Source organism: Acanthopagrus latus, chromosome 20, assembly GCF_904848185.1.
Source record: "Acanthopagrus latus isolate v.2019 chromosome 20, fAcaLat1.1, whole genome shotgun sequence".
Classification (NCBI taxonomy): Eukaryota; Metazoa; Chordata; class Actinopteri; order Spariformes; family Sparidae; genus Acanthopagrus; species Acanthopagrus latus.
Genome location: NC_051058.1, coordinates 14,338,658 through 14,559,260, shown reverse-complemented (window position 1 = coordinate 14,559,260; position 220,603 = coordinate 14,338,658). Strand labels below are relative to the sequence as shown.

At 43.6% G+C, this 220,603-nt stretch overlaps 2 protein-coding genes and 1 long non-coding RNA gene across 43 annotated transcripts in view; 2 read left to right on the top strand and 1 right to left on the bottom strand.

The window, feature by feature from the left end:
* vti1a (vesicle transport through interaction with t-SNAREs 1A) overlaps window positions 1–67,125 on the top strand; it is a 126,977-nt gene extending 59,852 nt beyond the window's left edge. For 2 of the 4 annotated variants that reach the window (XM_037081316.1, XM_037081315.1), the window contains 3 exons: window positions 19,712–19,782; window positions 23,943–24,004; window positions 62,638–67,125. In XM_037081316.1, the coding sequence (XP_036937211.1) occupies window positions 19,712–19,782; window positions 23,943–24,004; window positions 62,638–62,731 (227 nt within the window). In that variant the 3' untranslated portion in view covers window positions 62,732–67,125. Of the gene's footprint in view, window positions 1–19,711; window positions 19,783–23,942; window positions 24,016–62,637 lie in introns of all 4 variants that reach the window. The other 2 variants (XM_037081318.1, XM_037081317.1) reach the window with 1 other exon arrangement.
* Window positions 67,126–97,886: 30,761 nt separating this feature from the next.
* On the top strand, window positions 97,887–191,192 carry tcf7l2 (transcription factor 7 like 2). 32 transcript variants are annotated; one of them, XM_037080563.1, is made up of 16 exons: window positions 97,887–98,809; window positions 99,022–99,088; window positions 99,323–99,447; window positions 131,438–131,539; window positions 139,416–139,475; window positions 173,642–173,774; window positions 176,469–176,571; window positions 177,524–177,610; window positions 181,753–181,893; window positions 181,982–182,144; window positions 182,704–182,811; window positions 183,469–183,532; window positions 184,373–184,423; window positions 185,579–185,651; window positions 186,247–186,319; window positions 188,911–189,046. In XM_037080563.1, exons 1-15 carry the CDS (start codon window positions 98,621–98,623, stop codon window positions 186,287–186,289), a joined length of 1,509 nt encoding a protein of 502 aa, XP_036936458.1. In that variant the 5' UTR covers window positions 97,887–98,620; the 3' UTR covers window positions 186,290–186,319; window positions 188,911–189,046. The 32 variants fall into 32 exon arrangements, with proteins under 32 accessions (XP_036936458.1, XP_036936463.1, XP_036936461.1 ...); XM_037080566.1 differs by lacking the exon at window positions 184,373–184,423 and having other exon boundaries at window positions 97,892–98,809; window positions 183,484–183,532; XM_037080567.1 differs by lacking the exon at window positions 139,416–139,475 and having other exon boundaries at window positions 97,894–98,809; window positions 183,484–183,532.
* A 502-nt stretch (window positions 191,193–191,694) lies between these two features.
* LOC119009371 lies at window positions 191,695–213,524 on the bottom strand. Of its 7 annotated transcripts, XR_005071705.1 has the most exons (4): window positions 213,255–213,524; window positions 212,899–213,132; window positions 207,726–207,880; window positions 191,695–194,660 (listed from the first exon to the last, which is right to left on the bottom strand). It is a non-coding gene; the product is annotated as an uncharacterized LOC119009371 (long non-coding RNA). The 7 variants fall into 7 exon arrangements; XR_005071707.1 differs by lacking the exon at window positions 212,899–213,132; XR_005071708.1 differs by lacking the exon at window positions 212,899–213,132 and having other exon boundaries at window positions 213,276–213,524.
* Between the last annotated feature and the right edge of the window lie 7,079 nt (window positions 213,525–220,603).

Sequence of the window (220,603 nt, the reverse complement as noted above, 5' to 3'; positions counted from 1 at the left end):
TAACTGTCCAAGATTTACTGTCGGACCTCGTGCTTGGCCACCCACTTTTTCTTTCTCAGCTTTATCTGTTTACATTCTTTTCTGTGTGTTTTCACTCTTGCTTGCCTCCGACTCTGATGTCTCTGAGTCTCTGACTCATTGTATATAGCTACCATCTCAGTGCTCTGAGCCTGCAGTTCAGTCTCAGCAGAGCCAGTTAACTGCACAGCTAACTGAGCTAGCTGGCTAACTGCAGCCACAATTAGCAGTAGCTGGCAGTTACTTAAGCAACATGCTAAGTTTTCTGTTAATCGGGAGCTCTATAAATCACAGAGAGTTGAGGGAGAGCTAGCTGGAGCACATCAGATGGGAAATCAGGAAACAACTTACTTTAGAAGTAAAGAAGTACCATAATGTTGCTTTAAGTTCGCTTCAAGTTTTCTACATTGTCCAGCTAAAGGTCAGCAGTCAAAATGACCTTTCCTTGGCTGTGACCATTTGACAAATCTGCAGCTGAGTGAAGGTTGTCTGTCATAACATGTCCTCCAATTTGGTCTTTCCTCATCTCAGACATCATTGCTTCGAACCTGACTCACTGCAACATAACCTAGCCTCCGTGCACAGATAACTATCAGCTGTTTATGGCTCAACATGTCATCAGAGATCTCCGTCTTTCTCTGTCACCTCCTTGCGTCCCTCCTTCCCTCTGTTCGCCCCTTGCTTCCTCTTCTTTAATGAGGAATACAGAACAAGCCAGCAGGATGGAAACCTGAGCTATTTCTGAGAAAAGCTTGTATGGAAATCTATGTTTGTCATCGTTGTGGCAATAAAAACAGACTGCAGCCCCACAAAAATGCATTCTAGACATTAAAACATTTCTAACTAAATAGGTGACTGTTAGGTCGAGATGTCTCAGGAAAGGTTTGGTTGAGCAGCGGTTTAGCTTTGAGTTAGTTTTACTCATTGATTTTGCAGTAAATTCGTCATCACAGACTTTGAAGAAACATTTATGTAAAAAGTCTTCCAGTAGGTTTTGCTTTTATCCTTGTTGTTTGTCTCCTTCAGCCCTTGTTTGGACAATTAAACAAGTGACGAGCCTAATTGCACATCATTCACTTGTCATTTCCTCTTGTCTGTCAGCTCCTCAAGTTTTCTTATTTAAATTCATCACAGTGAGCTAATGCTGTTGTCAGGTCTGTGTTTTGATGTGCTGTCCATGCGTCAAAGATTTTCGCTGCCATTCAGAGTTAAAAAAAAAAAAAAAAAAAGAGGAGTTTCAGGTCAAGATCTAAATTTGATGTTTTTTGCATCAGTCCCTGTGGGTTCATTTCTCAGTTCCCTCATTGTTTTTTTTTGAGCCACCAGAGGTATTCATGCTGACTTGAATTGGTTGCTAACCCGCTGCAGGTGCTTCTCTTTATGACACCATATGGGCATCAAATTTTCTTTTTTTTTGCTTGCAAGTCTGTCAGGTAGTTTCAGGCTAATCTGTTTTAATAAAACATTCTGGTAGTGATGTGTGTGTTATATTATGTCATGCCCCGTGAAGTTATGCTCAGCCATGTGTTTATGTTTGAATTAAGGCTATGTATAACTAAGACACGGTATGTCATGTAATCTGTTTTTTCCTGCCTGTCTCGGTTGTGTTTAGCCCTGTCTGGCTCTGCCACAGTGTGCTTGCCACTCTGACATGACAGCGACCACATCGTCATGCTCCGTTTGAGGTAGAAAATATCAGTCAAGAGATGTTTTTCTTTTCTTTTTGTCTGTGCAAGCAGGCATGCACACAATTTTCACATGTCTGATGGAGTGTATGTGAGTATTCTCTACATGAATATTTGTGCGTCGATGTGTGTATTTGTATATTTGTGTGTGTGTGATTCTAATGATGCCTTCCTCCTCTCCTCTATTGGGCTGTCAGCACAGTGCTGGTGACTGTCACACACACCGGCCCCCCTCCAAATCTTGCTGAGATAGGTCATTTTTCAGTGTCAGGACACACGATTCACGTTGGCACCAGATAGATCCGGGACACGTTGGACTCATTATTCTCTGTTTGCATGTGTCGGCTTCATACAGAAATACAAGTTGACGTGCACAGAAGGCTTGAGCTGAAAACCTATAGCACTTCTCAGTACTTTGTTTCCATTAGCCTAATCAAACTGCATTGCTGTGTATCTCGGGTACAGTACAACTGTGAAAGCTCAAATCAAGAGCTAGATCATCTTTGTTTTTCTCTGCACTGCTGTTTTATGGAGTTTAACTAACAAAGAAATCTGACAGAAATTAGAATGTACAGTATACTCTGTAAACAAACGCAACACTGTCTTAGTTATTAGCAGTGTGGGAGACACTATTAGTAGGAAGGCTGAATACATGGGGGTCCCAGAAGAGAAAGCACATGAGGGATTTGATGTCAGATTTTTAGCGTGGGACTTCAGAATTAGATTTCACATCATTCTTCAACTTGTAAATTTGATTTTTGTGCTGTTTTTCTGTATTTCTTTTGGGCTACCTTCCCCCACATTATATTTTTTTAAAAATTCAGTTTATCTATTCCCATCCAAAAGTCCCAATTACTCCGTATCCATTCGACTCTTAACATCTCTCACTCTTGCCAGCCTTCCTCGCTCCCCCACCTGCATTTCGACAGGGTGGGTGACCGCGTGGGTAGACATGTGGCAATGTGGGGGTAGCGGGAGGGGGTCAAGGCCTGTGCCCCGGGAGCGTGGTATTTTAATCTGGGCTATTTGTAATGACAGGCCTCCTATGAGCGCAGAGGAGTGGCAGGTTGAGAGGCTCTGACAGGTTCTAATCGCTGTCAGGAAAAGTAGCTGAAGAATGTGCCAGCTACACCCCCCTCCCCTTCCTGTCCTCTCACATAGCTGTTGTTGTCTGCTGTGTCTCTGTGTCTCTCTCTGTGCTCCTCTTGACTTGTGTCTCTCAAAGGTGAGTGAAGGATTGTTGTCTCCCCCTATTTTCTTTACTCATCCACTCTTTATTTTGGATGACATCCAGGAGCAACTACCTGCCAGTTTAATTCCTTCATCCTTCCTCCCCTTCCTCTCAACCCCCCCCCATAGACCCCACCACCTCTTTTCCACTGCTGTGGACAGTTGTTGACATTCCACGGGCATAAAGACTCAGCCTGTCCTGGTGTGTCCCATGGTCATTGGCAAACTGCCTAGTTTTGTGTCTTTACCAAAGCAAAGTGGCCAATATGTGATGAATAATAACATGAAAAAGGTGTATTATTGTTGAAAATGTGACTTAGATCTTTTACACAACTCCCATGACTTTCCTCTTGTAGCACACAAATGATTTTCATGACAAGACACAAAATATTCTTCTTACCAACCCCCAGAAGGAAAGCTGAAAATAAAGTACTCTTTTTCATTATAAGAAACATTCATTTCTGGATGAGATTAGTATTTTTACCACAAGGTGACTCCTATCCTAGACCAGGGTGTTCTGTCATAATGATCACCTTTACTCACAAAGTCTTAGCATTGCACATTTCATTGCATACAAAGTTATGTCAGAGGAACAGCAAACATTTTTTTCAGCAAAATAGTCTCAGGTCACATTACTGTTTAGTTATATGGTCATTTAGTGCACTGCTTTTGTGTGGTGTGTCTGTAATGACACACGGCTGTAATATGTGTTTTGTATACATATTTAATTCTAAATATGGTAGGTGCAGTTGAATTATTCGTACAGTATTATCATATTTGTGGTATCAAGACAATATCAATATTTATTTTTTTGATATCAGAGTCATCATCAAAAAACACCCCTAGTCCCAATACAGAGTCTCAAACTGATGCGCTGTACCGAGAGTTTAATATGCATAGGCAGAAAGTATTGTACAACAGATAGATGGTGCTATGAACAACTGTGAAACACAATGCAATCAGTCAGACAAAGATGTTCATTAGACTCTATTCTGATCAAATCAAATCAGTTTTATTTATATAGCCAAAAACCCTGAGTGGGCTTTTACAATCTGTACAGTGAATGACAACCTATGTGTTTAGACCTGCGATTCGAGTAAGGAGAAAAAAAATGGCAAGGTGTAGTAAAATCCACCCAATGAAAAATCCCAGTGTACATACATTCTGTCAGTTTATCATGATAGTTAGCAAAAACAATTACCTTGCCTTATTCCATACTCCTATGCATTGAAATGAGAGAACCAAAGAGCTGTTGTTGGAATTATATAAAATTGAGCAACTAAGGACATAATTTGGCTGCAGTTAATAATTAAATTCCAGCTCTTTTGTGTCAAGGCTGTGGGTTGACTCACAGCTGGAGTGTAACCTAAATTCCATGTTGTATGGCTCAAAGAAAAGAGACATGAATTCACTAAAAATCAAACTTGAAAGAGAATATTTGATAGTTGGTTAAGAAATGTAGGTACGTTTGACTTGACTCCATTAAGGAGAGTCCTCTCTACTGCTCTGTTGTTAATGGGTCCATGTTGTGTTTGACCCATTTGACTCTCCGCTCCGTTGAGCCACCTTCTTATGTGAGCGCTATAGCAGATTATTTTTATTTTAAATGTCCAAACTCTCTCTCTAAACATGTTCATCCTTTCTGGCTTGTTTATTACAAAGCTGGAAAATGAAAGGGCATGTATAGGCTGGAACACAATAGAGAACAAATGCATCCTTTCTCCACTCAAGGACAGGACTGGGCCATCAGCAAAAAAAAAAAAAAGTCAAAGTATAAATATAAAAGTGCCTCAAAGAAAAACAAGATGGCCAATAGAACTTTTCAGGTTCAACACAAACTTGCTGCTCTGCCTCTCTTCTCCTTTGGCACAGGACAAGGGTGGCCAGGCTTTGCCCAGGTGCCGTCTGTGCCATTGGCGCTAAAGCGAGGGGAAGCTGGCACACTTTGGGCATGGCTGCGGCCCCTTCTTCCTCAAAGGCTTGCCTCGTCTCCCTTCTTTCCCCTCACGGTCCCTGCTGCTCCATAGCCCAGGGAGCTCATTAGGCCAGACTTCCTCTTCATTTAATCCATTTTTCATAGCCTAAAAAACAGTCCCTGATCTTAAAAATCCTGGCTAATTTAAGCCTGGATGTTGGGGAAAAGAGTAAAAATATCATGAAAAAAAAGCGGGCCCGTGCATGCTTTTTCATATTTCTGATGTCAAAATTAAATGTTTTTATAGAGGAGCTCTATGGCCAGAATGGAAAGCTGCAGAACCAGCACTAATGTGAGCAGTTCTTGAACAGAGTTTCAGACCCCAATAGGCAGCATCCTGCTCCATCCACTTCCTTGCCTGTTGTCTGTGGGTCTTGGGGGAGGCCAATGTGTTAACTTGGCCTAATGAAAACATTGGTAATAACATGCTCCCTCTCCTTGTTCCTTTAATTATGTATCTCCGACTGGATACCAGAAGGCCCCTGTAGGCTCCCAGCTCCACTTGTTGTGGAAGTGAAGTTTCATTTGTAACTCTGATCCTGGTGGGGAGGATCTGCACAGAAAAACTAACCAATTTTCTCCTCCTTACTCTCACACTTGTTCTCTCGATGAAACTCCCCTGCTCTCTCTCCAACATCATGTTATTCCAATCTATGCCAGTTACTTATCGATCAAGACAAAGTTTATAAAGTATTTTTTTTTTTTTTAGACACACAACTAAGTATACATAAGATCATTTTCCATCCCCACTGCGGTCTTGTGCTTTCATACCGTTAAGATTATGTCCACATAAACACAGCCAAAGTTAACATCCTCAAAAGTTGTCCAAGGATGTGTCCTTTATCTCCCTTCACGAGGACAAAGCTTTTCTTTTTTTTCCCCCCTTCCCTCATCCAGGAAACCATCACAGCATTAATATACCTCCCAGGTATAAAGTGTTGATGAGTGCCTGTCTCCTCAGGCTGACACTTATATCACCAAAGGTCTCAGAGCAGGGGGAGGGAGAAACACTGAGGGAAGAGAGGAAAAAAGAGCCGCCTGCATACCCAGCCAACGGATGTGGCGGAATTGTTAAGCAGTCTCGGCTGCCCTCTCGTTAGCCTCCGAGATGCCTGGTGACAGAGGTGAGGCTGCGAAAGTTGCGCTGGGTTGTGAGGGGGAGGGTCAGCGCCCCTAAGGGTCCCATGCTATGGCCGTGCCAGGCCGGGACCCTGTGCCACTGTCTCCAGTGCCTCCTCTGTCAGCACGCCCTATGCCCTGGGCCACTGCAGAGAGGGCACAGGGGGGCTGTCACGCGTCGGCCTCAATTACAATCAGGGGATCGCGCATGCAAAGGCTGCCCACTGTCGCCGCTCACACTGCAGTTGTAATAGCTGCACTGTATCATATCATGTATCTCCCAGACTGAGGATGATTGCTGGCAATGTGCTGGCAATGGAATTTATTTTGTTATTCCATCATTGACAAACAGAAGCTTTCAAACATCTATGCATCTATAAGATATTTATATTGGATAGGTGTGATTCATTTGATTTCAGAATACTTGTCATTTTTAAATACCCACTTTTGTGTTCATGGTTAACGATATAATCTCTGGCAAGCATCAACCCTCTTAAATAAGGGATTTTACCAAATAAAAAGCACTTAAGCACCTTTGGATACATTTCAGTCAAAGGACACACATTTGATCTCCCTGAACTTTAATTTTTAAATCGCTTGCACTTGTTAAAGTTTTAAAGAACAGTTATTTTATTAGATGAGGTCTGCCTAGGTCTAAATCTAACACATTCCATGTGATTCACATAAAACCGAGTACTTACCTGAAATTAAAGCTTTCCAAATTACATGCTGATTTATAATGCATGCCATAAATATTTCCACGCAGCATTGAACAGCCAATGTACAGCCTCGTCCAGGCATGAGCTCCAGATCTAAACAAATGGTCAAGGCACTAACCGTTTAAAAGTATTGAGCTGATATGCATGATGGGTAAAATGGGATGTCAGCTTCATATACCGAGTGCATATGGGATAGGATTTATTTTCTGCCACCTAACACGTAGTTGCTTGAATTTGGACTTGGCCTGCCTTCATGCAAATTGTATGATGTGCAGCTACGTTTAGCGTGGTCACTGTACATTTTTAGCACTCATGAGCCGTGCCAGCAGGTATTATTAACCTTGGCTGTCACTTGCTCTATTCAAGAGACATAAAAATGGTTTAGGTGGTTGCTAACCTTGACAAGTGCCACCTGCTGGGCTATCCAAAAATGTTGCCACCTGATGCCACGTGCATCTTGGTTGGACTCTTGTTCTCTGAATTTTCTTAAAATCATATCTTTTGACCAGCTGTAGAGCTTTTACATTCATGTGATATGTTTTTTTTTTGCTTGCATATGTATTTATGGGGCAGTGGTGCAGATACAGTATGTATATACCTTTTCTGTGGTGATGGCTTGATCTTGTCGCATCTCTTGTGCAGAGTTTGTGTACATGGTCACAATGAATTTACTGAAAGCACTTGTGTTCTTGTTGGTTGTTTTTTTTCTTTGGTTGCCTGCATGTGAGGACCACATGCGGATTTTCACAGAGGAGCCACATACTTATGTGAGGAATCAGCATATTAGTATTGGTTTCTCACTATAGGGTGTTGTAGCCATGCCTGGCAGCTGCTGTTCCTGTCAGTCATGACAGGGTCGCATACCATCATCCTACCCCTGAAGAGAAAATGACACCTGGCTAAAGGAACCACTGTGTGGAAAAGAAATTCTGTCCCACCTCCTGTTGGCCAACCTGTCTGAGCAACGTTATGGCAAGATTAGCTTTGCCAGATGGCATACATTATTCATGAGAGGAACATAAAATGTATCTTAGGTTGTGTTATTACAGACTTGATGACTCTCTCTGTGCGTCTTTCTTTTTTTCTCTATGGTGAAGCTCGCCCCATCAGCATAACGTGAAAATCCACAGGGAGCCGCACCAATCGTAGAAATTCTCCCAGTACCCTATTGTCACCTTCATCGGCAAACTTCAAAAAACAAAAAAAAAGCAATTTTGTTCAGCAGCAACAATGATGTGTATTGCTCAGTTATAGATTAAAAGGGAAGAACTTGCTTTAAAAGAAAAGAGTCCAAGACAAAAGACAGCGACAGGCAGGGGAAGGTTAAAAAAAAAAAAAGAGGCCAGCTACTGAGTTGACAATTGAGTTATAATATCATGTCCTTTATGAATAATTAATATGATGGTGCTGAGGTCCCTCAGAAGGTAGATTAAATTAGTTCTGCCATGTCTTAAAACTTAGATATGCTTCATTAGTGTGGAAGATGATGGCAGGCATGTTGGGTATGCAGTTAAGCCCGTTTCTGTTGATGATGAGGAACAGGAGACACCTTGTCAGCCCGGTGGTGGCACACCGTGTTACATTACATTTATGTCAGTTAACAGACAAATTCAGGAATTCAACAAATGCATTGCTCCATCTGTGTCTGCTGGTCAGGAGATTCTGGTTATACTGTAGTCCCGTTCGTGTATAACTTATTAGATTTTGTACCAGCATGCAGGCCGATGTTTATTTAAAACGTCAGTTAAAGCACAAATTTGAAGACTTGAGTCACCCTTGGCCTAAAGAATAAAGAAATGCATAAATTAATTTTATTTTTGCTTTTTGAGGTTAGTTTCTTTTTGTATTTTGAATATATAGCCTTCCATCAACTTTCTAAAATGAGGTTCACAATGAATACCTAAAAGATGGAATTCTTCAGAGCTTCTTCTTGAATATGACATCTTGTTGTACAGGAACAATGTAAGTAAGCACAAATAAACAATGTATATGGTGCACAAGGGCTTTGGCGTGCCCTCGCATGTCGTGCCATGTTGTGTGTATTCACAGTGGAAGCTGACAATAATCTGCCTTCAACTCTGTGGCCCCGGTCACTGTTAAATGAGGCGCATAATGTGTATCTCTTTTGTGAGTCCCCTCTGTGCCTCGTATTCCCCCATAATAGCGGTATTATTTTCCTTTTACCAGAGTAGGGAAGTGTGATGGTATTACCCTTAAGTAAAACACAAACTTCTGTTTGTGCTGTCTGTCAGGGCAGACACAACAACGCAGTGTTCTCATAACAGGCTCCAACTGTTGCTTGGTCAAAAGAAATTGTCAGAGCACCTTAGATTTGTTAACGAGAATTTGATGTATCATCTGTGAATAAGAGGACAACTATGCCCCTGCAGTAAACTATTGAAGAATGACATGTAGGCCATCAGTGCAGACATAATATGTTGATGTACAAGAAGGGAGCATTTCTATTCAGTGAATAAAGAACGAGTGTTTTGTATTTTAATAGCTATCACCAAGAAAGTTAAACAAACAATTCTTCCTTCAAGTTAAAGGAGAATGATGTTTTTACAGTCTTTTTAAAAAAAAAAAATGTATCACATACTTTTAAATAATTTCTTGGCATTTAAATCTGTTATCTTAACTACATGAAGACAAATGCAGCCAAAATTTCCTTCATGATTGTGCCATGGTAATGGTAGATTTGGCTTACTGTTGTAACATTGCCTATTGTCAAAGACACAACAGCAGGGCAATGTTTAATTAATTTAATACAAATTGTCAATGAAATAAAGGAAATGTATTCCAAGCTAGCTCGCTAAGATGGATACATTGTTAACGGTCTCTAGTCCAGCTTCCAAGCTGCAAGTATTGAGAAGTCTGGGAAATGATTTAGTAGTGTTTGACTCTGACAAGTAATATCACCAATTTATTGGTCCCATTAGAGGTTCTGATGGGTTCTCTGGCTGGGAAAACAATCATTCTGCAAGGATAAACAAAAGACCTTTTGGAATCCCTTAACAATGGATTCTCAAAGTATTAAGCACACTGTAGATGAGCAGTTTATTAAATGTAGGAGACATATTATGCTCATTTTATGTTCATTTTTCATCAGCTCCTGTCTCTTTAAGGGCCCCCATTCTCCCAAATACCCAGTCACTTTGGACTGGTCAGTTCACACATGCCTGAGTCAGCCCCTGGAACAATAACAGAACAACTGTGCCAAATCAGTTCTCACTTGCCAAACTAGCCACTAGGCATAAATTATGCAAATATGTGGCAAGGTGACATAGCGTGATGTCACAAAGTCACTGAATGAAATGTGCAACGAGTTGTTTCAGGAGCAGTCTTTTCCGTGGGAGAGAGGAGCTTCTGTTGGTGCAGACTTTGACTTTTTTAACTTTCAAGATCACAAAAAAGAAGCTGTATAAAACACTGAAGAAAGAATCTAAATGAAAAAAACATAATAGGTATCTTTTCACTCTCAGAAAATCATCAGTCATCAGTTTGCATCGATTGATGTATTGAACCTTAAATGTAAGTGTGAGCAAACTAGGCTTATGTTTCAAAATCATGTTTCAGTGAGAAGAGATGAAGCGGAACAGATGTATCCTGGAAAGTAGTCATAGTACTAATTGGTACCGAGAACATGATCTTCATTCACAAAGGTTGAACTGGCCTCTGTGGTGCAACCTGTCACTCTCCAGCCAGCTTCAGCAACGGCTCACTCCTTTTTCACTCTGTTTTGGGAGCCCTTCCTTGGCTCATGAGTATTAATGAATTCAAAGTTTGAGGAAAATAATCTTAAAGTGGTTCCAACTGTCAGATCCTGTCAGTGCAACCACTTCTAATGGCCTGCGCCTTCCATTCAGGCTAATGTTTGATGTCTCGCTTTCATGCCCTCCTTTTTCTCCATTGCTAAATTGCTGCCGACAGTCCTGTGTCCCCACAGATTGTTTGTTTGTTTTCGAGCATGCTTGTTTTACATATCACCGACGTAACGAGGATTCATTTAGGGAGCTGTTAATGGGGGAAGGGAGGGAGTGGTCCGTTGCTTTCTTATATTCAAATAGGATGTGATCATGAGTCAGGTAGCAATCTGTTGTAGCGCCGAATGTGCTATGGAACATGTAGGACTTTGGAGAACCTCCAAAGCGATGCCAAATCTTTTCTAAAAGTAGTACAGATTTTTCATGTCTAAACCACTTGACAGGGAACAGCTGGGCAGGAACAGTCGGGCTGCCGAAGGCGTCACATCCTCATCAGTTTGAACAGGCGCGGTGATCAAGCATTGATCAAGACAGTCTAGACGCTTCTTTGTGTGTGCTTCACTCGCTGTTTGCATCAGTTCTAACTTTAACTCATAAACAGTCGAGGCTGGGTGGGGGCGAATCCGACAAGCACATTTTAACAAGTTATTTCATTCATTTAGCAACAGAAAACGATTATCAGTAGGTGTTGAGAAGTGCTAAATACTCCAAGCACTCTGAAGAAAAATAGAGGAAGGCTCCCAACAGGCCTTGTCAAAACATGCAAATGAGCTTGACGCCAAGTCCGATTTTGACAAACATAATTAAGGTGTTCCAATTCGGGACATGTTAATAAAGAAGACTGCAGGCCTCCCCCAGGTCTTCACTAATCATAAAGCCTTAAAGCTTTGTGTGTGGTTGTGTGTAATTGTGTGTGTATTTCCTCTCCCCCATCTCCCGTTTTATTGGATAATGAACTGTTGTGGAGTGTTAGATCTCCTTTCGCAGTCATTCGCTGAGTTTGAGGAGATAGGCAGGGAAGAGCTGCCCGAGGTGTGGTGTTGTACAGATAATTAAAAGGCAAGAAATTTGTGTTTCGCTCTTTGATCTGCCTGTCAACGTTCTGATTAGAGACGTAAAAGCCTTTAATCAACAGTAATGTGATGATTAACGCTCCTAAACTGTTGAAAACGAACCAGAGGAACGTCAAGTTTTCTCTTTCTTCTTCCCTCCTCCTCCATAAATCTCTCATCGAGTCCATTTCCGACAAACTCGCAAACTTTTCTCCTCACTCAGTTCCGGCAGAGGCTGTTAAATCAGATGTTGTGTTTGATTAGGACCAACTGACATGCTGTTTTTGCCTACATTTAAGTCTCTCTAGTCTTGGAATCATTGGTAGAGCTCAAATCTGCCCCATGTGTTTGTCGTCATAATGCAACGGAATGCACTTCTGTTAGATGTCTTTTGTATAACTCTGACCTTTAGCTTAGATATGGTCATTATTTTATCACAATGGCCGTATGCTGTGGCACCATCACTTATGCAGCTACTCAAATTGATAATACGATCAAATTATTTAAGTTGCAGACTATAGCACTTAAACTTTGTTTTTATTATTAAGGCTTTCTGTGGTTGAATAAAGTTTGATGTACTGTTTTTTTTTAAAATTTCATTCATGCGCTATTTATTTTTTTATATTTTCGTTGCAATGTGGCCAGGAAAATTGTGTGACACAAATGTCAGCACCATGAATAATGCATACACAAATTAGCTCATTCTGATATGAGTTTGTAATTCTTCACTTCATACATTTTTTACGATTTTGACCAAGTTTAATCAGCACATGAAAAAATCATTTTCCCAGCACTGGAAATGGAATTAATAAGTCTGCTCTGATTGAGCTTCAAAATTGACCAATCGGGACACACACAGAATAGGTGTATGGGGCTGACCAGTCGTCTGTAGAATTTCCCTGTTTTTTAATTGAGGACCTCAAAAAGCAATGCTCCTGCCCACACATTGTTGCATGTGGGGCAATCACAGCAAGCACCCAAGTCCATTAGTTTTCATTTGGATGGTTCAGTAAGACTGGTTGATTAAGTCCAGGCAATTTGCTTGTAGGAACCCTCATTCTCCACTCACCCCTCCTGCTTCTCAGCCCTCTGCCACCAACGGGGGTTGTCGTTCAGGTTAATTTAATCTTGTTTGTTAGAAATTTTTAACACAATAGCTTTGTGGCTGTCTGGATGCCTTGGCACAGTGCAAGGAGTTTGCTGTAGTTTATTATGGCATAACTTTGAATATGAATGCTCGCAGACATCTGAGTGCATTGGTAATTAGACTTACAGTAAATATTCTGTTTACATTGTTACTAACCCCCGGAAAGCATTGTAATATACGAGTGGCCATGTCAGAAGATCTACAGCTACGTCCACAGGGACATGTGTGTATGTATGGGTAATTTCATAAATGTAAAACAAACTATTCCTTTCCAAGCCTCATCAATTCTCATTGAATGAGGGTGAAGGGGACTTTGCTGTTTAAAAGAAATGTAAATCTGGTGATCTGAGAATTTGACTTTGAGGCTGAGGTGAAGGGAAAAGAGGAGGGGGAGCTCAAATAGAAGGAAAATGCAGCTTTCAATTCTCTCCACCCCGGTTCAGCTTTAAACAAATGGTTCTATTACCAGCTGCTCTCCAACAGGCCCGGTCATTTATACCCATTAAACCTGCGTCTTATCACCCATAAGACGCCCTTACGTCTCTCCATCCACCAATTGTCTATAATCAGCCATTTAAAACAGCAGCGGAAATTTCTTTTGCGCCTTGCTTCGGTCTGACGGACAGGCAAACGAGCCAGGAGGAGGAGGGACGGGGGAGCAGAGAGGGATATTTTCTATGGAATGATGAATAGGCCAAGTTGAGTGGCTGACTAACAGAGATCTGTCTTAATCAGAAGTGATTTGTCAGAACAGGAGCTCTGCGGGGTCAGGGCGCAGGCGATGAATAAAACAGAGCCTGGCGGAGTGAAGAAAGGCCCCAGAAATCCACCCTGACTGCCCACCACCACTCATACACATGGAAAGGGAAGTGCCGATGCATGGGCTAAGTCAAGATGGACTGTTATGGCCCAGCGTCTCCCTGCCCAGAATATTACTTGTTTTGGTCCTTTTAAATACTTAAGCTCTTGCAAGAATGGGCCACTGACCTACTCCAATTTGATAATCCCAAAACCACCTTTACAATGTGCTGTTAAAGAGAAATCAACGTTAAACAAACTATTTGTAATATCTATGTAAGAATTTGAGTCTAAAACATATAAAATAGAATATAAGCCAAATGTGAAGAAATAACAGTTTTAATGTCAAAGATGTGTGTTGGGTGAGAGATAGTAAGTCAGTATGATAAGCTTATAGCCTCAGTCTGTCTTGGCTCATAATACCACTTTGTTCTTCAAGAGAAGATTGTCTGACAGTACAGACCTCAGTAGTTTCAACTAGAATATCTTTCACAGCTCACTACATTTCACAAGCTCTCTTAATATTTTTTTGTCTAAATAAACAAAATTAACTCATTAAATGTCAAGAAAGAAAATATTCTTACATCTGTTTTCCGAATTGAACTGAAATGCCCCGTTAACTCACTGTAAAACACACTGAATTGAAGATAGACAGAAATAAAATAAAACTCCCAGAAGTCATTTATCCATTTAAAACGATCGCCAACTAATGTTTGGTCAAAATAAATATCCTCAATTCACTGCTCTAGCAGCTGCTTCTCAGTGCTGGTGATGACAAATCTGCCTCATCGTCCCGAATACAGCTGCTGAAAATCACCTCGGCAAGGTAGTCCCTGCTGACAAACTGGCCTCGGAGGTTGTGTTTTTTCCAGTGCCAACCTTCACTGTGAGGCTGCTGGGCCTGGTTCCGCTTCCGGAGGTGTGGCACCACATTCCCCCTTTGCTCCGAGCTGATCTGCAAACTCCAGTCAGCTAAGGGTCACTAGCTACACAGCTAACTGCACTAACTCGCCAACAGCAGCTAGTATCTACTTAGTCAGAGATGGACACAGCAAAGAGTATAGTGAGCAGCATTTAGCAGTAACTCTAGTGCTATGCTGCCCCCTAATTGTTTGGATTGACCTTTAAAGGTGGCCAATTATTAGACATTACACCTTTTTAAAACACAAACGATGGAAACGATGGACACTAGAAATCATTTTGAATCTTCAATCCTCGTCTGTCCTGTGAAATAGCACTTCCTGACAAACGTGATAGAGTTTGCTATTATTATAAGTATCATAACTGTCATAACATCACCGAGCCCCCGGATGCTACATGCCCCCCCTGTGACCTAGCACTTGGCACCTCTTTATTTTGAGCTACAGCTCAGCGCGAAGGCGCTAGCCTCATGGCCTGTGGGCTCAGCATTACAAATACATCCCAGTGTGGGTACAACTTTGATGGAGGTGATGAAAGTGTGTCACCAGGCAGTTGTAGACTTGAGAAGTCCTTAAAAAAAGCTTCTCTGGAAGTGTACAAAGACAGGTAACTTTATTCACCTGGGAGTCACAGGCATATAAGTTAACTGCAGCACCGTGTGTGTGTGTGTGTGTGTGTGTGTGTGTGTGTGTGTGTATGTATGTATGTATGTATGTATGTGTGTGTGTGTGTGTGTGTGTGTGTGTGTGTGTGTGTGTGTGTGTAAGTGAGAGAGCTTGAGAGTGAGAAAATGTATGGTCTAACATTTACCAGGCTCCTCCTTACTTCCCCCGAACCCTCCCACGGGTTTCCATACCCCGTTTGTTGGAGTGTGTGGCTTGTGTCCGGATACAAGTGTGTGTGGTAACCTTCAAAAAGTGGTCTCAACTGCTTAATGAAAAGGAGCTGTGCTGAGCCTCAGAGCACACCACTGTCAGGTCTTGTACCCTTTCAGCTCTGGGGACGGAGAGAGCAAGGCAAAAAAAAAAAAAAAAAAAAAAGGCAACAGAGAGAGAGACAGAGCCCTCAGACAATGTGTAACTGCTCTGAAACAGCTCCTGTAAAATAGATGATGCCTCCAATTAAATATGTCCATGGACCGGAGAAAGTTGAAGGCTGTGGAGGATTGGTCGGATCCAGAACTGTTTTTTTTCTGAGCCGTATTGTCCGGAGCCAGGCTTGATGGAAATGGGCGGTTGATGATATTTCCAATTTACCAAGAATTCTAAATGATTTGTTTAGAGCTGCTATGATTAATCTATTAGCTGTCAACGTTCAAAATAATAACTATTTTGATATTTGTTTGAGCTATTTAAAAAAAAATAAGGTAAACAGTGTCTTTTGATTTCTTTATCCCTCTTACTGAATATCGTTGGGCCAGGGACGAAACAAGACATTTAGGGACATCAACATTGATATTGGGAAACACTGATACATATTTTTCACTATATTATGACATTTTATAAACCAAACTTATCAATTAATCAAGTAAATAGTTAACAAATTAATTGACAATGACAACAAATAATTATTTGCAGCAGATAAGGTTATTATTTTCCAGAATAAATTTTAGTATAGTATTAAAAGTGCCAAAAATAATTTGAAAGCCTAAAATTATGTCAATAAATTACTTATGTTGTTCGACCTACCTTTCACATTCAATATATATATTTTCATATAGGAATATATAAATAAGAAAAGCAGTAAGTAAGTAACCTTGAGCTAGGAAAAGTTTGACATTTCTGCTTCAGAAATAGCTTCAGCCATTAATCAGTTTTTGCCTGTTGATCGACTAATTGTTGCAGCTCTATTTATGAGTCTGAGCAGACAGAAATTGTTTCACTCTCACTCTGCTTGGCTCGTTTTATGGCACCAAGCTGGACAAGTAAAGTTAATTGTCCAGTAAATATATTTCCCGTCCATCTTATCATTATTAGCAAAATGGTAAACTGTTAAGCTGAGATAAAATCGAGCTGGACTGCGCAATGTCAATAGTGTGTTTAATTTCCCCCTCAATCTAATTTATGCCTTCAACTTTCCTATACTAATTCTTTTCTACAGTTACATTAGAGGAATGAGTTAAATTAAGGCTCTCTGGAGCTGGTGTGAGTGTAATGTAATGGAATAATGGGCTTGTTAAATGGACCTTGGGGGATGGGGATCTTTAACAAGTGAGTCAGTGCAAGGCCTCTGGGCCAGGGTTATTTAAATTGTTAATAGCTGTTTAAACAGGAGGGGAATATTTTATACACTAACGAGCAACAAGTCAGGGGCATTAACAGTAAATTATTTCTCCTCTCCTGATTTGTTTTGACCAGCTGTACATTTTTCATTTTAGAAATTTCTTTAATAGCCCCCAATGTGTATTTATATGTGTTTTGATGTTGTGTTGTTAAAGATAATGTGTAAATTTGAATGTGTAATAAAATGCAAATTCTTACGCACCATCACTAGCATGAGCTGAGATAATTTTACTGGAGGGACCAGTTCATTGTCTTATGGTTTTTTTAGTTTTTTTTTTTTTTTTTAACAGGCGTTGACAGTTTTGGGTTGAAATCCTCGTCTACATTATGATGATAATTAAGTGTTATTTTCACATTTTGGGAATAGTCTGACATTTTTTAAATATTTTTTTTGTTGTTTTTAACTTAATAATCTGCACAATTTGTTGCCCAACCAATCCTTTCCCCCCTATAACTAATGAAGTTTTACACAGACCACTGGACAGAAGGACTTAAATAAGATGAATGGAAATGTAGATGCATGCCAGAGAATGAGTAATGCAAGGAAAGATTCATGATAAAGACAATAAACACCATACATTCCCTCGGGACGTGTCGTGAATGCCTCGAATGGCTGAGTAAAGTGGGGGAAACCCAGAGAGGAATGAGGAGGAATTTTGGACACCTTAATGGCCACACAGCCAAGGAAAATGTTTATCCTAACAAGCTATGATAAAACATTTCTAGTCAGCTCATCTTCAGTATCATAAAATGTGTTTTTCTGCCATGAACATATAACAGTTTTGTTGGGCTGGAACTTGTTTACGATCTTGTGCAATGACACTGCGCTGTTGTTTCTGCTCTGGGGAATATGTCCTTTTCTCTCTGAAGAGGGTAGAAAAGTCTGTCTTGGTCAATAAGATGCGTTGCAGCTCTCTTCTGGCAGTGGACAAAAAACGTGATGCAGCTTTAAAGAAATGTGCATTTAAAAGTTGTATTTTTTTGCTTGAAAAATGACTGAGACGATTAACTAATATCATAATAGTTGTCAATTGAATTCCTTTTGATTGACTCATAGATTAAGCGACTCAATGTTGACAGCTCTAGTGCACAGTCCCCTAGTCTAGATAACAGCACTACTGCTGACCTTGGTGTTATATCCTTCTTTAGTTGGCACTCTACAACATCCTTCGATTGAGAGAAACCTGAATTCACTGTGGTTCAATTCTTGCACGCTGCAGGGTCACTCATTGCCCAGGTTAATGACAACATTCCTCTTCCTTTTGTTTGTTCAGTTTTGTCACTTGACTGTCACAAAAAGCTGCGACTGTCTTGCAAAACAAACCTTAACAGAATGCGTCTAATGATTGCTCAGTACTTCAGCTCAGCTCTCATTGCAGGCCTCTTTTTCTTCCACTACCTCATCCATCTCTTTACCAACCCCACCAATAATGCACTTGCCATCAGAAAAACACCCTGCTGCTGCAGTCCTTGTCACAGTCATTTATTTGAAAAAAAGCCACAGCCCTGACAGAGATGGATAGATGTGCTTATTTGTCTGTTTAACAGAAGATTTCCACTACAACTCCCTTCCTGTTTATCCCTTGTTCTTCTCCAATGGGGACGGGGGAGGGCTTGTATTTTTATGGTTATTAATACCTGCACTCAGTCTTTTAATCTGCCCTATTTGTCACATGTGACTGTCTGACTGCACTGTTTAATCTGGGTATCCTTCAATCTGTCTTGTCCCAGATTAGAAATTAATGAAGGCAGGAAGAGACGCATTTGAATCAGTTACAGTGTAGGGGGGTAAAAAGCGATGGGATGAATGGGAGACGAATGTCGTTCATTTGACAGTGCTTTCTTTTTTTCCCCCTACGTTTCCCTGATCCCCTTTCTCTGTCTCTGTCTCTCTATCTTTCTCTCTATTTTCTCGCTCTCTCTTCTCTTGTTTAGCTGCCAGATGTAGCCCATTTTTTGCACTGCTCCCCCCAAACAGGCGCTCAGCACGTGGGCCCTTTGGTGTGCGGCACCTGTGTAGTGTAATACAGTCAGCAACTGCGTTGTTTATTCCGGATTTGTTTGGTGCGCTTGAAAGCCTGTCTTTGATCCATGCAAAGATTCTTCACTTCTTTTCCTTTTTTTCCCCTGATTCATCGTCTACCTCCCTCATTTTTAAACGCTAATGCTGAAGCAATATGGCTACATTGATGGCACCAGTGGGTTTTTTTTTTTTTTGGTTGGGGGGGGGCGGTGCTTATTTGGTTATCTTTTTATTGCTTTCTTTTCTCGTCCCCAACCCAAGGGACAGGATAATGACAGTGACCACTGACAAGCTTGTCAGGTGCCTTGTCGGGGATGTTTTATAACACTGCGTTAATGTGTTTACATCTACAAGTGACGAGAGGCATTTAAAAAAGAATGGCTTAATGAATATTGCATCGGCTGAGTGGACCCCACTGGCAGGCAGGATGCTGGGTTATTGTTGCCTAGAACTTCATGTCTATTTACCTCAGCATTTTAAGAAGGTTTGAAAAACACTTCCCATCGCGACAATATTCTTCTACTACCTGCCTGACACTCCCTCTAGACAGTGTTATCTCTGTACACTGTATTGTTTGTGTACAAATATGTGCGCACAGGATGCATTTTCCACTAAAAAGCCTCACTGAGTGAGTCCAGGTAAAACACCTCATATACATTTCACATTTTTTACCACTGAGATGGAGTTAAAGGAGGTAGAAAGACAGAGAATAAAGTGCTTCCTACACTTGAGCCATCACTTGTCCAAAAGTGAAAACTGATACTCACGCGCAATTCCTAATATTTTTTGGGGTGTCCAAGCGAAGCCATTTTCCACTCTTTTTCAAATGTTTTTATTCATTAGTTTTATTATTAGTTAATTTAATTTTTGAAATATCAGACAGTACTAGACACTGAATTGCAATTATATCAGACAGAATAATCGTGCTTTATACATCATCCCATGCCTCCTTCTAACACTGCATCTGTTCTCTTACAGAACAAGTGGGTCAGGAGATTCTTTCCAACCTGAACAGCGACCGTGAGAAGATCCAGAGAGCCAGAGAAAGGGTGAGTACGCACGCACACACACACACACACACACACACACACACACACACACACACACACACACACACACACACACACACACACACACACACACACACACACACACACACACACACACACACCACCTGCACACACTAATCTGTCTATTCTCACAAGTGTTCGTGAGATGGTAAGGTTGTTCCAACTGGTTAGCAACACTGACTGCACGTGTACGCACACAAACACTGAAACACACTCGGGTATGCTTACACTTGTGCACATATTATGTCAGCAGAGTTGTTTTAACAAGATACTTAATGTGCTCAGTTATTTATAGCACTTGCATCACAATTTGAATTTGAATGTTTTACTTCAGTTTAATTAGAGGTAAAATGTTGAGCATATTAATCCACATCACGTCATGAAATCAGCCTCTTTTGCTGTAATTTTCCTGCTTTTTTCCCCTCTCCCCTGAAAGGGGTTAACTTTGCCAGCTGCCATCCTTCCTCACCTCCCCTCCTCTACTACTCAGCACTCCTTTCCAGTTTCCCTCACTCCTTCCCACTTTCCCCTTAGAGAGTGCAAAACCCAATCCTTAGCGCTGCCCCTCCTTACACCCAGTCAGCCAAACAGACAGGTAGGCAGACACAGAAAAAGACCAAACACAGGAAGGGGGCCCAGCCCTGACGGCACCCTGAACGCAGAATGCTTAAAGACCACAACATGGCAGTCGGCCTCGCACAGGCGATTTCAAAGGAAATCAAACATCTCCTTTCAAATCGGTCCATGGTGTCTACTGAGAGTACCTGCTCTCTCTTTCTTTTGCTTTCTCTCTCTCTTTCCGTTCTTCCCATGAGTCTTCTTTGCTGAACTCCCCCCCATCACACATGTACACACATCCACACACACTCAGAGGGCTTTAGAGGCAGTTTGTGGGGCAAAAGTAAAGTAGAAAGAAAATAAGATGTAAAGACACAGGACTGAACAGCTCTTCTGCATTAGAGAGACGAAGGGTGAAGGAAGCATCACTTTAGCATAAATGCCAACGCCTGAACATACAAACACATACACAAAAACACACACTAATGTGCACTTGCAAGTACACAGACACAAGCCTTTATGCTCAGCGGGGGGTGTGGCCTTTTGTTTTGCTTTTATGGTACAAATAGAAGTCAGTGGAAGGTTTGAGCACTAGGTCAAAGCAGTATGCTCCCAACTCTGAAGAACTGAGTGGATTGAATGTTGTGCTTTAACCGTTCTCCAGGCTAGTGCACACGGAGCCTGACAGGTAGCACGAACAAACGTTTTAATGTTTTTTCCCTATAGTTAGTATTTTAAAATCCTTGAATCAACAATTTTGCCGGATTAAATTATTAATTTGAGGGCAGGAATTGCTGATATCACGGAACAAAATGAGCAATTTGCGCACATAAATTATTAATTTGCTCCCACAAAATAAATAGTTATTGCCCTTAAATAAGTAAAGCATGCTTTCAGGTAGCTTGTCCTTGACCCATGACCTTTGCATTGTTTGTACATCTATCTATTGCCACAAATTTAGCACTATAAATTGAATACTTTAAGGGCACCTTGACAATAAAACCTTTTCCCGAACCATCCAGACTGACCACAGCAAGCTATAACTTCAGTATCAGTGCAGTAACATTAGTTAAGCTATTCATTTAAAGGAATGAAATATGTTTTTTTAAGGCGGCATTCAGTTATTTGAGAGCCTCGATTATAAATGTAAGAGGATTAACTGAGTAATTTATTTTCCCTTATCAACGCGCAGAAAGCTTGACAACTTTAAAACGCATCATCTTCATTTTGCGTTTCTCACCATCAAGGTTGAACTCCATCCCTCTTTGTTGCTAAATGTCCTTTTTTGGCACTATAGATTGAAAACATACAGATCAGATATGCAACTTTATTTTATGATAATGGTAACATAACGGAAAGCCTGGGAAAGCCTGGAAAAGCCTAAACCTTGAAAATGATCTGTACAGAATGTTCTGTTTTGGAGCTGTATGTTCAAATAAAAGATGGGGAAAACACCTTCCTCCCGTTCTTCCCACATACAGTATACAAACACTGTCAATTTTTAGACACTCAACTGCACTAAAATTTCACCCAGTTTCCATTTCAGTTTAAGGAAGAGAGTATGAGATTTGGGCGCGAGTCTGTGGAGAGGGAAAGAGGAATGGAAAGAAGGAATGATTCAGAGATGTATTTTGGGAGAAAGTGTGAAGTATCTAGGGGACAGATCTGTGGGTAGAGGCAGACATCAGGCAACTGCAGGACTTGTTGTCTTTGCCAGAGGGCCCAAACCCCAGGTCCCCCACCTCCTACCCTGTACCACATGTATCCTTGGCTCTGGCAACCTGCATCGCACCAACCCGGGCTGCCAGAGGGAAGGAGGGAAGGATGGAGGAAGAGGAAAAAGAGTAGCAGTAAAGGAGGGGTGAGAAGAGAGGTTGAAATGCAGGCGAGGGAGAGAGATGACTACAACATGAGCCAGAACAAACAGGAAAAGGAGTGATGCTGGAACCATTGTAGAGAGGAGGAAGCTTGGATGAAGATGTGTGAAAGTGAGGAATTAAAAATAGAATTGAAAACAGGATAATACACTGATGAAAACTGAGTGAGAGTGGCTTTATTGGGAAAGGAATTATTATCTCAGAGAGAGATGAAGATGAATGACTCCCTGCTGACTCTAGAGAGAAACCTCTGCAAAGATTCCTCCCCACACTTCCTCATCATCCTCCAGAAATGTGACTACAGGTGCGTTAGTGGCAGCTCACTCGCTGCGGTGTCAGCATTTTTTATCAGTCACACTCAAACCTCGTTGGCAAAATCTCTGCCTCCTCCTTTTCCCAGTGAAAGTCCCTGTACCTCACTAGAGGACTGGAGTAAAAACATCTCTATGACCCCTGAAGAAAGAAAGCTAGAAAAAGGAAAAAGACGGAGCAAGAAAAAGGAAAATATCTGAGGCAATTAGCCCCAAATAGCTTGGTAATTGTTTTAAACGTGCCATCAGGAGTCCCTGTGCTTGCTATGTGCAAACCTGTAGTTAAAAATGAAAAAGCAAACACACATTTTATGCACTGGGAAGCTATTTATTTTTTGATAAATATAGCGGCTTTTAAAAGGGATCTAAAAATGTGTTTTAAAAGGGGGTCTAGTCAGGGGTTGTCTCTACACAGGTGAATCAGTAACCTAAAAGTGAACATATAATCAAAGGAGCTCTATCTCTAGCTTGCAACCAACAACTTTGTGTGGAAGGATTAAGTGTCAAGCCTTAGAGGGCCTTCTCAACTTGCCCTTTAGCAAGGTACTTTGCCTGAAGGCCAGTGGTACAAGGCTGTTCAACAGTGTAGCCTCGCACAAGCTTATGGATCAACTGTGATAACTGTAATGACTTTAATGTTGTAACCCTTTTGCTTAAAAATACATATGTGTGCATATATGTTCAGTTGGTTCCCATGCCATTGTTTTTTATTAGTTGTCTTCACTTATTTTATATATTTTATATACAACATTGTTTTATTTTTATCATTGTTAAAGTGGCAATTTGTAAGAATTGTAGTTGAGTTTAGAGGGGATATATGTAAGATTTGTGGTTGAAAACATGATTTTTTAAAAATTTAATTTACTAAAAATGTAAACAGAATGTGAATAACTTGCAGTTTTAACACACTCCGTGGGTTACTGAGCCAACTAGCTAACAGCAGCTACAGTTCGTGGTCACTATATGCTGGCCCCTATTTGTTTTAGCATGAATTGGCAATTTCTACACATTGCACCTTTAAAGTCTTACAGAATTTTATTTGTTGTCTTTTTTTATTGTTCCTTTTTGTCTGTGTTGTTTTTATTTTGCTGTCTGAGGCACTTCAGGCTTCATGTCTGTATGGATTGTGCTTTTTAGATGAAGTAGTCTTCAGCTGAATTAGCGGTGGCAGATATAAGACGCAGTGTGGTAATTTCAGTGTACCTCAGTTATGTAAGAGTTAACCAGGAGAGTACATTTCTTCCTCTGTCTTTTAATTGTTTAATGAGGATGGTCATTTGTTGTGGCAGTGCAATTTTTCTTTTTCCTCAGAAGACATTTTTATACTCTTTAATTCTGTTGAGTTGTTAGATCAGAATGGAAACTAAAACCTGTCTTTCTGTCTCCCCCCCAGCTGAGAGAAACAGACGCCAACCTGGGCAAGAGTTCTCGCATCCTTACCGGCATGCTGAGAAGGTAAGAGGCAGGTAGGGACCTTGTTTCTGCCCCTTCTCTGTATGTATCGTGCTCTCACTGTGCTGCCATCTAATAAAGTTTATAATTAGATCAAAATCTATCTTTCTCTTTCCAACTATGATTAGTCCAAAACCTTGTGTTGCTGTTGGCCACATTGCTTTTCATTATACTGCTTTTTGCCTGGTAGGGGGGGAAACAAATGAATGAACACATAATTAATCGAAAGAATGGATACATTAATATAACATATTTACATTTAAAGGAAGTATTACAATTGTGACCGGTTGATTATTTTTTTTTTTTTTACACTTCAGAATTTATATGAATAATATTTGTCAAACAACTACTCAACAAGTACAGCTGCAGTTAGATAAATGATTTAGGTGTTTTTTCTGCAGTCTACTCATATGATTTAATAATAGTAATATAAATAATATTAATATAAAAATAAAGGGTTTTAATGCCGGCTCTTTTACATGCACTGTACTAGTGTTAAGTGCCGGAGTAGACTAAGAAAAGAGTCGCCCAGCATAGCATCTTGCAGCAAAAGGCTAGAGGAGACAAGTGCGCACTGTACATGTCTCCATTCTTTTCTTCTCTTTGCCTTTGTTTTTCACAAAACGCACTAACAACCCATATCCAACTTGCAGTCTTTGTCTCTCTCTGCTCGCTAGTTCATGCGCGAGGCAGCCCTCAACAATCACACAAACACAGGCATTCACACGCAGATATTTCAATAGCTCTTGCATTATCTTATGCACCCGCCACCTAACACACACACGCGTGCACACAGTCACAAACACACACACCGTAATGTCTTGTCACATCTCCATTTCATAAAGTGCTTGTGTGCCTACCCCTGAACCGTGACGCCACGGTTTTGTTTCTCGCTCCCTCTTTCTTGTTTTTTTTTTCTCCCTGTCGCCCACTGTGGATTTTGATTAAGAGTAATATGTAAATGACACCGACTAAATGTAAAATCCTGGGGCCAGGAAGGAAGTGCCAATTGAAATAGATGCTTCAGTGCCCGTAGACAATTTGGAGGGCGGCTCACAGGGCGGCCGGCAGTTACTAGAGAGGGAAGGCCTGAGAAGGGCTGTGACGCCGACTGTAACCAATATTTCTGCATATGTCTCCATTTTGTCAAGTCTGATTATGGGGAGAGGAGGAGGATCGCGTGTGGGGGGGGGGTCAGCTCGCCTGGCATGTCACCCAAAGCTGTCCAGAAATCATTCATCATTCCCCCCTCCTCCCCTCTCTTCTTCCCTCCACCCCACTCCGGTGCTGAAGTAAATAACACACTTATTTCAATATTATCATATTAATGTTAAAGTTCAGCTGTCACCTAATGGGAAGACTTAATCAGACGTAGCATTTTAAGAGGCAAGCTGCCACCCACCACCCCCTCCTCTCTACGGCACCCCCCTCTCTCTTGACGTGCCTCTCCTCCTCTGGTTAGCGCCCCGCTCAAATCAGGATTTATGAGGGCCCTCCAAAGTGGGGCCCGGCTGCGAGCCCCTTCGACTACCGCCCGCCTTTCTGCTTGATGGGAGCAGCACAACATGCACCCCCTCCGCCTTTCTTTAACAAAAAGTCTTTCTTTTTTCTTGTTTCTTCGCTGTTTGAATAAAAGAAAGTGGGTATTTGTTGTAAGGTTGTGGGCTGGAAACGTCAAATCTGAAGTCATTTATAACCAGAGATAGAGAACTGAGAGAGAAAAAGTAAGTTCAGGATGGTTCAATGATATCTCAGCCCCACACCCCCTTTTAGGCAATTCTTCCTCATTTCGACATTCATTTCATTATTTGCTCCCCGGTTTTCTGCCTTTTGATTAATTGTGTATTTGTGTGTGATATCAAAGCAATTGTGGTTTCGTTGCACTGTTGTTGGAGTTGGGCGGGCCAGTTCGTTTGTCATTCTCCACTTGTTTGTCTCGGCTGTAGAAGTAGTGCATTGCTTTAGGACTGCCATGAATATGGAAAGGTGGGTGAAGTAAACCTTTCCTGTTATGTATTTATAACCTCTGCACTTATTAATATTCACATTAATATTCATTACTTTATTTCTTTAGCACTGTTAAAAACAGAGTTCAAGAAGTGCTTTGACGGACAAAGAAGGAAGAAACTCGGAAGGCAATATCGCCAGTAGGCATGCAGATCAAACAGAAGCAAGGCTAGATTAAGTTAAATTAAAGTTTAAGTAAATAAGTCATTCTATATGAATATATACAAAGATAAAGTAATGAAGAGATATATGTTGTATCAACCCGAGGTGGACGAATACTCATGCATGCACAGAATGCTAAAATCTTTTGTTTGAGATAATTTTTGTTGATCAACAAGCCAAATTTGAAAGCCAATATCAGATTTGTGTTCGGGCCAAGACGTCTGGACAACTGTTATTCATCAGTGCCACAGAAATATATAGATTGTCTTTTCTGTTAAACTTTGATATTGAGCAGAAATACTGCAGTGATTTTGAGTTGATTATGAATAGTCAACACTTTGGCCTTGATCCACGGTCAGACAAATGGACTTCAGTGAGAGATTCATCATGATCTGCTGGATAAATGGTGTCTTCTTTCATTGTTGATGGAGTTTTCTTTTAAACTCACACCTCGTCGTGGAGTGTCTTAACAGTCTGGCGGATATCACCCCAGCTGAGAAACAATTAGACACTCATTAAGCTAGCTGTCAGGGTTCAAACAAGCCAATTAACTTAAAGACTCTGTGAATATTGCTTATAGTAAGAAACATTCACACACACACACACATCTCAAATAGCTGTTGCTTTGTTTGAAAATTAATCTTGACAAATTTGACTGTCAAACTCATCACTGCCAATGAGAATAATTAGTATAAAACACTGTTTATAGGTGCTGTTGATTGGCTGCGTCGTGGTTGATAACTGGAGTCACAATCATAGCGTCTGTCAGCTCTTTTCATCTACTTAGGGGATGTCAGTGGTCTAGTGGTGGGCATCCAGGGCATCCACTCTTAGTTAATTTTTAATTCAATTTTCTGAAATCCTTTTTTTTAATTATAATGTGACAGACACTGTGATCCCAATGAGGCATAAAGTCAATCTTGATGTTATATTAATATCTATGCCCATCAAATGATCTAGTATCATTTCATATAGTGCGCATTTAGTACCACCACGTCATCTTTGATTGGTTGCATTCCATATCAAAGGAAGTTGACTTTCAGTGTAGGTGTCTTGATATTATAGGCTGCATGGATGATTTGTGTTTTAGGGAAATGCCATGTAAAATCTGTGAAGTGGCTTGGGATTACAGACTTAATCTGACTTTTATGTCATAACTAAACTCTCCGGTATGCCGAATGATTTATACAAGTACACTTTGGTTAGTTTATTTTCCTTTCAACAAATGGGTCTTCATTTCTTGCCATTGTGATAAAATCTGATAAACAATGCCACTTTGGTAAAATCTGCGTTGGGAAGGGTTACAGCTCACAGTGTGGATCACTGTCCCTGATTAGACAAGTCAAAGACCTTTTAATAAGGCTTCTGTTTCCATGGCACACTGACACCATGGCTTCTCGTAAATACAAAATGGCCCTGTGACTGTAGCCTGAGCCTTCCTGCTGCTATGCTGAACATCTCAAGCAACTCACCCACCACGGTCGGAACAGTTGGGAATGGGATGCAGCTCCAGACCCAGTTAGGACCACTGGGGGCTCCTGGCAGCTTCATGGAAGGAGGGGGCACAGTGAAGGGCAATGAAGCAGGGAGGACGAAGGGGGGAGGATGTATATTTTGAAGCAGAGGGTTTGTCTGCTCTGGCTGGCAGCTGATCCCACATGCAGGTGGTCGACTCAGTCGCCAGGCAGATCAAAAAGTCAAGGCCCCGGGTGGACCTCCCTTTGAAATGGGAATGGGGCCTAGATATCAGACAGAAAACATAAGCAAGCTCCCAGCCACAGAACAGCTCCATATTCATGGCTGGGACTGGCAGTAGCGACGGGCAAGCAGGATGGACAGAGCCTCAGCCTTCAGAAGAGGACTCATGCACACTCTGGACACTGATTAAGAGATCAGCACATAAGCTGGGGCGAGGATGATGCAGTAGCTCACAAGACGCACTGTTACCAACTTCCTTTCTTGAGACGTGTCTTGACAAGCTGTCTTAATGTGTGGCCAAGTTTATTTGTCTAATTTAAAACTTGTCACGTGGCAAATTCACATCTAGCAAAAGTGGTCATCTCTAGGCACCTCACAATTCTATTCTGATTCAGAAGACTGCAATGCGATTTTAAAACTATTATCAACACATCTTGGTGTATATTGATTTTTGTCTCTCGCTGTATGACTACTTTCTGTTTTTAAAACATTGCGTATTTGTACTGATCCATAATTAAAAACAAACTGATGACAGGTATTTATCATCATATTTGCTCAAGCTCAGCTGTCCTCATCAAAACTCAATACGTGTAGCTTAGCTTACCACGTTAACACAGCGCGCGTTTTTACCTCCGTTGCGCACCACTATCCAAACTGTTTCAGCAGTAAGGCCTGTGCAGCCTGGTCATAAATCTTTTCAGGTGATCGTAATGTCACAAAAGAATTGCAGTGCATGTAGGAAGAGATTTTCCTCCTACTCTAAAATCTGGTACGGTTAACTAAAAACAAGCCACTGAGTCCTGTTATACACTTCATCTTTCACTGAAGCGGAAAATCAGCCTATCCGTATGATTAATTGGCATAAGAAGAATATGTATAACTCATCCCGCCTGTCGGAAAATCAAATGTGTCCTGTTTGCGTTATTCACAGGAAACAGTTTCTTCCTTGTTTGCTTGGCCCAATAAACCCAAATACGATCAATGTCATGAGCCAGGAGACTAAAGTGCATGGCCCCAGAAAAGCATCTGGAGAACTTTTGATTCCCTTATGAAGTTTTGCCTCTCTCCTGTATTATTGGCAAATATCTACTCTCTCTCGCTATCCGTCTGTCTGGAATATTAACTACTGGGATATGTAGGTCACATAATTAATGGAATTCAACTCTACCAGTGAGCTGTGTTGGGATCGGAGTCTTGGGGCCCTCTTGAAGTCTTGTTATGTAGTTGAACAAAAAGATTAGATATTTTTAATTGAAGCTGCAAGATGGGGCAGATTGTAGTTCAGATGTTTTTCCCTTCCTCTCCTTTTCTTGTTTTTTTTTTTCTTTTAATTTATTTATTTGTGTTGCCCTCTTTTAGGGTGAGAAGAGCAGAAGAAACACTTCGAAATAGTGTGGTGGGGTCAGGAGAGTCAGCACAGTGGAATATTGGCTGGCTTTCTGACACGATGTTCTGCTATTGCACCTACCATCATGTGCAGCATGCATCTACAACCCTACACACTCGCATATTTCCTTTTATTCTGTGTTTCATCAGAATGCCGGAGTATACTCTATGTGTATGACATTGTGTAAGACATGCTTGCCCTATTTTACATTTTATTTTACTTTTGTCTACGGCTGAACTCACAGTAGCCATAGCCCGAGCTTCATGTTTTCTGTCCCGAGAGTGGCAGATCCCTCCCAGTGGATCCCCCTCTCTCTGATCTCCTCTCCATGTTGCTGCCACGATAATTCCATGTACTACATTTAAACACATTCCCTTTGCTTTGCAATTTGTTCAGCCTGGCATCATTACCACACGACTCAACCCCCTCACTCCCCAACCCCATATTGCTGCGTCCCTCTGGGTCTTTCCTATCCCTGGCCTTTTCTGCCCCCTCCAGGGTAGCATTCTGTGCTTTTTATGTCCGGTCTGATTTTATTCTGGCAAGAGAGCAAAGTGCCAAAGCATGAATCGCCCACTGCAACCTCTAGCTAAACTTTAAACATATCAAGATGATCGCAGCTGTTGTGTGTATGTGCATGCTTGCACATGATGGGTTTGTTCAGCGGATTGTGAATAGCATGTTATCTTACTGTAGGAGGATATTTGGTGTTTGTAGTGGCGGTTCCTACAGCTGGCAGACGAGCAAGTAGTTCTGCACATCCTGGCTAATGTTTGAGGCCAACTTACTTTGAATGAAAGCAAATATAAGTTTTGAAAGGTAAATGTATGCTTTCAACATCTGCATAGGTAAGATTCCCTGAAATAAAATATGTTTTGCAGTAGAGCATGCACCCATGTACAGAGGCTGTGTCATTGGCTTGTATGTCAACCCCGCTGCTCCCTCTATTGCCTGTCAAACATTTAAACCTTGTACAGTAAAGACACTCGAAATAACATAATGTAAAGAAATTAATAGCTCCATGTGTCCACATGGACATGTGATCAATCCCTCACATTAGCAGATATTAGCATGTTAGCTATGCATGCTGTGTCCGTATCTGTGGACAAGGACATGATGGGGTATACCAAGACTCCTACCTTCAGTCTCCACTCATGTAGAGGGAATACCATGTGATCATCCTCCAGATCATTCAGAGATAATGAATGTCATTTTAGATTTGACACCATATTCAGTATTTGAGATGTCCTGATATCAAACTACTGTATTATATTTCACTTTTTTGCTTTTGAATGTCAGATAAGTGTCTTGTTTGCACTTGGGATAGATACTTTTTAATGTTCCTGTGTGTGTGTGTGTGTGTGTGTGTGTGTGTGTGTGCGTGTGTGCGTGTGTGCGTGTGTGTGTGTGTGTGTGTGTGTGTGGCTACAGGCTGCTGCTGGGACAATGACAGGGTGTGCCTGAGCCTCATTACTCACTGCTCCTGAGCCAAACAAGCACCACTGCCACCTCTCTCTCTCTCTCTCGCTCTCCCTCCTGCTTTATCTCTGTCTTCTTCTCTTTTCCTCCACCTCGCCCATTAGAGAGTGCTGATGGGACGTTTTCTGCAGAAAGGAACAGACACACACACACACACACACACAAGCCTGGGCTGTAGAGGAAGGGGTTGTTGACAAGGGCAAAGACGTGTTGTTGTTTTATATAAGGGATGCATTTGTCTGTTGAGGATTGACTCGCTTAACTGGCTGCCAAAGCCCCCTTTTTCTCCCTACATATCTCCCTCTCTCTATTATCCAGCCCACAGCGGCCTTCTGTTTCTTCATAGGTCAACGAAATAGTTGAATTCTAATTATTTCAAATGTGATAGTGACGAAATTCTTAAGATTTTTTTAAAAACCCAAATCTTGTAAAATGATGTCAGAGTTGGAGACAGCTGGCTTTGGAAATGGTAATTCCTTTCGAGGTAGATGGCATTCGCAATCAAAGCAAGAGCAAAAACTATTTTCACTCCCGTTTTTAGTGAAACTGCGATGTAAGCACATCTAGCTGTCACCTAGTCCCTGAACTGGGCATCAAGACTTGAGCATTTCAACAAAAAGAAAAACACTCTTTGCACCAGGACTTCCCCAAATGCTCCGGGGTCAGCCAGCCACGACATTGAGGTGATTCTTCGTTCGACCTCGCTCATACCATCCCAGTTGATGGAGCTTCTTTTTTTTCCCCCTCCTTTAACCCTGACAGACTGTCGTTCTGACGAGATGACTGGAGATCAGTGGCGCTCTCATCCCTTGAAGTGGCTCCAGGTGTCACTCCAAGGGTACCCGCCCTGTTTGATCTGCCGTCGAGCGCCTGTCGGGCCGCAGCACCCTCTGATTTCCCGGTCAGAGGGGAAACAGGCTCTCCTGTCCAAAAGTTCCACTGCTACTTTTGAGTGACAGCACGGGAGAAGGATTGGTGTCCATGGAGCAAACCCGTGGCCTTAACTGTTTGGGAATGGACTGTTTCCTGTTGTCATTATTCCCTAGCTCACGTTTAGCAGCTATCGGAAACCCTCTTACACACCCCCCTCAGGGGAGCATTGTATAGAGGTGATCTTGATTTGATATGCCAGGCCCCAGCAGTCCAAACAACAGAGAAGGAAACAAAATAAACATCAGATGAAACCAAACCATTTTCACTGATCATGCTGTGGGCCTTGTTTTAAGAAGAAGGAAAAAAAACATCCTCTCAAACATCTTCAGATGCTGTCCAAAGGAGGTCCCTGTCTTCACTGAGGAGCTGCACAAACAAAAGGGACAGATGAAACAAAATGGAGGAATGGAGGTATATATCTTTTCAGCAAGCATAGATGCCTGTATCCTTCCTCCCTTTCATTTTATTATATCCGTTACGTCCCCCGTCCCCCCACCTACTGTGAGCTTCTGTAGAAATTACAGGTGAGATCTCAGTCTGTGGCAGGGCCTGCCTTTCGTCTAGAGGGAGCAGGGGAAAGGGTGGGGGTGGGGGGGGAGTTGAGGGAGGGAGGAAAGACTGAGAAGGAGAGGAAAAAGAGATTCATGCTTTGCAGTACTGCTGTGTTGTTTGTGGCACTCTTCCCTTTGTGTGTCTGGCGATAACTTATTCAGCACAGGGCCATTCATCCAGGGGTTGAGCGCGGGCGTCCGTCAAGACGGAAAATAATGAGGCGACAGCAGCGCAGAGGATAGCTTTCTCCCTCTGCCTAGGTCGCCCCCCCCCCTTCCCTCTTCTTCCTACTCCTACTCCTCCTCCCCCTGCTCCATCTCCTCCTCCTCCTAGCCTCCCATTATCAGCCGATTTAAATAGATAATAGGGGGTCTTCTTCAGGATATTTTGAAGCAATTAGAACCTATCACATTGTCTCTTATCTGACTGTTGTTCCCTCCCAGCAAGCCATTGTGCATACTTCTGGGCTTACTATGCAACAGCTGCCTGGAATACTGTGGAATGCCACAGCATTACTGGATGCCAGTTTTTGTGTCAAGGAGAGAAAAAGGGTTATTTTGTTCCCAATATCTTTACAATAGACTCTGTACCCATATGCGCATGTCAGGCTTGATTCCATCACTAGCCATGCCAGGACATGGGATCCCTTTGCCATGATAAGGTGCTCTTGGGCTGCATCACTTGGCAGGATAAAGTGGCTCCTGCCCAAACATTTGCACTGCACATACCTTCTACACACTTTCAGTCAGCTCTCATTTAATTCTTTTCCTTGCCAGTACAGTAGAGTCCACTGGCTAAAACATACAGCAATAAACAACCATGAAAAGGAAAGATCCTTGCCTCGTAAACTTTTGTACTGCATTAAGCCAAATTATGAGAAATCATAACCTAATGGGAAAGCATGTAAGGTTCTAGATTGCTACTGTGTCTAGTTTTAGATGTTGAAGTAGTTGTTCAAAACAGCGATAGTCTGAACAAAATAAGTCAGCTGTTGAAATTGTGTTTGCGTCAGGATGGATGGTTAAGTATAGTTTTTGCTGTTATTGTTGTTGCCCCTCAGATCTCTCTTTGGCAGGGTGCAAGAGCTTGAAATATTTACAAATGCTGAATTTTGACTCGCTTTTTTTGTTTCTTTTTAATATTTTCTTCTAACCCATCAATCATTTACTGCGCCTCTGTATATCTCATCCTGGCAGACCCCCAGGATGGTGCAATGAAACAAAGACAGTACATTGTTGCCGGGTTGGTGATGGCATAAAAGATCTCCTTCATCACAGTGGGCAAAACAATAAAAAGAGGGCCACTTTTTTTTTTTCTTCAAGTAAGTGCAAAGGTTGTCAGGAAAGACATATGTAGGCACCAGTATTGAAAATGAGTCAAAATACATGCATTGGTCTCTTTTATAGGCAAACGCTTCTGACCTTGAGTACTTTTATACAAAATGCAAAAATAGAATTTTAATTTTTATATGACAAAGGTTGAATGGCAAACGGACAGACACCATTCCATTATGTCAGCAGTTTCGACAAAGTGTAGAGATTTGAAAATATCATATAATATCCAAATCCAAATGCTTCTATGACAGGAAAATAAACACAATTGAATTAACCACGAAAAACATGACTATTTGCGTTGCGATTATTTGCTTAGGGAATACAAGTGTCACAGACAAAAACTAGAATGGCATACATACATACAACATAACTTGATAGCCTTGTATCAATCCAAGTTTTAACCCACCTATAACTGCTTAACCATAACTAAAGCTCAGTATCTACATCAAATTGTACTCACTCATCCAATGCCATGCATCATTCCCTGAGATATTAATGAAAACACTGAAAAAAAGCTTGCAATGGTAAAGTAAGAGAAACAATTCCTAGATCCACCCTTTTTGGATCTGCACCAAAATTAAATGGGATCTAGTCTGGGTTGAGATTCATCCTCCATCAAAGTTTGGTTGAAATCTGTTCAGTAGTTTTTGTGTAATCCTGCTGGACACAGATGAAAACATAACCTTCTAGGAGGAATAAATATAACAAAAAAGACATTACAAAGTTATTTATTTTATTTTTTTTTTTTACACAGTCAGATCAAAAGTAAATAATAGAATTCCGTCTCACTTTTTCCTGATGTTAATACATTAAGAGGCAACTGTGGCAACCTATAGGCTAAAAGTCAGCCTTGCAACACTAGCCTTCCAATTCCGTACTTTGAATAGTAGTAAAAGTGTTATGATAGTTACATAGTGATAGCCTATATTAGTCCTATGATAGTAGCTCAGATCATGGGGAAATAGATGTATACACCTACAGTGTGCACTTAAGCACCCTCTGACTAGATTCAGTCAAACTAATCATTGCTGGGTGAAACTGTATGTAAAATAAAGTTAAGTGTTTCTTGTCTCATGTTAGATATCAAATGCAAGATCAAAAACGTATATTTGATCTTATAAGACCATTTTGCTTTCATTTAATTTATTCATGTTTGGGACTCTGGAGGTCTTTGGTCAAATGTTTTTTTTTTTTGTCCTTCTTGTCTTTGTTGGGATGTTAGTATCTGTGCATGTTGCTAATAAACAACACAGACAGAGAGAGAGAGAGAGCCATAGTTTTTTGAATTAGTAGGCTCTGACAATGACTCGGGCATGACCACTGAGATGTGTTCTATCCTTTTGTGTGGATGTAGACGATTGAATTATGGCTCCTAACAAACTAAAACACTATTTCTCTGTATGTGTGGATTGACAGTTTGTGACACAGGTTGTTTTGTCTGTGACTCCAAGTCACTCCGTAGATGCCTTTGTCCCAGTGGTGCATTCCAGCAAACGCGTGGTTGGACATTGAATCATAACGGTTTTCCCTCTGACTGATTCATATTTAGTGATGTTGAAAAGGCCTTTTTTTCATGATGGATGCCTCAAATGATCGTATGTTGTAGCCAAAATTGTAAGGACAAAGCAGAGTTATGCCACAAAAGCTTTTAGAACCTTGATCAGTGGAGAAAACCCCAGTGAAGTCCAATGCCCATAGAGTCCATTTTTAGCCAAGGGACCATAGGAAGTTTTCTAGATGTTGTATAATTAGACGGTATGCAGTTAATCCTAAGAGACTGTTTGGCAGGCACCGTCTTTCCACTCTCAAGTTTTGCACTTGTATGTAACCGTCTTGGACTTGTCTGCAATGGTTTGAAAATCTTTCAGATCTTCTGGTGGCCTCAAGAAGTTGACATTCTCTTCCATATTTTTTTGTAAATGGTAAAATAGACACATATATACCTCCATATGGTGATGATCTAATAATTCTGTAAAGGGATTCTCTTATGACATACCCTGGCTGAGAAATTTGAGTCAAGTGCAGTACACGTTCAAGTCCTTGGCCTGGCTCGGGTTGTGGGGAGTGAACCAGCCATGCACGGCTGGTAATGACAGGTTCCATGTTGCCCGTGGCTTGTGGCCCACTGCACTGTTTGTTTGGAGAGTGGTGCTCGGCCGTGAAGTGCTGGCCCAGCTGGCAGCAGTTCCATTGCCCCTTTGGCCTGATGGCTGGGGCTTGTTTGGCCCACACCAGCCAGGCAGACTGGCATCCAGGAGGCTGTGGAGGAAGAGGTGGAGGAGGCGGGGGTCTGACAGAGGAGAGGAGCTGTTGGCTGAGCACCCTGGTGCTAGGCCAGGCCTGCTGCCAACTGGAGAGAAGACTTCCCTGCTCACACCACGATCTTCACGTCTCTGTGGCGACAGGGATCTTAGTTTGCACCTCAAGGGTCAACATCATCCCATCGTGATCTGTCTCAACAACCATGCTCACAGAACACCTCTGAAAACTATTTTCATTTTTTTTTCATTCATTGCCATTCCTTTCAGCTTTCGGCAGCCAACACTTTTGTCTGCACAGTAACACAAGCCAGGATTTAAGACAGCTGACCACTTTTGTTTTTATTTTGCTTTTTTTTGTTGTATTTCAGAGTTCTCCCCATAGTGCAATATAATAGAAACTATTTATTTACACACACCCATACACTTTGCCTGCACGGCCCAAAAATTCAATTGCCCATCTTGCATCTGCCAAAGTTCTTGCAGGGTTTCAAGAATGAAAAAATGTGACCTATGAAGCCATTCTTATAGCTCTTTTGAATGTTATATTCTGGATTATTTCCTATGATCCAACAGCAAGAAAAGAAATGCTAATCAGAATTTAGAAATAATAAACACTGAGTAGATCTAAATAATATTTGCAGAAAGTCATGACACTTCATATGGTAATCATTTTCTTTGATTATACAGTATATGCAGTTCAACAAGAAGCAATGAACTCTCAACCCCAGCCCTCTGTGCACCTGTATAGACAGCACTTTGGACACAATGTACAAAGTCTAACTGAAGCCTCACCACTACTGTACAAAGCATGTGTCATAGCCTGCCACAGAGATACATTCCTACATAAATATCCAATCCTTTCTGAACCATCACTTAAAACCCTGGAAGCTATTGCCTCTCACTTTGTTTATTTTCTGAGTGTTTGCCTGGGTCACATGGGTGCATCCTGTCAGCCATCATGTAAACTTTAAACCCCACCCCATATTCTGATGGCGCCAGGGCTAACATCGCTTCAGTGTTAAAGGGAAGTTGTGAGGACATTGATGTCTTGGCCTAGCATCCTAGTGTCACTTTCCCAGCCTGTTTGTGGAGCCCGCCAGTCCCCTCATTCTCCTCAGCTGACCTGAATGCATCACTGAGTATCACACACATGTGAGGAGCCTGATATCCCAGCCAGCAACAAATGTTTTCCTACCGTTACCATTGCATTACTGGTGCACACAGCCTTCGTCCTTTGACCTGGCTCAGTCTCCGTTGGTTAGATGTTTTTGCCTGAATCTTCAGGCCAAGACTCTTATTTTATTTAACAAGACGTCGATGCACACCCATCTCATCTAAAAGTTTCCCTGTGGTATGGCATTTCAGAGCAGACTTGACATAAACCATTTCTAAACACTGGTTTCATTTCACCAATCTTTAATTACATCGTTTGGTAGAGACTGAGGTACAGAGTTGAAGCAAAGCACCATGTTAGCAGAGCGTATAATAGTGAGGGATACCACAGCCAGAGGACAGTGGGTCGAGAAGAGGGAAAAATATCGCACACAAACAAACACTGAAAGAAAGTTTAAAGTGTTAAAGGTTTACAAACTTATAAATATTATTTTTTGTACATTTCTTATGGCCCAGAAAATGTCTGGGTTGACTTGAAGTCATCTGTGATGGAGTGCCTGGTGTGTGATGATATAAGTCCAAGTTGAGCCGTTTCAGAGTATCCTTAAGGTCAATTGTATAGGATTTAGGGGCAGAAATCGAATATTTAATTGGCAGAAATATTATATTATATTAATGATTTCATTTTATAGTTTAGTATGTATGTATAACCACCTAAAAGAATTGTTGTGTTTATGTTACCTTAGAACCAGAGGGGGCGGGTCCTCTTCTATGCAGCCCAAAAAGGATGAACCAGACACTGGCTCAAGAGATGGCCTTTGCTTTTTGGGTGTATTTACCGCCGACTGGGGTGAAGGGTGTTACAAGGGGATATTTAGTTGGTGTCCTTTTGCAAACACATGCCATTTAATTCCACACCTCCTACACCTTTAAAGGGTAATTCCAACAATTTAAAACATCATATGGTATTTACACGTCTTTAGGAGTACTACTACAAATGTGAAAAGCAGTCCGCTGGTCTATCACTGCACTCGTATAACACCATTGCACTCAGCCACAAAAGGCTTCATAGTACTTTTTCACATATGCGGTAGACCTGTACACATGTTTTAATGTGAAAAAATGACATTCATTCAGTTTATTGTGCAAAAAGAACTCAGTGTTACTACAAAAAATAGAGGAAGTTAGCACAGTTCCTCTGCCTTGACCCTTGAATGAACCTTAACACATCAGGACAGCAGTCCACATTTCCCATCCACATATTAATTGTCATTCACTGTATATTGCAGGATTCATGACTGATGCCTGCACGATCACAGCATTGTCACTTATTAAATTGGTGCAGTTGTTTTGTGCTTTTCTTTCATTTCTTTTTCCATGCTACCTTATCGTTTTACATATTTCAACTTAGCCTTGAGAAACCACGGTCAGTCAATTAATCATAGGTTAACAAACCGATGGGTTGCATTCCAGTTACACAGTGTTTCAGTGTATTATGGTGCCCTGAAGAGTATCATTGTAACCCTGAGCGATGGTAAAGCCTTCCTCCAGCTCTGTGACAAAGGCGGCTGTTAGTTCGTGCCCGAAGCCAGGACTATCAGAGCTATCAGTACAGCAGAGAAAGAGCATAACAACAAGCCCTGTCAAATAATGGTGTCAACAGTGGGATTGTTTAGCTTCATTTGTGCAAGGAATGTCCCTGGTTTAATGGTGACGTGCCGCTGTCTATTGACCCTCAATGGGTCAGATTTTACCATGTTGTTGTTGATTCTGTTTCTATCTCTGAGCATGTTTTGCTATAGAATGTTGTATTGTAGTGCATTCTATATGTTGATTTAATATATTTCCCTTTTCCTCAAACTTTAAGATGTCAGAAAGGTCAGTTGTTGCCCTAAAGACATAGATGTGGGAGGTGACATGATAGCTCATGCTTTACCGAAGCTACTCTTGCCTCCCACTGAGACTGTGTAAGCCTAATAAGAAATTCCCAAAGTTTTTTTCCCTCCTTCTTATTGAGTTTGGTCATCATTCAGGCAATGATATATAGAATAATCCTGAAAGTCTGGCAGTAAGAGTTAGCTGATGGGCACCAATGTAGAATATATTGTCCCCCAGTTGATCTTACAAGTCACTTCTCAGTGATCTCATGTGATCTTACGATTTCATGGCCGTAAGAGAAGCACAAGACCTCTGTTACAAGCAAAGATAGAAGATAGAGTTTTCAGTGAAGCCATGCTGTTGTGAAATAGTCGGTCCGGATGCTAGTTTTCTTCTGAACTGTCAGCATGTCTGTTACTATTGAGCCCATTCTGCCATGCCTTACCCTCTGAGTTTCAGTACTTCCTCACCTGACTGGCTGGATAAAATGATTTCTTTTCTCCCCACTTCTGCTCTAGTCAGAATATTGCTTCCCCCTACCGCCACGCCACATCCCCCTACCTCTCTCCTAACGGTAAACGTTAAGATCCAGGAGTGGATCAATGGCTGTTATCCTTTGATGTGCTTGGACACATTACGAGCGGTGAGTTCTAATTGGAGCAGAGAGCCAAGGATCAATGTTGGCTGTAATTGCCTGACACAGGGATGGGTGTGAGACTTTATTATCATTAATATTTAGACATGATGTGGGAGGACCCAGCCGAGGCTAAATGTACAACGGCGATGTGAGCCTTTGATCTCAGGAGGTAAGCAGATCGATTGGGGGTTGGTGGGGGGTGGCTGAAGGAAAAGAGGTCGCGGAAGTGTGGCGAGCTGGACGAACGAATTAGTGAGGCCCGCATCCTGGATTTTATCGGATTTCTCTCGGAAGTTTCCCTTCAGCTCGGGAAAGGTTGTGCTTGGCCTCAGTCGTCCCTATAGCTAAAATAACAGCTATACAACTGGTCAGTGTCAAGGAAGGAAGGAGGGCAAGTGGGCTTAATTTCAAGTTTGGTCACAAATGGACAACATTATTTATTCATAAATTCTGGAGTTACTCAAAGAGCAAAACAAAGTTCCAAAATATCTATGGCCGATGCCCTTGTTTAGGCGTTTTTGCAAGTTCACATGGTTTAGTTTTGTCCATGAATCTAACTTGTTTTGGGATGGATTTAGATTTAGCTGTAAAAGGGAGGAGGGATGAAGAGATATTTAGTGTTTGTCCACTGTTTGAGAGCCGTAACAGAATATGACCAGGCAGGAGGCCCTACGGGGCTCGGGTCTGCTTCCTTAGTGTCAGCAAACACAAGATGATGTTACCCAATCTCACGGGTTATAAGGAGGGGGTTAGACTGTCTGATGGAACACTCCCTGTCTAGCAGCGTGACCAGAGGGGGCAGGGACTATCCCCCATGTCCATGGAGGCTAAGGGCATGCTGAAACTGTGAGGCTGTGACGCTCAATTCTGTCTCCTCTTTTTTTGTCACTTGCTTCCCCAGGGACTGATACCTTAATCATTGTACTTGGCGAGACAAAGATAGGTAGCGGTTCGCACAATAACAGGTGTGTTAGCTTTCGTGGCTGTGACCTGCCGCTTGATATTGGACAAAGTGAGAGACCTGGCAGGAACCAGGTCAGCGGGGATAACGATCCTGAAAAGAGATCAAGTGAGGGGTTGTGTGAGGGAGTAATGGGTTTGAACTGCTTCTGTGTGACATGGTGTTATTCAAATAAAAAGTCCACCAATCAGTTGTTCAAATCTTTCTTTTTATGTTGCACCTTTTTGTGCAAAAAAGAATGTAGCTCAAAGTGCTTTACAGTTGCAAACACCGGCAATTGCATGTGAACACATAAAAGAGAGCAACAAAAGCTCCTCTATGTTTATTCATTGCATAATCAGAAATATCATACCAACATGTCTAATTGTATTAAGAACAGCTGTGTTGGAAAGGATGTGTTTTAATCACATTTTTGGTTTAATATTTTTGTTGTTTATTTGGACCCATTACTTGTTGCCTTGTCAACAAAAGCTCTTGGCTTTAACTATTCTTCCTGGGGTCTATATTATAGGTATACTGTAATTTCAGCGTGATGTTTTTACACACCTACATGCAGTAAATAGCACAGTAGTCAAGGAAAGGCTAAGAAAATTAGTCCCATGTGAAATACACACAAACATCGTAAAGAAGAGTAGATGATAGTCTTCTCTTCTACGCATCCTCTGATATTGTTCTCATTTTTAAGATACAAGTCTGCAGTTGTTGACTCACTTTTATTCATCACGGATCCGCTTTTTCTTTACAGTTATAATTTTTTCATTCTTCTTTACATGTATACACAAGCATGTACCATCGTGGAAAACCTCAAGATTGCACAACAAATTACCCATTGTGTAACATTTCGATCGTTACACCAGCTTCTGCAATCTTAACAGCTAATGTCATGTTCAGGGCCAGTAGTGATACACATTATTAGTAGTCAATGGGAACCAGAACCAGTGTAAATTTGCAATAAGTGCTTTTATTTGATAACTTAATTTACTGGTTACTCATCAAGCTTATTCATAAAATGATAATAATAATAATAATAATAATAATAATAATAATAATAATATACAAAATAAAGATGTACTATAATGTTCAATCGTGGTGTGCTATGACAGATACCCAGCAGTATATACATGTAATTAGTAATAATTAGCAATTAAAATGGACTCCACCTACCAGCTGCTACATCAAAGTGATGAACACATTAATGCATCAATAGTTATAGTTGAGCATTTTTAGAAAATTAAAATAAAAAAAGAAAAAACACTGAATCTGAATGGGAAAAGGATAGTCAGTCAACTCCTGTTGTTAACACACAGATATTTTTATATAAATATCTGTATGTACAGTACAATAAAGGTGTACAAAGTATGCTCTGCCTTTAAACCCACAGTTGCCAAAGAATAGGATGCTTTGTCAATTATAACTTCAAAACTGATACTCATAGATGATACAGTTGAAAGAAAAACAAAGACATCTGGGCAGAAAACAGCCGACATTTTCTAACATGTAGAACCTTGTTTTTTTAACATCTCGATTGAAAGCCAGTGTCCTTTTCTCTGTGAATATCTGCACTAGGTCAGCTGTTGTGTTTTCACCATCACAGCTCAGTGTTTTCAATGTGCCCACATATTCTAAGCTCTTGTTTAGCCTCTTGTCAGAGGCTCCTGTTTCGACAGTTAATGTTAAAAGTTAGCTCAGTATGCTCAGTACTTGGTCCGCTCTTTTCTGTGCCCGAACGTGTGCGTGCATATCTCTGAAGTATATTTGTGTGTGCGTGCCTGGGTTTGTGTATTTGTCTCTATTTTCTGCTTTGTGCATGTGTATGCACATGCCCGAGTGAATGTGAATGAGGGAGTGAGATAAGAAGGAGATGAAGAGTCGCTCAGAGAAGCTTTCTCACTCAGAGGCGTCCCCATCTGTTCGCCTGGGCCTAATTGTTCCTGGGTGTGAAGACACGGGGAAAAAAAGGGAGGAAAAGCAACTACACTCGTCCCCTGTCCCAGAGTTATTTGTGTAACATTAAAAGAGCACCACCAGCACGCTTCCAGATTATTGCCATGTAAATAATGGCACTTGGCTCGATTCCCCACTAATGAATGTCATTTACTTTTCCAAACGAGGATTAATTATCGACCGAGGACCCCTCTCTCCTCCCACAGGGAGCACGTCGCAATTAGCTGCCAAAAGATGGCTGCTAATATTTGTGGTTTTTTAAATACATCTATATGTACGTACATGTGCATATGTTCATGTGACACCGTGAATAACCTCCCAATTATAACTGTCTGCTGAAGTCTGTGGTATATCTGAGAGAGACCTGGGAGAAGAGACGAGCAAAAGAGACCTGTGTCAGTTTAACGTCCTTGCCTCAATTGGAAATAAAGGTTCTGGTTGGATGTTGGTGTTGGACATTGTTGTTGTGAAACTAGGGTAAAAGAGAGAGTTGTGCTGCCTTGGAGCCAGCCTCCTGGTTGCAAAATAAGGCCGGGAAAACAAACACGGGCCTCAAATTAGATTTCCCAAAACATTGCATTCCCTCTCATTTTACACACCACTGTGGCCTGCAGACGAGAATAGAATAACCCGTGAAATCCGCTTCAGATTCAGAATGGTGCAGTCAGTGGAACACTTGAACAACGAGTGCCCTCTGGATTTATCTGATCACCCTATTTTCTTCGGTTAAAAAGATCTAACAGTCTTACCGGATTTACTTACTTGTGGTATGTTGTGAGACTGCCCAGCTTATGTGGATTTGCTGTCGCTGATAGGATAGTCCAGCTATTTAAAACTTTTCCCCTTATTCTCACACTTTAACTCTCATGTCAATTCCCACTCCTCCTTTTCTCGCCTCCATCATATTCCCTCTCCTTGCGTGGGCTGCCTGAGCTGATGCACTTAACCCAAATGAAGGGGAAGCTCGGGATAAGAGTTATTTTTTCGACAGTGGCATCGTTTGAGGTGTGGACCCCCTCCTGAGAACTTCAGACTTTGATAATGCTGCAGAACTGAAAGGGTTAAAATCCAAAAGGCCTCGACTTCTGAAGGAGAAATATGAAGCGATCTGGGCTGGCAGGTTTAAACCAACAAGCCATTTTCACTGAATGTTAGCATTTTCAGTTTTTGTGCTGCTTTGTTGAGCTCTTTGGTTTTTACACTTTGAAGATGTCAAGTGACCTTTGACAAGCTGACCAAGCAAAGTTGAGCAGTAACTTTAAAGTGACAACAATGATGGCCATTAAAGATCAAGATAATTAGGGGTGTAAAGATTCTGAAACTGAGACAGAAGCATCCATGCACGCATCCAAGCATACATGGTCTCAAGTCGCAGTCCCATCCTCCAGAACTGCGACCCCTCCCAACCAACCCAGGGTCTCGACCATATCTTACCGTTTTCTCCCACTTTCGACCTGACTCGCGTTGGCGCATCAGAAAACTCCCTTCACATCTACAAATCAAATTTTTTGTCCGACTGTTGGTTCTACAGCTGCCTGCTTTTGTCAGCTGACTGCACACTCTATGGTGCCTTCAGGGGCTGCTGGTAAATTAGAAAAGTTGTCACTTTCCTTTCACATATGAAAACCTTTTGTCACTTAATTGATACGTAGGCCAATCCTTTGCAAGCAACAACTGAACAGATTTCCCTGAGACTTGGATGGAGGATGGATCTCACTCAAGAATAGAGCCAATTAACTTTTGGCGTGGATCCAATAAAGGTAGTGTTCTAGAAATGTTTCTAACTTCCCTCAACATTTCAAGACATTTTCGTTATTTCCCAGTGAATAGTGCATAGATATTGACAAAGAAAAAATGGTGTATTTTTGGGGTGGCTGGCATGTCTGAGCGAGCATAATTGGATGCGGATCCAAATAAAAATCAAAAACCAGTGGATCGGAATATCTTTTATTAGATATTAAATTAAACTTGATTGACATAAAGGGGATTGTTGGGCTTTGGTGGAGGTATCTGCCATTCTATTTTTTTTTCATTTTTTTTTCCGTATTCAGCCCTCTCCCTCACAAAACAAAACAAGCAGAGTATGAACTAAACTGTGGCTCAAAAACCGACGTCTGCAACAGTACGTGGATTTGGAGAATCCTTAGATCCCTCATCTTCACGTATTAGCCGGGAGAATAATTCACATGGAAACAATCCTGTAAGTGAAGAGCTGCCACTCGTTTCTGCTGAGAAAACAACAAGGGAGGGAGTCTAGAGGAGGTGGCATTCGGGCGCGGACTATACCATGGGCTATAGCCACCCCTCCTCCCCCACTTTTCCACTCCGTCCATGTTTTATGGCTGGATTCTGTTACTGCTCCCTGGCTCACCTCACAGTGTGAAATGAGCAAGTCTCGACGATCCTCCTCACCCCACCCGACGAGCTCGCAGACACACGTGAGCGCTGCCAAGAACAGTGTGTCTGTTTGGGTCTAAACATGTGGAAGTTTATGATCTGCTGAGTGTGTCATCCGAAATGCGGCCGTGCAGTATGTGATAGTGCTTGAATAAATGTTTGTGTGTGTAGATTCAAGTGTGTGTTTAGGACTTTTCTTGAGAGAGATCGACTGCTGACGTTACATTTACGTTAGCAGGTAAACAATAGAGAGGCCTCATGTTTGCTCAGTGGAAATTTACAATCTCAAATAATGAATAGTCTAGCATCACCTTCCAACCCCTTTTCTACTGTCTTTTAAATAGTTTCCGTGGCCCTTTCCTTACTTTATGTCTCTCTTTCTCCCAGGGGGAGGGTGAGCGGCATGCTCCAGGCTGCAGCAGGTTTAGCAGCTTCTGAGGAGTGTGAGAATAATTTTGGATGCGCTCTGTTTCATCATCTCCCGCTGTCAGAAGTTTGTTTCTGAAGCAGGAGCCTAAACACTTGCTTCCTCGGATGATGTGTCACAAGTGGCACTTTGTTGAGCAGTTGTATTCGTCTCTGGCAGGTTTTACATAGCGGAAATGAACAGGGATTGTGCAGTGAGCGAGTTGTGATCTCTGTGTTTAGTGTAAACCGGGGCCTTGTAGAACTTGTATTCTCGTTGTTGTAGTGTTTGTGTTTGTTTGAGTGTTTGATTTTTTTTTTCCTCAGGTTTTGGAGTTCAAATAGTCTCCCAGACACAATGAACTTGACAGAAAAATGTAGATTCCCTTTTATTTAGTTTCAGGGTAGTCTCAACTACTATATCACAAATGTCTTGTTTAATCCGCACCCTTAAAAGAGACCGATTGTGCTTTTTTGCATATTTCTTTTGCTTCAGTGTTTCATATGGGTTCTTGTGCATGTAAAAAAAAATATCTTGAAAGTAAAATAAAACAAAAAAAAACAAAGTGAGCACCAACAGAAGCTCAAAAGTCACATCTTAACTCACAGTCCAAAACCTGAATATTCCTAATTTATCTATCTCCTATTTCTATCATGAATGCCAAATAAAAGCAGCAAATCTTGATATTTAGGAAGCTGGAACCAGATAATATTTGACCATTTTGCTTGGAAAAACAGCTGAAATGATTAATCAATTATCAATATATCTGGCAATTAATTGTTTTTCGACCAGCTAATTGATTAACCAACTAGTCGTTGAAGCTCTAAGTGATCCAAAGAACATTTTTGAAACTGCAAAAAACAAGCACATCTTAGATTTAATGATTTTGCAGTATCATTCACAGTGTTGCCAAAATACAGGCATACAGGAAGAAAATACAATCAGATACAGTAAGAGTTGGAAGATTAATATGGTATGGATGAAATAAATGTTAACCTGTCTTTACTGCAGTAGAAGACACAGTTAGCGATAACATACTGTAGTTTTGTCAGTAAATGTTTTCATGCAGGTATGCTTTGGAACAGGATCCCTTTCGTCAGATAACTCATTTTTGTTCGCTCTACCTGTGCAGTTCAAAGGAGAATGTTGTCAGAACCTGTGGAAGTGGGTGTTAAGGAGTTGAAATGTTTCTGAGAGTGCCCGTGTGCATGAGGTTTAAGTGAATAAATAGATAAATAACCAACGGCCCTTGTAGAACGAGTCCCTCATGGCCAGGTGCCAAACAGGTAATTCCTCCGGCATAGTTTTGGAAGGGCCACAGCAAGCCAAGCCTACCTCAGCAGTCAGACTGTCTGCACATTTCTGCTGCTGATGGCATACCAGGGGCGCCATTTTCCTCTCTGAGACAGACAAGCCGGAGGATCTGATTGGCCTTCCGCCAAAGCGCACTCACAAAGGCTCCTTTGACAGCAGGTCAGTCGGTTAACCAAGCAGTAGGCAGAGGGAGAGAGGGATAAGCCAGAAAAAAACTCCTCTTCACCTCTTCACCCTTAAGCTTCATTAAAGGGCTTATCAAACTAAAAAACATGCACACCCCTCTGAAAAAATATATTAAAAAGTCATATTTTCAGTTATTTGTTTTTTTTGGGAACCCATTTGTGGCTCTGTAGGCCTTCAGCTCTCTGTTGGATGACTGTATTCCTGCCACACTTGGACAGACATGGGTCACAGTGTGAGTAAAGGATTAATGGGTAAATATGACCTATGCTTGTGAGTTTATTTTGTGTGTTGGCCTACCTCATTGGGGCCTTGTGTGACTTCCAGTGCTGACAAAAGCATGCCTTAAGTTTGTAAAATAATGATCTGTTAAGACAGTCTTGCCTGTATTAATGAATGGGTCATTAAAGGGTATAATGGTTCCTTTTTGAAAACTGTAACTTTAACTTCTATGGCAGTATTTTTCACCCTGTTTCTGCCAGAATTGATGGATATTGCATAAGTTGTGATCGTAAGGCTGCAACTGCTGATAACTTTTAGAGTTGATTAGGCGGTTGATTCTTTTAATTATTGATTAGTTGTTTAGTGTATAAAATGTCAGAAAATGGTAAAACATATTGCCACATAGCCACCTTTCCTAAAGCTTAAATTGATGTCCTCAAATGTCTAGTTTTGTTCACAACACAAAGATATTCATTATACTACGTTATAGAACCAGAGAATTATTACTTTTCTTTAAAAAAAAAACTTAATCTGATGAACTGATTGCCAAAATAGTTTTAGAGCAATTTAATAGTTGACAACTAATCCATCAACTGATTAATCTTGTGTCTCTGGTGACTTGCAGAGCGCACAGGAGTATTTGAGTGCAGCCTACAATGTCATACGTGGTGTTGGCATTCGGACCAAGATAGATCTGCGCTCAGCGATAAGCTTGTCCTTGTTGTGTTGCTGATGGAGCCTCGCATCTTATATTTTCATCATAAAGCTGTGTAGGAGCTGACACGCTAGCGTTAAATAGCCGCCGATGTTCTCCTGTGTACTCCTGCGCTCATTATCTCTCCAGTCCAGGCCTTGCTTCTCTGCCTTCTCCTGCCGCCCATCTCCTCCCCTGTGTACCAGCCGCTTTGCATACGACTGATGTTTAAATGCTGCATTGTTAACTGACGTGGGGTAGCCCTTTGCTGACCCGGGAGGTATTTGCTCGTTTGATCATGGGGCAGCAGTTTTAATGTATCGAAGCAGCGCCGCTCCGTAAAGCCCCTGGTATAAGTGGAGATGGAGGGCGAAAGGCAGGACGAGGGATGCATTGGTTGCAGGCCTGACAGTACAGAAGGAAGGTGATTATTAGAATATCTGTTGGTCAGCAAGGCCAGAGGAGACGCTGCTGACCCTGCACTTCCACTTATGCTGTGATGGTGGGTGTTGGTATTCCACGGGGGCGTTGGGAGAGAGTTGTGGCAAAGACAGAGAACAGGGCTCCATTGATGAGCAGTTTCAATATTTCCATCACAGAGTGCTTTTTAATAGGGAGTAGAGCTTTGTTTGAGTCCCTCTTCTGTGGTTTCCCTCTTTTCTTTTTCTGTATTGTTTTTTGTCCAGCTATCTGATTTGCATCCTCTCAAATGGACTTATCACGGCAGCCATGAGCCGCGAGGGCTTTCTCTTTATTCTCAGCGAAAGTTTTGTTCATTTTCTTTCTCGTAAAGTTTTGCACAGAAATGTAGATGTTGCCTTTCAGATCCAGCATAAATTCAATACACACTTGAGTTCTTGGCTTTAGTCTGTCACAAAGACTGGAAGAAGATAACTGTAAAGGCCCAGTGTCAGAGAAAAACACCCTCAGCTTTACATCTGTGTCACCAGGCACAAGAATCCCACTTCGACAGGTGACAACACAACAGAAAGAAGTATTGAGAAAAAGCGAAAAACAATGACACAAACAGTGTACAAGTTTGTGTTTACACCTTGGGACCTGTGTATCAAGACCCTGTTTGCGCTGGAGCTAACCAGGCTCTGGCCCCTCCAAAGAAAATATTGAACACCTACACACCATTGTAGCCTTTTCTTTACCCTTCTTTGCCCTTTTTCTCTTTCTATCCTCTCCTTTTCCCTTTGGTTCGTTTCTTGTGGAAAGTCTCTTAGAGCGGCAGTGACCACAGATACCAGGGGGAAAAAAACAGAATGAAAACCCACATCGCTCGGCTTGATCGTTAATATTTGATGGACAGTTCCCCCATGAATTTCCCATAGCATTCTGTGGTGGGCTTGTGATGTGCAGAACGTAAGGGTACAGATGGAGGCCATTCGAGGGACTTCATGTGCAGTGCGGGGACCGCTGTGACCAGGTGCATCAACTCGACCACGAACAAAAAGAACACAGTCATTTGTCTCGATGCAAATGTCCCAAAGTCAGAGGGAGTATCGTGCCTTTTGATGTTCACAACACTGAGCATGTGCATAATCATGTTAACATGCTTCAGATTAACTCCCTCTATATCAGTGTTAAGCAGTGCGGATCCTCTTGAGAGCTCACAACTGGAATCTGCAAATATGGATTGGCTCTTGCATTTCCGAAAGTCCCAGAGCAGCCCGGATGCCCCTTGACTTTTGAACTGTGGTTCACAGGAAAGCAGAGGTGAAGCAGCAATCTGCATCTCTCGTGGTGCCTGACGCCCACACTGCTGCCGAGGAAGAGAAGGAGAGACTGCCACATCAGTTTACCTCTCGCAGTGGAAGAGAGAGAAAATGAGTTAAAGGAGAATTCTTGGTCGATTAGCTCAGTCATTATCAGCCCTCAGAGTTCTTTCTGTCTTTCTGTTACCCCTTTATTTTCCCCGTTTATTGGCGTCTTCACTGTAGTCTTCCTCTTCTTTCTCCTCATTTCTTTTTCGGACTTTTTTTTTTTTTTTGCAGAAGGCTTGACCCTGCATGGCTGCAGGCCCTGATTAGCGGGGCTTCAGAGCCCAGAGTCTATTGATTGGGCCTCCAGAGCACTAAGCAAATGTAGCCTGAGCAACAAGTCAATAACGCTGTTACTGCAACAATCCCCGTCACACTGGTGGCTTCCCCCACACAGTGCGAGTGGTTGTTTTTCACGGGTTAGGGAAGGGGGAGAGATTTGGCGATGAGGCAGGCAATCATGAGCAAATCAAGGTCACTCAAAGGGCTGGGTGTGCACACTTGCGCCATCTCCCTATCTGTCTTATTCTCTTTTATAAACCACATCTTATCTTCATTCTGGACATCTAATTCTCTGGTTTAACTGGCTATTTCTTCCATGTAAAAGGTCGCTGCGTGAGTTTATTCTGAGCCATTATCTAACTTCCCTTTCTCGTCTCTCTCAGCTCGACCCCTCCCCTCTTACCTCTCTCTCAGGCTCTCTCGGCTTAGACACATGGACTAGGGAAGCTAGTCTGCAAATTTAATGGAACAGCATGGATTATTTAGACTGACTAAAGCCTCCCTTGTAGTGTCAAATGGGGGGTTGTGGGATGACATTATACCCCTACATTCTCTCTCTCCCAGTCTCCCCCTCTCTCGCTCTCCCCCGCTCTTTCTGCTCTGCTTACCTGCTGGATAAAGTGATCTGTACCTGCGTGTCCAAACAAGATTTACCCGACGGTTCACATAATCCTTAATTGTTCTGTGTTATTTCGCACCAGATTGTCAGACGCGCTCCTGTAGTTTTCACACGTTTTACCGAACACTCGCTCACTGCGGACACACACACGTGCAAAGTTGCCCTTACACAATCTTTTACACACATGCAAGTATGGTCTGACACTGTGACCTTTGGCTGGCTTAGTCCTTTCATACCCGCAGGACAGAGCAGGGGCCAAGAGTGGCCTGACGGTCATGAGGTCAAGTTCAAGAAATGGTTCCTTCTCTTGCTCACCTGTGGCCCTGACATGAAATCCAAGCTCAGTTGTCTGCAGTCTGTCCAACAATGTGTTTTTTAATCTCTGGATACCAACAGAGGAAGCTGGTTTTAGTCACATTCTGTACTGGTAGACTTTAGGCTGTCCTAGATGTCTGATCTCTGGAAGACTGAAACTGCATTGACAACATCAAATGAGGAGGAGTTAGCCTTCCAATTCATTCCCCATTTCACTAGTTGTGGAAGTCTCTATAGCTCCAGCTCTGTTTCTCAAAGAGAGCACAAGAAGACAGTATGGTGCCCCTACCATCTGAACAGCTGAAGTGTTTTCAGTGACCTTATTTTGACCCAAAAGAACATTTAGTTCTCCAAAAAGTATCTTACACAGCTCATCATTGAACATTTTGTTATAAATTTGCTACTACTTTGACTGTTCAGGTTGATGTTGGTTAGATTCTTGGATCAGCATGGTGATAATTCGAACTGATAACACTGTGAAATTGTTTGCATAATATTGTGGAAAACAGGGTCAATCAGAAGGTTTTTCTTTGGAGTAACTTGCACAATTCTTCATGGGCTACAGAGCTTCACGCTGTTGATTTTTTTTCTCAAGCCGAATTACAATATATGTTTCACAATAATCTATCTAGAACATGAACAGTTAGGGGAAAGTTACTGCATCTTCTGTCTCTTCTTTCTTTAGTGTGCTATATATGTTCCTGTGCATATAAAAGTTAAATAAGTCTCAGTCCACACCAACAGGAGCACCTCTCTCCCACAGAATGCACTGCTCCTGAAACGCCTCGTCAATAGTTTTGTCTTTAACTCTGGGACCTGGTGACATCACACTATGTGTCACACATTTGCATAATCTAAGTCTAGCTGCTAGTTTGGCACGGAAGAACTGATTCAGCGCAGCTGCTCTGTTTTTATCAGTGGCACTGGTTCAGGCATGTGTGAGCTGACCACTCAGAGCAGACTGGGTATTCTGGAAGGAGGTGGCTTGATTTACGGAAGTAAAACAGTGTGTTTCAGGTTGAGGGGGAAAATATTGATGTAGCTATTCCAGTAGTAACCCGAAATAAAGCATCAGACAACATTTCTGTTTTCAAACTTTTTGTAATATGCATCAGCATCATTTGAAATCCAGAGAATCACCATGAAAGATAAAAAAAAAAAAAAAAAAAAAAAAAAACAGGACTTGTTGTGTTGCTGCTTCATTGAATGGATTAACATCCATGAAAAAGAACATCTGACAGTGCAAACTGTTACAAACCTTCAGTCCTTTAAAGTAAATATTCTGCTTATAGGTAATGGATCTTTAAACCAGTATTTTTTTTTCCATTTATACTTAGCAAAGATGCAAACTTTGTCATAGAAAGTAGATAAATTACAGAGGGATAATGTTTTGTTTTTTTTAACTCGCATGTATAGGAATGTTTGCAGGCAAAATGTGGCCAGGATCGGCCAGTGCAGGCTCTTTGCACATTCGTATAAGAAGTGGGTCAGCTTGTGTGGGTGGGTGTGTGTGTGTGTGTGTGTGTGTGTGTGTGTGTGTTTGTGTGTGTGTATGTGTGTGAGTGTGTGTGTGTGTGCGTGTACACGTGTGTACGCGTATGTTCAGTGCGTATATGTGTTTGTTTGCATGCTGGTGGGCAATCTTGCAACATCATGTGTATCTGGAGACACACAGGATGCAGAGTTAAAACCACACGGGACTTGAAGCAAATATTTGGAGAGTTGATTTAAAATGGCAAACAAACACCACGCGGAGGAGCTTCCTTACCAGTTAATAAAAGAGACTCAGACATAAACACTAATATCCTCATCGCTTCTTTGTCGTGGAATCCTAAACAGACGTCGTTTCGGGGCCCAAAGAGTTTCAAGCGTTTATCTGATGAATGGTTTTGTTTTGAGCAGACCTCACAAAATGAAACTGTCGGGACGAGTTCTTGTGAAGATTTCATGCTTTGATTCCAGCGTGTGTAAAACATTTTCACTAATAACTATTGGACAGCAGACACGATAAGGAAATAGATGTGCTGTGTTTCCCCAATTATCACATCTTTAAATTATATGTTTGAACAGTCAAAGAAACTATATGAAATGATTTTGTGTTATAACTATTTTTACACTGAATCCAAACATTTCATCAGTTAGCTTGAAGCAGTCAGGTCAAATATCACAACAGTAGAGTTGAGGTTAGGTGTCGGACTGCGGATGTGCTTCCCTGACACAAATACTGACGGAAAAAAAAACATTTCAGTTTCTTCTCCTTAAAAGTAATAACAATAAAAACACACTTTGAAAAAGTTCTGTTAAGAAAAAGCCTTGCAGTAATTAGATTAATAGACGCTGTGTGTCTTTCCTCCCGATCTGTGTCACTGTGTTGTTGTATCAGTGACAAAGCATGCAGATGCCTTTAACCATTGCCTCAGGTGTCCTACGCTCCCCAACCACCCCAGCGCCACTTCTCCTTCCTTCTTTCCTCCTCCGTTTCCTTTTCTCCTTTAGCAAAAAGTAAGCACAAATGATTTATGCGCTTTAATGAGATTTCAATCCTGAACAAACAATAAAAATTTATGGACATCACAGCTTTGGAGGCCTTCGGCTCTAATGGCTAATGTTACGCCCTTTTTCACTGGGGCCAGTAATCGGATCTGCAGCTGGCCCCTGGCCCTCGCAGAATGTATACAAGGGGGATTTTGTGTTCGCAGACAGGAGAAATGATGAGGAATGTCATGTTATCAGGGTGTGGGAATATCACATCTGCGTATTCTGTAATTCCCAAGTCAGAGAGGGTGTCAGTTATATCTATATTTCTATATTTCTCGAGGCAAACAAAGATCAGTGCTGATTAATGGCTTATAGAACTGTCTGCTTGTATATCTTAAAAATATACCAAATACATAAAGGGAAAACAATAGCTATGTAAACAAATATGGACTCCTTTGTATTAATTACATTTAACATACAAATGAACATACCGAATGGAAATGACTTTGGTGGAATAAAGTTGGATATTGGTTATTTGTAACTCTTTTGTTTTTTTTTGTTTTGTTTTTTAACAACTTTTTTTCATAATGCTTTTATTTAAGTAAAATGTATATCTAGGTACTTTACACTGACATGGCTATGCATTACAATAAGATGTTAATATGTTAAGAAAAGGTTAAAAGTGCATTTAAAGGACAATAAAATCAAAAAGCAAAAAAAGTTACTGAAGAAAAGTTATGTCAAACTTATTGGAAAGCCACAGTAAATTGTGTTAACAGGTTTAATGCCCTGATTTGAATAAGCTAACAGTTTGAGCAGACCTGACGTGGTCTTGAAGCTTGTTCCACTGGTTAGCAGGTTGCTTCACCTTACTTGATTTTGTTTTTTAATTCTGTTTTATCTGTATTTATTAGGTGCTGTTGTTCATGTTTATATATTGATTTAACTATGTCATGTCAAAGTTTGACAAAGCACAATGTTACAGACATGCCTCATAAAACAAATTAGCAACATTAGCAAAACACACAAAACATAAAAAGTGTAAAAAAGAATATTATGGCACATTATGTATTTGTTTCTTGAAAAACTAGTAAAGATGATCAGATGATTATAAGGCTACAAGTCAAATATTCAGACTATATTCCCTTAACTGTCTTTTGTTGACATTGCATAGGAACGTATCGAAACAATGCAGGAACTGATGTGATTACAGAAGCCTTGAATGAGGTCATGTTCAAATATAGACCGTGACAATCACATTGGACAAACAGAAATAGTAAACATCCCCACGCCCCTTCCAACAATGCTGAAATAAGTACCATCAGGTGAAAAAGTAGAATAACTATAACTCAGCCGAATGAAGCGACTGAATGTGTAAGGAGACAAAAAAAGAGGACACACAGGAGTTGGTACACCGGGAGGACGGAGGGGGGCGGGGGCTCGGCAGGTAAGCAGGCAGCCTCGCAAAGCCACCTGAAGCTGCCACAGCTAAACAAAATCACTGCCGGCAAACAAAAAGTTCACCAAAAAAAATTCCGGACACAGTTGCAATGTATTCTCTCTTTCTCTTTCTCCTTCACCCACTCCATCTATTTTCCATTTCCCTCTCCATCTCCCTTTTCTCGCGCCGACATAAACTTGCATATACACACTCTCCTCCCACGCTTGAATTTCCTCCTACTTTTTTACCTCCATCGCTATGTCTCCTTCTGCTCCCCCCCCCCACCCCTCCTCTCTTCTTCATTGCAACACTTTTTCTTTTTTTTTTTTTTTCTGGGAGAGAACTGGGTCCCAGTCTAGGCTGCTGCTGGCCAGGGTTGTTAGCCGCCAAATAAAAAATGGATGAACTTGTAGAGCCCCGATGCTGTTTCTCCTGCATCGAGTTGGTAGAAAGAGAGGGAGTAAAGTGGGAGAAAGAGAGAGAGATAGAGAGAGAGAGAATCAGGTTGACATGAAATACGCTGCTCAGACCACGTCCTCCAAATAAAAACCTGTCCATCTTTTATGTGAGTTTTCTCAGTTGTGTGTTTTTTGTTTTTTTTTTAATCAATACGGGTCAAAAAAAGGTCTTTTTCTTTACAGATCAATAATTTCAACACTAATATGATACCAAGCTTGTTGGATTACTTGATACATGGGAAGCATCTTTAAGTTTGAAAATGTGTTCTTTATTTTGAGAAAACAATCAAATCCGTCCATTATTGTTCATTTGCTACTTGTCAAAATAGTACAGTACGTTTCATTGGCTTCAAAGTGGAACAGATTTAAAGCCACAGTCACCAAATAAATTTAAGGGTAACTAACAGGTATACCTGGAGGTGTTCGTGTAAAAGAGCTGCAACAATTAGAAATCGATTGGTCAATATACTAGGTTCATTTCAATAATCGATTAATCATTTAAGTAATATTCCCAGGAAACGTTGCTTGTTCCAGCTATTCAGATGTGGCAGTTTGCTGCTCTTTCTCCTCTTTTTTAAAATAATTTTAAGCTGTGTCTTATTCTTATTCTCCTGTCTTAAGCTTATTGTCCATTAATACAGGCAATGGGAATATAATACAGTATATACAGTACAAAACAAAATCTGTGTTCCATATTTCCATTTTTCTGCTACTTTGCACATCCACTCCGCTACATTTTGGAGGCAAACATTGTAATTTTTACCCCCACTTCATTTAATCGATTACTTGAATTGCTGGTTACTTTGCAGATTACATGCTACATCTGAGCCAAAGTAGCAGATTTTTTAATTATTCTGTCAGCAGTCAAATAAAAAAAAAAAAAAAAAACAAAAAAAAAACTAATGACCTTGATAATCAGGAAAATGTTGAATGAGTTGACCTATGGTATACAGTATATACATACATGTAAATCTAAGTATAATTTACTTGTAGTTTTGTTTTTGATACTAAAGTAAAGCCAATATCAGATACTTATAATATTTGTATTCAGGAATTATTTTTATGGGTGACCTTCACTTTAAACAAAGTCATATTTCAACACAATATCTTAACTTTTACTTGAGTATGACTTTTGATACTTTGTTGGTCAAAAGAAGACATTGTTGTAAATGGTGATTGACATTTCTTAATGTTTTTTGTAGAAATAACTCTTGATTTATAAATAAACTGTAAAATGGATTTATAAATCAAAAATACAAATAATTGTAAGTTGGAACTCAAACATAAGCTCAAACTGTAGGTAAACCAGTAATAAAGATTTAGAGTTGTTTCAGTGATCGAAAGTTCCAGTTTTGTCTTTGTTTTACGTCTTTTTCTGTATATTTAGATCACAGAATTTATGCAAACTAGGCAACATGCAAGGAAAACATGAATCCAATTTTATGTACGAAGACATTTATGTATACAGTCTGACATTATTGTACACGGTTACTAACAGATCTTATGTTTACTGTACAGTGAGCGTGTGAGTGTTAAGATGTGGGCGCCTTCCTAAACATTGTTTTTCTTCGGGGAATTACATGATGTTGGGGGACTTCTTTGAATAATTACAGTAAACATGTTTCAATTAAAGACCTTCTCCAGCTGTGTGTGTGTGTGTGTGTGTGTGTGTGTGTGTGGGTGTGTGTGTGTGTGTGTGGGTGTGTGTGTGTGTGTGGGTGGGTGTGTTTATGTGTGTTTCCAAAATCATCATTTATCTTTAACACCCCCTTGGGGACAATAGACAGAACATGCGTGGTGGGATCACATCTCTGCGACAAACAGGTCAAGTCATTATCTCTGCAGAGCAACGTGAACCCGATCTGATTGTTCTGGATCGTTCTGCCTTGGTCTGCCTCGTTTCAGTCGCCTGATTGAAGCGTCGCACGTTTCTCACCTTTCTTCACTCAAAACTGGATTTATAGCAGGCCTGTCTCCACCTTTTGTTGTGTCATGGGTATGCATGTGAGCCCCAGACCAATACCACTTTGTGTGTGTGCACGCGCGTGCGTGTGTGCACACGCGCACATGTGCTTCTGCAGTGAAACATGTATTTGTATTAGTTTGTGATAACAAGTCGATGCATTAGTTAGGACTTACCCCCACCAGCGTTCCACCTCCATGTCCATCACTCAAACCATTTGTGAACACATTGATCCTTCCCTCCCCCTCCTCCTCCCTTCCCCCCCCTCTCCCCTCTCCCATGCTGTATATTCCCAGGGTTTGGAGGGAGGAGAGCCAGAATGGCTCAGACAGCCATTGATTTTTATTTTATTGGTCTACTAGTGGAAAAAGGAGGGATAGGGGAGGGCCTGAGAGATGCAACTCTGCAGCTAAGTTTGTTCTTACTGGAGACAGTGTGTTTTTATGTGTGTGTGTGTGTGTGTGTGTGTGTGTGTGTGTGTGTGTGTCTGTGTGTCTGTGTTTCAAGGTGGGTTGGGCCACTCTGCTTATGTCTGTCTGACTGAGACTGTTTTTGTTTTGGGGTGGGGGTGTTATCTGTCTGTCTGAAAAGTGTGTGTGTGTGTGTGTGTGTGTGTGTGTGTGTGTGTGTGTGTGTGTGTGTGTGTGTTTGCATGTCCAGCCACCTCTGAGAGCCATCAAAAGGGGTGCACGTGTGTGTGTGTACATGTGTGTCAGCGTGTATCCGTGTGCCCACCCTTGTGTGTTTTGTGTGGGTGCACACAGTGTGTGTGTGTGTGTGTGTGTGTGTGTGTGTGTGTGTGTGTGTGTGTGTGTGTGTGTGTGTGTGTGTGTGTGTGTGTGTGTGTGTCGTTGAAGGGACTGGGGAATCTGGGGCGCTGATGGAGCTGGCACTGGGGACCTGGACCCCAACACACACACACACACACACACACACACACACAGCTGAGGTGTATCCCGGTGCTCATTAGAGCTGGTAATAAGGCTGTGCTGCTGGAAGAGGAGGGAAAAAAACAGGGAGAGGAAAAGAGGGAGGGAGGAAGAGGGTGGAAAGGGAGAAAAAGGGAAAAAAAAAGGGAGATTTTAAATTTTAATAACACTGGTACGATTTTGTAAATCTTTCCTGACAGAAAAGTCCTCATTATTTTCATCTGTCTCCGAGGAGCCTTTCCTCTAGCTCTGCCTCCCCGGGTAAACGGACTTCTCTCTCTCCCTTCTCTCTCTCCCTTCTCTCTCTCTCTCTCTCTCTCTCTCTCTCTCTCTCTCTTTCTTCACTCTTCCTGTTTCGTTTCACCTCTCTATTCCTGACTCGCCACAGTCCTCCTCTTCTTCTTTTTCACTCTCAGCTGCTTTATTGTCCATTTCCGTCCTTCCTGCGTGCTTTATTTTTTGCTCCTCTTTCCACTCATCACATTGATTCTTTCTCCCTCACCCTCTGTCTCTCTCCAACATTAGCACTGTATATCTGTGTATTACCATCTAGTAAGGCATTCGCTGAGTGGCTCCCTGCAATGAAGGAATATCAGGAGCCAATAGAATGACCAGTATTATGCGCTGTTACTGGCTCAGTTACTATTACTCACAGGTGGAAGAAGTACTCAAATGTTTTATTGAGGTAGCAGTATACTCAGTCCTGCATTCAAAACACAACTTGAGTGTAATCTGATATCAGCATCAAGATATACTTAAAGGGTAACTCCACTAATTTTACACATTAAATTGTGTTGACAAGTCTTGGGGAGTACTACTACGTATGTGAAAAAGTAGCATAATGCGTTTTGTGGCTCCAGGGGAAGCTGCATGTACCTACATTACCCAGAATGCAACATAGCCACTGAGTGACATAACTGGAGGCAATTTATCTGATTACATGCAGCTTCCTCGGGACCCACAAAAGCTTTATACTACTTTTCCTGCATGTACAGTCGTGCCTACCAAGACCTGTAAGCACACTTTGATTGTAGAAAATTGGTGTAGTTACCCTTTAAAATACTAAAAGTAAAAGTACTCAAATGCCCAGTAACTAATGTTGTCATTTAAATATAGAGGAGTAGAAGTAGACATTAGCATTAAATGTTGAATTAAAGTACAGTTACCTCAAAATTACACTTATACAGAACTTGAGTAAATGTACTCAGTTACATTCTACCATTGCAATGACTGTTTGGTCCCTTGTTGATTATATGTCCTTTTGTTTTGGTGGTGGGGAGGGAGGATGAAAATGCTTTAGGATCATAGTATCATAGTAGTAGGCATGGTAAAGGTGTGTGTGTGTGTGTGTGTGTGGCGTAAGGGTGTGTATTTGTGGGTCAGCATGTAGGTCTGCACACTTGTACGTGTGCTGTGTGCATCACTCACACATTCCCAAACCTTCCCCTCCACACACACACACACACACACACACCCCTCCACCTCTATGTCAAGTGTCAAAGCTGGAGGATGGATCCGGTTTGATAAGTTCTGTTCTGTCTGGCCACGTGTCAGGATGGGATCAACCATACGGCAGAGGAAAACCATGTTCTTCACTCCTCTACCTCCCAATTTTGGGGATTTTTTTTTTTTTTTCTTTCTTTTTTTTTGGAGGGTGGGGGGTGCGGTGGGATCATGTGTACTATATTTGTGGGGTAACTTTTATTTTAGCTGCTTCTGTTGCCGGAGGAATTGAAACGTTAACTGCTGGCACTGATTTGACTAGTGAGCTCAGAGTAAAAGTGGATAAAGAATATAAATCTGTAGATTACATCTACAATCTGACAGCATGCAGATGAGAAGGGATTATGAAAACGATCTGTCGCCTTGTCCTTTTCACACCAGTGGAAAAAAGATTGAGTGGATGATGAGCAAAATATCTTCCTTTTTTATTTTGGTTTCTTGATTTGTACCGCGTAGTTTGTAGCAGAAAAAGCACACAATTCCCCCTGCCCGGGCTGTAACGTAACATAAGTAGAGATTTTTCCATGCTTCTCACCTCTGTGGTGGTTAAAGAAGAGTGATGACATTAATATCCTCACTCCTCAAGCTGTCAGAGGGAAAAGACTGTTGCTCTTTACAGTGTCACGGGCACTATTTCTTTTAGATTTTTAACATTGCTCAAGTGTATTATGACTGGACAGCCAAACTGCACAACATGTAACTCCTCCCAGTCTGTCTGGCTGGATCTTTACATGAGTGCGTGTGTGTGTGTGGGTGTGTGTGTGTGTGTGTGTTTGCGAGCTTACAGGGCTTCTGGTCAAAGGTAACCCTCGGTTCACAACCCTCACACGATCACGTAGTTTCGCTTGAGTTATGGCGAGCGTTAGGAAAGAGATGCGTTTGTGACTCACAGTGGATTTGAGCACACAGCGAGAGAAAGTGACAAGGCACACTGGAGAGTTTTGAGTTGTAGCGAGATTGAATTTAGCCCTTAATATTATTTCTGCCGCGAGCAGCTCAAAGTTTTCTGACTGGGCAGTGCTAAATTTGTATCAAGCTTCTGTTTAAGCGTTCCAGTTGCCACAAATAAGATCAGCTACTTTACGTTAGACTTCAAGACATGTTTTGTTAGATTGGTGTACAGAGAAATCAGTTTAGGTCAAAGCAAGTATTTTCTAAAATATCTGTCCCCTGAGAAGAAGTTGTTAAAACGCAGCACTGTCATATTACTCTCCTGCTTTGAACATTTAGGTGTTTGAAGTTATTCAGCCTTGTTTGCTACCAAATCAGACTCCTTATAATGAATGCAATTTTTTTTTATACAGAATCGAACACCTCCCCCCTTTTTCTCCCTCTCTCGTAGCACCCAGGGCTCGTCATCCGCGAGGCTAAAACTAACTTCCTATTCGGTTTTACACCCCCAGGCTACGAGTCACCCTCCTCCTTCTTTTCCCCAGCTGAAAGAGTAACAAACAACACAAAAGCGAGCCGGATTCTCCCAACACACCCGCACGCACAGACACACACACACTATCACACACACACACACACACCCATGCGCCTCCTCTGGGTATTTGGATGGGATAAATAATCATCATAAATAATGAATGTCAATTAATAGGGGGAGACGTGGCCTTGCTAAGCATGCTCTGATTAGTGTTTCAGTGGGATCTCCTCCCCAGCTGGCTCCAGCCAATCATAGCATCCCTGAAACATAGACATGTGGGTGTATGACATAAGCAGCATGATGATTTTTTTTCTTCTTTTACTATTTTGCTGTTTTTTTTTTTTATGTTCCTCAGCAGAATCTGTCGCAGCAGTTCATGAAAAATATATCATAAGTGTGGTTTACTACATACAGTTTGACACTGTCATGGTAATGTATGCGTTTATTCAAGGGTAAACTGTCTACTTATAAAGCAGAGCTGCTTACAAACAGTAGTTGTAATGAGCTCTCTGGTGTTGTCCGGTGAGAGCAGAAGACAAAGCGTCTTGTTCCTGAAAAGACATTCACGGTGCGTCACAAGTGATCAGTTTATGGGCTCAGAAAGTATCATACGCAACTGATGTTGGTTTGAATATGTGTTCCAGAGCGGCCGGAGAGTCCTTGGTGTTGCAAACTAGACAAAAAAAGGCTCTCCTCCTGCAAAAAGAATACACAAAGGAAATACAAAGACGTAAGCATAAAAGCACCGCTGTGATACATGACAACACTGCGGTGTTACATTTCTGACGCCCTTTCTTCCATAGCCGTGGGTTTCAAACCGAGTGGCCGGTCGAGGTCCGAGCCGGAGGAAGAGCGCCGTGAGCTCGACTGGTGTGTCTCGGTCTTTAGAGGGTAGCAGGGTGACTGAGCAACCGGCTGGTACCCCCCTCCCTTCCCCTCCCTCCCCAGTGATAAATGGCCACAGCATGGGCTATTCATCTCCTGCTTAGAGAAGTGGACAGTGCCCCCCGCCACCCCCTCCTCGGCCTCTCCTGCACCCCCCTCCACATGTCAGCAAATGTGATAATTCTCTCATTTGTCAGGAGCAGCGGAGGGTTCGGAGTTCATGTGTGTGTGTTTGTCTGCGTCTGTGCAGTGAAACAAACTCTGGAGGATTTTTTGAGATAACACACACACACTCACACACACACACACACACGAGACAAGTTGCTCGTAACCCCGCTGCACACCGGCACCCACTCCCTCTCCGCTGCAGCTTTGTGATTTTTTTTTTTTTTTTTTTGGTTCAAAGCCCCCCTCTTGTCAAGTTTACTTAGGTCACAGTGGGAACATTTAAATGTGCAAAAGAGTGAGTCGTTTTATGGCAAATTCCATCAGTAATTCACTGATTTTATTACCTCCAGGAAACTACTGAGCCACTTTTTCCACTTTATTGTGCAAATAAAGTTTTAGAGCCCGTGTGCGTGTGTGTCTGTTTATGTGTCGTGCTTGTTTATAAAAGTGTTTTGTATGTTCGGATTGTGTACGCATGTCAGTATGAACATTTTTTTTACTGAGCCTGTGTGGGTGTGTGCACGCGCGCGTGTGTGTGCGCAAGTCAGAAATAATTTGTCTGAAATTTTAGGCCCGAGTGTCGCCCGTTTGGGGAAATATTGCGTGTGTGTGTTTAACGCTCCCCTGCCAGTGGTTGTATACCAGTAAATACCATTTACGCAGACCTCATGGTAGCTATTAAACATGATAAGCCTCCAGTTGATGGCTGGTCATTTAGTTTGCACATAAACATGTGACTGTTTGACGTGTTTAACTTTTCTCTGTAGACACAATATGACTTCTGTGAACCCTCCCTGATCTCTCTCTCGCTCTCTCTTTCCCTCTCTCTGTTTCTCTGCAGGATCATCCAGAATCGCGTCCTGGTCTTCATCCTCGGAGCCATCATCCTTCTCACCATCATCCTGGCCATCTATTTCAATCTGCGGGGCCACTGATCTCCCCCCTCTGCACACATAAACGCACACGCGCACCCTCACTAGCCCCCCTGACACAAATACAAACACACATAGCCGTGATTAATAGCGACAAAAGCGTTGTTCTGCTGTAATTAGGACAAATGGTCCCCATGAATCACTGTTTCCAAAGCCTGACAGGGAGCTTTTTTTTTTTTTTTGCCCCCATCTCCTTTCTCCTTTCCTGTTTGCTGTTTCTTTCTCTCTTCCGATCCCTCTCTACCTTCTCTTTCCTTCTTCTTCTCCCACTTCTTCTTCTCTCGTCTAAGTTTTGTCCTCTCACTGTCAGGCTCTCTCTCACATCTCCAGAAACAAAATGTTTTTATGATGTTTTGTTTTTTCATGGTGTCGTCTTCGGTGCGGTTCTGCAGCCCATCCTGTCCCCCAAGTGAACAAGGCCTGGGGATTTTTTTTTTTTTGCAGATTCAGATACATAGATCTTTTTTTTTTTTTTTTTTTTAAATGTTGCATTGGAGGTGGGTCAGGTGAGTGATGTGGAGGCCCGCACTGTGTTCTTTTATTATTAACACCAACAGTAGACGCACACACTATATGAGTTTTCCTGTAAGTAGACGATTCAGCCCGTTCGTCATGTAGCCCTTACACACAGCACAGAGGACAGTGCCTTCGGATGAGATATGCTGTTCATACTCCTTCAAAAAAAAAGAGAGAAAAAAAACCCTCAGCAGAGCCCAAAATAGACGAGTAATGCTGCCTTGAAAAGAGAGGATGCACATAAAAAGGTTGAGGTCGGTTCAACTTCGGTTCAGTTCAACAAGATGTTGTTTTGTTTTATCGGGACAAAATTGTTTATTTTCAATTATCTGAAAGGATATGTGAACATTTGGGAGTTTGGACTGAATAAATAAAATCTTGTAATACAAAACAGGACCTGACTTCGACCTCGGCACACACAATACAGAGAAAAGGTTTCTTCTTCATTACAACATGCTTAAATATCCACATTTGGTACAATCCCCCTCGCACCTCCTTCTCACCTGTCATTCCCGAGGACTTTTTAAAACATTGCTATCATTGTGGAGAAATTATAGACATGGAACTGTATGTACTAACATTTAAATCTACGTCATGTATAGTTTTTGTTTGTTTGTTTGTTTGGTTTTTTTTTTTGCTCTCATTGCAAGTGATTCTGTTACTATTTATTTATAAATGCATAAATGAGTTTGCAATTAAAGTTTCTGTGCTAGAACTGTATGTTTTATTAAGTTTTAAAGGTATTCAGAATCAGCAACTGTTCTTTTCTTGATTATTTTTTTTCTGTTCTTATAAATGGATCTAACTCGTTTTAGAACTTGCACTTTTTTTTTCTTCTATTATTATCTTGTCAAGTTCTGAAGGTTGTGATGCAGTCCTTGTGTCTGTGTTTATCTGTACGCCGACTGACGATGTGATACATTTGCAGGTGTTTTGAAAAGACGTGTGCGTGAGTTTGCTGCTGTTTTAATTCTTCTGGGGAAAGCCATTCTTCGGGGGGGTCTTGGAAAATCTAAATTTAAAGAGCACATTTTGAGAATTTTCAGAAGTTGAGACACATGGAGGTGTCACACACACACACACACACACACACACACACACACACAGGGATGGGGAGTAGTCATGTGCATGTGTCTCCTGCGGTCGGCGTGGTGGTTCCTGGTGAGGACATTTGCTATTCTGTTTCAGGGCCACGCTCTTCGTTTTTCGAAGATGCAGGGGTGTCGAGGTGGTGAGGCCCCCCCCCCAGACCACCATTTCACAGGCCCTCACCAGCCGCAGCGCCGCCGTCTGCTTCAAAGCCTCAAATTAATGGCCAACAAAATAGTGTGCCTCCGACCGTCCCACACGGGGCCCGACCCACCAAGACTTATCATTAAAGTGAGGGAATAATGAAAAAAGGAAGGAAGAAAAAGGGGAAGGGAGAAGGAAGGAAGTGAACAAGGAAGCAAGGGGGGGTGAGGAAGGGGGAGTGAAATCCCTGGCAGTTTGACAAACCTCATCTGGTAATGACCCTCAGTGATTGTTTTTTCACCCAGCGCGCAGCATGTGTGTGTGCGCAGCCTACCTACGTGCCGATGAGCTCTCTTCTCTTCCTCTCCCCTTTCTATCTCTCCCGTCTTTCTCTCCCTCCCCATCCCTCCTGCTCCCCCCCCCCTTTCTCTCTACCTCTCCTGCCACCTTTCCTCCTCCTCCCCTCCCTCCCTCCCTCCCAGCCTGTCAGATGAGCGGAGCAGTAGCTAGCGAGCGAGCGGTGGAAGGCAGCGTGGCGGCGGCTTCTATTTGAAGTTGTAATGGTGTCAAAAAGTCAGGGCTGACTGACAGACGTCAGTCCCACAGGGCCTCATTAAAAACAGACCCACTTGACAAGGAAATAATTGAGCGCCGGCGACAACTCGGGGGCCCCTCCGCGTTTTTAGATGTTTTTATTTTCTTTTCATTATTAGCGCCGAGCTATTATGTTCATTAAGAAATGGCATTAAAACAAGTTTTTAAAAGCGGGGGAAAGGGAGGGAGGGGCAGAGGGAAGGCAGGATGCATGGAGGTGGGAAGATAACGATTTGTTTAGAGCCCCTGTCCTGTTTTATTATTTAAACAGGAGCACTGTCATGTGATACCTTGGCAGACGTCGCCTATCATCTGCCACTCCTCCCTTTTTTCCCTCCTTTTTTCCCCCCTTTTTCTCTCCTCATCGCTCATCCCTCGCTTCAACCCCCCCCTGGCTTTTATCTTCCCCTCCTCCGTCCATCTCCCTCTTCCTCCACCTGCCCATCTCTTCATCCCTTTCTTTCCCTCTCTCTGAGCGGCGGGTGTCGTTGGAATATGAACTAGATTATTCATCAATGCACCCCACACACACACCCCACGTTACCCCCCTCGCTGATTTGGTTTTCGACAAGCGTCTCGCCGCAGAAGGCTGAGGATGAAAACTTGTCAAAAATAGGTTATATCTTATTCCAAGGGGCAACAATAGCAGCAGGTACAGACACCTTTTAATATTTAATTTAGACGGGTGTTAACCCTCCTTAAGTGACTGGAGCTGTGTCTTCCATACAGACACGGGGAGCGAAACGGGGGGGGGCAGCAGGGGAGGGGAGAGCAATTAATTATTTGATGTCTGAAAAGTGATTTTGAGGCTGTCCCTGCCTTCTCCTGTTTGCCAGAGAGAGGATCGAGTCTTTGGGTGTCCCCCGTTCATTTGCCACGCCGACCACGTCCCGAGTCTGAGTGCTGAAGCATTTCCACCTGAACAACATTTGGATCTTCTCTTGATCTGGTAATGATAATACGAGTGATCATATAGCAGTAATGGTTTTGGTCTCTCTTTTTTTTTTCTCATCAGAGGAAATTATTTAGCATCAGTCTGTCTCAGTAGCGTCCCTTGAACCCTGCTCTCTCTCATTCCTGCCAAGGGGTTTACATAAAAGTAAAAGAAAAAAAGAAGGTTCCTCACCAAGGAACCTCTGTGACGCGCCACCGTTACAAAAAGCCTGATGTTTGTCAGCCATTTAAGACGACGAGGGATTGTGACAAGCATCGTTTGAGCTGTCTGTCCCCCCGGCGAAGGGCGGGCCTTATACCGGATAAACAGCCCCAGTAGTGGGATCACGACGGGAGGGTGGGCGCTTCATCTCCAGGAGTGTCCATGATGCTGCCACACACACACACAACACACAACACACAACACACAACACACATAAATTAAAAGGAGGCCCTGCGACAACAGCTATACCCAAGAAAAACCCACAATGGCACTGTTAGAGAACTACAATGACTCTTCCACAGTTTGATTCAGCGCACACACAAAGCCTGCTCGCGCCGTCACACGTATGGTGGACGCCCCCCCGATAAAAAGGCACACACACGCTCTAGTGTACGGCTGTTAGAAGAGGAGCCATGTTCTCCGTTTGTACACGCCACCAGCCCGAGCAGAATGGCTTTCTTTCTCTCCCTGGCCCTTTATCTGTTTTTTTCTTTCACCCCCATCAGCGCTGTCGACCATTTTTTTTTTTTTTAATGCCGTTTGTGCTCACAAAGAAATGACAATGCCCCCCATTTATCGGAGGAAGTCACAGGGCTGCAGTCATACATACATACATACATGGATGCTTGTGTGCATGTGTGAGCAGGAGGTGTCCCGCTGTGGTTGAGATGGAGCTGGAGTGCTTTGTGTAAACGGCTACGTTGAATCATCTGTGTCCACAAATATCCGTTTGTGTCTGTCCGTAATGTCCGTGTGACTCATTTTTTCCCACCAGGCGGGATCTACAGTTCATCTTGTTCCAATCAGAATCTGAGCTGCCCCTGAAAGACTTTGTGGTCTCTGTCAGTGTCGTTAAACATCTGTCATTAAAGCAGTTTCTGAATCCAAGTGACTGAGATGCCGTGTCATAGCTTGTGTTTCCCTCCTTTAGTCACCGAACACACACAAAAAGCACTTAGAAGAGGGAAAGGTGAAGCCAGCAGCTGACATGTTTAAACTTATAGCAGTGCCGCCTGCCTGTTGTTTTTTTCAGAAGACGCTCCGATACGGTTCGTGTCATGGAGACAAACGAAACACACAAAGAGCCAGGTCAGAGCTAGGCTGAGCCAGGCTCAACCATCCGGCACCCCTCCTCCTCCTCCTCTTCTGCTGCCCTCCATCTTCATCTCCATCTCACCTTCCATCTCTCTCCCTGTAGAATACTGCCACAGCCTTTGAACTGAAATTAACACTTCACCACTACAAAGACATACAGTTGTAACCAGGGATGTCATTTGCATGATAATGAGGAGCTGGAGAAAACTGGAGCTGAAGCTTTTTGCCTCTGTTTATTTATTTGTCGGTGTTCATGTGCCCTTTGCCCTTTCAGTTAAATTCCTCGCTGCACGTCAATCAGTGCAGTGCTTTCATAGCTGTTGGAGATTAAATTAATTTACCAAAATGTTTGTGTTGAATGGATTACCCTGGCAGAAAAACGGTGAAAAGTCAAAGATGGATGGTGGATAGTAAGAAACAAATGAGAGGAAAAGTGAGCGCGAAGGAGGCCAGGTTGCCTCGGAGGCACTGAGTGTCCTGGACGTTCAGAGTGAGGAGGGTTTAGTTGGGTTCGCCCCTGTACAGTAATTTACTTTGCATATGGTGTCTTAGCAGACACGATTCTAAATTTCCAACTGGGAGGCATCAGTGGAGGAATCACTGTCTTCAAAAGACGGCCTGCCAGTCACGCTCCTTCCGTAGCCGGAGATCTGAGCGCACACTGATAACCCGCGACATCTTTCTGGAAAAACGAGGAGTCGATCAGCTTTGATGGAGCACATCCGCCATGACAGGCTACTGAAGAGCTCGCTAATCAACTGGGGAGGGGAGAAGAAGAGGAGTGGGGTGGTGGTGGTAGTGGGGGGGGGGCGGCATCGCTTAGCATGACAGCACAGAGGAGAAGGGTGGTGGTGTGGTAGTTGAGTGGGGGATGGATGGGTGGATGGACAGATGGATGGATGGCGAAGGTGTGTTCGCCATGAAGCAACCTCGCCTCGCAGACACGCAGGTGGATGAGGGGGGAGGCAGCCAGGATTGTGTTTTTGCATTGTCTTTTAAAAAGGGCACCCCCCTCCAGCCTGTTACCTACTCCCCCCCTCTACGAAACCTCCGCCTCAGATGGTTGGTGGCAATTAAACATTCATGAGAGGGCATCCAATCCCAGAGCTCGGTGGACGTTTTCTCCACATAGGCCAGGAAGTGGAATTGGATTCTTACGAGGGGGAGGGGGGTGGGGTCTGTTTCAGGCTGGTGCGCAGGGTCAATTGAATCAGGAGCCCAAAGGTCACAGAACCTGTATGATGTCCCCTCGTGTCCCTCCGCCCCTCTCTGAAAATAAAAATAGTGACGCACTCGGCGCTCATGGCACCAGCACATGAAACACTCCGGGTTTCTGATGTTTCTCATTAAAAGTTAAAGTCGTTTGGAAAAGTTGGAGCAAGCTGACGTGAATTGCGTTTAGTTCACGTAATTCACTCAAGGTCCGAATCATGAGGCAAACTTTCCCTAGAATGCCGCGCGCTCATCCTGTCCACCGCCTTGCAAACAGAAAACTGCAACCCCTAAAATCAGACAGGCTTACTGTACACACACACACACACACACACACACACACACACACACAGACAAAACACACGCTCGGTTCTCTATTGAGACGTATGGATGTGGCAACAAAATGCACAACTTTTTGTTCATCTCAAGGACTTGTGAGGGCCCCAGTGAACTGAGAGGCCATATTGATTTTCCCTCTTTTCATGCTGTGACTCTGGGATTACCCATTTTCTCATTCATTTTTAAAGACAACTCGTGAGATTCCTCCTTCCCCTTTTCTCTCTGTTTTTTCCTTTTTCCATCACCCCCCCACCCCTCTCCTTGCCTCCCCTCCAACACACACACATTTATACACACACCAGCACAGCAGTCGTATATACCCACCCCGTTTCCACAGCCAGGTCCCTCCTTGACCCTGAAAATTGTAATTCAGCCATAGATCACAGCTGCTGAATATTAGGGCTTACAAAAGCAGTTAAATAAAATATGTTGAAATCGTCCAATCCCAGAGGCCACGGCAGAAATTCTAATCAGGTGAGAGAAAAGGGGAAAGGAGTCAGCAGAGGGATTATGGGTAAAGAGAATCGTCTGGATTTTCCCGGGCAGGAGTGAAGAGCCGACATAGAGGTTGGATTGAACCAAATCATAGCAGTCAGAAGTCTGTGTCATGTGGGTGGAAGAAACGCAGGAGCTGGTATCATGATTGTAAATTCACTTGAACGCTTAACTTAATTTAAAGGGCCATTATGTAGTTTTCGGGAAGACATTTTAATCAGAAGAGAAATATCTTAATTGACTGAATAAACTAAATTAACAACTCTCCTAGTTTTGACTTTAAAGATTACACAACACACAACTTCGTATTGTTCTACTTTGTTTACATGTGGTGGACCCTGCCACCTTTCCACCTTCAAACTGTATTCTGCGGACCTTATTTTCCTCTGAGAACAAAAATGAATATGAGCTTGTGTTGTCACTTCATTCACGTTGTGAATATAACAATGATGAATCAGAATTCCCTCTCCAAGACGAAAAGAGAAAATTCAATACAATTACCCAAAATGCAGTTCTTTGAATCCCTTTATGATTCATGAAACATCCACACAGGCGATATAAATTCTGTGTTTTATATCATCACAAAGATGTTCTTTTAAAAAGAAAAAACATCATTTCAAGTAAACCCATGATGTTCTGTTTTCTATAATTAGAGCCAATACCGCCATTACCTCCAGCTAAAGGTCTTCAAAGTCGGCAGCCTGTCGTAACCTGCAGTGTCAACCAAACTATTTGCAAAATAATTGAGTCTCCGGGTATTAATGCACTCATTTTATGCTAAACAGGCCAACAACACTTTTGCCCCATAGGCCTTCGTTTGACCGGCGTAGGAGGGGGTCAAAACATACTAATTATTCTGTTGGCATGCTTGTTACAGTGAACCACAAAGGTTGACCCAACTGAGGATTGTTCGTGGGACAGCGCTGCTTCAGATTATCAGATTTTATGGTATTTTTTTTCCCATAGAGATAAGATATATTTATAGCCGGTGCAAACCCAACACAAGCAGCTCCGACGACACACGAACACAAGCACACAAGTGCCGAAATGAATATTCCTTCAAGTGTAAGATTGATGTGATCAGAAAATCATCAACCTGCCTCGTACGCGAGCGTGTCACGAGTGTGTTCTGAAAACTTTCCACGCCTTCTCTCTTCATCGTTCCCGCCACTGAGCAGCTCGGACTCAGCCACATGTAAAAAAAAAAAAAAAAAAGAAAAACCGAATGTGCCGGACGGTCCGGAGAGGGGTGATTGATCGCGCTTCAATCCCTCAGCGGTTCTCCGGGCGAGGAGACGCTCGATTACACTCAGGGATCAAAATGCTGAATTCACACACTCACACACCCTCCAGAGAGAGGGAAAAAAATGTCCAGAGACCTTCAGCAGGCAAATTCTGCACACCACCCAGCAGTCTGGTTCTCAGGACAATGTGCTTTGTCTTTGGCAGCCAAATAATGCATTCACCAGTTGGTCCTGTTCACTGCAGCTAAAACAAATGTAAATGAGCATCTACCTTCCTCAAACCACCATTGTGTTTACAGCGATAACAGTATGTGAACACTTCCTCGTCTGCTTCCTAGTAAACCCCAGTCTGTTTTTTTTTTTAAATGTTTATAGTAAATGCAAGCAAACTGATCAAACCACTTCTTTTTGTGGACACGAGATTGACAGCAATCAGCTTTTTTCAGCTACACCTTCACTGCAAAATGCAAATGCAGGCACTGTGCACAAAACAAGACAAATGCATCTCTAAAAAAGTGTTGTGACTATTAAAAGCTGGGGTTTGTAGGACTGGAGAGACCAGGAAGAAACCAAAAAACTCCCACCCCATCCCTTCAGGCCTTCCTGCAGAGCTACTCCCCCCAAACACATGTAATGTGCACTGCCTGACTACACTTTCACTTAGCTCTCGCTGGCTGCCTGAGAGGTATGTGTTAGCAGGTTGCTAAATCCATTGAGATCTGTTTGGGTTTTTCTTTTTGGTGGAAAAAAAAAATACATAATGGCTAAATGCCACCATCTCGTGAACAGAAGTAAACTAGCATCATGAATGTTCATAGTCTGAAAAGGCCTCCTAGCATGACAAGGCAGTGGCTGTGTGCTTTGTGCTAACGTTACTGGGTTAGCTCTTGAACGCGTGTGTCACTGCTGCAGTGGATCTGTTCTTTGGCTCAAGGGCTGTGTGCTTTGTGCTACAAAGTTAGCTCCTAAATGACGGTCTATCACTGTCACTCGCTTATTTCTTTCTTTCTGTGTGCTTCATGCTACTGAGTTAGCTAGCTGCTTAACAAGGGGCACAGAGACTCTGTACTGTGAAGCACTGCAGATCGTCTCATTGTTAACCATATCCAACTACCTTATATCTTACTCAAATGTAAGAAAATAATTAACGTTATTGGTAAGAATAGGTGAAACACAGATCTTGTTCAGAAGCGAACCGAATTATTAGCACAAAGCACACAGCCACGGCAGGTTGTGGTTACTGCTGCACTTGGAAACCTTTTTGGTCTGACATAGTTGGCGATGTACTGAGCACAAACACTTCTTCTACTGCTAGCTTGCTGACAACATGAGCAAAAATCCGCAGTGAAAGACTGTTCATTAGCAGATTGCGTGCAAGCAGGCAACTGCTGAATAAAACCAGCAAAAGCCACGCATACTGGATTTTTGTATTGTATTTGTCAGGGCATTTGATTTATTGATATATTTTGGGATGCTAGTAGATTTTTTACTTAAAAAAAAAAGTGCTTCAAGAGTAACTTACCAACCCTAGCTTCAAAGCAGCTACAGCAGCAACACCTCCTTTTTGATCTCGCTAGCCCATCGGATGTTAAGATTTCTGAAAAAAATGGCTCTAAAATAACTTACCAACCCTAGCTCCGATAGTCAGGAGTGTTCTAGTTATGATTAGTTTTTTTATAGCAGAGTGCAGACTTGGTTGAAAGCTTCCTGACATGAGTTGTGGTTTTAATTCATGACAGTTATTCCAAAAAAATATTCACCAATTTAACACTTTAAACTTGTGTCAATCCGCTGACTGTTGTTTACTGTGGCTACATGATATCCTTCAAAGTTTGTGCATTTGATTGGCATTTCCCCGCTTCAAATGCATCACTTCGCATATAGCCACTGCTTTCATCTTTCCCTTTTATAGAAATATGAAAATATTAGGTCAGCGCGAGAGGAAAGAGTAGCGCGTCTGAAGTTCAGATTGATGCCCTGCCTCAAGAATAAACAGAAATGTCTGTTTCCAAAAAAAAAAAAAAAAACCAAAGTCAAACACTCAGATGAAACGCATGAGGTGATCCTTTCTCTGTTTTTTCCTGTGGAGTGTAGTCGTTTTCCCGACATTGTTTTTGGGAAAATACATGTGAGTCTCAAAAGTTGCACATATAAAATAACATCCTATCAGTGGTGGAGGTTCTGTTTGTCATTCCTGCCTTTAAGGTCTATCAAATATTTGACCAGACTCTGAAACCGCATGCATTTATTTGGGATTTACCCTTTGTTTCTCTGTTTGTGTAACGACATTGTGCAATCAGAGTGAACCGTTGCAGGAACAAAACCGATTCAAATGTCAAACACCCCTCTGGCAGACAAAAGACTTTGTGGCTAAATAGCTGACTGTTGATTCCTAATGGGTTTGGGCTGCAGGAACAATTTTCTGTTTCCCATCTGGAGCTAGCAAAGCATTCAAGTACATAAGTGTACATGCACTATAGCTTAAAAATCTTCCAACCTTGGATCTTTCTGGAGGTTTTTGTCGCTGTAGGGGAGACAAAGGGTGGCAGGAGTATTTACCCCTGGGTGGACACAATAGCACGGAGGGCGGCCGTGGTCATTGCAAAAGCACTTGAGTATTTTCAGCCCATAGAAATGATGCCAATGGACACAAAACTCTTTCATGAGTTTAGTAATTCAACTCAGACACAGTTTGCCGTCATTGAAATCAAATGTAATCTTGTATCCTGAGCCGATGGCAGTGGTTGAAGGACGGACCATTTAGAGAGGAAATGATCTGACAGTCGCACATATCCAGTGCCTTTCAATGGACACTTGTAGCACTCATTAAAGTGTAAAATGCATCTCATTTGGTGGTCATTCTCCAAAACGGAACAATGAGATGGAAAAAGTAAGTAAAAGCAGAAGATGGCTTAACTAAGAACTTTTTTTTTTTTTTATTGTGCGTACCTGCCGTTTCATGAAGAATGCAGGGAGGTCAGTGAGTGGAGCACTCGTCTCCACCGCTGTGTGATTGTGCTGTGGCCTTGGGTTTCCTACTGATGTGGAGTGGACGTCTGCACAATCACGTTCATTATGCGCGACCCACTTGCAGCCAAAGTCCCTCACTCCACGTTTCTTTATATTGCAGTGTCATAGAGTTGATGCCTTACCTTAGCGGCGGAGGAAACAACAGTCGGGAGGGCAGGCAGGGATATTGTCGCTGCCCAGATGAGTTGATTGCCCTGAAGGTGTATGTTTGTAAGTTGTCTGAGAGGAGACAATGACTGTGTTCATAGCTTTCCCACTATTATTCAGAAAATGACTAATTACAGATTTGACACGGGTCATGCCAACATCATATTTCGCTTGGATACACCAATATAATTTGGGTTTAAGGAGCCTTCTTTGTACATGTGAACAGCACAGTCAGAATCTGCCTCTCAACTAAGACTTCTCCTGCAGTTTTTACATACAGAAATCACAGAAACTAATATTTCTCATCCACAACTGCTCGCAGAATGTATGATGGCCATCCTTTCTCGGTGGTGGTCCGTTGTGTCCAAGTTGCGGGCGACAGCACGTTTTCTTCCAGTGCGGCCACTGGGATGAGATCATGTGCGATGACTGAAGTCATGCCTGTCCAAAAAAGGTGAGCAAACATCTTTACCATATATTTATGCACCCAGAACTGTTTTGCGATGATTGTTGAATTAGCATATAATAATAGCCACAGAGACAAATCACGATGGACTGTGACATCATGTGTTAGGCTGGCAATGGGGGGTATTTGAGGTGGTTTGTCCCCCTCAGATGGGGCGTAAGGCAGGAGCTGTTGGCAAAAATCCATCCTTGACTGTATCTAGCATCATCCAGCTGTCTCACCACACCAAGAAAAGTTGTCAGCCGAGATAGCTAAGCTAAGCCAAGAAAACAATAGCGCAGTTTACAACAGCTTGACTGAGAGAAACACGGCTGTCAGTGGCGCACAAAGGAAGAAACGATGCCGCCATGAATGTAATCGAGCATCATGGGTTTGCATCACTTGGCAGGTTTTATAAGAATAATAAACGGGACATGGAGACGTGGACTCTCAACCAGCAGCAAAAGCTTCTTTTTATTTCCTCTGGTTGCCTCTGACATCGAACGCAACATTGTGAAAAACCTGCGGGACACTGCGGAAGTTTTTTTTTCTCCATTCTCCCTCACTGAGCTCTTTGAGGGCCACACCCCCCCACCATTCCTTACTGCACACTCTCATCAAGAAATCTCACTCATGGGCGCTCGCTGATCACCATAACTGAGTGGGCCGAGTGCCGCACAAGTTGTGGATGAGTCTCTTCTCGCGACTGGTCGTCCAAGGAATAGATTTGAAGAGCACAGTTTTGCAAAACTCGCAGAGAGGGTGACGCTGAGGGCTCACCAGAGAGGAGGGAAATCTCTCCGTAGCGCGCTGGTCATTATCGGAGCGTGCACGACAGCATGCGAATAGGAGCATTAGTGGAATATTCATTTTTATTAGTCGTGTAAACAGTGTGGTAGGACTATTGTCTGTTTTGGAATGAGGGGCAAAAACCTGCATATTTTATGCATGTAAATGTAGTCAGTGACTGAGGTGTACAGAGAGGAGCAGGGCTTCTGTTATGTTGGCAATGCGACAGCGAAGAAGAATTTTGATTTAAATACCTGTTTTGGTTTTGTTTATCTCGAGTGTGAATACGCTCCCAACCTCTCAAGACATGACATTGCCCTTTCAGATATGCAGGGCCGTTTGTCGTCACTTGAGATTAATGGTAAAATAAACCCAACATTACTCAGTTGTGTGTGGTAAGACCTTGTCACGAGGGCCCGGTTGCTTTTATTTGCTTATTTGCTGTCACAGAAGTTGACATTAAGCTGGACTGGTGCAGTAGATCCAAACTGCAGGGTTTTTGTTAATTATACTTGTAAATGTGTCACAATGTGGAAATTCTAAGACCATGACCCTGCTTTTGCAACCTAAAAAGTTGATTATATGTGGCCCCATAAAAATGAAAATATTTCTCTCTAAAAAGGAAAAATATCTAGGTTAGAACAACTTTGCTCAGCTTGAAACTAGTTATGATAGCATTGCACTCACCAAATCCGGGAACATCACTAAAGCGAAGTCCGACATGCCACAGACACGAGCGGCCGCGTGATACAAGAGGTTGTAAACAGGCAACAGTTCAGCCAGATTATCCAAACCACATTATTTGCAGGTAAAAGCGAAAGCATGTGCTACACAAAATGTCAGTGATAATCCCTCATGGCGCAGTAAAACTGTGTGCACTGTACAAAAGGTCAGCACTGACACAGAAGGCCGGCCTGTAAACTGGAGTTATGATGTTACAGTTTTGCCTTTGTTTTCTCTTCCATCCCAAGTTTTCGTGTTTGTGCTGGATTGTCTCGTTGTTTTATACGACACAGTGAACGCTCCATCTCATCTCAGCAGTCGGTTCAGTCAAACATGCTTCTGCCGGCTGCACACGGCTGAATATGCACAGAGTCGTTTGAAGACGTGGTTGTTCCTTTTTACTCGTGTAATTGTTTTCCCTTGTTTGTTTCACCCTTACAAAAATATCACATGAGATTTGCCTCGTCTCATGTGAAATTGAATCTTTTCAGATTTGATGTTGTGGCTGTTTTTACATGTGAACTGAAATTTGAACATCAACAAATAATGCCACATGTGAACATTTTCTCAAATTCACTAGTTTATTTTTCAATTGCAAGTGAATTACAGACATTCATATGTGATGTAACTAAAAATAACACAGCTTTTCACAGCTGTTCAGGTATGATTGGCTATTTTCACAAGTGAACTAAAATTAATATTAAATTGTGAATATATACCAATACATTACAAACTGTCATTCGTATTTTTCACTTATTAAAAATCACCATTTTAGCATTTAGATAACTTTTGTTTATTTTATTTCCAATTGTGGAAACCCGCCTTTTTTAATCATTCACTGCTGTGTCCGTTTTCCAGCAACTTAATGTCTTAGTTTCTTTGGCTCTCTAAAATCTAATCAGCTTTCCTCACTCCCTGCTGCAGCCGTGATATTAAAAGATACCAGAACAAAGCTCCTTAAGAATACCAAAGGAAATGGACTCAGGCATCAAAGAAAACTTTGACTTTTACGGTTGTGTTTACCAAAACTTCACTGACCTCAGCATGATTTTTTATATTCTAACAGCACCTGAAGGCAGCAGCACTGAGGAAACACACAGCATCATAGGTCCTTCCTCTGTCTGTCAAGTTCGAGGGGCCACTGGAATTCAGAAAAGGGAAAGCTTAGAAGGCATCAGAATGGAGGCAGCCTCTGATAATAATGCAGCGCTCTGGCAGGAATGTGAGTTCAAGTTTCTGTGATCTAACGATAAGTAGTTCCCTATATATGCGCCTTACCTCTTGCGCAGACAGAGCTAGTGACAAAATAATCTGTTTAAAAAAAAAAAAACAATTTCAGGTTCACATTCAAATTTGTTCTCATATAAGAAATGTCATTGCAGCCACGAATATCTGCAGAGGTATACTTTATTTTGTTGCTGAATAATGAGTGATGCATGTCAGTCGACACAGCTCTGTGAGTCAGCAGAGACAAAAGGACACGAGGGCCCAGATTTATTTCAGCTGTCAGGAAGTCTCAGTAGGTGTCTGTCAGAGGTTCAACTCCACAGGTTAAGACATACAGACTGATGGATGATGGCTATCCACCAGAGAAGACACCATCCAAGGAACGCCAGACATGTGGTCGAAGACAAGCTGGACATGGACCTGGAGGCCATGGACTGAGAGATTTGCTTCAAGGAGCAAGAAATCAACATAGAAGGAAAGAAGGAAGGAAGGGTCTGAACTTGCAGGAGGAAGACAGTCAACTTATGTGTGAGGTGGACATGTTTTTCATTTAAATGCTTGTACTTTATAGAAGTCCTTGAATTGTGTATCCATGAATATCAATAATGAGGATAGGTCATCTGTGAAGGCCATCCAATTACTTGTTGACACTGAGAAGGCTTTCATAGTTGTACTTTTGAACTCACTTAAAGCAGCTGCAAGGAGCGTTTTTTATTATTATTCTAGCGGCCCCTGTGGACAGAAGCAGTATGACCTTCACCACTTGCTTCCTGGCAATCTTGCATTGGTTTTGGAAGTGAGTTACAGAAAGACGTAACATATTTGTAATACTTTTTCATTTCATTTCAAACACAAATTGCACGATACAATTGACATGCGATGTTGACAAGTCAACTACTAGTTTACAATTTTTAGAATTCCTCAGCTGACAGATTTGGTTTCTTGATAAAGGTATTTTTTTTTTAAAGCCAGGTTTTTGCTGCTGTCCAGCAATACAAAAGTATCTACTGCCATACCACCAGACTACAGGTCAGCTGACTGGCAGGCATTATCAATGGTGTTATTGACAATAGCCACTGATAACTGGGTTGTAGTTCGCCCCCCACATGCTTCTGTCCACTTGTCATCGTGTCTTTGTGCAAGATACTGAACCCAGCAACCAAAAGGAGAATAAGATGAAGTCATCAGCATAATAATTTCAATTCTGTCATTATCTCTGTCACTCCTATGCCAACATCCGTTGCATTCTGGGATATCCACCCTCATTTGACAGCAGCCAGATTGTTTCAGCACCATGGACAGATTCAACAACAGTCAGAGAGAAGTTGCACCAATGTTTAGTCCGACCTTTGACACTCAACTGAGTTTCATCAGCAAATTAAATTTTTTTCTTGAGTCCAAAATTTCCCTCCTGCTCTGATTCTGCCTGCCGACTGGATCTTTGGACTTTAAGAATAAGCATTATTCTCAGGCCGAGTCTTTCCCATCTAGCTTTGAGTGTGAAAAGGTTAATGATCTTGTATGATTATTGGACTTGGCCTCAGCCATAACACCACCATAGACTTGAGAAGAGAACACATGGGTATCAAATCAGCCGTGGAAAAGTACACCTACTTCAAGAGCTCCCATTATCATTGGAAAACAAAAAGTAAAGCAATACCTCCTGGCCAGAGATGAAATAGTTGTTTTACATGTGACGCACACTGATACTCAGCCAGACAGGGTGGTGATGAAGCAGAGGCCCTCCTGGTTACACTACGTCTCCTTAAAAAACAAAAAAATCCCCCGGCGCGGCTCCAGCTCCGAGCTGATGCGCTATAGGGAGCCGAGGTCACCGGTTCATCCGTCAGAGAGGCTCCTCGCTGATGGATGGCACTCAGAGCAACGCGCGCCCAATCCGCTGTAGCCCTAACCGCCGAGAAAGGGCCTTCGCAGGCAGGGAAATAAATAAATAAACAGCAACATCAAAGGGATGTTCAAAAGAAAAACAAAGCCTGCACACGTTCGTTTGCAAACACACACACGCACACACACACACATACACAAGCGCACATCGGCTCTCTTGCACACATCCGGCGAGAGAGAAAAAAGGGAGGCGGGGGGAAAAAAATACAAAGGACTGAAAGCATACACATAGTTTACTCTCCAATGACACCCGGCTTGAAGAAAATCTAGACAAAACAAGGCAGAGTGGCAAAAATTGGAGCGTTTGATGGTTTCGATATTCTCGCTGAATAGACTGGAAAACAAAGATCAGGCCAAAAACTGTGTACAGGTTTTTCATTAAAATCATAGAAAAACACGCGCACACGCGGTGATCTTCAACCTCGGTCAACCGCCGGAGTCTCGTCGAGGCTGTCCCCCTTATTCCAGCAACCATCACATTTTTCAGTCGCTCCACAAATAAAAATAAATTGCAGGTTTTCCTTTACCTGAACCGTGATGACATCAGTGGTCACGTCATATTCTACAGGTTGGAAAGAGAGGGTGGTCCTCCTCTACAGTGAGCGAGATGGAACCAAATATGTGGAACAACCTCACAAAAGCTTGCAGGTAATTCATGACATCTGGGTCTACAGTTTTATGCATCATCTTCCATTGATGACGCATCGTTGATGATAGTGTTTCTGCTCACAACCGGTTGGAAATGCAGGCTGGTTTGCTAGATGGCCAGGGGTTCCGCAAATCCTGTACAGACCCGTTTCAAGAATCAAGGCTGATTTGGTGGAAAGACGTGGAAGACAATGTGGCTCACTGGACATCTATGAAATGCATCTGCGTCATCTCTATTACCCCAAACACTTAATGTTTCTCTAAAATTAGTTTTAAAGGAGACATTATGCTCATTTTTAGGTTCATAATTTTATTTTCGAGTACTATAAGAATAGCTTCACATGCTTTAATTCTCAGAATACACATTTGTTTTCTCATATTGTCCAGAGCTGCAGCATTGTATTCCCTCTCTGTCTGAAACACTCTGTTTTAGTTCCTGTCTCTTAAAGTCCCCCTCCTCTTCTGAACTGGCTCCTCTGATTGGTCAGCTCACACATGCGTGAACCAGCACCACTGACATCAACAGAGCAGCTGTTCTAAATCAATTCCTACGTGCCAAACTAGACAGTAGGCATAAATTATGTGAATGTATGTGACATGGTGACATAGTGTGATGTCACAAGGTCACGGAATTAAAGGCGGGACGACAGACAAGGCATTTCAGGAGCATCGATTTCTGTGGGAGAGCAGAGCCTCTGTTGTAGCTGATTTTGATATTTTAACTTTCAAGATCTTTTACATCCACAAGAACCTGTGTAAATCACTGAAGGAAAGAACACAACGAAAAAGCATGAGAGGTTTCATTTAAAAAAACAAGACGTGAAAAGACCCACTTGGACTGAGTGACATGTTCATCATGATGAGCATGGGCACTTTCGAGTATACCATCCTTCTTACAGGAAATCATTTAGCATTAAAGAAAAAAGAAAAATATTATATTATATTCTTATATGTTATTGACCTGTTAAAGATTTTAAGTCATCAGTATGAACCAATGTTACTGGAAAAGGCCTTAAAGTATTTGATGTGGACTATCATGCTGTTGGTTTTGGTCTTTTTTAAGAAAATTGTTGACCACTGTAAAAAAATAAATAAATACAGACCATCCCCTGCCTTTTCTTTTGACAGTAACATATGCCATTTGTTGAGCGCCAGTTGGGATTAAACTACAAATCTCGTCCATGTTAGCACCTATCCTCTACCCGAGCACTCCCACAGAATCAAACAAAATGTAAGAACAGCTTTTGTTTGAGTGTGTTCAATAATTTATTGGAGTGTGTGACCAGTTATAGGGTTTTTTTTTTTTTTATTTCACACATTTCTGGACAGAAAAACGTAGTCTGCTGGGATTGTAAAAGGGAGGACCAGCAGGGCCAAGCTGGAGACGAAAAGAATGGTGAGGTATGAGGTAACTTCATGCAACCATCCAAAAAAAAGACAAAAACAAGTTTGAGCTGAAAAACTTTTACCTGTTTGTGACCCACAGCGTGCTATCAAAGATGAGCTGATGTGTAATTGTGTTTGGATTCAGCCTTCCAAATTTTTTTTAGAGGCCCAAAAAATGCATTGCAGTGCCGGTTCATGCCGTTTTCAAGCAAACAGGAATACGAACGTATCTACATTTCACGGCAGCCATCTTGGATTCACTGTGTTCCTTCTTTGTCTCATTTATCTGATTCATGGGAACTGCAGCTAAATGTTATTGTTTCCATGATATTGGCAACCAGCAACCTCAGCAGACCGCGAGCGCTTTGGTTGGTTAGAGGAGCCTTGCTTGCATGGCCTTGAGTTAGTCAGCATGGGCTCATCCCATGAAATATTGAGGAAGCTGGAAGGGGCTAGGCTGGGGCCTCACGTAGGTGTGTGTGTGTGTGTGTGTGTGTGTGTGTGTGTGTGTGTGTGTGTGTGTGTGTGTGTATGTGTGTGTGTGTGATGATTGCCTGATGGTGGAAGCGGTGGATGTTGTGTCAGCTCCCCCAAACCAAAACAAACTCCTTAGCCCCCCGGTGTACTCCTAAAATCAGAAAAGTGGATTGCAATATACCTTCCATTGAAAATATACCATTCTCTCTTTTGTTTTTCTCGCCCTCCCTGTTTTACACACTCGCATGCACACACACACACACACACACACACACACCAGCGGGGCTCTCCTAGATTTAATCTCATCCTTATTCCCATACCCTTAATCTTTTCGTTTTTTTACATCTCCATTTCCCCATGCAAATCAGCTCCTCTCATCTCTCTGCCTATTCTCCTTCACTTTCTGCTCTTTCTCTTCCTCCCTGTGTTCCAATCAGCCGACAGAGCTGCTGTATGTATGTGTGTGTGCATGTGTGTGTCTAGTCAGTCGGCGAGCTGAGCTACAGTACAGACAGTTTAGTACAGTTGAAAGAGCACATCAGACTTCTGCCCTGCTCTCTCTAAGGGCTGATAATATGGGCCCCTCTTACCTGTTAGGAGCTAGTGAGCCGCCGCTCCTCCCTTTAAATGAACTTCAGAGGGGCGAGTCAGATTGACAGGAACACAGCGAGGGCTGCCCCGTTTGACTGGCGGTCCTGTCAAGGTGAACCCAAGGTGCTCTCTCAGGCCCCGCGCCGCTTTCCACTAGGCTGCCCCTGCTGAGCTGATTGGCTCTTAATGGTACAGTAATGAGCAAAACAGCACACATGCACAAACACACACACACACACACACAGCCCGGCTATTGTCTTAGGCAAGGGTGCGTTATCTCAAAAGATTTTTTTAAGAAACTTAAAGGTCTAAGCCGGCTAATTTAGCAAGTTAACATCAGTTGAGCCTCGCTATTAATCTTTGTTTCAAAGTGTGCGAGGGGACTGGGGCTGAGTGTGGTCGCTGTTTGAGAAACCATTAAGAGTGCGTGGTCTCGTTTTCCATCCCCTGACAGATTCTGCATAGTAATAAAGGCGCTGGGGGGGGGGCCTCTCTTTAAGCCTCAGCACCTTAATAGCCTGTATGATGACACTTTATCTATAGTTTGTGCATATAATCACCAAACTAAAGGGGGTGACCCCGGGGCGTGGGTTCACCCGCTGACATTTGACATCTTTATAATTAACTGGGAAGGTCTAATCTCTGCCTTCAAATGACGTGTGGCCACATTCCATTTAATATGCTTATAAGCACTATGTATTATTCAAATATGCAGATGAGGCTCCGTTAGAAAACAGACTTTTTGACACAGGTTTTCCTCCGCCGTCGTGGCGGGCTACCGGGGCCAATCATGGACCCGCAGGGATCGGAGAGCAACAGCCCCTCTGCAATTTTCATTCCCTGTGAAAGATGCAAAAGTTTCCTTTTCCGTCTTCTTTGTCTGGGAAAAAAAAAAAGACCTGAGACGAGGACTTCCCACCGCTTTTGTTTTCATCATGTTAAAACCTTACATCCTGCCATATAAGCAGGAGTGCAGATTCATCTAGCCCTTATTACTCTCTTTCTCTCTATATATATATATCTAAATCATTCTTGGGGGACAGGGAGCGCTTGTGTGGATTTTTCTCAAGAGTTTTAATAGTTTTGGTCGGAGATGTTTGGAAGGAGTTTGCCATCTTTAGACTGAGTGAACCAGCAGAGCTTTTTATGGATGCGAGCTCTAACAGGGCTGGAAGAAAGAGCCTCTTATGTTCACTTTTGGCTTGAGTTACTTTTGAGAGGCTGGTGGTCGCTGGGTCAGAGGCTTCAGTGAGCCGGTAACCACTACACGAAGCCCTCAGTCCTCACCGGGGCTCTTCAGCTGCAGCAGCGCCTCGCCACATTCACAACCTTATATTCCCTCACTTTTTCGGGAAAGGAAATGTAGTCAGACTTGTGAGTAGTGGTGTGCGGTTCTGTCAAAAAAAAAAAAAAAAAATAATGCTATTCAATATTTTTGTTTTGTCTTTTCTTTTAAATCCATATTCATGAATCGCTCATAAATTAGAAAATCAATATTGTGCTACAATTACACTCGGGTGAGGTGAAGAGGTCGTACTATTTGGAAATCATGCATGCAACTATCCACATGTACACGAAATGAATAAATGAACCATCGCAAAATTATTGTAATGAGTGCATTATGATACAAAATCATTACAAACTGGAATATTCATTGTGTCCTCTGTCAGTCTCTTTTAAAGAAAAAAAAACAAACACTTTTTACTTGTAATGTTGGGGAGCTCCTAATGTAAGCGTTGTGAACTCAAAGCTACTTTATAGAATAATAGATGTGCGTTTTTTTAAAAATGTTTATAAGTGTATCACATGCAGAGTCATGATATAATTAGAGAACTAAAGAAAACCTGTCCTACGTAAATGTGAATGAATGATCTGTTTCTTTATCTGGCTTCCTTTTACAGTATCCAATTCAGATGCCAAACTACAAAACCTTTATACATGTATTCTGCGTACAGTTACATCATCTTCTCCATCGGGTCTTCCATGTCTTTAAAACTCCTCGGGAGGTCGTGTCATTCAGGGCTGCCCGTAAAAGGGGGAGAAAATGGACCCAGCAAGTTGGGGGGCCAGAAATAAGAAATTATACCCCACGTTTAAAACCAAAACAATACTCACCATTGGTTATTAAAACAATAAAAAATAAACGACCATTAATTGTTGTTGCTTCAGTAAAACGTTGCCTGTTTCGTGAAAACCAGTCCTCCGCAACGTAGACAACATGGCTAAACTAACTAAAACTAACTACAAGCTAATAATGGAGTGAATTTCCTGGGTATCACAGGACCTGCACATAAATTAGAGCGCCAGGAAATAAGGAAAAAGAAGACGAGGGAGCTGGTAAGGGCTTTGGACCTAAAACAAATAAAGTTAGCACCAACTTTTTTCAGTCAGCTATGAAAGCTGCTTCCAGGAGGCTAAGGCTAACATTCCAGCTAATGCTAGTAACCAAGTGCAATGGTCATTTCACTAGAAGTTGGAGCCGTTGTTGATCACAAGATCGGCAGATATAAGAGATTGTGAAGAGATGTAACACCTTGCTTTGGGTTCAGTTATCTGCCCGAAATTACATCAACTTATTAAGATGAAGCAAGAATAAGCAGCTTTACAACAGTATACAGTTTTCATGGCCGTTGATGCACAGAGCAGCCATCTTGGATTTTAAGATCAGGGCCAGTGAGGTGTGACCGATTTTTGGTCTCACAGATCCAGCTTCAGGAGGGCTCGAGCTGAAATTGTCAACTCGGGGCTGAGAAATGTGCACCTCCCATTAGAAATGGAATGCACCATTAGCTGATATCACTGAGGGAGCCACCACCACCTGTGAGAAAGATGACAATGCTGATAACTGCGAAGATGCTCACTAGATTTTTCCATGGTTTCCAGCCATTTCTGTTGGCGGGCCTGTGCCAGTTGTAGCTTGACCAACATCAGCTCACGTAACGTTTTGAAGCTGTATTAACATTGCAGTGTTTTAAAAGAAGCACACGAGTGTAAATCAGACCTTTCACACCTTCACTGTACTGCGTTGATTGTTCTCGTTCTCTCCAGCGTTCGACAAAAGGATGAGAAAAGAGTGAGTCTGAAGACTCCTATTAAAAACTAAACGAATGTCTGCTGTGTTTGCCCTCTGTTTCAGGTTTATCCCCAGTTCGCTATTTGGCCCGTTACAGGGCTGATATCGAACGGCATCAAATCACCTTTTTTTTTTTTTTTGTTCCTTAAAGGTTGTAAACATTTGTAAATGAGTGCTTGCATGTGTTGAAGGCATATTAGGTTTTCTCCCTGGTGTCCGTGGGGGTTTATTGAGTGTGCTGTTGTTGATCCTGGGCCATGAATCCTTCCCTGCCCTCTCCTCTGCCTGGAGCCTGCCCCTAGCCTCTCCACAACCTCCCACTGAGCTCCCCTCTGTCTCTGGCTTCATCTCCAGCTCTGTCTATCCAGCTCACCATCGCAGCACCCGCCTCCTGTCTCATGTCCCTTTTAACTTAACTGTGGGCCTTTTTTTTTTTTTTTTTTAATTTTTATCTTAATATCACTCTTCTCTTGTTATTCATCCCTCTGTTGCTTCTCATTTTCATGTAGCTTATTTGCTTTTTCTTCAACCTACTTTGACTTTGGTTTATTGTGTCTTCTTTTCTTCTTTTTTCTTTTCATTTTAAACATATACTTACTACATATACTACATATACTGTTCTGCTGTCAGCTTCACCTACTGACCGCACATCAAGAACTCGCCACCTTTGCGACTCCCACAAGTGTTTTCCACCTTCACTCTGCCCACGTGTACACTTAACCTGCCTGGGTCTCCTTCAAAAGATGGGAATCTGAGGCAGAACAAACGACAAAATGCTCAGAGCTTGCTTTTGCTCTTGGTACACAGCTATAGAACAGCTTTTATGTTAAGTGCATTGACATGCAGTATTGCAAATTCAGTGTTTCCTGTTTTTGAGAAACATCACCCCAAAGTTGCACAAATACAAATTCAAAATGTAATTCGGACACTGTGGAGCAGCTGATCAAAAAATGTGTAGTGCTGATTAATGTGGCTGAAAGTGTAATCAAGCGTAAAAGTAGTTGATGTCAGAGGTAGATGAAAAGATCAATACCACTCTCAATTTTATGAGCTAGCAGCTGGTTGGCTTAACTTAGCATAAAGACTTGAAGCAAGGGAAAACAGGTAGCCCGAATTTGTCTGAAGGTAAAAAAAGGCCATACTAACGGCTTCTAAAGCTCACTAATTCAAATTATATACCTTGTTTGTTTAAAGCACCTACAAGGAACTTCCTTTCTTTTTTCTTTGTTTTGACTCTGCTGCCCCCTGTGGACAAATGGAGCACCACAGCGTCCGCCCATAAAGATCATGATCTGGCTAGTGGGTGTATTTGTTCTGAAAGTGAATGAAACATTTTGTTTGTAAAATCTTGGATCTGTGAGGTGACTTTAATCTATAGCTTTCATGTAAATGTAATGGAATAAAAACGTATATTATTTCCATATAAAAACAATGGTAAAAGTATTATGTTGCATGCATTAAATGGGGATACTTAAGTAATTATACATATCTCAAATTTGTGTGCCTGTAAGTGCAATTTTGAATTAATTTATCAAATTCTTCCTAGGTTACATACAGTCCTGCAGCTGACAGATTGCACAGTAAACATAAGTTTAAAGCTTTGATTTGATGTTTGTGGTGGGCGAACAGGCTCATTCAGTTTGCTTTTGGGGCCTCTTGAATCAACTGTCAGTAGGTATGGTTCTTCAAAGAACCTCTTCTTTGTGGAACTGAAAATTGTTCTTCTATGGCATTGCACTGAAGAACCATTATTGGTTTGTTGTAGTGTAATTTCTTCACAATTATAGTTCAACAACAAAATATAGTTCAGCAGCAAAGCCATCTTAAAGTGTTATGTTAGCGGGCAAGATTTTAAAGCAACTCCAGGAACCAATGTCCTGTTGATTCTGGCGCCCCCTGTGGACAAATGATTACATGTTGCGTCGTGCCACCAGACAACAGAGCAGCTTCTTTCCTCAGACTGTGAGATTCCTCAGTTTATCGTCAGCACTCCACCAGAAAGAATAGTTTTAATTTTATGAATTATCTGGCGGGTAGGTTGATTTTGTTACCTAGCTATAAAAGCTCAAGGCTGCCGCTACATATTTACTGTACAGACATGAGAGAGGTATCGAGCTTCGCATGTAACTCTTGGCAATGTCAAACCTTTATAATACTGTGAACACAACCACTCAGACCAACAAATTCATCCAGCATTGTCAAATTTAAAGGGTGGCATCTTTCTTTTCTTTATCCGCATTCATACATCCCATAGTGCACGAATGCCAGATCAGTGTTCTCATGCCAAGGGTCTGCATGCTTAGACACGAGCAACATCACTGAGAATTTGATTACAAAATAGCAAACGCAGAAGTGTTGTAGGATATGCGTGGGACGCACACAGAATCTTGTGCATCCTCTTTGCAGACACAGAAAGAGAAAGGGAAAAAAAGGGGCCTGTTGGCAGCCATATTGGCCAGATGTTTATTACTTTGCTCACATCCACCTGTTGTTTTTTTCATGGGTCCTAATTAGAAGCCCACGGTGTGTGTCATAATGTAACGTCACTCACAGGAACACAGGGGAGGTTGCGTTCAAATCTGATTTGCCACAAAATAAACGAGGTAAGAAAAATTTCCCATCATCATGGGCTTGAGCTAATTTAGCATCTTGAGACCGCATCGCACAATATTTTGGCGTATTTTTTTTGGATGTTAACACATCATCTCCCTCTCTCTTTAACACGCTAAATTTAACAAGCGACACGTTTTCCCTTCTTTTTTTTCCGCCCTTTTCTCCCGACTGTCCTCCCACGTCCTCCCACTCACCGACCCCTCTTTATCGATTCAACACATCTCTCTTCCTCTCCCTCTCTCCTTCCCTCCATTTCCAGGGCCCTGCAGATTGTCACTGTTATTTACCAAATATAGTCTGACAAAGAAGAAGTGGGATTTTTTACTGATTGAAGATCAAAGTGGCAAAGTCTCCTCCTCGAAGCCCGCCCCTTCTATTAGCCGCCCTTAAGAACAGAGGAAAACATCAATTTCTCGCACATCAATGGCGGCTTCATAATCAATTGAAAAAGACACTTGTATGGGGATGCAAATCTTATCTTTGTCTTATTAGAGCTTTTAGAAGATGCATGTCGGGATTTAATGTTATGAAATAAAAGGGGGTCGCTTTTTTTAATCTAAAGATGCAGAGGCGTTAGTAATGGTCGAAATCAAAGCCCGGAGACTGTGGTAATTACTGGAGGAGTTTGCCTATCCTTATTAATATTGATCAAATATTACTGTGATCTGATCTCTGGGCTTATGATGAATTTGGAAGGTGGTTAACGAGCACAAAGAGGAACATGGCACTCGTTTTCCTCCCAGTGCAACGAGCACAAGCAAATGTCCGTTCGCCTCTCATGGAGATTTTGACCGTAAAAACTGGAGCAGAATGGGGAAAAAACCAGTTAGAATTGTTAAAATACTTAAAGATTTTAGCCTTGCTTGTTCCTCTTATGGCCGTTTTTCTCCGTTTTGCCTCTTTGCCTTGAGCCGCAACAAGGTGATGCACACTCGCGCTCGTTTGAGTGCAGGAAAAAGACAGTTGCGTCAAAGGGAATTCAAGGTTGCTTTTTCATTGACCTGATGATGATGTGCAGTGCTTTAAAATGGCCCTAAATAAGCCGATGTCCTCTAGGCAAGAGGGATGCACAAAACGCGCCGATTCATCCGCCAACAATGCCGTGGATGATCACAGAATGTTAAAAGATCCTCATTTTGAAGTGTAAATAAGGCCGGCTCGAAAGTGTTGGCGGAAAGGGCACAATTTCTGCACAATGCATCCCAATTCTTAGAAATCTTGTGGCGCGTTTAAGCGATGCTTAAGTGGTGACCAAAGACATCGTTTCATGCCCCGGAATATACATTGTGCATCAGAGGGTATCGCAAAAAAAAGGTGGAAAATTAGTCTTTATTTCATTGAAATTCACATATCAAAATCCTCCAGCTATGAACGCATAAACAAAAGAGTGAGGGGGCTGCGGAGCCACCCATGTGGAAAGAATTGATTGCTGCTCGCTTGAAGCCTTAAGGAGTCTATTGGACATAAAACTTGAGGCCAATTGATTTTTCTGCATTAATTTCTCAATTAGGATCCTCGTAGAAGACCACGAGGGCTGCAGCCAAAAAAACTCCAGTGGAAGCATGAAGCTTTGGGGCCTTAACAGTGTGTGTGTGTGTGTGTGTGTGTGTGTGTGTGTGTGTGTGTGTGTGTGTGTGTGTGTTTTTGATTATGCGTGTGTGTACAGCAAGCAAACAATCTGCTCTACCTAACACAGAAGTATCTGTATGATTATGAACGATTTTGGGATCAATTTTTGGGAAAAAGGGATACCTGAGAGGTAATCAATACTTGCACCAACTATGCCCTTAAACTTCATACGCTCACATCCCTCCTTTAGAGTCAGACATTAAAAACAAAAAAGGCCGACAGACCTTTAAGAGCAGCTGTGAGCGTACAGTTGCGCGTCATATCGACAACAAAAAAAACCCACCTCAACAAAGGGAGAAATCACAACGCTTAAATGTGTAGTTTGGTGTGTTTTCTAGTCTTTGTTGCTCTTCAACCTCTGCTTCGTGACTATTTTGCCTGAAAACAACAACTGCCAAATGTTTTATTGCGTCTTCGGCAATGCCAGTTAACTTGATGGTAGAGGTTGGGGATTTTTTTAAAAAGGCTAACAATTTGAGGGGTTGACTGATTTTTGAACGCAAGTGCTTGATTTTGCTTCATTTTAGATGAGAAATTGAAGTCCTCTAACTTTCTCACTGCTTTAACCCCCACGATTACAGCTGCATGCAGAGAACGATTACAGACGGTTTAAACAGCAGTGGAAAGGAATTTGATTAATCAATTTAAATATTGCATTTGCAGACATACACATTTGAGACATGCATAGTTAACTTGAGTATACTCGTATCATACAACATTACACATACTATGGAAATAATAGACTTTTCATTCCTTAACATTTACATGAAAGCTACAGATTATAATTACCTCGCAGATCAAGATTTTACAAATTATGTGATTAGATGATGAAATATGATGCGTTGTTACAGACTTATCAACAGTATATAAAGTAGTCAAACTCAGTCTATCAATTACTATAATCCAGCATATCACTATGACAATATAACACATTGAAAGACTACTTTTGATATTAGAGGCACAATGTGGTTTCACCAGATATTGCAGGCCTTTATTAAATAAACACGTATTAACAGTTTATTCTGTCGTAAAAAAAAACAAAAAACAAAACAGTAATCGTTTATATCATAGTGTCTGGATACTCACTCCCAGAGGGCCTGGCTTGGATCAGGCACTGCTACCACAGGTTTGAAATCCCTTTATGCTAAGACTGACCAGGATGTCCCTGACAGCATACGAGTTTGAGTTGAACACCATGTACTCACTATCCGAAAAGAAGGTTTATACTTGTACCTTTAGGGGTACACCAGCTTGTCAGTGGGACACTACCCTCTGAAGCACAGCTGCCGTAACCTTGACATTGGATTGTCACTTGTACCCTTGCGGTTTGTGAGATTACATTTAGAAGAATTGGTACAGTATATGTATGTGCCTGTTTGGCCCCTAAAAGGGTAATATTTAGCCCTAGGTGGTAGGTAAGTGTAGACTGTATCTTGGGGGGGAGAAATGGACTGCTACTGTACCCCTATTTTTGTACTAGTGTACAAAAGTGTGAGGTATAAAAGAATAAATAATGCTTATGTCGAGAGTTCTTTTTTTAATCAAGGATATCACACACTGTACATATTGTAAAGGCAAGTTTGTGATTGCTCATATTGGGCTATATGAATAGAAGTGGCCTGACTCAAAATGCTAATTGAAGTTTCCATTGTGTTGATGGCAAAACGGAGCACAAAGAGTCAACAACTAGTCAAAATAATCGTGTTGGAATAATTTAGCTAATTTCTGCTCGCCAACCTCTAAATGATTCTCATAAGTAACATCGTTGTTTTTAACAACAACAACAACAAAAAAAACACTTTATAAACCTGTTGCTTTGCTTCATATTGATGAATAGATTCGAGCTCAGATCTACATGCTGTTTTCCATCATCCTTTGTGACAGTGGCAGAAATCTGCGTGCAAAAGAGGCACGTGCCTTTGCATCAACCATAACTTGCTCACAACTTAACCTTGGATGATGTTTACCATTCTTTTTGACTCGTATTATACAAAGAGCACAGACTGATGTCTCGTTAATGGGCTCGTCTTCCGTTCTGTTAATGAAAACAGAGCCAAACGAACGGTGCTCTGAGAGGCAACTCATTTGACTCAAGGTCACGTCTCCATTGTGTCGCTCGTTAATAAGTGTGCATGTAGAGCGGTAAAGATGCAATTGTTTCTCTGCACTAAAGCTTTTCCAGTAATTTATAGCGCTGAAAGAAACTCAAATGAGCAGCAGTGTCAAGTTCAAATGGGAAAAAAAAGTAGGGCTTTCTTTATGTATGCTATAATTTCTTGAAATCTTCTCCGTAGTTTGAGTTGATTTTTTATTTCTATAAAGATGATAAGATCTCGTGTGCAGAACCTTTGCAACCTAAGCTTGTCCTTCAGTGAAACTAAAGTGCCTTGAATGTCTTGGAAACCAGCCCTGAACCCCAGTGAATGTGCACTGGAATTCAAGGAGCACTCTTGTGATTGACAGCAGCACAATATGTCGCCTTTTTTGTATCAGAATGATATGATTTCATTGACTATACAAAGTTGGGTGAATTGAAATTAATATAATAAGTCCTCGGAGGAGCTGGGAATTGAATGCACCGTGCCGGTTCGGACACAAATCTGTAAAAAAAAAAAAACATTGCTCAGAACTCACATGCAGTCGGACAAAGACAACCTGCCTCGATCGTACACATAATGACCCTTCATTCAGGCCCCCCGAAAGGTCAACTCGCCCTCACTGTGATTATAATTATGGCCCCATTGTCAGGAACATGAAGAAGACACTGTTCCCTCTTTTTCTTCCCCAACAATGAGGCCTCCTTCTTCCTGTTTGGGGAAGTGCCCTCTATGAGATGCTCCCAGTCTCTTAACCAACCCTCAGAGAGGGTTTCTACCCCATTAAAAGCCCAGAAACGTGGAGGGTCCCGCATACAAGGCCATCCTGCGTGCAAGAGAAAGAGAAAGTTCCTATGTGCTCTTTGGGCACAAAGCCGGGGTCAACAGGAGGCTCTGAGTTTGTCCATCTGCTTTTGGGAGCCGAGGGTTTGAAAAACACAAAGGTCAGAGATTACATTTGCCGTCAAACTAGACATCCCAAACTCATCAGGATCTCACGAACATGACTGGGGACGCCGAGATAAGAGCTTATATCCCTCTCCTGCAGGGTTCATCCATCTACGATTCCTTTTCTGCTTTAATTATACAGTCCGTTAGCGATAAAATCAACACTACGCGCCGTCATGGGAGTGTAACGAGACTTCAGTCCGGAGAAGGTCCGCTGGCAAACACGCACCATCTTCTCTCCCAATCAAGACATAAATCAGTGAATAAAAATCCCTTTTGCCACCTGACGGCTGATGCATTCACTGAAAAAAGCCGGTGTGAAAGTATGACTCAAACCATTAACCCGCTGGCGTGTATACCATTGACCTTTAAGTAACATTTACCAGCCAGCGGCCGGGCTTGGCTCGCCTCTCTCTGCAAGATGCTGCCGTGACGGACAGGTGAACGCCATTTGTGACGGCTGCCAAAATCCGTGGCCGCCGAGCACATACTGTAGGTTACCTCGTCTCTCAGGTGGATTCCATGTTTAGAGAGTTCAGGACCTGCCTCAGACCTTGATTAATGACTATCGCGTCCATTTCTGAAAAACGCTTGGCTGTTTGCTTTGGAGGCGACGGGAGACAGCTCACGTAGACGGACTAATACGGTTCCCACGATGCCGTGCGGATGAGTCTTTCTGGAGACACCGGGCCTCCTGCTCGAGTCCTAAGGTGATATGAAAAGCAGCGGGCCTACATTAATCATGAGTGTCCAGGTTCCTGGGATAAAAAATGAGGCTCTGCATCCTGAAATCTGATCTAGTTTCATTATCGATCATAAACTTTTAACCTAATGAAATGCCTGTTGAGCTGTTTGTTATATTAGTTGAGACATCTCTTGGGGGGTGATATTGATTTTAGATGAGTGCAGCGCAGTCACAGGCCAATGTGACTCACTCTTCATTACACTATTATTCCCATCCTCTGCTGTCTTTACTGTGATTTGTGTTGTAAATAGACGTTAAGGTGCTGTCTGTAATGTCAGTAAGGTGTTTTTTTTAATGATTAATGGGCACTTGCAAAACCGCTCCCTCAGATATATTTCTATACATGCAGATCAATTCACATATCCCGACAGTTTCTATATGTGAAAAAGATATTCCCCCTCAGCCTATAAGCTTTGGTCAACATAACACTCAGAGTGTTTTGCTTTTCAATTTCAAGGCCTTAAGGATTCCCAGATACAAAGCTTTTATTTGTGTTTATCAAATGTTTTGTCCTATTGTGTCAAATGATTAGAGCAGCGGGGAGCAAGAGAGCTGAGAAGCTCCTTTTCTGCAAGTACAATGAGAGAAAACCTCCTTATATCTATATGGAAAAACATATATAATTCATTTTCTTCAAGAAACAGCAACTCAGCAGACATTGAGTGAACATTTCCCTTTTTTTCTTAGTAATTAAAACAAGTTCACACAGAAATATTCTGATTTTAACAAGCACACCATTCAAGAGAAGACAATTAACCATTTACGCACATATATATTTGTTGCGTGATTTGCTTAATTCTAATGAATAATATACAGCATGAAACAATCTTTTCCTAATCAGATGAATCAGACTTCTATTCCTCCGTTCTGTCCATTCCAAAAAAAAAAAAAAAAAAAAAAAAAATGACAAGCACCATTAGTATACATGTAATTATGGCCAACCACAGTATTTATCCCGGTGATAGCATTTTATATGAGCTGTGCCGACAGTAAATGCCAAAATACTTAACGGCATCCTTCCCAACAATAGAGGGAATTTGCACTTGAATAAATGCAACTAAAGTTTAATGTTGAGTCTCACTTATTATCAAGTGAACAAACGTCATTACTGGAATAAATCAAACCACAGTTGCCATAAAACAAGCATTTTTTTTTTTTTATATATCTGTGTGTGTGTGTGCGGACACACAAAAAGAGAAAATGTCCAGCGGTAATATGTTAATCAGCAATGAGAGACCTTTTAGCTGTGTATGGTTGGCAACATGGATGCATGATGGGTAATTAACTGTTTGCGAACACACGGGGATGTGCACTGTGTGCCACCGCCGCTGCCTTCCCCTGCTCGAGATGAAACAATGAGGGGTGTTCACAGAAAAAAGTAGGTGATTTCTCAAAGTAGTTTGGTGCTCTGCGTGAAGATTTTGTTAAAAAAAAGTGCTTCTTCGAGCGCTCGTTGAAGAATTCATTTCATTGGGTTTTTCTGGTGTTGTTGCAAAAAAAGATGGAGTAAAAAAAAAAGTGTTCAATTACAAAACAGCCGGTGAAGGTTTCAGAGGACAATTCTTAAGACAAATAAACACTGATCTGTAAAATATCAAATGTCAGCGTTCTCATGCAGACTGTGTATGAACCAGGTTTTACACACTATGTATATATTAAAGGTGCAATATGCAGTTTCGGGGGAAGATATTTTAATCAGAAGAGGAGGATCTTCATTAACTGATTGTTCACGCCGAGATAAACGACACATTTGTTTTCATGAGTGAACAAACTGAAATAAAAAAACTGACCTCAAAGGACAGCACAGTTTCACTGTTTTGTTAATATGTGGCGGACCCTGCCACCTTTCTAGCTTCAAACAATGTTCTGGGGACCTTATTGTCCTCTGAGAACGGTGTAGTTTATTCAGTTATGGAAAAAATAAATATATTTGAGTTTGTTTTATTACATCATTAATATTGTAAATATAAAAAATGTTGAGTTTTATTTTCTTTGCCATGCTGACCCAGTGTCCCTTTAACTTTATTGTACAGCTGCTGTTTCTTTTATTTTCATTACTTGTACACTGCTAGGTCTACAAACATAAACATATGTTCAGTGGTATTAAGAGGATTTAGGAGATTCTTGATATCAAATGCTCACCCGTCTTTGTTGAGGCTCTGTTCTCTCTCAGTTCTCTCTGACTATGGATCTACTGTTTAATTATTTAACATTAAAGGATTATTATGATGTCCCCAGAGTCACGTGACACCAACCCCCAAAAAAAAGAAAAAGAAGGAAAATGATTAAAACCAAAATGTGTATTATGTTAAAAGCTGCCTGACAACCTGTACGAGCACAGTCTAAAAATGAAAGAAAAAAAGTGTTGAAAATGAATCGGTACAGATTGTATGTGTGTCGTCCTCATGATGTGTATGATGATTGCAGGTGTCCTACATACATGTAGCATGAAAGCAAACATGCACATGGACATAAGAGGCAAACAGAGCTTGTAATAAGTGTAAGCAATGAGATGTAAAAAATATGAATGTTTTATTTAATATATTTGTGTTTTGCATATATCTTCAATTAGAGACCAAATAATAATTAAATCCTGCCACAGGTTTTTATTATCACTGACTTCAATTCTAATGGTGCCTAACAGTGTCTTTATCATCAGAGGTTGATGAAGTCGGTATAGATCTGTTGCGATCAGACGCCGTCTCCCTCCACCCTCCAGAGACGTTGGACGTGCACGCCGGAGACGATCCCTGGTTGTACTGAAACCCCCGTCTGCGCGTGGAGCAGAGGTGAGCATGCAAAGCCCATAACAATATAAATAACACCAGCAGAAAGCCGCGCGTGCTCCTGCTCCATCATTCAGAGCAGCGGCTGCAATGCAGCCTATCATCATCTTATTAAAGGGTCCTGTAGATTAGAATCACCAGGGCGGCATCAGAGGCAGGTGTCCCCACGGCAGGCATGATAACACGCTGCCAGCCCCCGGTAAACTCTCAGGTACCTGCTGAGGCGATCCGGGGAGAGGCCAGCTTGGAGCTCCTCTGCTTTGGTTTGGTCTGTGTGGGCTCAGTTTTGGAGGGCCCCGAGCGGCGGGGTGCCTCTTCTTCCACCGGCTGCCTAAACACAGGCACACTGGATGAGAACCAGAGCCGGCGATCCCTTTACCCTTCCTCCCTGCTCCCTGCAACTGCAGGCTGGGCTGCAGCCAGCGAGCACAAACGCTGCTTCTCACCTCATCCAGATAAAGCACATCAGTGATCACTGAGCGGAATAGTCTGCTTTCATGGTGCTGCCTGGTCTAGGTGCGTTGGTAGGCAGATTTCACAACACTTTGGTGCTACACTGTGCACATAATTCCTCATCACTGCTGTTTGACAACACTGCTGAGAGCCGATACAGAGGAATTACTGTCATAATATTGTTGTTTTTTTTTCTACGCGTCGAACAGCACGATGACATGAAACAATATTTTTTTAATCAGCAATTCTATGTCGTCTTTTGATCTTATAGTGATTTATTTTGCCTGAGAGGAGCCAAAGCGTGTTGCAACAGAGTGTAAGTGTCACCTGGATGTATGTTTTGAGCTCCGATTCGCTCGCAGCTGCATTTGAAATTCATTGTTGATTCTGTGATTGCTCCATCAAATATCGGCTATAATGGAAGCTGCGTTTCCTGAGCTGATGAGATAAGGTTAGCGAATCACCGGTGCTGAGCTCATCACAGACACACACACACACACACACACAATCACACACGTGCACGAGCCTTGTTCAGCTGGGAAAAACTGCTATTGCTTTTCTTATACATTTCAGGTGTTCATTTTTATTTTGTTATTTTGTCTTTATGCCTAATTAATCTGTTTCTTACTCAGAGGAAATTGTTGCATATTTTACATTTTAGATTCTTTTCTCTTCATTTCTAATCTCAGTTGTTCATTAATAGGAACATAGGGAATTAAAGAAAAGAAGCCTATTTGGCTTCACAGAACAACTGGTGCGCATGCAAAATGGACAAAAGATGAAAAAAAAAAAAGATTTAGTAAGGCTATCTTATAATTTCATGCGGTCAGATTCTCCCACACATATGCCTCTTTTTCTTTTTCTTCAGGCTAGGCTGTTTTTATACAAGAACACGACACAGAACTGGAGCACTCGAAAAATCTGCATCGGTTATTTGTGTCCAGTCTGTCTGCTGAGGGGGGAGAAAAGAGAAAAATAAATAAAAAAAAAGAAAAAAAAAAAAAAAAAAAGAAAGAGTCTGTGCTCCGGTGAGGAATTCAGGTTAGTCCCAGAGGACATCACACCTGTCAAAAAAAAAAAAAAAAAAAGACAGGATGCAATAACCAACCGTCCCAAAAAATAGATCTGAGGGAGCATTATCTAATATAATGAAAAATAGATCTGAAAAAAGGAACTGACAAAGCAGATAAAATTGGAGGAGGAAAAAAAAAACAAGCTCAGAGTAATGGCTTTTATTCTGCTTTGTTTTTGATGGGCCTCTTGTATTTTAGTACACACTAAAAAGAAAGAAAGAAAGAAAGAAAGAAAGAAAGAAAGAAAGAAAGAAAGAAAGAAAGGACAGACGGGTAGAAAGAAAAGTAGGTTACAGAGAATGTGAATGTGAAAGATTTGGAAGTTTAATTTTAAGCTGTGAGTTTAATTTGGCCCCAGTGTGACAGACTGGTGGAGTCAAACTGGTTGCAAACAGCCTCAGGAAGTACCTTCTCTCTCTCTCTCTCTCTCTCTCTCTCTGTGTCTCTCTCCCTTTCCACCGGGAGACCGCCCATATGTGCGTTTAATCCACATTTGCTAGCAACCCCTTCCTATCTTCCACCTCTATTTTACCATCACTGTCCTGCTTCCCAAACTGCCTTTTTCCCTCCTCACACGCTTTTACTCTTCTGCAGTCGGCTTCCTCTCTCTCTCTTCCTCTCTCTCTCTCCCTCTCTCTCCCCTCGCTCTCTCTCTCCCTTTTTTTTCCTTCCTCCTATTTATGAAAACGTCACTTCAAGTCCCTCCCTGTTTGAATCTCATTAAGTTTCTTGTGTGTTTCTCCCTGTCAATAATCCCGAATCCAGACTCTCTCTATTTCCATCCCTCTCTATCTGTCAATCAGCGCCGCCTTTGAACTGAAAACCACTCCGACCAACTTCAACTCACTCAATCCGAGCGGCTCGGCTCCTTCTCCGGCTTCCCTTTTTCTGCCAAGATTCCCCCCTCTTCTTTCTCCTTTTTTTTTTTTAAAAAGAGTTTTTCTAAACCAAAATCCTTAGCCAGGGCTTTTTCGGAAAACGCCAAACACTGAGCAAACCCTCCAAAAGAAAAAAAAACTTAAACACTCGGACTTTCCTTCCTCCAGATCCACCGCGATCAAGGGTTTTTTTTAAAAACAAAACAAGAGAAAAAGAAACTTCGCGTTTTTTTTTTTTTGGGTCGCCCCCCTCTTCTCTCACTCTCTCTCTCTCCCTCTCCACGATTAAAAAAGAAAAAGAAAGAAGAAGAAGAAGAAGAAGACGAAATTCTTGCGCTCGGGAAAAATGCCGCAGCTCAACGGCGGTGGAGGGGACGATCTGGGTGCAAACGATGAAATGATTTCCTTCAAAGACGAAGGAGAGCAGGAAGAGAAAATTTCGGAGAACTCCTCGGCAGAAAGGGATTTAGCCGATGTCAAATCTTCGCTTGTAAACGAGTCGGAAACGAATCAAAACAGCTCGTCGGATTCAGAGGTAAGTTGCCGATTCCTCCCCCCCCTCTTTTTTTTGGTCGTGGGGAGGATTGAAAAAAAAAAAATCGGGGATCGATCGTCCCCGGCGCTGTTAAAGTAAAGTTAGCGGCCTAGGTTTCTGTTTTATTATATTTTATTTCAGTGACATGTTGAGTTTGACCCACCAGCCTTCACCGTGTTAACTTTAACGCCTGTGTTTCATTGCATTTCAAGGCGGAAAGACGGCCTGCGCCTAGATCTGAAACTTTCAGAGACAAAACAAGAGAAAGTTTAGAGGAGGGTGAGTTCACGGTTTATTGTTTCCACTCGTTTTTTTCCCCTTTGCACCATGACATTATTACATGTGCCTTACAGAGAGGAAAGGGGAGGGAGGTCTCTGCCTCCCCCTTCCCTCCCCCCCCTTTAGCTTTAATTCCTCAAATGCAATATATATATATACATATATATGTATATATAAAATATTCCTTCAAGGCCACTTTATTAAAATTATTCTTTTTCCCCCCCGCCATGTTAGCTGCGAAAAGGCAAGATGGAGGGCTGTTCAAGAGCCCACCGTACCCGGGCTATCCGTTTATAATGATCCCCGATCTCACAAGCCCCTACCTTCCCAATGGATCACTTTCTCCAACAGCACGCACAGTAAGTTCATTTATTTTTACAACTTTTATGCGCACATACACTCCACACGCACACACACACACACGCTGGTCTTCCCTCCACACACACACACACACACACACACACACACCCACATACTCGGACTGTCCCAGTGTTGTCACCCAGAAAGTGCAGCCGGTTAAAAAAAAAAGAAGAAGAAGAAAAAAAGCAGAGCCAAGTTTTACAACTCGCCCTGAAGTGTACAGTACAGCGGCATGCATGCCCACCCCTCCACCACCCCCCGCCCCTCTGTTTGTCATGGACAGCAGCTAGCATGCTAACTCTGCTAAGTGCTAATGATTATGCTTATATGGCAGCCTCATGTGCACATGACATGTTTTTTTTTTAATTTGCTTTATTCCCTTGCAACTTTTTTTTTTAAAATTAAATGCACGAGAAATAAATACATATAAAGAAAGACATTAATATTATTGGTATAATTGCTTTCTAATTATGATTACTATTATGTGTTATTGTTGTTATTATTATTAGTGTGCCACAAGTGCATGTGTTTTCAGCCCCCACTGAATAATGCACTTGGCTCGCATGTGCAGCCTCATCAAACATGCCCTTTTTTCTAACGGCGAGCTTGCATGAGCATTCAGACCTCTGCACTGAGCCTCTGCACGCCGGTGTGAAGCAATGCAACCCTGAAAAATGATAAATTGAAAGTACAACAACAACAATAAAGAAACACACACACACAAATAAAATCAATATGCAAATGAGCTTCCCAGTGATTTGCATGTGTCAAAACGTGTAAAGACATCACAGAGACGAAAGGTGCACGCATCGAAATGTGACAGCTTTTTCTAAAAAACGTTCGTTTTTCTTTTCTTTTTTTTTTTTTTTAAAAATGTCTTTTTGAAAGTGTGATTTATCTAAATGGCTGTGTGAGACTGGGCTGCTTGGTGCCCTGCATGTGCGCCACCTTCGCTTCTAATGAGGAATTAAAAAAAAAAAAAAGAAAAGGGAAAAAAAAAGGAGCATGTGCCGCGTAAAAACCCGTATTTATAAATAAATTCATGTTATTTAGACACAATCAGCAACACTGTAATTATGCACACTTACTCATTTGCTCAGCACCTCGCTTGGTCCCACTGGGCAATGGGCGATCCTTAAGCGGAATAATTTTCTCAACCATGGGTGTTTTTTTTGCCCCCCTATTTTAAACGGTTGCAATTACAAGTCTGCACTTTAGGACCTGTCATCTCATTTTACAAGGTTAAGGCAAAGACCAGGCATTTGGAAATATGACCCCTCCACCCCCTCCACCTCCTCCACCACCACCTCCACCACCACAACCACCACCGCGGCCTCAGCTCTGGCTAACGAAACTGATATTTCTTACCTCCATTTTTTTTCTTTTTGTTGTTGTTGTGCACACCTTGAAAATAAACACACATCTGACATATAACGCCTTTTCTTTTGTGTCTGACACCATTTCTGCTTGGAGGGAAATAATTTTGTGCTGCTTACACACACACACACACACACACACACACACACACACACACACCTCCTCTGTCTCTGTTTTTACAGTTGAAAAGATTTCTATCATTCCCGGCATATGCACATATGAGAGAGCATTTTGCCATTCTTTCCCCACTTAGTCAGCCTGGGCCTTGTTAACGCTACCGGCTGGTATGTGGAATTAGTCACTCATTATTCTCATCAGCGCTGACACAGACAGACACACACACATTCGCAGCACAACACACATGATTTGAACTAAGGCACTTCCTTGTTTCAGTGGCAGAGGTTTGTCTTTGTGTCCTGTACGAGTCCATGGAGTGCTCGTTTCATTGTGCTTAGGCAGCAGTTAGAAAACACAGTAAATCGTGCAGCGTGGCTGGAGGATGCTGCGGCGAGACGGCGTTGACTTTTTGCTCCCCTAATTCCACCCCTGAAAATACTATTCTCGGGCAAAACCCAGAAAAACGGAAAGGATGCTTTTTTTTGTTGTTTTGGGATTTCTTTTTAAATACACGTTCCCTGATTTGTTACCTGTTGTTTAGTTCCCTCTCTGTCATAACAGAACATCGAAATGCCACTGATTATAGAGAGCAGATGCTTTTGTTTTTTCTGAAACGAGGAGACCTCATTTATCACAGCTCAATTCGCAGGTCCACCTGAACGCTGACTGCAGACGAACATGAGTTTTCTGGGCTCGCGGTGATCTTCCTACTGTACAGCCTCGGCCCCCACTGTCTGCAGCGCCCTGTGTGTCCAGCCATTAGAGCTTTGAAGTCAGCGGTCGCTGTAATATAAATGTATTAGACTTAAAGCTGGCATAAATAATTCACCTGGACATTGATTAGCTGTCTTGCTCCCTAACGTGTGTCATGTGAGGCACTGAATATGACTGCTAGTATTATTGGAATGAGACTTTCCTCTGTCTCGTCACGAAAAAAAAAAAGGGTTTTGATTCTCGCTGCTTTTCCCCTTTTCCTCTCCTCTCTGGTTTTGGGCGATGCTGTGGTGTTATTTTTAGGATGTGGCTTTTTTTTTTTTTTTTTTTTTTAATATCCAGGCCTTCAAATCTGTATTTTTGGATTTTAACATGGATGATTTAAATTTGATATTTTGGGGCCAAAAAATGCCAGGTATTTTTCCCGAGAGCAAAAAATCAAACCAATTTTCATTTTTGGCTCCATCAGCTGCAGGAATTTTAACCTAATTTCTGTGATTTTTTTTTTTCTTTTGCATGACTCAGGGAGGGGGAGAAAAAATATCCCGCATGTGGCGGTTACCATAATTTGTTTGACCTCTGGGAGCTATAATCAGCGAGAATTTGTTTTTCCTACCACCTAAGTCCAAGGAGGCTCACGATTTAGTATCATTTAGCAATTTGACATGACGTTGTGCCCGGGCTTTTAAAAAGCCTTCCTGTCCTCCTCTCCTCCCCTCGCCGTCTCCCTCCTCCCTTAAACCTCACACAAAGGCCTGCTGGATCACTTGGCGCAGGTCGAATTGGAGTAGTGGCCTGCCCTGCTTCACCCCCGGTTTTCTATCTCCTTCTCGCTGTTGCCTTTGCTCTCCCTATCTGCCTTCCTCCCTCCATCTACCTTTTGTTTCCTGCCGATGCTAACGCAGGTCTTGTGGAAAAAAGGCGGCGGGTTAACTCCGGTGCTGTGGGCTAACATCACACCTCAACAGGTCTGGAGACGCAGAGGCTCAGGGAGGGGAAAGCAGGATCTGGGCGGCCAGCTCTCCTGCATCGGGGCTGCAGGGCCGTAAATCCACTGGCTTTATTTACTGCCTCTCGGACTTATGAATGTTAAGATATTTGACGCCACCCCTGGCCCCATAATTCTCCAAGCCTGGAGACTTTTGGCGGAGGTTTTGAGTTTCGACGTATAATTACGACTAGTTTAAAAAAGAACAAGAAAGTGGAAGGGGAGGGTGGGGGCAACACCGAGCATCCTACCGCTGTGTTTAGAGTGAAAAAAGACGCTCCCAGAACCCGTGGCGATTCTACGGTGGAAGAGGCTTTGTGTAGTTGAAACAATAGCTTTTCTCCCCTTTTCTCTCTTTGTTTCGGTTGTGTTGTCGTGCCAGGATCGTTGCCGCAGATTCACCTCTTCTGAAAGGGGGAAAAAAAAAAGAAATCCCCTTTCACACAAGGCCCCGACTACTTCCTTTATCATTTTTATTTTATTTTAGGGAGAAATAATGGAGGATTTTCTGGTCAGATTATTGTAATGAACACGCAGGAGTGAATGCAACACCGCCCGCCTTTTGTGCTCACGTGCGCACATTGCTGCGGCCTTATCTGTTCTAATTGACACAGACAGACAGTATCTTTCCTAAACATGGCAGCAGCATAAGCATGACAATGGTATATCATATGGATTATGTGTGTTCGGCTGCTGTAAATAGAGTTTTTTGGGGGGCTTTGACAAGGGGGAAAGATAGTTTTAATGCGGATTTAAAGGGATAGGGCCCACACCTTATCAAATTGGCTTTACATGTTAATGGGGCCTAATTGGTGTCCGCGGGGGGTTCCGTGACGCGACGCGGCCACATTCGGTGCCTCCAGCCGCAAAATGCACTCTGAATTTAGTTGGAAGGTTGCGCTCCTTTTGTCTTGCAAATCACTTTTGTTTACAAAGTATGGCGGAAGCGGCTCCCGCTCTCTCTCTCTCTCTCTCCCACTACTCTTTTCTGTGTTCCCTCTCTTCCTCTCTCTCTTCTTTCTCTCTCTGTGCTGTGTCTCTCATCCTGTGCGAGGAGAGGGGAAAGAAAAGGTCCTTATTTTTCTTCGACTCAATAAACAGTCATAAAAAGCACAATCTGCTTTGGATTTGAGGAGTTAAGTTAGAGAAAGGGGAGGGGAGTGGAGGGTGTGGGGTGGTGGTGGTGGTGGTGGTGGTGGGGGGGGGGTCGGGAAGCAAAGTTTGGCACCATTAAACTAAAATTGGGGCCTGCTAGACATTAGCGGTGCACAGCACATTCTCGGAGCTTAATTAGTCCAAACTGTAATTGTTCATGGTCTGCCAATAGGAGTAATGCTCAGGAAAAGTGGAGTTGCACTAAATCGGCCCAGGGTTTTTAAAACAATAAATCACTCGCATATTTGTGCCGTGATTCAGATGGAGGCTCGACCTCTCCCATCTCGACATGTGGTAAATTGTAAAGTCAATGAATCGCAGATGTAGGGGTGGTGGGGGGTGGCGGCGGTGGTGGCGGTGGTGGTGGGGACTCAGAAAAGAGAGGGAGAGTACAGTAAGGTTTTGTTAGTTGCCTGGCGAATGAATGGAAAAGATTTGTGCAGTAAATATTTACCGAGGACATATATATATATATATATATATTTTTCTCTCTTCTCAGCTAGCGGGGCTTAATTGTCTAATGCTGATGATGTTGGCAGGCTGAGCCGTGTGAGAGCTTAACACGCTCGTCGATCTGTCACTCCGCTTGAGCGCAGAGGTGAAAAAAAGAGTGAGAGAGAGAGAGAGAGAGAGAGAGAGAGAGAGAGAGAGAGGGGAAAAAAAAAATCAGTCAGTTTGTGAGTGTGTTTCTAATCAGATTTTTTACTAGTGCAAAGGGAGTAGTGATTCCCCGGTGGCAGAGCGAGCTGGGCCTGGGTGTAGCTAGCGTTCAGCTGCAGTCAAGTCTGGTTTGGGGCTGAACCTTTTTTTTTTTTTTTTTTTTTTTTAATTAAATCATTGACTTCATTGTTTTTAATGTAATAACAGCTAATCTGATGCCTAATTTTGACTTCAATGTAACAGATTATGCCTGTTACTCATTAAGTCACAGCACAGCCTGGATGTTGTTTTGTTTTGGTTTTTTTGTTGGGGTGTGTGTGTTTTTTTTTTCTTTTTTTTTTTTTCTTTTTAGTTAAAACAAATTATTCTCAAAATGGATTAATCCATTTTTTTCACCTCCTGTATCCTTCCCTGTTTCTGTCAGTGAGCCACCACACTCTGCTCTCCTGTGCCTGAGCAAAGAAAAAAAAAAAAAAAGGCATTAGTTTAGCAGCTGTGCACTGGTGCCCCCCCCCCCACCACCACCACCACAGCCCCCCCAGTGTAACCCCCCCCCCCCCATCTCCCAGCAGCACCACCCCACCAACCCCACACTCACCCACCCACCCTTCCTCGCTCCCTCTTTTCTCCCATGCATTTCTATAGAGCTCAACACAAAGATAGTACTGTACATCTGGAATGCAACTTTTGTCATCTGTTAAATATAGGCTAGCTCTGCTCCTGGGCCCACAGGGCTTGGGGCTCCCTGAAACATGGAAATTAAATTATTCTGTGCGTGCGTGTGTGTAGCCGGCAGTTAAATGCAAAGCACGTTGCCTTATTTTTATTTACTGGTTTCCCTTCGATGGACGGCACATTTTGCGCTGCCTAGGATTGTTGGCAAGTTCACCTTTAATTTAAAAAAAGAAAAAAAAAGCACAGAGCCTGATTTTATCGCGAAGGAGGAGTCTGTGTTTTGAAACATTTCGACATTAACTTTCCTGAGAGTACTTGTCTTTTTTTCTGAATTTCTTTTCTCTTTCTGAATTCAAAAACTCTTAAAGGACAGTGCATGGCCGGTCCATTCATCCCTCTTAGAGGCCCCCCCCAGCACAAACACACGTGTTGACAGTGCTGGTCGGGCTCCTCTCACTCTCCGGCCAACTTGCATGGAGCCCGTCTCAGATAAAGACTTATTGAGAGCGGCGATAAGATCGTTCCGAGTTTGGAGATTTTTATTGGTGTTGTTGCTGCGCTGCATCCAGCTGAAGAGATAAGGTTAAAATGAGTATCGATCGCGTCTTTTTGATATGAGGGGCTGTGGTTGGGATAAGCGCGTTTCAAGAAGTGATTACCTAGAATTGGTGTTTTTTCACACAGTGTCACAATTACAAAAACAACCGCAGAAGTATTTCTCCAGCCCCAGACAGTTTTGAGCGTTCAAATATTTTTCTGCACAGATGTGTAAATGTGCATTTCACACTTTGGATTGAGTGGAAGACATGCACAGATTGTTTTGTGCAGAGCTCAGATAATGCTCCAGAAACACTTCTGGTATGTGCATTTCTTTTCTTCCCCCCCCCCCCTTTCCACCCCTGAATGTGCATATTTCTGTAAGTTCATTCATAATGGGTCCAGGGTGCTCCAGTAGCCAAATGAGTTCACCAGTAGCGGTGTGGGAGGGGGCGGGAGGAGGAGTGGGGGGTGGTGGCAGAGAAAAGCGGGAAATGTGTGTTTGGGACTGTGTGTGAGTGGAGAGGGGGGACGGCGGGGGGGTGGAGGAGGCTGGGGGTCGGGACGCACAAAAGCCGTCTGAATGGAGCGCATAATTGCTGTTAATGCCAGGGCAATGAGAGCAACGACAGTTCCTGGTTAGATGTCCAAACAATAGTGCCCCAAGGCTTCACATTTATCTTCCCCATTAAAAAAAAAAAAAAACCAACAAAAAAGAAAAAACCCAGCAAGGGACCGAACGGAGAGGAACACAGATTGGAGCAGGCAAATTTCAGTTTCTGTTTTTTTTTCGGGCATGTGTTCATGTGTGTGGTTTTGCGCCTCTGAAGCGCCCCACACCCTCTCCTCCTCCTCCTCCTCCTCCACCACGTTTTTGCTCTCCGGGCTTCCCACCCCTTGTCGTCATCAAAAAATTAGCCCTAAAAAAGCTCCGGGGGCGAGAGGGCCGCTGTGACGCCAGAGGAATTCTGGCGGAGCTGGCCTTCTGTTTGGATTGTGGAGTGTGTATGGGAAGGGTCAAAGTGCACCGGCGCTGACATGCTTTTTCGTTGAGAAAGGAGCTTCCCCTCTCACCCCTTTTTTACAACGACTGATAGGGAGTGCTCGACTGGAGACTTTTTTTTTTTCTTTTTTACAGCTTGTGTGTGTCAGTGTGTGTGTGTGTGTGTGCATGCAGGGAGGAGGTGCCACACTGCCATCACAGCTCTTAATGATCATGTCGGGCTAGATAATGACTAGCCGTGCCAGTGTGCACTGAACACCTGTGGTACACCAGCCTTTTATGGCTGTGGTAGAATGCTCTGGAACGCACCACAGAAGAAGAATCTCACTCAGGCTAATATCTTTGTGAAAATACTTTACTGTTTGTTTTGGGTTTTTTTTTAACCTCTCTGCTCTGCTGTCTGAACAATCACGACAGTAGTGGTAGGAAATACCGGCATCGCCCTCATCAGCTAATTTAATTTTTCCATGTAAAATAGAAACCAGATCCTGTGTTGCCTCGGTTTATCTGTCTATTTTAAGTCATATTACGTGACGTTAAGCATAAATAATGCCACACTCTATTGTGCAGTATCAGAGTTTGCAGATGCAGATGGCTCTTTTCAGCAGCCTTGTTTTTGTACCTAGTTTGTATCTCCAGTCTCGACGCAGTCAAGGGAATTTCTGCATGCAGATAATCTGTTCAAAATGGCTCTGATTGGAAGCAGGCACTTTGTGTGCGCTAAACACATAATGGAGGAGTTTAAGGTGATAAAACTCCAGTCAATGTATTTTTAATCTACTAATTAAACTTTTAATTGTAGCTGGATAAGCTCCAAGGAACGCGTGCGATTACGTGCACATTTCGGGAGGCGGTCCGCTAATGAGGCGATCGTCTGCTTGTTTGTCGCTTAAAAAAAAGGTGGTGGATTCATAACCGCCTGCGAAAGGTGAGGGAGGTTTTAGAGCGCGGGCAGAAATAAATTCATCTACTAATCTGCGGATTATGGTGGGATTTCGGGGGGAAAAAAATGTTGGCGAGATTACTTAAAAATGCACAAGGCTAATAAAATGTAACCCCTTTGCGCTGGCGTGCCGTGCGGAGCAACGTTTAGATTCCTGCTTCTTTTTTTTTTTTCCTTTTTTTCCTACTTGATGAACCAATTCCAGTGGAAAACAGATTAAGAGTAAATTCCTGTGTTAGCTCTTAAACCAGCTGTTAGAAACCTATTTACACACAATAATAATACGCCTCTTGTAAAGAGACAGCTGTCAACTTGTGTACGGCACTAGATAACATTTCATGTGAACAGCTTGTCACATCCACACATGGCCTACGCCTAGCATGTGAGCACTGAATTGCCAAACCATTGTGCAGGTGTGTGGAGCGTATTAAGTTATTGTTTTGCTGGAAAAATGCAATCCGATTGGCTGTGCAAATTTAAATAGATTGAAAAATAGTTCTGTAAACAGACTTTATATTTGAAATAAATTACATTTCTAACAAATAGAAAAAATCTATTTGTATTCTACATGAATATCACTGAAACTGAAAACACATGTATGGACATTGTTCTGGCAGGTTTTCAGCTTAAATAAAACTCCTTCCACCACACCCCCTTCCCCCGCCGTCCTCAGCATCACGTATTCCTTCCTCTCCAGTGAGAGGCCGGTGTGTCAGCAGTGTTCAGGGTCAATTCCAAAAGTGAACAAATTGACTCATGGCGCTGAGTGAATTGTCGATGGCCTCCCTCCCTCTGGGGGTCAGAGTGAATGGAGTGTCTTGTTTGGACAACTGTCCCGAGGTGAGATGAGTGGCCTTCGCCGTCCAGCCCCGGAGGGACGAGCTGACGGTCAGACAGAAGCACCAAATGAACTGGAAGACAAACAGAAAACAATACAATCCAGGCACCTCTTGTCATTACTGTTAGATTGAAACAATGAACCGCAGTGCGCCGTCGTTGACGGTGCAAGAAGTTTTGATTTTAGGCTTCCGAATAAAACCTGCCAATGTTTTTTAATGCAGATTTGTGCTGCACATGCTCCCGTTTACGTACTCGTCTACATCCTGGTTTCTTTAATGATGGGTATCGACCCTAAATTGGACACACAAGTATTATTCTGTCAGGTTCCCTTGTGGCCAGTCCATTTTCAAAAAAAGTCGAAGGGCGAGATTGAATTTCTTATTTGGTTTGGAAGTTACTTAAGTGGAGCGACTGCTGTCAAAGTCCAAAATTAACACCACAAAATTCCAAAGTTTGTCTTTCGTGGATAAACAAGTAAGGCAATACAGGACTGTTAACTTTGCGGATGTCTGGATTATATATACAGCATACGGTCAGACTTGGCGTGTGCTGAGCACCTTAACATAATATTATCTTTGAGTGGGAGTGAAATTGTTGAGGTGATGCCATGTATCTGTGTAACAAACATGACTGACCTGTGAATTGTTGAGCGTTACGAACATATTCTCAGATTGAGCTGAAGGAGTCAGTTATGCATCGATCAGTCAGTCGAAAGGAATTTAGTGGGCGATTATTTTTCATTCGTTTTTTAATCAATGATGCCAAACATTTTCTGGTTACAGCTTCTTAATTGTGAATATTTGCAGCATTTATCACAATTTTTTAACACCTTATGAAACACATATAATTTGATTAATGGTGAAAACAATGTGGCAGATTACTGAAAATAATAAAAGTAATCGTTTACTACCTCCTGGCATGACAAATCGAAGGTCAATTTCAGATATCAATACATGAATCCGAAACCTGTTTAGTCATAATGAAAGTTAAGAAGCAAACGGTGGCATCACGGAGCGGGGGTGGCCTTTGTGTCATGTGATGCACGTCACAGTGCCCTTTAGAACCAGGACGCCCTTTATCTCCTCTTTACTGCCTCCTCTATCTTTATTGGCCACCACACTTTGCATATTTGAAATATCAATAAAGATAAGTTTCCAGCTTCGTCATTACAGGTGGCGTCGAGTGGCAAAGATTTCAGGATGGGCCCCTTTTAGCGACGTGATGATTTTAGCTCTCAGCTAATCTCTCCGCCGTGGGAGGTCAGCGTGGACTCTGGCAATCAGCATTGAAGCGGCGAGCGCAGAGCTCAAGAGCATTTCTACTAGATGAGTCCAGTTTTGCATGTCTATAAAAGCCCTTTTGTCCGTTGTGGATGACCCTTGCTGTTGCAAGGCCTGTATCTGTCTCTGCTCAGGCAGGCAGGCAGGCAGGCCTGCAGTGAGGATGCAGCAGCTGGCCGGGGCCCAGGCACAGGAATGCTGTGTGTGCTGTTTAAACAGTGGCTTGTCTCAGTGCAGGCCTGGAGGAGCTGAGGGAAGGAAGTTGCTGCATGTTTACATAGCTGAATTGTCCTTTGGGCCCCCCCAGTGTCTAATGCACTTCTGTTCAAACATTCACAAGTGTGCAGATGACCCCCACTGATGCCCGCGTTCACAGCCATGCCTTCACCCGGCCTCTGCTCTCCATCTGAATGTGTGTTTGTGAACAATGAAACAGTGAAAGACTGATAGCCGTTACTTTCTTCCCCTACTGTGGGCGTTTGCTGCTTTAACCTGGAGGCTCGGATGAGAGATAAAATGTATTGCAAGGCTCAATTCATCACACTGAGACGTTAGGGAAGGGCAACAAGAAGAGATGTACGGACAGATGAAGAGATAGAAGGTCCTGTCCAACAAGGAGCCAGACATTGACATACGGCGTAGTCGTCGAGCTAATTGTTGTTTGAATTACCTGTTATGATCCGATGACAAATCTCTCACGCGCTTGCCACCAGAGCAGAAAATGTATCCGGGGATTGGCATGATCTTCGCGAGTGTGTAAACCTGGCTTCAACAAGATGGATAAATGCAATTATTGGGCAGACCTGGAGAGGAGAAAATCCATTTAAAGCCCGTAAAGCTAAGCAGGGGCCGTGGTTAATTCATTTGGCCAATTTACGGGTGATGTACGAGTGTCAGGGCACATTAGTCAGGCAGGGGAGAGGTGAGTGTGTGTTGGCTCAGTGGGTTTGGTGCACGTGTATTTTTTAAAAATTTTTTTGGAGGGGGGTCCTCATGTGAAGATGCTCTTTGGTTGCAGAGCAGCCTCCTAGAGACCTGGTTCCTTCCCTCCACTCCTCCTCCCCCTTGTGCTGTCTCAGCGGACAAAACAAATGGAGCCTGGACATGGAAATGACAAAAAGATGCACTGAGTGCACTGAGTGGGAGGGAAGCGGGATTGCTTTGCAAATGAGGTGGGGAAACGTGGCTGTGGTCCACTGGGCGGCGGAGTGAGTACCAACATGCTTTGCCATGCCGAGAGCTCAATCAGGTCCTGTCGTCTTCCCCACTCCCCGCAAGTTAAATGACTGCTTTTCTCTATATGCAGCAGTTGTGGCTCCACTGTGACCGTTCATGGCAATTAAATGCCCTGAAAGAACAGACCTGTAACTCGATTTCTGGTTCTCGAGTCAATCTATTAAGTAGTGTCTGTAGAAACATTTTGATTTTCATGTAATGAGGAGTGAGTGCAGAGCGATGATTCATAGAAGACAGGTGTATACAGCTCTTTCACAGCCTTAAAGTTGTATTTATGAGGTATAAATTGCCACAAACATATTGTCTAATTTCAGTCATCCATCTTTTTAAATATTTTTGTCCAAGCTCTTCTACGTCAAAGTCTACATTTTGCTGTTACAAATCTTTCAACTTTCCAAATACTGTCTTTATACTGTATACTTGCACCTACCTGGTGGCAAATTGTAGATCAACCTAACTCACTCTAATAACCATATTCCTACACAAGACCTACCTCTGCATGGGACCTCATATTACCACTTACCTCTGTACAGTAATTATCTGCACAATTTTCCATAAAGTCAGTATTGCATGTGGTTAAAGTTACCTTCAAATGGTCTTAAAAAGCACTGAATTGAAGTGTCTGACGACTGTAGACCCCGCTGAAGTGCAAGCTTAATGTTGCCGCAGGGTTTCTGTTAATGTTGATGGTGTTAGAATTCACTCTGACCCACATTGACTTTGATACTGTCTCTGAACTCAGGCGAGTTTCAAATTGAGTTATAATTACAGTGTGGATGACGATGTTTACTGCGTGCACTCTAAGCCCTCAGCATGATGTCCGACTCACCTGAGCCGGAGCGGTGTTTGGCTCTCCCACAGGCAGTTACACCTCTGCTCCTTTCAGTTTGTGAGCATGAGAGCTCCTCAGCTGCTAAATGCTTCCAGTTATTTTCGTCTGTTTTTCTTGTGCAGCGTGGACAGATTTATGTTAATCAACTCTTTGCAACTCATTGACATTAGATGGCTTCGCTCTGCTTAGTCTGTTACACAGCCATTGTCTCGCTGGAGCAAAACCACTCAACAGTTACACAAGCTGAGCGGTATGCAAAAACTCTGGTTAGAGCATAGCCGGGCGGGTGAGAGGCGTTGAGGTAAGCTTTGGTTTACAGCTCCAAGCCACAGCCTGAATCAGGGCAGGGTCTGCTATCAGACAGAGAAACATGAGAGGCCGGGACCTCTCTCACTATGATGCCGATGCTTTTTAAGTGGTTGGGGCCGTACTTAAGTGCCTCTTGCTTCTGTAGATTTCGGATTGTCCGTGTGCATGCATATTGCAGTCTGTGTCTAAGGCAGTGTTTGTTAGCATTTGTCACCTGACTGTCAGGCAGCCGGCCTCAGGAAACCAGAGTCAGTGTGAATGCTGAGGCTTGTCAAAGACAGGTGCCAGCGCTGCCACCCATGCCTGCCGTACGGCAGCTGGGGGAAAGACTGCAGGACCCACAGTCGAGCGTGGGCCACTGGGATACAGCATCAGCTAGAATTCCCTGCCACTGAGGGATCAAATGTGCAGGCTTCACTGCAGTCATGCGGCTTAATGCTGTGTGTGTGTGTGCTGTGTGTGTGCCGTATGCGCCTGTGCATGCACCTTTCTGCAGCGTCTCAGTATGCAATACATACTTTCTGCCCTCTTGTATTTATAATATTACAGTCAGAGCTGTTATTGTGATCTGAATTAAACCCCTCCTAACCCACTGTTAACAATGTTTTATGTGCTATCTAAACAAACTTATACTCACAAAGTCCAGTTTATCTGTTGTCTCATTATTTCATCGACACACTGGAGAATCCAACACCAAATGGTGTGTAATGGGCGGCTAACGCACCGCATCTGCAATGTTTCGAAGTTTGACAGATAGGATCTGCACTCATGCTATGATTACATCACTGCAGACGTGAGAACTGTCATGTGCTTGTGAGCACCAGCAACCACAAGAGGCATGTAATGGCTTTCAGTGTCAAAAATAGTCCACTATGTAGTATCTGGTGCTTAATGAAGACTATAAAGCGCAAAATGAGCCTCATAAAGATTTGTTTCTATTCTGGTTTGATAGCATTTTTTGATGTGTGACCATTAAATTCAGTCTTATTTTCATTTTAATTTTGATAACCCAGATAACATATTAGTGATGGCTCCCTAACAGGTTACAAAGTCATCATTTAAAAATGCCCCTTCAACTTGTCTCTAGTACTTCCTACAGTAACAGCAGTGCAGCTTCTCTCCCAGGCAGAGAGCAATGTCACAACTCAAAAGTTGAACAGGAAACCTCCCCCGTCCTCTCAGGATAACGGGGTTGTAGAAGTGCCTGGGAGCCATTACTGTAAGCCCTCTGAGCCTTCTAGGGGAAGTTCCACGGACCCTTTTCTTCTCATTTTCTCAGCTCGCCTTTTGGGATCGCTTTTTGACTGCAATCTGAAAACCCTGTAAATATGCAGATCTAGTCATCCTCTTCTCCTGCTCCGCCTGTCTGTTCGCTTCTTCCCAGATGCTTGCCCACCCTCGTGGGAGAACAACTGCCGTCTGTGGGCCAGTGCAATTCCTCAGGAAAACGCATGGAAGTTTTCGATATGCTCCCACAGATCATTTTACATACGTGCCTCTCAACACAACTGTTCCCCGTTAGTGGCGAGCTGCCAGACTTGTTACGATCACCAGTAGGACAAATGTTTTTTTTTTACTACCTTCATACTGCTTCATACTGTGTGGTTTGGTTGAAAAGTTATTCAAGCTGGTGAACCAACATGTTAATCTCCTTTCTCTTATGCCATAGTAAATTTAGAAGTGAACACTGGCCTCAGCTGTATACCATGTAGTTTTGTTTAACATGGCATATATTTGGCTACTGCTGGTATGAGACATAAAGTTTTGGCACACATACGGACCTGAATCGAGAGCTGGTTCCTAATTGTGGGATCCATTGTGTGCCTTACAGCTTCTTGCTTCCTTTTATTGATGCCCGTTGTGTTTTCCTGATAGTTGTGCATTGCAAAACATTGATAGTCAAAGTGAGGCATAAGTGTAGTTGGAAACCTTCGACAAGAAGAGGTCAGAAGGTGGAGGGGAGAAAAAAAACGATTCACGAGGAAAGACGACAACAGTGCTAGTTGTCATGTCTGTAGATGGTTTCAAGTCCGGGTGGAAACACTGGCTGCATTCTGAAACATATTTATATACCACATCGGCTTCAAGGCAGGGAAGGCGGAAAACCTAGTTGATTGTTACAATACAGACACTTTGGATTAGAATTTTGGGCCAAAAAAGAACCCAAAGCGTTGATATTTTTAACAACTTGGGAATAAGACTCAACAATCAGCTATCTGTCTTTCTTCCCTACCTTTAAATGCCAGGGATTACTTATATTTGACACTCAGATTAACATCAGAGTCATGCAGGCAGACTCTTTGGCCGAGAAAACCTGAATGAATGCAACAACTGTACAAATAATCTCTCATTTGACCCATTTTTAGATGTTGATACACATCCTGTTGCCATAGCCACCTTGACTAAAATGGATCAGAATTCAATAAGGGAATCTGTAAAGAATCTAACCACATCTTATCGACTCCCATCCCTGGACACCCATATCTACTCCAACAGGCAGCTAGATTTATAGTCATAACATGCGTCCAAAGCCTCATCTCTTTTGGTATGCCCGAGAACCAAGCTTTGGTAATTGGGTTAACATTAGTGGTAGGCCTCGCACATTCAGAAAAGATCTCGCTGGAAGCACTTTATGCCTGACATTAATGAGGCCAGTCAGCACCGTTAATTTGCTGTTATTTAGCTCTGTGGTAGTGTTAAATCATAAACAGTCTGAGAGAGGCCTCGCTAGCAGTCAGTGTTTGAATAAATAGCAAAATTCAGGCCTGGACTTAAGGAGAATCTTGTTTCTTGGCTGGCTAGCTTGACTGTTGGAGCTCCCTGGCCAGAGATTGAGATGCTGTGGTCTGAGACGCTGGGAAAGTCAACCTCTAATTGTTCACAGAAGCCATTGGCAGAAGGAGCTGAGAAACGATGAGTGAGGCATCAGCAGGGGTGGACTGTGAGACGAGACCGATCACACTTGCCGTTTTTTTGGGAGGGGGTGTTGGGGGGGGCTTAGGAAAGAAGTCGAGCCCACTGGGATGCTCCCCAATGACAAACTGGTTGTCTTGAAGAGAAAAGAAAAAAAACTCTAAACTCTCTTTCCTTGGGTCTCTTTTAAGAGACAGACACTTTCTTCACGTTTTAAATTGGCCTTGTCATGCGGTTTCCTCAACTGGGCTGCCGGGAGCCGACTGTTTCCACATAGGCCAATGTTCTGTACCAGTTTGGGTTTCGAGAAAAATAAGGGTCTGTTTTTTCTGGCACTGATCACTGTGGTATTAAACTTCCAATTTTTTTCCCAAAAGCTAACACAGTCATGCGCTTGTGTTGTTCACGCCTTTTTGATCTCTGTCACAGTTGCTTGGCGAGAGACACATCTGCCTCCCCGTCCTAACACTGCCACGACCCCGTAACCCTCCCCCCCTCCCTCCCACTTGTCGCAGAAATCCAGTTTTTGTGGTATTTTTCTCTGTGCCATAATTTAGCAAATAACATCAGTAATGATTCAATTGGGCATAAAGTAATTGAGAGGCGGCCTGCTTGCCATCTGTCTGGTGAGATTACTACTTTCTGTGTAATTAAACGTGTGACCTTGTGGCTGTGGAGGGAGGTGCCAGTGGGCAGCCGCTGCCAAAGAGCCAGGCCGTCTTATTTGAAGTCGGGGGGAGGCTGGCTGTGGGGGCGGGGGGGGGGGAGTTGTTTTGCGGTTTTAACAGTTTAGCCCAGCTGCTAAAGATAGCGCAGGCTGATGTGAGTCTAGCTTAAGTGGCAGTCTCCTTTACATGGATGTGTCCTGTGTGTGTGTGTATTCCCACACACCAACGAGCCCGTGTCAAAACCCGAGTCACCAAGCCTCAGTCAATTTGGCAATATGAGAGTAGCCTGGCTGAAGTCGGAGTGATCCCTGTGTGCATGCAGTGTAACCAGGAGCTGGTGGAGACGCACGGGCCGAATAGTGTGTATGTTTTTTTTATGTGTGTGTGTGTGTGTGTGCGCTGGTGGGGTCACGACGGGCTGAATAGAGGCTGCTGTTTTAACTCTGATTTTATGTGTGGTTTTGTTTTGACTCCCGAGGTTTGGTTTCCCTTGGATAGAGTCCAGAGACTACAAGGCCTGCTTCTCCTCAGCTCTCCTGCGCGGCCGACGTGAAGGGCCCTGCAAAGCTCTGTGATTGGATTTCAGTCCTGATCTGGTTGTTTAGTGTTGTAAACAGGACATTAAAGACAGGGGAGATGGTGAGCTAATGAGTCTTTGTGCCAGTGTGCTCACAAGGGGGGTTGTTGGTGTGGTTTTCAGGGCTTTATCTCCTGCATCCTCCATTGCGGTATCACACACCCAGCTGAGAAGAGGAACTAAAACCCCCATAGTACCCTGATGACATACAGTACACAGAAACACAGAATGAGCAACTGAAAAAGACATCAGTGTGGTTTACTCAGTGTGGGCTGGATGGTGTCTTGCAATACTTCCGCCCAGAGCTTGGAAAAAAAAATCCCTCTTGTTCCCCCCAAACAAAAATAACCATTTTAATTACTATGGTTGTGCTATGGAGCAGCCACAGCGCGGCTGGCAGGACCCGGCTGAGGTGGCACCGGCCACTGGGGATGGGGACGAGGTCTGGGCCGGCCTCCAGGGAAATTACAGGGTGGTGTGGAGGATGGCGGGGGGAGAGCTGAAGCCTGCCTCCACTCCCTGCTGTCAGCCTGGAGAGCTACTGTTTGCAGCTAGCTAGCTCCTCTCTGTTTCATCTCAGCCCTCTGGAGATAATTGGAGATGTACTCTGTGTAAACATGTTTTTTTTTTTTTTCTCTCGAAGTTAAGTTTCATTGTTTCAGTCTTGAGGACTTGTGTTTTTTGGCCAGCAAGCTGAAAAAAATTGAATTTTCAGTTTTCTTTTTTAAATAACATTCATAAAGTGGATTGTTTTTTTTCTTACATTCTTCAGCCTCTGTTCCCTCGCTTTAATCTCTTCAACCATCTCTCGTCTCCCTTTCTCTTTTTACCACCACTCTCTCTCCACCCAGCAATCCCTCCCCTCTCTCCCTCTCCTCTCTCAGTATGTGCTCTGATTACCTCTCCAAACTGGCAATAAGTTGATTGCTTTACAGAGATGATGTAAGCCTCTGCCCTAGGGTACATCAGGTTGGATTTCTCCCGCTTTATCTTGTAAAGCCTAAATTAACAGCTGGTTTGGTTGGAGTTCTCCTGGATCTGACTAAAGGATTAGGCTTGGTTCTCATGCGAGTCAATCCGGTTTGATTTATTGCAGGTCTATCAAAAAAGATCAATGGGAGTCCTTTTGAAAGTAAATCCTTAATCGCTCTTTGCACTTACGTGTCATCATTGTGAATTTTTTTCCCCTCCCTTCTATCTCTTGCTCTCCTCTTTCTCCACTTCTCACTCCCTAATTCTTATTCTTTCCTGACACCACTGCCTTGTCTGCTTTTATTTTATTTTTTTCTTTCTCTCTGCCTCTACACCCAACCCAGCCCCAGTCCACGGTAGTGATCTGCCTCTGTCGATGGCATCATGGTGAATTTGCCGGATAGATTTTCCTCTGTTCTCATTAGCTTTCCGTCAGGGCGAGGCAGCCCTAAGCACATTTTTAGCATCCTCTGGTTGCGATCACAACCCAAGATGAGACCCCGCTGCCTACGCTCTTGTTTTGTCTTCACCCAAACTTCACCTAAATCATGCCCAGTCTTTTTTCCACATTAGGCCTGTCACTCACCTCTGGCTCCAGGTAACAAGGAGGTTGAAGAATTCATATGTTTTGCTGTCATAGCCTTGGACTATCCAGTCAATATTAATGAGTCCAACCTCCCACCATTGAGCATGAAATGGTCATGCTGGTGAAGGTGAATTTGAGAGAACCTGTTGTGGTGCTTCATGAAGTCGATTTACATGTTTCGCTTCCTTAAAAAACACCCACTCAACAGAGCCTTCACAGATCTCACCTTCTGATGAATTTTTAAATCCCAGTTCTTTGCTCTTTGGTTTTGGGAGTGAGTGGTTTTAAGGCATGTTGAACTCTCAAATATTATTGGTATCACGCTCAAAAATCCAGCATCGTTCGGATTCCTGTTTATCTTCTAGTGTTGACCGCTTCTTTCATTCGTCTTCGATCCCCCCAGGGCCAGATGCATGCTGACATGCAAGAGTTGCTGAACAGAACCCAATAAAGTCTTCCAAAATGGCTGATATTCTGCCTAAAATGATTTATCAGGTACTGGCAAGAACATGAGTGATGCAGTGATTCAGTACTACGTAATTTATTGGTCCTGAAACGTGACTCTTTAGCTTAAAGCACATGTTAGCCATTACATTTGTTGAGATTTGGGTTCATTTTCACACATGACCTCCCTTCACTGTATGCAATTGTCTCCACCAAGGAGGTTAGGGTTTTTAACCATCTCTGTTGGTTGGTTTCAAAAACTGCTCAACAGATTCCCATGAACTCGGATGGAGGATGGGTCTCAACCCAGAATAGACCCAATAAACCTTTGGTGCGGATCCAGATGGAGAGATGGATCCAGCATTTTTTTCTTACTTGCAAGATATGTGCTTTAAGTTTGCAGGGAATAAGTGGCTGGTATCTGTGACAGTGCAGTTTGATGTGGATCCCAATAAAAGTCTGGATCAGGTGGATTATTCATTTAGTTTTGCTTGGGGATGGCGGAGGTATGCACTCTACTGAATGCCATTCTAGTCGTTTATTTTCCATGTTTTAACCTGAGTCAATCCATACAGCAGTAGCTATCGTCCATCCATCAGAGGTTTGTTGTACATGGCTGTTTAACAATAATGTTAATAGATATTCTGGACAAGTTTTTTAGGGTACCACTCAGTATTCAGAATCAGTATCGCAAAGGTACAATTTGTATAGGAACATCTCCAACAACTTTCAGTCATCTCACATATTCAAATACTGGATATTTTCTTGCACATTCACATCCACATGCTTCCCTGTCGACAAAATCATGTAACACTCAAACAGCACCCTGCTGCATATTTTCTCCCAGACGTTCGTAAAGTGACCCGGCAGCTGTTGTGAAGTGGAGGGGGTGGGGTGGGGGGTTGAGATCCCGCTAAGGTTTATATTCTTCCTCCTACTCCAGCGTTCTCTTTCACTGCTCTTTCCGTCTCACGTTCTCTTATTCCTCCAACAACAGGGCTCATTATATGTTATCTTCACACTGCCCCCCTCCACTTCTCATTTTCTCCTACTCCTTCCTCCATCTCTCAAGGCCACGAGTTTCAAGGAAACTTGAGGAATACAAGCAGTAGCTCAGGCCGGGGGGAAAGATGGATGGACAAGAGCATGGATGGTGCTGATGATGTGTAGCTGTGGCTCGGCGGCTCTTCTTGAGCTTCTCCACCCAACATCTATATTTCTCTTGGGGAATTCTTGTTTGCCTGAACACTCTAGAGTCTGTTTTTCTCCCTATTGTGTGAGTGCGAACGGGGCAGAGGGAGGTGAAACTCGGGGGCCGATCGATGTCAAATTCAGGTGTGTCCTCCTGGCATGCTGGATGGGCTGGCAGACCCGGGGGTGGAGGTGTGGGAGGGGCTGCGGAGGTTGGGTGTGTGTGAAGAGTGTGGTGGTGATGGTGGTGGGGGTGGGTGGGGGTTGAGATCGACGGGATACGTGGGAAGGAAGGGCTTGCTGTCAGCCAGCTGGACCTCTTAATCCTACAGCCTTGGGGAAAGGGTGTGTGCGAGCGTGTGTGTCTGTGTGTGTGCGCGGATTGTGTTTGTCTCGTAGAGATTTGTCAAGTTTAGCACACCTCTGCTCCCCTCTTTGGCCCAGCTGAGCCCACAGCACGAGTGTATGTGTTGTGTGTTTGTGCTCCGGCGAGAGACAACCAGGATTTCGTGTGCCGTGTGTTTACTGTAGTCCCCCGCTTTAACGGCACACTGTATATTTATGTCGAGACGACACAGCCTCTCGCCCCCTTGATGTCGAGGAGAGAGACGCTGGGTTTTGGGGGGGGGGGCTGTCCTGCGTTGCTGGTTGAGGGTTGGGGGAGGGTGGTGGGGGAAGTTGTGCCAGCTTCTCCCCATCCCATCTCCATCTCCATTCCCTCTCTGTTCCGCGCTCACCTCGCTCCAGCTCTACGTCACGCCGCCACTTCCTGCCCAATTGCGTCACCCCCTGTCATTCATTAGACACAAAACATACTATTTAGCCACATTCCATGCAAGCTTTCTCTCTCTTTTTTCTACCCAGCCCCCCCCCCCTCTCTCTATTTCCGTCTCTCTCTCTCTCTCTCTCTCTCTCTCCCCTTCTGCCCCGCTCGCTCCCTCTCTTTTGGCGTAGACTTTTGCATATATCACAGGCTGGCAGGCTAAGAGCTTGGGACTTCCCCACGCCACACTCCAAGCCTTTGATCCTTTGCTTTGGAGGTAACATCAAAAGGAGAGGCATAGAAAGGCAGCTACTACTGTGAAGTTCAATGTTCAACTTGATGGCTTGGCTGAGGGCTTTTTTTTTTTCCCTCTCTCCCCCCCCACCCTTCCCCTCACCTCCCTCCATCCCTCCCCTCCTCCCGCTGCTCCCTCGATCCCTCCGCTGCATCCCTCAGCTGACAAAAACACACAGTTTGTAGCCAAAGGTTTTTTTTTTGTATTTTTTTTTTTTCGTGCCTCTGACCTCACCGCCGTAGAGCTATCTATCTATCTATCTGGCATCGAAAACAAGACCTCCTCCCCGTAAAAAAAAACCACAGACGTGCAGATGGTGTACACAAAGATTCAGCCGTTTTCTTTTTGATGGCGTGGTAAAAGGTGCAGTTCCAGCGGCCCGGCCCTCCCCTTCCCTTCCCTCTCTCTCCCCCTACATTTCTGTGTGGATGACATGCAGCATCCTATATTGCAGCTGGTTGCATCAATGCCAAGCCGGGGCCCTATCGCCGCCGCCACGCTGGTGGTGGAGAGGTTGGCGGGAGGAAAAAGGGCATCGCACCATATTGTTCTCTGTATGGATCCATCCCTCCTCGCCACGGCGCCTCTTCAGAATGTGAGAAAAGGGGAGTCGGAAACAACTCGGAGGAAAAGAAAGGCCGTCTCTCCCCTTTTTTTTTTTCTCGTTATTTTCATCTGCTTTGGTTGCCGTGTTGACACGGAGCACATGAGGCTCACAATCATACGTTCGCAGGGGAAAAACAAACGATTTTCATAATGAATGCCTCGACTGAGTTTCTTATGCAAACTCTCTAAATTAAGGAAGTATCAGATGAAGCCGTGCATTCCAGGTCAAAGCCGGGCTTCTCTGTGGTGTAGTCAACGGTATTTAAATGACACAGACTTGATAAGGCGATCCAGAAAGCTGAGGTGCTCCACTAAATGCTTTTTCGTCTTTTATGAGCTTCCCTGTCTGACTGAGCCAATTAGCAAAGGCGTGTGGCCTGCTTTTCTTCTCCTCTTTTTTCTCTTTTTTCTCCCCCTGCTCCAACTCTCTTTCTAGATAGACGCTCTCTACCATGCTCCCGCACACACACACACACACACACACACACACACACACACACACACACACACCGCCGTACACACACCAAGCACACGTTTGGTGTATCATTAGCTTAGTGTGCGGGGAGGCGTGCGAGCCCGGGCTCTCCCCTGCCTTATCTCCATGTCAATCACAGCGTGTGTGTGAACATCAGTTGTAATGATCTCCATCCAGCCTGTCGGTGCGTGTTAGCGCCTGGCTTCCCTCGCCCCCGGAGCAAGCCGTTCCCTAGCTAATAGATGCAAAATTAAGCTGATCAATAGATGGCCTCAGCTCATTATTGACATGTTATCGCGGCGTGGGATTTTTGTGCGGGGGTTTTTAGACAGAGCTAGCTGGAGATGCAAGGCAGGAGGAGCGGAAAAAAAAAAAAAATGAAGTTAGCTGTCTTCTCCAAATGGCTCAGGCCACTTTATTTCAACCCTGCAATGATATCACATTAAGCTAATTAATTACATCTCAAGCTTATGCATGTTGCATTTTAGATGCTAAAGCTGTTTTTTTTTTTCATATTACTTGTCCTATTGGAAGACTAATCACCTGCTCAGTGGTAGGAAATGAGATGGAGACTTTGTAAAACGGCATATTAAAGATTCATCAATAATTGGCATGTGCGCTGCTGTTTGTGTTGCGGGGGAGGAGGGTGGGGGTGGCTCTTCTGGACGGATCACCATGTGATTGAGCTAAGTGGTAATTAACCATGAGAGAGGTGTGTGTGTGTTTGAGCCTGCGCTTGCAGGTGTGTGTGTGTGTGTGTGTGTGTTCGTACGTGCATGAAGATGCGTGTGCTACTGTGTCAGGAAAGGTGGGGATGCTGAGGGTAAGGTTTGTGGGGGGGGGGGGGACTCTGTCGTGCATCGTCGACAGAGTTGATTTGGAGGTGAGCGCTGGGGGCACGTGGTCAGGTTGTGGAGGAATGAGGGGAGGCGGCCGTGTAGCTCGGGCCATGGACGCCTCCCCTGACCCTCCTCAGGTCTTATTGTCACGGTAGCATCTCCCATTTTAATGAGCTCCAATAACCAAGCCCTTATTACTTATTTATTCATTAAGCTACCGTGGCAAAGCAGCAGTACCCCACTGTGCGAGCGTGCATGTAATTGCTTGTGTGGGAATGTTTTTTTTCACGCACGATATCATAGTAAATACCATGTTTCATAACAACAATAATAGGTGAGGTTAAAGCTAATTGAACCCAAAATAGATAGCTTGAAGTCGATGCATTAGCCTCGCGGGTTGGGTTACAGATCCATAACCTAAAATCATATTTGAGTTTTGAGTTGAAACCCCTTGAAAATCCCCGGCTTTAGGTATGCTGAGGGAGTAGGCCTCATGAATATGGAGGCTGAACTGCTTCAAGGTGTATGTGCAAGTGTGAAAGAGACACAGAACAGGCTGAATGTTTGTTGGTTTCGTATGATGCTTTTTTTGTGAAGATTAATTGCCTGTTGGTGTGTGCGTGTGATGCCTTCAACATAATGCCTTCTGATTGATGAATATGCGTAGGTGGGATTGTGTGATAGTGTGTAGTGTTTTCAGAATATCGGAAGTCTCTGTGAAGCCTCAGAGTGTACACATTCTCTCCCTCTGAGGCATGTTTCGTAGCATCCTTATATCCAGTCTAGCGTTTAACTAATTCATAGTGAACTCTCGCAGAACAAAACCAGACACTCAACATCAAGGGCAGCGTTCAGCTCTCCTCCAGCACAATACCAAATACAGCGTTCTCCAGCACAATGTGGGCGCTTGCAATCAGCTTACTTTTCCTCCCTCAGCAGAGCTCAGCTGCTGTTCACCTTTTTTTTTTTTTTTTTTAACTCTCCCCTTTACGCCTCAGACCCGGCTTCCTGCAAACAAAAGGTAAGCATGTAGTGAGCGCATAAGACGCCCAACCCTCTTCTCCTCCCTTCCCGTGGCCCTTGCCTTGCGTAAGGAGTTCAGGCACACCTAGGCCCGCAGATACGCCTGCTCACCGCTGCGTAGAAGTAGGTCAGTGTGTGCGAGACTCCAGCCAGGAAGGTCCAGGACCTGATCTTTGGCCTGTCGATCCATCAGCTTACCTCTGGATGTGGAGCCTCTACAATTAATATGTGGCAAGCTAACACAAAAGGGAAAAAAAGGATTATTTAGAAACAAATCTCAAAGGGAAAGTAGCAGTAGTTGTGCCACTAATCCAAGATGCATATGAGTTCTCGGAATTGATAAGTGACAAGATGTCCTCAAGACAAAACCAGTAAATCCGCTTGCCCTTGACTGAGTGCATTTAGTTATCCTGTTACATGGATGACTGAAAGATCTTAATAGGAAGGAAAGTGGAGGAGCTTGTTTATCGTGCCTGTGATTTCATCAAGCACCTCAGTGATAATATTTCTCTCTTTATATTTTTGTCAGTTTTAGCAGTTGCATAAAAGATGTTTTGGGGTCACGCCAAAAAAAATCTTCATCTATGATATTTTTATTTTTAACATAACTCTGCATCTAGATATCTTTTTAGCCCATGTGGCATGAACACAAAAACAGACCATAGAAAAAAAACAACTGGACCAGAGTATTGACGAGTAATCCCACTCTGTTCATTAATTAAGTTAACTCCGTTTACATCCCTAATAGGAGTAAGTAAGACATTTTGATTAAGCTGTAGCGCTTCCAGCGCTGTAACACGCAACCGACTACATTTGTCACCCTAGGGATTATAGAGGCAAGTGAAAACCCTAAACCCTAAAGCCAAGTTATATTTGTGTCCAAGTAAAAAAAAAACAAAACAAAGAAAGGAAGTGAAAGAAAGAAAAGATAGAATATCAGCTCTGTGAAGCGGGAGAAACACCTGAAAGCGGAGGCATTGTGCAGCAGAGCCTGATGCTAAAGGTGCCAGAGCGCCTGTTCATTAGCGGGGCTGATGGAAGACCAGCCAGCTCCTGCTGGCCTTCACCCTCCCTGCCACCATATTTATAGAGCAGCCAAGAGATACTCTTAATGACACAGGGAGAGGGACAGTGGGAAAGGAGGAAGGGGGGTGCAAAAGTCAGAAATGGAACACTGTTTACTTTCTGAGGCTTGTTGAGAAGTTGGTGGTGTTTCGGACTGCAATCATGTCACCCTCACACTTCCTTTGAGAACACTGCACGCGCTTCCAAGAGGGTGCAATCTTTGCGACAGTCTATCATCATCCAATCAATTTAATTAAAGGCAGTCAACTCTATTTTCGCGAAACGTTCGACTGGTTGACAATTTTGTGTCTTTGTGATTGTTAGAAAATGTGTCGACTACGTGTTGTGCAATCCTTTGAAACTTTCCGGTCAATCAGCTGGTGTTTGAACAGCACATTTGTCCACACTTGCTAAGTAAACAGTGTCACAGCAAAGCCATACTTATCTCATGAACCAATGTTTAAGAGAGCGAAACTAACTTCCAGGACAGGCCAGATAAAAGTCAAGTGTTCACAGAAATAAGTCCAATATGTCAGTTAAAAACCAGGCAATTCCCCCCTTTGTTGTCAAAGATTGCAATGCTTTCTGAGATATTATTAACAATAGTTGTTTCACAAGCCTGTTTCTAAAGCCTTTTTTCAAGGGGTGAGTACAGTCTGAGTTGAGAAAGGAGAAGTCACGTGCATGTTCCCCATGTGGGAAAAGAAAAGGCTCATATGAAAGTGTCAGGTTGAGTTGTTCTGCAAGAAAGAGAGAGAAGGGGAGTTTGAGGTGGAGACTGTTGGCAAAGGGGGAAGGGGTAGGAGGTGAGGAGGGGAGGTTTTGGATCAGGTCGGCGGCCCCAGTGCTGTCAGGGCCAGTGGAACCCCCAAGCGGTTCTGGCTTTGGAGTAAATATGGGCCCAGCGGACCCCTTCCTGCCCCAGGGCACACAAACCCCAGGCCTTCCCACATTCCACTTTTATTTTCCTGGTTGCAAAACGCCTCTGGCTATCAGAGCAGGTGGGGTGTTTTTTTTTTTTTTCTTTAATATTTACTCATAAAATGTGCATTAGCAGAACCAAAGCAGCCATGATGGGCCCTCTTGTGTCAGCTAACTTTCTTCCAGTTTTGTCAAGGAATTCTTCTTCCATTCGCGTTAAAGTCATCTCATTCCTCCGAAGACATGCGCACAGAAACAAGCACAACTATGTATCATGTTGCTGAGTTGGATGCTGATTTCTTTTTACTAACCAGGGGGAATTTCAAAGGGCCTGTGTTGCATTAAGCTTCTCCCTCCCTCAATTATAGAAAATGACTGCCCCCTCCTCGACAAATTACGTGTTTGTATAAGCACATGTTTGCTTCCTCTCGTGCACTTGTGAGTGAGGACAAAGACTGCTGGCAATCTCCGCAACAGATCAAGACAATATGCTCAGCTCTCGTTTTTAAAGGGATAACATTGTAGTCAAACTGGATGAACTAATCTTTTAAGCTCTGTGCAGTTTACTTGCAGAGCTTTGAATGGGCTCCTCTTACTAGCCTTGATCATTTCAGACTTAAATAAAGCTCTTTATAGTAGCAGTCTGATTGGTGTAATCTGCAAGCTGTCAATCCCATCTCTGAGCTTGCGTTCTCCCAGAGGAGCTGCCAGGCCTGTCGACCAGAGGCTGCACAAATGTGGGTGAGCATTGTTGTTCAGGTGTGAATGAGTGAGTAAGCATGTAAAGTATGTCACAGGGGTCACCGCGAATGTACATGTGTTATCTGCGTGGCGCCCGTGTAGAGCGAGGCCATATCTGTGATACGAGGCGGCCACAGATGGGTTGAAGATCTGCTGGACTCTCTAGAGCAACACCCAGCATCCATATGCTGACTTTAAACCCAAGCTGCTATCTGTCTGTCTGTGTGTGTACATCTCCCCTCCTTTCTCACATTGCTCACATGGCTGGAATGCTTGTTGGAGCCCCCAGCGGTCCTCGTCATCTGTCCCATGGTTCCCTGCTGGAAAGTGGACCAGTGTTTGGGAGCCACATTGGCACATAAGGAGCTCTGTTTGTTTGATTGGTCTGAAGCCCTCTGCTCTTAATCCAAAACAAAACGAACAAGCCGTGCGGTGGCTGCTGCCCCAGCCGCCAGGCCGAATGTGATAAACACATCAGATGTGTTCTTGATGGAAAAGGAGCTGGTTGCCGACCAGAAATGGGCAGAACAATCCTGCACTTTCGGCGTGTGTCATTCACAATAAAAGATTCATGAGTAAGACTTCTCCCCACTTCTTTGTCAATAGCACATATTGACGTTTGGTTAATGTTTGATAGGATGTGGAAAATTTATTTTTGGAAAGATCAGAGTTTATCACTGGTAGCAGGAAGGAGTGTTTTAAGCCAAATTGCTTCTCTGCCAGCATGTTGAATTAGTAACAACAGTGGTGGAAGCTGCGGTGCAGACGTGAGGATGATGTGTGAGAGCTCTGGATGCCCCTCTGTTTGTCTCCAGCCTCCTTCCTCTCTGCCATGAGCTGTGACACCAGGACCAGGGCCCCAGCTTGTTGTCACTGTGATGACAGTCAGTGTGGATCTGGGTTAACACTCTGTGGCCCATAACATGTCAAAATTTGGTGCAGCAGCAGTCACTCACAAATAGGTGGGTAGGTCTAGTAAGTAGAAAGCACCTACTTGAGCACAGAATAAAAAAAAAACAGGGATTGACTGATATGTCTTTTTAGGGCTGATACCACTACTGATCACGTGTTATCAACAAGCCTGATAAATGGTATTTGAATACATTTGCATTTGAGATTTTATTTCCAATGGCTCGTGCTGCACCACAGTGTCTTTTCACTCTTGGGACAAATATTGCACTTTCATAGCTGAAGTTACCAGTGCTGATTATTGGCTGATAATTGGATGATCCTCAGTAAAAAAAATATAGTGTCAATCATCAATGTTCATCCAAAATGTGTTAGTTCTGGTGCTTATTTCTCTTGGATGTGTTTTGGGACAAAAGGTCAGACAAGCAGACAACCTTGGGCTCTGGGAACTTCTGATAACTAAACATGGCTAATTTTATGGACTGGTTAATTGAAAAATAAACTGCACACAAGATAATCAATAATGCAAATAATCATTAGCCCTTGTAAACAACACCCGCCCCTCACCACCAACCCCCTTCTTGTGCTTGGGAAAGCAGTGGAGGACAGCAAATTCGGGACAGTGAGAGTGAGTTCATCCCTCTGTAAGGATTTAGAGGACTCCGTTGTCTTTCACTTCATCAGAGACAATTGAGTCATTCAGCTCCCATTGTGGTGCTGGCTGGGTGAGGAGGGGCGCAGGGCAGGGGAAGGGGAAGGGGAAGGGAACTGGGGGAGGTGGGGCAGGGAGGCTGAAAGGGAGAGGGGAAAAGGAGAAGCCGTCTGCTACACAACCCGGAGCTGGAGCACAACCACTGGGTGGCTCTTACAGGGGTGGGGGTCTGTCAAAGGGGGGCTGCTCAGTGTTTGTGTGTGTGCAAGAGGTGGGGTCGGGGCAGGAAGAGAGACAGAGGAGAGGAGAGAGTTATCCTGGAACTCCCGGAGCAATTTGTCACATTGGAATGGCTCTTGAGTTACCCGGGGGGCCCCCTCATAGCAGGAGAGTTTTCAGGTCGTGGAGTGGGGAACAGGGAGGGGCCTGGAGCAGCAGAGAGGGGTCAGAGGTCATGGCCTACTCAAGCCCAGGCGGTGCGTCCGTTAGCAGGGCAGGCGGGCGGGTGGAGAGAGAGGAAGGAGGCCAAGAAGGGGGTGGTCGGAAAGCCCGGCGCTTGCCAGGGCTCCGTTTTCCTTGGCATGCTTGTAAAACCTGCAGGAGAGATTAGTGTGTGAGAACATTTGCAATAGCAGGGCTGAAGTGGAGCCACTTGTCAGGGCATGCGCTGCGACACCCTCCCTCTCTCTGTAGTCTTTCAGTGTCTCTCTACCCCGTTGCCACACTCAGGGGTGTCACCTTCACCCTCCTTACCCACCTACTCAGAACGTCCTCTTGTTCGACCCCGTTCCCCGGCTGCAGCTGTGTTTGAATATTTGCATGTGTGAGCATGTGTGCACACGCGATGGCAGGACTTTCCCATGACTGGATTCACAATCCCCCCCCCCGCTTTCTCTCCAGCGCTGCCATGTCTCCTAGCCCCTCTGGCACCAATGGACACTGTCTTGAATTACCTCATAGATGACAGCAGCCCCGTCACTCTCTTCCTCCTCTTTTACTGTTACAACACCACCCCCTCCCCGTCCCCCTCCTCCTCTCTCCCCTTCATGGCAATTAATACCCAGTGTGGGGGGTCCATAAAAAACCCGCAAGACCTCAACTCTGGAGTTTTTACAACCTTTCCTTTTTCCACTCTCAGGACATACAAACAAGCGTAAACAAACCCTGTTTTTTAGCAGTAAAAACTGTCTCGGGGTCATAAATGAGTGGTAGTGGTGGAGAAAGACCAGGCAGCAAACTGTTTTTTTTTCCCTTGCAGGGGCTGTAACTGAGGACATGGAGTCAATAACTCCCTCCAGCATCTACCACTGGCAGGCACCCCACAGTGAACTCTTCGCTAATTACCACTGATTTAGACACAGTCTCAGGAAGGGTCGCGACACACTCACTCTCTGACCGGCTCTGACACACATACGACACACACACGCGCGCGCCCTCAGACATGAATACAAACTATCAGTCACCCTTGCTGGATGGCAGCACAAAGAAACTATTTTTAATGTACCTGCATCACCACAGTACTACCAGAGAACCAACGCTTACTTCCCTCTGTGGGTTGTGCAAGACAACTGAATCGTTGCACTGATGTCGTTTATCAAGCGGCAATGTCTAAACTTTTTGTCACCAAGTGCCAAAAAAGATCCTGGGCTGCGGGCCAATAATGATCATGAGATAATTATGAAATGTAGCAGGACTGCATGAGCTGCCTAGGTCTTATGTCATTCTTGCAAAGAAGCACTTTGTCACTCCTGAAAAATGATTTTATGTGAATCGCATAGCTCCAAGTCAAGCAACAGATTCCGGACTCTTGAGAGGAAAGGCAGAATTTCTTGATCATGTTGAAGGTTTGCATCCAAATGGCATTGGAGAGACACAGATCAAGTCCAAGTTCAACTGTCGGACTGTTGTCCCAAATACAATTTTTTGGGCTCTGGGGCTTATTTAGTAATCAATAGCAAATATCCAAAGCTTTGGTTGGGGGAGGAGGGAGAGCTGAGCATGTCTCGCAAAGGAATTTATGCTCGATAATGTTTTTCGGTTTAATTTTGAATAAAAACACATGTATGCATGTTTGTAATCCCAAGCCTACATTAAGCAAGAAAGCAAAAATGCGAATATCCGAATAGTTGAATATTTGGGTCCGGCTCTAATATCACCAAATATAGTGTGTAACAGTGCTTAATCTTTTGTGCTAAGTATTTGCAGCGCCACAGCCTTAAAATTAACTCTTATCCTCCAAAGATCATTTGTGTTTTTGAGACAAACCTCTTTTATTGCCAAAGTTAGAAGTTTTTATTTATTGTCTACCATAGGAGAAATGCATCTTGGATAATGGGCACTGCTGCATCAGACCACGCATTACAGTCAAAACCCATGAGTAAAGAAATGTGCCTGAGATAAACACAACCGAGTAAACCAGTAACAAAATGTTATCAAATGCTGTAGTTTACGTTGTAGTTTAGTAGTTTTTTCCGGGTAAGACTTTTTATTGGTGTATGTTTTTTAGGATGCAAATTGAAGTGCCATTGCAAATTTCAGTGCTAAACCTAACCCTGACTCTTCAAACCCATGGAACCACCGGTTTTTAGGCCATTCATCTCTTAGTCAGAGCCCATCGGAAGGCCTCAGAGCTGAAACAGCTGCTGTTACCTCTTTCCCTCAAATTAGGTGGCCTTGACATTGATAAGCAGAGTCTGGACCACATACTGTTGCAAGGTCACCACCAGGCAGTGTTAGAATCCACAGAGGAACCTAATGTATGGCCATTTCCACATGAATCTTTGCATTTTTTTGTGATTTGAAAACTTACTGCCTGTCATTACATTAGATGTAGAAATATGTGGACAGACCTGCTCATTTCAGGAAGAGAGACGAGGTAGACCATTCTTTGATAGAACAGTCAGCAAGGCGCATGATGTGAAATTAAAAGGGCTCCACCCAAGTTTATAACACAAAGACAGATGTTTCTCATGACCCTTGTTTCTGCTTATCTGTTATTGTGTACTTGTGTGTGTGTTGGTGAGAGAGAGAAAGAGAGAGAGAGAGAGAGAGAGAGAGAGAGAGAGAGAGAGAGAGAGAGAAAGAGAGGGAGACTTCTGATAGAGGCCAAGTCAATCATTTATGGGAGCAGTCAGGAGGTTTAGCCTCAGAGGAGTGTGGTTAGCTGCCACGCTTTAACCTCTTTATGGATTCCAATAAAAGCCTGACAACAGCCACTTTTATGACATTAGGTCATCTTAAAGCCCTGAGCTGTGTACAGTACCCTAACCTCTGCCCTGCCAGGCTCCAAATTAGTGACTTCATGGAATCCAAAGTCACCTTTTCAGCTGCTTTATTAAAAGTTTTTGTTTTGGAAATACCTGAAGGAGCCTAGCTCACTAACAGTTTTGTGCTGTATGTGTCTGAATGTAAGCATAAATTGGTTTACACAACTACTGTGTGCACTGCTGCCGGACTCCCCAATGCATGCTCGAGGCCATCCTCACCACCATCCACCATCCGCCTTAAGATCTTTGTTTGCTCTTCCATGTTTTTGAGTTTCCACACCCGCACACCTGTCAAGAAATGTTGTCTCCCCCCTTTTTTGTCCTATTTTTTAATTTGTTCTTTTGGTTGTTTTCTTTCTGCATTGTTAACATGTTTTGTTTCTTTCTTTCCATTCTGTTTCCTTTTCTGCCATTCAGTACCTACAGATGAAATGGCCCCTGCTAGATGTTCAACCAGGAAGTCTTCAAAGTAGACAAGCACTTAAAGATGCCAGGTCCCCGTCACCGGCACACATCGTTGTAAGTAGCACTCCGCCCGGTACTTTCTCCTCTTTCACCAGCTCTTCCTCCCTTATTTATGACAGAAAGACAAACTCTTCTTCTCTCATCCGTCCTGTGTACAGCTTCAGTGTTAAAGCCCTTCCATTTTGCACATTTGTTTGCATTTACCGTTTAATCTCAGTCACTAACAGTCGGTTTTAACGGAGGCAGCGATGAATCCCAGAAAGTTTGTGTGTTAGTGAGCGATCAGGTGGCGATCGTGACTCGGGGGTCGCCACTGTGGCAGGTGCAGCCGTTGTTCTTAGGACAGCCTCGTCGCCTTTAATCCCAGAGGAAACGGTAACTCCCAGCCTGGCCTTGCACTGAGCTGGATGATTATGGAAAACTGGTCTGATGTTGTCAACTTTTTCACGAGAGTGAGCTAATGCTGGGCTGCTAACATGCTGTCTTTGAGGGAAGTGTGGGCGTTCCTTCAACATTGATTACCCTATCCGCGGAGTCGGAGGAGTAGTCTGGCAGGAGAGTTGGCTGGACAGAGATAGGGGCATATGCAGCAGATGCACATAACAGAGCATCCACCCCAGGCATGTCGATATCTAAGAGGAAAGCAGCTCTAGAATGAACAGTTGGAACGTGAACTTAGTAGTTAGCCAAAGGCATGAAGTTTTCAGGAGGTCAGGGAAAGGTTGAACATAGAGAGGTGTACGTATGTGGTCACAGGGTTAGCGAGCCAGGAAAATCAATGAGAGTGGGGATTGGGCAGAATTAGTGAGGTGATCACGGATGCCCTCGGCCATTTATCGGCACAGTTGTTACTTCTGTTTTGGAGTCACGCATCTTCTACATATCGTTATGAAAATGAAAAATTGAAAAGCGCATCAACGATTTCAGATGGAGAAGCTCTCCAAGTTGGTGTGCTCATGAATACAACATCTCCTGTGGTAACAGCTCAGCGCCGGAGCTAATAATACACCGTTGACCCTTTTTGTTTATGCAACAATACAGTTAGTAGTTGTCATGGCTCTGGAGCTCACACGGAAGGCAGTGACGTTTTTTTTTTAATCGCACAAATTACGCCGTCGAGACACATTGTCCCTCTCAGTCACATTTGACATTTGATCATATAAGTTACTTTTATGGTCTATAATAAATACCATCCTGAACAGTTACTCAAAAGTTGGCAGGCTAGGGCCTTCTTGGTGTTTTGCCCGTTCAAGTTAAGCACGTCTTAAAATAGCAGGAGGCGACAAGGCTGTTTATTTGAAACAGGAACCTTGTCAAAAGTTGTGTTTAAGACAAAAAAGCGAGCGATGACAGTGTTATTCTGAACAAAACAAGCCCAGCTTAGGCCCTCCTTATCTCTCCCTGCGATGCTGGTGTTATTTTTATACCAAAGAGTTCAGGGGCCTCTTCGTACTCTGTTATTTTAGGAGACGCTGAGAAAAGAGTTACCAACTCCTATGAAGTCATTAAACTGGTCGTAGGCAGCAAAAAGCTGCAGGTAAATACTTGAGGTTTTATCCTGCTATGAGTCATATGGCTGTAAATACTTCCCACCTCACATCCACCTAAACTCCTGCTGTACAACTCACTTTTAAAGGAAGTTTGAGAGCAACCAAAAAGTGTAACGCCGCTCAAACTTCTTAAAATGGATTAGTGACGTCGAAACGCATGTTATGTTCCCCCTTGGATCATGTTTTTTCGTTTTAAATCCGATTGTTCATTGACAAGTTGCGTGCTGAACTCATCCACAATTACAACAAAACAGTTTTTGGTTTTATTTTCGGGAAAATACACGTAGGCATCTATTTTTCACAACATACACAGACAGTTGTAATACAAACAGTCAAGCGTGCAACACTAACAGGCTTAGAACAAACAGGCAATGCCAGCAACTCATCACAAAACAGACACTGGCTTTGGGGCAAAAACAAACTTGAAACAACAAAGATGGACAACCAGCCAGATGGAAAAAATAAGCCTTGCTGAAGTACAGACGTTCACAACAACACAATGCAGTGACTGTGATACAAAAGACTGAGCTTTTCTGAACAACACGTGTTAATCACTTAAAAATATGCCCCGTGCTATGAAAATGCGGAAAAGTCACAGAGCGTACAGAAAGCATGTGATTTCAGGCCAGATGAAGATGTGGCACGGTTTAAAGTAACACTAAGTTGTGACAGAATTTTCATTTGCAATCTGCATTTTACACCTGTGGTGCGGTTAAAACACTATGTTCTGCCATCCATCCAGGGATTTGTGTTAGATTTTCAAACATACATTTTAAAGAAACATTTGATTTCAGGTCATTTTCAGCCACAACATGTCAAAATAATTCAAGATGTGTCTTAAAAAAAACCAGCAGAACTTGATGACGAACAACCTGATATCTGACATTTTTGAGTTTTTCCTTGTGCTTTTATTCCAAGTGCAAAACAGAAGCGACAACAGAACGGAGCAGTTGGAGCCCCCATTAAACAATATCATGATCAGTACTGACACTGATCAATATCAGGGAATATATTGTAATATTAGTGCTCATATTGCCCAGCCTTGGTGTGATCTGTTTGATAGAATACACAGGCTGGTAAGATCAGAGGCATTGCAGCATCGCGGCATAGGCACACAACTTGCTGTTAGCACAAGTGATAAATTGAATGTGAAATGCAGCTTGTATTGTTGCCGCTCTTACCATCCTGCGCCGGCATCCACCTCTGACTGAGAAGGAAGTGTGATTGAATGTTTCCCTGGTTTGCATCATACTGCCTGTTGTACATATAGAAAAGACAGACAACTGCGGACAGCATCGTGAATGCCAATGATAGCCCCACACGGACTCCCACTGGTGTCACTCCATCAGTTGAGGTTTTTTTTTTCGTAGAAGATGTAGGCATGCATGTACCAGTACGTGATCCTCTTATCAATAAATTGGGCTGTAAACAGTAGTTTCTTTTTGTTTACAAATGCAAGGAAACACTCAGACACCTTGACCTCTCCCTGCCTGGAGCGCTAGCCGGCTGCATTGGCAGTGATAAGCAGCCGCCGATTGGCCTGCTAGATAACAGCGATCTGAAGATTAAGTGACCCTGAGACAGTTGAAACAACGATAGAATAGACAGTGATAGACTGGAGGAGAGATAGAGATGGCTGCAGATAAAGTCTGTTGTGGCTGAGGGAGGGGAGGAGGATGGAGGAGACGTGGACATGGCAGACAAGGCGGTCTCATTTGCGGCTGGGAGGCTCAGTCGAGGCGGAGCGCTGGAGGATGAGCCGAGAAAAGGGGAAGTGACCTCGCGCAGGCCGGTCAGTCCGAGGGCACACGGTATGCCCCTGTTTACCATGCCCTCAAAGGGGGCCACGCAGGGCCTTTTTGAAGTGCCTGACCACCCCGCAGGCAGCCTCGAAACCCGCCGCCACTGAACTTTTATGCCATTGGCCGAAAGTTATTCAATATTTATCCACCTATTGATGTGTGTTTTTTGAGGGAGAGACTCCAAGAAACATTTTTTTATGCCTCGCGCAGCTCCTGAGGGAAAGATCACAAACAGTCCTTGCTTTGTCAACTTGCCTTTTATTGTGATGTTTTAATTTGACATTGTGGACTTGAAGAGCCTTCTGTGGATACTGGTGGAGGAATTTAGGAAGTCTGTGTATGTTTTTCACACTTATTTAGGCGGTAATTATTGTATTAACCCCGTAACACAGCATAACATACCACACTAGATTGATTCATGTTTGTATCATCAACAGTGATGCAGTAAAGGACTCAGCTGGAGTCGGGCTCATGTTTGTGATGTCGTGACATCATTTGGCTCATCTCGTGGTCATGTGATCAGACTTCTTGTTCAGTTTTTAGATAAAGCGTGGCACCCCCGGAACGAGATATAAAGGCATCTTAAACAGTTTCTTATTGATTCACGTTTCTTAATTTGCCATCATGGGAATTGGGGCAGAAACATGCAAATGTTAAGAGCATATGCACACCAACTTCTTCCCTTGACATTCACGTGCGTACACACACGGACGCACACGCGCGCGCACACACAGCCTCAGAGTCTAGAGCCTAGCCCTGCTCGAACAATGTCTCCATTGTTTTGTGGGCTTTCACTGGCAGCAGGGGACGGCTGGAGTGTTAACCATTTCCCAACTGTGCCTCTGTGCATATAAATGTGTGTGTGTGTGTGTGTGTGTATGTGTGTCAGAGGTAGTGAAGCATGGGCCTAGGGACGAGGAAAGGGGAGGGCACTTGCGCCAAGTGTATGGTAATTAGTGTGGAGGAAGTGATGGAATCCGGCCATTTTTATGGCCAGCAAGACCTCCCACCTGAGTCTTTACAACTACTGAACATGCTTATTTAATTCTCATTCAGTCTCGCTCGTCTCTCCAAAGAATGTGGACTCGAAGGAGGCTGCGTGAAAAGGGGTGACGTGTTTTTGATATCATTAAAAAAAAAAATTAAAAAAAAGACAAAATAAAAGGGCAGAACTGCGTCTTAGTCAAGCGTTAAGTAAACACACGCCACAATAACTCCGCTGACGAGAGTGTGACTGTTGCTCTCCGTCCAGGATCATATTCACCCCCCCTTGACCGCTTCTCTGTCCATTTTGAAGGCCCGGGGATAAAGGGGGCTTCCTGTGCTCTGAATGGGCCGTGCACCTGGGCTAGCCACACAATTGCCCGAGACTCTGGGATGCCTGGCCTCCTCAGCTGTTAATGAGCGACCCCATGGTCAGCAGGCACCACCCACGCACTGTCCACAGGCTTTACCTCGAAGGCTTTTCTCCGTCCTGCCTTATGCCGACCTTAAACTGCTCTTTCACTCCACATTTTAAGCCTTCTCCAAATAACCTCTCTCAGCCCCCTTTTGTCTTCTTTCTGTGCATGCATTCCTCCATTCACCCTTAACCTTTGCTGCAAAGAAAGCTCAAATCTCGGGCATTTGTTGTCGTGGTCATTTTTGGATCCAGAGTTGCAAATAGTTTATTTGGCATGCAGGGTTGGGCCGGATTACAGACATTCCCATCTTCTTCTTTTACCTATAAATGATAGCGTTTGGGACCGATTGGATATATCTGGATATTGGACTGACACCGCTGACCTGAATTATGGCATTATGTTTTTGAGTCTGTCCATTTATACGTACATCCCATTCTTTCAAGAATGCCTTGAGGGAATTTCCTCAAATTTGGCACAAATGTCCACTTGGACCCAAGGATCCAAACCGATTTGAACTATGTGGTCTAAGGTCAAAGGTCAAGGACCTCACTAAACATAGTTTTGGCCATTACTCAACAACCCATATGATAAATCAGACAGCATTTTACATAAATGTCTAATAGGTTGAAATTATGAAGTTAATGTTCTAGCTATTATTCAATACATAAGCTCAGGAACAACAACGTGACTGGTGCAGTAATTCTCGTTTTGAATTAAGAGTAGTTATAATGCAACTTCAATGCCATAGCCAAAACTTTGCAGCTCAAATGAATGAATGAATTCGTAATGATGCAGTTCTACAACAATATCCAGACTCAACATGTCCTTGGTTTGGCGACATTTCAGTCTCTAAAAACTGAAAACCAAGACTGCATCCTCTACTCTTATTGGTCTTTTATCGGAATGGAAGAGAAGTGGATCGTTAATCTCCCAAAAATAATTCTTCAATTGAATTTACAGAACATGCTTAGATACACCGCCACTGAAGATTTTATCCATATTGCCCAGTTTAAAAAAAAAAAAAACACTCAATCCAGAACCTCAGATAGAGACTATTGTGTCTGTCCGCTGTCTCTCGCTGTCTCCTTCAAACAAGACATTTGTTCAAAGGGTCACGCTTACATCATCGGGCTCGGGCCAAAATCTGAGGCCGTGTCGAGACGTGCCGTCAGGCCCCGGGAACCGTGACAATGAAAATGAGAGCACCTCGGTCATTGCATCGGTCCAGCAGTCTGGACGGCCGCTTGTTCCCACAGACAATCCGCTCACTGTTGGCTTAGTCAGCAACAATACCACAACAATGACTCATCACTCTCCCCTTAACAGAATCACTTAAACATTTTAAAAGTACCTGACAAATTGCCGACCAGAATCTGAAATGTTTGCGTATTTTCTGTTGTGTATTATTGAATGTGTGTGTCGTTAAGGAGCCTCTCCATTACAGCACATGCTTGCGGGAATTGTGGACAGCAGTTAGTTGTATTGTCTTTGTGTGTTTCTCTGTGTGTCAATTGCTCGAGGGCCATTGTCGTCCTATTCCTTTGCTGTGGTATTTGACCGTTGAACAACCCCTGTGAACTGAGGCTACCCCAGGGAACGTGTGACTCTATGTTGGACATGCACATTTAAAAAGGATAATGCACATTTGTATCTCTTAAGTGTGTGTGCTTCACCAATAACCGCAGTTCTCACTGTCTAGCTGTTCTGAAAAGTTACCTGGCTGGCCTCGGGGTCATGTGCAAGTACAAACAGGACTCAGTGATGTCAGTGCAGAGAACGCCACCGACACAGTAGCTTTTTTAGGTGCAGGAGCCCTTCAGTAAACTGTTGCTTTTCTCTGCATGTTCTGAGCCTTCTACTAGCACTTTCCTTTGGAAAATCAATAACTCCTATTCCCTATTTTCCTCCTCTTTCCTGCCTCTCCTGTCCTTTATCGCCTCATGATGTCTGTCAGAGAGTTGTGAGATCTGAATGTCAGCAGGTACAAATGTTCAAGTTTAACCTCGGAGTGCCTCCTCCTCCAAGAATATGCAGCTTCACAATTTCAGTGCACAAAGCAAAGTGATAAAAATATCAGAAAATGTGTCACGATCTCCCTCCCCCCCAAAAAAAATCCATGATTCGATTTGTCCTTCGATAGTGAACTCAGGGTTCGATTCGATTTTCTTTTACATTTACTTCAGCACCAACGCCATTGTTGGAGTGTCATGTTTTGATTTGAAAGGATCAACACATCACTGGTTTTATGCCAACTGTAGCAATCTTATGGGAAAAAAAGATGGGCAACAGGGTATCAAGTCTAATATAATCTCCATTTTTTGTGTCTTTTTGAATTATTTTTCTACGGATACACACAACTGCAAGCTGGAAGTACGTAAAAGGGCGAGAGGGAGAACCACCAATCCTGTTTTTGATCCAGTAATTTAAATTGAACGCTCACTCCCATAGGTTTTTTAAATTTAGAAGTGAAATCACAACCGTCCTCCTCTGGAATGACTACTATGGGGACTCCTTTTTTTTCTCATATATTTACTTTATAATTGCACGTTTAACATCGAGAAAAACCTTACTCTGGCACAAATTATATACCCCTCTGTGTGAGGTCACGGTACCTGTTTGCACCCCTAGATATGTAGACCTCGAACAATCGTGCCGAGACACGTGGAGGTGACAGCGGAGCCCCAGACCAGCTGACTGCCCCTGAACGTCTTGCGAAAAGGTGTCGACACTCAGGAGATAAAATGTTATACCAAAGCGAAGTAGTGTTTTAACAACCAGCCAGCCGGTACTGACAGCTGTGTAACCAGCGCAGAGCCAGTGTTCTCCTATTCTCTCTGTGTAAAATTAGTAATAATGGGGCCGAACACGTACCCAGGAGAAAGCTGAGCCAGCAGAGACAAGGTAGTAGTTTAAATAACTAAAAAGCCAGGGGATGCATAATTTCCAGGGAGAACATGTTGCTTTTGCATAAAAACCTGGTTGGCTGAGATTGTGTGCACATTCGTATACGTGTGTGTGTGTGTGTGTGTGTGTGTGTGTGTGTGTGTGTGTGTGTGTGTGTGTGTATGTGTGTGAGAGAGAGAGGGAGAGAGAGAGAGAGAGAGAGAAAGAACGAACAAGAGATGGAGAGCTCATATAATTGTGTGACTTGGGAACGTCCATCTTTGCCTTTCAGGGGCCCTTCTGCTGGGAATTCCCCGGACAGTCAGATCTGAGCCTTCACCAATTTCATTTGGTGAGAGAACTTTGAATTCCAAAAATATCTTGTTTGGATTTTTTGATTGATTCCACACACTCAAATTAACAACTGATAATTGATGATTCTTTCCTAAAACAAAAAATACAACTAAAATAATGAATGACAGACATAAAAATCCTGGTGATGATGCTGATAATCATGCTGTGTTGTGCTTTGTGCTGTAATCCAGTGCTGCTGCTTTGTTGCTGGTGTGCTTTGTGATGACTTGAAAATGCCAGTCCAGGTGATGGGATGTTTTGGAAGTCCAGGTTTTGCAGGGTAGTGAAGGCATTTCCTCGTCCAGCTTTTGTTTAGAATTGTTTCCGTGTTTTTTTGGATTCTGTTTGCCTTCTCTATTTGTCATTTTCTGGCTCGCTATGGTTTAATGCCACTCTCTGGGAGAAGCAGGAGAAGTAAGACCTCTGTTTGGTATGTATGTCTTATAGAAGAAGAAAAGACGAAGAGGTAGATCGAGCAAAATAACACAGTGTTTATGTCCATTTAGGGGTGCATTTAATCAGCAACATTGCACAACACAACATTGCCTTAAAGACTGCACTTTCTCAGCACAAGCTCCTCATCGGCAACATATGTTGCATTGTCTACAATTTGTCAACCAAGGAAGAGCCACGTGAAGAGATTCTCCATCACTGTATTGGTTTAGATGTGCCAGTCAGTGAGCTTAAGAAGTTTGGAATCGAAATAAAATTACGTTAAATAGCGCAATCCCTTTGATTCACCTGAAAAGTAGATTGTGATTGAAATCTAAATTCGTCAGATTAAAGATGACAGTGTCACAGTCCAGATTCCTCCTGTCATTGTCTTGCACCTCTTTATAAATAAAAAAAATAAAAATCCCTTGAATGTGTAATTTAAAGGAAGTTGAAATGGAAAGGTGAAGCTAGTTTTGATTTTTGCCGCAGAGCAGACATCAGTCGGCCTTGCTTTGGTTCCCTTCAGTTTGACTCTGTGAAGCTGGAAAGACGCTGGCCCAGAGGATCACCCATTAATCTCCTCTGAGGCGACCATCGCTCTGCGGATTGCCTACTTGAATTGTTTGACTAATCAATTGCTTGTTGATTTTGCACACTCTGCTGGGCCTTTGTTGCCCATAAACAGCACGGGTCCTTCAAAACAAGAGGGAGAAAGAAAGGAAGGAAGACGGAAGGTAAATCACTCTTTATTGCGAAAACAGCCATTAATATGACGGTGTAGTCATCGGCTCGCCTGCCTGCTTCCCCCTCCCTCTCTTATACAAGCGTCTTTGCTGAAACTTGTTTGACAAGGTCTGGCAGGATCACTGTTGGGTGTGCCTGTCTTTCTGCATGTGTCTCACAAACACACCTTTGTCTAGACCAGCGTATCTGTAGTATCCTGGTGTCTAAGGTGTGACTTGAGTTTTGGATGACAAGCAGTCAGAGCTCGGTTGGGCCGGGGCTCTAAACCTCCATGTGTTTGCATACAATAACATGAACTGATTTGACCCAGAAATCTGACCTCCAGGCCCGTGTGGAGTGGATTTAAAAAAAAAAAAAAAAAAAAAAAAAAAAGCCTGTGTGGTAATCGCGATTCTGTCAGTTTGTTTTCACGGAGGATCAAGGTTCAGAAGTGATATTGATAAATGATCTAATTTATGACTGGCAGTCAGTCCAGTGCACTCATCTCTGACAGATTTCCCCCCCCCGTGGTAGCACCGTCCCCCTCCGTTCCTGCAGCCGGCCCTCGTGAGCAACAAGAGACTCAGCAGCTCCCCTACGCTACTGTATTAACACTGGAGGCCGTTTTCACAGGGAAACTTGTTTTGACAGAACTCCAGGTGTCTCATTGTTGGGGTTGGCATGGTTCAACAGATTTACCAATTAGCACTGGGCTGAGGGCACAGGAAGGGTGGGAGTGGAGTAGAAGAGGGGAGGGGAAGAAGTGAAACGGGGTGGGGAGGAGGGAGGGAGAATGGATGAGGCGGATTTGGCCACAGTGATGGAATGAGACTTTGAGTGAGAGGTGCTGGTAGAGGAAGGTGTGGAGGGGGAGGGTTGTGACCATACGGAGACCGGCTGGAGTAAGGCGATCCGTGACCTCATTTCTTTTTTCCCTAGCAGCAGTATGGAAGGGGTCTGAGCTGAGCCCACAAGGAGGAGGAGAACTTACGTAGGAGAACGTAGGAGGGGGCAACACGGTGTCAACACAGGGCAACTTTTTAACTCCACGCACACCTCATCTCAACCGGACTCTGTCGCGTTTTCTTTTCCGCGTATCCATAATCCCAATCCTCGTCAGGTTTGAGCTGACTGACAAAGAGAAAGGGAACTGCGTAGAAAAAGAAAGAGGGAAAAGGATGGTAGCAGGGAGAAAGGGGAAACACAGTGTCAACACATGGTGACTTTTTCACTCAGCGTGCACCGTACCTCAGCCAAACGTATCCCCTCGCCCTAACCTACTGAACCCAGGTAATTTTTGTTACAAACCCTTGACACTTGACTCTGTCGTCGTGCGTTGCCAACACACATCCATCTGCGGGCGCGTTGATTTGTTTTCACTGCAAGTCCCTCTTGGCTCGCTCCTCTTGCTCCGGTATGGGGCAGAATTGTGTGGGATTAAATACAAAGTTATTACTCCCGCTAACCCCGCTTTGTTATTCCTCAGAAATGTCTGCTCCTTTTTCCAGGAAGTTGGGAAGTGAACTTTCGAGAGTGGGTTGAAGTGATTAAGCGAATATCCCCAGGGGGGTGGCCTTGCAGAATTTAGAGTAGTTTTTGGCCCAGGAGTGTTATGACACTGACGCACGGCACGCACAGGCATCGTGGCACGGATGTGCAGTAGGTACACGAGTGCCGTGAAATCGCCTCCTTCTCCTTGAGGGGTGGAGGCGAAGACACATAACTGTGGCGAGAGTGCCTCGTTCACACTGACGGGCTTTCTGAAGTTGAGAAAAGTTTCACTTTTAAGAAGAGTACGCTTTTTTGTGTGCATATGTCTGTGTGCGTGTGTGTGTATTTGAGCCGACCAATCACAACAAAGACAAGTCAGGCTTTTTTTATATGCAGGAAGCTGTCAGTTTACTACAACAACCAGAATAAAACTGCGGAAAATAGTGGAGGAGAAGCTGAGGGGTGGCTTTCTTGTCTGATGTTTTACTCTGCAGGCAGTCCATGGGATGTCTTGTTTGAGTCGCTGTTCAAGAGCAGGGACGTGGACATGAGTAACGTTCACGGCAGCCATTCTTAAGGGAAACTGGTGACCTGGGTTCACAGTGTAGTAGATGCACGAAAGCAGGAGTAGTAAAGGTTGGATTTGAGTGGGACTGCCGCCTCGGTAAAAACGTTTGACTCTCAGATTCTTTGACACTTGATGCCTAAATATTTATACCCTTAACTTGCGGGCTAACGTGGCAGCGCTAAGCTAAATTAAGACAGGTTTTGAAGAATCCCAACTGTTACAAGAAGCCACAAAAGCAATCAATCATCGGAAAAGCAATCAATAAAACGGAACTTGAAGAGTTCCGAGTTTCGAGGATGCACCAAACAAGTTATCGGTGCGTCCTTAATTATAAGCTCCGGATCACTGTGTGGCCTTGTGAATCTCTCTGGTTTTGTAATGACTTGGTGTTGAGCGATCCCACAATTGCTCCGGCGACTGCCTGTCGTATACATATGTACAAGCGGCTTGTGATTGAGAGTGATGGAGACAGCTTTGTGGAAAAGGGAGAGAAAAAGAGGACTGGAGTGGGGGTGGGGTGGGGAGACAGCGGGAGAGAGTACGAAGCCCCGCCAAATTCCCCAAAGAACAATTTACAGTTATGGATGAATACACTGTCACAGTCAAATTTTAACTCTGTGGATATGTGTGTGCGTGTGTGTGTTGGAGACAGTGGAATGCTGAGTGATTCCAGAGAGCACTTAAGCTGCCTCGAATTTTCTGTTCCCACCCGCGTTATAACGGGAGAGGGGGCTTTGCTTTGGAGTTTTTTTCGGGGGTAAACACCGGGTATGTGCTTTCTGAGTCATTTAGCATCGTCCTCTGCCACCTTCCTCACATATTCTAAACAGTGTTTTCAGGTTTGTCGGGCCAGCCCGAACGAGACTAACCCCCCAATTTATTTGATTTTGTTCCTCTTGGCAGTTCCACTGAAGACCTATCTGAACTTTTCTTGGATTTGTTTGGCTCGGGTTTTGATGTGCGCGTTGTTATTTTTTATTTTTTTCCTCTCCTCCGTCTTCCAAGCCTGTGTAGTCGACTGTGCCTGAGTGCCAGGCCCTGCTTTTGTCTCGGCCCAGGGAAGGAATTTGATGTGAGACTTATTTTCCTACCCAGTCAGTTTCTTTGAGCATTTTTCCCCCCCGCTCCTGTTTTTTTTTTTTTTGTTTGTTTGTTTGCTTTGTTTTGTTTTTGTTTTGTTTTTTCTAATAGTCCTGGAAGTTTGGGACACTTCTTTGAGGCAGGTGATGCTGCGACTCGACTGCATTCCTGCGCAGGTGCGCACACGCTTTTCGTATTTACTCATCGAGCCTTTCCAAAAAAAAATCTACTCTAATTGAGTGGCCTGTTAAAACGTCACTGAAATCAGTCATGTAATAGCAGGAGGGAAGTGTGATGGGCTGCAACCGAGACCTGGATTCCACAAGATTAAGGAGGATCACCGTACGAGAGGTTTTGGATGAAGGGAGAGACGGCTCAATCCTGACGGCGGTATCCAGGCAGAGAAATCTAAACTAATGTGTCAGGCCACTTTCCCCATCAGCAAGACGCGGAATAGACGCCGAGCGCCGGCCAGACATCGCCTGCGATAGATGCAGAGAAATGCATGCTGGGTAGGAGAATAAACAAGCCTGTCACCGAAGTTGGGAAGAATCCTTAGTGCAGCGCTACTGTCAAAAAGCAGCTCCCATTTCATACATTATTAACATTACCTAAACGCATTATTTGTGTATTTATTCATTCATTTGTCTTGTTAACATCCTCCCGGAGTAAGATAAACAGCGCGGCCAGACTGGCTGTGTGACAGTTGTGTGCGAGATTTGAATAAAAAGCCCGGCAATGTGATTGGAGCGAGACAGGAGCGCATTCTATGGACACCGCACTTCCTCTCCAGGCTCATTAAGGGACAGTAAGGCGATGATGTCGAATCGGCGCGCACTTTACCGGCCTGCCTTTCTCTTTGAACAGCGTCGCCCTCTTATCTGCAACATGCTCTGTTCCTCCATAACAAGACGGTCCCACTCGCATTGCACGCACACACACACACACACACACACACACACACACACACACACTCTCTGTCTGTCTCTCTCCTCCCCGCACACACACACACACACACACACACACAGACACATTCTGCCTACACACACACACTCCTCACACTTATTTAGTTTGTGTAGACAGAAAAACTCTTAAGTATGTGGCTTGTCCACAGAATTTTGGCAGCTTTTGTTGTATTTTCTCCTACGCTATCGAAAAAGCCTGGTACTTGTTTTCTTTTTTTTTTTCATGTGTTCCTTTTTTCTGCACAGACATCACAAATGGATATTTTAATTGGAACTTTTGGCACTGTCTCCATCTTGTGTTGGAATGGCAGACAAGTGAGTGGCTGGCGAGGCCGGGGCCGGGCTGATTGGTGTGTAGCGAGGCGTGCCTAAATCAACTGGCAGCATGAATAGCTCGCTTGATTCTCACTGGCATTCACTGGAATCCATGGCAGTTTTTTTTTTTTTTTTTCAAACAAGATTCTTTCTTTGGAAGAAGTCTGGAATAACCAACAAGGGGACAGAGAATACCTCTTGCTACCCTGAAGCATGACTTCTTCTTTGTTTTGGTGGTGCAATTTACTTGCCTTTATTCCAACTCGCTTTTTGGTGCTTTTGTAATGTCAGAATGAAATGGCCAACCTCTGTTGCTGCTGTATCCCAGCCATGGATTCATTCACTCACTGTGCAACTTCATATGGAGGTTTTGAAATGTTAATGTGCTCGTGATAATTGCAAGTAATCATGTTACCATAATGAATTATCATTGTGCTCTTGATGTTTTTATTTCACAGTCAGCTAACTCAAAGCAAGTGGTATACCCGCTGGGATTAGTGAAGAAAAACAGAAAACTGATGGAATCAGCCCTGAAGATAATTTAAAATATCTGCTTTTGAAGTGACATCCAGGCTTCAGACTGAGTGGCGGAGTTAGTCATGACTCTGTTATGCACCATTGTGTTTGGATGTCTTGAGCTGTTGCAAGAGCTTTTAAAGAAATAGTGTAGTCATAGCAGGGTCTGTGTGCGCCGCCAAGCTTGAGCGTGAGAAAGGGCTGATAAAATGTGATTAAATGTGATGTGACATTGGTAGAAAACCTGGGTAAATACTCAACATGGTCAGTTAAATTCCCTTTTTTCTTTTGGTTGATGAGGAATGCCCTTAAATATGCAATCACAAGTTAAGAACCCTTTTAAATACACATATACTTTCTGTGCTGGAAAGCAGCACTGTCAGAGATTAAATCTGCATATTGTGCCACTGAGAAACATCTTCATTCGTGTGCCCTTTGTGGGATTTTTTAGGAATAGATCACCAACCTGGCGTTGGGTTTTGACTCCAGCCAAAGCTCACTGTGGCTACCCTGCAGCAGCTAATGCAGACCACATGCTTGAGCTTCGCATCTGCATAAGTACACACCTGTTTAAACTGAGGACAGTCTTTTACCTCAAACAGTAAATTCAGGCACACTCACGCCAGAGGCAGAGCAGCTGCGCAGCCGGGTCACGTCGGAGTCATTGTAATCCTCCTTGACATAATGTAGTCCTTGTGTTTGGCTGGGCCTGTGTGTGTGTGACGCAAGAGAGAACGGGGAGAAAGATATTGTGTGTGTGTGTGTGTGTCTGTGTGTGCAGGTGGGGTTGTGTGATCTGGATACTCGGCGCTTTCAAAATAAGTGTTTTTGTGTATGCGTGTGGTAGTGGGCCTTTCTCTCCTGGCTGGTAGTCAGTGCTGCGTAATTACCTGGCTGTCTGCCACCGAGCCCCACTGGAGCAGAGACAGAAGTGGAGCTGTGTCTTACACAACGTAACACAGCAGCCCGTCTGAACCGCTGGCCCAGAGTTTGTTCAGCTTTGGGGTCTGGACACAGCATGGGATCTCTGCGAACGCTGGCGAGGTCAGGCGAGATTTATAAAAGGCTGATGAATCAAAATCTATATATTTAGACCTGATGTTTGGAGCTAGTTTCATGAAGAATATAAAATAATATGGACTTATAGTCACCTGAGATCTTAACAGCTGTTGTTGCCGGGATCATGATAAATAGTAGTGCAAAATATTCAGCTGATTGATTATCGATTCATTACAAAAAAGTCAAACATTTGCGGGTTCCAGCTTCTTAGTCGTAAGGATTCGCTGCTTTTCCTCATCATTTATGATAGCAAACGTCTTTTGGTTTTGGACCGTCGGTTGGAAGAAATAAGCAATTTGAAGACGTCACTGGGGCTGACCCACCCACATTGCTTGTTCAGGCCGATTATTAGAAATCAAGAGGCTGAAAATCAAAGATATTTTGGACTGAGATTCATTTGCAATATAATATTTAAATCTGCGTGTCAAGGTTTCCATCACCCATTGAAGGAATGAACCTAAGGAATGTTCTTAAGTACAATATTCAGGTACTTGACGACTTCTACTACTTTATTTAATACATTTAGTTAATGTTACTTTGCAGATTCAGATTATTTAGTTGTTGTTACCAATCAGACATTGTTGTGGGTGGGACTCTGTGTGAGAGTATGCTGAAGAAGCACATTTTTAATACGCTTATTATTATTAATATTGGCCATCTGACAGAGAAAGATCACAAATATTGATAACTGAAAAATGCTGAATATCGGCCCCAGTGATTTGCCAGGTTGATAATCGGTCTAATTATCACAATTTTATGACTGAACGAATAATTGATTAACAGTGAAAATAACTGTCAAATTGATCATTAATGACAATAATTGCTAGTCGGAGCCCAGGTCCCAAGATGACGTGTTCAAATTGCTTATTGCTTGTTTGTCCGACCACAAGTCCAAGAGCCAAAAAGCATTACTTAATTACTAAAATAATAATTATTGTCCTCGATTTGATTTACATTGCTGAATTGGCTTACAGATTAATCATTTTTAAGTCTAGTTGTAAATCCAGGGCCACACGCCAGAGAATATTGTGAAATTCTGCATCACAGCCACAGGGCAGAGAGCTCTTTACTGACAGACGTAGACAGAAACAGGCCCAGCCAGTCTGAAGTAAGAAGAAGCCACAAGACAGATTTGTATCTTCGGCGTAAAGATCATCTCTCTCAACTTCATTTGACTCCTCATTGCTTCAACAGTCACCGTGGAATCTGATATCTGCTCTCACACTGAGGTGCCCCCCCCACCCCCACCTGTAAAGGCCAGGCTCCGGGTGCGCGGGGGGCGAGCACGTGGCACACCGCAGTGTCAGCCTGCCTCTCCCACCATTTTAATTGTTATATCTCCTCAGCCTTGATATGAGCAAAAAGGGAGGCCTCGGCAGAACCTGGCACATCAAAGGCTACCTCCCCTAGTCTTACAAGTTGCCTGTCTCTTTGGAGGAGCGCGGGCTTCGGAGAGCCAGAAAAGGGGATTGGAGAGGCAGTGTGGATTCCCGGCTGGAATGAGTTTGATGGGCTAATTGTAGCCCCCAGTGGACACAGGCACTCATCACAGAGGGCTGGCAGAGAGGGGAGCTGAAGCTGAGCATGAGGAGCTGTGGTGGCTGGAATACACACTCCTGCAAGCTTCACCCCTTCATCTCCTGATATCTGCACGCGGCTCTCCGGTGCCTTTGATTGCCCGTCCTGAGCGCATATGGATGTCAGAAATATTCCCAATGTATATCCCTCTTTTCCTCACCCGTTCGCTTCATTTATTGTGCTGCACATTTCAGTCTTCCTCGCCTCTGTAAAAAAAAACCTGGCAACTCCCCCGAGTAGCTCATCTTTGTTTTTTCTCACAAGGCTGCATTTTTTTTTTTTTTTTTTTGCCGTCATGTTTCTTTTTCTGAGATGCAGCTGTAGGCCTAATCTGCTCACTTTGACATTCACCATCGGAAGAAACACTTTCTCCAGGCGATCGCGCACATTAATGATGCAAGCGCATCAGTGAGCCTCGGCGCAGAGTGCACGCCGGTCACTACATTTAATAAGCCCTTCTGACCACGCGGAACCGCAACAACAGATAACAAAGGGAGTGTAATGCACGGACAAACATGTGCAATCCTTGTGCCGTACTACCAACCAACATTACCAACTGGCTCGACTGTAGTGGTGATCAAAAAAAAAAAAAAAATGCTCTCCGCGGCTTTGAACAGTTCTCTTTTTTCCCCCATCTGCATCAAAAAGAAATCAATAGCCAAAACTTTTGAGCTCGTGTATCAGTTTTTTTTTTTCCCCCCACCTCCTTCCCCTGCCGCCAGTTTGGCAGTTGTACATTACGCCACAAGAGTAAAACACAGTTAAAAGGAGAAAGGCACAAGGAGATGACACCGGCGAGGAAGCGGCTCGTGTTGGGTAGGGCCCTGGCTGGGAGAAAAATCAATGGGAGGGAACACTTCCATACACGGAAATGGCACAATGGGAGGGAGAGGAGGAGGGAGTGAAGATGTGTGTTGTTTTTTTTTTTTGTTTTTTTGTTTTTTTTATATATATATAAACTGAAAAATGATGCATTTGTTTTACCCAGGGAGAGAAAAAGCAAAGACGAGGAGAGAGAGAGAAAGAGAGAGAGAGAGAGGAAAAAAAAAACAGTCTTCTGAACATCTTTTGAAAAAAGCAAGTTCTTTGGTGAGGTTGAGTTGTGTGGTTAAGGTTTGTTTTATCCAACTGTGCGGAAGCGTGTGTAGCTGTCTTTCAGGTCTCTTTTTAGTTGAAGCGCAGAAAGACTACTCATGGCATGTTCAAGGGCACTCGGTGGACACGGATGCCCTGCAGGAGGCGGAATTATGAATACAACATGAGTAAACAGACACCTACATATACTATTAAAATAGTAAGCCTAGTACTTGGCAAGAGACAATCCTAGGAGTAGTAATTTGAGCTGGTCCGTAGCAGCTCAACCTCACTCTTTCGCAGGGTCATTGAAAAAGACTTGTGAAAAATCAGCTCTAATTTGCCTGATAGTAGAATGATTTGCACATTGGCAGTAATGTATTCCTGTGTGCATTCCTCCAATACAACCCTTTTAGTATTCAGTTTAGTGATAAAGGATTTTTTTACACAGCAGCTGTGAACAAAGAATACAATAGCACACAAACTCGAAACACAATTCCAAGCCTGAGCCTTGAATGCCATTCAGACTTCACTGTGACTGAGCGAACCCATTCAGTGGGAGTACGCGGCAGTTGGAGAGATGGTATCAAGTTGCCTGCAGATGGAGGTCAGTGTGACTGGCACAGTTGGCACCTTGGCACGGCGGCACAAGCTGCAGCACTCAGCGCCGCAAAGGATGCGTCGACTGAAGGGGGGACTAGGGAGCGCGAGCGTTCCTCTCACTTCTCCTTTTTTTATTGTCTGCGCTTCCTGTTTTGAAAGCCATTAAGGAGCAAATTTCCTCACAGCGAGAGGGGAGATGAAAAGGCCCCGTCTTTTGAAACATGTCCAAGCACAAATGTGAAAAAGAGGGGGAATGATAGCTATCTGTAAACATCTCTGTCGAGGGGTCGACGGAAAAGGAATTGTGAGGGAATGATACATTCATTTGCGTTCTCTCCCTCTCTCTCTTTTTTTTTTTTTTGATTCGCTGATGAAAGAGATGCTGCGGTTTTTTGTTCCGAGCCAGCTGTATTGCTCTATTCACAACCACACTAATATACCAGGGCAGGCTCACATAACTACACAGCCACCACCCCTCTCCCCCCCCCCTTCCGAAAATGCTTTGTGACATCTGCATCCACACATGTCTGCATTCACTGTAGCCGGTGAGTATTTATAGACGAGTTGGTCTTGTCATCCATTGATCCCTCCAGGTTCTCTGATCACAAAACTGCACTTTTAAACAGCTTTTATGTCGCATCATAAAGGTAATCTCTGCGCATTTGAACTGAGGCCACCTGAGGTTACCTGCAGAACCTGACCTGGTTATGAAGACTCAATCAGGGCCCCCTTGGCAGCTTTTTTTTTTTTTTTTTTTTTTTTTGTTTCTAAGTCCAACATGGGTAGCGTCAGTTAGCTATTTAAGTGTCACAGCTGTCATTTCTGTTTAGCTGGCATTCAGCATATTTACACCAGTTTCCTCTCAGTGGTGCTTGCCTGGTTTCTCAAGAGTAGCGGTAGCTTGGTGCTGCAGACTCTCCTCCTCCCTCTCCTCTCCTCTCCTCTTCTCCTCCCTCCTCTACCCCTCACTGCCCCCGAGCCTGGCCAGTCTGTGCCTCTTAATAAAACTGACAGGCTCTAATTGGGCTTAATTGCACCCTTCGGGCGTCGTCAAAAGGAGTGTTACTAAACAAACTGCAGGGTCTGCAAGCAGGCCAGCCAGTCTACGGCAGCGCATTGGCCGCTCGGCTCATGCCTGCATGTACGTGTGCAGATCGCCGAGGCCGATCGCGCGAATGTGCAACGCATGCGAGTGCACAATAGCGCGCCAGGAATGTGCATGGGTAAGCATCAAATTTAATTTCGCGTGGGCGTGTGTGCATGTGAGGTTTTTGAGGGATGTAAGCAAGCCATTCATTCCTCGCAATGAGCCAAGTGAACAAGAGCTCACAAGTCTGAGAATCTTATGCATTCAAGCAGGCGGCATCACCTGACTGTGAATCTCTCAGCGCTCTCCGCTGCTAAATCGACACCGACAGTAAAACAAGAGTGCGTCTGTGTCTTTGAGGAAGTGTCTACAACTCCAGGTGTCAGAAAAGCCTTTTTAAATCCCCGCTATTATGAAAAAACCCCTACCAAACAAATCCCGCCTTGCTTTTCAGTGGTAAAAGCCCCCCCCCCCCAAAAAAAAACGATGAAGATGGAGTAGCGCTCCACATCCCAGTAGCACCACCTCCTGGTTAACGGACAGGGGCGATCATGATCACGGCTCTAATTCACAGAGGCGGGGCCCGGCACCCGCCACATGGGCCTTTGCTGGGTCACTGAGCACAATCGATGGAGGGCTCCAGATGCGATTGAGTCATTGAAATGGCAAAGCCCAACTTGTGTGTGTGTGCATGAGATGGAGAGTGTGAGACTGCGGTGACCCCTAAAGCTGCGACCCGCGAGGAAAAAGGAGAGATAATTACATTGAGCGCAGCGCTGTGCTAAAATTCTTCTGGCCATTTGTGTGTCGCCCCCCCCCGCCATTTGAGCTATTTACTCATTACAGCATTTTCACAGCCTGTTAGTCTTCCCGAAAAAGTTTGGGAGTTCCAGTTTTGTTTTTGAAGACGTGCAGCTTGATGCGAGAAATGCCACAAACAGAACGGTTTCCATTGTGTTGCGGAACGTTACGCCAGAAAAGACACGGGGAAGGAGGCATCCACTGTGTTTTTGTTCGGAGCTTAAAAGTCATGTAATGATGCAGTGACTGAGCTGGAGGCCCCATAAAGACTGGAAGGGCCTCATTTCAGTGGCCTGCTGCTGCTCCAGTGCCTGACTAGCTGACTCCGTCACCCCTTCTTTTAGGAAAAGAGGCAGAGCACATAATTAAGATATACAGCCCAGGGTGGACTGAATATATAGACTGAAAGTATAGAGGAGCAGACCAGTCGGTCTCAATCGCAGCCTGTGGTTTAGTGTTTGGCTGCAGACGGTGCCCAGACCTGCGCAAGTGTGTGTGTGAGTGTGTGTGTGTGTGTGTGTGTGTGTGTGTGTGTGTGTCTGTCAGCAGTCTGAGCAGCATGCTATAAAAGGCTGGTGAGTCGAGCCATAGCCTCTCTGTGTGTCGGGGTCACAGCGAGCCAAACTGTTTGTGCGTGTGTGCGAACACGTACCGATCCCTATGTGGGTATACTATGTATTTATTTGTGTGTGTGCGTGAGTGTGTGAAGGACGCTCCCTGACCCACAGTTCCTTCCCCATTCCGTTTCCCAGTACTCATCCCTGTCGTAATATATAATCCTGCTGTCTTGGGCAATAGTGTGAATCTGAGAGGACACATCCTCCTGCTCCTTGACTTTAGGCCTCACACACACACACACTTTTTTTTTGCCGCTCACGCCTCAGTTGTCTCAGCGCTTTGTCACTCTCTAATGATAACTATCCATCAATGGTAGGGGCGTTGCTCGTGGAAATGAAGATGGATTGAATTAGCGCTGAGTGCTCCGGCCGCTGTAACCCGTAATTACACTGTCAGGACCATTGAACCCCCCTCGACGAGACGTTGAACTTAACACATTTGCACCAGTGTTGATTACAAGGTCTCTTAGTCCGGGCAGATTCACATCATGTAGTTCCTAATGGCAAGTGAAAGGGCCCAGTCATTTGCGGAGGATTAGTGCGTCGTGGTGCGTTCGCAGTGGTCCCCTCGCGGTGATCGAGCGGCTGCAGCAAATTTACCCTCATTGTTCGGAAAGTGGAAACAATAGCAGAAGCTTCACGCGGTCCCATTGTCCCGCCATGAACAAACGCACGTTTGGCTGCTAATTAGCTTTCATGTATCAGCGGAAAACACGGCTGCATTTGCAGTTAAAAGGACGTCCATGAGAATTCTTGAATGGGAGCTGACATTACACCATTGGTCTTTGAAGAAACACAAACACAGATAGCGCTTACAATTTGGGGCACGGTAAAAAGCACAAACAAGCCAAACTCTCACCCCCTCCCTCCCCTCTCCGCCACCCTCACTCCCGTCTGTGGGAAATGAAAATTGGGCTGAAGTGTTTGTTATTAAATACGTCCGGAGGAAACTCCAGGAAATGGACTTAATTTCATATAGAGGCACATGACTCAGAGGATCTTAGCGAACCAATTAACCTCACCTCAGCTCATTAAAAACTCTCCTTTCATGGCCAGAAGCAGCGACTCATCCGCTAACACGGGACATGAAAGCGCAAATTTGTCCATCCAAAACTCTTAAAAGTAATTGGAAAGGTAGATACGAAGGGCCAGTAATCTAGTGACACAGCCTAACTCGAGTGAAGTGAAAATAGAGGTGATTATTGAGAACAGGGTGCGATGGGTGGATTGAAAGGACCCATCGCACGCGTTACCCTGGACTTGCATTCAGCTCCTAAAAGTTGCTCCTTGGGATTAAGACAATTTCGCCAAAGGTCACCGCACGGCAACACACATCCCTCGCACAATAGATGTCGGTTCATTCAAAGCGGGGAGAGTTGTTCTGCAAATATTCCGACGTTTTCAAACGTTGCTGCATTTAAATTGAATGTTTTTTCTTCTCAAAATTGCCATAAAAGAAACCGCAGTGATGTGAGGAATTTCTTTTGGAAAACCTGCCCTGGGATCACAACAAAAACACCCTCAGATTTTTATCAACAGAAGGAGAGCAAAATATTTCTTTTTGTATTTTACCCGAGGATCAGACGTGTGCGGCGGTGTTGTCCTGCTTTTTGTTGCTTAGCTCAACACGTTCCATTGTCGCCTGGGGTTTTCTCTTTCAGTCTCATTGAAAGTCCATTTGTGTCAACCCGACGAGAGCATTAATATTAGTCATAAGTTGGGGATTACGGCGCCATAATTGCGTGTGCGCCGCGCTCTGAGTCGTTTTCAGCACATAAAACATTATTTCGGGGGCCTTTGTTGAAACTATCTAATGGGCTAATGGCGTTGAGAGGAGCCATTCAGCTCTTTTTTCCACGCCAGCGCGCGTTGTCTGCGCGCGAGCGCTCGTATGTGTGCGTGCGCATCTTGGCTCACACTGTGCACACTCATCAAGCCACATGCAAACAACCAAATCTCTGTCATCTGCATCAAAATAATTACAGAGAGATAAACACAACATTTGACCATTTTCACAGTGATCTAATCTGAAGCTGGGCTGTGAAAGCGCATGGGGGAGATGATCAAATCCCTGCTTAATGGAACTGATCACTGCTGTGTGTTCAACATTCAGCCGACAGCTGATACAGATGCATCTCCTCGTCTGTCTCTGCTTTCAGCCGCCTGTGTTTAGAGCAGAAATTAGGGGTAAAAATTAGGTCAAGTATTAATTTGGACTTTGACTGTGTGACCCGTTTTGACTTGCGTGGATCAAATGTGAGAAATGAAGCGCCAGGCCTTTTGTCTGGAGGTCAGGGTGGCGATGAACTCGGGAGTGGATTGGTTTCAGCCCTACCGCTCCACGCGCCTCCATCTCCCTTTAGCTAGAAGGCAAACGGCATCCGAAATCTGATTAGCCTCCATTATAAAGAGTGATATTTTCATCCCGCCGGTTCTCGGCACTGCGTCAGAGCATTCGGTCGCTTTAATGCCGGGAAAAGCCTGCTCTTTTGACAGATAGTAGATATTCCCGACATCACTTGTTTGGACATTTCTGTCTTTTGTGACATGGAATAAAAGACGGGCAAGAAAATAAAAAGCAACTAAATAATGTCAAAAGATCAGAAATCAATGGGCCGGAGGAACGTGATCCGCACGGCTCCGCATGTGACTCCCCCACCCCTTCCCCGCATTACGAGTGTCTTTCTACAGCCACTAAAGTTGCTTTTGTTCACCCCCTCGGAGACGTAACTCAAGCACGAGGAAGCCGCCTGACAATGTTTGGATATCGGCAAAAAATAGCCCCTTACTTAAAGGTTACCGGCCGAGGTTTATTGAGTTACACGTTCGTCAGTGATGGGAGACAGAAGAGTTGAGCCATGAGAGAGCTTCATTAATGTGTAGGTTTTGTGTTTCACATTTTTGATGTAGCCGTGATGTGGAGGGGCAGGAAATGATCAATGAGGCAGTGGATAAAATGGTATTTGTTTTTTTTGTTTTTTTTTTGGACTGATGCGTTTTTAAGAGCAACATCTGATCTTTGCAGCTAAATACATTTAAAACTATTTTAAAATCGGTTGCAAAGGGAAATCTGTTGAAAATGCACTGTAGTGTTTCCACCATAAATTTGTAAATAGAAAGAGAATACAGTGTTTATTACTAAAGGAAAAATGCTTTTAAATTTTGTTTTTAAATTGTGTAATTCCTTAAATAGAAGTGACATGTTTTGCAATAAATATATACCTTTATTTATACAGATACAATAAAATTAGCACAATTTCAATGCAAGACAAACATGATATAATAATAACTTTCGATTCGACACGCCTGTTAATTAAACAATATATGCTCTTTTTTGAAGATTGATTTTCAAGATTGATAAATGCTAAAAAAGCAACTAAACGTTTCTCTTCAAAGTGTCTTATTTCTTTTATCTGATAATAGCTCCCCTTGTTGGATGAAAATAGACACTGCATTTATTATCTCCGAGCATTTTTCTTTTTTGTTTTTTGTTAAAGTTGCGGGTCAACGGCGGGTTACTTTATCGGGCTCCCTTTAAAGAAATGTCGGGGCTGCATTTTAAAAAATGATTTTTACGGGTTACACCAGAGTTTACAGTATAAGGTTTCAACTTCTGTTGGAGTTGTGATCTGTTCTAATGAGAAAAAGAAAAATGCAGCGCCACAATGCTTTGTGTCACCCACTGAGGCTGAGAGATAGACACAGGATTAAAAAAAAAAAAAAAAAGAAAGAACGAAAGAGGGGGAAAAAAAACAATTTCTGGACATTTCTAGGAGATAAATTTAATTTCTTTGCTATTTGGAGGTCTTCTTTGAAAATGCAATTGTAATGAACACATTCAAAACTGGAGAATAGATTTACCCTCGGCTTCAAATAAGTCGGCGTTATCGGACTCTGTCATTCGCTCCTTCCCATTTTCGAGCTGCTAATTGATGTTTTTGATGTCGGCGAGAAAATTGAAGAAAATGTCATGTGTGAACCGGCGCGGAAGTTAATAAGATTGACTTCGTTGACTGAATTCACAATGAGCGAAGGAGAGGCGTGTAATGGGGACTGCTGCGAATTCGCCCGTCCATCTGCCGAGGGATGAAATCGACACCTAGCGCGAATGGGCCCGTAGAGGTCGATATGGAGGGATGGAGCATTTGGGATGCCCCCTCCACCTCCGGGGGGGGAAAGTACTTTTTTTTCTCCCCCCCGTCTTAGCAGTCGGGTTTCGGTTTTGTTTCCCACTGATTGGAGTGCATAAGCAGCTGTTTTTCCAGAGGGCTCCCGTCCCCAGCCCGGGCCCGGCTTTTCCGTGGCCTCATCTCCCAGGGCCGCCTCCTTTTTCGAACAATGCTCGTTCTTAATGCTGTTTTGATTCTGAAAAGCCGCAGAGCTTTAAAAAGGTTAGATTAAGATGTGGCTAAAAGATGCACCAATATCAGTTAGGGTCATTGCATATGCTTGGCCAATGTGTAACAGAGCCTGAACTTAAATCCCCTTAAATAAAAGGATAGAAGCACCACCGGGGTCGCTCCATCTTGAGCCATTTATCGAGTGCTGGCTGAAAGCCAGACGAAGCCGATTCACTTCTCACGTCGTGTCGCTTAAAGTGAATTTCATCGAAAAATCAAATTATTGGTCCGAATTTTTACCAATCGTTAATAATTGTATGATTTGTTTAAAAGTATTTATTTGTGGATTCACTTTAAGGTGTAATGGGTTCTGCGTTTTTAATTGGGGCACAGATTAGTTGAGTCTGGTTCAGTGCTTCTGATTATTTTTCCCGGCCTAAAGGGGACCGAGCTAAACCCCTAACACGGCCAGTACCCCTAAGCGCTCTTCTTTTTGAAGACACCAAACAAAACAAAAAAAAAGTGGCCTCTGCTAGCGTTCGGCCCTCCGAGGATCGCGGATAAGGGACATTATTCTCAGAATAGGCAATTAATTCCGCTGGCAACGATCGGTTAGAGCTTCTTCCCCCACCGCCCCTCCAAATGCCCTCCTCTCCACCCTCCACTCGCCATTTGAAATGCTAACACAATGAAATATTTTTCTATTGGTCCGTGTCCCTCGGCTAAGCCACCGCCGCGGGCAGAGAATTTCATCGACTGATGAGACCACAGGCATGCCCGATAAAAAGGTTAACTGTACGTGACACGCACTCCAAGCAGCCCGCGGTACCTTGAACTCTCAAGTTCTGTAACTTTTATTTGACTTTTTATTGTTAGCGAGGCCGGGCTTGTTTGGCCGCGGAGGCCGAAAAAAAGCGAAGCGGCTTTCTGTCGCCGTGTGACTAAGAAATGAGCTGAACGTGACCGTTTTTTGTTTGGGGGGTGTTCCTCATGAAGCAATTTCCTTGTTTTTGATTGTGCTTTTCCTGCGACGAGATTTTGCCGGCGAGCCGCCATTGTCCGCCGATTATTTGACAGCTTTTTTCTTATAAAGGAAAAATGGGCTATAATCAAATGCAATGCCTTTCAGATGATAACTCGGGATGGTTTTATCCATGTAACGATCCGTGTTCCTGGTGTGATTGAGGAATTAATTTGTCGAATGGTGGAAATATTCTCCATGAAGAAACTGAAATTGATTAAACACAATAATTGATAATATTCAGATTTGCACTGATCTATTATTGTTATGATTATTATTGTTATTATGGCGCTACCGAAACCTTCAGCTTGTATTTACAATTTCCCTCCACACGGTACACACTTTGTTTCCATTGTGTTGGATTTTTACAATAGCTTGGCTCTGCTGGGCGAGAATAAAGAACAAATCCAGGATGGCACATTTCTTCCACCTTCAGGGATCGGCAAGGTAGACTGCCAGAGAGTGGGAGGAGGATTCCAGGCTGTTTTTAAATTGTTAGTAAAAGATATATGGGCACAGAATAGGTATGGATGCTGCAGTACCCCCCAACCCCATCTTTCATGCACACAAACACACATGCACGCACGCACACACACGGAGTGCTGTGCGAGGACTGAGGCAGGTGGCTCCCCATGGCTGCAGCTTCATGACAACATGCCATTAGAAATAGCAGGCCTGTTGATCAATCCTGCCGACATGACAGCTTCGCCGCGAGGCCTGGCTCTTTGAGTGCCGACGCCGCGGCAGCTCCCTCTCCCGTTTCTCCCCACTAATTGGTGAAGGTTTCTCTTATATATGCTCGTGGCACAGGGCTTTTTTTTCCTCTCCTCCACCTCCTCCTCCTTTTCTTCTTTTTCTCCCTCTACCTCTTTTTTTTTGCTTTTTTAGCTCCAGCTCCTCTTTTCCCCATCCACCCCCCTCCACCTCTGCCACCCATCTATCTCTTTCTCTGCATATATATATATATATATATATATATATTTATATATATATATATATATATATATATATATATATATATATATATATATATATATATAAAATCAAATTTTTGTTTTTCATTTTAACATTGTCACAGTGAAGCGATAACTTCTGGTGAGATATTGCGAGCGGGTTGAGTAAAAGGATGTGTGTGCCGCGGGCGCTGTTCGTTCTGTTTTTTTTTTGCGGGACTATTGGAGCTGGGATTTGACATTGACTCTAGGCAATGTGCATCAGCACCACATACACAATGGGGATCATCCAGAAAGAAAAAAATAAATTAATCTCTGTCAGGTGAAATGAAGGAGAAACTAGGCCTTTGATACGATTGCACTTTTTTTAATTGCACGGTTTTATTTTGACAATTTCGGCAAGGCTGCTAAAAATACCATATCTGTGATTAAGTGACACTGTGTCATTTACATTGAGACTCATTTATTTATTTCTCCCCTGCCCTCACAAACAGTTGTGTTGCGGAATCCGCATTTGTGTTTATTTGATTTATCACGTAATCCCTTTCTTTCTCATCAAACAGAATTAAGTTGCAAAACGTCAAAACAATTGTCAGGAAATGGCTGCGTCGTCGCTCGCTGACTTGTCACGGCACGCGGGTGCTGCGTTTCTGATTCCACCAGCGTTTTTTTTCTTTCTTTCCCGCCCGGCGCATCACTCTTAAACGCCACCCACTCTGAATCTCTCCCAACTAAATAAATGAGGGGGGAGATAAGCACACATTAAATGTTTAACTGTCTCGCATTTGTCATCTGTTTTACCCCTCTTAATTAAACAGACGCAGCTTAGCCCCGGCACTCCAAGTGCAGACACACACACACACACACCGCCTGTGAGCGCTGGAGCCTGAGCACAAACACTGTCCTGCCGATGATTAATTTAGCCGTTAATATTTATTTTACTCAGTCGTGCTAAGTTAGCGGCTCAGTGGAGGGCGGACGTGAGATTTCCCTGTTCTCACTCTTGTTAGATTCAGGAGGAAAAGATGGATTTCTTGTCCATTTTTTTGTTGTTGTTTTCTCGTGTATTTATTTCTACATTTGTCCCGTAATGATTTCAGCTGGCAGAGAAGAGGAGAGGTGTTCTGTGGGGCCGGCTGTGATTTGTGTCTGCTTCAGTATATTACGGTGATGTGGTGCATGTTGGAAACATTAACTGCTACCTCCACCCAGTGGCACAAAATGAAAAAAAAAAGAAAAAAAAAAGGCAGGTGTGATTGGCAGCACACAGTATTTAATGTAGTGGGAAGACTTGCCTTAAGCGTAGAGGGGGATGTATTCACCGCACAATAGTGCTGCTATCTCCCACTCTGCATTGTCTCTCTCATCGCCGACCTTATTACATGCCGTATTTGGCATGAAGAATCCCCCTTCTTATCGACACTGAATTTTAATGCCAGCGCGCTTAGATGGCCGCCTCATTCTAGTAGTTTGTTTTGACATCATATTGCATTTCCCTGTGTGTTTGTGTGTGTGTTGGTTTATTATTTTCCTGGAGAATCAGAAAAGGAGATCTGTCTGCACCACTGTGCTCTCAACTTGCTGACTCTCTCTGTAAAAAAAAAAAAAAAAAAAGAAAGAAAGAAAGAAAGAAACATGCGGCCGCGATTGAACATTGTGTGGCAAACCGGTGCTCTGCCTGGGTTTTCTCGGGGCATCGGCGGCAGACGTGGAGAAAAGGGAAAAGGGGAGAGAGAGCCGGAGCCTGGGCCCGGGGTGAGTGGGAGAAAAAGAGGAGAGGAGAATTGGGGGGTTCCTCTGAAGCCCCCTCTCCAGATCCGAGGAGCAGAGCGGGGATCAAAGTGGCTTGTTTTATGTGGCTGGTGCGAGACTTTGAAGTCCCAGAGTCACCTACAGCACTCACTTCATCAAGTTCACTAGTGTCTTAATAGCAGATCAATAAGTTTCAAAGTCAGAGAGTTAATTTGATACTAGCGCTGATGTGATCACGCTGGGCCACAGAGCTGCCTGCTCCGCTCCCCTCGCTCGTCTCTTTCCCTTCCCCGTCTCTCCTCCTCACCTAGATTGGACCTGTTTTAGGCTCTCAACTCGAATTAAGCCGCCGTGGGATTCTGTGTTCGGTGCCTGTTTTTATAGGCAGCCTCGCGTGAGCGCTTAATCAGCGCCCGTGCTTGCTTCACCACAGTTGAAAGATTGTTTTTTTAATTGGAATTTCGCAGCCATTTGTGTTTTAAGACCCTTGTTTTACATCCACATTTTTAATGTTTGCCGTATAAAGGCTCTGCTCATTCATGTGAATTAAAACCCTCTCAGCTGCAATAGAACTGTTTTTATTTATTGACATTTAAAGCAACAAATCATTTAAATTTTCAGCCCCAGAATTATTTTTAAAAGACTCAAATTAATGTGATAAAATGTTTAGTTTATTTATGATTTGGCCTCTTGATTGTATCACATTTATCTTACTTAACTGCTGAAGACTAATTAAGTAGATGTCTCATTAAGAGATCTTTGTAAATATACATTTTACATTTTAATAAAATTATTTATATTTGAATGCATGTTTAGGTCACATTTTAACTAAATTAACTAAATATCACAAGTGATATCTTAAGTTTTAAATGTGAACGGAGTGCCAACGGAAAAAAAATATATCAATGCCGACGGCTTTTGGAGAATCAGGAGAAATGGAGGCGCTTTTCTTATTGCGCGCTATTCATTTCCAGAAAAAAGGCAGCACCATCTGTATTTGGTTCGGTGACACCAGCGAGGCTGGATCGGCACCTGGAGAACAAAAGGCCAATTTAGTATGTTCATCTAAGGGTTGCTAATGGTATTAGGGAGCCGGCAGGGTGGTCGGCAGGGGCCCGGCGCTCCAAGGTGAGCCCGCAGCTTGACCCCCGCACTCACAACAATTCACCGGGCTGCTGGCATTAGTGCCCCACATCTGCCATTTTTTTTCCCCTCATGTGACCCCCTGAATGCTTTTATTTTTATTGGGGCACAGAGAGAAAATACGTCTTAACTTGACCCGAATACCATCCCGCATTCGGCCGCTCCGACGACCGAAAAAATCATCGAACAGAGAAAAAGCCGATCGGATAACTCTGCAGAAAGGACGGATGCTGCGTTTAATGCTCGACTCTCTGTCGCTCAGAATTTATAATATGTGAGGAAAGAGAGAAAAAGGGTTGGATTTATTAAAATCATGCAAGAGAAACTGATGCTTTCGGTACAGAGGAATGAAGAAGATGGCTTGTCATCTGCTTAATTTTTCAAGACAGGTGCAGGTAGGAGTGCTCTCCCCGTTCAGGCAGATATTTCAGATATGAAGAGAGATTTATATTCAGTCACTGCAGAAATATTTCTGGTGTGAAAAATCAGGCTGACATAATTATTTGGAAAACGTTTAAATATTGTGCATTGTGACATATGTGATGGAAGTCTGGTAAATTGTGCAGAGAGCCGTGTTTGACAGAGCCGCGGTTTCCTTGTGTGAGGCTGTTTCTGTGGTAAGCGGGAGCAGGGAGACAGCTCCTGGGTGCAGCGGGTGGTGCTGATGGAGGCTGCCTGTGTGGTCCTCAAGCGGTCCGTGCTCCGCCGGGCTCTGCCGAGAGTGCTGGAGGTCCGTGGGCTTTAATGATTGTTTCATGTTAAATTTAGCGCCGGCGTCGTTCACAGAGCAGCGCTTGTACATCTTTATTTCTCTTAATGTTCCACCGAAAGGTGCAAGGAAAAAAGAAAGGAAGGAAAATCCTGATCATCTTGTAAAAAAAGAAAATCAAGGAGAATAAATCTGATCATCAAAAGGAAAAAAAAGAAGACGATGTTCTTTGAATTTACATTTTTTTGTGTGCCGTCATCAAAATTTTTTGTAATTTATGATTTCAATCCTTAAAAAAGAAAAAAAAAAAGGTTAGAATTAAGAGTGAAAATATTTCTATATTCCTCTCCTTTTTTCTCGAGGTTCCTGCTGTTCGTGCACCATGAAATCTTGCTTCATTAAAAGTGTATTAATCTTGTCTCGTCTCATGGGAGGTACCTTAAGATGATGCTGTGTCTTTTTCTTTAAATTGTTGGAGGAAAAAAAAAAATCTTCCAGATTTGGTCCCTGTCAGTCAGAAATAATTGTGTGCTTAATCTTGTCCCTGATGGATGACTTGGAGTTCAGCAATGGGCCAGCTCCAATGACAAATACAATATTAATATTCATTAACTGCTTTGACAATGCTAATTTTGATGCAGTAGTAAAGGGCCTTCCAAAGTTAGCGGCCAAAGCATCAGAGCTGAGCAAGGTGGCAAGATAATTTGTGCTGCTTTGCTGAGCTGAAGGCTTTTAAAGTCTTAAGCAGGGGGAAAAAAAGGCTAGGTACCACAAACAAAATAAAAGAGAAAGGGAAAAAGTTCAGACGCATTGGAAACCAGGACTGTGGAAGTAATACGATCAAGAGACGGCTACAAATATTTGACACCTCCAATGCTGCATCTTTGAGCGAGCCTTTTTTTTTTGTATTTAAACAAAAAAAAAAAAAAAAAAACCTACAACAAAAAAAAGGAGCACAACATGGTAAGTCAGCACATTTCTTGTTTTTTTGTTTGTTTAATCGTTTTGATCTTTTTCAATTATCGCTATTTGAAGATCAATAGTCATCTTTTTTTCTGCTGTGGTTAAAAGGCTCACAGCGGTGGTATGGTGGATGGTCGGATCACGGCTTTAAGAGTGGGCTTCCTCTCTTCAAGCCACCAGTTGGCCGGGGTTGAATTTTCTATTGCCAGCTCTCCCTGCAAAAAAAACGTATGGGGCTCGTATCCATTTATTGGTATTTTTTTTTTTGTGGGTTATTGTTTTAACTGCTGTTGTTGGCTTGTTTTGTCTGGCGGGGTTTTTGACTTTGGAGTTAGGGGCTCCTTTTCCCCACTTGGCTGTCTTAAGAGAGTTCGGGCAGGAGAGTTGTGGAGGTGCAAAAGCGGGCGCCACAAAGACAGGCTCTTTTGGTGATAAATTGTTTTTTGTCTTTTGTGTGTCGCTTGATTTTTTTTTTCCGGGGGGCTTCTTTACATCAAAAATTGGAGGCTAGGGAAGGGCAGGACTGAGAGGGGCAACGTGGCTGCGGCACCATTTGCCCTGGATCGGAACACTTTCTCTTGCCTTTTTTTCCTTCTTCTTCTTCCTCCGACACTTTTTTTGCCCAGCGTTTGTGTTTTTCACACTTCTCACTTTTTTTTTTTTTTTTGAATTTTGCATTTAATTTAGTGTGACTAGCGGTGAATGGAGCATGGCTAGTTTTGGGGGGATTAATGACATGACGAGAGACACCCCGCTGCTTGAGTTTAGCCAAGTTAGGGCAACTCCTATAGACGGCACTCCACTACCTTTATGTCTGCCAAGCCGCTGAATGAAAGCCGCTCTCTTTCGCTCCCTCTTTTTGTTGTTCTTTCAACTTATCAAAGAAAGGAGAGATGGACACAAAAGAGCTTATTAGGGGGGATATGAAGATGGGCGAGGGGGAAAGAGGGAGTCCCGGTCAGACACGGAGAAGAGCGGCGCAGCCTGAGTGTGCGTCTGAATGCATGTGGGGGCTGAGAGTGAATCGGGCAGCTCCGGCCACCCGCTCGCGGTCCTCTCGCCGCTCTGGGACCTGACGGGCTGTCGTCCTAAGTCGCTCCAGCGCACCCTTGGCTCTCGCCCGGTCCTCCGGCCGCTCTCTTATCGGCTTAACCCATCGGGCGTTTAGCGAAGGGGGCTGCCGTAGATGAGGTGCTGCCCCCCAGTGGATTAGTGGCTGACATGGTGGTGGGAGTCTGCTTGGAGTCTGTGCACTACCACGAGTGCCAGCATGCTTGTTTTAACCAGGAACCGAGCAGCATCCCAAATACAGCTCTTTTAAATGGTAAGACTTTTTCAACATTTTAATTACCGCTCTGCTTGATTTTCTCTTGCTGCTTGTTTGGCTTTAAATATTATGTTTTGATTGGATTTATTCATGGTTTATTTTTTTCTTGGGCTCCGTTTGGCAATTTATAACACTTATGTTGCTAAGTGACAGATTGACAATTTGGATAATGAAAGGCAGTGTTTGATTGCTTTGTCTTGACAAGCCTGACAGGGGTGTATTATTCTAAGACATCAAACTAAATATGATTATTGTTTATTAGATGTTCGGGGCAGTTTTAATAAATCTCACTGATAAATACATTGGGGCAATTTAAAATATTATGTGCTGTATTTACACGTGGATTTAGGTGGTTTTGATCGTGTGTCTCATCTCACTGCGCCTGTGCTTCTGTTAACATTTATAAATCAGGGTTAATATTTTTTGTAGTTCGTGTCTGACATGTTTAATCATTTTTAATGCAATATGATTTTTTGTAAATAACATAATTACCCTGTAATTATTATTGCGTGTGCTTGAAGGAAAAGAAGCAGGACTTTGAAGTCATTGATTCCTCCTCCCTGTTTTTATCCTGTATTGCTCTAAAATTAATCTGAGAACGTAATGAGTTCGTAAAAGGTCAGAGGCCGTTCCGTTAGCTTGATTTGAGAAAAAAAGTTTTTGTCCCCCTCCTCTTTTTTTGTCCATTATCGCACACTTTCGGGGACTCATGCGAACACCTCAGACGGTGGAGTAGGGATAGAAGGTTTTTTTTTTCCTTTTTCTTCACTCGCCCCCTCCGCTCCTCTTGTGTTTGTGGCGTTGATGCCATTGTGGCTGGGTGATTGGGAGCTGTCCATCACTCGCTGGCGAACTGGCAGTTTACTTAAGAAAGTGCATGTGGGACAAAAGGAGATGGCAGGAGCGTGGCAGGCCGGCTGAATGGAGGGAGGGCAGGCAATTAGCCACCGCCTTGTCAGGGCTCTTTTACTTGTCAAGCTGGAGCCCCCCGCGCTATTGTCCGAGCTGTGTAAAGGACATTCCCAGGGCTTTGTTTTGGCTTTAAGGGCCTCAGGACTGCCTGCTGCAGGCCAGGGGAAGAGCAGGGTCCTAACAGTGACAGAGAGGCTCCGCGACTACAGGAGGGAAAAAGGAGGAATAAAAAAAGGAACAGCGTATTAAGAGAAAGTCTTTGCGATGTATCTGTTGCCAACTACTGAAAAACATTCATCTTTTAAATATATATTTGTTCCATTTAATCCCTACATGGTTAAACACTTGAGTTGATTTTTTTTCCTTTTTAATTATCTTTCACTCCAATAACCTTCATCAGTCTGTATTAAAAATAAATGAAATGTTACTGTGCTTAGGTGGGAATAATTCTTCCCATAAATATTTAATTTGTCATGGTCATTAGTCAGGTTTAGGTTGTAAGAGGTTATAAAAGGTAATTAAAGGCTGACAAGTGGAGTTAATTATAGAATGCAGAAATGTAAAATGATCCAGGGTTATCTCAGAATGTTCTTTAAAAAGAAAAAAATAAGGTAATGAATTATAACATTCCTTTGTTGATTAAAATTGTTTTATTTTCTTCCTGTTATTGAGCATCTAGATAAAAGCGCCCTCATATTAAATGTTTAATCTATGAACAAATCTATTTTCATCTCAAGAAGAATGTTCATATATTTTAATCTTTTGAAATTTTTATTGGGACATATTTTTTTGAAAAAAAGAAACAATGCAGCACATGTTAGGACAATGTTCTGCTTTTCAAAATAAAATTTAGATTAAAAAAAAAAGTTTGCTGGAATAACTCCCCCCCCCGCAAAGCACTTTGACTGTTTACACACTGCTGGCCAACAGATCTCTTGGACTTTTCTCGTGCACTCGTTGAAAGAAAGTCACGACCATGTGAGCCTTATCATTTGACTCCGGCATTCAGAGGAATAAATGGATTTGAAAATGAAATAGTTGCGGGAGGAGGAGAAAAAAAAAAGATGGGGAGAAGAGGGCGGCGAGGAAGGGGGCTTGAGGCCTTGTTCACATGAACCTTGAATGGAGACATGGAGTCGAGGCGGGGAGTTAAGAGAAAGAATTGTTCTGAACTATGAGGTATTGTTTGGAATGAGAGGGAGGAAAGTGTGTGGTGTGGGGGGAGTGCGACGAAGGGTGCCACATCCATGTCAGAGTGAAGACTTTCTCTCCCTCCAGTCGGCTCACCCCCTCCTGGAAAAGTGGTGTGTGTGTGTGTGTGTGTGTGTGTGTGTGTGTGTGTGTGTGTGAAGAAGGAAGGGGTGGGGGGGGACTGTCAGCATCACACAGATAAAGTGACTGTTGGCCACACTTTGCTGAGCCTGCCCTCCCTTTGTGGATGTTGTTGTGTCTTGTTCCTTTTCTTTTTTTTTTTTCTTTCTCGCCTTCTTCTTCTTCTATCTCTCTCCCTCTCCTGCTACCTCCTCTTTGTCTCCAATCTCTCGCCTTGCTCGCTTTACCTTGTAGCCAAAGCCTTTTCAAGCTGCCAGTTCGTCTCTGGGCATCCTGGAGGCACAGCAGAGCCCACACACACACACACACACACACTCTCTAACACAAACACATACACAGACCCAACGTACAGCAGGGATTTGGGTAATAACTGATTTTTTTTTGTGTGTGTGTGTATATATAAATTATTTTTATATTTTTTCTGGAGTATTGCTTGTGGGAAGACTGCTGCTGTGCTGAGAAGCTGCTTGCAGTAATTTCTCCTTTTTCTCTGTCTGGCTCTCACTTTTTTTTGTACTTGTTGTCACCGGCATCAAAACTTTTCACTGAGAGAAAAAAAGAAGAGGGACTGCTGGCCACTGAGAGCTTCTGTGGTTAGAGTGGGGGATTTTGGAGGATTTTTTTTTTTTTTTTTTTAAGGATGGATGTGGGTGGGTGGGGAGGATTGTGGTGACTGGTGGAGAAAAACTAGGCCTCAGACCCAGACGCCTCAAGAGATACATACGCTCTAATGTCAAAACCTGGGGGAACAATGGTCAGCCGGCCGCGGCACCGAGTGCAAAGAGAGGGGGGGACGACAAAAATGAACACACGCCACACATGCCCGGCAACACACTGAGCGGAGGAAGGAGCCAAGCCGGAGACAGACAAAGAAGAAGGAGGAAGAGAAGTGGAGAAGAGAGGCAGCCAAGAGAAGCAAGAGGGCTTCTCCCCGACGTAGAGAGGGAAGGAGGATCTGGGGGTGGGGGGGCCAGGTGGAAGAGGAGGACGAAGGAGGAGGAGGAGGAGGAGGTGGTGGTGGAGGAGGAGGAGACGGGGGTGGGGGTGGGACAGAGGGGGTCATGTACCCGCGGGATGGAGCTTCAGCCGGGCCGGAGGAGACGGGAGCCAAGGCAGGAGTCCTGGGCCCCGGGCTCTCTCTCCTCCAGCAGGTGGGCTGCTGGCACCTCAATCTGAGCAGCTGGGTGAGTAACGGCACACTACTCCCCTGCTTCTTCTTCACCGTCTCTGCATCCTCTTTTCTCATCTCTGAGGGCTTTTAGCATTATTCTGACAGGTTGTTGTTGTTTACTGTCATCATTGTTGTGGTGGTGGTGCAGGTTCGGTGAGTGGAAAGGAAGGGAGGGGTTTGGTGTTTTGGTGGAGAGAGTCATGGTCATCTCAATTGAAGTAGCAAACTTGGGTGTTTACGTGTGTGTGTGCATGTATTCATGCTAATCACACTATACATTCATGCCGAGGCAAACTTTTCGCAACAGTCACACACTGGTAATTTCCTAAACTGAGGCCTAAATAATAAAATGTTGCGCACAGTTCATCTGGGTTAATTTAAAAAGTGCATCCACTTTCACTTTCTCTCAAGAGGAATATTATTTCCTTGACAAAATAAATGATGTGATCAAGCTCATGTCTTAACCATGAAATGTAAAATAAGATTTCAATAACCTCACAGATTAACATATCCCTTTGTCGATGTTGCCATCCAATTCAAATTCTTAATTGCCTGGCTTTCAACTGAAATTCTGAGGGGCTGATTGCATTTCAAAAGGCAGAATTCAGTCTGGCTCTTAACACCGCCATACAATATCACCTCTCAGAGAAGCCCCCTTTAACTCAGGTACGAGAGCTCAAGAGGCTGTTTACATTGAAAAGAAAAAGCTTTAACGCACACGTGCGTCTTAAGAGGTGATTTGTCTTCACAGAACACAACAGTTCCTACCAAATACCACTTCATATTTAAGCTATTTGTGCACAGTTTTATTTATCTGTGACATATCAGAACATGTCCTTTCTAGCGATTCTATTTGATGTGCCGACTATCAAAGATGGGAAGCGAAAATAAATGGTGACGAACGACTTGAGTGCTAGCGAAGAGAGCAGGAGGAAGGGGAGCAAAGGCTCTGGCCCACATAATATTTTTGTTCAGTGCTGTGATCAAGCAGTCGGCATGTCACTGCAGCAAAGTGAATAGATTAACTTTTAAATATACTGTGGTCTCGGGAGCCCCTTGCCCTCGGAGACGCATCTTCTCTGCAAGAGAAAACTGATCAACACCTCCGTATCTGCTTTTTAAATCCTCACACACACACACACACACACACATCCCCTTCCTCACAATTCCCTGGTTCTTCATATTGTGGAGAGTTTTTTTTTTCTCTATTGATTAACCGAGGAATATTATTTCTGAACTGAGCAGGTTGTTTTTTGTTTTTTTTTTCTAAAAACAGCGTGCTGTGCTGCAGGATTGCGGCTCTGATAAGCCTTTAATTTGTCTGAGCATTTCATACTCCATTGCCGTTAATCTCTGAGTATTCCCTTAGATTGTCTGCTTGAATCTGTGGATTGATTTGACTGAGCGCTACCGGGGCTAGTGTGTGTGTGCATGTGTGAACATTAGTTGATATGAGGTTTGCAGGGAGATGAAGATCTCTAGCCTGGAGGGGGCACTCTATACCTCCCATAGGAAAGAAAAAAAACAGCAATCGTGTGTAAACACATTTCAACAGGACAACATTGAATGATACCAGATGATTCGTCAGATCGGTGGCAGCACAGTTTGTACTTTTTGTTTCGCGCAAATCAAACACACACACTCTTTCCCTCTGACACTTTCCCCCAGCTTCCCCCAGTATCGCTGTTGTGTGTTTTCTGCACGGTGTCACTCCATGTGCCTTGGACGCAGGCCACTTGCACGCTCTGGGAGAGGCTCAGGGCGCTCTGGCAGCTTTTTCTGCTTGCTTTGGAATTCGGAGGCCTGAGAGGACCCCAATCCATCACGGCACTGTCATTCCCTGCGTTTCTCTCTCTCCTCTCCCGCTCGTCCCCCGGCCTCTCCTCCCCCTTGCCCTGGCCCCTCACTACAGCTCATTAGCGCCCCGCGAGCTGTTGTGACAACTCATCATATCATGACATAAAGCAGAGAGACAGAGGCGCTAGCGCCCCCCCCAAAACCCCGGCAACCCCCTGGGCCCGCAAGGTCGCCACCTTCACATTTAGGGCTCAAATTGGCCCTGCGAGGTGCCACCAGACGGAAATGCAAGGCCAACAGCTTTTTCCTGTCCGGCCTCAACCTCTCAGTCTCCCCTCCCTTTGTCCCGTTCCGTCCTGCTGTCACTTTCTCACCCGCTCTCTGCTTTCTCCTGTACTTCCCCCCTCCTCCCTCCCTCACTCTCCCCAGAGGTCTGACTTGAAGCAGCTGATTCATTTGTCCACTTGCAAAAAAAAAAAAGGGCTCTTTTCACGCAGAATGGCGTTTTCTCACCAGCGAGCATAAGAAACACTTTACACTTGAGATGGTGTTCTGGGCTTACCGGCAATGCAGCTCATAACGTGAGTTGCAGAGCTACACCACTGGAAGTGGTGGCGTTTACGAGCTGCCGGTGGCCGGCAGAGAAGCGCCCACTGATCAGTGACACGAGGAAACGAAATGCAAATGCATGTAAGCCCCTTTTTCCTTCAAGCATGCAGGAAATGAAAGAATAGATGAGGATGGAATAGAGTAAATAGAGCCAAGGCGATATCAACAACATGACCAGAGGCGGCAGCCACTGTTTCTGTTTGTCTGCTGCACTTAAGTGAGCTGCCTGCACTTCACAGTGCTGGCCCTCCTCAGCAGCAGGCGCCGTATGTGTCCTGGATGTGGTTAGAGTCAATGTGCTGCTCATTGATGTTTGTACAAGAGTGTGCTCTTAAATTTTTCTGCAGGGTCTTTTGAATGCGAGATCCCTTCTTCTTTATTTTTAAGGCTGGAGAATCATCGTCATGACTACAGAGCAGCGTCTCTGTTTGTCTTCTCGCTGTATTTTTGTTTGTTGTAATGACGGAGGTGGTGGGAAGGAGGATGCAAGTCAGCGGGGGTGTAGGGGCAGGAAATGTTCTTTCTTTTCCCCTGGCTTTTTGTGGAGCCGGGAGAGTAAAGCCTCCCACGTCGCCTGTGCTTTTGTTTCTTGCCGCTCTGTGCGGCTGAAGCGCCCAGCAGCCTGCCAGACGAGTCCCCGGCTCTCATTGTGCCACGGTGACCGCGGGGGCAGGTGCTGGGCCTTCCTTTTCTGCAGAGACCACCGGGTGCTTGCCTTGACGTCAGCGGGAGACAAAGTGGGTGTGCGGTGATCATGTGGCGTGCGGAGGGGAGCAGGTGAGCTGATTGAAGATGTCAGACCACAGGAAGTCGGCCGACTGACAGGATGATCAACAGTTTGATCTGGTCAGAGCTAAAGTTAGGCAGCGACAGTGGATTTCCTGAGTCTCGGCCCGTGTCGGCAGATAGAACTCAAAGGAAAAGACCTCTAAAAGGATGTAAAATGATAGAAAGTGAGGTACAATTTGCTTAGCAGTTTGTTTTTTATTGGAAAGCTGCAGAACTAGCTTCCCATCCAGCCACTTTCTGTAGGTGACTGCACAGGCCGCAGTCGGTCCAGCCCACCGCTATTTGCCTCACTCTGAGCTTTTCAGAGGGAAAAAAAAGAAAAAAAAGAGCACAATCTTAGACCACAAGTGACTGTGATGTAAATCGGCTGGCTTCTAGCTCTCTTCTGGTCCCATACACACCCTCTAACACCCTCTGTCTAAATGTGGACTCAGTGGATGGGCATTTTGAACTGTCTTCTCAATGGCTGCGGCCCCTGGACAAAAGAACTCATTTAAATGGCCACTAAAGCTTTTTCAGCGCCAAGAGATGAAGAATTGACAACATTCTTTCACATCATTACCCAAGGGAGGAGCGGGGAGTCGTGAAGGAGGAGGTTAGGAGGTGAGAGATAGGGGAGGAGGGTGGGGGGAGAACAACTAGAGCAAAAAGAGAGGAGAGTAAAGACAGAGGCCATCGTCTTCCAGCACTCGGCTGCGGACTCATCAGCTGTCATAACCCCCCATCCCAATTGTTTTCCCTGTGTGTTTTTCTTTCCTTCTATCCACGATGTGCAGATCAGATCAGGAGCAACGAGGAGGTTTACGTTTCTTCTTTAACGAATCCCATTCAATTTAATGCCCCCTCCACCCACTGACACAAACACACGCATACCCCCCCGTCTTCCTTCTCTCCTCCATAGCCTTTTCAGCTCAGGGCTGTGAATGAGTCCCAGGAGTCTCTCTGCCTCCCTGGAGTTCTGCTGGGGTTCATTAATCTTTCATTGGGACCATGGCAATAGGGAATGCCCCCCCCCCACCCCTCTCTCCACTTTCCACTCCCCCAACACCGCCACTACAGAATAGAGGTCTGGATGGTAGGGCTCGTATGGACCATACAGATGGACAGCTTTAACTAGCCACTAAAAATTTAGCATGGTGGACAGGGTGCGGGGTGGGTTTCTGAATGGACTGTTGGCGCATCAGGCCTGTTATTAACTCCGGCCCGGGCACATGATTAGTTTGCGGCATTAACTTGTCTCGCCCTGGGCCCACAGCTTTGCATTTGTTTTGCCAATGAGCATCTTATGTATGTGTGCCCCCCACCCCCCCTCTGCCAAGATCTAGTCCCATTAATGTTTTTCAAAGTCTGCTGGAAATGTGCCACAGTGGAGCCTTTTTTTTTTTTCTTGCATGGGTTAAAGTCGCTAATGAGGGTGTGTGGCCTATGAGAGAGAGCAGATTGAACACACACACACACACACACACACACACACACACACACACACACACACACAGACAGGCAGCTTGGTGTCTCACTCCTCTCCCCCCTGAACATATCATCCATGTTATGATAAGCCTGATTAGTGCTGCTTCTTTGACTGCTGAGGGCAGGATAAGGATGTGTGGGTAAAGAGGCGAGAGCAGCCTCTTCCACCAGCCCTAATCTACAGCAGAGCTCTAATCTGGTTATCTTGTGGTCGGGGGGACGTGTGTGTGTATTAGTGTCTGTGTTGGGCCTGGCCATGATGAGAGGGGCTGAGCTCCGGTTAACGCAAGGGGCCCACGGCAGCACACCCCTAAAGCTCCACTGTAATCTTTGGGTAATTGAAAAAAGGGGGCCTGCGCCACTTAGGAGCACAAAGAGAAGATTACATAGCTAAAACTAATTTGGCAAAAATGCAGAAATGGATTTTCGGCCCCACCTCCTCTCTCCTAACCCTTTTATTACAATACACCCCTTCCCCTCCATGAACCGAGGGGCCCCGGGGGAATAGATGAGGAGAAGGGGAGCGAGGGGGGAAGAGGGGAGACCAAGAGGAGGCTTGAAAGCGGAGCGCCGACTGGAGCTGCTAATGACTGTGGATTTACACGCGCTGCCTTGATTTCGTGGTTTACAGATGATCGATTACTTCACTGTAGCCGCGGTTTAAAAAGTGCCTCATCACACATCAGACCCAAATGTGAACTGGCAACCCCCCAAGCCTCTTAGATTGTGTTACCGAATTCCAGGGTGACACCGCAGAAGTGTTTTTAATTACAAACCACACTATTTTCACTGTGGCTTGGCGGTTTGGCGCCTTGAGAGCACCCAGAATTTGATCGCTGCTCTCTCTGAGGGCCCTGCAGACCGAAGTTGTAATCGTGTGGCAAGCGTGTGCAATCTTCTAACCTTTAACACAAATATTAACGCCCCAGTCTTCCTGTCTTGTTTCTTCTTCTTTTTTTCCTCACAGTCTAATAAGGTTCCAGTGGTACAGCACCCTCACCATGTGCACCCTCTCACGCCTCTGATCACCTACAGCAATGAGCACTTCACACCGGGGAACCCCCCACCTCACCTACAGACAGACGTGGATCCCAAAACAGGTACGTTTTTCTCTCCGCCACGTTCATGTTTGACTTTGAGATTCAAAACAGAGTTGCAGTTAGCGACGTGCTGCTTGATTCCTGCTTAAAAAAAAAAAAAAGAAGAAGAAGAAAGAAACAGCATTGGAAAACTGTACAGTGTGTCTTAAAGGGTGTCAGGTAAGAAACTTGTGAACATAAAAGTTGAGGAAAAACACAGGAGCAGCACTCCTTAGATAAGGCGCGTCACCTCTTTGCACTGATGGGTGAGTAAATGTTTTATTACCACCACGGTTCACATAGTCAGGACTGTGTTTGTCTTGATGGCGTCTGTCTGTCTGCAGACACGTTCTTGTAAAAACAGATTGAGATTAAAAACCATTCAGATGTCACGTGCAGGCAGAGCAGACTCCACTGTTTAAACTACTGCCTTATTCAACATTGGTACCACCCATAAACTGCTTATTCAATGATCTCAGGAAGCGATTGCGATGTCCAAAGTCAGGCAAAGTCATCTGAAGTGCCTCTTGTTGACAACTGTTGCCCTCATCTGTCACTCGTTGATTTAGCTTGCATGCTTTTAGCATGGTTTGGCCCAAGCGGAAAGCAGCCCAACATGCGAGAACCTGAACCTGAACAGTGGCTCATAAACTTCTTGTTAAACACGGAACTCGGTGAATGACTGCGGCCGCTCAAGACCACAACACTTGTTGGCAAAGGCTTGGAAAACGAGGCGGCCACTGTGGTCGGAGATCGTCACATCAGAGGCCGTGTCTCAGGAATGATGCCATCCGCTGCATAAATCCTTGAGACGGACGATGTGATCCGAGCGCTGTGCAGCTACGTCTCTACAGCCTGTTGATTTAGAGTATCCGTATTTAGCAGTCAGTTCTGCCCGCACATCCCTCTCTCCCACAGGCGTTTAGCATACATTTTTTGGCAATTTCATTCATTTCTGTGCGCATCTTGACCCCTGCACTTAATTTTTGTTAACTGTCATTCAGCCCGTCCTTTTCAGGTTAATGCATTTCCAGGGCGGTGAATAATTTCATGCTTTTTTCTGGTGGTCTCTGGTGGATTCAGTCAATGTTTTAGGTAATAATTTTCCCTTATTATGATGGTCCTTACAAGGGGGAAATAATGCGCCAGCTGCTGTTTAATGTAGTGCTTAATGGGGGCTGCTTAATTGGGCTCAGTGTTTAATTAATTAATGAGCTATATTAGGTCTTCAGCGTTGGGTGGCGTTGGGATAATAGGCTCTCCCTTTTTCTTCCCCTTTTTTAAAATAGAACTCACCTTTGTTGTATTCCAAGACAAGTTTTTTCCGCTCAGGCGCAAAACTGCTGGACTGCACATTGTCCATCAGTAACAGAATCCCCCATTGGAGTCAGTTCCTGGACAACCTGGATCAGCTGCGTGCATTGGGTGTAACCACCAGCAGCGGCCAAGTTCTGATCCGTGAAGACTGATCTGGCTCTTAATTCTTCGTGTTGGCATGGGTTGGAAAATATCTGCAACAACAGCTGCACAGGCGAGCCAGCTGTGTGGAAGGAAAAAATGAAAGCCCCCCCCCAGTTCCTGGTCTACCGAGCAAACACACACACCTCCTCGCTGTGCTTTTCTACACATGTCTAGCGTTCCCTGTTTCAAGTTTGTCGTGAGAGAGAAAGTTATTTTTACACCCCGGCTGTGTACAAGACCTTTTCAAGGCATCCGTTCAGGGCAGCTTGTCGATGCAGCTTCTCTGCCTGTCAGCTGCCGCGGGAAAGTAAAAGGCGACGCCGCGGACGCCGTGATCGCTCGGCGTCAGCCCTCAACGAGAGCTGTCCTCAAATTGGACATCTTTGCCACCGCTCGTCTGGGGGGGACAGCAAAGAGAATCTGCTGCTAGTTTGTCGTAAATCTGAGTATCGTTTTGGACAAATGGAGACCAATGAGCCGATAACGTTTAATGTTGTCATGAAGTGAATTAAACACTTATGACAACACTCCACATGTACTTATTTGAAGGTGCAATATGTAAAAATGGGAGGAGATTTTAATGAGAATAGAAAGATCTACCTGACCTTAAAAGACAACACAGTTTCATTCGGTTTTACCTTGTTTATATGTGGCAGACCCTGCCACATCTCTAGCCTCAAACAGTGCTCTGGGGAACAGCTGAAATGAAACAAACTAGTTATATCTGTGCTGACTTTTAGCTGCAGTCTGTTTCTAATATCGGTTTATTCATATAGAATCCATCCAGCATGTCAGGATAAATCAGCCCGACTCAACCTGTATCCCTGTATTAGCAGCTCTCTGATCACAGACAAGGCTTTTAATTATATTGTTGTGTTTTGTTAACTTCTACACTTCAGTCATTTTGTATCATTAGTGCTGAATCGGTAGACAAATGTGACAAGAATCGTGTTGGTGTTCTCTGCTCACCTCTCTCCCCTCTGCCTCTTCCAACACATTGTGCCGCCGCCGCCTCAAAGGCCTTTGATCAGGAAGTGTGATTTAGCACTGTGTACATGCGAGCAACAAGCCCTCTTCCTCCTCCTCTTCCTCCCATCTGCACTCCTGTGATGTCTGCCCCGTTCAACAAAGAATGAATTCAGCACTGACAAAGATTTGGTTCTCTCTCTCTCTCCCGCTCTCTCTCTGTCTTTCTGTCATCTTCTTGTCTGTCCACCTCCTCTCTGCTCCTGTCATCCTCGTTTTCTTCCACAGGAATTCCAAGGCCTCCACATCCTCCAGATATATCTCCTTATTACCCACTGTCACCTGGTACCGTCGGCCAGATCCCCCATCCGCTAGGATGGTTAGTACCACAGTAAGCGAACCCTTTTTTTTATTATTCCTCTTTCTACTGTATCCTCTGATGGGTTGTGTGAAAAGGCTAGCAACGCCTACGTATTGTAGGGATTAATAAGCATGTACTGTGTATCAAAGAGAAGAACAATGAAAAGCAAGATATTACCATACATGCATGTGTGCTGTGTCTTTTCTGTATACAAAGTCAATTCTGTCTCCTCTCCCTACATTTTAGTCCTCTAAAACCTCCCGACTCGATCCCTTAACTTTCCGACACACTTGCCGCCGGAGCTCGGCCGCCCAATCGCAGCCTCAACTTGCTACTTTTATGGCGAATACTATTTTGCATGTCTCTGTATGGTCCAATTAGAGCAATGAACCGTGATTGCCCGTATTTTACCCACAATTCCACATGGGGGCTCTCCCTTGGTAACTCTTGTCAACACTTGTTAATATGACAAAAGGCTACAAATTAAGCTCTGTTAATTTAATGTTTTCTCACCGCGATCTAAATACCGAGAGAGGCCCCGAGCGCAGCCATGGTGCCCTTTGATTTGCTGCACTTTATTTTGGTATAAATTTACATTCATTATTGTTTGTCTTTGAATGTGTAGACCTCAATTAGCGTGATGGCTCCATTAAAGAGACCCGCGCTTCGTCTTTAATTATCACAACAAAACACCTAGTTCCAGCTTGGGGAGGAACAGGGCCCCACTCTGTCGACACCGAGCGAAGGGTTATGAAATTTAATTAGCCATTGCTATCAAGATTTGTGGCATTCAAATTGTTCAGAGTTTTCCTCGCTTTGATCTGCGCTCTGCAATCCCCTAGATTTTTGTCCTGATCAAATGAGAATAAAGAGGCCCACGGTGGGGAGAGGAGAGAGACAGAGGGCTTTACCTTCTCCTCTTCCATCAACCCCATCCCTTTACCTTTTTTTTGCCTTTCTTCTTTCTCTTCCCCCTTCCCAGGCAAGGTCAACCTGTTTATCCAATCACAACAGGGGGTTTCAGACACCCCTACCCAACTGCGCTCACTGTCAACGCATCCATGTCAAGGTGAGTTGAGCCCTAGGAGCAAAACACACACACACACATACACACGTGCTCTCCCTCGTTCCGTTCACTCGTGTGTTTGTGTTGGCTGCAAGGGTCGCGCGCGCACGCTCACACACTGATACAAGCGAGCGGCAACTTCTCCCTTAAGGAGAGCTCGCACTCCCCCATCTCTGTGTTCAAAAGGCCAATCCTCCAGTGTGGGGGGCTCCAGCTAGTGCACTCAAATATTAATTATATTTATCATTTTCTAATGAGGCCCCTGAAGAACATTTACCCCCGCTGCATGTCAGGCAGATCTGAAAATGAGCCGGGGCATGTCCTTGCAGCGAGTTTGAGCAGTCAGACAGATAAACAAACACGGCAACACTTTGAAGGGGGACTAGGCTGATATAAGCCGGGGCCCTGACACTTGGCTAGCGCTTTGGTCCAGCCCATTAGGGTCCAAGCTCAAGTGCTGCTGTGGACTTTAGTGCACCCATGGGGGGTATGTGTATTCGTTTGCCATCTTGTATACATGTGCATGTGTCTCTCATTTTGGTGTTAAACTACTTAATGTTCCCTCGAGAGACGTGTGTCCTCTATACTGGTTTCAGGAGCGTAAAGAATTAATTTGGGATGACTGAAAAGGGCCGGTGATTTGTGGTGTCTGAAGGAGCCAAAAAAGCAAGAAGGCAAAAAAAAGACAAACAGTCTCCTACTCCACTCCCACCGCTCCTCCTCTTCCCTCCTCCTCCTCCGCCTTCCCTCCATACGCCCTTGCAGCAGGGGACTTTGGGCTAGTTTAGAGTCTAGGGATGAGGCCAAGCTTTAGTTTAATTACAGCCTGATTGTAAAAGCAGCTCCTGAGGGCGGCGTGTTTAGACCTCTGTGACATTGATGGATCATGTAGATGCAGGGGAGGGAGGAGTCGCAAGGGAGGGGAGCGTGGCCCTAAGAATAATGGAAAGCCAGACTGTTCAGACTGTTTCCCTCTTTTTCCTTTTCTTGTGTCAAACTTTTAACTCATCGTGCAAGAAAAATGGTGTCTGGATTTGCTCCTCCTAGGCCTTTTCCTGACCTAGTCTCAGGTGCAAAGGGTCAGACGGCAGGGTCTGTCCAGACATAGGCATCTGGCAGCAGCACCCATCCAACATGGGCTATAAGTGACTGCTAGTTTGGTCCCTTAATGACAGCCTCTACATTGTGATCATCTTATTTCCAGTGCGGTTAATTGAATATACTGGCTGGGGTGCGGGGAGGGGGGGCCGGGGGTGGGGGGGGGGGACTAGCCATGGGGAAGAGCTAATGCTCTGTGATGAGGCCCCTAATTAAATTAGTATAACTGAATAGATGGAGGGCTCTGGGAGCTCTCTGGAGAATGGTAGGGTTTAACACATCCTCCCAAAAAAAAAAAGAAATCCCGCAACTCCCTTCTTATGCATCCCTAAATTCTGACTTTGACAGCACAGAGGAAAAGAATCAATTTGTTGATGAATTCTAGGGGGAAAAAAAAAGAATATGTCTAATTTTGTCAGAAAAATGGCAGGAGCCTTTCATACATAGCCTTCAGCCAGTTGTTTTTCCTGTTTTTTTTTTTTTTTTCAAAGATTGGACCAGACTATTGTGATAGCTCTAAAGGTTTGTAGGGAGCAGGCCGAGTGCAAAAAAAAAAAAAAAAAAAAAACGGAGCAAAAAAGACGTCCTGGCCTTGTACTCCTGTCGGGGAGCCGGTTCTTTCGCGGGAGCCTTCGTTTTCGGTCCCCTGTGCCGCAACCGGTGCTGAATTAGGATGCAGGGAGTGGACGTGGTTGCTGGTCCTGCGATGAGCACCTTACACCTAGGTCCTGTTAAAAAATGCATTCTTTCTGGATGGAAGGGGGGGAAAAAAGAGCCAAGGAGAGTAGAAGATGGTCTGTGGAACAAATGAAAGACATTATTTTGATAATGGGGTTGGAGCCGGCGCAGGTCCCCCTGTATCGTGTGTGTGTGCGTGTGGATGTATGTGTGACAGGTGGGAGGATGTGAGGGCCCCTTTTGCCCCTTATGCTTAAGCCTGCCCTTTGATATGTTCCCCCCATCATCCCGCTCCCTCTCTCTTCCTTGGGAACGGGAGAGGAGCACCGGCCGGATCATTATACATTAAACAGGCACGGGGGCTACTGCCTCGCATTGGCAATTAAATGGCACTGGCTAACACTGGGCTCGCTGCGCCAATGACCCCCCCCGTCTACACACACACCCCAACACCGCCAGCCATTCTTACCTTTTCAGATTGAGACGTAGGAGCCCCGGGGTTGGGGCGGGTGGAGGGGTGGGGGTCTCCGCTGCGTTTCCCTCTCTCTGCGTTGCTTAAATTGGTCCAAGGCACCGCTTGCTGCTGATGAGCCCGGATGATGATGATGATGCCCCCGCGCTTCAAAGGGATGGCCATCATGTTTAAACCATAACCTGGGCCATGCAGTGGCAGCAGGAGGAGGGAGGCGGGGAGGGAGGGGAGGAAGGCAGGGAGGAAGCGAAGGAGCGTGGAGGTGGTGAGGGGACAGGGAGGAGGAGCAGAGAAGAAGAAGAAGAAGAAGAAGAAGAGGAGAAAAAAAATAGATCTTGGAACAGAGGAAATTTTAACAAGTGCACAGAGAGAGAAGGAGGGAGGGTGAACAGGGAGAGAGGAAACGGAGTGAGCAAAGAAAATGCAGCAGCCCCTAATGATGGGCGATATGCAGCCACCGCTGCCGAGCTCCCCATCAACGGATGACATGGCACAAACACCAATGTGTCAGTGATGAAGGGAGAAGAGGGGAAAGGAGAAAAAGAGGGAAAGAGTTTGAGGGGGGGAGCGCACTGGCACTCCCCTGAGATGGCCTCCAACAGAAACTAGTTGTTCCTGGCGAGTTTATCCTCATCATTATATTCTGGCTCGGAGCCATGCAGCCAGACACAGCCAGATAATGAGCTGCTTTAAAAAAAAAAAAGAAAAGAAGAATTCCTCCTTTTTTTCTCCTTCTCCTTCATCCTCTTCTCCTCTCTTAAATGCGTGTGTGTGGTCACGTGGAGCCAGGGCGCCATGCCGTAAACACACACATGCAGATAGACGCGTTCAAATAATCTCACGCCAATAATTAGTGTTGTACATTCCGCCGGCGCGCACAGGTACAGCAAGCGTCTTCGTAAATAAGGGGTTTCTGGCCTGAATGTGTTGAGCAGTTGGAGATGATGAAATGATGATAGAAGCGTTTAGGGATGAAGATAAAAATGTCAGCGCTGCTGACTCTGCTGGATTGGCAGAAAAGAGTCGGGGGAAGAAGCAAATAGAGACCCAATACCTGAAGTGATACCAGACCTTGATAGAACATTTTTAATCTGGTTTGCAGTATTCCTCGATGAGAGGATGATTCTGTCTTTACTCCTCCAAAACCTGACATTTTCATATCAATGCAACTGCTAAAAATGCAGTTTTCTCAAACACTTGCGATGAGTTAAGTTAGACAATTAGCATTTGTCATCTTAAAGGATGAAAGACATTGTCAGTGTCACTTAACAACTCACCGGGAAAACCCACTTCCTCCCCAAAATACAGAGTGTGAGGGGAATCTAGGATCTAGAAGTCTCAGCGCTAGTGCGAGTCTGAACAGTGTCTCTGTGACCATGAGTGGAAAACTGCACGGAGCCCTCAAGCCAACACATTTCAACTGAATCTTTGACGAGTATACGCTTGGCTAAAATATTCAGTGTGCAGCCTTTCAATGAGTTTATCCTTGTACAATTGCACTCGTGTGTGACTGGCACACAATATAGCTTTTTCAAATCACATTTTGTTTACTGATATCTTGTCATAAATGTGTATAGCTGTCCAGGCTGAATTCTGTGATGAAATTAAACTGCTCTGATTGACCGTAAAAACTCACTTTGAGTGGAACCCGCTCTGATTGGTTGTGAGGAACAATGCAGGAATCAGCCTTGGACATTTTTGTGTGGATGTTGTTGTATGCGCATTTATGTCTTCTTCTTGTGACTGAAGGGCCCATTCCATTTCTGTTGAAGGAACTGAAAGATGACTTTTTACATGTCATTGAGCGACAGGAATGGAATTTGGCCCCTTTAAGTCTTGTGTATACATGTGGTCCATCTCCTCATTTCACCCGTGTCCATTCTGACGATTTACACAGTCTTCTGTCCTCCAGGTTCCCCCCACACATGGTGCCCCCTCACCACAGTTTGCACACCACGGGCATCCCACACCCAGCCATCGTCACACCGAACGTCAAGCAGGAATCCTCCCACAGTGACATCAGCTCTCTCAACAGCTCGTGAGTAGACTTTCACTTGCCCCAGAAGTCAGAACCTCTTGATCGTATGTTGACTCTGCTCACCTCTCTGCTCTCTGGTCCTCCACAGGAAACAGTCAGATGCTAAAAAGGAGGAGGAGAAAAAGAAGCAGGTCCACATAAAGAAACCTCTGAACGCCTTCATGCTCTACATGAAGGAGATGCGGGCCAAGGTGGTTGCTGAGTGCACACTGAAGGAAAGTGCCGCCATCAACCAGATCCTGGGGCGAAGGGTAAGTCAGAACCCGTCACCGGGCGCACGCCAACACTGGAATGGTCCAACTTCTCAATTCTGGTGCTCAGGTCTAGATTCATGTTCAACTTGGTGTATTATACACCAGGGATTGAGCGTGAATGCCTTGTAGGATACAAGATTGGCAGAGCTGTGCTGATCGAGTTGGGATTCACAGGCTTGTTAGGAGATATAGAGGTCTTCATGGTGACCTGATGGCCCAGTTTTGTAGATTTGTGCCTTGCTTCTACAGAGTTTTGTGTGCATAATTGCAGACATAGACCCCTAGTGTTCAATGCAATGGAAATGCATGTCTTTACGGATGAATCCAAACTGTTTTTCCTGCCAGGCCTATAGCTGGTTTTATTCAATGTTTTGTTACAAGGCTAGAAACCACTAAGGTTATGCCAAGACTCTGTATGTTACAACTTACACAGAACTATGTGGAAACCCGACATTAAGGCTAGTTCAGAACCTGCATTACTTTTGTTTGTTTTTTTGTGTTCACGTTGAAAATCTTTCTCTGTCTTCCTTCTCGTGTCTCGTTTCTCATCTTACAGTGGCACGCCCTATCGCGGGAGGAGCAGGCCAAGTACTACGAGCTGGCCAGGAAAGAGCGACAGCTCCACATGCAGCTGTACCCGGGCTGGTCAGCACGAGACAACTATGTAAGTTTTTAAGTTTACAAGTCGTAACAGCCTGTTTCTTTCCCTCTTTCACTAGGTGACATGACCAGGATGAGTTCTATCCTTTTGCCTTTTCCTTTCACCCTTTCCTTCTGATATGTGTTGATGAGACCGGACAGGTTGCCTTGACCCAATAATTGTAACAAAGTCCGACGGTGATCTTGTTCACATGAATCCACGGTGAATGTCTTTCACGCTCTAGACGCTTTGTTCTGACACATAAGTGCAGTGGATTCTCTTCAGTCTAGTTTTTCAAGCTGACCAGAGTCGTCCACAAGCAGCCGTAGAGAAAAATCCGTCCGGCGAAAAAAACAGAGGCTCGTCAAGAGACGTCTAGATGTTCACAGAGCAGAGCAGGAAAATAAGACAAAAGATTACAGCAAAAGAAGAAAAGAGTAGAAAAAGACAGAAAACAGAGTAGGGAGAGTTGTGGTCTGGCCTGCAGTGGCAGTTACAAACCAGAGGGCAGAGACAGAAGAAGAAGAAGAAGAAGAAAACAAAAACAGGCAGAGAAAAGAATGAATGAATAAATAAGTAAACACAAAGATGAGTCCTATTCTCTGTTTCATGTTTTGGGCATTCTGCAATATAATAACTAAGGTTCCTGTCTGTGTCTATTTTTTTCTTTCTATTTTTTTGGCGGCTAACCAACAGGGGAAAAGGAAGAAGAGAAAAAGGGAAAAGCAGCAAGCAGAGAGCAATGGTAAGTGAGCTGCAATTATCTCTCATATTAGAAGAGCCCCATCATGTGTCAGGCAGATGTGACATCTTGCAAGATAAAAGTCAAGCTAGTGTTTGTGTGTGTGTGTGTGTGTGTGTGTGTTAGTGTTCTTCTTTTGTGTGTTATTGTGCCTGGCTTTTTTCTCTTCTGTGTTTTTTTCTTTTTTGTGGTATAGTTATGCTACCCAATGCAATATTTAAATGGTAGAGTTGCTTGTAATACCCCCCCTTTTTCCCATTTTCCCCTTAGCCTCTCCCCAGCTAATAACAACTGAATATGCATGACCCCCCCCCACACTCCTTCTCACCTCCCCTCTCGACACCCCCCTCCTTCCCTCCCTCCCCCTCCCTTCTTTGCCCCATAGCAATCTGGTATTGTGATATGTATGTTTTTTTTTTTTTGAGAATGTGAACTTGAAGCATTCTGAGAGCCATTAACTTTGCAAGTGTTGTGTGTGTGTGTGTGTGTTTGTGTGTGCCCCCCCCTTCCCGTTTTATAATGCCTGTGCCTTGCAGATAGACTGCACTACAGTGCTATGTGTGTGCGTGCGTGCTTGTTTGCGCGTGTGCTTGCTTGGCTGCCCCCTTGCTTGCTTTCCTCGTTGCATGCTTTTTATACCAGAGGAATCACTCACATCTTAAAAAAAAAAATTAAGGAGGTTTGCTAATTCTATATGATTTTTTTTTCACCCCATTTTCTCCATGATTCACATTCTTCCTGACCCTTAACTGTTGAGGAGCGACTTGTTTATCATGTGTTTTGCGCTCGTTCTGGTGACGGATCTCTTCTTGAAGGCCTTCTCTATCTGTTCTTTTTTTTCAGAACACAGAGAATATTTTCCAAACCCTTGCCTTTCACTCCCTCCGATTACAGGTGCTAATGTCATTTTGAGTATTTTAATTACTAACTTGTTTCATTATTCTTACTTCTTTTTTTAATTATCATTATTAATTCATGTATATGAATGTGCAATGTTAGGCAGGTGTAAGATGAAGTTCACTTTGAAATATGCTCTTTTTTTGCTTTGCTGCTTTCTTTTAAAAAATGTTGCTACTGTTAATTTGAGCTAGATTATATTTCATTCACTCATGTTGTTACTCAGTTGTTAAGAGCATTTTTCCGTTATTGTAGTGCATTATGCTTCAGGAACTGATGATATTAAGCTAGGTTATCTCTGAAGGTTGTGATGTCAGGGTAAACCTCCTTAATCTATATGCCTCAGTAGCTGCTGCCTGTGCCTTTCCTATAGGCCAGCATGAGTTTGGCACACTCCCCCCTCTTTTAAATCTGCTCTCTAATGAGACAAGACCTGGACTCAAACAGCGCAATATTCTGCCGTCACTCTTGCTCCACTTCCCGTTGCTGGATGGAGCAAAGTGACTAGCAGCTTTTCTCTGCGACAGTGCAGCCAACACTGATAGAAAACAGTCAACTGTTTGATGCCAGGTCTAACAAGTAGATTACCTCTTCGGGTTCCAGCCCCTTTTTTTCCCCTAATGCTTCCCCCCTGGCTAGGCCTTACTCACCACTGCACTTTTTTTAGCAGCCTGCTTACCGCTGCCTAGTTCTAGCACCTTGACCCCTTGTCTTTTTATTTTTTTTTCCGAAAAAAAACACAGTGCGCTGATGCTAACGTCTAGCAGTGAAATTAATCCGATCTGCATTTGCTCAAACCCCAATAAGCACTTCCTGTCTTCAGCTTTAACTCCCAGCTAGAGTTTAGATTATGCAACTTAAAGTTTTTCCACTTTAATGTTATAATTTGCATGCACTTGAGTTTCACTAATGACTGAGACGCACTTGAGGCACACTTGAGAATGGCTTTAAGGGTATTTTGTTTTTTTTTTTTTTACTCTTGCACAATGAGCCACTGCCAAGCTTCATAGATTCACTGTTACCTGTTTTTTCTCCTTACTTCTCTCCTCCCCCCCCCCTTTTTTTTTTAATTTCTGTTCCTTATGGTTTTTGGTTCTATTCCTCCTCTCTGCTGGCTCCCCCCCCCCCCCTCCTTCCTTGTTGCGGCATCAGACCTGAGCGCTCCTAAGAAGTGTCGAGCGCGCTTTGGGCTCGATCAACAGAATAACTGGTGTGGCCCGTGCAGGTGTGTATGGTGTGTGCTTGCACCGGCTGGGGCCAGGTGAAGGCTGGGTTATCTGTACACTGGGACTTCCTCCTTTGCTCTCCCCGCTGCTGCCTTCATTTTTTTTACTCTTCCTCTTCTCTTCCCCCTCCCTCTGTCTGTCCCCGCCAGGCTATCGTGACCTCTCAGCTTCCTCCAGCCACGCCCTGCCGGTCTATCTCTAGGTCCCCCCCACCCCCCCCCCACCCCTCCATACACACACAATTTTTGATTTTCTACCCCCTGTTTGGGAAGAAGGGTTGTTAATAGCACATGCCAGAGTGTTTGTGTGAATGGTGTTCGTGCGTATGTGTTGATGGGGTTTCATTGCAGGATGTACAGTACAGTAAACTAAACTGGCAGGTCGGGGCTTGGAGGATCTGGAGCCTGATGGTTTGGTCACAATATGGAGGACATCCCAGTGTTTGCCAGCCTAAACCTAAGCCCTGGCTACATGTTTTTTGTCTGTGCAATGACGTGTCCATTTTTTCTTTCTTTCCTGTTTTTTTTTTGTTTTTGTTTTTGTTTGTTTGTTTGTCTCTGTGTGTGTGTTTGTGTCTACCTCTTTGGCTAACAGATGCAAATACCCCAAAGAAGTGTCGTGCCTTGTTCGGGCTTGACCAGCTGAGTTTATGGTGCAAACCATGCAGGTATAACTGCTATAGTGCCAATGGGAGGAAGACATCCACAATGAGCAGCTTCTTTCTCCTTGATCATGATTATTACTACATCCCTCTTTTAAAAAAACAGTTTCCATCTGTGTGGTAACGGATGGCAAACTCTTCTTCTCGCTCCTTCGCTTTTACTGAGGAGCTTCCTGCTGTAAAACTCCCCTCGCAGCAATTCCCCCCCCCCCCCCCCTCACTGAACTCAGTTCAAAGCCCAATGGCAGAAAATGGATTTCTTAAGTAAGATCAACAAATATTTTATCTCAACAAACGTTATCTCGCTCCAAGATCACGGCTTCCCCCCTAGTGTCATTTGGAGTAACGTTCCCTTACAGGCGGACTCATTGAAATCCATTTTCTCCCCAGGCGGTGGATAATTCCCTCCCATCTTAACTGTCATGTTTGTTCTAATTGGCGTCCTTTTTGAATAACAATGTTATGCTTACAAATTTAGCCCTGCTTTCTCTGAGGGCCTGCTCAGTGACACTCTTTTCTGTGCCCTCTTCCTCCTCCTCCTCCTCCTCCTCCTTCTCCAACCTCCTTCTTCCTCCAAACTCCTCTTCAATAACCCTTACTTAGTCCCTACCTGTTGTCTTTCTGTTCTGACACAAGCAGTCTTTGAATTGGGAATATTTTCATGGTAGGTATTTGTTTCTGCTAAGTAATACCCTTCTCTGTGTCTGGCTTGCAACACACCACCCCTGCCCCGCCCCCCACTCTTTCAGCCATCGCCATGCATTGTTTCTGCTGCTACACCTTTCATATGTTGTGATCATCTACACGGGTCGGCCTCGGAGATCAAAACTGAATCATGTGACTTTTGTGTTTTTGCCACGCTCTAAATCTGTGTAAAAGGACACCACTTCCAAATGTCCGACGAGAATCCATGCTTCTTGTCTTAAAATTGTCTGAGGCTCAACCAACTTCCACCCAGTCCTCTCTCCGCTCTCTTATCTCCTTCCTGGCTGACATGGACGATATCAGATATAACTTCATTTATTCCTTAAACAATAACAGCTGATAGTGTGGATTCGGGAGTCTGGGAAGCGCGCCATAATTATAGTCTCCCTTCCCTTTTAGGAGCCGAGAGGTTAAAAGTTCTCTCTGGGCTCCGTTTCCTAAAAGATGCATCTGGTGTAATTTCCCCCGAGACAGAGAAATCAATAACATACACGGGCACATACTATGAATCGATATGTCTGTTAAAAAATGGATATTAGCTCATTTGTTGCGCTTTGACAGACAGTTATCGAGAGTAAGATGTGTACGTAGCAGCAAAATGATAGCTTTTTACGGCCGGTCGATTGCCCCCCCCCCAACCACCACCCAATGCTGCACTATCAGTGCAGAGTGCACTTAAAAGCCTCATCCCCGCTCTTTCTAGTGGTCTCTGCTGTCGGGTGTTGTGTGGAAATGCATGCCTGTGTTTCACCCAAGAATGCGGCCGAGGTTTTGTGAGCCCTTTTATGTGACTTGTCGATGTCCCTCCTTCTTTTTCATTCTCAGAAACCTGCTCTCTTGATTCACATAGAGCTACGGGAAATGGGGGTTTGATTTGCCTAAATTAAACGTTGGAATCTGCCTTACATGTTACAAAAGGCTCAGTCTTTCTTGTTTAAGCACCTTTTACCTACTTGGTAACCCCCCCCCCCCCGAGCCTTGAACATACTGAAACTCTGCGGCCTTCGGGCTTCCTCGTGATAGAACGGAGAGCCGAGAGAAGGGTCACTGTCGGGGTCAGGGTAAAGATGAAGTGGGCAGAGATTCCCCCTTAACCAAATCTGAACACTCGCAGCAGAGTCACCACAGATAAATGCAACAATCCCCTACTCTCCTAACCGCCCCCACCCCCCCCCGCCCCGCGCTCATTCGTCAGGTTCCAGTGAGCGCAACGGGCCTGGCCTCAGGACTCTGCAGGCAGGCAGGGGGGGGTCCCGACCTCAGGCAGGAATGCAAACATGATGCCTTGACCCCCTCACACACACACACTTGTGTCTGTGGGGCAGAGACGGGTTAGTGTGGATCGTGTTGACTTTTTTGCCTTGCATCCAAACTCCGTCCCTTGAGGAGATGAGCGAGTTAGAGCCAGATCGAGGGGAGCGAGACAGGTCCAGTAACCTCATGTTGCTGGAGAGAACAGGCTGAGCCCCAGCTGTAGCTCTTGCATGTTAGGAAAGGCTGGGTTTACATCCAGAGAGCAACCATCACTACATCTGAATCTGCTTCTGTTTGTTCTTTCAACATCTTCGTCATCATTATCATCACATCCCTGTTGTGCTTTTCATTTCTCTGCTGCTTCCTGTCCAGGTGCTTTGCCTGTGATCCTTCCTCCATGTCTGTCCTGTCTGGTGGTTTAGCCTTGAGAAACTGACTGTTATTTCTAGCACCTTTCAGTCTTAGCGCAAGTTGACTTAAATGCACCTTCAGAATGTGATTGGTCATGTAAAACTGATCCAGAGTAATGGTTCTCCCTTCGTTTAAGGCGCATTTCAGTCAGCAACCGTGCTAAGAGGCGATGCGGTTTGAATACGTGATGCTAAAAGATGCTCTCTTTCTCTTGCCTTGTCCCCCAGGAGAAAAAAAAAGTGCATTCGCTACATCCAAGGTGAAGGCAGCTGTGCCAGTCCTCCCTCTACGGACGGAAGCTTACTAGACTCCCCCCCATCCTCCCCCTCCTCAGTGGTTCCCTCCCCCTCCTCAAAAGAGTCCAAACCTCAGACTGAACAAATGCAACCTCTCTCACTGACTATGAAACCGGCCCACCAGCCACTCCACCACCCGCACCTCCTGGCTGGGCCTCCACCATCTTTGGTTCAGCTGGAAAACTCTGCTGCAGCTAGCAACACGCCCGGCGCCTCCTCCCACAACGGAGCCCTGGAGCACGGCGACATCTCGTCCTCGCGGCAGCCGGGCTCCTCTGTGGTGTCCTCAATGGCCCGGCCCTCGGCATCGCTGTGTCATTCCCACTCACTCCTCCCATCCTCGGCCCCTCAGCCTCTGTCGCTAGTGACCAAGTCTATAGAATAGTCTACCCTATTCTTCTCCTCTTTTCTAGCTCTGCACACACACCTTTCTAGGGCCTCCCTCTGCTATATTTCACTTGCCGTCAGTTCGGTTTTTTTTTTCTCTTTCTGTTTCTGTGCCACACGGCTTGAAATTTTAGTTTTTGTTTTATTAAAAAGTTCATTGGTCAATATTTGACCCCTCATTATCAAAAAAAAAATCTAATTATTATAAAGAAATGATACAATGAGCTGTAGTATAGCTTTGTGAATCTGCCAAAATTTTTATGAATTTTGTTTTTGTCTTTTTTGTAGTGTTAAAACAGTGCAAACAGAAAAAATTATTTAGTTCAACTTCAAAATGTTTAAAAGACGGATATAAAAAGGTAGGCTAGATTATTCAGCGAGCCCTTTTCTTGAAAGAGTTGGTTCTCCTTCTTTATTTGTATTAAATACGAGCTTGCGAACCAATCATTTGACATCTGTTCAAACTCTAGGGGGGCATGAGGCTAGCGGTGACACCTCTCTGAGGAACAACTTTAATTGTGATGTTACTTGTTCTTGTTTAAATGTACAGAATAATGGGGAGGGGGGGATTACTGTGTTAAATATGCATTCTTCCACTGCGTTGTCTTTTTTTCTTTGTTGTTTACCTTTGGGGCGGAGTCAGGCAAGTTGGGTGGGCTTGAGGGGAGGTCGGGGTGGGAGGGTCGCGGGTTATTAAATTCAAAATGTCACAACGCTAGGACCAGTAGTATTTATTGCTTTAGAGATTGCTTGTTGTATCTTGTATGTGTCTCTTTTTTGACTTTTTGTTTCTTAATACATTGTACAAATATTTTTTCTTAAGGTAAGCGACTTATATATGAATGATCCATTTTTACAAGGAGGTTTTAAAAAGGCAAATCTTTTTGTTATCGATTTCTTTCCTCACTGAAAAAAAAATACCTGGATTCCACTCAGTGTACTGTGTAGATCTCATGAACAGAAGTATGCACAACTTCATTTCAAGAAATGCGTCTATAAGCCATTTTACAAAAAAGAAGAAAAGATAAACTTGAAACAAGAGACAGTTGGTACCGTGTCTTCAGTAGTTGGAAAAGTGTCTAATGCCCTTCTTTTTTATTGCACAGTCACATCTCTCAGACTGTAGATTCGTGTACAGATTTTCCGTGCCAAATTTTGTGATAATTTTCTCTGCCCCTCTAACCACGCTGTAGGGATCTTTTTTGTTTTGTTTTTTGTTTTGTTGTCGTTTGTTTTTTTATTTTATTTCGATACCATTCTTTGCTGTGACGTTACATAGATTGCTATGTATGTAGTATAAATGTTGCTATAACAAATGTGTTTGGTAGCAAATTGTCAAATATTAAAATTTAAACTTAATAAAAAGGCGGACATCATACTGTATAAACCCACAAGGGCCAAATTATGTATATTAGGAGGTTCATAAAAAAACTATTAAATACAAAAAAATACACAAACTGCCACTTTTAAGTACACTACTACATATAGGTAGATAGAAAAAATAGGCATGTTGATGTTGCAAGAGGCTGTAAAAAAAGCTACAAGAGAATCATCCACTCGGTGCCATTGTAGTTGACATGACGCGACTGTAACCTGTCGATTTCTTCTCTGGTTTATTAAGATGCTAATGATAAATAGTTTGAATGTTTCCTTAACGGCTGTGATGTTCCTGTTCTATTTTATGCTCTTATCTTTTTGTTTGTTTGTTTTTTCCTGTTATTTTAAATGGTTCCAAAACCATGTTTTTTTGTAATGAATAAATGTTTATGCTGTACAGTCTCTGTAGCATGCAGTTCTGTATTAATAAAAGCAACTTAGTATGTGCACATCTTTGTCCTCCATTTATTCTGAAGTTAACGGACAGGTGCGGCGACCCTAAGAAAGTGTTTGAATTGCAACTCAGCCAGAGGCTCCCACCCAGCTGCTGTTTTGAACTATAGAGGAGAACCTCTATAGTTCAAAACAGGGAATTATTACAGAGGATATGACACAGTAACTTAGGAATCTAGTCAGAAGAAACTGTTTAGAGTAATCGTCAATGATCGTGTATGAGGTTGCTTTTTCAGAATTATGCCACTCCTGTATTAGGTTTAATTCAATTCAGTGGCCTAATCAGTGGTAATTACATTCAAACCCTTGTTCACAGAAGACACTTGTAGTTACCCACATAAACACCAACAGTATCAGTTAGTTGGTCATCAATTCCAGTTGTAATGGTCAAAAAATGAATCCAGACTGGGAAGTTTCAGTTCACAGTCCGTGGGCGAGGACACTTGCCCAAATGACACTGTTTTCACTGCTTTGTGTTTGCAAACATACAAACTTATCCATGTTCTTCATGACATTTATTAGTCTAAATGCAGGGCATCGCGCACTCCTTCACTTAAAATTCACTCAATAACAATTTAACAAACAGCAGAGTTCTTATGAAGTGTGACTGAAACAAATGACCCCAAATCCAAGTTATACTGCTTACTGTTAGAATAATACAAATAATAAAAAATTATAGGGTGTGATCACCTAAACTGTGTTAAGTATTCATTTTCATCAGCTCACCTGTAACCCTTGTTAACTGAACTATTTGCATAACCCAATCATCATGGATTATTTTGAGTTGATGTGAGGGAAGAGGACAAAATCCACAGACGTCAGCTTCAGCCGTGTCCTCCTCCAGATGGACAGTTCTCATGGCAACACCAAAGTCTTGTTCACTGCTGCTGCTGCAACCTGAAAAGGCCAGAACGGGCCCAGAAAGTACACCCAACTTCAGGTAATTGAAATTGTGTTTGCAACCCCAGCCAAAAAGTTCCATGTCAGTTCATGGTGGTACTTCAGCAGTCTCTGAAGTTCACGTTGGATCATTGCTTCAATATTGACGTCACTAAGCTGTGTTCGAACCTCAAGATGTAGCTCAGAGAGTAGGAAAGTGGCGACCTTGTGTTGGTCCTTTGTTTCAGCCTTTCACGCGATCCGGTCGAGATGCCTCTCGCAGATAATTGCCTCAGCCACTCGAATCAGAAGAACAATAGTTGTAGAGTTTTATGCTGGTCTCCTTCAAGTTCACGCTGGTGCCCAGAACTCCACAAGAAAGTCAAGCACATTTCGAAAGATGCCATCGATCCATCTTTCCAGCCTGTCTTTTCATCAAGACATACAGAGATTTGTAATATATGGCCAGAAGTTGCTGGCAATTATCAAAGACAACAGTGCTGTATTGTATTGCGGATATATCTACTTAAGTCAGCATTCTAACCAGCTAGTCCCAGCCAGTCCTTTATCCTAATACCACTACCACCACCGGCAAGAGGTGACAGTTCAATAGTTCCGTAGTCAATATTAGTGTTAACATAATGAATAAAGAAATGAAATAAACTTACTTGTCTCTCACAATTGCCTCTGGTTTGGTCGAAGTCCAGTTCACGCTTCTGGCTTCTCTCCCACTGCATGCCTCTCCCCTCCATCACCCGTCGTGTCTTGTCATCCACAGAGTCACAGTCTTGGTCAGAGCTACTGTGTCGCTTCTGTACCGTGTGCCCTGTATTCAAACTGTCCTCAGATGGTCTTGGAGGTTGTATTCAGTCCCAGTCAGGTGTCCGGCCATGTTCATGCTCACATCAGGCTGCAAAATCCAGTCGAGCTGGGCCCTGTCGCCCATGGTGACAAGTCCCCTTTGCGATTCAATCCAGACAAACTGGCTTCACGGCTAACTGAGCCAGGAGATTACTATCCTATAGTAACTAGCTACAGCGAAGGATGGCAAGCTAAGAGTAGCAATTGTTGATTACTCTGGTGATATCCTACCCTCATTCTCATTGTATTTGGAGCTACCTTCAAATTCTGGCCGCACTGGACAAATTGTGTCTCTAAGCACGTGTGTATCAACTGTATTTTGAAGTTCATTAATTTTTCAAGTGTCAAAAAGAGGACAAAGAGGACTATATAAATGTGTAGAGAAGACTACGGGACTGCGCTCGAAACTGGAGGGAAATGCCTCAGCAACTGTACCACAATGTTCTCACCCTTACATGAGACGAATCCCCTTTCCCTACATTGTCTGACCACAACTGGCCATGCCTGTGTCTCATGCAAATGGACCTCGAGCACTAAATGAATAATTAAGTGATATTCGACTTATCCCTGTAGGGAAGTTCTCTACTCCCTTGCCTCCATCTACGTGGAGGCCAGAGTTCAGTATCGGCTCAGAGCAGCACCTTGGGAACAGCTTCAGTGACTTGCCCGGGAGGATTTAAACAAGGCTGCTTCCTGCTGACAAAGGGGCGTTCACAGTGTCCATTTCCCCAAGCGTCTGAACATTTCAGACACCTGAGGAGGGCATTCAGCACTTCAAAACCGCTTCCAGCAAAGAGATTGTTGGAAGAGTCTTTATCTGTGAATTATTTGCCGTTGCACCATGTCAGTCCCTCCACTGGAGTTCTATCGGTGGTTGTGTCTGGGAATTTTGTCTACACATTTTCTGTATTAGAAACAGCACACAGGCATTACATTGCACTCAAAGCTGGCTGTGTTGTTTGGGTTGGTCTCCGCTTGTGTGACGTTCTCAACGGATCAACAACAGCTTTTTGCAAGGAAAAACAGCCTCTGTGTGTACACGCACAGAAGTGAGTGCAGCATTTTTATGGATTCACTCAGTACACTGCGGAGAGCGGAATTGATTTCTTATTTATTTGAAGTTTGCCTAAATCTACAAAGTGTCCGAGCAAACAACAAAAAAAAGTGTAGCACAAAGTACAAGTACAAGCGTGCATGTTGTACATGAACGGGGCCGTAATGTGATGTAGTCCTCCAGTGAATACCGAGAAGAGAAGAAGCAGGGGGATGGGTTCAGTTATGATCAAGTAAATGCGGGACTCTGCTTTGTTCCCTTTGAATGTATACAATATGCACACTTAATGCATTTGTGTGGGCTATATCCTTGAACTATAAACCCGCTGGCGATGTATAACATAGGAGGGTCCGTCACAGTTCTATTACATTTCAAATGGGAGAAAAGGCATTGTATACCTGAGTAAAGAAATGACATTTTTTGATGTCAGCGTGGCATGGAGGAACAATGTTGAAGGCCATCACTGCAGGCAAGCATACAAATCAGAAAACATTGCACAACATTAAATATGTCCCCCAGGTTGCAACAAACAGAACACAAAAAGATATTGTTTCCGATGTTATTAAAAAGAGAGATGCATACCACTGACCCTGATCACAGCTGCCGAAGAGAACTGAAAGGTTGAGAAGATATGGCCGCGGCAGAGCATAAACATCAACAATCTCCTTCGCTGAGGATGAAAATGCCAGACATTTTTTTTAACACAGCTTCACATTAACAGATTGATGTTGTCCTCCATAATGACATTCCTCTTTTCACCCCAATTAGGTTTAATACGGAGTAAAAAAAAAAAAAGAGAGAGAGGGTCACCGTTTCAGTTTCTTGGCGTAGACGTGCGTTTTTCGAAGGTGCTCTTTAGTTTGGAGCCTTTTTTTTTGTTTTTTTGTGAAAGGAGTTCGTATAACACTATTGAAGCAAAACAATTAAAGAAGCCTGAATTGCACGGATAGTTCACAAGAATGTACTGGAACCATCTCCGATGAATTGAAGCCCCACTGTGACCTTCATCAGGGAGGAGCAAAACCTTCATTCATTCCTCATGCACTTTGATATGCTGCTCCGTAAAAGAAGACCACTGTGCGGCCAATAAAATTCACAGATTCAAAAAGCACTTGAGTAATTGTTTGGGAATTGGAATACGGAGCCAGTGCCCTCTCTGCGCTGTTCTTGACCGAATCTCATGATCTCAAGATTTAAGTCATGTGTCTAAGGATGAACTGGAGTCAATTGATTTTCCGCAGGACTGTAAGGAAAAAAAACACAGAGGTAAAGGATTCTGAGGTCGCATCAATACTTATTACAAGTTTGCACTCCACAGTGTAGGTGAAGAGAGCGAGAGAGAACAGGGCAACAAAGGAGGTGATGGCGAAAAACAAAAAACACAATACAGTGAAGTCTGAGGGTTTCAAATGATTTTGTGTTGTGCTCTCAAGCAGCGGTGTGTTCGAGTGAGCACTAGGCTGCAGGTAAACAGGCTGCTGGAAAGCTTTTGGAAAGCGCTTTGTCGAAATTGAGTACAGCATCTGACCGACACATAGAGCAGGGTCTCTACATTAACTGTGGTGCTGCAGTATTTCAGTTAAAGGTCAACGGATTCATGGCTAATGCCTTCAGTTTTGGGGTCTCCTCAGTAAAGAAAATTTGGCTTAAAAACAAATTAATTATGCAAATGAAGTCAAAATGTTGCTAATGCTGTCTATGAAGACCGTGTCCGTAATACATCACTACACACTGTGAACATACTGGGTTTTAAAGGTGCGGTGTGTGAGAATTTAAGTTGAAAAAGATACAAAATTGACCAAATGTGTCAATAGAATGTGAGGATCTGCTGACGTCAGCATGCTAAAGCACCTGTGCTAGCAGTGTAAACACCAACACCTGGTCCCCAAGCTCCCAGTCCGGACTGCCCGAACTAAGTAGCTAATGGCAGCTACAGAAAGCAACTATTAACAGGTTCTTAGTGATATGCTGCCCCTGGTGGCCAAATCTTACATATTGCACCTTTAATGCACCCATAGCACTGTGTTACCTTACTGATAATCATATCTTATGATGATGATGTGTGTGTGTGTTGCACATTAATAGCATACTTATGTTTTATAATGTGCCTACATGTGAGCAATAATACATGTTCAGAGCGCTTAACAATCATGATGGAGAATAATGCATTTTATGACGACACATACGATCAAGTGTCAATACTTTATGAACATAACAACTGCTGGTCACTCATTTCATTGTGCATTGAAATTCTCATAGTTGTAACACATTAGAATCACTATTATAATGCATTATAATGTGAATATGAGCTACTGTAATTGGCAATTGAGTGCCTTAAGTAAGGTCATAAAATCCCTGTGTCATAGGCAGATGTTATAAATCAGCTGGTTATAAGCCACTATCAATGGCCATTGTTTGCTTTGTAACTAAAATCAATCCACTTTAACATGCACTAACATACATTATAATCGTGTTTTTAATGCATTCCAGACATTTGTATGATGAAATCAAAGAGCCGAGATTATGTTTTATAAAGAATCATGAATATCCGTGAGTGTTTGTAACTACACTTAAGGCAAATTAACAGCACATTCATAATGTTTATCATGCATCATGGACGTGGGCTGCATGGAAAGTGTTCCCAAAGTTTTCAATTTGAAATGTCTGCATGCTTTTTTTCCCACATCATTTTTGTCTTCAAGGGTAATCTGTTGCCGCACGCCTTCTGTTATTTGGAAACACAAATGACTTGCAGTCTAAGCAAAATGCATGAATCTCATACAGTAAACGGGTAAAAAAAAAAAAAAAAAAAAGAGAGAAACTCCTGGATGGCAGGAGCCTGAGAAGTAAAAGAATTCTGCTTCTATAAGTGCTTTTGGTCCTCATATGTCATTAGCTTTTGATGCTCGAAACCCCTTGTCTAGACCTATTTTCATCCATTCTGATACACACCACTTAGCAGATTAAATATGCTCTTCTCCAAAACTAATTTTTCAAAGAATCACCCCACTCTTTATTCAGTAACAATTGTCCTCCAACCTTGAAGAACAAAATGATGCACATGAAAGGTGGGTATTTTGAGAGTTTTTTCCTTTTCCTACAAATATGAGAGAGTTTCTTTTATCTGAGAAATAAATAGGGGCTACCACACAAGGGAAATTTTGGTACAATTTGGTGCACAATGCTTTTCCTAAAGGACTATCCTGCAGTGTGCCAGTAACAAGGCCATCTTTAATCAGAAAGATTTTGGATCCATTAAGGCCATATTGTGTGTATCGCACTACAATGGATTCTAAAAAGAGGGACAATGAAAGCGGCGATCAAGTACAGAGGGAAGAGGAATAAGCAACAGGGAGCGCAGGGCTGCTCCATCCGAGACGAATTTCAGCAATTCAGACCAGAACATGGAGAGCCTTTTTTCCTTTTTCCTTTCCTAAAGTCTCTTTCACAAATCTGCGGACCTTCTTGAAAACTGATTGCTACAAAACCCAACGTATGAAGCCAAAGGTCACACAGTGGCAACAGTTGGGCAGCAACACAGAGCCGAGAGAAGAAACAGATTTGAATATCTATCGATTCCTCCTGTTGTGCTACATGAGCCAACGGGACAATAAGTTGCTTTTAGAGCATCCCTGCAAGCGTTGTTTAAGCGACATCTGCTCAAGACATCTGCTCTAACTTTCAACTGTTTGCCAGATGAAAAGAGACATACATCAACTCGGCTTCAGGGAACTTGAAAAAACATTTTTAAAGGGTAATTTAATAGAATAATACAGATAAAGAGAATAATCAATAATACAGTTTTCATACGGTAGTTTTCAACCTTAAATGAGTTCAGTGATCTACTGTGTGATCTCAAAAGTTGCTCAAATCTTTATTTTTCCTATATTAACCAAGTACAAAAGGACTATCTGCATATGTAAGGAGTCACTCGTAGTGACAAAACCAAAGCTAATCATCACTTAATTCTGGAGAGCATTTCAGTGACTAGCTGGGGAATATAATGGAGCATTTAGCAGTCGGAGCCAAACTTCCCTCTCAGGAAGTTGGTGGAAAAAAATAAGACTGAATATTGGACTCACATTCATCAGGTGGCCAGAAAAAAAATCACTCCGAATGAATGTCGAGTAAGCAGATGGTTGCTCACAAGTGCATCTGTAGACCAGCAACGAGGGTCTTAAAGATATAATACATGCAATTTCTGTATTAAAATGTCGACAACGTCTTTGATATGCAACTCTTGTTACATATTATATAGAGTTGTGCACTTAGATTATCCTAAAAGCCTACAAAAATGCTCAACCTCCCCCAAAAAATCTGCACTGATGGTCAAGTAACAGATCGTTTCATTTGCACAACTGTCCCTTTAACTTCCCAGAGAGTCAAAAAGCATGTCAGCGCACAAAACTTTTTTTTTTAACTTGGCTGTTGAATCTGTGGTGGAGAACATCCGTGAGAGAAGTTACCCTTTTGAATGACCAGTACAGTCTACTGCTACTTGGTGGTCTGGACAGACACTTTGCTCTCCCACGGGCGAGGTCGACCAGCGTCACGGTGGGTACAAGTGCAGCTCTTTTTGGGCTGAGACACAAACGATGTGACACGATGCAACCTTCAGCTTTCAAATTCTTTGATGTCAGTTTGATGCGTCTGGGCCCATGAGCATATCAACCATGCATGTGTTATTACTCACACTACCAGAAGGGGGAGACAAAAAGTTACACACTGCAAGAGTAACTTTATGAAGTCGTAATATGTCAGTGTTGCGTTTGCCGCTTGCCTTCACTGCCCCTAATCAACCTCTCAGCACAGCTATAATTAGCCATGCCTGAAACCTCTGCAAGTCACCATTAGGTCAGCGGTATTGATTAACAACCCTGTCAATGCTCGACAGAGATATACCGTTCAGGCCATGCAGCGGGTCCATAAACATCTCATCCGTCACACTTTCAAAGTTAACTCACGGCCCGGTGATTTACTGTCAAAAGCCCCGATTTGCATTTCGACTGAACGGTGCTTCATGTGGAGGATAACTTGGGAGCGATGTGTGAGGCCGAAACAGAGAGAGAGAGAGAGACGCAGAGAAGAGAAGAGGTGCAGCATATATACAGGTGTTATGTGTGTGTGTGTGAGTGCGCGCACCGCTGTCTGAATGTGGGCTCGTGTGTCACCTTCCCAGCACAAGTGCCCTAGTCCCTAATGATGGCGGTGTGCAGCGAGCTAACTACCCTCACAGTGGAGCGAGCCCCCAGGCTAGTGCCACATCTCTCCATCAAGGCCTGCCTTCATCCTGCTTTACACTGGGCCCTTTCCAAAGACACACACATACACAGAGCCCAATGACAAATAATTCATATTATGGCCTGCCTGAAAGTTTGCCACACTACCTCATTAAGCAGCCTATTGTAACTGGCTGACATTCTTTCAGCACAATAACACTCCTTGGTCGGGCTGTTTTTGAAGTGACATCTCACTAGAGGGAAACTGAAATAAATAAAGAAATGAAAAAAAAAAACACCCAGTTGTGCGATGTTGTTTTTCACCTTCGGAACTCTCAAGGTGATGCAACTTTAGCTGCCAGATATCAATAATGGATCCTTGTTGTTGTCTTGATATACGAACGATAGATATTAATGAAGACACTACGGCTCAATCCGAAACCTAACATATTGAGTTTGATCTTCCACTTAGGGGCTGCATTGATTTTTCCTCTTAGCCACACAGTCCGGTGCACCGCTTCTGACGCGCCGATGAAAATTAGGTCTGTTTGATTTAATCTACAAAAAAAAAAAAAAAAAAAGTACAACGGGCAAAAGAGGGAAGCAGGAGGGTAGGAGGAGGAGGGGGATTCAGGGTACGGGGTGTAAGGCTTGATGAGGTTGTGGAGAGGGGGTAAGTGAATATGCTCCTTTGATGTGCTCCATGTTTGCACACACGACAGCAAATGGCAGAGTGGCAACAGTGTGGGTGTTTTTTTTTGAGTGGCAATCAGTTAGTTCAGAGGCGCTGAGCTCCTGGCGAGCCTACGAGGCATGTGGCTAGGTGCTCTCTTGTCCTGGGGGCGAGACAGGGAAGAGCTCTGACTTAGCTCTGACTTTTCCGGGGCAACAACGAGGCATGGGAGAGGAAGAAGAAACTTTCTCAGCAAAGTGAAAGCGAGGGGGAGGAAGAGGTGGAGGGGTTTGGGGATGGGAAGGGGTGGAGGGGATCATCCAAGTGAGGCAGACTTGAAGCGAAAAAGCCCTGACAAGCACTTCAATCTTCACTTCAGGTCTCGACAAGTGCGCCAAACATGGGTTTTGCATAAACACACAGCACTTCAGAGGCCATGGCGGAGATGAAGATGAAGTTACTCGAAATAACAAAAGGGAAAATGAGAGGGAAAGGGAAGGCGAGCCCCCTGAACACGAGCAAAAGATGGAAGACAAACCCCCACTAAGTTGGATTCTGTGGCTGTCTTCCATCTCCCGCGAGCAGATAGCAGGAATGATAGCAAAGCATGTTCCAGCCCCCCATAATGAAGTCCAGATGCGTCAAGTCAGCTCTGCAGCTCATCATCACAGGCTTTGACCTTGGGAAAAAACTACCTCAGCTGTGGGCCTTCCCTCGTACGCGCAATACTGTAGAGACACAGCAGCCGTGCTCGCTGCTCAGGGATTAGGAGCAGAAGGAATTCCTCGGTAACATCTTTTCCAAATGCCATACCGCTCCAGCGCCGTCCTCTGTTCATGGTGAATTGATGGAGTGGCTCACGTCCTCCTCCCTTACTGCATGAGAGGCGATTCTATTGGACTGACCCTGACCTCTTTGGTGTAATAACACGGAGGCCAATGTCAGTGTGGAAGATCTGCTCCACACTCTCTGCACGGCCGCCGTCATTTGTCAAAGTCTGACACGGAGAGCAAAGTGGACAGTAAACATTAAAGGGATAATGCACTGAATGAGAGGTTGAACATCAAAACAGCATCATAGCGTAAGTAGAAGAAAATACTACATTAACTGTACTTTATTTCATGGTATCTGTACTTTCATGAAGTATTTCATAACAGGGGTGTTGCCTCAGTTTTAATAAATGAGAGGGGAATTATCGATTATTTTCCTTTTGTGACTGACAAGACTGATTCCAGCCATCAGATGTAGCGAGACAGGACAAAGTAAGAGACGTAACAAGACGGACACCAAACCCAAAATGTCGGTATTTGGCGTTGTGGGAACGAGACTCAACAATCCACTATCTTTAAAGATAACTCTACCCCTTACATTTTCAAAACACACAGGTTTTCGTGCATTTGAGAGGAATTATTGATACTTTGCATCATTGAAAGCCACCTTCCCAACACCACAAGCCTGAGTCAGTAGGGTTTGGCCGAGCTGTTCCAAAATGTACCAGAATTTTGGTGCATTTAGGGACAGCCCAGACAAAACCCACTGCCTCGACTTTAAAGGTTAATAGTTTTTAATTATGTCAACATAACATGAGATGTCAGTTTTGTACAAAAATAGCAGATAGAAATGTCTACTGGAGTAAAGAATGTGTGTACTTTTGCTGCCTCCGTTAATAAGCAAAATTAAATTAAAGGGGCACTTTGAAGTTGTATTACTTTACATTTACAGTATTAATGAGATAATTATACAAACTCAGAAATATTTTTTCTCCCGTAACTGAATAAACAAGCTGCTCTCAGTTTAAAATAAGGTCACCAGAACACTGTTTGAAGACACGGTGCACCTTTAATATCTGATTATAAGCACAAAATCAAAACATGCTGTAGTCTGTCCTCCAAGGCCCAGAGTGGCTTTACAGAGACCACTTGGCCTGAATTCGGAGGAGAGAAGAGATCTAAAAACAGTGTTTGACAACTTAACAGTGATGCAGTGAGTGATGTACAGATGCACCAAGGGCAGATCTGGATGTAAAACATCACTGCAATCAACTGAAAGTGGCGTCAGCCGCCCTCTTTTCAGTTGCCAAAGAAAAAAACTTGAGCAGTCCCTAAAATAAAAACCTCAAATCCTTCTCCAATTTTCCTATGAGCCGCTGAATATAGGCCCCGGAAGAGGAAGGCGGTCGTCAATTAGTATTCCAAAGCCCTTGTGAAATTCTGCAGTCTCTGTCACTTTGCCTGAGTATATACTTACAAGTTGGTTTTCATCGTAAGGCTGACAATGGGAGCAGGTTGTGTTTTTTTTGTACTGCATATTACTTCTTATTACCTCTTTTAGTGATGGAGATTAGAAAGCACACGACACGCTGATGTGGCTGAGAATAGCAGGTGAAAACATCTCACTGATTTCTCAACTCCTCAGTCAAGTGCAATGTATCGCAACTTCAGTGGCGCGCGCCTCACTGTATGAAACAAAAGTGGTGCGAAAGTGGGACGGCAAGTCTCATCGAGTAGACACAATTACAGTGTTGAGGGTACGCTGTGAGCATCGGATGTAAGACAAGAGAGCCATTTTAAAGGAGATTAGTGCTGACACCTCCCTGTGTCTCAGCGTGCAGTGATCACACTGCGCCAGCTACTGTGTGTGGGAGGCCTTTTGTCACTTGTACCATTCAAAGTGGGAGAGGGAAAAACAAGCGATGGGATGACACCCAGCCGCCTCCGATAGATCAAAACCAAACTAATAAGCCAGGATGCTCAAATTAACAATGAGGCCTCTTGTTTAACTCAGCTGCTTGACTTCCTCGGCTGAGGCACATCAACTACACAGGCGCATTTAAATCCATACGAGGACGAGACTTTGGAAAATAACGACTGCACTCAGCATCATCGGGAAAAAGAATCTGTGTGGAAAGGGGAAGATAACAAAAGCTGCTTTCTGTCAACATACCTGAAAATCTAAAGTGGATGTGCGCGTTTCGCAACCACATCAAAAAAAAAAAAAAAAAACTCTAATAGACAACAAGTGATCACAAAGGTGGCGTGCTGAGTCTCAGCTGAGGTGGAGGCATATTAAGAGGCCAGTCATCCACTTAGAGGACCTTGGAGTAACGCACACGAGGCCCTTTACAACCATAATCCATCTCCATTGTTCCCCTGAAGAGGCTTGTTGAAAATTAATTTGGGCTGGTCAACAGTCAATAACACGCTCCCCGGAGATACACAGTTTAACCCCCATACTGCTGAGTGTATTAGAGCAGGCACGCACACACACACACACACACACACACACACACACACATTCCACTCAGTTGCCTCTCAATAGTGAGAGGGAAAGCATTATTGACCAATTTCTGAGCTTAATGTGCCTACATTTCACCCTCCGGGCAATTCACTCTCACCTCCTCCACACACTTTCATCCTGTCGTCGTGTAAGCATGTTTTTTTTTTGTTTTTTTTTTAATTCATGTTGCTCCATCAGACAATAATCTTTCAGTGACAGGAGACGGTGATGATGAAAGTGCCTGGAGAGCTGTCATAGAATGGAGCCGACCTGATCATTTTAAAATGGGTTGTAGATGAAATTTGGTTTGATTAAAAATGTTTTGAAATATTTTTTTTTTTTAAACAATGTTTACAGTAATTGCTGTGTTTAAAATCAAAATTATGTCATTGACAAGAGCACTAGAGCTGCTTCTGACAGTTCTTCTCATTATTTCTTTAATCTGTTGATTATTTTCTCAATCAATCGATTACATGTTTGATCTGAAAAAAACATTGAATATATCAATCCACAGCTCAGTATGTCTTCCTGCAAACAAAGTGTTTGTTTAGTCACTTAAGACTTTTCTCTTCTGATTAAAACATCTTCTGCAAAACTACGCAGTGCACATTTAAAATCAGAACTTCAAACTGGATGACAAATACATTTCTTGAGTGCTCACTGTGATCTACATCATTTAATATCCTCTCTTTTCCATAACCAAACACAACCTGTGGATAAAAGGGGGTAGAAATGGAAAAAAAAAATGCTATAACCTGAGAAACCCTCAAGACCACTCGTTACACCGCTGTGTGTTCACATCAGATCACACACAAAAGTACCTGACAATGCTGCTGTCAGCTTTGGCCACTCACTGCAGACAGCGTTTGACATTACACATCTTTTTTTGCCTTAGAGTGCGCCCAGATATGTTTTCCAGTAGTAGTCAGCTATTTCCAACGCTCTGTGCTCAAGTTCAGTGTTTGCAGACACAGGCATGAGGCAATTTCTGCAAAGGAGAACATAATCGCTTGTACTGTCCAGTGTGTATTTATTCCTCCATAAAGTAGACAGCGTGATTCATCCCTGAGGGTTACCCCTATAAATAAGAGCATCTCTGTCTAGTGACAGACTGAGGCAAGAGCCAGCAAAAAGTGTTGCAATTCCCTTGAACAAATTTGGGACACTTACATCAGGACGTTTTCTCCAACTGTTATCTTTTTCCCGGGCTGCAAAACATTCCCCCAGTGACAAAACTCCTGACTGTCTTGTTAAATATGAGAGCAGATCACGTCCATATGAGACCTGATACAATTAGAGAAAGACTGCAAGTTAGGAAATGAGACAGAGAAAAAAGATTGTTTTCGAGGAAGCTTTGTGGATATATTTTCCACTACGTCTCATTTACTCACAGTTTGCTCCAACATGCGGTGTTGCAGAGCTACCACTATAAGAAATCAAAAGAATGATTGATGGGGGGGTGCTTCTACACAATAATCCTTTCTTATCTTACCTCGTGAAAAAGCAATTTTATAAAAAAAAAAAAAAAAAAATGGAACTCACATCGGAAAATTTTGTGTAAATAAGTGCAGGAGCTTGTTTTTCCTGCCGACATTGTGGAAGTAAATAAAAGGCTTTTTCTCTGCTCGTAGACCAATCCGGCGCCCCGGATCTATCGATAACAAAACTGCGCTTCTCCAACTCTCACCTCCTCTGAGAGGAAAACTGCGAGCCCCTGAACGTTTGGCGCTGCCGAGGATGCGTATAGAAGAGCACACATGAGCCATTTTGTCAGAGCAAGTGGTGAGGGTTCGACAGCGAGCGGAGACACTAGAGGAGAGAGCGCCTGTATTAAAGTTGAGAAAGAGTGAGAGAGAAAAGAGAGAATGGGGCTCAACCCCCCCACATCAAAGCTTTTCCCTCCAGCGGTGTCTTGTGATATTTATTTATTGAGATGATTTTGCCAGAAACCCAGTGGCCTGGCTGTGCCCCCCCACTCTTTGATATGTTGCTTGGTTCTTAGCTGGCTGTCCTCAGAGAAAGAGGGGTCGGGGGGTCAGCCAAAGAGACCCCCAGAGGAAAAAACATGGCTCACAGAGTACACCTAGAAAACACCACACACCATACCATATACACGTACACACACAAACAGCACACCAGATGATGCGCGGGGGAGAGGAGAGGGGTGGTGGGTGGGTGGGTGGGGGATCAGGCATTGATTATTATTAAAGGGCCAATGATTTGTTTCCTCCACCGTTTTGGAGGAACACGGCTCACATCTAAATGAATATCCGATTAAACACCTTGAAGTCATTACAGCGCACGCTTGGTTGCCATGTTCAGTTCACGCACTGCGACGAGCTTGAAAAAGAGAACAAGCCAAAGTGCGACGAGGCTCGAGAGAGTCCTTTTTTCATGCGTGTGTCAAGTGGACAAAGAACACAGAAACAGCCTCAGGGTTCATTTCTCTCATTAAAATGTCCACATACAAAACAGGTTGACACCTTGTACTGAGACACCCACACACACGTCTACACTCTCTGCGCACACAGGAGTCAAAAGATCACTTGTCACATTACATCAGTCTGGCCGGGGCCTCTTGTAACCAGATGAAGCTTGCTTCATGGTCACGTGCTGCTCAGGAAGCTATTATTATCTGCAGCGGCGAGCCAAGTCCAACGATCCCGATCCAGTAGGCCCAGGTGGAAACCATTTGTTAGCACCATGTCGTCCGCGGCATAAAATAGCCTGGGGATGGACCTGAGGTGGCATGTTTATAGGCCAAATAATTTCTGTGGATCCGTAAAAGGAGAAAAGCTGTGAACTGTAAAACATCGAAATGGAAATGACAGAGCACCAGATTTAGACAGCAGTTAACTGCTTTCACGTGGGGTACAATTTTGTAGCACTGCAGGATTTTACTTTTTAAAATTTGGCTCTAAATGTATGCATACAAGCCCAGTCCTAGCTCAAGTTCAAAGGGACAGTTCAGCCCCAAATCAAAAATGTGTATTTTTCCTCTTGCCTGTCGTGCTATTTATCCATATTCTGTATATTGTCTTGGCATGCCTTTCCAAGTGTATGGAGATACTGGTGGTACAGAAGTCTGCCTTCTCTAAAATAATTGTAATAATTCTAAAATGTAATTCCAAGGCAGTTACTGACACACTTGTGGTGCTTTAAGAGCCAAAAAATACATAAACGGTCCAAGGTGTTTTAAAGGGCACCTATTATGCCGTTTCATTTTTGTTGTTTTAAATATGTATGTGCGCATATAAAAGATCTTGAAAGTTAAAAAGGTCAAAGTCCACAGAGAAAGTGGAAAGAAGCTCCTCTCTCCTGCAGAAAACACAGCTCCCGAAACACCTTGTCAGTAGCCCCGCCTATGTCACACTATGTCACAGATTTGCATAATTTAGGTCGAGCGGCTGGTTTGGTGAGTAAGAATTGATTGAACACAGGCGCTCTGTTTTTAGTCGGACACGTGAGAACTGACCAATCAGAGGAGAGTGGGTATTCCGGACGAGGGGACCTTAAAGGCCCCCACACACCGCCAAGACCTCCAACTCCCTTATCCGACCACTGTCCAACTGCTCCGTTGCCTCTTGTCTGACCCGTTCGGCAGAAAAGTTGCATTTAAACACACATTGCTTCGACGTGCTGCCTACTGCACAGTAGCGTGTCTGTCTGCGTTTGTGCGAGATGCAATAAGCGGGTGGCGCTTGTGTTGTGAGTTGTAAATAAGAGGCTTATGCACACAACTCTCTTTACTTTTGATCAAACGAAACTTAACTATTTCAGATAAAACAGCTGCATACTAAACATGCAGCGAGGCATTACCAAACGAACACAATTAATTCGTCCTGAATGGACATAACAACTAGTTTCATGCCGGTACTGCAAAGCATGACAACAAGGAATGACAGAACGGAGTGCGTAGAAAACCAATGCGCACACAGTATTCCGACCCTCCCACACAGCGCACTGATTCACTAGCACACCGCCAATCGGAGAATCCAATGGCTCAGACGTCTAATGGCCCTCCTCCTCCAACTTCGCATGTTCAGTCGGAGCAGACAACGTCCGCACGGCTCCGAAAGCTTCCAACGTTGCTGAACACAGCAAACATATTTGTTCCCGACCTCGTCTGAGACTCTCCAAACGCTTCAGACATCCAATGGTTGGGCCGGTGTGTTCCTGCCTTAAAGAGACAGGAGCTAAAACAGAGCGTGCTTGAGAAAACTTAGACATTACGAGAAAACAGATGTGTCCTTTGACCACAAAAAAATGTAAACATATTCTACAGTAGTACTGACCCAAAACAGAATTAGGGGCTTGAAAATGAGCATAATACTCTATGTCTCCTTTAAACTATTCATATGCTTAATATGCCAACTGTCATGTCATGGGCATGTCTGAACTTCAAAACAAACTCTGATGTGTCAGGGAGTCAAAATGTTTTTTATATTACCTGATGTGCCTATGAGTTTTCTTTGTTGATTTTTATGTCTATATATTAAGCTATTAAACGAGCATTTCTTAAAATTCCACCCCATACATGTTTTGTGTAAAACATAAATCCACAGACCTTGTTGTGAGGTCTTGTCAGGGATGAGAGGCTAGCTAGCTAAGCTAACTATCCGTCTAAAGTCACGGCGCTGCCAAGGAGGATGTCATCATGTTTACATCCCATGCTCTCACAAATACAGGCCTCTTGTCCGGAGAGTAGATGGACACTTCTTTCTGCACGGTTGGTGAATGTAGGAGGAAAAAAAGTTTCAACATGAATATCCTTACAAAGGGAACAGGAAGTCAACATGGGGATCTGGGTTATGATTTCTGGAGAGAGACATCGCTGTTGAGTTTTTTAAAATGTATTTTTCTTGGCGCTTTGAGCACCACAAGCCGAATGCCATCTAGATCAATAATCTTTGAGGGAAGGCAGAACATCTCAACGGGCAATCTCTCTAAAACTCACCAACCCACACCAAAAAAAGAAAAAGTAAAAATCTAAATAGATACATAGCGCTACAGCTAAGAGGGAAAATGTTCGATTTTGGGGTGAAATATCCCTTTAAAAGTCACGCAGGAAAGGAAAAAAACCTGTGCAAACTTGAGGTTGTGGTCAACAGTACAAATCTGAGACTCAAAACGACAGAGGAATCCATGCATACTGATGTTTTTTATCATTTATTTTGGCAGTCAACTAACTCTGAGTAAGTGAGGAGGGCCCCTGTCGATGGGCCCCCATGTCACAGCCGTCCACAGAGAATTCACAAAGTGGTGGCGGGGGGGGTTGCACTCCTCACTTCAGCGTAGTGAGGTTGTAATTTCAGCTGCAGGGGAGGGCACACTCATCTTTTTTGCGTGACAGATCTCCAACATAATGCATTGTCAAATAATTCTTAATATGGCGAGTGTGACACGATGGCCGTGTTCTCAATATTCAGATTTGCTCTGGCTCATAAACTCAGCCACCACCGTGTGCCATTGGCCCATCAATCAAGACGTCTCTGCCCCCCCCACCACCACACACCCCGCCGCCTCCTCTTCCCCGTCTGACTCTTCTTCACCTGTCAGCCAATTTGAATATGAGGTGGCGCTTGGATAGCTTCCACAGAATAAGCCTCTGGGAGAACACGGCCTGGCAAAACTGTTTACACGTGTAGGAATTTTGATTGAGGAATATGCATAGCTCTCCTATGCCAGCGGATGTGACAACCCCCCTCTCACCCAAGTCAGAGGCTTTTCTCTTGTTTTCTCAAGTTTATCTCATCATCTTGTGGAAAAAAGTGGGCTTTTATAAATCAATTTGGATATTTGCCTCAAATGTTGACACTCATTGTTTAAACAGGCTTTTTTACAAAATTCCCTGGCAAACAAGGTGGCTGGAAATGAAAGGCTTGACAGTGTTTGCTCCAGTTTGATGATGAGAACAAACGGGAAAATGACAGAAAATATCAAGCACTGACAATCCCTGCCCATCTTTCTTAGTCTCCCCTTCAATAAGTCTCCATTTAGATAGCCCCCCCCGTAATTGAACCTGTGCAAACAATAATCCATCTAAAAGCAGAAGGGCCGCTTAACGCAGAGTGATCGCAGGCATATGAGGGTAAACAAACAGAGAGCTACTGGATCTGTCACGGGTCGGACCCCTCTAGATAAAGATGGATGGGGGAATGGAGGGGGGCCGAGGGACCGGGACGAGCTGTAAAGAGCCGCGTCAACTGCTCTCCCTTCCTCATGCATTAAATTCAAAAGAGGCTGGTGTACAAAACTCCCACTGATCAATTGTAAGCAAAAAAAAAAAAGGGGGAGCGGAGGGAGGGGGAGTCGGCTCCGGTTTTGGCATACGTGATCAGCACATTGGGCCAAATGATGTCATCCATCAGGATGGACACTGCAATTTGCCATCTATTTCCTCATCAATCAAACTTGAGCGTTCTTACAAGGGGGTGGGATATGTGCGTCTGTGTGTGTGTGTGAGACAGAGAGGCATCGGCAATCTCCAGCCCTTACCTGGAGGGCATTAAGTGCCATCAACCGAGTGCAGCAAACCGCTTCACTGATCTTTTATCCATGAGTAAGATTCACAATGTGTTTCATTTGAATTAAAAAATGCTTATTGGATTTTTATTTTTTTCTGCAGCTTTTCCAAGTTTTTTCTCCGTATATAAATTCTCAAAAAGTATAAAAATCCAGTTTAATTCCCCCCTGCAGTCGTCACACAATTTAAAGCTCGCAAGAGAAGACAGAGGGCTTTTTTTTCCAGAAGGGTTTTTTTTTTATCCTCTCTACCCTCTCTCTCCTTTTTGCCCTGCTATCAGTAACTTCAGAGCATTCAGCTGTCGAGCTGTTTTGAACTCAATGGGCCTTTGGCTCTTGAATGTATCTCAGACCCTGCATCATCTATAAAATCATCTTAACTGACCCTGCTAAATTGACCAAAGCACTCCTTATTACATTTAATCCTTACTTTTTTTTTATCTATCATCAACAGCTACTTAGCCACTGGCACGTTTCCACACACTCTTAAACATGCAGCATTTCAACTGCTCATGAAAAAAACGCCCATTCAGAATCCCGTTAGTCTCAGCAACTACTCAGCTTCAATCATAAACATTTTAGAGGAATTACCTGCCACTTAAGGGGCAGAAAACCCTCTCCACATATAACTTATAATGCAATGTGTTAGTTACTCACTTCATAAACTGGATCGACAGCGTTGGCTGTTTGGCCCTGGGCCTCTCAGATAGAGATGAGAAATTACCTGTTGGATTCTCAGCACATTTTCAGTCTTATCTCATGAGGCAGTTATTCTGATGATTTAGCCCATCCAAAATGGCTGCTTGAAGACACATTTGTTATGAAGCGTTTGATTATAAATAGAGCATTCAATATGTCACGTATCATAAACCAGATATGTGGTTTAGAGCTATTTGAGCACTTCTGAGCTGGACTCACCCTTGACCGCTGGATTATAACTGAGCCATGCTGATCACGGCAGAAAGACGCGTCTGAGAATCCCTTCAGACAACAGAAATATCAGCAGCTACAATGGAATTGTGATGGATTTTTACAAACTAAACACTTTGTAAAATATCTGACTTGAAATTGCTTAAATTTGATTTGTGCCCAGAGCTTGAGCTTGGTCACTGACACATGACAACTGGTGAGAACTTGTTCAAAAGTAAATGTTTTTCACCGATTATATGAAGATGTTTATTGAACATTTTATTACAAGGGATTTGCAAGACTGGCTTTCAACTGAGAAATTTGAATGTGGTCTCTCCATCATGCTCCAAAATTACGATATCCTATTTCTTTTTTTTTTTTTTCAAAAAGGCTTGTGTTTTGGGACACATTTTAGCTGACTGAAAAAAGATCTAAGATGTTCAGGCCTCATATCATAACATTTTCAACAGAACTTGAAATCCTGATTGGGTTAGCTTTAGTAGACAGGGATTACCTAGCAGTTACAAGTGAGTTTAAAGTGGAAACCAGTGACTCTAGGTGGTATTATTAGTTGCGCTGCTCTCGTAAACACTATGGAATGCATCTACCAATAACACTGGACAAAAATAGGAGTTTATTCATTAATTTCGTCTCAAATGGAGTCATCAAAGCTGATAGAGACGGTGCCAGGTTGCCAGCATGTCTGGGTCACCAGTCAGCTTTTATTTTCCCATGAGATTTTGTGCCAGACAGACAAATCTGCAAAGTAAAAGTGAGGTTTACAGAGAACCGATCCACATGCCAATGTTGTCTCTTGTCATAAAACTGTGCAATCAACATTTACCTCACAGTGAAGTTACAGCAAAGAACATATCAAAGGTGAAAGTCATCATCAAGCAACTGAATGGCCCGCCTCATTGTAATGCTGCTGTATCACATACTAAATCACAAGTTTACAACACTATTACTATTTGTGCTGTAGCAGATCAATGTAGTGCTAATTTTAACTACCAAACTTTATATACATTGCTATTTGGTTGCTCAAACTTAAAAATATATACTTACCCACTATTGGGCTGGTGTTGAAACTTTTTGCTGGGTTTCCACTTGCAATGCACGGTAACAACGATAACTATCATTTTGGTGTTGAACATGCTGCAGAGTTGGTATTCGGATAGAGGAATTTCAAATGATGCTCAGCCTTACAACTGGCAGCCTGGGTTACCTTTTTAAAGTTTTATTCCTTCTTCTTTTGAGTTTGTTTATTCTACCTCCTGCTTCATCCCCTGAATATTATTAGTACAACTTTTGCTAATATTACCACTCTTACTAATCATCAATTCATCTATAATCTCACGACAATTTTCTGATTCAGCAGTCCAGAAAAAAATCCCCACTCTCTCCCTCATCACTTTCCTCCTCTTACATGCATAGTTGAGATAATGGTCTTCTCCCCTCTGTGGGGGGGTAAGAGCGACCGGTCTTCTCTGGGACTGGAGAAGATCAAGTTCACCTCATTATTAACCTACACACCCCCTCTGACCTCTGCAGCACCCACCCACCAGGCAGCAACATGTGCATCTCATTGTGGAAGGACTCATCGGCCCCCCTTTCAACCCTGGCCTGCTTCGGCTGGCTCGCGTGGAGATCCAGGGCTGATTTATGAGCCCAACGGATTGGTCCCAAGTGACTCGGATGGTTTGCAAAATGTGACGCGTGACTAAGGGCTGGCACAAGTGCTTTTTGCTTGATTGATGAGCAGGCAGAGTTGGTTAGTTAGTTAGTTAGTTAGTTAGTTAGTTAGGCTTTATTTATAAGGGGAATCCCAGTGACATAAAGATCTATTTAGCAAAAATCACACAATAATAATGCAAATATAAGCTTGTAAAGGTTTAAAGTTGAGTGTCTTTTTGCAGGACATTCCAGTAGTAAGGTGGTCAGGAGCTCTGACCTGCATGGCCTTTTTAATGAAGACACAGGAATGGCGATTAATTCTACAGGGCTCGAGATGGACTTCCAACACAACATTTAAATTGCACTGTGGTAGAAAACACAATGGTTTATAGCATCATTATGTAGAAACTGGCATTTTGTGCTATTGTTGCATCCCCCCCCCCCCCACACACACACACACACACACACATATATCAAGACTCTTGATGCCAACAAAACACTGCTCCATCTCCAAGATTGTGGTGTTCGAGTTATGCGCACAGACACACACACATACAAGCACAGCCACACACACAGAGCTCCCCGTCCCCCCCACTCCAACACACACTATTGGACGTCAGGTAGATAGTCACCTTATCAGGGTTCTCCCTGGACGGAGGAACGATGGCGCTGCGCCGCTATACTGCTAGCTCAGCGCCACTACACTCATTTTCAATTTTAGCTGCTTTGTAGCGGGTGAGGGTGACGACCGAGCGTCCGTCCGTCCCCCGTCGTCCGACGGCGAGGAGTGTTTCACCCGTCCGACGATAGCGACCGTCTCTCCCCCCCGCCGCCCCGATGACGGTGCGCCCCTACACTAAAAAATTCTGGGGAGAACCCTGCTTTATGAACAATTATTTAACAAGTGTGTGGAAACAAAATACAACCAGTTCAACGCGATGCAAGACTAGCAAAACCAGCGATAAAAAAAAAAATCAGTTCCACTCACGGAGCCAAGTGTAGCAGTTACCGTTCCCAGTTGCTAGCCTGAAAGTGGCGCACATCGTCTGCTTTTGTAGGTTGACTGAGCTCGAGGTGTCTGGGCGTTGGGCGTCCATCTTTTCATTAAAAGGTCGTCTTGAAAAGGGCACTGACAATAAATCCGCGACAATATCATCCCCACCTACTGTATCAATATCATCTCCACCTGTTGCCATTTTCAACGTAGGCTATCAATCACAACTCGCTAGTTAAGCTAGGTCTCGCGTCACTGAGCTAGCGGGCCTTCTAGAATACTCTGGAGCCGTTGGATATCTTAAACAATACGCCCATTGGCTACAATTTCAAATATGATTGGTTTATCAAATTGTCAATCCAAATGTACTCTCTCACTACGTTTAATGGTCAGGGCATTAAGGGAAACAGAAGACGCTGGATGGAGGATATTCTGCCCAGAGACACTGTAGAAAAATATGTGATTGGTTTAATTTTTTTTCCAACAGAAAACCGCCCAAATACGCAGTGTATGGACAGAAAACTACAGAAACAAGTCGGCTTAATTTTATTTTATTTATAAAATTAATATAATACGTTTCTTTTTCATTGGAGGATTTCAGGGCCCTGAAGATTTGCCACTTTTACTGTTGGCTCACAAACCTTCTGGGGCCAGCTGTAAGAATTCTTACACAAACTTTACAAAAGAATGACTTTTGTACCCAAAGAACATTTTTCAATCATTTATTCACAATCATACAAATGTTTTCAAAGAAAAGAAAAACTTTTATTCTGCACCAAGATGTTCAGGCGTCCCAACCGGGACGCGAACCGGCGATCTTCTAGCTGTGAGGCAGCAGTGCTAGCCACTGGGCCACTGTGCAGCCCTGTATTAGTTTCTGAAAGGTAATAATTTCTCAGCTTACAAATGTCATCAACATGACCTTAAAGAAGTACAGAGCAAGCTGTCAATAAACAGGGAGGTCCTGAGGTCATCGAAAACTGCGATCTGGAGAATCGTGTAGTTTGACATACAAAGTGGTATCATCGGCATACAAATGAGCATTACAGTATATTCATAAACATTGCAAATAGCAATCCTTGTGGGGCCACCTTCATCTGCAACAGCAGTTCGAACTCTATCAGAGAAATATAATTTGGGGCATATGTGGGCAGAAACATAAAAGATAACATAAAGCCTTTCACTGAATAACATGTCATGAACAGTATCAAAGGCCTACAAAGAGTGCAGCATGGTGTTGCTTTTTATCAAGCAGGTTAACAATGTCTCCCACAACAGCAGTTGCACTAGTCACTGTGTGACGCAGTCTAAAGCCTGACTGCTGTGGCTGAAGGACACGCTTTTTCTGTCCTGAGTTGGTTTGTGGTTTCAAGGACAGCCAGTAAAAATGTATACAAGCGGTGCAGTGAAAACAGGAGCGAAGATGTGTAGGACCAGTTGGACAAAGTTATCTTCTCCAGCATACTTTCTTATGTTCATCAGTGAAATATATACATTATGTATCTATGAGTGCATGACAGGTCTGAGTGAAAATTTGCTAAAATATGAAAGAGGACTGGTAAAGGGAGTCGTCCAGTTGTAGTAGTCCAGTTGTTGCTGCTTTTTTCAGACTTGCAATTTTTTATTTGTTTGTGCTGTTTTTCCCTCATGACTGAAAAGTCAGTCACTTCAGTGATGAGGGTAATAATTCTGTGTGAAGTCATGCTAAAGTCTGTGCCTTTGCTTTCTTTGGTACACTGGGTTTTAATTAAAGTCATATTCATCATGGAACTCATGTAACATTTGGAGGCAATCACCATCCGAGTTCACCGCTTTTTACATCTGCACCTTTTAGATGTTACCTTTTCAGTTGAACATGTAACATATAAATTCAGGGGTTTTTTTGTGTGTTTTTTTTACTTTATATTTTATGTGGACCGTCCAGGGTGGTGTTTTTATAAACCCAGACATGCTTGGCGCTGGAGCACAACAAATGAGATACAAAACAAAAGGACAGAGGGGCCAACAGTTTCATAAAAGAATAAATATGCAAAAAAGAACAAAAAGTAGAGGCACTGTACAAAACACACAGGTGCGCGTGTGCACACACACAACAGATTTTCTCTCTTTCTCACTAACTCACTCTCTTTCTCGCTCTCCCTCTTTTTCACTCTTTGTCATCCAGTTTTTCAGTGCTAGCGAGAGAGCTGGCATCCACTAGGGCTGGGAGATGTTCTAAGACCTCTTCTTACTTTGTGCCAGCTCTGCTATACCCTAGTGGGTGTGCGTTTAAGTTTCCCCATCTGCTTCTGTTCACATTATCTAGCTCCAGGGCAGGCACCTTGTCTAAAATACACACACACACACACACACACACACACACACACATGCACTCCGTGCGCAGGCATGCACACACACACACGCAGCTTCATATCTTTGTGCTGATGACGCAGTTTTACAGTTGTGTGAAGCCCACACACACGGCATAGCAGGGGTGTTTTTTTTATCTTTACCTTCCTTTTCTTTCTCGACAGAACAGGCGAAATCAAGAGGAAGTGCTGGCCTCTGGAGAGCGGAGGCCGCTAACTTCCTCTGAGCGTTGTGATCACTGGCTGCTCATCCCTGGAGGTTAAATCAGCGGTGGAGCTGGGAGGACTTAGGGGAGCGCACATCACTCGCGGGTTCTGCTGTGAACGAGGGGCCAGATTTGCATGAGAGTTCTCTGTTTTTTTTTTCTTTTTCTTAAATGCCTCCTCAATCAAAACTCTTTCCTCGGCGTGGGGTTGTGACTTTCGAGGTACGCGCAAACAAAACAAAAGCCGCAGATGCATCAGAATCTTAAATAACACTGATTATGATTCAAGGAACTAAAGGGAGTGAGTAATACGTGAGCACAGTGTAAATGCCCAAAGTGATTCACCATGTCACTCTGTGAATTAAAAACTAACACAGCAGCGAGGAAGGGTTACGATGAGAAAGGGAAACCCCCCCCCCCCTCGTCAGAGCCGTGTGTGGCCGCGCTCTGTCTTTCTCTGCTGTGACTGCTGCCATAAGAAGCTGATTGAGCTGTCTGCACAAGGGGTCAAAGGTCAAACTCATCCCGTCAGAAGCAGGCTGGTGGCGAGCAACAGGGAGGGGTTAGGGGGCTGTGACCTGTTGATTGTCCGAGATATGATGGACTGAGAAGGAGTGGGGGGGGGGGGGGCTGCGGCGAGCGGCTCCCGTGAACTATGAAGAAAATCAGTGGCGACAAGAGGTGATTCGGGGTGGCTGGTCAATTTTGTCCTGACGCTCTTCCTCTAAAAGAAAAAAAAACTGGAGAGGAGGGTTGAAAAGGAGAAAGAGAGAGGAAAGATATGTCCGACAGGGGGGCCGCTCTTCTAAGACTATTTCAGTTCAAAGACATCATTCAGCATTATTTGAGAATACATCAGTGGAAGTTAAAAATAAAAAAAGCACCATGAGGTACCTGGCACAATCATGCAGCCATTATGTAACCAACTCAAATTCATGAAATGCCTCGGACCATTTCTGGAAGCGCAAAACGCTGGATGTATTTATGCATGTGAGCTGGTTTTTTTTGTTTTGATTTTGATTTTTTTTTTTTTTTTTTACCACATCTGCTAACAAAACCTCAGGAGCAAGGTCCAACAGGCCCCGCAGACTGTCAGCGATGACACCTTGTTTCCTGTAAATCCGTGTGGAAACTAAGAGACCTTGACAGGCAGGCAGAGCCATCAAACAAACGATTATTTCCCATTTAAGAAAGAAGTGCCTTCGCGTGCTTAGTTTTCATGTTTCTTTCAGTTCTTTGGAAAAACCTTGTCTGGGGCCCCGCTTTTTTTTTTTTTGTTGTTGTTTTTTTTCACGGCCAATAAGATGTTGTGTGTACTGCTGTCTGCCTGCCTCCCCTCTCCCTTATTGCTTTATGTTTGCTTATCTGTTTGCCTTTACTTATTCATATCTGCGTTTTGGGCGCTCCTTTCTTGCCTCTTGATATTTGTCAATATGGGCTTGACCTCAGCGGGCCAAGTCTCTCCTCTGAAGTGGGAGCCGGCGATAGCCTTGAAAACAGACCTTTAAATTAAACGAGGGAGAACACAGATTGTTGTATAATTCATCCGGACCCCCCGCCGAGGATCCTCTGTGCCGCCGTGTTACTGTCTAGATTAGAATTTCCTTTTGTTGCTGCCTGTTTGTGTAATACACAATGTGGATCCTGCCAGGGCCCAGTAAATTACCTCTTTAAACATTCATTTGCCTTAACCAAGAGGAAGGGGGCGAGGGAGCGGAGGGGAGGAAAAAGGGAAAAAACCTCTTGATTTCACATACAATGAATAAGTTAATAAAAAGATTCTTTCCCTTTCCTGCGCACACATTTCTTTTTTTTCTTTTTTTCCCTCTCCACACTTGAAATCATCCTTACCAAATCAAAAAGTGAAGAGAGAAAGAGGAAGGGAGGCGGGAAGAAAGGAAAAGGGGGAGAACTAGAGTGAGACGGAGAATGTCTGCGTATGCAGAAGTACAACAACAACAAGAAAGAGGAGAGGAGTGAAGCCGATTGGAGAGGAGAGAGGAAGCAAGAGAGAGATAGAGAGAGAGAGCCACATGAGCTCTTGGAATGATGTGCCTCACAGTCCCCGCTTGCGTATCCCAAAATACCTGGTGCTGGAAATGTGAAAGCCAGGCGCACGACGGACGCCATTCCCCAGAGAGGCTCCGCTGGTATCATTAGCGAGGGAAACGGCGGGCTCAAGTGGCGTACAAACTTCAGCAAAACGTCAAGCGAGGGGAAATGTGCACGCATTGCGCCTTCTTTTTTTCCCCCACCCCCCCCTTTTTTTCTCACTCTCCCTCTCTCTCTTTTTTCTCCCCTTTGTGTTGTGTTTCACGTACCGACGCCGCTCTTCTACCAAATTAATATTTCTCAAAATAAAAGCCAGGACAACTTTAAACTAGCGAGTGAAGAAAGGGGAGGGAAGAAAAGAAGAGAGAGACGAGGTAGAGGGGGGGAGAGAGAGGGGGAGAGAGGGAGAGAGAGGGGGGGAGAATTTGGTTCAGTTTGCACGCCTCCTGTGAAGTGGAGTCTCTGTCTTCCTTGCTCACCTCATTTTGAGGTCTGTGGTTTTTGTCTTCTCCGTCTTGGAGTCAGCTCCATCAAACTGATGAGGTCGTCACAACTGCTTATGAATGCCAAATGAGGAGGAACACAGCGACAGTCGGAGGGACATTTACATATAGTTTGTATCACAAGCAGAAAAATCCTCCTACCGACCCGGACAAAGTGCTGTGGTGTTTGGTGGACTCTTCTGCCATTTTGAGAACAAAAAGCGCAACAACAGCCTGCAATCACACTTAACTCCTGCTTTAGCCCACTTTAGCTTTCTGCGGCACAAACAGTTAATGGTAAGGAATAAAAAAAAAAGTGCTCTTCTTCTGTCGAGCGAGATATTTGTTCACGCCGACACATCCAGAACAGTTGAGTCACTTGCGATCGCTTTTCCCCAAATGAGATCCCGACGGCGGCTCGCTTTCTCGCGGAGCCGCCGGGACAGCACGGCTACGGTGCACGACTGTAATCAAGTGGGACAGCGAGCGCCCTTTGACGACTGGCTGTGCGCGCGGGAGCCCAAATATGTCTTTTTCTACGTGGTGCAGTCTGTCGCGGACGTAATTACAAGTTAGATCTAAATAAACAAACAGCTGCTGCCTGACCGCCCCTTCAGGAGCTGTTTGGTGGCTGCTGCTGGAGATGTCTGCTTGCTTTTTGGTGCAGCAAGCACAATCACAGGAAGGTGCATGCGGGCATGTTGTATATAGAGTGCAACAACGCACACAAGCAAGACAACTCACCCTGTTATCATGCAAGACCTCACATGCACTTGCATACTTCCTAATGACAACTCTGACGAGAGGATAAACATACGTAGCGCATACATCCGGACGCACGACGTGTTATTTTGACTGTGACAGACCTACAGACGCGGAAAAAAAGAGGATTTTTTTTTTTTCTGAAGTAGATACGGAGAAATCGTTGAGCAAACTAACAATTAGCCCTTTATTTTAATTGGAGCATTTCAAAGTGATTCAGTGGGCCAGGGAGGCTAACCAAAAGTACCGAGCAGTGCTAAACTTGGAGCGTGAAGGGCCCTTTTTTTTTTTTTTTCCACCGCCGCTATTTTAGAAAAGCGAGGACGGCGAGGGAAATATAGAAGTCAGGAGAGGTGGAGGGAGAGAGCCGTACTCTGTTAGACATAAAGAAATCCGACAGAGAACTCCTCTGCTACCTCGACAAAACATATCTGTGGTGCGCCGCTACAAAACCAGACAGCATACGAAACATCTGCCTCCCTCTAGGGAAAATTACAGGTGGTGGACAATTTAATCTGCACGCCGTGTGCTCCAACGCTTTTGTGGCCGGCAAATGACATGGAGTTAGATGGTCATTAACAGCTGCCACTGTTTAAATTGGCCCACTATGCAAACAGCTGGAGTCTGGGTTAATAAGTCCGGTCAACATGCCACTAGATAAGGCCCTCTGTGGATGTGATCTCGTGTGAGACAACGGGTGAAGAGTCCACGTTTCCGTATAATATTCTGCAAAAACTGGACTTTTTTGTGCAAAATAACAACAACAACTAAAAAAAAATAAAATAACAGTTGGCTGGCCTGATTGAGAAGACAGATTAGGGGGGCATTATACACACATTTTGATATTCAGTAAACAAACAACATTATTACCACGCCACTTGACTATCATTGGCACTCATTAGTTTTCTTAGGTGTATATAGTTCTTTTAGCTAATCTATTTGTATTTCGGTACTTAAACGCAATATGGAGATGTATAATAAAAGTTGAGCAGACGTTGTGTGCGTTAAAAAAAAAATATAAACACTGAAATAAAGTTTTAGAGCTGAGATTCTTAAGACTTTTATATTTCTACCATTATTTGAATGTTGAATATGTTTTTAAATGTATGTTATTCAAGGTAGTCAATTCTTTCTTTTTCCCCTCTGCTCAGGCCCCCTAGTGGCAATAAGTCCTAAGCATGTGCGCCTACGATGCCTATGCCTCGATCCTGCCAAGCATATAAGGAGCAGCGTAAGGACGTGCCCTTAACTCACATTTCGAAACACTATTATCAGTGTTTTCCTTAATTACAACCCTGTTTTTAAATGGAAGCAATGCAGCTCTTGGTGGGTAATTTCCTCGCAGTCTCAACGTAAATTGATTTGAAACAGCAGCGTAAAATTAGCAAGAAACAAATTTAGGATGCGTCCACAAATATTGTTTCATCTTGTTATGCAACGAAACCCTTGCTGCCATACAACCAAAGCAGAGCAAACTTTTAAAGGGGAGTCAA

Bases quoted from the DNA above. Each gene is read 5' to 3' on its own strand.
- tcf7l2 (XM_037080542.1), top strand. From the start codon at position 98,621: ATGCCGCAGCTCAACGGCGGTGGAGGGGACGATCTGGGTGCAAACGAT. The intron at 183,533-184,372 runs GTAAGTGAGCTG...CTTTTTTTTCAG, and splicing joins GCAGCAAGCAGAGAGCAATG to AACACAGAGAATATTTTCCA. The intron at 185,652-188,910 runs GTGTGTATGGTG...CTTGTCCCCCAG, and splicing joins AACTGGTGTGGCCCGTGCAG to GAGAAAAAAAAAGTGCATTC.